Source organism: Podarcis raffonei, chromosome 2, assembly GCF_027172205.1.
Source record: "Podarcis raffonei isolate rPodRaf1 chromosome 2, rPodRaf1.pri, whole genome shotgun sequence".
Taxonomy (NCBI): Eukaryota; Metazoa; Chordata; class Lepidosauria; order Squamata; family Lacertidae; genus Podarcis; species Podarcis raffonei.
This window is the reverse complement of record NC_070603.1, coordinates 28,800,471-29,087,152: the sequence shown is the minus strand read 5'-3', so window position 1 is coordinate 29,087,152 and position 286,682 is coordinate 28,800,471. Positions and strand designations below refer to the sequence as shown.

Below are 286,682 nucleotides of genomic sequence, written 5' to 3'. Positions count from 1 at the left end.
TACCTGTGCTGTGCGCTAGCGTTCTTCAGGTATCAGTCTTTCGCTTAGATCTCTAGACCACGGGTCAGCAACTAAGGTCCGCGGGCCAGATCAGGTCCAATTGCCTTCTGGATCTGGCCCACAGACGGTCTGGGAATCGCCGGCGTGTGTGTTTTTCCCCTCTCCCTCCCATGGCGCCGCCTCCTCCTCCCTCCCTCCTCCTGGCTTCTCCCTGCCCTGCCTAGAGGAGGAAGCGGGCTGGGCTTTGTTGGTGCCAGCAGCAGCAGCGCTCAAGCGGCCGCCATTTTAAGCTGCCCCTCTCTGGAACCCTTTCATGCGCCGCTCATCGTCCCTCCGCCGCCAGCCCCTGCCACTTGCAAGATACAGGTAAGCAGCCACCAGGGCTCATGGTGCTCTTGCATCATTATTTTCCCCCCAAAATATAGTCTGGCCCCCCACAAGGTCTACAGTGGACCGGCCCCCTGCTGAAAAAATCTGCTGACCCCTGCTCTAGACCTTAAATATATTAGCAAGGGGCAGATGTATCTTGACCCTTGTAACCATGCATGTAAAAATGCAAATACACACACTCACCAAATGCTGGCACGCTGCTTCCCTTCTCTTCTTCCCTGTAAACACCTGTCCAAATAATAAATGTTGCTAAACACGTTTGATTTACTGCAGTTTTATAAGTACAGTCAGATCCTTTGTGAGATTAGATGTTTTAATAAACATTGTTAAGTTGCACTGTTGATTTAAAGGAACTTTTATAGTCAGCTTACAGCACACCTTGCTTCAGATATTGCTCGGGCTGGGCCAAAGGATCGACTCTGGCTCCCAGTATGTTTCCGAGCACAATTCAAAGTGTTGGTGCTGACCTTTAAAGCCCTGAAGGGGCGTCTCCACCTCCGTCGTTCAGCCCAGACACTGAGATCCAGCTCCGAGGGCCTTCTGGCGGTTCCCTCACTGTGAGAAGTGAAACTACAGGGAACCAGGCAGAGGGCCTTCTCGGTAGTGGCACCCTCCCTACAGAACACCCTCCAGTCAAGGAAATAAAGAAATACACAACTTTTAGAAGACATATGAAGGCAGCCCTATGTTTTTATATGTGTTGGAAGCTGCCCAGAGTGGCTGGGGCAACCCGGCCAGATGGAGGGTGGGGTAATAAATAATAAGTTCACTGGAAGGACAGATTGTGAAGCTGAGGCTCCAATACTTTGGCCACCTCATGAGAAGAGAAGACTCCCTGGAAAAGACCCTGATGTTGGGAAAGATGGAGGGCACAAGGAGAAGGGGACGGCAGAGGACCAGATGGTTGGATAGTGTTCTCGAAGCTACCAGCATGAGTTTGACTAAACTGCGGGAGACAGTGGAAGACAGGAGTGCCTGGCGTGCTCTGGTCCATGGGGTCACGAAGAGTCGGACATGACTAAACAGCTAAACAACAACAATAAATAATAAAATAATTGTTGTTGTTGTTAACACAGAGTAAATGAACAGGACTTGTGCTGGCAGAGAGGAGCAGCATTACAGATACTTGGTGTGAGAATAGTATTATAGATACATTTTGAACTCATTCTCAGTGTACAGTGTGTAGCCGAAACAGCACCATCCACAGCACAAGAGAGGGCTGTTGGTTGTCTTGGGGAAACCCTACAACAGGCACCCCCAAACTTGGCCCTCCAGATGTTTTGGGACTACAACTCCCATCATCCCTAGCTAACAGGACCAGTGGTCAGGGATGGTGGGAATTGTAGTCCCAAAACATCTGGAGGGCCGAGTTTGGGGGTGCCTGCCCTACAGTTTGCAGAACAACATCGTTTTAGTGGGAAGAATCTTAAGAGGCAATCATTCCCCCGTCCTTGGAAAAACAAGGGCTGGTGATACATAGTGGCCATGGGAAAGAGGACCATGGCTGACCGTTGGGATAGAGTAGCGGAAAACCAGGGGGAAGAGGGAATGGAATATCATGGAAGGAGATATTCGGTAGCTGTTTGGAACTCCATGCTGCAAAATTTTGTTGCAGGTTTCACTTGTGCACATCCCTGCTTTCATCCCCAAACGATTGAAGGATATGTCTTTGGCATCACCAGCAAAGTTGCACATGTGAAAGGCCCAACACCGGTCATGGGTATGTGTGCGTGTGTGCACACATTACGAAAGCGAATGCACCCACACCCCCAACTGAGCGCCTTGGCTGGCAGATATTTCAAGCAACGGAACAGATGAAATCTCTTACGGAGCACAGATGTCGTTTTCTGGCACGGCGTCTTTCAGCGGTAAAACAGTTTAGGAAAGCACCGCATGCATTTGAAGAAATTCAGGATTGTGAAGCGGGAGGTAATCAGCAAGGTGCCCCAAGGATTTTCACCGGGGAATGTATTATTTGTGAGCATTTTGTTTACTAATATAAATAGGGGTGGGGGGAGGCGGGAGATGAAATTGCATGGAAAGGAGAGGGCTGTCCAGGTCAGATCGCAAAGAGTGCCAACAGGTCTGTGGAAAAACAAAAGTGGGTAACCCAGTGGCAAATGGGACTTGGTGTTTTTGTGCATAGTAAGGTGAGATGGGACGCAGGTGGCGCTGTGGTCTAAACCACAGAGCCTAGGGCTTGCCAATCAGAGGGTCGGCGGTTCGAATCCCCGTGATGGGGAGAACTCCTGTTGCTCGGTCCCTGCTCCTGCCAACCTAGCAGTTCGAAAGCACACCAGTGCAAGTAGATAAATAGGTACCGATCCGGCGGGAAGGTAAACGGCATTTCCGTGCGCTGCTCTGGTTCGCCAGAAGTGGCTTAGTCATGCTGGCCATATGACCTGTACACCGGCTCCCTCGGCCAATAAAGCAAGATGAGCGCCACAACCCCAGAGTCGGGCACGACTGGACCTAATGGTCAGGGGTCCCTTTAAGGTGAGATGGAGGTATAAACCTTTTAAAAAATCCATAGCAGCCAGTTCATGAAACAGAGATTTCAAAAATGATTATAGATCGTTCTCTTAACAGTGCAATCCTACCCATGTCTATTGAGAAGGAAGTCCCATTGTGTTTCATGACTTTCAGAGAAACGTGCGGAAGATTGCGGCCTAAAACCACCAAGCGACCACCACCACACTGGAACAACCAGCTATGTTTTGGGTTTGGCAGGAAGAGAGAGGCTTGGCTTCTTTCATTTCTTTCCAGGGGAACAGATGGAACTGAATAGGAAGCAAAACTCCCTCTAGAGTAAGACAAAAAAAGAAAAGAAAGACTCTCCAGAGATCCGAGGGAATGAAACGCCAAAGAATGACAGAATAAAAGAAAGAAAGGGCATTGCATAAATTTATCCACACCTTGAATGCATTACGGAAGCCCTGATTGCCCCATTTCCAATACAATACCAAAAAGGGAATATGAGTGATAAAAGCAATGAAAAAGACCATCACCTCCTCAGCATCACTTATTATTCTGGGAGAGGCCCCATCCCTACCCCAATTGGGCCTGCATACTCACTACACCCTTAAAGCACAGTCAAAACATATTCCCCACACCCTCAAAAAGTTCTGGATGCTCTAGTTTGTCAAGGATTTATTGGAATTGTAACTATTTGAGGGGCAAACCACCCCATCAAGGTGGTTACAAGTGATGCGGAAGCAAAGGAGAGACTGCTGCATGTTGCTCTCATCACAGGTAAAGGTAAAGGGACCCCTGACCGTTAGGTCCAGTCGTGACCGACTCTGGGGTTGCAGCGCTCATCTCGCTTTACTTGCCGAGGGAGCAGGCGTACAGCTTCCAGGTCATGTGGCCAGCATGACTAAGCCGCTTTCTGGCGAATCAGAGCAGCGCACGGAAACGCCGTTTACCATCCCGCCGGAGTGGTACCTATTTATCTACTTGCACTTTGACGTGCTTTCAAACTGCTAGGTTGGCAGGAGCAGGGACCAAGCAACAGGAGCTCACCCCGTCACGGGGATTCGAACTGCCGACCTGATCAGCAAGCCCTAGGCTCCGTGGTTTAGACCACAGCGCCACCCGCATCCCAGCTCTCATCATATGTTTCATATAAATTAATTTCACATCAACATCTCTTCTTATTTGCTTTCAGGTGTCTGAACCTTTGACGCCGTTTCACTTCCAAGTTTTCCACGCTGCCAGGATTTGTCAGCATGTTTCTTAAAAAAAAAATAAAAAATAGAAGGGGGAAGAAAAAGCAGATGGAGGAGAAACAAACAAGAAATAACATTTTATATTTTATTGCTGATCTCCTTCGTGGATTGCATCCTTGAGTAATATTTGGGGAAATGACCCAAAATCTGAAACCCCTCCTTCAGGATGATGTTCAGCCCCATGCATGTTTTACTCAGAAGTAAGCTGTGTTCAGCAGGGCTAACTCTCACAGCAAGGTAGTGTACATGACTGCAGCTTTATTCACCTGAGATATTGTAGCCTTGCCTTGCTAGAGGAATAAGCATGTTGGCTGGAGGCATTGGAACAGTTAGGTAATTTTAGACTCTGGATTTACTGGTCTTGCAGAGGGGCCTTCGTTAGATGGTACTGTGTACTGCTTCACTTACTTGAAAATGTGGTTAGCCACCCATCTATGATTCGGGGTGCTCCTGCTCATTCTGCTGAGTGGGGAGCCAGGACCTCTGTCCCAAATAACTGCCCAAATACCGTTGGTTGCAGGAGGATTCTCTGCATTCAGGTAAATTTACTTAGTTAACAAAATGAATATGATTGTAACAAGACCCCTCAGTGGTTTACAATTTTTTAAAATTATCAATGCGACCTCATATGCCTCTGCATTACTTCACAGACCCTCCAAATGTCCCCATTTTCCAGGGACAGTCCCAGATTTACAGAAGCCATCCCAGTTTCAGATTTGATCCCAGAATGTCCCGCTTTTCCTTAGGATGTCCCTCTTTTGACCGGATAAATGTTGGCGGGAATGGAGTTATGTGACCTCCAAGCCAAGCAGATAAGTAACTATACAACCTTTAGGATACATCAGAAGGCAGCCCTGTCTAGAGAAGTTTTTAAAAAAAGGTTAAAATGTTTCATGCAGAGCTTTCCAAACTGTGTGTCACGACACATTAGCGGGTTGGCTGTAGTGTGTAGGTGTGTCACACAATGCTCCCCGCACTCCTCCCAGGGCTGGGAAGGGGTTAGTATAACCTCCACTTTGCTAGTAAAACTGAATTACCATGTCGTAAAATGATCCACGTCTGAAAAGTGTGTCACCATCATGAAAAGTTTGGAAAGCTCTGGTTTAATGTTTTATTATGTATTTATATATGTTGGAAGCTGCCCAGAGTGGCTGGGGCAACCCAGTCAGATGGGCAGGGTATAAATAATAAAATTATTATTATTATTATTATGGAATAGGACGTCCCTATTTTCACCAGAGAAATGTTGGAGGGTATGACTTCATTCTCTCTTTAGCATGCCTGTCTCTTCTTAATGTGCATAATGAGGTTCATTGCAAGAGACAAGTCCCAATTTACGAATGCAGCACCCACTGCTGCTTTAAGCATCAGGACAATGATATTTGGGGCAATTCTGTCACCTCTGCCAAAAGCGGCATCATTGAAAGATGTTCAGAATGCCAAATCTGCCTCACTTAAAGGAACAGGCCGCTCCCCGGCGCTCCCTGTTGTATGGGATACGCACCGCCCCTGCTTCTATCACCCAGCTGTTTTTATCAGCTTTATTATGTGGCTCTGACTGCATCTGTCTGACCTGCAGCTGGAGAGCTACAAAAGGACTTTGTCAGTTTCTTTCAAACACATTGCATAGGCATGTCCCTGTAGGCTTCAGGAGCCAGCTATTGTTCCAAAGGAGGCAGGGAGAGGCTGGTGCAGCCAGTTTTATATGATCGGTTCCAGGCGGAGCATTCTGCACTTACCGTGGGGAATGGAGGTGGGGAGGGGCGAGTGGGAAGAGAACATAATAAAGCAGTGAGGTCAAGGCGAATACTTGCTGAACGTCCAAGGTTTCTTAAGATCAGAGGGTGCTTACCGAAACGAGGAGGCTCGCTTGGTTTCAGAGAGGCGGCTGTTATCCTTCTCTAAGAAACAGCTGGTCCCACCATCTGCAAGATGCACACGCAGCGGCCAGGCATACAAAACGGTGCGCTCGCTGCGTGCAACCAAACGCACCACATACGGGGCAAATGTACAAAAGAGTGTGCAGCACAGACATTTGTAAGCGGGCACCAGACCTATTTATTAGCACCAAGATTCCAGCCGTTGTGATCGGCTGGAGTGTTATCTTGAGAAAGGGCCTGTATATTGCAGGGACCCCACGGCCATTAATGAAGTTCCTCTCTGCCAAAGTCGTTGGCATAATCACTCAGTCCCATTCTGCATTATAACGATTTCTAGCTATGTGCAATTGAAATAAAATGCACATTCTGCTTAGCCCTGCCTCCATCTCCCTACCTCTGCTGGTCGAGCTTCAAGTAGCAGAAATGTTAGGAAAGGGACGGAGATAATATTAATATACAGTAGTACCTCAGGTTAAGTACTTAATTCATTCCAGAGGTCTGTTCTTAACCTGAAACTGTTCTTAACCTGAAGCACCACTTTAGTTAATGGGGCCTCCTGCTGCTGCTGCACCACCAGAGCATGATTTCTGTTCTCATCCTGAAGCAAAGTTCTTAACCCGAGGTAATATTTCTGGGTTAGCAGAGTCTGTAACCTGAAGCGTATGTAACCTGAAGCGTATGTAACCCGAGGTACCATTGTATGACTAATATTGAATTTGGCTTGCGGAGTTCAGCTCTTGCTAAGGCGGAACCCTGATCTTCTCAAAATATACTTCAGATTAAGGCCAGGGTGTGTGGGGGCAAGGGAGGAAGGTTTCACACAAGCAGATTTATTTATTTATTTCTATTTATTACATTTCTATATCCCACCTTGGGACATGGGTGGCGCTGTGGTCTAAACCACTGAGCTTAGGGCTTGCCGATCAGAAGGTTGACGGTTCGAATCCCCGCAACGAGGTGAGCTCCCGTGGCTCTGTCCCTGCTCCTGCTAACCTAGCAGTTCGAAAGCATGTCAAAGTGCAAGTAGATAAATAGGTACCGCTCCGGCGGGAAGGTAAACGGCGTTTCCGTGTATTGCTCTGGTTCACCAGAAGCGGCTTAGTCATGCTGGCCACATGATCTGGAAGCTGTACGCTGGCTCCCTCGGCCAATAAAGCGAGATGAGCGCCGCAACCCCAGAGTCGTCCACGACTGGACCTAACGGTCAGGGGTCGCTTTACCTTTACCTATATCCCACCTTTCCTTCAAGGAGCTCAAGGTACCGTACATGGTTCCTCTACCCATCCTGACTTCACAACAGCCCCGTGCAGTAGCTGAGTCTGAGAGGCAGTGACTGGCCCAAGATCACCCAGGGAGCTTTGTGTGTCTGAGTGGGGATTTGAACTCGGGTCTCCCAGGTTTTAGTCCAATGCTCTAACCGTTACACTGCGCTGGTAGCCTAACATCTCACAATAATTCCCAGGAAGTATCCGCCCCTAAATAACTAGGTAAGGATCTTGGCACACAGAGCTGATTAACCATGGGATTGGCAGCCTGTCTCTCAGTGCATTGTTCTGGGAAGTTATCGCACTTAAAATAAAAATAAATAAATCCCAGCTGCCACTCAAGTTAGTATACAACCAAATAACCTTAATTTAACTACTGTCTTCAAGATCAAACTAGATTAACACAGAATTTGGCCCATCTTGTCCAATCCTGATTTCTTTGCCTCTCAGCTAACCATCAGTTTGGGCTTGACACACATTCGCTAACTCTCCATCAACCTTCCTGGATCCACCCCCTCCACACAAATTATTTCTACTGTCTCTGGCTGACCCCCTCATGGGTGCTTCCTGCTAGGAAGCTTTTGCAGTGTGCACTAAGTCCCTCCCTCCATTTGAATAAGTGTTACATCCAAAACCATCCCTCTTGGTACGTGAACTCCATTTGTGGTCACGCTATTCAGATTTCAGATCTGGAAGCTAAATAGTGCTTTTATGGCTCTGCCTGGCACTTCTCCAAAGCTGAATGTAGAGACCTAGTATTTACGCCATTCATGGCAGAGGAAATATGACAGTTTGAGGAGAGGGGCTTAGGAGGCAGCTCACAAAACTGTCTTTAATAAACTTGGGCTTAATGCCATTATCCCCGGAGGGTCCAAAAATCACAGGGTTGGTTTAACAATCGCAAGAGTTCAAGCATACCTTGGGTTCTGTGTCTGCGCTCTCTGGTTTCCCAGTTCTTGAGGTCATGTTGCAATTATCCCAAAATGGACTGTGAAGTCAGGAGGGTTGGAAACTTCCTTTTTTTAAAAAAAATCCACCTTTATCCGGCTTTTCTTTCCCAAGCTTGCAAAGAAGTGGCAGGCTTGGGAGCAATTGCTAGTTGCCTTTCCATATTTCCAGCACATACAAAGCAAATTAGAATGAGAGCAAGCCATGGGCTAACTTTAAACAGTTAGGGTTACCAACTTCCTCCGTCCTCCATGCAGACCTCTGATCAATTCACCTCCTCCCTGACAATGAGGGTGGCTGCAAAATAGGGGAGGCTGCAGCTGTGGTGGCCCAACAAAACACAGCAGCTTGCCTGTTGTGTACAGATGCAGGGACCGAGCAATAGGTGCTCACCTCATCGCGGGGATTCGAACCGTTGACCATTGTCTGCAAGTCTGCTTGAGTTGGATTGTTTGCCAATGGCCAGTTCCTCTCTCCTTGTCTTTCTTGCCACTGCCCCAACCAATGGGCATGGGAAGGATATGGGTGGAAGGGGGAAGCAAGAGGTTGCCCAACTTGTGTCTCATTCCTTTCATTAGGTCATGTGTGTGTTTGTGTGTGTGTGTGTGTGTGTGTGTGTGTTTGCTGAAGTGATAGAGGAGTAGGCAAAGTGACTTGTACCCCTTTGTCCTTTCTGCTCCATTCATTCCTTCAAATTATTGTTTTTATTTTATCACATCCTTCCTTCAAAGACCTCAAGGCAACAGACATACTGGTATTTCTCTTCCACCAACCTCTCCACCCAGACACTGGCGATTTTACCATTACACAGCATAACAAACTTGTGAGGTTGGCTGAGTTGAAAGGCAGTATTTGGCCCAAGGTCATCCAGATTCAGGGATGCAGGTGGCGCTGTGGGTTAAACCACAGAGCCTAGGACTTGCCAACCTGAAGGTTGGCGGTTCGAATCCCTGCGATGGGATGAGCTCCCGTTGCTTGGTCTCTACTCCTGCCAACCTAGCAGTTCGAAAGAATGTCAAAGTGCAAGTAGATCAATAGGTACCGCTCCGGCGGGAAGGTAAATGGTGTTTCCATGCACTGCTCTGGTTTGCTAGAAGCAGCTTAATCATGCTGGCCACATGACCTGGAAGCTGTATGCTAGCTCCCTCGGCCAATAACGCGAGATGAGCACCGCAACCCCAGAGTCGGCCATGACTGGACCTAATGGTCAGGGGTCCCTTTACCTTTACCATCCAGATTCAATCCATGCTGGTTGGACATCCATAGTTCAAAGTGGGTGGGAGAAGTGGGTCCCGGCCAATTGCTTAGGCCCCTTCCCGTTACCATCTTATAAAATCCCCACTTATAAAATCTCATTCTGGGAGCTAACCCAGGTTAGCCTCAAATTTAGTGTGCACACATGGCGAGCTCCAAAGGCAGAGGTTGATGGGAAAAAGACAGACAGAAGATCCAGTGCAGTTAGGAGAGTTCAGATTGGACATCTTGGAGGTTTGGCGCACTGGTTCAGGACCGCACAGCCCAGGCTATACTGATAAACAGGAGAGGAGTGCATTATTAATCACGATCATCGTTATTTTCCAACCTCTAAGTGCAGAGATTCTCACTTTAGCTCGCAATACCAGATGAAAATACCACAGGTCTCCACAGGGAGCTTCTGTGTGTTTTTTCCTCCATCATTAACATTCAGACTTAAATCATCTCAAATAAACTGACACACACTAAGTGGTATTACTGTAGTGCTAAAATGAGCAAATCAGTTGACTTTGTGGATATCTGCTGACAAAATATGTTAAATTTTACTTTCATCACAAGAATAATCAATTTTTAATTTGTTTAAAATTGCGTTCGTGGGCCTACACTACAGGCAGCTGCAGAGTTCTCGATTTCTGCCTTTCACTCTGCAGAAACACAGCCTAATCTGGCCACCTGGTAGAAGCATTGCCCACAAAGGAGGTTTCCTCAGTGTGAAGAATGCGAGGCCTGGTCACCTCAAGGTACACTGCAGCCCTGCAATAACATGAATAAATCAAGGGATGCAAGCACGGAGGGCACCAGAAATTCTGCTTAAGATGTTCAGGAAGCAACATCATCACCTCTGGCTTTGTAGTATCACCAAGCGTCCAGAATAAGAGCCCAAATCAGAACAGCAGGTGAGAACAAGGGTGAACAAGAGGCATAGACAAAGAGAACTTGCCTTCTGTACATTAAAGGACCATTTAAATGGAAGGTGGAGATTGTGAAGCAAAAACCATTTAGCCATGCAGATTTCCACATGACCCACTTTCCCTGTGTTTGCCAGAATCACATGCCAGTAATTTTCAACCTGGGTAGAAGCTGCATTGACATGTGACACCCACAAAAGTTAAGGTCAGGCGTAGGTCTTCAGGCTGCTTCCAGATGGGTGGCTCCTAGCACTACTCAGTCATTATATACCCTGACATAGCTCAGTTGGTAGAGCATAAGACTCTTAATCTCAGGGTTGTGGATTCAAGTCCCAAGTTGGGTGAGAGATTCCTCCATTGCTGGGGGTTGGACTAGATGATCCTTGTGGTCCCTTCCAACTCTATGATTGTTCCACCCAGAGCAGGGCACAGAATAATATTTAGCATGGATGGGGCCATTTAGAGCTCAGCACAAATCCACTTGTGGTAAGCCCTATTTTATAGTCCCCACCTACTTTTTGGAAGAAGAAAAAAGATGTTTGACTTAGGGTTAAAAGGTTTAGCAATGTAATGCTATAATGTTATTGTTAATTATTTTTTTAAAAAAAGAAGATTTGGAACAAATATCTGCAAATATTCCAGGGTCACAACGTTACCTTTCCAAGGGAGATATTTTGAAGCCAAATTCACATACACGTTTTTAAAATGTGAAATTTTAACCTCAGCGTTTGACATTTAAGTGTTTGGGATGTCTTGCTATAGGCTTGATTGTTTTGATGTCAACAGGTTTCAGATACAAATTTTCACAAGCTGCATGCTATAATTGCCATTGCCAAAGGCTATAAGTTTAAAAGGCTGTAAGGTTTAAAAAAGCAAGCAAACAAACAACTCATTACATGTCTACTATCAAATATAACCGTGCATTAAATATTGCTGCCAACCATCACATATGGAACACCCTTTCCACTCTTATCTTCTGGGAAACGCTGAGTTCTGGGAAAGCTCCTCAGCACTCCTAGGCTCCCTTGTGCCCTAGGCAAAGGAGATGTATTGGTGCCTCTGAAGCCAAGAGAGACCATGGACCAGAAACTCCAATAGTGTGCTTTTCATCACCTTGAACGCTCTGCCAGTGACTTCCTCCATGGCCGCTGGGATGGGGTCTGCTGTGTTTCTCCTCCTCCTCCTTTGTCTTCCTCCCTCCCTCCTTCCTTCTACTCATTGCAGGAGAAGAGTTTGACCAACGCCGCTGATCTTCTACCACGCGTACCAAACATGTTAGAGTCTAGGCAGTGCTTTCCTTCTGGGGGGGGGGGGGGGAAGGTGCCTGTACTCAACATGAAGTTGTAACAGAAAGTGCCACACTTTGAACTGGTGATTTTCTTCTAGGGGGAAAAGGGTGCTGTACCCCCAGAAAAAAAGCACTGCTTCTATCGCATGCCCTCAGTTCTTAGCAAGGAGGAAACTTGGCCCCATGCGAAATGTGTCCTAGAACACACCATAGGAACTTCTGCAAAATAGAGAGAGCAGTTGTTGCATCTGCACCTCCATCACTCACACTGTCTAGGGTGGAAGGCTGAGGTTGGGGGGGCAGCAAATCACTGCACAAAGCTGGAGCTGGCGCAGATGCCATCAAATGATGGCTATAGGGCTGGCTTGATCCTCTCTGCGCCTCCCTGCCCCCAGAGCTCCATGTTTGGGGGATTTCTGCAGGCAACTGCCAAGCAGCTGGTGGACAGAACAGGGAACTCCTTGCTGGAGGAGTGACTCAGGCATCAATCCACAGGTGGAGAACAGTTTGCAGGGTAGGACAGAATGCCCCCCAGCCAAGCCCAGAACAAAGTGGGTTTGGCTTGCAGCCTTGGACTAATAATAATAATAATAATTTTGTATACCGCCCATCTGACTGGGTTGCTCCAGCCACTCTGGGCGTAATAAAGCATTAAATCTTAAAAAGCTTCCCTATACAGTGGTACCTCGGGTTACAGACGCTTCAGGTTACAGACTCCACTAACCCAGAAATGGGACGTGGGCGGCACTGTGGTCTAAACCACTAGCCTCTTGGGCTTGCCAATCAGAAGGTCGGCGGTTCTAATCCCTGCGACGGGGTGAACTCCTGTTGTTCGGTCCTAGCTCCTGCCAACCTAGCAGTTCGAAAGCATGTCAAAGTCTCATAGAATCATAGAGTTGGAAGGGACCCTAAGGATCATCTAGTCCAACCCCCTGCAATGCAGCCATCCCTTATGGAGATCGAACCCGTGACCTTGGCATTATCAGCACCACACTCCAACCAGCTGAGCTATCCAGCCCTGCCAGGGTGGGAAACAGGACATTGGAGTAGGTGGGCCATTGGTCTGATGCAGCACAGCTCTCTTCCTGTTCGTTGTGATACAGCAGTGAGCAACAGCTATCAATACTGCTGCAGGCTAAATACTTTTCCTTGTCACCTATCGAATATTGCATTGTCAAATATGGAAGTCAAATATCATTTGACGCCCAATATCAGATATTGTGAGAAAGTTGGAGCACTCAGAAAATACCTAGAGAATATTCTTGTGTAACACGCAGTACAGAAATTGTTCCCAAAGCTGCCTCCAATATAAAAAATAATGTTACATTGGACTTGTGCCTCAAGGTGAACAATTCTGTCTTCCTCTCTGAGCTGCCAGAGATATGCAATACATTCACACATGCCTGTGTGGTGTAAGGCTCAGAGTGCTGGTCTAGGACCTGGGAGACTGGGGTTCGAATCCTGAATAGGCCATGAACCTCGCCAGGTGAGTTTGAACTAGCTGCTGTTGAGCTAGCAGCCTAACTTACCTCACAGGGTTGTTGTGGGTATAAAATGGGGAGGAGGAAAACTATGTATGCCGTCATGAGCTCCTTGGAGGAAACATGGGATAGAAACATAAAAAAAAAAAAACACCTCATTGGCTTGTTATATTGGAAGTACTGTACTGTATTACCTTGGGTTACAGATGCTTCAGGTTACAGACGCTTCATGTTACAGACTCTGCTAACCTCGGGTTAAGAACTTTACCTCAGGATGAGAACAGAAATAGCACAGTGGCAGCGGGAGGCCCCATTAGCTAAAGTGGTACTTCAGGTTAAGAACAGTTTCAGGTTAAGAACAGACCTCCAGAACGAATTAAGTTCTTAACCTGAGGTACCACTGTATGATTCAAATGTTTTGGGAACCCCAAGGGAGGCATGTTTTTTGTGATTTCATCATTCCTTGACTGCGGGCAATTCCTTTAATTGTTACATAACCTTCGTAGGCTGAACCGCCCTGGGAAAGCGGTTCCCATTTTTAAGTGGCACAATTCTCTTAACAAACTTTGTTTGTTCGTCCCACAGCACAGGAAATACAGACCCGGCATAAGAGCATCCTTATTATTCCCTTGGACCAGCACATGAGAGAAATTAGTTCCTGGATTCTTCTCCATAATGGGACCCACAGATTTAGGCTAGCCTTGAAAGCCAGTCAAAATCCTCCTCCTCCTCAAACAGGCCAGGGCTGAGGTCATGCTGAGTTTGTAGTTCAAATCCAGAATGCAGGCACTTGCGGTACCTCCAACGCACAGCACCAGGCGAGCTATGATCTCCCCAGTGTCTTCTTTAGCTCCAAGTGGAGGAAGGAGGCTGGAGCTCATCATGCATTCCGGACAATGGCGAGCAAATCTGTTGACCCCCATTTTCAGTCAGTGTTCGAAAACAAAGCAGAAAATATGGAACATGATGCTACATGTAGAACCAGCTGTTAGTTTGGCAAACTTTAAAACGAAAGAGTGGGAGACAAGGGCTGAGGCGAAGTAGGGGGGGAGCCCTCTTCAAACGCATACGCTCCCACTTCGGGGTGGGGGTGCGCTACAAAAACATTCACTCATTCGGACTGTGGGAAACTCTTTTATTTCCTCCTGTGATGCCATTGTTAGGGTTGCCATACTTCAAGAAGTAAAACTCCTGACACCGGCAAAGTTGTCAAGCTTTTCTTCAGAAGACCCCCAAATCACTGAGCTTTATTTTTAGGAAACCACCAAAATTGAGCTTTTTTTGGTGGAGGGAACCTTCCCCCAAAATAGTTGCCATACACCCGGGTTTTCCCTGACATTAGGCGAAATTCCCCCGACACCATTTTTATACCCGAAAACCAGGACGTCTCAGGAATTTTCCTGACGTATGATGTATATGTAAGACAAGCTTGGTTTGTATGTGGAGCAGGAAGCTATTTTTATCAATTCCTCCTTCCCCAGCAGCCTTCCTATGTCCCCCTGTATCTGCTCTGGAGGGTCCCCTATAAATTTAACAAATAAAATAAAATATAGGTGCCAGGCGAAAACGTTCCCCTCTGATCAGGGTTTTGGCTGATTATTAACTGACAGCCCTTTAAATGTGGCTGTTGGATGGGGAGGGATTTTGATGTTTTGGTTTAATTATTTACTTCTGTTTTATCTTGTATTTTATTCAGTGAACCGCCTTGAGATCTTTTGATGAAGGACGGTATATTAATTAATTAAATAAACAAGCCAATTTAGTGAGGATGGAGAGGCTGCAGAGGGGAGGGGGAAAGATGGCCAAATATAGCACCCCCCTCTTGCCTTGCCCCATGCTGTTGACAGAAGTCTTACACCAGCTGAGCAAAATCACTGGCTACAACCCATAGCCCTGACTGGCTCCAAAGGAGGATGGACGTCTTCCTGCTCTTTATGTGATTCCTGATTTGCTGGGATTGTATCAGGAAAAGCCTACTTAAAAAAAACAAAACAACAAACAGTACCATAGCAGCAGCTGCATCCCTGAAAGAGCATCTCCACCTCCATCATTCAGCCCAGACACTGAGATCCAGCTCTGAGGGGCTTCTGGCAGTTCCCTCACTGTGAGAAGTCAAGTTACAGGGAAACCAGGCCCAGGGCCTTCTCGGTAGTGGCTCCCACCTCGTGGAACACCTTCCCATCAGATGTCAAAGAGATAAGCAATCATACAGCGTTCTGTAGACATCTGAAGGCAGCCCTGTATCAGGAAGTTTTTAATATCTGATGTGTCATGTGTTTTTTCCCCCTGTTCTGTTGGAAGCCTCCCAGAGTGGCTGAGGCAACTCAGTCAGATAGGCGGGATACAAGTAATAAATCACTGTTATTAAATTATTATTGGGGAAAGAAATTACTGAGGAAGGGAGTGAGCAGTACAGTGGTACCTTGGGTTAAGTACTTAATTCGTTCCGGAGGTGCGTTCTTAACCTGAAACTGTTCTTAACCTGAAGCACCACTTTAGCTAATGGGGCCTGCTCTTGCTGCCGCGCTGCCGGAGCACGATTTATGTTCTCATCCTGAAGCAAAGTTCTTAACCTGAGGTACTATTTCTGGGTTAGCGGAGTCTGTAACCTGAAGCGTATGTAACCTGAAGCGTATGTAACCTGAGGTACCACTGTACATGTAAAAGGTAAGGTTCACACACACATACACACAACTCCCTTTTGCTCTGATTATTTTCATGGATGAAAATTCAGCATAGGCTTAGGTTTAAAAGCAAGACTTTGTTCAGTTGATTCCACGCTGTCTGGCCTTGGTGGGAAGATCAGATTACTCAAGGCCCCAGAAATAACTGGAGTAGGGAGAGAGATCATCAAGAAGCATAAGAGATTCCAAGAAAACTCACCCTCACTATCTGTTGTTTACTAGAGGTCAGGGTTAAGGTGACCTGAACAGAGTATCATTTTATATATTCCTGTACGCATACCACCACCATCAAATCTGGAAACCAAACCCTTCTTTCGGAAGCAGATGGAAGATTTCAAGTATTTAGCGACTTCATGGCTTGTGTGCAGAAGAAAACCATGGACAGCATCCTATTAAGGAACCTGAACTACAAAACCAGCTGCTTTGGACTTCCTATGTAATGATATGTCTTGAAAGAAGCTCCACAGCCTCATTGCCGGGCTTGTGTTTGTAGGGCTGTGCTTCGTGTGTGTGTGTGTGTGTGTGTGTGTGTAGGACACCACCTTTACTGCACCCCAGACAGAAATCCAACAGGTGTGGATTTTCCTGGCAGGGAAACGCAGCAACGGGCGAAGCTTTTTTTTGCACCAAGATCCCTGCCTGCCATGCAGCTGTTTTCAGGTTCAGAGCCCCCGCCAAGAAAGGTGGCCGTGGCTCCTTGCTCGATTTAAACCCACTCGCCAGTTAATTCGATAAAGGGCGCTCGGCGGATTGCGAGGGAGAACGACATCTGCAAATTATATTCGCAATACAGTATAGGCTGGGCTGCTGCTGCCGCTGAGAGACCCAGAGAGCTGCCTCCCTTTTCTCCGCTCTGCTACAACTTGCTTACACATCGCGCGTATCCATGCGGGCAAATCGCCTACACAGCATCGCGCGGGGGGGGGGGGGAGAGGGCGGGCACCGACTCTGCCCGCTCCCGCACCGCGGACCGTGCGCACGGCGCTTGCTAATGGGGGATCTAATGCTTAAGCTGGTTATCTGCGCCTGGACAAGCCCTCCCGCCTCTGAGCAAGGCAGCCCCGGGCAGCGGCCAGGTTCTCACGAGAGCTCTCGGTGGAGCGGAGAGACGTGTCCGCTTCTCCCTCCCTGGCTGCCCGACCCGTCCAAGCAGGCAAGGGAGGAGCCCGCCCGCCTCCCCCGCGCCCGGATCTGGCCGCCCCCTCGGGGGGCATCCCGCGCTGCAAGGTCTCTGCGCCTTTAAATATCCCCAGCCACGGCTAAGCAGGCACCTTCTCCAAACATTTAGGCCCATTAACATTGTTAAGCAGTGAGTTAGGGAGTGTCAGAAATGTGCTATTTTCACACGCAGGCTGATTGATGAAGGGCGACGCGCGCAGGGCCCCGGGTTGGCAGCGAGACAGGCTTGAACAATGAGGGGGCCCCCAGCCAGCCAATAAATACCAGCCTCTAATCTCATTCCCCCCACGTGGGGACGGACAGGCAGCCCGGCCGACGCAGCCATTGGGCGGCTGGCAGCCAACCAGAGGGTGCCAAAAAGAAGCTTCGCGCTCCCGTTGGCTAGATGAGTCCCCTTTTGTTCTCGCCACCTCGGCGGGGGTTTAACCCTTCCTTCTCCCTTCCCCCCCTTGCCGAAAAGGGGGCCGGAAAGCTGAAGAAGCGGAGGAGGCGCCAGCTTGCATCGCAGCGCGGGAGAGGCTGCAAGGAGACGGGCAGGGAGAGGGGTGGCTCGCTTCTGTGGGGCGGGACGAGCCTCAGGATAAGGATCGTGGCGGGCATCGCGTTTCGCTATCCACCCACCCCGCTCCCCACGCGCGTTTCCACCAGCGCTGTGCAGGGTGGCTCCAGTGTGGCTCCCAGCGCTCTGTGGCGCGAGCAAATCTGTTTTGCATGCAAAAGGTCCCAGGTAACCAGATTCAGTCCCCCAACGTTTGCAGCTAGGGCAAGCCCCGTTTTCTGAAACCATGAAGAGTCGTTGCGGTTCAAGGTAAGACTGTACTGAGTTAGAGGGGATCTACAGTATGATTGGGTATAAGGCAGCTTCCTAGGGTCCGGGTGCCCTTTTGGAAGTCTCTCCACACATGCACTCCGACCCGATCTTCCTCTTCTGCTGCAAAGGGACGGGTGTCGTGGCACTACGAAACGAAGGGAGCGTTAGCCAAGTAGCAACCCCGCCTCAAGCAAAAAAGCAGAGGTAGGGCCACGTCCTGCGGCCCTCAATCAAGCCCTGGAGGTGAACAAGGAGCAGGAGGTCTGAGTGGTCGGAACAAGCCCTTGTAGGCCTGCAAGTGGAAACCGTCGAACCAGGTCAATATATATAACTCCACGCGCTCCGCGGCACAAAATCGTCTTACCCGGACTCGTGATGCTTCCACGCACGAGGCGACCAAAGAGCACATGGGCCAAGCTCGTTACCCACCCAATTCGCTAACACGCCGAAGCTAATTGCGCGCTTATTCCGAAGTAAATCACCTCGATGACCACGGGATCATTTGTGGATGCACCCGAAGATGACAATGCTGTTCAAATTGTTGGGGCCCATGATTTGTGTGTGAGTGAGAGAAAGAGATTCTATCGCTGTAGCCAGATTTGGAAAATAGAAATTACCCCCTTCCTCCCCCCCAAAAATAAACCCTGAAGGGACGGAGGCGACAAAGTGCGGTCGTGCAATGCAACAACCCCAGAGTACGTCCCCCAAATCTTTTAACAGGCCGGTTTCAGTTCTGCTTCCCGCCACTGGGTGGCAGTACACTTAGACGGCCATGCTCCTGTTAGTAGAGAGGTGGTCCGGGCAGGAGGGCTAAACCATTTGGGAGGTGAATGTATGACCCACTTCCTGGAGGAAGAAGGTGCAAGGGTGTGCTGGATCCACCAGGGCCAAGTGAGCTGGTAGGGTACCAGACGGCTCAGTCCAGTGGACCAGACACTGAAGGAGGATGTTCCGCTTTCAACGCATCCACGCCACCCTCTGCAGGTTTCTGACCTAGTGTCCATCGTCTCAAACCACATAATTTCTTCTCTTTGGGCTCTTCATTCCCTCCTCCCCGTCCTTTTCTCAGCATTTCTCCCATAGATAAAGTTGCTGTTTCCCTTGAACCTCCAAAAGTTCTCCTGTAGACTCTCTGTGATGAAGCTGGCACATAATTTATGGGGAATCAGACGGGGGCTGGACAGACCAAGGAAATGCCTTCAGACCCCCCAGCTTCCATAAGCCACACAAAGTCTTCCCTTCACCTCATGGGGGGAAAGCAACACACCCTGCCCCACCCAATACGTAGCAGCATCTCAGACCTCAAGCGGACCATATACCATGCTTGTGGAATCTGGTTTGTGTGATATTGTTTGCTAGGTCCCTGAGATCCACCAACTAGAAACAAGTACAGTGGTACCTCAGGTTACAGACTCCGCGAACCCAGAAATAGTACCTCACGTTAAGAACTTTGCTTCAGGATAAGAACAGAAATCATGCTCTGGCGGCACGGCAGCAGCGGGAGGCCCCATTAGCTAAAGTGGTGCTTCAGGTTAAGAACAGTTTCAGGTTAAGAACGGACCTCTGGAGCGAATTAAGTACGTAACCAGAGGTACCACTGTATTTTCTCTTAAGGGCTTAGTGGGCGAGGTATACCCTTAGATTTTTACTTTTAAAGTGGGGCGGGTTTGCTCTTGAGTACAAGATCAACCCAGGATTTTGTTTCCATTACCAGAACTGAGATCTGAGCTCTTTCACGCAAAACAAAACCTACCCTTGAGTTGTCTTCATGTCAGGAGTTTATTTGTTGACACTGCTGAGCAGCTGGAAGCCAGCAACCCTTTACTGATCTTCCACAAGTCACCCAGAGCTGTACCCCCTATCTACCTTTTGTCTATCCCTGGTTTAGAGAGACAGCGGCAGCCCTCCCATTCTCAAATTCGCACTAGCTGTTGAATAGTTAAGCCTGCCTCCCATGTATCCCGTGATCATCGCTCCCCCCCATATGCGGTATAGCAGGCTGGCAGGGATTCCTTCCAACGCCACGATCTAAGAAGTCACCGACTAAGCAAGTGAACAAGTGAACAATCAAATGCAGCCAATTTGGCTAGAGCTGTGCTGTGAGGGATGCCAATAGAGAAGGAGGGAAAGAAAAGAAAAGAAAAAAGCTGGCACTGGCAGCTTTTGCTACCACCTGCGTAAGGACCGGACACCCGTTGGCAAATGTCCACTAGCGCTCCACCACAGACCACCCCCGCCTCTCTTCCTCCCCTTGATCTCCAGTTTTATATTCCACGAAGCCCATTGCAACTTACTGATCTGATGACCTGTTCAGTCCAGGGAGCGACTGAAAGGGATGAGAAGGTTGCATAGAGCTGCCCTCTTTACTTTTGCTGGGCTGCAGCATTTGAACCCAGGATCTCTTCCACTCCCCCTCAGTCAATGCACTGTGCAATATTTATCACGGCCGCCTGTGCATGGTCGTACAGATGCATCCCGCCCTGGGGATATTAGCCAGGCTGCTGAAGCCCAAACACTCAACCACGTAAGAGAGGGGAACCTTCTGCAGCACGGTGTTGTGCGTTTTCACAGGTTGGTTGCCACATCTTGACAAAGTAGACTGTTGCCTAGGAAAGATCATTGTACCATCATGTTGCAGCCCAGTACTAAGCATATTTGCACAGACGTTTTCCCCACTCCACCATTCAGCAGGGTTTGCTTTCTAGTAAGTGAGATTGCAGCTTGAGAGTCTCAGACATCGCAGCAGTCCTTGCCTTCTTGCAGTTACCAGGCAAACAAGGCTCTTCTGGAATCAGCTGTTCAAGGACACCTGAGAGAGAGAGAGAGAGAGAGAGAGAGAGAGAGAGAGAGAGAGAGAGAGAGAGAACCAATTGTTTCTGCTGGCTTGGGAACATTATGTGTGGCAGTTATTGAGACATTGCGTCAGAGAGCTATTTGGATGTATATACCAGATCACAACCTCTCATTCCTGATTAATGAATCAAATGCATCTACCGTCCTCCAGTTTCCATATCTACACTTAACCCGTTGGACTTAATGGGGTTTACTTCTGAGTAGAAGAGGACTGCCATTGTACTGTAACTGTTTCAAATCCCATTGCACCCATAAGCATGCACGGAGAGACTATGTGCTGGTGTGCAAAAGAAAGATGGCAATTCACCCCTTTGTTCTTGTTTAATATACCTAGTCAGATTTGGTTTGGGTTTTTTTGAGGTGATGAAAATATTATACAGTAAGGGATCTTGAATTCTTGAACACTTGTACATCAAACAGATACCAATCTGGACCACAAATTTTGGTAAAGGGCCCCAAAGGCTTTGCAACCAAATTATGCCCTGATATTCTTATGAAGGGACGTGGGTGGCGCTGTGGTCTAAACAACAGAGCCTAGGGCTTGCTGATGAAGGAGGTCGGTTCGAATCCCCGCGACGGGGTGAGCTCCCGTTGCTCGTTCCCTGCTTCTGCCAACCTAGCAGTTCAAAAGCACGTCAAAGTGCAAGTAGATAAATAGGTACCGCTCCAGCGGGAAGGTAAACGGCGTTTCCATGCGCTGCTCTGGTTCGCCAGAAGCGGCTTAGTCATGCTGGCCACATGACCCGGAAGCTGTACGCCGGCTCCCTCGGCCAATAAAGCAAGATGAGCGCCGCAACCCCAGGGTCAGTCACGACTGGACCTAATGGTCAGGGGTCCCTTTACCTTTATTCTTATGAAGAATTGGGTATGTGAAAATGCAGTAGGTGAAAAATGAATGCCGCTAGTCCTCATGGTTGCAGGCATGAACATTTCTGCTCAGAAATACAGGCTTTTGTAATTGTAGTTAATTAAGCAACACTTCCAAGACTTTCCCCTCCATTTCAAACAAATTGGTTATGGCTTCCTGCTGACCTTTTGCTACTACTGCCTCCTGGTGCCCATCCCTTTTTCCTAGTCTCACCCCGGGCCTTTTCTGAAATCAGAGCAAACTCCCCAAATTTATAATCCAAAGCAAGAATATTTGCAGTGTTCACCTCCTAAATCCAATCAAAATAATTGGGCTTTCTAGCCATTTTTTAAAGCAAAGACCCCTCTGGCTTTGAGCTCCTTTAGAGCACAATTTGCCAGCCAGATCTCCATGGCAGCCAGCTGCTAATTTATTACATCTATGTATATTGTGGTTGCCACCTCTTCAAGAGAAAAGAGAGAAAGACCATTACTCATTTGTATATGTTAATCCAGTTTTTAAAAAAATGTATGCAAACTTATTGTCTAATGCTGGGGCCAAGCTTTTTGAAAAAACGGGGGTGGAAATGAGAAGAAAAGAATAGTCAACACAAGCCAGAATAAGACTAGTCACGTGGCAACCCCAATGTACATTTTAAGCAGCGCATTACAGTAAGGTGGTGGCCTTAATAACAGATCCTATAGAAAATATTGTGAAGCCACATCTCAATCTTCCATCCAGTGACAGCAAAAGTGAAGGCTCTGGGCTGTTCCTCGCTATATCGGGCTCGGAGCAAGCTGGAGCGCACAGCTTTCGGAAGACTCAAATCCAAAAGCCCATTTGCCCTCTGTTCCTCCTGTGGCAGACAGAGCACATGTCAGAATTTGTCTGGGAAAGGAGGCAACAGGACTGATGAATTCCCCTGCCAATTCATTCATGCAGGCTGGACACGCCGGTTTTGGCAGTTTTCAGTGCATTTCAAAACAGCGCATACAGAAAGGGGGGAAATTGACAAAGTTCTTTAACCTCTCTCCCCAACACGCTCACCATGCCTTGCACCTTTGCAGAAGGCCTCTGTTGGCTGCAAGGGCTGTGTGAGCTGTGTGAGCCTAAGGAAAAGAAAGCACACACGCACATGTCATTTCCATATACAGAAGCCAGCTGGACTGACGGCTGAATTTTGCTTCAGCACTGCTAACACGATGGAACACCTGGGGGCAGCAGACTCACATATGGGATGCAGGGTTTGCCCGCATGGCCCACACAGCTCTGCCCTCCCAACAGCTTGCTGCCACTCCACCAAATCTGCTGCCTGAAGCAGCTGCCTCACTCTGTCCAATGGTACGGCTGGCCCTGATTAGCTGCTTACTATCTGAGCCTCCAAATCCATGGCAGGCTGCTTCCTGACCAGACTTCCCTTTCTTGGGTACACAGGAGAATAATGCTTCTATCTGCCCAGTCGGGGGTCTCCCTCCTGAAGCTTACTATCAGTGCAAGGCTGCAGAAAGCAAGGAAACTTGGTCTCTGTTCAGCTCATGGCATGGCTGCTGTCATGAGCAGACACAAAACCTAATCTGGGTGTGGCACATGTGGTTCATTGCAACTGCAGCCCAGCTTGTACATGAATAATCAGAGGCTAATCTGAAGACAAAGAAAAATAGGGTAGCCACACATCTGGAATTTCCTGGACATAGCCGGAATACTGCAGCCGCAAGCGGAAATAGGCAGAATGCCCAAGAAAACCTGGATGTTGGCAGTGTTGTTGATGCCACTCAGAAATGTCCAATTTTAACTTTTCTGCCTGGATCTTCACTTTTTGAAATACGGCAACCCTAGAAAAGTCCCAAAGAGAAAGGTGTGTTTATAGTCAGCCCATCCCTAGGCAACTTTCCGCTCCTAAGCATTAACTGCCAATCACTGGCCTGATTCTCCTTATAGGTAAAAGGTGAAAGGTAAAGGACTCCTGGACGTTAAGTCCAGTCAAAGGCAACTATGGGGTATGGCACTCATCAGGCCTCAAGAGCCCGCGTTTATCCACAGACAACTTTCTGAGTCATGTGGCCAGCATGACTAAACCGCTTCTGGCGCAACGAGACGCTGTGACGGAAGCCAGAGCGCATGGAAATGCAGTTTACCTTCCCGCCGGAGCGGTACCTATTTATCTACTTGCACTGGTGTGCTTTCGAACTGCTAGGTTGGCAGGAGCTGGGACAGAGCAACGGGAGCTCACCACTGACGAGTGGATTTGAACCAACAACCTATTGATCAACAAGCCCAAGAGGCTCAGTGGTCTAAACCCGCATCCCTGTACCCCTTTCTGCTTATAACAACCAAACCAAGCCAAGATGATTCCTTCTAGCTCATCTATACCACTCTTCCCCAACCTGGTGCCCTCCAGACTATTTGGACTACTGCACCCATCAGCCAATGTTGCCAGTGGTCAGGAATGATGGGAGTTGCAATGCCCACAACATCTGGTTGATGTTTTATTGTGTTTTTAATATTTTGTTGGGAGCCGCCCAGAGTGGTTGGGGCAACCCAGTCAGATGGGTGGCATATAAATAAAATAATCGTCGTCATCATCATCTGGAGGGCACCAGGTTGGGGAGTGCTGGTTTATACCCTGCTCTCCATTCTTTTCCTAGCCCTACCTGGAATTGCCAGGGGTTGAACCTGAGACCTTTTGCATGCAAAGCAGAGGTAGACCACTACCCCTCCTCCATGTTTTCATACAACCATTTTTTCTGATTTGCACCCAAATTTACAAACGAGCGCCTGTGGAGATCGTCAGATCCATTTTTCAAACTCAAGCTCCTTTTTCAAACCATCTGCTTTCTGCCCAACCCAGCCTTCAATTACATTATGTGACTTTACCATGAATGAGGATTAAGAAGCGCTTTTCTGGAGTAGGCCAATGGTCCATCTTGCCCAACGACCTACTCTCACAGTGGGCAACTTGGGCAGCTGCATATTTCTGCATCTACGATTCTATGATTCGACGCTTGTGGGTGAAACCATGAGCAGTAGCAGCTCATGCACTGAGCAGTGACGTCAGTTTCAGTCCCGGTAGCACTGATTTATCCACAAGGGGATAGACCAAATAAGTTAGGAACTTTGCGGTTTTGTCAGCCTTTGTCTCCCAGACCAGCACAATTCCAGCCATTATTTTTAATATCCCTGAAAAAGCCACTATCACAATCTTTCAGCACGTTAAATGTCCTCACTCCTCCACGCTGTAGTTCCACAAGGCGTCCCTCCCAATTCTCCTCTTCAGGTTAGGTGAGAGCCTGTCTCAGCTGTGCACATCTCACTACTGCTGCGCACTCTTGCCCAGCGCAACTTGGAGGGGGGAGGGTCTCAGGAGGAGTGACCCAGATCGGTGACTTTGAGGCCCCTTTTGGGAACTCTTGCTTCCTCCCTCAGCGCAGTCGCCGCCTCAGCCCAGTCAGCAGCAGCTGCTGCCCCTCTTTCTGCTCCAGCTTTGTGCGTTAATCACTTCACTCCACAGCCAGTGTATGTTTACCCATTATTAATAAGGCCTGTCATCTCGCTTCTTTCACCCAGGCCACCTCTGTGCCAAGGAGATCTTGGACTTGGGCTTTTTGTTTTCTTCTGTTCTTTAAAGAGACAGCGGCTTCATCTGGCTCTTTCGCGGCATGTGCCCGTACATCTATGAAAATCTTGGAGTTTCTCGATTTTGGAAGTTGGGGGTTTAGCTGTGGAAGCCATTTCCCTCCCTATGATAATATGCTCTTCAGGCCTGAGCCACTCTCCTCTCCTAAACTGCAGCTCTCCTCCTGTCCAGCCTCCTGTCCAGCCTTCCTCTCTCCAACTTCATGACTCTCACAGCTTAGTGGTCCAGTTAGTCCAGTGGTTAGTCAACAGAAATAGACGTTGATAAGAATAAGAATAAGAACCTGCCCATCTGGCTGGGTTTCCCCAGCACACTCTGTTCCACTACTGGAATCCTCCATCCGCTTAGAGGCATTCCTCAAAAGTGTGAGAAAATCCAAGGCTGGAAATCCCACAATCTGCCTCTGCCCCTCCCTGGCAGTAAAAATGCAAATATCATTTATTAAATCGCTAACTGCTTGCCGCCTTTTCATGACACCTAAAACCTGCTGCCTGAGGCAGTCTCCTCACTCTGCTTAGTGGTAGGGCAGACCTTTGAAAAAAACACACAACAAAAAACCTTTTTACCTTCCAGATTCTGGACCTGGGATAGCTCAGTCGGTAGAGGATGAGAAGACTCTGAAACTCAAGGTCGTGGGTTCGAGTCCCACATTGGGCAAAATATTCCTGCCTTGCAGGGGGTTGGGCTATAGATGACCCTCATGGTCCGCCTTCCAACACTACAATTCCGTGATTGTGTGGCTGAAAAATGATGGCTGGAGCGGACCAGGGCGTCACTAAGCAGTATAAAAGCGATCTTTGTTGTGTACCCTGGAAGCAGCCGGCTGCATAGTGCTGGCCTGAGAAGTTCTGAGCCCTCCTCAATTCAGAAGCTTACCAGACTGGCAGCTGAATCTGCCTTCGGCAATGGCAACAGGACAGCATCCTTGTGGGAATTCCCTTCCACGAGAGCTAGCTGAGGTGTGAAAAAGGCAGCCCACCTGACACACATAGCTCTGTCCTCCAGCTCATCGCCTCTGCTCCACGTCCCTTAGAATCTGTCACCTGAGGCAGCTGCCTTACTCTGCCCGATGGTAGAGCCGGCCTGCAGCTGTAGATCCTTCAGAGCAAGAAGGGAAACACATACCCTCGGACATTTCTCTGATGAAAATAGACATCCTATTCAATAATCATTATTATAATATTTATACTCCTTCCATCTGACTGGGTTGCCCCAGACACTCTGGGCAGTTTCCAACATATATAAAAACAACATTAAACTGACTTATCTCCTTGGCTCAGGGGTCGCGTAATTCCATACCCTCCAACATTTCTCCAGTGAAAATAGGGAGGTCTGAAGGAAAAGCGGGACATTCTGGGATCAAATCAGAAACCCGGACGACTTCTGGAAATCTGGGACTGTCCTTAGAAAATAGGGACACTTGGAGGGTCTGGAATCATTCCCCACTTCGACATTCCTCCAGCCCTACTCACATTGTAGCTGTTGTACAGTTTTAAGGTATTGCTTCAACCTCACATTCTGTAAGCCTGGTCCCCTAGTACATAGAGTCATGCTGGTCTATTGCGCTTGGAGTTCTGAACTTGGTCACAGGGGACCTTTGCTTTGATGCTGGTTCAATCGTGGTCTCCCTGTGTGGCCTTCGTTGCGCTGGAATATCCCCCAGTCTCAGAGAATACATTACATCACACCTCTTGGAGTTGTATACAGGGTGGGGAATAAGGTCCTTTTGCATGACAAGACAGTTCCACAGTTTATATTTGCAATCCTATGGGTGGAGGTGAGGGGGACGCTTCACTGAATGCAGAAGATGCCCTCGGGAATGCGCAGCACATGTGACACTCCCAAAAGTAATTTGAAATAGTCTATACTGGCTCGGGGAGTTAAGGTCTTGCAGGAAGAGATAGCCACACGCTGCTTGTTTTAAAAATGGGGCTGCAATGTTCATTTCTCAATAAAATCAGGCATCGTCCTTGAGATAAGAGGCAGCGTGTCAGGGTGGTGGCACCTCTGAGCTTACCTTTTTTTAAAAAAGCTAGCACTTGCTGCAGTTGTCAGGACTAGTGTGGTGTAGTGGTTAAGAGCAGTAGTCTCGTCATCTGGGGAACTGGGTTCGATTCCCCGCTCCTCCACATGCAGCTGCTGGGTGACCTTGGGCTAGTCAAACTTCTTTGAAGTCTCTCAGCCCCACTCACCTCACAGAGTGTTTGTTGTGGGGGAGCAAGGGAAAGGAGAACGGTAGCCGCTTTGAGACTCCTTCGGGTAGTGATAAAGCAGGATATCAAATCCAAACTCTTCTCTTCTTCTAGGGGAGAACACAGGTGTCTTCTTCCACAACCAAGTGGCACATTTAAAAATGGTCACAAAACAGCACATGCATTTGGGATGAAAGCCCCTGATACTTGCCCAACTGCGTTCCATGGGGCAATCAAAACAGCAACAGATGTGCTACCTGCATCAGCGATGGGGGAGCACAGGCCCAGGGTTCCCTGGTGACCTTGCAGGACTCTTTATCAACCCCTCAGACCTCTCCTGAGGCTCCACTGCTAAGCCCTGACACTAGCCTTGGTCAGAGTTTTCCTTGACTACTTTTACTTGGCTGGACTGTGTCCCTGAATTATGATAATACTTCTCGCTTGCCTGGATAGAGGACAGAGACGGATATGTACAAATGTAGAAAACTGTCACATTTGCATGGCTGGAGCTGGGCGTTACAAATATATCATCCATTCTGGAAAGACCTTAAGAACGGCAAAGCACTTTGCACAAGAAGAAGTGATTGGCGGTCAAGGAAATCCTGCACGAGATTTTGCACACACACACCCTACGCTGTCTAATGCCTAGCGCATGCATCTATCCTCAAGAAGTTTGCCTGTTCCTTTATCAAAACAAAGCAAAACAACTCGGCTACGTTCTGTGACATTGCAAAGAGGCATTTAGTGTGAACTTGTTGCTTTTGACTTTTTGAAGATTCCCTTCAGCCAGGGTCTCTGCTGGAATGATGCACAAAGGCTGCCCAGTAGCACCTACAGAGTGTGGATATGGTCCAGAGGTCAGAAGAGGTTTCAGATGAGACTCACCCTTTGTGTGGGTTTGCTGCCTCTCGTCCCTGGATGAGTTAAAACTAGTAACAGAACCCAGGGATCAATGGCTAGCATGCAAAAAGCACACACGTCTCCCAAGCCTACTTCAGCAGTGCCATACTGCCCCCTCGTGCCCATATTTAATATGACAATATTTAATATGTTTTGGATCAGAGCTGGATGCCACCAGTTGAATATAATCTGAGCTGCTTGGAAGTTTGTATCTTCTTGAAGCAGGAGTGGTGAAGTCACTGGGTGATCTCCTATATGTGCCATAGTCAGAGTAGTAGTAGAACCACTGAAATTAATTGTTTGAGGCTACTCAAGTAAATTTATTCCAGTCGGTCTACAACTAACACAGGAAAATCAATCACTCACTGCCCACCACTGGCATCAAACCAAAGGATCAGATGGATATTTTCCATCCTTTGAGAACTGCGGAGGAGAAAGATACAACGCAAATTCAGATTTTTGTTTCCAAAAACAACAAATCCCTATGAAATCACTGTTCAATGGGATTCGACCTAAATTTGCCCACTAAAACTCATCACCTTGACTGTATTTCAACTCTAATATGGTCAGTGCTTTTTTGGGGGGCAGGGGTACACATATTCCTAAATATTTTGTGAATCTAATGGGAGAAGAAACTTAAAAATTGTAAAGTATTTAGTTTCTTCTCTAGCACGGTGAATCGTCAGTTCCATTGCTACCCTCAATGGCGGCCTCATTTCCTGTCACAGTGTTTCCTGAATCTCAGATGGAATGAGAGAACCCCTAAACATTTTTTTAGGAGGGGAAAAACACTGAATATGGTTATGAGAAGATTTCAGCTGATCCAAGACAGCTGAGTTAGGCTGGATCTTGCACTTGCGACAAACTGTGTTCAATATTTCATACAACCCTTCCGTGATCTGTTTGGGAGTGGGTGGCAAGCGACACAAAGAATGAGCCAGAAAGATGCTCATTTTTCATCCCAGACCAACAGTTACCATAGATTTTAGATTTTCTTGAAGAATTGCTCCCTTGCACAGCCACCTCAGCACAGTGCAGTACTAAAATAGACTCTTCCAAAGTAGTCAACAAGCCAAATTAAGGAGTTTGGGGCTATGATCTGGTGAAATTTGTTTAGCCCTCCCTCTGTCCCACCACGCCACAAATTGCTTCGGAAAGTTCTCTTAGTTTCAAAAGGTATTTGCCAGGTGGAATGGGGAGCCAGTGGCTGCCCATGAAGAAAGCCCTAAAATCCCCTTAGGTGTGCAGGGCAATATTTTGTTTTAGTTTTTATTAAAGATTTCATTGTGTTACAAACAAGCAAGTAAATAAAGAAAAGTACATATACGATACAATACAATAATCTTTATTGTCATTGTCCCGTACAGAACAACGAAATTGAAAAAATCTACATCAGACATTCAAAACCAACAAGCCTGCTATCCCAGCCTGTTTAGCCCCCTAAAAACTCTGATACCCCATAATTAAATACAATAGACTCTCATAGAGACTACCTTACACTGCGTTTAAAACCAAAATTGCATTTAGATAGAAACTGTTTCTCAGGCAGCTAGTCCTAGTCTTAATAACCCTGTAGCTTCTTCCAGAAGGCAGAAGCTGAAAGAGATCATTTCCGGGGTGCGCACTATCCTGCACCTGCGTCTCCACTTTTAATTCATAGAGTCTTTTGCACAGTTCATTTATATTTGGTATGAGACTGTTGTCATATGCATTATGTGGTTGGGGGAAAACGGGGAGGAGAGAGATTGTGGGAAGACATGGGTGTGTGCAGGGCAAATTGCCTGATAGTGAGTTGTATATAAAGGTCAGGAATCAAACTAAGTTGAATGTATTGTCTTAATTCTTCCTTTTCCTTCCTTCCTTCCTTCCTTCCTTCCTTCTCTCTCTCTGTCCTGTTTTCCTTCCTCTCTCTTTGTAGTACAGTGGTACCTCTGGTTATGAACTTAATTCGTTCTGGAGGTCCGTTCTTAACCTGAAACCGTTCTTAACCTGAGGTGCCACTTTAGCTAATGGGGCCTCCTGCTGCCGTGCAATTTCTGTTCTCATCCTGAGGTAAAGTTCTTAACCCAAGGTACTACTTCCGGCTTAGCGGAGTCTGTAACCCAAAGTGTTTGTAACCCGAGGTACCACTGTATTTTCTTTATTATTTTATATTAGATTCATTTCATTTTTATTGCATTATAAGTTGCAAAGTTTTAATAAGATTTTTTTATATATAAAGAGAGAGAGAGAAAGTGTTGCTTTAATAGCCCCTTCTCCCCACCCCCACTTTTGCACAGTTGTTCACATAAAAGAGATGTCAATAGATATCATTTAAATGAATACTCTTGGACCGCATACACAGCATAAATTTAAAGCACTCCCCCCACAAAGAATCATGGGAAATGTAGTTCTATGAGGGATAAACTACAGCTGCCAGGAGTTTGGGGGGAGGAGCAATGTACTTTAAATGTATGCTGTGTACGCCCCCTCTGCTCCAGTTGAATAATCATAGAATTGTAGAGTTGGAAAGGACCATGAGGGTCAACTCAATGTGGGGCTCCAACCCGCGACTCAGCGATTATGATAGGGTTGCCATATTTCAAAAAGTAAAGCCCCAGGACACCCCAAATGTTGTGAGGTGTTTTTTGGTGTGGTGTTTATTTTGGGGGGGGGACCCCAAAGCTTACAAAAACACAATTTTTGCGTTTTACAAAAAGCGCTGGCTTTCGCACCCTGCTCCCGGAGGTCAATTCCTCCTTTGAAATCCGGAACGTATGGCAGCCCTAGATTATGAGGACTCAGCTACATTAGTCAATAAACAGCGTTTTGAATGTGTTATAAACGTGCAACACCAGATGGCGCCAGAGAGCAAAAGAAAAACCAATTTGATTTTTACATAACGGTGTTTTTTTCTTTTGTTATAACAATTTAATTTCTGACTTATTTGTAGAGCTTTTTTTCCTGTGTGTAGATTCACCCTGAGTCTCATGCTCTACCAAGTGAGCTATCAAAGCTGTGCTGCGCTGCACTGTGCAGGTCTCCAGCCTGGCTGGAACAGGAACTTCTGCACACAGTTATGGGCTCACCAAGGAGGGAAGGGAGGGGAAAGGACATAGTTCAAGGAGGGTACTAGCGCTAATTGAAAGGATTTCCAAGACACCATAATAGGTCTAGGAGGCCTTGGTGACTCCAAGAAAACAATCCTGATTCTCCTCTCCCCATGAAATACATACCCCACATCAGTTCACATTTACTGTATTAGTTCGTACCCCAACATTGACTACTGTGGCAATTTTCACCCCAACCTTTTAATGAATATGCTTAGGAGCGGAGCAGTGATTCTAATACTGCAATGTTAAAGTGATCAATGAATTCTTGAGGGAGAGAGTGCAGAGAGCCTAGGGAGCTGACTTATAATGTACTGCTTTTATTTATTTATTTTCAAAAATGTTCTTGTACAGCACCCTGATGTTTTGTGAGAGGGCAATATATAAATGCATTTATAAATAAACAAATGAAAACATACTGAGTCAGACCATTGGTCCATCTACCTCAGTACAGTGGTACCTCGGGTCAAGTACTTAATTCGTTCCGGAGGTCCGTTCTTAACCTGAAACTGTTCTTAACCTGAAGCACCACTTTAGCTAATGGGGCCTCCTGCTGCTGGCATGTCGCTGGAGCACGATTTCTGTTCTCATCCTGAAGCAAAGTTCTTAACCCGAGGTACTATTTCTGGGTTAGCGGAGTCTGTAACCTGAAGCGTATGTAACCTGAAGCGTATATGTACCACTGTATATTTTTGTAATATATTTTTATTTTCAAAGCTTGCAATTATTCCATAACCAAAAATAAAAAAATCTGAATAATAACTTACAATAAACCAAATATTGTCTGTATTGGCTACACTGACTGACAGTGGCTCTCTGGGATTTCAGGTCAAGGCCTCTGATGAAGCGATTCTCTGATAGCTCAGTCAGTTAGAGCATGAGGCTCTTAATCTCAGGATGGTGGGTTTGAGTCCCACGTGTGAGCAAAAAGATTCCTGCATTGCAGGGGGTTGGACTAGATGACCCTCGTGGTCCCTCCAACTCTACAATTCTATGATTCCAGGTCTGGGTGAGCGAAGCGCCAAGCTAGACATTGTTCTCATCCTTACGGTTCTCATCCAGCCTCTGCCAGCCAGAGAAGTTATTTATTGCTCTGCTATTTGCATTAATAATAATAATAATAAAAACAAAAAACCAAAAAAAACCCAAAAAAACAGCCAGATTATGCTAGTAGGATTGCAAGACATTTTGTAAGGAGGAATATGCGAAATATTGCAGAGGAAAGTATGAAGAGAATTATGAGTGATTAAAAGTAATAGTGAAATTAATGAAATGCAGATTAAGTGATAAAGACTGAAAAATCTTCAGATGTGGTTGATGGAAGCCCAAAACATTGTATAAGATAATAAAATACGTCATATGATTTGTGGAAATTTTATGTAAAAATCCATCAATAAATATATATATAAATATAAATAATAATAATAAATAGCAGGCAAGTCTGGTAGCTTTTCCAGCTTCTCCTGGATTCTGCCGCTGCAAGGCAGATGTTTCTGCCCAGAAGTGGTTGAGTCTAAGGATGCACCATGCAACTTATCAATCACACTTTGCTTGGAATGAACTGGCACCTGGCCCTCCCTGACTAGCCACACACACACCCTTTCTCTTTCTCCAGGTCTTTGCCCCCACAATGCAATGCATCATACACCCATGACTAACTTGCCGTCCATTCCTCCGTTTCAATCCATCATTCAGTCGTCTCTCTAGATTGCGGGCTTGAAAAGTTATATCTCAGCAAGCAACCTTAGGCAATGCAAGGAGGGAGTCTCGTTCTGGACCATCGGTTAAAGCTAAGACAAAAAGACGCTTTTGCTCTGCTGGCGCCAGGGAACAGGCAGGTGAAAGGAAGGGAGCAATGTTGCGCAGTCTCATGTCCTCCCTTACGGCGAAAGAGGTGGCCCTCCAGCTGTTGCTGCTGGACTACAACTCCCATAATCCCTCACCAGCTGAGTGGAGCTAACGGGAACAACATCTGGAGGGCACCAGGTTCCCCATGGTCTCTGACTGGAATGTGATGGCCCATTTTTAAATTTGTTTTTCATTTTTTAAGACGTCTTACCTGCCCTTCATGATCACAAGGTTTCCCAAGGAAGGTGACAATAAAATACACAATTATAACATGACTAAAATATATAATAATCTGTGAGTGACATACATGTGCCTGCAGGCAGAGTTTGGCAAAACGAGGTTTGGATGACATCTTAACTGACCCCTCCGATCCTGTGACAACATGATATATTGAGGGGAAGGGACAGAAACCTAGAATATCAAAGCCCCTATGAGTAGCAGCTGATATAGCAAGGTAAGATCCCAGACCCCAAAGGTTTGTCGTATTATTTATTTCGTATTATTTATTTTTAAAAGTAAAGAAAACCTTTCCCCATGAACGCGACAGAGATGGCCTTCCCAGATTTTCCAGGTGAGAGAGTTCCACAGCATAGTGCCACCACTGAGAAGGCCCCACTCCTTGCCTCTTTCGCTAAAACTTCTGTTAAAGCTGCTTGGAAATAAATTGGGATCTAAATATAATATTGGGTTGCTGTTGTTTTTTTAACCCACTTTTATTAAATCTCCAAAAATATCCGTCATATATGATTTCCCCCCCAATTTAAATTTCTTCTTGACATCCCACCCCTCCTTTCCCGGTTTTCTTTTTTCTTTTTATTAGCTGTTTTACAATACATGTGCTTTTGTTTTCTAAACTTCACTATCGTTAGTTCTTTCAGCAATCCATACAAGAAGTTGCGGGCAGTAATCCTGCCCGCGACTTCATGTATGGGTGATACTTTCATAGATAACCCGTCAATGGTCATAAATGTAAACATGATGATCAAGATGGAGGAGGAGGAGATTCCGTGCCCTTAGCGTGTGTGGAGTTTCATATATGGGATGATGTTCCTTGCGGTAAACCCCTGGGCCCAGGTTGCTCAGGGTTTTAAAAGCCAAAACCAAGATTGGGCCCCATTTTAGCGTTGCGGCACGTCGTTTGACAGTGTGCGGTCGGCACAGCACCTTGTGTTCTGCGGCGGCTGTGGCAGCGTAAGAAGAGAAGTTTTTTCAGGGGCGATCTCCCATTGGGTGGGTGCTCCCCTAAATAAAAAGGTCAATTCCTTAAAATACAGCCCCACAGAGAATGCCTTTCAGTAGTTGCAGTACGTACAACAAAAGATGCTTGAGGAGTCCAATGCACACTGAAGAATGATAAAACTCACATCTAATAAACACTAATGAGGAGAGGCTTTGCTCAGCACCGTTAATGTTGATTAATTTTTTAAAATGCCTCTGTTACTTGCACTTTTGTTTGTTCCTGCCACATGTGGCAAAATCCTCTCTCCTGCACAAACTGTTAAAGGGAAGAAGAGCCCGCCTGTCCTCTGCATCTGTCACCTATTTGTGTGTTGTTGTTGTTTTGAGCAAATATTTTCACTTCTGGGGGAAAGGCAGGCTGTGATCATGGTTACCAGCCTCTGCGGTGTCCTTCTGAAACAATGAAGCTCTCAAGGTCTTTTCGTTCTTCAGATGTTTTGCTCCTCTGGTTGCTGAGAGAAATTGGGAGCTCGGGTTGCAAATCAGTGTTTCAAACAGAAGGAGCGACTCTGCAGACTCGGTAAGCAAATGGCCCACTGCAGAGCTCTGATTCAGCGGCTGGGAGGATGTTGCAGGTGGGCCTTCTGAAAAGGCCACTCCTTTTAATATATGGTGCCCTCTGGAAGTTATTCGGCTCCAAATCCCATCACCTCCAGCATGGCCAACGGGCAAGGAAGGTGGGAGCTGGGCTCCAAGGTATGGAAGGCACCATTTTGACTGCTGTTAAAGGGGTGGCGTGGGAGAAGGTGATGTCTGACTCTTTAAAATGTTTGGATTTGTCAGTCCTTAGAAATCTGGCCACATGTTTTGAGTAAGCATTCCCAAACTCTTTATTGTAATATATAGAAAGATAATTTGAGGATCTTTACAATTTTATAACATGCCGATAGAAAGAGGTGTTGAGAAACCAGAGAAAGGAGCTGAGGGAAGTCCGGGGGTGGGGTGGGGGTTGGGTTTTTTGTTTGGGGGGGAGGGAAGGGAAAAAACAATGTGGATGATGTATTTTTGTTAAAACTATTGTGTTTAAAGGGACGCGGGTGGCGCTGTGGGTTAAACCACAGAGCCTAGGACTTGCCGATCAGAAGGTCGGCGGTTCGAATCCCTGCAATGAGGTGAGCTCCCGTTGCTCGGTCCCTGCTCCTGCCAACCTAGCAGTTCGAAAGCACATCAAAGTGCAAGTAGATAAATAGGTACTGCTCCAGCGGGAAGGTAAACGGCGTTTCCGTGCGCTGCTCTGGTTTGCAAGAAGCAGCTTAGTCATGCTGGCCACATGACCCGGAAGCTATACGCCGGCTCCCTTGGCCAATAAAGCGAGATGAGCGCCGCAACCCCAGAGTCGGCCAAGACTGGACCTAATGGTCAGGGGTCCCTTTACCTTTATCTATTGTGTTAAAATTTCTAATATATTTTTTTTAAAGAAAAGAAATCTGGGCACATGCAATCAAATGGGCCATGTTCCTCTTAGAAGCCCAGGTAAATATAATGGAATTTTCCCAGAGCTGAGTGTGCAAAGGATTGCAGTATTGAAGGCAGAAACAGAAGAAGAGATGTGGACCTCCAGTGAATACCCCTCCCCAAAGTATGATCTTCCACCCACCTTGGCAAACCAATCTGCTTTGAGGGAAGAGTTCTGCCTTGGAGGCAAACATTCACAAGAAAAAAACAGCCAAACAGCAATTCACAAGGCTTTAGTCACAGTCACACAACCACTTAATACATTTACAGCAGTGCCTTGAGGAGAGGAGAGCAGAGAGGGCACTTTTGGGTCGGAATTGGCTTCTACCAAGAAATGCGAGCCTCAAGCCAGATGAGGAACCAGCATTATTTCTGAGCAGAAAGACCTATGACCTCCTTCCAGATGTGCATGTGTGTTAACTGCTTTCTGAGGATAAAGGAGCCCTCTTTATTAGGACGCTGCACATTCTATGGCGGTGTGGCTAACCTGCGGCCCCTCCAGATGTTGTTTGACTCTACCCCCACACTAGCCCCAGTCAGCACAGCCAAGGACTAAAGATGAAGGGAGTAGCCGTTCTAGCAACAACTAGAGGTGCACAGGTTAGCAAACCCCTGACCTATGGAGTAAAAAGAAGATCCAGCCCGGGCTAAAAATTAAGGTTTGTTTCTGAAACTGGGCTGTGCTCTGGACCCCCCCCAATATGGTTCTCATCAGAACTCGCAATGGGCCTCCTTGGTTGCAACTGCACAAACACAAATGTGTGGCAGTCATCTTTGTGCGTTATAGCAGGGATGTCCAACCGGTCGACTTTGATCGATCTCTGGGAGGTTTTGGTCGATCGTAGTCAACAGCTTTGACTTTCCTCCCTAAAAAAACAACTTTGACCTGAAACCCCACCCTGCAAAAGAGGTAGATCACTGCCTGTCTATTATTCTGTGAGTAGATCACAGTCTCTTGGGAGTTGGATATCCCTGCGCTATAGAAACCCCCCAAACGAATGTGTTTTCTCATAGGGGAAGAGTGATCCAGAGCACCACATGAGGTCACTGTTTCCAAGTGCTCACTTGTTCGGGATAATATTCTAGACTCCAGTAGCTGGTCCATTGGTTGGGGGGGATGTGGGGGAGAACGAGGGAGGTGTTCATGATGAGTTCCTGCACCTCTTTTTTTAAAAAAGGAAAATAGCACTGATTAGAATTAACCCATTTGGCACATGGAGGGTGCAAAGGATGGATAAGGCAATAAAAGCAGAAGGTTCTTTGAAGGTCCCATAGCAATTTGGCATGCTAAGCTTCTCCCATATGCACCTGCGAGTTTCTTGAGATCAGCATCTCAGGCTGCCTTGGGAGACAGCACCTGAGGTTAAGGACAGGGTCTTTTACATGGAGGAGCCTCAGTTACAGAACATGCTTGCTTGGTGCCCACTCTCTCATCTTTCAGGTACCAAGTTAAGAACCGCTTTTTTTCCCTGGGCAATGCAGTGATTTCTGACAGGAAGCTGCCATGTCAGACCATAATTCCATCTACCTTAGTACTGTGTACACTAGCGGTGCGAAACCTGTGGCCCTCCAGATGTCTGTGGTCTGATACTAAGACAGCTTGCTCTAGTCTTATACTTGTTCTGTCTTTGGTAGAAAGTGGTAAAATAGAGAAGCCTTGGAATGGACCAGTAGGAAAATCACAGATTATAGTTCAGGGTGAAGATCCTCCCACTGTATATAAGATGGAGTGATTTTAAGAGGGCAGCAGGTATCTTCCCATACCCTCCAACATTACTCCAATGAAAATAGGGACATCCTATTCAACAACAATTTTAATATTTATACCCCACCCATCTGACTGGGTTGCCCCAGCCACTCTAGGCGGCTTCCAACATATGTAAAAACATCATAAAACATTTTAAAGCTTCCCTATACAGGCCTGACTTCAGATGTCTTCTAACATCAGATATCTATAGTTACTTATCTCCTTGGCTCGGGGGTCGCATAACTCCATATTTTCCAATATTTCTCTGGTGAAAATAGGGATGTCCTAAGGAAAAGCGGGACATTCTGGGACTGTCCCTGGTAAATAAGGACATTTGGAGGGTCAGTCTCTCCATATATGAGGGCCTTGAGTCTTCCTTTATGGTTTCTGTGTGGTAGATTGCATGTATAACACTGTGTGCCAGCTGTCTTCGAAATGAGGCAGGACTATACACATTATTAATGAGAAACTTATAGGCTAGCCAGTGACCAAGACGTAGAGGCCCTTAGGTCAAATCCAGTTCCCTATGGGGTATCAGTTTCACTGCAGAGGTTCTAACAACAGGATTTGCACGTGGGTGGAAAAGCAGCCTTGGCTCGCCATCTCATGTCCCTTTCTCAAAGCAGCCCTCTAGCAAAACTAGTTGCTTACTAGGGCAACAGGCCAATTCACATATGCAAGGACATGACTTGCTTTCCGGATACTTGATTACTCAGCACTTGGTGACTCAAGTGCTGAAAATCAGGAACTAATTCCTTTGGAAAGCTTTGTTCTTGAGGTGCGGTGAGCTGTCAGGACATTTCTGTCTGTGGGGTTCGAGCAGTGATGATTCAAGTTCATACGTAGGCGTAATTTATAGTTTTGATGAAGAAATGCTCGTTATATCGTGCAAGAAATTGCTGCTGTGTCCGGCGATGGAAGAGTAGAATGGGTCGGCACTCCCCCCCATGCTCTGACAGACAGCAACAAAGCACAACTACAGGTTTCAGGAAGGTAGTTGTGGGTTGGTGGGTGGGTTAGGAAGAATGCAAGGCCTCGCCTGCAGCCACGGCTTCAAGCAGCATAGATGCAACATGAAGAAATCTCCACTGTCACCATAGCACAGCAATGCTGCATTAAAGACCAGGCTGAAAGATAATTGTGTCTGACTGCAGGAGTGCTGGAATTGGGGACAACTCCAACATTGCATTTCAATGGCCACGGGGAGAGTGGAATTTATTAGCTGGGCCGCTCTGATGCTTGCTACGTGACATCTGGCTGCCAAATCCCCTAGGACGAGGGTCTCTTTATCCCCAGACAAAGGAGTCCAAGGGTGTGGAATGCAGGGAGAGGGTGGGGAAACAGCCTTGAATCAAGAGAATAGCGGGAGGCCCAGTCCAGAATGTTGGCAGCATTGCTCTCTCTGTTAATCACATTACTCAGCAGCTTATGCACACAGTTTAGCATACTGGCTTCCCCCATCCTGACCTCTGTTCCCAACCCCCGCTGCTAGGCCCTCCCTCCCCCTCTTCACTTGCACTGGCTAATCAGGTGCAAGGGATAGACAGGAACATGCCAAGAGGGTGATTTCAAGATGCAGACTATCCATTCTGGAGTGTGAACTGGGATGGGATTCAAATGACAAGACTTCTGCTGCCAATTACAGCATGTTGCAATGGTTGACTTTTCACTGGGCCTTTTTCCTCTCTCTGAATAAAGATCAGTGTTGGTTGCACAACCCCTCTGGGTGGGGCCGGTTCATTTTATGTTATCCGTATGAGCAAACGGTGACTAAATACAAATGTTGAATTTGGCAGCGCTAGCAGGTCATCGTTTCCTTTCCATTTCCCTATTGAAAGGGGCCCTGGGGCCTATGGTTTCAGCCTGACATGCAAAGCAAGACCAAGTTCATCACATAATACTGACTCTGTGCAATTGCCACAAACAATTTCAGCGGAGGAGCAGCAAAACATCTGGAAACAACATCTCATCTTGGTCCCAGTAGTTCTTCTGGAATATTCTCGTGAATAACTGGAGGGAGTCGGTTGCCGAAAGAAATAAGCATGGAATATGGATTTCTGTAAAGGCTTTTTTTAGTAAATAAGCCTGTATTTACACTTTTCTACCAGAAGGGTAAACGGAGAGAAAACAGTGGAGCCTAATGGTGATGTGCAAACACATAAGGCGGGCAGAGGGCAACAAAAACAATTAAAAACCCAGAATTGGTTCTGAAAGTGGGAGGGCACCTTCTTGGTACATTAGTCACAAGCAGTTTAAAAGTAATACAATTAAAATGAATTAAAAGGCATAGGAAAAAAAGACAGTTGCCTGACTCTGATCAGTGTGAATGCCAGGTGAACTTCTCTAGGGAGTGCATTCTGGAAGCCAAACTCCGCCAGTGATGCACACCACAAGGAGAGTCACAGACAGGTTGATCAGGTACCATTTTCAGATGGAAGTAGAATTCAGTAGTCAAAACCACCACCCACCAAACCAGAAGAATTGAAATTCAGAGGGTGAGTGCCTAATGACTGGACAGGCTGATTTAAGTAAGGGGCAATTAACTCATTGTAGATGAGCCAGAATTTGCTTGATCTTCCCTGGCATATTCTCCTGTGTCGCCCTCACCCAACCCCAGTGCAATAAAATACTGCACAAGGAAACAAAATAATGCATGGACAATATTTCCATAAACATGCTTTGCACAGTCATGATTGCAACGTATTGGCCTTTGGGCAAACATCGAAATATGGATCCTGAAAATAAAAGCTTTTGTGGTGAAAAACAAATGTCTAATCCTCATAACTGGGGAGAAAAGCCTGGAAAGGATAGGCCAGTTCAAAAACTCCCATCTGCTGCCAGTTCAAAAACTCCCGTCCCTCTCAAGGAAAAAGCCTTTGTAATCTGCAACCTCTGTGACCCCTTTTATTCCTCTCTAGGACTCCTCTTTCTGCATCCTGCCTTTCTTGACCATCCTACTGCTTGCACTTTGACCTTTACCAAACCTTTGCAAACTATTCTACATCTGATTTTGTGCTCTACTGAGCGCACACGGAACACTCACGACCTTGTGAGTTACTCTGCCATACTTTTGGGGTAGGTTTTACTCTTAGGAAGCTGAATTCTCTACTAAATTTGTGTGTTACAGGGGCTAAACAGTGTGGTCTCACAATCTCCAGTCCTCAGAAGGAAGATTTCAATGAAGACTATGCCCAGATAAATTTGCAAAGGATTGTGTCCTAAATATTTGGAAGGACTGTTTACCTGGTTGCAAATCTCATTGTGTTCAGTAGAGCCTACTCTTACTAATGTGCTTTAGAACATGAATGAAAACAGCCCAAAGGCAAATGACACTGCAGCTGCAAAATTGGTATGTGGATTTTAGGACTTTCAGCTTCAGTCCTCATATGCAGTAAGCCGTACATTAATACTGACCTAGTTTGCAAGGATGTTGTAAGGATAATTGCAACAATGCAAATAAAAAAGGGAAAGGCTGTAGCTGAGTGGCAAAGTGTTTACTCTGCGCAGAGGGCACATGTTCAACCCTGGCATTTCCAGTTAGGGGTTGCAAAAGACCCATATGAAAACATGGAGAGCTACTGCTAGCTTGTGCAAATAATGCTGTTTTTGATGGACCAATGGCATCACATATTCCTAAAATTAATGCAGAGATAAGGAGCGTTATTATATCAAGGGTGGGCAGAGGTCAGCTTGCAGAATTTTCTTGTGATTTTTACTAGGCTTGTGAATTAGTGTTTTGCATATTGCCTTAGTGAAGCAGGTGTACCTGGAAATAAGAGTGAAGGGTACCTCTGAGCTCCTAGTTTCATTACCAGCTCAAAGCCTTCTCTCACAAAGAAATGCTTCTGGGTCACAAATCCTCTTTGTTTCAGGGCAGGAACTCCCCCCCCCCACGCATCAGTTGCTAGGAATCACAGGTGATAAGAGTACCGTTTCATTCAGGTGCTGCTTGCAGGCTTCCCATCTGGTCCGCCACTGTGAGAACAATATACTGGAACTAGCTGGGCCTTTTGCCAGATCCATCAGATCACCACTGCCTGTTTGTCCCACAGGAATAGGCTTCACACTCGGCCCCGCCTTCATTTCCCCCATTCCATTGCTCGCGAAATGGAAACCTACAGAGAACTAGCAAAGTGCTCTGCATTGTGCAGTTTCATCCATTGGCTATAATGTGCCAGGTTGCTCAGTTGTTTTTTTAAAAATAGGTATTTCTAACCATTTTAGTGAGGGTCAGGATTGGAAGTGCTTGGAAATTTTGTGGTAGAAATTCAGAAACTGGAGGGGCTTGCTTACACAATTGTATACATGGGCTAGTATTTCTGAACTTTAGGTATTTGCTTGCTCCCAAATCATCTTCCACTCCATACTGGATCCTTAATACGATTTGTACAGAAGGGGCTTTGCTCCTCCAGCTTCTCCATTCCTACTCCTTTAGACCTTGCTGCCTGCAGATACCTCATGCCTCCCTTTTGTTCCTTGCTGTCTATCCTTTAAAGGTAAAGGTACCCCTGCCCGTACAGGCCAGTCTTGCCAGACTCTAGGGTTGTGTGCTCATCTCACTCTATAGGCCGGGAGCCAGCGCTATCCGCAGACACTTCCGGGTCACGTGGCCAGCGTGACAAGCTGCATCTGGCGAGCCAGCGCAGCACACGGAACGCCGTTTACCTTCCCGCTGGTAAACGGTCCCTATGTATCTACTTGCACCCGAGGGTGCTTTCGAACTGCTAGGTTGGCAGGCGCTGGGACCAAACGTTGGGAGCACACCCCGCCGCGGGGATTCGAACCGCCGACCATACGATCGGCAAGTCCTAGGCGCTGAGGTTTTACCCACAGCGCCACCCGCATCCTATCCTTTAGCTTGAACTAAAACATTGTCAAGGATACTGAACAAAAGGCCAGCAGTGGAGATGTCCTTAAAATAACAGAAATATGTGCAAAAAGGCAAGTGGAGAGCTTCCCCTAGGATAAGGTTGGCATCTTACATATCCTGCTTCTTGTAACAAAGATTACTTCAAATGTACATGCTACCTTTCTGAAAATGATTCTTGTGCACCTCCCTCATTTTCATTTCCTATCATGCTTTGCCAAAGACATAGCTATTTTTAGCAGACTGGAGGCTGAAACCCCACTCCCACCAGGCAACCCCACAGTACATCCTTTCTTCCAAAGGAAAGGTATCTTAACTTGTATATAACCAAACATTTATGCATAATGCTACATTCCCTTGTGCATTGCATTCCCTTGTGCAATGTCTTTTCTATTGCACAGATTAACAAAATATTCCATAAAGACTACCAGGACTTTGTCAATTCCTGCACTAGCTCTTGAATATGAATTTAGCACCAAGAGCTCTGGACAGTCACACAAGCAGGCAGCTGTCAAATTTATTCAACCAATGTATCTTGCTTATAGATGACCTGTGGTAGGCATCCCAAAACTAGTTTTCCTGCTATATGGGAACAACATCCCTTCTTGACAGGAGGTGTCAGTGCAATTTAGAGTCAAAATGAGTAGATCTTCCCTGCTAAACCACCACCCCACCGTACTACCCAGGAACAGTACAGATTAAAGGTAACTCTTGATAAACTGCCCTAACACAAACCAGTGGGGCACCCCCAAGTTAAGCATTCTGTCCAAAAACAAAGCTTACAAGTTTAAACCCCTGGGATTCTGCCTAGGCCAATCACATATTGGGAGCAACAGTGGGTGAGATTGCCAAAGTCTTTTCCTGGATGCCCATCCCTTTCAATTTTTTATTTTCAATTGCAAAACAAGTAAATCTGAATGTACACAAGTTTAATGCACACAAGTTGTAAGCTTACTGTACTCATTTTCAGTTTGCTCCCAGATCTCAAATAGATTTAGTAATATAAATTCTTAGTATTTAAAGTCTGTAGTTTTTCCCTTCCTACAATAATTTAACCTGAAACACAAATTTAGTGTAACCAACAAAATATTGGATCACGTTTTATGGTATTGTGCAGATTCATCTGCAATTCAAAATGTACCTCCCTGGGAATTTCATAGCTGGCCCCTCAATTACTAATGCTCTCATAGTGTAACTAGTGATTGCCTTATTTACCACCCCAATACGCATGTATAGTTATGTTTGTTCTTATGACTATTTTCTTAAAAGGGACATATTCCTAGTGAAATCTTGTAAAACACAAACACACAAAAAATGGGACACTTCATTTGCCTCCCCTTGGTGGAAAATGTGATTTGATGGTAGTGAGGGAAGATTTATAAAGTCATCATTGTGGTATTTCACATAGCCTTTGGCAAAGCTGAAATTATGCTTTAAAAACATTTAATCCTACCAACGGTATCCTACTCCAACAGGTTATCCTAGACGTCCCAGTTCTACTCATGAAGTGCTGCATAAACCTCTTTTAACTGTCAGTTTAAATTTAGAAAAATGTAAACCAAACTAACCCATAGCTACAAAACGAGGTGAAGTATATTCTTGAATAACCCCAAAAATGCAACTTTGATGTAATTTTTTCAATGCTTCCAAGTGATTCTACCTTGTAATCCTGTCCTAAAATGACTATCTTTTGCACTTAGGCAAACTATCACAACAGCAAGTTGCGATCTACTTGCACATCTAACCTGCTCTGTCCAATTAAACCATTTCAGTAACACTGAATTAAGACAACTCTGAAAGATTTAAAATAATGCCATTTGTTTAGCATTTGCTACAGTGCATACATTTGTATTAATATCCCACATAGCTAAGGTCTGGTCATGTTCACTAAAGCAATGTTTGGAAGCTATTTGGCAGCATATTAAGTTTAGCACTTATCACAGAGCTTGTGGTCAACCTGATCAGACTGAACAGAAACTACATTAAGCCAGCGCTAGGTCATAATTTTCACTGTCCTGTCCAGAAAGGCTTCCAAAAGCAAAAGCGTGTTAAATAACTTTCCATTAGACAACATTAAGCCCATTTCATTTACTGCAGCGCTTTATTTTCCTTTCACAATGATGTGTTGGGCATTACAATTCTCAACTTCAGGATGACTTACAAATTTTGGTTTTCTACTGTCATATGACAACATTAAGGCAACGTACAAAAATCTTACATAAATTAAACCTGATGATTAAATTTACAGGTGTCAATGCAAACATTGGAGCAACTGAAGTTGAGCAACTTTGCCCTGGGTTGTCTTGTTGGGATACAGGTGGGCAAGGAAAAAACAGGTTCATAAGGCTTGGATGCGATATGTTTCCAACCCCGCTAGTAACAGTGGCAAGACAAAAATGGCCATCCTTTTCACAAACTCTTGCCAGCCTCAACAATAGTGACCTGGAATTCTTAGCGCTTTGTGTAGTGGAAGTCTGATCTTTTGCTACCCTGTACAGATCTAGCCTCAAAACTCCATTGTAACATTGCTGGTTACACTGAGACCACTGTCCCAGGTAGTTACAGACACAAGTTAAACCTTTGTATTGTATGAATGCCTCCTGTACTAGGTCCTGGGCCAGATGTGTATAGGGTAGTTATACTGCTATGTACAAAGGGAACAGTTAACTTGAGTACAGGGTCATATCAGCAACAGGTAGACATCCTCACAGGATTATTGGAGACAGGCTTCCCAATGACAATGTTGTGAAGAGAAGGCTTATTCCAGTTTCATGAGGCTAGCATGAGGTGTATATATTTGCTCAGGCAAATTTATACTGGTGAAAAACTCATGCAGCAAATGCTGCGCATCTGTCAATAGTCCATTTAGAAGCATTTACGATGGACAATGGATGGGCCAGACTCGTCATACTCCTGCTTGCTGATCCACATCTGCTGGAAAGTAGACAGGGATGCAAGGATGGATCCACCAATCCAGACAGAGTATTTGCGCTCAGGGGGAGCAATGATCTGGAAGAAAACATTTTAAAGTTAGAAAAGATCTGACTATACATGCATTTAACTTTCTTGATATCAACCCTGTTATAAAAAGTAAAGATTTATCGATCAGCTATCTTCCTAGAAGTCAACTGTTTTATTACACTACAAAGTTGTCACATAAGCCATCCTTACCTTGATCTTCATTGTGCTGGGCGCCAATGCTGTGATCTCCTTCTGCATTCTGTCTGCAATTCCAGGATACATTGTGGTACCACCAGACAATACTGTGTTGGCATACAGGTCCTTTCGGATATCAACATCACACTTCATGATAGAGTTGAAAGTGGTCTCATGAATGCCACATGACTCCATACCTTAAAAGAAAAAAATTCCTTAAGTATGCTGAACATCCAACTAATACACACTTACTTCCTAGGATTTAGAGCATGGTACATGTAATTTGACTTGTTCCCATTGCCACTAAATGCTTACCAAGGAAAGATGGTTGGAAGAGGGCCTCTGGACACCTGAACCTCTCATTTCCAATGGTGATCACTTGACCATCAGGCAATTCATAGCTCTTCTCCAGAGAGGAAGAGGAAGCAGCTGTGGCCATCTCCTGCTCGAAGTCCAAGGCAACATAGCATAACTTCTCCTTTATGTCACGCACAATTTCCCTTTCAGCTGTGGTGGTGAAGCTGTAGCCTCTCTCTGTCAGAATCTTCATGAGGTAGTCTGTGAGGTCACGGCCAGCCAAATCAAGTCGCAGGATGGCATGAGGAAGGGCATAGCCCTCATAGATGGGCACAGTGTGTGTGACACCATCTCCAGAGTCCATTACAATACCAGTGGTACGACCAGAGGCATACAGGGACAGCACAGCCTGGATAGCCACATACATGGCAGGAGTGTTGAAGGTCTCAAACATGATCTAATTAAAAAGAAAAGAATGTTGTCTTAATAAGGGATCACTTTCATAGTTAACACACACACATGCTGACATGCAAGGTATTGGATGTAGGGGAGAAAACCAAAAGAAAGTCAGGTAGAAATACAACAGAAACCTGAGAGACTTCAAGGAAGGAAATGCCAGGAGAGTACAGAACCCTGAAAATAATGAGAGAAGAGAAATTGTAACTTAAAGAAAAGTGGTGGTGAAATGGGAAACAGTGGCAAGATGTAAAAGCTGCACCAATGCTGTACCTGTGTCATCTTCTCTCTGTTGGCCTTGGGATTCAAAGGAGCTTCTGTAAGCAAAACAGGGTGTTCCTCTGGGGCAACACGAAGCTCATTGTAGAAAGTGTGATGCCATATTTTCTCCATGTCATCCCAGTTGGTAACAATGCCATGTTCAATAGGGTACTTCAGAGTCAAGATACCTCTCTTGCTTTGAGCTTCATCACCTACATAGCTATCTTTTTGGCCCATACCAACCATGACACCCTATTAAGAGAAATAAAGAATCATCAGCAAATACAAAAATAAACCATCTCATGTTAAAACACAAAACAAATAAATCTCCTGCTTTGATGTTTACCTGGTGGCGTGGGCGCCCAACAATTGAGGGGAACACAGCACGAGGAGCATCATCTCCAGCAAAGCCTGCTTTGCACATACCGGAACCATTGTCAATGACAAGCGCTGCAATTTCTTCTTCCATTTTGGAGATCTGCTTTTCACAAAAAGAAAGCATTTATTAAGCAACATTGAAAAATATAGTGCTGCATTTCGGCATCATCAATGGACGCCCTTCAAACACTACAGATTTTGGCCACTAGAGGCTGCTCTGCCAACCTACCATCCAGACTAGAAACCCCACCCTCTTGTCTATATGAACCATGGTCCAGAGCTTTTTACTTCATTTTCCTTACTCTGTAGACCAGCTAAATGCATGCATACACACACACCCCATAGCCATAACAATCCAACATTAACACCACCATCTTACACATTTCTACTCAAAAGTAAAGCTTACAAGTTGAACAGGGCATATTTTCTAGTTAACTGCATACATGTACAATGCCCTAGAATTCTTCCTCTCATGCCCCCTAGACTTATGCTCACTTCTGAATGCAGTACTACTATGGATAGTCTTCCCTGAAACCACTGTAAAGTTTGGCTTTTAACACCTTAGCTCATTTCAAAACGGAATACACCAAGTCAGAAACAGAAGGAAAGGCGTTTGAGCAGGGTGTATGCACATTAACCCCATCACCTTCAAGAATGCACCACTGGCATCAGCCCATCTTCTAAAAAGAATAACTCATCTTAGTCAACTACACTACTCCCATGAAGACTCCGTTGAACATTTAACGGGAGCCGAGCCAAACCAGGCCACAAAATTGCTCATGCACTCAAGTCCTCTGCGCATCTACTCAGAAGCAAATTCCAGTGTTGCAGTCACGGGCAGGAAGCCATATCCCTGCAGCCCACTCTATTCCGAGGCAAACCGAGCCACCCCAAAGACACGACGCACCGGGCTCCACCCTTCACGACGTCCTGCGCAGCCCTAACCCCGCCCTCTTCGAGAACCCACCCTCCTTTCACAGCCGGAGTGAGGGTGCCTTTTGCAGGAACCAGCCCCCACCCCAACCAACGCCCCACCCCCCCCCGCCATCAACCGCGGCGAAGTTAAAAAAAAAGCCCTTTTCAGACGCTCCCGTCTTTCTCCTTCCAGCTTCAACCACCTTCCCCCACCTCCCCACGCCCAGAGTAAATTTTCTATGCGGAAAAAATGGGGGGGGGAGGGGGGCATCGCGCGCAGCAAGAAACCAAGGTTCTCGTTTCCCGCTCCATTACGTCAAAGTTTCAGGCCGACCAATCACGCCCTCGGTGCCCTTCTCGAGCCAACAGCCCCTCCTCCCCCTTTCAAAAAGCCGTTACGGGCACGAGAAGGTCGCGCGCCAACCAAGACCGTTGCAAAGGAACCGACGCAAGATAAGCGGGGGGGGGGGAGTTGGTCGAGCCTTAACGCACGACCGGACAAAAGAGGGATTGGGGGTGGGGAAGGAACCGAGAGAACCCCTTAACCGCCGCCAACTGAAGGAATTCTAAGGCGCTTTTTACTCCTAAGGGAAATTAAATATAGGAACCTCTACACCTTTCTCTCACCTAAGCGCGAAGAGAGAATACAAAGGAAAGTTTAGGGTGGGTGGGGGTCGGAAGAGAAGCACCCCTCCGTCAGAATAAACGGCTGCTGAAACCTACCTGAAAGGAGGCGGGAGCTTTCAAGAGAACGGGAAGAAAAGAGCTGCTACTGCCAGATCCGCTGCCGCCGGCTGAGTGAGACCGTCCCAACGCCAGCCCCGCCCCTTTTATACCCAGGGGGTGCCGGCCCCCGCCTCGCCGGCCGAGAACATCGCCATATATGGAGATCTTTCAGAAACACGCGCTGCCATTGGCTGGCGCGGGCCGGGCCACGTGGGGCGGACGAGAGCAGCCTGGCGCCGCCTCCTCCTCCTCGCTCAACCCCGGAATCAGCATGAGCAACGAGGCCGGGGGCTGGTGGCGGGGGGGGGGGAAGGGTCCGCAGCTTTTGCACCGGGGCCTCGCTCGTCCCGGTCCCAGGTTATGTTCACCCCCCAGGACTAAGGAGAAGGCACCGCCGTGGGATGCTCACGCCAACCAAAGCACACATCCTAGCTAGATTGCAGCTGATGGACAGCAAGGGGAATCGAGGGTTGCCACCATTGTCACACGTCGTGCAATGGGTGGGACATGCGGACGTCGAGGTCTGTTGCCCTACCTGCCCCATGGGCACTGGACTGCAGTCGAGGCCCTCAATCCATCTCGAGGCCTAGACTCTCAGGCTTCTAACATAAGCCATGGTAGTGTTGTAGTGGCAGCAGTCCGGGGGATTGGCACCCACACCAGGGTTGCAATTCCTAGTCCAGGATGGCCACAAGGTTACCTGAGCTGCGACTGCAGTGCCTTGGAACAAAGCGTAATAACTGTTCTGCTTCCATGGGGCCATTTACTTGGTGCATTGGCAAGGTGTTTGGCCACAGAAATGCACTGGTGTCTGTGCAACTGCCATGTTTCTCTATGGCTTTTGTTCAGCTGATGCTGTAAGCCCTGCCATGCTGCTGCCTCTGCCAGGAAGCGGCCACTGACTAGGCATCAATGGAAGCATCAACGGAATGACGGTGCATTGCAAGGGTATCCCCAGGGATTACCAGGTGCAAAAGATGCCCACTTCCATTCCACTGACAACAGGCCTGGGACCATTGCCCCATTCCAGACATGATGTCACCTCGTCCTGGGAGCATCCGGTCCTAGTTTCCACATTAAAACAGCTACTGTTCAAGGCTCCCTTTGGGGGCAACATCAACACATTTTAACTATGCCACCATATCTGTGCCACTACATTCACAGTAGTGAGTGCCACACCTTAAGTAGCTGACCTGTTTATACGAAGGCATTGGGATTATTATGTTGCTATAGTCACTAGTGCTTTCAATACTGAATGACACGAACTTGGCACACTTGGGTACAGGAAACTAGCTGGAAAGCCTCACAAAATATTGTGACATTGTTTTCCAGAAGCAAGCAAATTCCAAAGAACTGCTTGTCAAAAGCAAGAAATGTTGGAAAAGGGGAAAAAGTGAAGTAGGGATTTTTGTGGGAAGTACAATTCTCAAACCATGTTTTGTGGAGCAGGTGGAATTAAGGAGAGTAAACTTTTTGTGTAGGTTAGAGGGAATGCTTTTGCCCGAAGACATTAAGGGCACAACACTTTTTAGACTATATGCAAAGGGGGCCAGTGTCACAGTAAATGTTGGCTCACAGTAAATGTTGAGACACAACACATGTTCATCACTCAAACCTGAAGGATTTACATCCTCTAGGACCAGGTATGGCCAAACTTGGCCCTCCAGATGCTTTGGGACTACCAACTCCCATCATCCCTAGCTAACAGGACCAGTGGTCAGGGATGATGGGAATTATAGTCCCAAAACATCTGGAGGGCCAAGTTTGGCCATGCCTGCTCTAGGACCGAATCTGCATCTCTTGAGTCCAGGGAACTGAAATAGTCCAGGCTGTAGAGGTGACCACTAAGTCTGCAATCCTAACCATAGCTCAGACAGCAGCTCAGGGCAGTGCCATTGCTCAGCTGCAGAACATCTGCTTCACACGCAGGAGGTCTCAGGTTCAATCTCCTGGCATCTCCATGTAGGGCTGGGAAAGAGCTGCCAGTCAGTGTTGACCATACTGAGCTAAATAGACCAATGATCTGACTTGGTTGAACGTCCTACACTCTCGCTCACCTGAGGAGGAAATGCCACTGAATTTAATGGAGCTTACTTCAGCAGACTTTGGATGTGTAATTTAACTATTGCAATATGGACTCTAAAACACCCCATACCTCTTCACCTTTTTTGCCTCTGAAGAGAGGTTGAGTCTAACGAATGGTGGCAGAACAGATCCAGGGTGAACCCAGAAGACACAACAACAACAACAATAGTATTATTTGTACCCCGCACATCTGACTGGGTTGCTCCAGCCACTCTGGGCCGCTTCCTCCAGAATATAACAGAACACACAATACACTGGACATTAAAAGCCCCTTCTGAAACAAAAGAGAGGCTGTTGTGGTCCATAAGGCCCCAGTGTGGAAGCCTAGCTCCCAAATTTATGAAAAGTCTAGCGGTGCCCTTCCCTGTAAAGTCCCTTTTTAAGTTCTACAGACTATCAGCAAACCTCACTGTATATGAATGGCTTCCTTGCTGAGTTCCATCTAACAACAGAATCCAGAATCATAGACCACAACGGTCATCTAGTCCAACCCCCTGCAATGGAGATATCTTTTTGCCCAATGTGGGACTTGAACCCACAACCCTGGGATCAATAGTCTCATGCTCTACTGACTGAGTTATCCCAGTGCATTAGCACTGAAGCATACTCTGCCACCATTACTTCTGGCCTGTGCTGTTGGGGATGGGCTCATCCTGTAGTTAAGAGAAAACATCACCATTATTCATTTCTCTAACCAGAGGGTTTGGTCACTGATTCAAATCAGCTGAAAGAGGCTTGTCGAGAAAAGGGAAACTGTTCTTACAAATCCAAGCCCGCACAGAACTGTAAATGTTGCCTGGAAATGTAACTTAACACTCTGCCACTAAACACAGGTGAAACAGCTGGTCTCTGCCCAACCCTGTTCCCTGCACACACCTAGAAAAATAACCAGACCTCGCCTATAAGCAGGTGACTAAGCTCTTCCTTTCCCACAGAAGCATAACCTACTTTGTCTTCCTAAACTGGGAAGCTTTGTCTGCCAACTCAACTGACAGCTAGGCTACCAATAGCAGAAGGCTTATGATATGAGTAACAGGCACTGAATCAATGGAAATCGGACACCTCATCAAATCGTAAGAAAGGGGTAAGAAATTGTTTGAACTCCATCAGGTTGCACAATTTTTATTCTATATTATTTATTGTTGGAAAATTATCACTTCCTGTTTTGCATTTGCAGTAATGGATGCTGATTAAATTAGAATCTCAGTTCCATACATTAGGACTCCCTGAAAAAGTGTGTGCATTGGTTCCAAAGGATGCTTGGTTCCAAAGACATTGATGTTTTCCAGTCTGATCATCTTATATTAAGTCTTCCACCAGCACAGGAAGTTCCAATAACCATATGAGTAACTCCTTCAACAGTCCCAGAGAAGACAGAATAGTAGAAGAGGAGGCCTTCACACGCTGATTTATTTAAGCATCCCTATTCACTGCTTTTTGCTGACTTACTAATGCTTGGGTATATTTAAGCCTGGGGGATTCCCCTCTGAAACATTTGGAGAAGGGAAACATTTAGAGCCTTTAAAGGAAATGAGAAATGGTGCCACACGTTTTTTAAACATGGCTGATCCAATTCCCACCATCCCTTTTAATTGGAGTTTTTTTGCTGTAAATTTCCCATCCAAGTTACTTGCCAATAGGAAAACGCGTTCAGTGGTAAGGAATTTAGCAATACTCCAGATTTTAAAAGGAGGAACTCAGAAGATGCAACATGCTGGACAATCATAGAAAACGGAGTGGCAAGCTCAGTTACCATGTGGGTGCATTTATTGATTTCTAACATATACCCGTTACTGGCTCATAAAGTGAAGCAACTATTGCAGGAATGTGGAAGCCTGCAATCTTCCAGAGATTGCTGCCAATAAAGACATTCTGAAGTAAAATGGGTTCCAGTTCCCATCTGGGTTCGAGATATGGCTGCTTTACCAAAGCTCTCACCATCCCCCAAAATCCACTTTCAAAGTCCCTTGCTTGTTTTCATTCTGGTTCATTTGCAACAGCTGATGCCACAGCTAGTGGTGACTTGAGGGACAAGTATATCAAGGCCAAGAGGCCTGCAATACGAGTACACAGGAAGACTGCTTCGTATGACACTTTTTAATTGTTTCTGACATTTGTCCTGGGCGGGGGAGGAGGGGAAAGAGTCCCCCAAAGTCAGGACCTCTGTCCTCTAAGCTCTTCCAGTTAGTCAGCAAGGCACCAGTAAGGGGACGAGAGAGGAACCAGGAGGCAGGAGCTGGGAAGGCTCGCTTGCTTCCTGCCGCAGGCCTGACTGAGGGCAGCGCGGGGCTCTGTCTCCTTCCAGGCATTTGCATGCCTTTCAGATTCTTTTGTGCTGAAGGGGAGGGCGTGTTCCCTTCGGCGGAGCCAAGGCTGCGCACATGAGGCAGGCTTCTGCCGCTGCAGAGCCTCCTGAAAGTAGCAAACGAGAGCAGCTGCATGCGTGCAAACAGCAGCGACAGTCCCGAGCGCCTGTTCTCCTTCAACGCGGGCCTGGTGCAGAGATGCCCCACCCAAGGCAGACGGGGCGGGCATCGCTGATCGCCTGCGCAGCCCAAGCCACCGCACGCATCGCCCTCCAGGCTCGCTCCTTCCCAGCCCTCTTTGGAGAAGGCGGCGGCGGCAAGCGTGCAGCACTACCAGGGTCGTCAGACAATGGCTTTGCAAGCTCGGAAGCGTGGAGGGCCGCAACCCGGAACTGTATGCGACATAACCTCCGGCGGCAGCAGCAGTTACCTGCTGAATTGCCCGCTTGCTTCTCGCCAAGGCAACGCTGATGCTGCAGCCGGGCTGACATTTACCGGCGCGCGGAAGCCGCCAGGCCTTGCAAGGGCCGCAGGCACGCGGGGGGGGGGCTAAAGGGGGCGGCCAAGTCTGAGCGCGGAGAGCAGCGAAAGGCTGGAAGCTCCGTCTGCCCATTGTCAGCACGCTTAAAAATTGGCATGTGCACCTGGGTCACGTCATTAAATGGCTGCAGCAGCAGCAGGAAGGGGGCTGGTGCTCAGTGCATTTGAAGGCAAAACGGAGCACGGCAACACCGCCTCCCAAAGGGCGATCATCAGGCACCCTGGCGCTAGCAGAGCGGCTTGTCCGGGTTTGGCGCAGTTTGCCTGGAGAGCGAGTTTGCAGGCAGGCGTGCACGGGAGAGGCGCCTTTCTTTCACGGAATTTGCCTGTAACAGGCCGTCCCTTCGCTGCAAAACGCGGCATCGAAACTTGCCGGGTTCCCCTTTATTTCGAAACCCCTGACGTATGTTCTCCAGTGGTGTTTCCCCCGCCCCGCCCCCTTCTTTTCGGTTTGGACATTTTGCTCTTAGCATCTCCAGGAAACGTGGGGCGTAAAGAGCCGAACTCTTAAGCCATCCCTGAAAACACACACACACCGATCTGTGTTAAGAGCGAAAAGCCCTCTGCACATGCCCGAGAGCACTCTTCTTTCTTTATTGCATATGCGTCGCCTGGCACCGAGCTCCGGAAGCAAGTGCCGGCTGAAAAATCAAGCCACGCCGGGCACAGATCTCCCTTCAATCCAATGAATGAAATCCCAACCCGACCCTCTCCTCCCCCCTCGACGCACATCCGCCCCAGCCCCACCCCCGTTGCACAAGGGGACACACAGAAGCAAGTCATCGCCCTCTCTCCCTACTTGGTGAATTTCCTTCTCGGCAACAGCGCCTTGCCCCTCCTCCCGCGTGTCATTCGTTACAGACGCAGCGTGACGGGGAGGGAGCGGCGAACCGAAACCTCGTGGGTGTCTGCCGGAGCATGGTGGTGCTGCTCGGTAGCCCAGGTGACACGGCCGACGGGACGGGGAAAACAAAAGGCCTTTCTCCGCATGCCTATATTTGGAGATTTCTGGCCAGTGGCTCGAAGATCCGCCCTGGCCCGGCATGTTCGATAAGGCTCGCACACCTAGGACCTTTTTTAGCAAGCGGGAGGAGCGAGATCCTTCTTGCCGGTGGACTTTTAAGTCGCAGATCAGCGAGAGAGAGAAAGAGAGAGAGAGAGAGAGAATATGCAGGGATGCCAACTTGAATAAAATATTGGGGGGGGGGTAGGTAAGCCCAGCCCAGCACAATTGATCATAAGACACAGTGCATGCACACTATTTGAATGGCAATGCCCATCAACATTGGGGGAGGGGGCTGGGACCCCGGCCGCTAGAAGTTGGCTCCTATAGTCAGCTCCATATTTTCACCCTCTAGGTGTTATTCACAATATGTACTATTGCAGAGGGACGCGGGTGGCACTGTGGTCTAAACCGCTGAGCCTCTTGGGCTTGCCGATCAGGTCGGCAGTTCGAATCCCCACGACGGGGTGAGCTCCCGTTGCTCGGTCCCTGCTCCTGCCAACCTAGCAGTTCAAAAGCACCTCAAAGTGCAAGTAGATCAATAGGTACCACTCCGGCGGGAAGGTAAACGGTGTTTCCATGTGCAGCTCTGGTTCGTCAGAAGTGGCTTACTCATGCTGGCCACATGACCCGGAAGCTGTACGTCGGCTCCCTCGGCCAATAAAGCGAGATGAGCGCTGCAACCCCAGAGTTGTCCATGACTGGACATAACGGTCAAGGGTCCCTTTACCTTTACTATTGCAGAATCAGGTTCCAATTCTAGGCACACTTGCTTGGAACCTAAGCCATCTAGCACCTTCTGCATAAGCTTGCATTGTATTGGGCAGCTTTCATAATAATCGGAGGGTCTTTCCAAATGTTCCTATATTTATGGGAAGGAATTAGCAGGCAATCTGCGTGTAGGCCACATCCGTGTGTTCATTTGTGGAGTATGCACTTAACTTGAAAGTACTTTGTAAAGTCAGAAGGAACCTTCAACCATCAGTGATTTGCCCCGCTCTTTCAGATTAGGCCAGAAACTGCATAGCCTAGGATTCTAAATCGGAATCATGCACACTTTACTTGGACCCTGAACTCACACCAAACTCAGCAGGGCTTAGTTTAGAGTGGCTTGCACTATGAAATGAAATAATAATTTTCGATGGGCAGGAGCACTAGCCAGGTATAGGAACCAGGTATATGGCAATGGCATGTTCCATAGCTGTCAACTTACAGATTTGAAAATAAGGGACCAGCAGCCTTGAAAATAAGGGACCAGCAGCCAAAATAAGGGGCCTGCGGCCTCACCTGTTCCAGGCACTCCAGTCTTCCTGTTCCCCTGCAGTCTGGTCAAACTCATGCTGGTAGCTTCAAGAACACTGTCCAACCAACTTTGTAACCAGAGGTTCAGCTGAATAGAATCTGAATCACATGCACCACAAGGCCTATGCAGCCTCAACTTAAAGATGGCTCCCCGGCCTGGCTTTGCACTGCAAAGTTTGCATCAGCGTGTGCAACAAAATGGCGTCCAGCATTCAAAACCCCCCTCAGCTTGCATTAACTAGCCACACACAAGGCATGCAAGCTCCACCCCCCAGTCGTTCTTAGACTTCTTATTGGGTGAGCAACACAGCCAAGCAACACAGTTGGAGCCTCCCTCCTCCCTGGCCGGCAGGGAGGGAGGGAGAGGAGCTGCTTCCTTTGAAATTTAAGGGACATCTATCAATAAGGGACAGCAGTGGGACATGGCGCTGGAATAAGGGACTGTCCCTTCAAATAAGGGACACTTGCCAGCTATGGCATGTTCTCCACCCCAGTTTGCAAGGTCATGTGGCCCTTTCTGCTGTCCTTCCCTTAGATTGCATCTCCATAGGCTATGATACTCCAAACACATCTGTTTACTTTAACCCAGCCTGCTGAAGTCAAGCAGAGGGAAGATAAGGCAGGGACGATTTTAAGCACATCTGATTTTTGGGAAATGGACCTTGAATTTCCAGATGTATGGCAACCCTACCCAGAAGTGAAAAACATACCACAAAGCAACTGGACGGGGCGAAAAAGGTGTTTGCAAGCTTTTTCAATGGGTGTTCCGATAATACACGATTTCACACAAACACACAATAACCCAGAACATGACCCCCCCCCCCATGAAAACAGGGAGCTGCCTGTACATGGAGTAATATTTTGGGACTTTGCAGAATCAAATCTATGATTAACAGATGGTGTTGAGTCTTTGGGGAAATGATGTGAGGACTTGGATGGCCCCATGAATTGGGTATCCTGGCCCTTCTGTGCAGCAATGCACATACATGCGCACACACACACACACACACACACCCTTAGTGCAAAAATAACATTTGTGGTGCCAGATCATGACCCCTTGGCAATAGACAAGTGTCTTGCTGTGTGTTAGTACATAAACCTGCTGCACACACTATGTGTGGTCTCCCAATTTTAATCAGTGTCCTGAGATCCTCAGTACTGAACTGGAGAGAATGAGTCTACAGCCCACGTTAAAATGAAAGAAAACAATGGGAAGAGCGCTTGGGTAAGTCATGATCTTACTGATACTCATCAATGTGCTTTTAATTTTAAAAGGGCTGCATAATCAGTCTGCCAACCGAGGGTTACAGCAGAGGAGCACACAACTCCTAATAAAAATAATTAAAATGTAATGCAGAGAGAATGAGCTGGGATGTTCTCACAATCTAAACAACAGGCCCAAGTATAATAGATTGCAATGCGGAGGCAGGGAATGAATCAGGTATTACCAGAAGCTCAATATTGTGGCGTGATGGATGGTAATGTAGAGTTTCTGCACATGCACTATATACGGAGATGTCATCTGGACCCTGTGCATTATTTAGCAAACACAGTTCCTGTGCATTTTTTAAAAAATAGTTTGTAAGGTTTTCGAACCATAGAGGTTATGGTAATATGAAGATCTGTGGGATTACATGCTCTGAAGAAGCTGGTGAAATACAACATTTGGATTGGTGCTGCACCTTTAAGAGAGGTTTGCTACTTCCAGTGGGCTTAGGTCCTGCAATAAGCAAACAAAAGTTTGTCTGAAAGGAAGGACACATTAAACAAACACTGTTGTGTGCCTGCCTGTGGTGCAGCCGGTGAACAACACAGTGTGATTAAATCCTGAGCAAACTCAGTCTCACACCCTCGGTCACCCAATCAGCATCTTATCCTGCCAGTTTGCTGATTCTGCACTTCAGATCATCCCTTCGATACCTCCATATAGGGTCAATTTGGGACTGGTTTTTATGCCTCAGGGTAAAGATTGTTTGTACTTGGCTCCTCCTGTCTTTCCAGGGTTAAGCACGGTATTGTTTAACATTCTATATGCTAAAGGAGGCAGGAAGAGGAGGCAGATGGAAGGATTTCCTTGAGTGTACCGTACTTCTCATAGGCTTATGTAGGATTCCACAATCAGCTTCCTGACAGATTCAGGCCAATTTCTTTCCTTTCCAAGCCAGCTCCGCTGCAGGGCATGCTATTGCATGACCCCTAAAGTGTTTCCGTAGCTGGAATTTCTTGCATGCTACATGCAGTTCAGTTTGAATCATTTTCTCAGAAATAAGCCTCACTGAGTTCAGTGTAACTTGTTACCTGGTAAGTTTAAGTGTGTGTGTGTGTTTAGAATTGTGGCCTTAAATTGATCCAGATAAACCAGATTCCTGCTGCTTCTCTTCACAGAACAGCTAGCTAAGATTGCAGTCCTAACCAGGTCTACTTAGAAGTTAAGCCCTGTAGACTTTAATGAGGATTACTTCCAGTGGGTTAGGATTGGAGATGAGTGAATTGTCACAATTAATGGTTTAGGGTTAGGTAATTATCGTAACTAGAGCAGTGAACAGATAAATAATTTTAATTGCTCATGAATAAACCTTTAAATAGACTCATTAATAAATTGGCAGTTTCCCCAAAAAGTCCACATAGGAGCTATTTTGAAGGAAGTGCAAGCTAACTTATAATGGAACAAACAAAACTATTCAACATTTAGATTTTGTTTTATTATATTGGTGTATTTCAGCATGTCTTTGTCATGGCCTTAGGCTACTACAAAAAAGCTGATGCAATGCAATAGGCAAAAGGTGCAACTCAATGTTATAAGAAAATGCAATTTAATTCCCACCCCCCGTAGCCCACTACAGTAGCATACCTGAACCAAGATGGTCTCAAAAATTAATATGTCTTTAATTCTCAGCGCCACTGGTTAAAATTTACCTGCACCAATAGTACCTGACTCCTTCCAATTAATCAAAGAAAGCTTTGGCTGATCAGTTACGTGATTAAACTGATTTACAGCAAGCAGCCCTAATCCTAACACTTCCCATGTTCTTTTGGGGCCTTTGCCATTGGTATAAAGGGGATTCCCAATTGTAAAATCCCCCTTTTTGAGGCTGTAGAACGCCACAAACTGGAGCAGGAAACTGAATTATAAATCAAGCACCAAGATGCAGAGATCTATTTCTTTCTCCATAGTGCTTCATGACAGCTTCCCTGAGCAGACGCTTAGCCACTGTTCTTCTTTTCATTGCAGAGAAAGAGGCTTAAATTTAGGAATAACATGGACTCTCAAAACCAGCCCCTGAATTGTTCTCTATCCTGTAACTTGGTGCAGCTGATAACTTGCATCCTACCCTGGCTGCAGGAAACCCTCCCATTAGCCAAGCAGAGGTCAGTCGGGTTGCATAACTATTCTCGCCCTTGCATGTAAAATGCAGATATGCGTGCTTTAGCGCTTGCTCTGCCAGCTGTGCCAGTTCTCCTGAGGACACAGCCATTCTTCCCAACAATTCTTTCTGTGGTTATCTCCCAACACCCACTCCCTTTGGGCGCATGCTCCAGCTAACTAACAAACACATAACTGCCTCTGTGCTTCGTAGCACAGACTAGGAAGTCAGGAAGAGATGAGACGGAGAAGCCCTGGTTGAGATGAAATCGGTCGACATACTGAAGAAATAAGCCAGTTTGGGTCTGCGGGTGGGTGGGTATATATTTGAACGCAGCCAAAGTGAATTCGGCAAACTTCCACGCATTCAAAAGTTTCTAAGGACCGAGAGCAAGAATCAACAACAATAAAACCTTCAACTAAGTAATAATCAAGGAAGCAATCGGAAGACTGTGCTTCCTAATATGTCTTCCTGCCCCAATTAGATGCAGATGGTTTTGTGGGCCATTGTCATCATATATATTACAGACTCAGGTGGGTGGGTGGGTATGAAACTTATTTTGCAAGCCTGGGCAGGACCTAGGCTTGAAAACAATATTTTAAGAGATTTGTCAATGTCTGCATGGAAGTAGACAATCTTGAGCTCCAGCTTCATTTCAGTGCTTTTGTTTTGTTTTTACATCCTGATCTATTGGGCTATAATTATTAGTTGACACTGAGGACATTAGTCAACGTATATTTATAGTTGAACATGCACAGATTCCAAGTGAACAGGATGCTTTGCAGAACAGGTTAGCCTCAGTAGCCTGGACAGACAGTCCTGACGTGGCCTGGCTATGCTATTTGCAGTTAACCAAAACAAGTGAGTTAAGGGGCAGGGCACTAACCTTCTGCAGATAGGAGTATTTCCATTTTAGGCAGTAGTGTGCAGTTGTAAGCATTGTGCTTGTGATGAAAGGTTGCAAAATAGTTGCTCCTCCGCAAAACGGGCAAGGTAAATGCACCCTGATTAAAAAACTATTACAGACAGTGTTGTCAAATTGTGTGTGTGTGTGTGTGTGTGTGCATGCATTTAGGGACTCCACTATTATAAACCTAGAAAATTTGCTTTCATAATGATGTACAGGCATGATGGCAGAGATCATCTTCAGAGGCATGTTTAGGTCACACCCTTACATTCTCTGCAAGGGCAGCACCTGATTCTTCTCCATCGCTAGAATCACGTCTCCCCTCCGATTCGTGCGTTTCATGTGCACGGTTTAAAAGCACCAGAAAATAACTTCTCTCAGAAAGGAGCAGCTTGAACCATGGGGGATGGGAGAACGGATGATTGAGGATGAATATCTCCAGCTGTAAGAAAATCGAACACCTACCAATTCCCCATTGCAAACAGAGTCCCTTGGGTAGGACTAGAAGCAGTACTCTTCCTGCATTTTACTTCAGCAATCATCTCCCTGGACAGATTGCATTTCTCCTCCTAAAAGGAGGAAGCTTGCTGTCTGAAGTTCTTTTTTTTTTTTTTTTTGCCCTCTGCAGTTCCACACCCCATCTGTTTCCTGTGGCTTCTTGCTGCAAATACAGATCTTCCTTTTTTATTCTGTTTCCCCATTCGATTCATCTGAAAATGGGAGGGTTCTCTGAAATCCAGTTGTCTGGAATCTCTGGAATATATGAGTTAGTGAATGATGGCAGTGGCTGGAAACATCTGGGGTGGGGGGGTTGTGTGTGGTTCACCAGCAAGATAGCAAATTGTCATAAGAATATGGGGGGCTGCTTTATTTATCCATGTGTACTCTGATAGGCCCTGGAAAAGACCCTGATGCTGGGAAAGATTGAGGGCACAAGGAGAAGGGGACGACAGAGGACGAGATGGTTGGACAGTGTTCTCGAAGCTACCAGCATGAGTTTGACCAAACTGCGGGAGGCAGTGGAAGACAGGAGTGCCTGGCGTGCTCTGGTCCATGGGGTCATGAAGAGTCGGACACGACTAAATAACTAAACAACAACAACTCTGATAGGTCGTGCCTCTCTCCACCTTCTCAGGCAGAGAGGTACAGTGGTACCTCGGGTTACATACACTTCAGGTTACATACGCTTCAGGTTACAGACTCCGCTAACCCAGAAATAGTACCTCGGGTTAAGAACTTTGCTTCAGGATGAAAACAGAAATCATGCAGCAGCAGCGTGGCAGCAGCAGGAGGCCCCATTAGCTAAAGTGGTACCTCAGGTTAAGAACAGTTTCAGGTTAAGAACAGACCTCCAGAACAAATTAAGTACTTAACCCGAGGTACCACTGTATTTCCACTTAACGTCTGTCACAGGGATGTCCAACTTCCAAAGTTTTTGAGCTTTTTTGGGGGAGTCAGAACCAAAGTAGTTGAGCTTTTTTGTGTTTTTCAGCAATCGAACACGCTTTCAGCCAGGATCGCTCAGGAACGCATCACGATCGACTGGTTGAACCTCTATCAGGTCCTTTTAAATAACGCTTGTTGGATTTCAGGAAGCTTTGTGAAGAGAATAGTAAGGAATGTTGTTTAAATGAAAAGATAAAATAAGGATTGTTAAAGTGCAACACAAATTTAGGGAATGTGAAAAGTTGTGAAAAATATGGAAATTGTCAGATAGGCTGATGGAAGTCTATAAGATGTATAAGTTAAATTGGATGTTAAATTGTAACTGGATTGGTTATTGTAAATTTGAATAAAAATTAATTATTTAAAAAAAAAAAAAATATCAGGTCCTTTTAGCTCAAACATGGGGAAAACCTGTGGCCTTCCAGATATTCTTAGACTTCAACTTTCACCAGCGCACTGGTAAGGAAGGATGGGGGTTGTAGTCCAACAACTCTGATGGTGTTTCCTGCTTGGCAGGGGGTTGGATTCGATGGCCCTTGTGGTCTCTTCCAACTCTATGATTCTATGATTCTATGAACCTCTGGATGGCCACAAGCTCATCCCTGTTTTAGCTAGAGAGGCCAATGATTAAACCTAAACCACACAAAGCATGTGTTAAGAGCCCTACCCTGAGGCATGAATAATTCTCGTGGAGCAAGAATGGTAGGTATACCTCTCTGCTCCCCCTTGGCAATGGGAAACTCCTTTCTCTTAGGCAGCCATGCTTACCTTTTCTTACTTATCCATCACGATGAGGCAAAGGCTCCTACCTAGACTGTACAGTTCCTCGCCTTTGGGCAAGGCAGGTGCAAGGAATCATCTGGCAAGAAATCAAAGTGGCAGCTTCAATTTTCTTTTCCCTGGTGAGGCAAACAGTAGGCTAAAAGAAGGACCATGGGGATTTCTGCATGTCCCTCTCTGTCAACACAGAGCAATTTACCCGCGTTCATCATCATAAACACTCGCTGTAAATTGTTCAGCCGGAACTGTGATGCAGCAAAAAGGTGACCTGGCACAGTACCAAGAACGTGCAGTTATTTTGCTTCAGAGTAGTTCTGCTGAACTGGTCTGCAAAACTGTTTCAGAGTAATTCTGGTAGTCACATCTGTAAGCAGTGGAGAACTCATGCGTCTTAAAGGGTGCAGGAGCTCATCCTGTCCCTCCCAGCTCCCAGAGAGAACCCAGTGCCTTGCCCCTAAGGGAGAGTCCAAAAATACAAGCAGTGCATTGATCACTCCTCTCTCCTTCTCTCGCTCATTATATTTATTTTAAAACATTTTATCTTATTTATAAAAAATTAATATTTATTAAAAAATCATTTATTAAAAGCCATTATGGTTACCCCACCTTTTTCTCCCCCCAAAATGCCCTGGGCAGCAAACGACGAGATAAAACAATTAAAAAAAATGACAATGGAGATGCAGACTGGGAAAGATCTCAGCTTAAAAGGTTTGTTTCAAGAGGAAGGTTTGAGATGGAATGTTTTGTTTGCAATCTTGTAAACAAGTGTTGCCATTGAAACTCTTGGCACGAAGCAGGAACTCCATCAAAGTGGAGTCATCTACTTACACCTAGTGCACCACCCAAAGTTAAGCTCTAGTTTTGCTCTTTTTAAGTGCTACCATATTTTGTGTCTTTCACCTCCCAAGAGGCTTATAGGTGGAACTCAATGACTACTGGTTTTTTACAGCTTCAAAATGAGAGCAAACATGTGGGGCTATGTGGGGCTACCTTTGAAGGTGACCCAGAAACTACAACTAATCCAGAATGTGGCAGCTAGACTGGTGACTGGGAGCGGCCGCCAAGACCACATAACACCGGTCTTGAAAGACCTACATTGGCTCCCAGTATGTTTCCAAGCACAATTCAAAGTGTTGGTCCTGACCTTTAAAGCCCTAAATGGCCTCAGTCCAGTATACCTGAAGGAGCATCTCCACCCCCATCGTTCTACCTGGACACTGAGGTCCTGTGCCGAGGGCCTTCTGGCGATCCCCTCACTGTGAGAAGCCAAGTTACAGGGAACCAGGCAGAGGGCCTTCTCCATAGTGGCACCCGCCCTGTGGAACGCCATCCCACCAGATGTCAAAGAGAACAACTACCAGACTTTTAGAAGACATCTGAAGGCAGCCCTGTTTAGGGATGCATTACTGTATTTTAATATTTTGTTGGAAGCCACCCAGAGTGGCTGGGGAAGCCCAGCCAGATGGGCAGGGTATAAATAATAAATTATTATTATTGTTATTGTTATTATTACTACTACTACTCCTCCTCTGTCCTGGCAGCGTTTGGTGCAACTAGAGATCTTTTTGCACCAAGCACTGCCTAATTTCATTCTTTGGTACACCTCTTTCCTTCCATTTGAAGACTCCCAGTCTGCAGACATGGGTTTGTATTTGCTTTTTAAACATCTTGTTCAGTGTCTATAACATTCCCTCCTACCTTCTCTTCTTTTTTGGGGTTTTCTTTATGTTTGACATCCAACCAGGTAAAAAGTCTTGATGTACTCAGAAGATTGCTTACTTCTTCAGGACCTTTGAATTAACGGAGGTATCAGCCTATTTTTACTTTCTGTAGAAGAGGGAATTTCAGCATACAGAGAGCTTTGCTGGACTGAGCCTAAGGTCCATTTAGTTCAGCATCCTGTTCTTACAGGGCCCAAGAAAGATGCTGCTGGGAAACCTGGAAACAGGAGCTGAGAGCAACAGCTCTGTTCCCGTTTGTGGGTCTTAGTAACTGGCTCCAGCAGTGGAGGAAGTACATAGTCATCAAGGTTCCGTGAATTTGTCTTATCCTCTTTTAAAACCAAGTTCCATAGTTTCAGTGTGTGCTGTGCAAAGAAATGCTAAATTCACTCTTCCACATCACTGTTAGAAATGCAGTAGCTGTGTCCACTTGCATCTGACCTCCACCCAAAGCTGGTGCCTTTCCTATCTTTTGGACTACAGCCCTTCCTCAGCCCCTGCCAACGTAGCTATGACTGGGGAAGGCTGGCGACTCTAAATGGGGAGCAAAGTTATTTTTATTTATTGCAATTCGAGCCCAACCTTCATCAAATTAATAATCCCAGGGCGAGTTCACAATAAAAACACAGCCAACAATAAAACCATACAGCACATTAAATAAACATTTTAAAACCGTAATGAAAACAACACAAATTTAATAGCAGAGTGGATAGATCGATTAGTTTGGAGCTGGCCTCGTAAGCCAAGGTGAGGCCCAGAGACCTTTTGCAGAAAATCTAGAATCAAGACAGTTTGGGGTAGAGCAGGATGGGGAGCCTGCATTTTTCTTGCAACATGTGGGCAAGATGGTTATTGCTCTGGAAATAAAGATAGAAAGGGCAGTTGTGCATTAGCTAACAGCAGACAGTGAAGAACTGCTAGATTTACCTTTCTGGAAGGTGCCTGCCATGTTGCTTTCATAGGCATACCTATGAGTAATCTGGTTGGTGACTCAGAATAAGATGCTGGATTTGATGGGCCATTGGCCTCATCCGGCAAGCTCTTTTTACATTCGTGTAGGGCAGTTCGAAAGCATGTCTAAGTGCAAGTAGATAAATAGGTACCGCTCTGGCGAGAAGGTAAACGGCGTTTCCGTGCGCTGCTCTGGTTCGCCAGAGGCGGCTTAGTCATGCTGGCCACATGACCCGGAAGCTGTACGCCAGCTCCCTCGGCCAATAAAGCGAGATGAGCGCCACAACCCCAGAGTCGGTCACGACTGGACCTAATGGACAGGGCTCCCTTTACCTTTACCTTAGGGCAGTTGTACATCAAGGCTTGAATTTAAGTTTGCCAAGTTCTGCACAGGCAGGGGCTATGATTTCAGGTGCAATCGCAGCTATGTTCTCCAAGAGAAGTAAATCGCTTCACTTTTGTGCTGTCTGCACTGCGGACTCAGGGGAGGGTACTGAAGTACAGCTGTTTTAAGAACACAAGTGCCAAAAAGCAAGCCCTAAAAAGTGTCGCTCCCCACCCGCGAGGAAATGACACCGCAAGCCTTGCAGTGACCGATAGTGTCCATACAGAAATGCATCATCTGAGTGGCAAGCTTACTGTGAAATTGCACTTGCCTTGCTTTACTCAAGTGTTTTCTCCGCTCCCAGATGGAATTCAGGAGGAACGGGTTCTACGTGTTTGCAGCAGAAACCAGGTGTTCACACAACTCCGATTAGCTGGAAGCAGTGACGTCACAAAAGCACCCACTCCTTCCGGGAGCACTTTTCCAACTATTTAAAAATGTAACATACTTTTTAAAAAGAAAAGTTTTAACAAATGTATAATAATAATAATAATAATAATAATAATAATAATAATAATAATAGCAGCAGCAGCAAAAGACAGCCTGCCTGGAGCATGGGGAGAATGCCAAGACAATTGATTCAGTGCTCAGTGTGCAGATTAACAATCTGCGCTTTTCATTACAAGCTTGACAGCAAGCTGTCTTTGGCCTTAGGGGAGGGAAATGTGCTGCAAGTCTTGGGCTATGTCTCTATGTGCCCTTATATGGAGTTGCATGGTTCTGAAAGAAGGGGTATCGATTATGCTCTACGAAATATTGTGAATGAAGGGACACTTCAATAGTGTCTGGCAGCTTTACTGAGTATTCTAACCATTGCACACTCTCTCTCCCCACCCTCACCAGATCTATTTTGGGCTGCCATCATAAGAACAGCATGCTCAGGTCTACATCACCCTTGACAAATCCACCCAGCTTTCTGTGGACTTTCCTTGGTGCAGATGGACATGAATATTGTATTAGCAGCCTTCATTCTGTACCTATTTAAAGATAAGAAAATGTCCTCGCTGCAACGCATTGTGCTACAAGGAAGTTCTGGGATGGAACACTTTTATGTCACAAATCATGGCTGTGTCCTGTGGGTGGTGATGACTGTGTCCTTGTTCTCTTCCTGGAATCTAATTGTCCTTGTTGGTGTGTGTGTGTGTGTGTGTGTGTTTGTGTGCTTTAAATGCTTGTCCTTCGCGCAGTTGCATTGTTCTGATACGACATCATTTTGCAAAGATTTTAAAAATGAAGCGAATTTAGGAGGGTGGCAGACAAGCAAGACCTTCCCAGTCCTCTCCAGGGAGAGGCACTTTGAGGAATGTCAAATGTGACATGCACGCCCACGCTTGTGTTTTTAATGACACACAGAGGCTTGGCTTAGAGGCAGAAAAGTGACATTGCACATCACTTCATGGTAGGGCCAGCCACGACAGGGCCAGTTCGAGGTCACTGAAGTCAGGCTTGCCTTTTGACTCAAATTTGGCTTGAGTCTCAACTCCCTTGCTCTTGATCCCATCAGACCCTCCACCAGAAGCTCCATAGGCAGTGAGACCATCACCACCTACCTCCCCTAACAAAAAGCTACCCCTCTCCCCTCCTCGCTGGGTTTCTTTGATGCTTAGTTGCCATACATCAAGAAGCAAAAAATCTGGACACAAAAGTTGTTGGAGCAAAATTGCCCAATTAATCTCCAAGTTGTTGAGCTTTCTTGGGAATTTGCCCCCAAAAGAAAGAGTGGTACTCAAACACACACTTCCTGGTTCTGTTGCGAAAACCAAGATATATTTTTTATTTTCCATAATTCCCCCTGGACGCTAATTTTGCCCATTGAATTGGAAAATTCTGGACATATGGTAACCTTACAATGTGCTTCTTCCATTGAGTAGATAAAGAATAGAACGAGGTTCCGTTTCTCATGATCAGGTGCTATTAAGTTTGGGCCTCCCAAGGTCTCCTAGTCAACAAGGACCTACACTTGCTTTAATCCAGGCCTGCATGTAGGACATGTGGGAACATTCCTTCCTGTTTGGTGGTACCTTTCCCCCTTTCCTTTTTCAGCTGAGGAGTTTTAATAGGCAAGCAGAGGCTTTCCCCATGATCTACTGTACACCAGGGATGCAGAGTCTGTAGCCCTATAAATGTTATTGGACTAGAACACCCATTGTTATGTACTGAGTTGAATAGGATCCAAAAGGCAGCAGTCTGATTGGTCCTAGAACAATAGAATTCAGAATGCAGCAGTCTGATTGGTCCACAGGAGCCACCTAATCCAGCTCCAGGTGGAAGTGAATCCGCAACCTGATTGGCCTACAGGTGAATCCCGGAATTAGCCAATCATGCGGGGCCCATTGTGTAAATAATGTATATAAAGCAGACATTCTGGGGGAACTTCCATTCCTTCTCACCACTATGAGCTGAATAAAGAGCATGAAATCCACTCTCGACTCCGAGTATATTTCACCCATCATTCCTGACCATTGACCATGCTGGCAGGGGCTAATGGGAGTTGGAGTCCAACAATCTCTTTGAGGCTATATTTCCACCACCCCTGGTCTATATTGTACACCTCTTTTGCAACAAATGTGTAGGTCAAAGGTTTACAATCGTTTTGAGTCTACGGCTCTCTTGACCAACTACGCTCTTTCTGTGGCACCCCTGTGGGACTTAGGAGCCCAGTTGTGTCACCCCTTGCCTGCAGAGCTGGCAGCCTCTCACCGTTTTTCAAACACCCTCCCTTCTGGAGTGTTCCCTCAGCCTCCTCTCTTCTCTCCTCTCCTTGGGAGTCCTCTGGGCAGCTGCTGCTGCTGCTCCTAGTCTCTGAGCTGCCCCAAAGAGGTGCCTCCTCACACTGCCCCACAGGGGCCTGGGAAGCACCCCCTGGCCAGCCCCAGAGGCACCATCCACCTTGGGGGAGCTGGTAGCCAGTGTGGCTGCAACAACAGCCGTGCAAGCCTTTGGGAAGCAGAGACGCGAGAGGAGGGAGGGAAGAAAAGAAAGAGGGCAGAGGGCAGTGTTGCCCACGACACCCCTGACCATCATCCAAGGCACCCCAGGGTGCCACCACCCACTGGTTGAAAACCATTGGTGTAGGTGATGGAGGAATTCAAGTTGAAGATTGCATGGTGGAGGCATCAAAGGGAAATTGGTGGACGAATGTTTTATAGATTTATTTTATTTAGACTTGCCTGGAGTCTTGATGGGTGGGACAAAGCTTCCCCACCATGACCGATAGACTTGGCTCCCACTGTCTCTCTTCCTGCTTCACCATATATATTTTTCTGGTGCCACCACCAAGTTGACCCAAACTCGAGTGGTGTTTGCAGTGTCGAGGGCTGCAATAGCTATTAGTGCAAGCCATACAGGATTAAGGAAAAGTACTTTGCACACATAGCCATACAGCACTGGTGTTATCTCATCTCTCCTATTAATTACTCTAAAAGGAGAGTGGCCATAATAATCTGTGTCTGTGATTACCAGTAGTGATAAACTTACTTCATTGAGGCAGGTGGAGTTAACCCTTTCTGCATTCACTTCTTTAGGAGTTTTTACACTGCCCCTGCCCCATGGCAGCTTTGGTTATCTAACAAGGCTCTGATTCATGGTTTGTTTTGTTTTTCTGTTAGAGTCAGAAGCAGAGCCTCTACATCAGCTTCCACCAACCTGGTTGCCCTCCAGCTGTTGTGGACCACAACTCCCATCAGGTGGCTGGCTGGGGCTGATGGGAATTGTAGTCCGCAACAGCTGGATGGCATTTGGTTGGTGCAAGTTGGTTTGCATAGATGGCCCCCCAGGACCATAGAATGATCTCCTCCTAAACGTGTATAGCAGCTTATCCTCCTTGCTGACCTTTTGAAACATGACCAAGGCACAACTTTTTCACAGTGTGGTGTAGTGGTTAAGAGCGGTAGACTCATATCTGGGGAACCGTGTTCGCGTCTCCGCTTCTCCACATGCAGCTGCTGGGTGACCTTGGGCTAGTCACACTTCTTTGAAGTCTCTCAGCCCCATTCACCTCACACAGACTTTGTTGTGGGGAAGAAAGTGAAGGGAGAATGTTAGCCGCTTTGAGACTCCTTCGGGTAGTGATAAAGCAGGATATCAAATCCAAACTCTTCTTCTTCTTCTACTTGGCCTTGGTAGAACTAGCTGTAGAAAGGCAGCTGCAAAATGCTTCAAAATAAATAACAAAACTCGGCGATGCATGTGTGGCCTGTGTCCTCAGATTCCAACACAAGAACTAGTAAAATATATTTTTAAAAGGACAACACTCTCTGTTAAGGTTGCAAACTGTTCAGCCCTAGACTGGAGCTGTGCCTTTTAGAACAGCTTGATCTGCAGGCGTTGGCGTCTTACAATTTTGTCTCCATGCTGCGAAAGTCTTCAGTTGTTAATGTTCTGCAGATCAAGCCACTCCTCAGTGCACGAGAGTTCCCACACCCCCTCCGCTGTATCCTGGTCGATTTTCAAGTCTGCTCTTTGTATTTTTAAAAAATAAAAACCAGTTCTTTGAAAAATAAAATCATTTGTTCTGGAACTGATTTGTTCTGGGAGAAGTGAGAATAAAGTTATAAAAATAAATAATATGTTTAACACACACATACCCCAAGGAAAATTATTTTAAAAAACCACATAGCCATGTCATCATCATCATCATAAATTTTATTTATACCCTGCCCTCCCCAGCCAAGACCGGGCTCAGGGCAGCTAACACCAGATATAAAACGATTGAAATACAACTTAAAAAACAAGATTAAAATACTACATTAAAATGCAGCCTCATTTCAGCAGAAACTCAAAAACTTTTTTGGGCATGAAAACGTCAAGTCTTCGCCAAGGCTAACTATCCAGACTGGTCCTATATGGGCCAGAAAAAAGCCTGGGAAGTACCCAAATAGGAGGAAACTTCCACTCTATGCACAGATGCACGTTAGAATAATGGACCCTGTTTTTAAAAGTAGGCTTTCTTGTGATTGGGGGAGCTAATGAGAGGAGATGGGGAGAAAAGGGGGCATTTATTAACCCCCTGTTTGCTATTTCCCTATGTCAAATCAAACCTCCTTAAGCAGCCCACTCCCCCACAGCATTTCAAACATAGCTGCAAGGGGTTTTTGTTTTTCTTTTTTAAAGAACCTCTTGACTTGTGGTACCTTGAGTTTAAACTAATTTTCTCTGGCAACCTCTGTCCTGGATTACAGAGTAGAAGGACTCACATGCTGATTTCATACCCACTGTTGTCCAGATTCCCTCCAGGCTTGCTGTCAGGCTGCTGCCTTCTGATGGTCTCTGTCCCTTTCCTGGAAGATGGAACACATTTTAACAGCGTGTTTTGTCCTCTCGAGCTATTAGCCACACACACACTCTGAGCTGTACATCTGCAAGTCCTAGGGGTCAACGCTGATTCTCTCCTTGTGAGCAAAGCTTCCAGGAACACTGTAAACAAGGCTGCTTCTGAGAATATTGATGCAGTTCCTCAGATGGTAAATCCCCCTTTTTTATTATGTGAATTTCTGTTAAATTAATAGCCATGGCTGGAGTGAAGCAGCAGCATGGATTGCTCCTATCGCCAACATAGTGCTGGCAGTACATTTGAATCCTATTCTCCTCCCCTGCCCCTCCAGAAATATCCAAACCCTGGTCAGATCTGACAGTGCTTCTCAATCCTAGTCCATGTACAGTGGTACCTCGGGTTACATATGCTTCTTGTTACATATGCTTCAGGTTGCAGACTCCGCTAACCCAGAAATAGTACCTCGGGTTAAGAACTTTGCTTCAGGATGAGAACAGTAATCGTGTTCCAGCTGTGCGGCAGCAGTGGGAGGCCCCATTAGCTAAAGTGGTGCTTCAGGTTAAGAACAGTTTCAGGTTAAGAATGGGCCTCCGGAATGAATTAAGTACTTAACCCGAGGTACCACTGTATTTGCAAAATGTTAGAACAACCCCACACCCCGCCCCATGCCTAGATGCTATGCCCTTCTTCCCGCAGACAACTGAAACAGCCCTTCGCAGTACAGTGGTACCTCGGGTTAAGTACTTAATTCGTTCCAGAGGTCTGTTCTAAACCTGAGGCACCACTGTACTACTATGGAATGATTCAGAAGAAGCACAGAAAAAGATTGGGCTGCACAGCAAACCTGGCTGTATTCTGCAGCATTCTTCCTGCACATTTTTATTCAATCCTAAATAGGCAAGTCCCTTTGAAATCACTGGGGTACACTGTCAAATATGACCCCGCCAAAAAACACCACCACCACTCTCTGAGGGTATCCTTTCAGAAAGTAAAAACACGTTTCAGTTACATTGCATGACACAATATAATCATTTTCTGCATTATACGAAGGCTGTGATTATTCTGGCCTGCCCGGTGTATTTTTATTGAAGCTCTGTAGGGAAGTAGGTGTGGAAAAAGAGCTTCATGGGGAATCCTTGTCTTACAGCCTAGCAACACATTTCATCTTCAGCAACGAGCTTTGCCTCCCTGTACTAGCATAAAGGGAATTCTAAGTGGCAGGATCAGACAAATACTTTTTGTCTGAAATCCCCGGATTCATAGCCCTCCTTCGCACTGGATGGCAAAGGGGCAAAGCCCACATCTTCAGCCTCATCTGTATAATGGGAATAAATACTTACGTCACAGAGCTATTGTAAAATGAAACAAGGGCACAGAACCCTTTGCACGTGAAAGTTGCAATGTATGTGATTAGCTAATAATGATAAGGGTTGCCATGTTTCCTCTTTTTCCAGGACACGCCCATCTTTTTCGGGGGTAAAATTTCTGACTGGGAGGATTTTATTCTTAATTTGCCAAAATGTCTCTGACTATACTTTCTGGATGAGACATAGACATAACTGGTGGTTGACCTGAACTTCCTTTCCTCTTCTCTTCCCCTGCCCCACCTCAGCAATATATAGTCATACCTCGGGTTACAGACGCTTCAGGTTGCGTTTTTTCGGGTTACGGACGCACCGAAACCCAGAAGTACCAGAATGGGTTACTTCCTGGTTTCAGCGGTCACGCATGTGCAGAAGCGCTGAATCACAACCCGCGCATGCGCAGACACGGCGCTGCGGGTAGCGAACACTGCGGGTTGCGAACGTGCCTCCCGCACGGATCACGTTCACAACCCAAGCGTCCACTGTAATCACAGCTTCTATAGCCTACATATAGTAGGAGTATATAAAACGAGAGTTGCCATAGTGTCCTCCTTTTTGCTCTTCAAAATATGGCAACCATAATATTAATAATAATAATAATAATAATAATAATAATAATATCTGCTGCTGTTCTTTGTCTCAGCTTGGGAATCCCTATGCAGATTTGACAGCAACCTCCTGCTTGCTTGGCGATCAGGTGGTGCAATTTCTTATCCAATCCACCAGGTGGGTCCATGGGCTGACACAGTTCAGAATCTGCCCCCACGGCAGGGTGGCAGCCTGACATGACCTTCTTACCACAAGGCTAAGAGGGGAGAAGAAATGCAGGTTTGCTTTCCGCCTCTGCAAAGGAAACCTCTATGACCCTGGACTGGAAGGGAGAAGGGGAAGAAAACGGGGCAAAAAGGCAAAGACATGTGGAGCAGAGCGGAAAAAAGAGCATTCTTGAGCTTTTCTGTGAACAAGCTGGGGAAGGAACAATGGATTTTCAGCTCACTCCTGCACATGCTGACTGAGAAGTAAGCCCCATGGAAGTCAGTGGGACTTATTCCTGAAGAGACATGTATAGGATTGCACTGTAAATGTATGGAGAAGCTAAACTGACATCTGAGCCCTCTCGTTCTCTCTCTCTGAAACTGCTCCATATGCTCCAGAAACAGGGTGAGAACCCACCAGCCTGCCAGTAACATCACAAAGGACCGAAGCCGATATCTTTGCTATAGCACAGGGAGCTGGCAAAAGATGTGAGGCCCTAACCTCACCCCTGCCAGAAACTCATTAGGCAAGCTATTGTTTTCTCCAGCCTCCCCTTCAGCAACATGGGCAGGTCAGTAAAGAAAAGGCAAGGTATAAACCAGAGAGACAGAGATGGAAGTGTAGGATAGTAATCGGAGGCAGTAATGCTTCTGCATGCCAGTTACTGGAAACCGCAAGAGAGGAGATTGCTCTTGTGCCCAGGACCTGCATGAGGGTTTCCCACTAGGGCATCTTGTTGGCCTCTGTGAGAACAGGGATGCTGGACTAGATGGGCCATTGGTCCAAACCAGCAGGTTCCTCTTAGTTTTTATAGGACAGTACCAGCCTGCCTTGCAGTGCTATTGTAGATATAGAATCATAGATTTGTAGAGTTGGAAAAGACCCTAAGGACCATCTAGTCCAGGGGTCAGCAACCTTTTTCAGCTGTGGGCCGGTCCACCGTCCTTCAGACCTTGGGGGGGGCGGACTATACAGACATACCTCATGTTACGGATGCTTCAGGTTACATGTTTTTGGGTTGCAGACCGCGGGAAACCCGAAAGAGCCGGAACGGGTTACTTCCGGGTTTCGCTGCTCATGCATGCGCAGAAGTGCCAAATTGTGCTTTGCGCATGTGCAGAAGTCCCAAATCATGCCAACACCTGCGCAGACATGGCACTTCAGGATGCGAACGCTGTGGGTTGCGGACGTACCTCCGTCACGGATTACGTCCGCCTCCCTAAGTTCCACTGTATTTTGAAAAAAAAAAAAATGAACGAATTTCTATGCCCCACAAATAACCCAGAGATGCATTTTAAATAAAAGGACACATTCTACTCATGTAAAAACACTCTGATTCCCGGACCATCCACGAGCTGGATTGAGAAGGCGATTGGGCCGCATCCAGCCCCCAGGCCTTAGGTTGCCTACCCCTGATCTAGTCTAACCGCCTGCAAAGTGGGAATGAAAATGCAGCTGTCTCATGTGGGGATTGAACCTGCAATCTTGGTGTTATCAACACCATGCTCTAACCAGATCTGTTAGGCTACTAACAGATCATATATATTTGTATAGGCAGCTCTTTTAACATTTGAAATATGTTATATAAGTGCTAAGCATTCATATTATTTTAAAAGGTGCTTTTTTTTAATAAAGAATAGCCCTGTCCATTAATGGATTTGCATGCAAGAACGTACTGTCATATTTTCTTCCAATGATACATACATGCAGAGGTATTTTAATTCAACCATGGACCTAGGGGATAGCAAAAAGGAAAAGAGCCAATTGAAATATTTCTCCTAATGCCCAGGGTGAATCTTGTGTGTGTGTGTGTGTGTGTCTCAGAGCTGAACTGCCTCCATGTACCCATTACTAAATGAACAGGGCCTTTTATGGTGGGTTGTGCTGTGAAGTTACACATTTTAAAATTAAATGGGGGCTTTGAGGAGAAAGGAAAGAGATAGGTGACTGTGTGCTGGACCTTTCTTCTTCCGCTTTTATTCATTCTCGTGACTTGCAAACGCTTTAACATGCTGCAGTTTGGAGGAAGAGAGAGAGAGAGAGAGAGAGAGAGAGAGAGAGAGAGAGAGAGCGTCATGCCCAAGGGTAAAGCAACAGTTCAGTGGCACACAGACACAAGAGCTCAGTTCCTTTATTTCCCCAGCTCTTTAATCTCCAGGACCACACAGCCGCTGCAAAATGGGGATTCAAAAGTGACACCAAACCCAGTCCTTCCTTTCTGCGTCCCTGGAAAAACAATCCTCCAGCTGTGTATCTGTTACAGTGCTCACTTAGCTGCATTAAGTGTTACAAGAGGCTGTTACACAAAACCATCGCTGTGGTGCCCAGGTAACCTACACCTGCCTAGAGGGAGGAGATCAGCCAGTCTCAGGCGACTGTAAGTGGAGCCTGTGGAGAAAGAGAACGCTCTCAAGCATGAAAAAATTATTAGGCAACCAATCCTCTGGCCCTATTTTCAGCAACAATGCCTGCCACTTGGTGCCAATGAAACCTGAGCCACCCCATCAGAGAGAAATCAGAGCCTCGGCCTCTCCAAATGCCCACCTCAGGAGACGGCCTCCACAGGAAGCAGCGGGCCGTAAGCCCCACCATGTCATCGTTTATTAGACTCTGGGGAGTGAAAGGCTTCGCATTCAGGGCCTGCTCTTTGTTTTTTTTGGCATAGGCAAAATTGGCTCACAAATTGGTGCAAAACCAAAAGTACACGCAAGCTACATCACCAGGAGCAGCCTCAATGTCTTGGCTGCGTTTTCCACAGGACACAAACAAACAGAACACATTTTGCTAGTTTAGCATGTTGCAGGGGGACATCGCATGGCTCTTATTTGAAAACCTCCCGTAGAAATAGAACTGCAGAAAATCAGAACACACCACACTGGATTTCCCCACTTTCTCTCATAGGAAGCTGCTTTGTACCAGATCAGACCATTTGTCCATTTGGCACAATATTGCTGGCACTGACCGGCAACAGCTATCTAGGGTTTTAGACGAGAGTTTTCTGCACCCCTGCCTGGAAATGCTGCAGTATGAATCTGGGAACTTTTGGGTTGCTGTTTTTTAAAATTATTATTAGATACTTATTCAAAGATGTACAAAAATACATACACATTACAAAGTACCTTTTTATAATATACTGAGATAAAACAGCTACAGTAGAACCTCGGTTTTTGAGCGTCTGGGAAGCCAAACATTTCGGTTTTCATATGCTGAAAACCTGGAAGAAATGTCTTGATTTCGAACGTGCCTCGGAAGTCGAACGGCTTCCAAGGAGTGTTTCTCCATTTTCTCAATGGAATTTGCCAGCCGTCCATTGAGCCTCGGTTGTCAAACGTTTCAGAAGTCAAACGGTCTTCCGGAATGCAAGGTTCCACTGTACTTAAGTCTAAAAGAAACAAAGTAAGACCATGGGAACTTTTGCACGTGCTCTACCCCTGCATTACAGCCCCTTACATATTGCGTTTAGATATACAATACAACTTTAAATTTACAATATGAAACTGAATACACAACATATAAATCACCCTTCATCTCCAGATACTGTCAGGAACTGAATGGATGAAGAGGAGTGGTTAGAGGTACCAGCCAGGGAACCCCCAAGGCAGTGCCATAGCTACAGGGGGAGCGCTAGGCGGTTTTTTTGGTACCCCAGATGAAGCCTCCCGAGGGGCGCCATTGAGGCTCCCAGCCCGTTTGTTTGTGTATGCAAATGTGCATGGGGGTGTCTTTGACCCAGGTGAAATAAAGCCTAGTTTTGCTCCGGCCTAAGGGTAATCCCAGAGGAGGAAGGTTGAAAGCCAGGGGATTGGTAGTGGAGCACCAAAGAGAGGTCATAGGGAGAAGAGTGGGGGGAGGAGGTGCTGGATGCTGGAGGGGCAGCAGGGTTTAGTGAGCAGGAAGAGCATGTGACAGGGAGCAGTTCAGACTCCGAGGCTGAAGCAGAGGAGGGGTTCAAGGGACTCCTGTCTCCCTCTCCTGCTGTGACAAGCTCCACAGCCCCGTCTCCAGGAACAGAATAATGAGGAGAGTAGAACAGAGGCTAGAGGTGTGCAGACATTGTTTGAAACTGCTTGGGAAACATCCGGGAGAGGAGGAGCCTTAGAGAGGGCAGAAGGCAGGGACCTTCAGTTCCGGCAACTGCTCCATAGGGGCAAGACCTACTGGGAAGTGTTGCTGAGACCACTAGGCCGAGTTGTTCGTTTGTTTCCTTGAATAAAGAGTTAACTTCACCGACTACTGAGATCTGCTTCTTTTATTGCTGACCTGCGTCTGACTCCAGCCCCGACAGATGCCAGGAGTAAAAAGTATGATATAAACTAACCATGCGCCCGAATACAATAAAACAATATCATCCTAAACAAACAAATGGAGGAAATGAAAACAACCAGAGCAGAATACACAATAAAGGCATGTGCACACTGCATGATACATACCCTCCAAGTGTCCCTATTTTCCAGGGACAGTCCCAGAATTACAGAAGCTATCCCGGTTTCTGATTTGATCCCGGAATGTTCCAGTTTTCCTTCTTCCTCCCTTTCACGTCTTGGAGAACAATTTAAAGTGATGTGTGTGTGTGTGTGTGTGTGTGTGTGTGTGTGTGTAGGTACTGGTGCAAAAATGGAGTCCTATTTATCCTGAAAATGCTTACACCAAATAAAGGAAATGGTGAAGCTGGCATACAAAGCCCTTCCTATAATTTTGAAGGTGTGCCTCCTTTGGGAAAGTGTTCCACAAATGTTGAGCCCCCACAGAAAAGACCTGTTCTCATGTCCCGTTCCCCCCGCACCTTCCTCAGAGGTAGAAGGGTCGGAGATGACTAATGCAGGGTCTGGGTTGGTTCACATGGAGAGAATTTTTGTGTTTGTGGGAGGGGGTTTATTGGCTTGTTTCTGTTGTGCGTTTTGTGTTCTAATTTTGTATTTTCTATGTTGCAAACTGCCTTTCAAACTTCGGATGCAGGGCAGTATACAAATTTAATAAATAATAATAAAGAGAGGCAGTTGTCAATCTGGACTGAAGCAGAGGGAAGTTCTGAGGCTCAGAGTGCCTTACTAAGTATGAAACATTATAAATACAACAGTTCAGAGGAGGAAAGGTGCTCTTTCTTGAATCAAAGGCTGTTCAGATTCCCTTGACCTTGTTGTACTCATTAGCTTAAAGGAAAGGGCTGTTATCACATAGGCTTGGGGTGTGTGTGTCTCATTTTTCATTGTTTTTTTTGACCCACTATTAAAACAAAACAAAACAGAGAGACATAACAGAACATGTGGCAGCTTTTTACATATTTTGACTTTGCTGGATGGGAGAGAAAGATATCCTATTAAGAGACGGAAACAGGCTGTGCTAGCGGAAATATCTGTGGTTTCCTTCAAGCAGAAGTGAAGGAACTCTCCACTCATCGAAAACAAAGGGCTTCCCAGCTACAGCTGGGAGGTTGATTCTGTGGACACCAGGTTCACACGTGCAGGGCAAGTTTCCTGTTTGTTCCAGCACAAAAGGGAGAAATCAATACCCTCGCAGGCTACTGCAGACAATAACTGACTTCCTCCATCCAGCAGCCAGGAGGTGGAATGAAGATTCAGATTGTAAGATACTTCAAAGCTAGGATGGGTAGAGAGGAATAAGGCAAACTTGATGGAGGAGATGAGCAAATTAACAGGAGGGTATTGGGCCTTATGGGAATGAAGGAGGTCTCTCCATGCCATCTCTAGCATTGATGTATCAGGTAGGGTTGAGGCAAAATTGGGAGTCCCCTTTTAACAAATGTTTGACCAGTTTCCCATTCTGGTGAATTTTGGGGGGCAATTGACCAATGACAAAAATGTTTACCTCATGAGCTGCATTATATCTGCAGTCCCCAATAGTATGGTGAGTGCAGCCTGTTCTCCTAGGTTTCATGTGGGCAGGGCCATCTTACCCATAGGGGCTAGGGGTGTGGCCTCTCAGGGGCACCAGGCCAAGAGTCCGGGGCCCAAGAGTTGAATCTGGGGAAGAGCCCGTCCATTGGTTGGAGCACCGCAGTGGGCTCTTCTGCTCTGCACCGCGAGTTCAGGGGCGACCGAGCCAGTGAGACGCTGAGGCGGTTGGCCGGCTACGCCCTCCTGCACACCTGGGACTGGGCAACCGGGGGGGGGGGCACCGGGCAGATCTTTGCACCCTGGTGTCGCATATGCTTAAGACAGCCCAGCATGTGGGTGTTTTTTCCTGACCTGCTTCCTCCCACCTTCACAAAGCCTCTGTAGCGAATTTCCCCCTTTCACCTTCTCTCTTCCCCATGGCTAAGGAAAGTTGTCTTGGGCCTTACCCTGCGTCACATATGTACCTGATCAAACATTTCTTCAGCACATAATTTTTAACTAGGGATAGGGAACCTGTATTGGACGTTAACCACTGACTATGCTGGCTGGTATTGATGGCAGCTGGAGTAACAACAATTCACCTCCACTGAATTCTGCCCTATAGAAAAGGTTGTCTATATCTGAACAAAATGCTGTCAATGTGCAGACTTCTGCAGCAGGCTGACAACTAAAAATATGTAACTTGTGGCTGCCATTTTAACAGTGACAACACCATCCCAGTGATACTGGCTGTATGATCCTCCCCACTGTTTTCCATGCACCGCTGCTGATTTCCCTTCTTACGGTTGTTGTGGCAGCTTCTTTCGGAGGCAAACCACAGTGCTGTGAAGAGGCTGGCAGGATCCACTAAAATGTTACATTTTGCTGTGAAAAACTAAGTTGCTGCAAATTTGACTCGGGATGAAGATATGGGAAGATGATGGCTTTCAACCAGACCAGATCCTTGTAATTAGAAAGGGAATGTTGATTATATTCAGAGCATATATTCCAGCTTTGTAGGGCGACCGGATGCAATGAATGAAAAGGTTCCTGTTGCTTTAATACTTGCATCAGGCATGTTTCCTGAGAGATGGGGTATTGTAGAACAACGTCAAAAGCTCTCCATTATTTAATTTATTTGAGAAAGTTGTAGCCTGCTATTTAATAAAAAAGATTTTCAAAATGGAGTTGGTTGAAGAGAGCCCCCCACATACCACTCATGTTCCCCTAATCCCATTGTTTGGGACCTGAGCATCTTCTTTTTCGGTGGACTAGAGACATATTGGGCAGGATATATTTGCAAAGCATGAGCTGCGCACTCAAACAGCTAGTGGAAGAGCCCCCATGCCAGGATGCAGTTCTTAGACTTCTCATTCAAACAAGGAACCTGTTAGGCTTCCCTTGGGCAAATCTCTCTTGCCTCCATGCAATGATGGAGGTGATGTCTGCAGCCTCCTTCATCTGCAGCACCCCCGTACCATATCCCACAACATTCTCAATAAGGGTAGCCGAATGCAAAAGCAGGCAGGACTTCTGCACCTTTAATAGCTGTGTAATGCAAGCTGCCCCTGCTAAAATCCCCTCTTCAACACAACTATTAAAGGTGCAGGCACCCTGGCCACGTTTGCATCCAGACACCATGCCCCTCAATGTCACTTAAAGTCCCAGAGGCAGATTTTCAAGAGACTGCAGAGCGAAGATGGGGTCGGGAAAGCCATTGACAGAAGGAAAGTCAGCGGATCCAAACAAGTTGTTCCGTTGCACAGAGTGACATGCATGTTTACTCAGACATATGTCCCACTGTGTTAAATGGGGCTCAGTGAACATAGGACAGCAGCCTTAGTCTGGGACACAGAGAGCAGTGGTGCATTTTGTGGGTCAGATTTATTCTGATCATTTGGGATCTTGCTGCTGCCTGTTTCATAAGAACCACTGGGCCTTCGCCATCTGCCGACATGTTTTCCCCAACCCTATTTTTGCTAACTGTCAACTGTGGTATTGTCAACCCAACCCTCCCATATGTTAGCAACTCTCTCTCTCTGGCTAAATGGAAGGATCTTAAAAAGTATCTGTTCTGAAGTCATGGCAGCGGTGGGTGGTGGAGGAGAGCAGAGCAGGCCTTGCTGTTGTCTACAGAGGCAGCTAGGACAGCCAAGCTATTCTGGGTGGCTTTCACCTATGTCATTCAACAACTTCTGCTTCAGCAGATTCCAACTTGCTGGGTCTAAATTCATCCCCATTCTTTCAAGTTGCATTTATCTGAGATGCAGTGCAGCCCCGGACGGCCCAGCCTCCCTTCTTCACACCCTGGTTTGATTCTGAGCTAGGCCTCTCAGCTACGCCGCCCCATCGGTTTCCTAGGGGGGCCAGGCCACTATTATCCTTTTGACAGAGCTGTGGATTTGGGGTTACGGAACAGATGGAGGCAAAGGGGCCAAAGGAGGATGAAAGGTTTACACTAATAGAAATGCCCAGCTAATTGTTAAGGAGATTAGAGGCTGGGCCAGGCAGGCACTCTCGGCTTGGAGGTGACCTGCCGCATGGAATCAGAGAGCCCACGGTAACGTTAACCAAAGCGGCGCTAAGAAAAATAAATCCTCCACCAGGGAGAGGCAGCAGATTGAGTTGCCGCTTGAGCGTTTTGGCCTTAGCGGTGGGATAGAAAGGCGTTTGGGGTGTATCAAGCCTTAGAAGAAGGGAGACAACGCAAACAAGAGACACAGATACAGTGCAGAGCACTACAAGCGCAGAGAGCAGGCCGGAGCGGAAGAATAGGTCTCATCAAAAGGCCATTGTGTAGCCTGTCAAAGCCCCCCTCCCTTCTTTGTGGCTTCTGTAGAAGCCCCACTATTGGTTACAGGAGGCCGGCAGCTCATTGAAATCTTTGTAATCCTAGCTGCGCTAATTAAGCAAGGCTGCGGGTGCTTAAGCATGTACATTTTTTTCTGAGCATTCTCTCCTCTCCATCCGCACCCCACCCCCTCGCCACGCTGGAGAAGATGAGGAGGAGGAAGAGGTCAGTGTGAGCCACGCAGGAGGCAGCAGCACTGCCAGCAGGGGGGACGAGGCAGCCAAACGAGATTGGCTTTACGGGCAGAAGATTAAATGTAGGAAGAGCTGGTGCACACACACAGAGAGAGAAAGAGACTGGGAACTGGGGCAGGTGCACGTCATTGGGTCTTTGACTGAGGTGTAAGGTTCATTTGCACTAATCCAGATCGCTCAGCTCGCTCGGCTGTGCCTATGTGAGCGTGCACGTTTCCGTACCCCCAAAGAAGGACTGGGAAGACCTTAGGCGCCCACCCCAGTCCTTGGGACTATATCCGCTGTCCGGACAAAGATGCCAACGAATGGGATCCACCAGCTTCTGAAGATCCAGTTTGGCTTGATTAACTCTGACAACAGGTACCTGACGGCAGAGAGCTTTGGCTACAAGGTCAACGCCTCGGCACCCAGCCTGAAAAGGAAGCAGATATGGACCCTGGAGCAGGACGGAGACAGCTCCGTGGTCTTCCTGAAGAGCCACCTAGGTAGGTACTTATCTGCCGACAAGGACGGCAAGGTCTCGTGTGAAGCCGAGAAGCCGGGAGGTGATGGGCGCTTTGTCATTGTCACCCAGTCGGACGGGCGCTGGGCGCTCCAGTCGGAACCCTACAAGCGTTTCTTTGGTGGTTCCGAAGACAGGCTGTCCTGCTTTGCCCAGACCATCACAGAGACGGAGCTCTGGGCTGTGCACTTGGCTATCCACCCCCAGGCCAACCTCTTGAGCGTGAGCAGGAGAAGGTATGCGCACCTCAGTGCTCAGGAGGACGAGATCTCCACCGATAGCAACATCCCTTGGGGTGTGGACTCGCTCATCACCCTCACCTTCCAGAACAAGAAGTACTGCCTGAGAACCTGTGACAACCGCTACCTGCGCAACGATGGCACTCTGGTCAAGGAGCCTGACCCCCGCGCAGGGTACACCCTGGAATTCAAGGCAGGCAAGCTGGCCTTCAAGGATTGCGATGGGAAATACCTGGCGCCCATGGGACCTACCGGCACTCTAAAATCTGGCAGGAGCTCCAAGCCGGGCAAAGATGAACTCTTTGATCTGGAAGAGAGCCACCCGCAAGTAGTTTTCGTGGCCTCCAATGGCAGATATGTCTCCATCCGGCAAGGTAAATCCATTACCTTTCTGCTCTGTGGGACTATGCATAGCCAGGGAATACTCCTCTCCCCTCCTAGCTCCATAGCCATAATATGGGTGACTTGTTTTTTCGTCCGCTTTGTACAATGGTAATATGCTTGTTCTTATCCACAGGTGACTCACTGTTCGAATGCATATGGTGGGGGGTGTTGATGATGGTAGTTGCCACCATCAGTTTCCTGATGCTTCTTTGCTTCAGGAGCTGCCTTCCTAATCCTCATGCTTGGATAGGGAAGGAAAGATGTGTCTCATGGCGTCTATTATGGTTCCTTGCTGGTCTCCATCAAGTCAATATCTGTTTCTAGTACAGGGCAGGTGTGTTGTGCTCATTTGCACAGATGAGGATCTAGGAAGATGTTGTGGGAAGAGATGAGTGCAGGGTCTGAAAGCCAAGGACAAGTGCAGTGGCGCCGGTGGAGAAGAGGAAAGTCTGCTTTGCTCTGTATGTTTTGCTACTGCTTCTATGGCAGCGTGTCAGATTGGAAGTACTTCTAGTCCACATGATAATCAGTATGTCAGCAGGCATCCCTGCTGCTTAAGAAACAAGAACAGTTGCAGGCTCTGTCTTATATTCAAAGGATGGGGCACAGGGACAGATGCAGAACCCACTCTCCTGTGATTTTGCTAATACTGGCATGGTGGCTCCATAGATAAGCCAGTGGGTCTGGCAGCCCTTTAGCAAGAATGACACTCATGTGAATTTACAGGCCTCTGATTCTGTGCATGCACACCAGAGAGTGGCCCTGCTGGAATGGATTGAGATTTTTACAAGCTCTCTCCAGCAACAACTATTAATCTGAGTGGCGTGTGGACAGATGATGTGCTCGTTACATTTAACTTCCTTCAACACAATTAGGCAATGGCACTTGGATTCCATCATCTACTGCCGTCCTTGGTATTAAAAAATGATAATAAATTTTATAACCTTATTCCTATCAGTCGGTGCAGCCAGCTCCCTTTCATTCTTCCTACATTGCTTTTAGTGCTTCCAACAGTGTCCATCAGGTTGCTTTTAGTGCCGTCCATCAAACATCTGCCCAGTGTCCCTGAAGGGGCTGTTCACATTCACAGCTGTAGTTGCCCATTCCTACAATTCCCATGTCCTACCCCGGCATTTCTAGGAAATGCTCGTCAGTGAACCATTCTAGGCGACCTCCCCCTGCCCAGATATCAATGGAACTCCGAAAGGCCTTATGGGTAAAGAATGAAAGGCAACTCCAACCTTACATCTTTCCCATATGGCTCCAGAACTGGCCCTTAAGGACCACATTTCAATCAGCCCCCAAACAAAAGAGCAGCAGCAATCCCCAGCAAAGCTATGTCCCAAATGTCTGGAGGTGCTACAGAGTGATGGTTTCATGTTGAGAAAATATTCCTTTCCCAAGGTTTGTTTATCCTCCCCCGTTCTGAAATTCTTTCCAGAGGGAGAATGCTATTTCCCCATAACTGCTTCTTCCCATGCATCTAAGAGAAAACTAAGTGTAGTCTCCTGTTTATTTTCATTTATTTATTGCATTTGTATACCTCCTTGATAGTCCAAGGATCTTGAGGTGGTGTACATGGTTCTCTTCCTCCCTCATTTCATCCTCTGTGAGGTAGGTTACGTTAAGAGATGGCGGCTGGCCCAAGGTGACCCTATGAGCTTCATGGCTGAGTGGGGATTTCAACCCTGGTCTTCCAGGTCCTATTCCAACACTCTAACCATTATGCCATGCTGTTTTTTCTGATTGGGTGATTATAGTGGCCACGGACTATAGCTTTTAACACAGGGGGGCAATCTTTCCGGGGTTGAGGGCCTTGTTCACTTGCGGCTGGAGGATGCCTATTGCAGATGGCAGGTGAGGCCAATGCAAAAATTGAGTGGGACAGCCCCTCTCTCTCTCTCTCTCTCTCTCTCTCTCCCTCTCCCTCTCCCTCTCCTTTATTCATCCACCATCCGTTTCATTTTCTTTCTTCCCCCTCTACCACAGGTGTACACAAGCACCCACGTCTCTTCCCTTTATCCTTCCATTATCCATTCATTCTCTTCCTTCGTTTTCTCTCTCCCTCTTCAAGCGCCACCGCAGGATTTGGAAGGCCACGCGCAAGCCTTGACACTACACCTAACGATAACCAAAGAATCGCCCTCCCAACCCATTTGCTTAACTGCAACACCAACAGTCTGTTGAAAACAGAAAAGGCTGTGCCCTGTTTCTGCTATGGTTGCCGCATTGTATGCTAACCCAGCTCCCGTGTCTCAGACAGGGTTCTCACACAAACTTAAGCAAGTCAAGCTTTCCTCATCACTATCTTCATGACAGGGAAAGCTTCACAGTCTTCATGAGCCAGTAAGAAGAGGGATAAAAAGCTGGTGGACAAATGAATCAGGTGACGCAAATCGATCTGGAGTAATCACACTCTGCTTCTGTACTCTGAAACTAGGGTTGCGTTCTTTTGAAGAAAAGCTGGCCCTGATCCTGTGCCTTCAAAGCAGCCTGGCAGGAAGGAATTAAATAGCTGAAACTTTTTTGTGACATGAAGACAAACTGATGGGCAGGTCTCCATCGGCTTCATTTCCAAAGTGCCAACGTTGTTTAGAATTCCCAGCCTACATGTTCATTTATTTCTATTTTTAAATCTATTTTCATTTAAAGGGTTTTAGGCTGCCTTGCAGGGCAATGTCCTCTCCAGGTGGCATGCAAATATATACCAGATAAAAAGCCAATTCCAATAAAATAATGTACATAACACAAATTTTGACCAGCACAATACCAAACAACTAGCATTCAGTTACTATAAATTAACTAATCTTTAAAATAATACACGGCCCAACATAGAGTTAAAACAACAATCTCCAATAACTAGCAGCCTAAAACCAACACTCTGAGAGAGCAGCTACCTTAATAAAATAATCTTAATTAAAAGCCAATCAGAACAGATGGTTCTTCAAAGGCTTTTTCAAGGTTGGCCCCGACAGGGCCAGTTACAAATCCCTTGGAAGCCACCACTGAAAAGGCCCTATATCTGGTGCACACCTGCTTATATACCATTCATTTAAAGCACCCCCCCCCCAAGTATACTGGGAACTGTAGTTTGTTAAGGGTGCTAAGAATTGTAGCTCAGCATAGGGCAAACTGTATTTCCCATTATTCTTTTTGTGTGTGTGCGTATGCTTTAAATGTATGGTGTGTACACAACCTATCTGATCTTTATTTGTGTAAAATATTTATATACTTCCTTATGGGGCCATCTCCAGGCAGTGTTGGCAGTCTGATCTTAAGGCCCAGACTGTTACATGGTCCTTCACATAACCGGGTCCTGGGCTATTTAAGACATAGGTTGCCAACATTTGGGGGCCCTTTGGGCACATACATAGGCAAACGAGAGAAACCTGTTGTGGGCCTCACATACACACTGCAACTAAGCACATATTGCAGCCTAGCTTATGGGCTGCAATATCCTGCTTCTTTCAAGTCTAATTTCAGCAGAGGGAGTGGAAACACCAGGGAAGGTGTTTGTGAGTTCCATGTTTACTTGTGGGCACCACGTTAGTGACCCCACCTGGTTTACGGCTCTAGAACTCGAAGCTAACATTTGGAATCTGGCCTGGAAAAGTTCCAGCAAGCTGGCACAGTATTGGTATATAATATGGTCTAAATGTCTACCCTCAAAAGACACCCTGAATACCAGCAGAGGTTTCTGGGTTGTCTTCCAGGGCAGCACCCCATAGAACACACTGCAGTAGTCTAGTCTGGATGTTTGATGGAAGCAAGGTCTGCTTTCTCTAAATAAGAGTGCATTAGGTAAAAACCAACCACAGTCATTTGTGCTTCCATAGACAGCACCAAGCCCAGGCTGCACACTTGGTCTTTACAGGGGACTGCACAACACCCACTCCACCCTAACCACTTGTAGCCCCATGTCTGAATCGGCTTTCCTATCTACACAACAGCTTGTCTGGATTAACTCTGCATTAAAAGAGTGGGGAAACTGCACCTTTGGCCATTGTTTAATATACCCCTTTTGTCCTGTTTTACAAAAGTGTGTCTAAACTGTGTTAGGTGGGCAGCTAATCCACTGTATTCCTGCCCTTAGTCGCTTATCTGGCCTTCATTACTGTAATGCAGTATGGGCCTCTTCTCTCACAGTGATTAGCGTAATTATTTTCTTAGCTTCCCCGTGGAGTTACCAGATGTTTGCATGTTAATTCATTTAAATAAATGCAAATTTAAAATTCACATTGCCTGGCATTGATAATTAGCCTTTTAAAAAATAATAATAATAACCAAAAATCCCCAACCAGAGGAAAAAAGACTGATTTAAGCATACTCATCCAGAAGCCACTCCTCTTGCCCCAGAGAAAAGTGATCGGATATGGACCCTTCTTCTTTTCAATGCTGTTTTTAAGACTCCAAGCTCTGGGAGATGATTCTAGTCCATCAGTCTTCTGATGTTCTGCTGGCTATTAAATGCCCCAATTCAGAAGCAGTTAAGGCTGTCAACTTTTGAATTGGCTCCTATAGGGGCCCCTTTAACAACAGTGATTGTCAGCTGTGACAATGGAGTGCAATTTGATTTTATATCTATATAAAGTACCTTTGCATTTTCTTCTGGTTACCTTTTTTGAATTTGGAACGTGAGTGGGAAAATGTGGAGGGGATTAAGCACAGTTTAAATTTATTCATATCTACTCAGATATATGCATTCTGTGGGACTTACTCACATGTAAGTGCTTATGGGATTTCAAATATGGACCTAAATATGGAAAAACAAGGAATTGGGGGCCTCTAGGGTGTCCAGATGCAAAAGAGAACAGTGCTTCTGTACTCTTTATTAACAGCTTAGTAGAAGAAGGAATTTCGCCTGGACATCCCAGGGCCATGAAATGTATGTCCTGAAATTTTTCATTTTCATTCTGCCCTGATATGATCTCCAAAACTATGACAAATACCATCCTCATTTTACATTTTTCTCTGTGTGGAATCATGAGGGTCATGAGGATAGGAACTTTAATTTAAAATCAAATAGAAACCCATATTCTGAAAAGGGAACTGTACTAGAAATTTAAATCTTGCATTGTGTGGTAGGACTCTAGATGCCTTGTTCAAGGGTAGCTGTTTCTGGAAAAACAACACCATGTTGATCTCTCCCTTTTCTTTCTTTGGGCATTGTGGAGGCAAATATGCAGGAGGTTGCTTTGTTTCTGAGGTGAAGGAGGGGATTTGGTGTGTATTGCATGTTTTTCCTCAGCTATAAAATTCAGGTAAATATGTTTTGCCAGCAAAAAGTTTGCAGTCGTGTGTGTTTCAATCCTTAATGAATTAAATGATCTGAAGAAGACACCAGTGGTCAGTGGTCATCAACTGTACAAAAATTGCTTTATTTAAAGCTTAAGAAGGAAGATATTCAGCTTTTACGACAGCCAACAAGCGCTTTTGGAATGAACTGTACATGTATTTGCATGTTGTATGAAAATCAGATTATGCAGTCTGATTTCCTCAAGATGACCACTTCATTGTATTCTTCCTCAGCTAGCTTAGGAGTCATGCGATGGGCAAACAAACCCTAGCGGTACATAAACCAACCAGATGGGAGCTGAGTGAGTAACAGGTGGCAACAGGAAATGCCACGCTGCCAAAGGGCTTGTGTCCGTTACTATAGCAACCTGGCCTATGCCAGTTTCTGGGGGAAAGAGGAGCTACCCAGTCTCCCATGAACGCAAAGTCCCGAAGATCACTGTATAACTTGATCTTCCGGTCAAGCTTGAAAGGCCATTCCGTCTGTAACCAACGAAAGAAGGGGGAAGGGGGAAATCCAAGTCCTGTGAGGGAAGGGAACTTTTTTACTTTGTGGCCCAAAGTGTCATACATCAAACTGCAAAAATAGGGCTTATCGCTCCGCAGAAATTAATAAGGTTCTTTCCCACCTGTTATCTTGAGGGAGGGGGAAATTTCACTGTAAGTCAGGAAGTTGTCGTTTCCAACCTCTCCTCAGCAATGAATTTACCACTAGGCTCAATGTTCTTAGGCAAGCCGCTCTTTCTAAGCCTCAGCTACACATCTGCAATATGGACATAACACCCCTGCGGACACGCCTTAGCTTTGAAGGGTGGTCGCGAAGTGTTGAGAAGGATCTGAGATAACGTGTGTGGAGAAGCTGAAACAAGTGAATGCCCCCAATCAATCAATCCCATCATGATCATCAAAAGAAACTTTATTATTTCCCCTCCTCCCTAGGTCATTTAATAGGCTGTTTACAGTACAGTATAGCCATGCTTTCTTGAACCAATCGTCCTTTCCACTTTAGCCTAAAAATGTCTTCTAGTTCATGGGTGTGTGTGAACACAGATGTAGCTGACCCTACGTAGAAGTTGCTGTGGTGTGTATTCCTCTTAAAACTGAACGTGCACACAGTTGTATATAAAGCAGTGGGCCTCATCAGACCATCTGCTTATGGCGAAACAAAAGTAGAGCATACTTGTTATTCATTCATAGCATGGAACCCAGGTGGCTTTTGCTTTTCTTCAGCCCTAAAATGCAGCCTTTTGTCTCTGGGAAAGCAGTCGTCTTCCTATGGCCAACGTGCCCACTTCTAATCTTGCATGTTCTCTGCGGTGTGTCTTCATGTGTGTCCTAGGCCACATTCGCTGCCACACTATGTGTCAACGAGCACTAGTTTAGACAGCTTTACAAAGAGGATTAGGCAAATGCATGTAAGGCAGTTCTAAAAATAGCAGAGAGCATTGTGGCACCTTAAAAAACCAAACGCATTTACTGTGGCATAAGCTTTCAGGAGCCACAGACCATTTCATCAGATGCATTGAAGTAAACATGGTGGAGGTGTTGGGGAATGTAGAGTTGTGAGGTCAGAGGGAGATGAGAGACAAAAGGAACAGAAAGTGACCTGAAAGCAAAATTGATATAGTAAGCTGCAGCAGTGTCTGTGTCGGTTCTGCCCCACCAAAGTGGCTGCCACTGATACTAGTTGGTGTGGACTGTCTGGGGAGTGAGAAACAAGTGGCAGAGGTTGTTTTCTTCATAGTCTGCTTGCAGGCTTCCCAGAAGCATCTGACTGGCCACTGTGGGGAACGGAAGGTCGGACCAGGTAGTCTCTTGCATTGATCAAGCAGGTATCCTCTTGCAGATACCTTCTGAATAGGGACCGTGATGTTGCTGGTGATGAGTGAGGCCAATTCTTCTCTGCTGTTTTGTGACTTTTTTTTTTAATTCATAGGCAACTCCCCTAGTAGGCTGCTGCAGCATTCAACTCTTCTTCAGCATATTGATGTTTTGTTTTTAATCCATTGTCACCGTCAGTGACCACATATTTCAGAAACTCTAATATGTTCAATTAAAAACAAAACTCCTATACTTGCAAAACCAACATATGGGTCCTTGTCGTAGTGGCTAACCTCCACAGATTATATGGAGGGGGTTGGGTTTATTGTTGTCCCCATTTCAGAAGCTTTGCCACTCATATGAGTAGGCCAATTACAAGAGCAGCTACTTATGGGGATTAATCAACTGCACTTTGGTCTGCACGGGCTCTTCAACTTGAATGATTTGAAGCTACCCACAGGATGTGCTTGCGAATTCCTAAATGGTTCCCTCTCTATCTCCTTAATCCCAGCCTCCGACCCCCTTTGCCCCAGTCTCCCCCCGCCAGCTGTTCCAACCAGCCACTTCATCTCTTTGAATAGGATTATCCCACATTTAAGTTAAGTCATAACCTGTCTTATGCTGATGAAACCCAGCAATGTTTATCACTGCCCTCCGGCGGGAAGAGCTTGGATGTGGCTGACAGGCCCAGAAGCTAGTCTCTTCTGCTAGGGTTAATATTATATTGTCAAACTATTACAATCTCATCCCGCTTGGCCCTATAGATACTAGCCACAGCCTTCCCTCTGCATTTTTGCCAGGTCTGGCCATACCCATTGGGATGGTGGGATGCCAGAGATATCAGTAGGTTGGCAAGAGACTTGCTTTGTTGGCAATGAGCAACAGCCAACACAGAGGCTCACAGACCTCCTTTGCCTGTTCCAAGCCACTTAGGAGCTGGTGACATTGGCTGGCAAGTTATTAATAGGGGGCTTGTGTGTCAGCCAGATGGAAACAACAGCAATCAGATTAATGAGGATAATTAAAGTGATTGTTGGAGGATTTGCTAGCAACGCAGGAGTGTGAGAAGGGGGTGCCTATGGCTCAGTGAGGTGGGCATAATTTTAGCAGGGATCGTTAATGCCCCTTCAGCTTGGAGGGTTAGCCATCTTCCTTGTCAATTGTCACCTGTTTGACAAGAGTTTGTGTGGAGATTCTGATGAATACCTTCCCTCCAGGCATATGGTTCCTAGCACTGAGGAATCTAATCAAAAGTAGTTTGCCTGGAGGGGTCCACCACACCAGCCTTCCCCAATCCGGAACCCTCCCAGATGTTGTTGGACTACAACTCCCATCATCCCTGACCATTGGCCGCGCTGGCTGGTGATTATGGAAGATGTACTCCCAAGCATTTGGAGAGCATCAGGATGGAGAAGGCTATACAGTGGACTTGACCATGGCTGGTGCTTATGGGATGCATCGAGAAAATGTAGCTTGCCCACTAAGGTTGGCTGTGGAGCCTGTTGGTAAATGAAACCCTGCAGACAAGGGCAGCAACAATGCGAAGCAGCAAAACTGACTCAGGCAGAGGATTCCAAGGAAGATGTTATGACCAGCCCAATATGTTTTTCTGCCTGTGGCAAAGGATGAGACAGTGCTACCCCCTTCTGTGTACGAAAGCTGATTGTGTGTAAAAGCTGAATAGACGGGCATTTGAATCCTGCTTCAACTCAGGGGCAGAAGCCTCTACTGCACTTGAAAGCAGCAAGCTAGTCTAGGGGATACTCACTGGGTATGCCACATGGCACACAGTTTTGCTCCCTCAGCATTTGATGTCTGAGGCGGCCACCTCAGAGTGCCTTATGGTGAGGATGGCCCTGGGAAGTCCCATCTTCCTGTCTCTATGTGAGTGACATTCGTTTTAAAAAGTGGTAAGATTGTGGATCCCACAATCACCACATACGTACAAGTTATCTTTGACTCTCTGTGTGTCATATTGGTAGACACACACACACAACGAGTAATCATGACTTTTCCCTTCCCCAAGGCAACACTCCCAAGGCAATCAGGAGAAAATATAATTGGCAAACTTCGAGGTTTTCAAACTGCGATCCAAGGACCACTGGTGGTCTGCAAGCTCCATTTAGGTGGCCCACAGAAAAGGGTTTACAGACTCTCCAAGTGTCCCTATTTTCCAAGGACAACCCCAATTTAGAGAAGCCGTCCCAGTTTCTGATTTGATCCCAGAATGTCCCACTCTTCCTTAGGATGACCCTATTTTCATTGGAGAAATGTTGGAGAGCATGGAGTTAGGGAGCCGGTTATGGTGGATCATACAATCCACTTGAAAAGAGCTGTGTTGCAGAGGTAAGAGCTGATTAAATGCCAGGCAAGGGAGAAGACTTACCCATGTGGCTTCTCATTTAAACCAGGTTGGCCTTACTTGTATTATATGTGTTATGTACTGAAGTTCTCACCCTGGGCCAGCAGGGGGATTCTGTAGATAGTTATGCAAATGAAGGATCAAAAGTGATGTTCAGTGATTGGATAGTTTGTATGCAAATGAAGGATCGAAAGTGACGTTCAGTGATTGGATAGTTTTAGAAAATGGCAACAGTTACATTGTTCTAGAGCTCTATATAAGCAGGCTGACTGAGCTCCTCAGATCAGTTCTGTTCCAGCTTATAAATAAAGAGCTGCTTTGGAAGAATCGCTGTGTCGTATGATATGTTCGCCCACAACTTAACAGTATACTTTTACCACGCTAGGAGGATCCCTAACCCTGGTGAGTGCTGAGCCGCCATGCTAACGTTGCAAGTGTGGTGGCTGAAGGGGCTGGTGGAAAGAAAACCAGGGTTGGATGAACCATTAGGTTCATAACACTTTTAAGGTAAAGGTAAAGGTACCCCTGCCCGTCAGGGCCAGTCGTGACCGACTATAGGGTTGCGCGCTCATCTCGCTCAAGAGGCTGGGAGCCGGCGCTGTCCGAAGACACTTCTGGGTCATGTGGCCAGCGTGACAAAGCTGCATCTGGTGAGCCACCACCAGTGCCGCACACGGAAACGCCGTTTACCTTCCCGCTATAAAGCGGTCCCTATTTATCTACTTGCACTTAGGGGTGCTTTCGAACTGCTAGGTTGACAGGAGCTGGGACCGAATGACAGGAGCTCACCCCGCCGCGGGGATTCGAACCACCGACCTTACGATCAGCAAGTCCTAGGCACTGAGGTTTTACCCACAGCGCTACCCGTGCTTTTGGCCCTCATATATTTATTTTTTTTAGGCTGCTATTTCCCCAGCTCTGCATGGAACTCACTGGGTGACCTTGGGCCAGTATCTATATCTTAGAGGCATAGTGTCTGGTGGGGTGAAGCCACAACAATAACTAACCAGCAGTAGCCAGCTCTGCATACTGAGAAGGTGAGGTCAGGAACCAGGCAAGGCTTGGGCTGTGTGGTTGCATTGGCAGACCCAATCCAGCACTGTTGCTGGTGCATATGCATAGCCCTGGCCTTAGTTCTCCCGCTATTAACATTATCTTCCTTACAGTGTCATTGCTGTGAGGAAATCAATGTATGTATGCCATCTTTGGAGGAATGACATCATCTATCCTTTTGCTACAGACAAAGCCAGGGTGTGTGGAAATGTTTGATTTATCGTTGTTAAATCAACTTGATTTGGATAAATTTGTTAATGTTAGTTCATTGGTTTGTCAGCTTTATGGCAATTTATTTACTTTGGAGATTGTGGTATGTGCTACTTAGTTCTTTCCCTCTGATTTCCTTAGGCTCCTCATACGTTTCAAACAATAGGCACATGGGATGCTAAAGAGATAAGTTCCTCTAACTTGCCTGTTGTTGGAATCATAAATTATGTCACAAATCTGGTAGGAGGACAAAACCAGTCCTGGGTGAAGCAGCTGACAGCAAAGCATAGCGTTCGCATTAGGCCATTTATTTTTTTTGACAAAGATCACAGATCTGCAAAATCTCTGGTCCCAGGCTGAAATTGCCTCCTGGAAATAATCAGGGCAGGTTGAGGAATGGCACAACATCCCAGCCAGCCTGACTGTGGCGCTATAGCCAGATGAACAAGGAAAGAAAGAAAGAAAGAAAGAAAGAAAGAAAGAAAGAAAGAAAGAAAGAAAGAAAGAACAGGTCAAGAATAGGCTTGCAGAGTAAGTGAATGTACATTGCATGCATAGGAAAGCTTTACTTTCTGCTTTACTTTGAAGCAGCTACAGAAGCTATGGTTTTGATCAGAGCTTTGGGGAATTTTCCCACTACTGCTATTCGGGGGGGGGGGGAATATAATTGGAGCTTCCCAACTGGAGCTTTAAAACAATTGCAGAACACATTTAGTTTCAGAGAGGGGGAGGGGGAAGAGTAATTCATGAGGTGGGGGCGGGGAGGAAGGTTGCAAGAGAGAGATTGAGAGATCTTAATCAATCACCTGCAGTCAATTGACTAAGCAAGTTCTGTGAATCACACACCTATGGCTAATAAAAAAAAAAATAGGCAGTTCGTAGGGAGGCTGCATTTGAGATGGTGTAGACAGGGCTCAGGCGCAAGCTGGCTAGAGCTGACCAGAGAACAGTGGAGTGTTTTCTTGAGTGGTTTCCTGCCCATGCTTGCCAACAAAATGTTAAGAACTGGATAATGACATGTCCAATTGGTTTCTAGCCAATCAGGAGGCAAATCCAAGTGCCAACTATGACAATCAAATCAGTGAGAGGCGCTTGAAAACTACACACCTGTCTTCTATTTGGCGTTGTCCAGTAGACAAAACCAGGGACCTGCAACGAAGTACGGCGGCGTGGAGTGCTCCTGTTCAGAGTTCCAGCCAGCCATACCCTTTCCCAGGATATTCCATTCCATCCTCTCCCAGTTTTCAGTTTCCCCACCCCTAAACAAACACTCAGCATTCTATGGCAACTGAGCATGCTCAGCCCTGATTAGATTCTTTGAGGTTCTTTCCCTCCCCTCCTTAATTTGTATTTCTGCAAACTTCGGGATTCCTCAAATTACCGATTATTTCCTCTTATTACCGATTCCTTCCTCTTATGAATTTTGGCTGCATAAGCACAGTCACTTGGAAAATGAATTTGCTATTAGCATATAGGATGTTGGACCTGGATTAAAGTTTAGCTTTTGTCGTGGACTTAAGCAGGTGGCTTAGAGAAAATAATTATATCTCTACTGCAGATCCCCATCACAATGGAATGAAAGTGAGTCACACACATCTCAGGGCTTTTGTGAGGGTGAATGAGATAAAGCCCTGCTATCTGTGTAGTGCCCTAACCCTTATGGAATGCTAGCAAGGATGTGATGACCAACAGCAGCCCTCCAAGGCAGCGAGGATGGAGAGGCAGAGGCAAGTTAGTGGGGGACCCAAACTAAACATTCAAGCAGCAATTGTGTGAACTTTCCCCCCCACCTCTGCATAAGTAGTAGGTATAGGGGCAGGGGTCCCAATTTGAATAAAATATTGGGGGGTGGGCCCAAGTAAGTCCTGCCCCTCATAATCAATTACATGATGCGGTGCACACACACCATTTGAATGGCAATGCCCATCAACTTGAGGGGCTGGCCTCCCAGGTATTTTATTGGGGGGCCCCCAAAGCCTCCTCGGCCCCTAGGAGACGACTCCTATGTATAAGGCCCTCAATCTCAAAAGTGACTCTGGTGGGAGGGATAGGGATTTAACCTATTGCCCATTGCTGTGGTCTTGATCGGGATCAACCACCCACACCTATTTACTTGGGTTTTTGTTTTTAATCCATGTAATTGCTATTTCTGTGAACAGAGTCACATTTAGCGTGACCCTTAAGGCAAAAATAAAGGAAGAGTGTTGTTGTTTTTCTGTTGTTCCTATTCTCAGAATTTACTGTTGGTTATTACTCACATTTTATGGGGCTGTCCGTAATTAATGAACCATATATTTACTTTTTATTCCCCCCCCCGATAATTAGTTACACCTTCTCCATCTCTCTTTTGTGCGTCTGAAGGAACGCCTTCAACTAGATAGTTCGGTTTGGTTAGAGTTGGTGTTGATAACACCAAGATTGCAGGTTCAATCCCCGTATGGGACAGCTGCTTATTGCAGGGGGTTGGACTATATGGACTGTAAGTTGGACTGGATCCAACTTTACAATTCTATGATTCTAAGATGGACCTCTGCTTGAACCCTTCTCACAGGTTTTCGTATCTGGTTTCATGCCTGACAGAGGAGCACGATGGATCTAAACAATATGAAAATATGTCCTTTCTTCCTGCTAGGTGTCAACGTCTCAGCCAATCAGGATGAAGAGACACACCACGAAACCTTCCAGATACAGATTGATAAAGAAACCAAGAAGTGCATCTTCCATTCCAACACGGGCAACTACTGGACCTTGGTGTCGCATGGGGGAATTCAGGCCACGGCCACAGAAGTGTGAGTTAGGTTATGTCCTCATGTCACTAATGGGGCCCTAGAGCATTTGGGGCCTTGGAAGTCTGATGGCAGTTTTGCCTAGACATAGCAGAAGGAGAGCCAGGGCATGGAGAGAACAGGTGCAAGACTTAGAACAGGGCTTCCGGGAAGGAGTGATGGGTGCATAAGCACATAGAAGACCTCTACTGAGTCGGATCAGGGGCTATCTGTTCCTGCAGCCCATTTTTCACAGCAGCAAGCCAGTGACTCTGGTTTGCCCCCAAGCAGGACTTGAGGGAAATACAGTTGCCTAAACGAATGTCCATCAACGCTTCCTTTTGTGTGTCTGGAAAGGAAAAGCATGGTTTGGGCACAGCATTGCAGACATACAAGAATTTGCACATATGTTTGAGAATCAGGGACCTGGAAGTGAACAGCATAGCCGTTCAGAGAAGGCAGGATAATCCAGGATAATGTTCAGTACGGCATCATCGTTGATACCAACTGGGAAGGCAGCAGAGCAGCATCTCCCAAGGGTAGCTAGCGAGTCTCAGGCAAAAGTGTGCATACAAAACCAGGCTAAATTAGGATGTTTGCAAGCTTTTTCCAGACCTGGGACCCACTGTCAGCTCGAACACGGAGTTTGGGACTCACTGCTGAATTTTTTGAAACATACTTATAGGAAACAAATAATACTGCAAAATAGGACATATAGCTCACTACTAAATTTTTGATAGTACATCTCTACAGCGGTTGTGACCCATCTTAGGTTGGCTGCACAAGCCACTAGTCAGTGGGACCCAACTCACCAGTTGAAGAACAAGGTGCTAGATGGTCACAGACAAGGCAGGCGTCCTCAGTCCTGGAGCACTTGCCTCCAGCCCAGGGTAATTTGCTGTGTGTCCTCTATTCCTATAGCAGCACCTTTAGCGACAGAAGTGGAATGTAAGAGAGAGAGGGAGAGAGGACTGCCATTGTCAGTAACTTCAAGCAGTTAGGGGAACCTAGGAAGTTGCTTTGCACTGAGCCAGAGTATTGGTCCATCTAGCTCAGAATTATCTGCAGATTCTAAACTTCGGGTGGACAGACTTGTGGGATATATTTTGGTTTTTATTAGAACCCTGAGATTCACCAATCGGAGCCAGGCAGTCGCACACTGCGAATGATGGAGCAGGGTGCCTCTCAGCGTATTCTTAGCTTAGGAATTACCAGAACCAGGCTTACAAGTTCTTCCAGTCAAGGATCCACTCCCCATTTCCCCACAGGTATTCCTCCCCGCCCCTGCCAGCAACCTAATGGGGGAGAGTGGTAATTTGCTGCACCTGCTACACAATGTGGTGTCCTGTGCACAAAACCCTGTTGATTTCAGCAAGACCTACGCCCATGCAAGTGTGTGTAGGGCTGCACTCTCTGTATGTTAAATACACAAAAGGGAAGAAAGAGCAAAATGATCATTCACGATCTGACCAGTGCTCTCCCCCCCTTGCTTTGTTCCCCCAGATCTGCTAGCACCATGTTTGATATGGAGTGGCGTGGACGCCGGGTAGCCCTCAAAGCTCGCAATGGCAAATATATCTGCACCAAGAAGAATGGACAACTGGCAGCTGTCAGTGATGCAGTGGGTGAGTCTTACAGTGGGGTGCTGGGGGTGGGTTTTGCCATTGCCTCAATTACGGGGGCCTAAACCTGATAGGGACGCGGGTGGTGCTGTGGGTTAAACCACAGAGCCTAGGACAGAAGGTCGGTGGTTCGAATCCCCGCCACGGGGTGAGCTCCCATTGTTCTGTCCCTGCTCCTGCCAACCTAGCAGTTCAAAAGCACGTCAAAGTGCAAGTAGATAAATAGGTACCACTCCGGCAGGAAGGTAAACGGTGTTTCTGTGTGCTGCTCTGGTTCGCCAGAAGCGGCTTAGTCATGCTGGCCACATGACCCAGAAAAACTGTCTGCAGACCAACGTCGGCTCCCTCGGCCAGTAAAGCGAGATGAGCGCCGCAACCCCAGAGTTGTCCACGACTAGACTTAACTGTCAGAGGTCCTTTACTTTTAAACCTGATAAACCAAGGACCACAGTCTGTGTGTTGTCAATAAAGCTGCTCGTCTTCCGCCATTTGCTGCAGCTTCCTTATTGAGAATGGTGGCTGGAAGAGGCAGGCGAGCCAAAACCATGCTCGATGGGCATCAGGAGAGTACCTAAATCTGTGTTATATGGAAACTGGGACATTGTGGGGCAAGATCACAATGAATGAGCCAACGGAATATATTACAAGTATAGCTGGGTCTTTGTGGCTGGGACAGTCAGAAGCTGAGAGCGGAGAAAAGTCTGCGTAGATATTGAGCAGTTCCAGAGGAGGCTATATTGAGAACAAATGAAACGAAGAGTTTGCAGGGCAGCTGGGAGGAAGTCACTTTTGCTAGAGCACAGGCCAACCAAGACTGAAACTGGAAGTTACTTGACTGGAAATGGGGAGGGAGCAGCAGTAGGCCAACAAGTATGGTCTTATCCTAAGCAGCTGTAAGGTCCTCAGGCACACGTTGCAAGTCAGGAGAGCAGGTGGCTATTACCAGGTGTCAGAAAAGACCACCAAAGTCCTGCTGAAAGTGACACAGCTGTTTAGTGCGGCTTAAAGCTGGATGGCTTCCAGGTGCACCTGAGATGAGCCCAATAGCAGGAAGGCCACTCCGGTCGGACTCTGGCTTTAGCTGCAGATGCCAATTCAGTATGCCAAAGCAGGAGGAGAGCACTAAGGTGATGCCAGAGCAGTTTCAAAATAACGAGTAATCAATGACATAGTTTGTCCAGGATTCTTCCGCATTTGCAACTCTTAGGATCAATAATGGCAAGGAGCTCGCAGAAGTAGGATGAAGCCCAGTTGTAACCTCAGAAACTTAACTAGAAGGGGGAATTGAAAGCGGACTGATCCTGCTTACAGAACTCCTACTGAAAAGCAAAAACGTTAGCTGGAAATCTGCAAATTCAGGCTACTGAAAGCACGTATGTGGCTGGGAGAGCAATCCTGGACTCACTCGGGCTGAAGTCTGATGCAAATGTATTCACAAATGCACATTTTGGATCCCTAGCTCATCACAGTCACATTAGCTTCCGAACTCACTGACCTACAGTTATCTGACTACAGGGGAGGATGAGGAATTTGTTCTCAAGCTGATCAACCGGCCCATCCTGGTCCTTCGCGGGGCTCATGGCTTCGTGTGCTACCACCGCAACTCCAACTTGCTAGACGCCAACCGTTCCGTCTATGATGTCTTCCAGATCATCTTCAACGACGGCGCTTACCAGATCAAAGGTAACTCACTAACTGGCTGCAAACTGGGAGCTGGGGAGGGAGCTCATCACATAGTGAAATAATTTTGGACCATATGTCGGAGGGATGCTACGAGAACATTTGTTTCCCAGCTGTGAATGCAGCCCCTCCAACTTCCACCTAAAATCCTGGAGAGCCTCTGCTAGCCAGTGTAGACAATAATGAGATAGGTGGACCAACGGCCTATCTCTGTATAAGGCAAGTTCCTATGTTCCAACTGACTGCAAAGTCAGATCCCCCCATGCGCTACCACAGTAAGCTATTTGTGCAAAGCAGTTCTTACCATTTGGAGAACTTTAACCTCACCATTAGAACCCATTGCCATCCTATAACAAATCCTGGGTGTAAGGCCAAAAAAATATCATCAGGCGGGGGGGGGAACCCCAAGGTTTGCAGGAGTACCCAAATAAATATATATTTATGTGGGTGCAGGGGGTGAAAAACAGCCCAGTGAGGATTGGGCAGTGGCACTGTTTAAGCAATAGACTGCTAGGCAAAAGTCTGGGGATTTTGCAGCGCTCTCATCCCTCAATGGTAGCTGGCTATTGATGACAAGCAGCCACACTCTAGAAAGTGGCATGGCTAGTACCTGAAGCTGCAGCTGCCGTGTTTCCTTAACAGTAAAATTCCCCTGAGTGCAAGAAGAGTGGCGGCAAGCCCAGCCACTCAGATGCCTTCTCTGGGGAGGACAGCAGAACAGCAAAAGGGTGGGCCCTCGGAATTTACTTTTTTCCCTAAAATGCCTAGAACCTTCTCAAAATTAATAAAAGCGCTTACGGCCTTTTATCGTGCTGTGATTTGAGATTGTAGACACATGGGGAGCCTCACAAGTAGTCAGCAATGTGGGACTGCCTCCATGTGGACCTGGGGGGTGGCCACGTTTGCAACTGGAAGAGCCCCCCTGTTACAAATCCAAGGACCCTGCTTTTTCACTGTATTTGCTTGGACTTCCCCTGTGGCCCAGCTTGGCTTGCTTTGCTCTGCACCAGGTAGCATGAGATGGTTCCGCCAGTTCTTTGCTGTGGTCTCAGTCGTGTGTGTGTGGATGACTAGACCAGTTATGACTCAGCAGCTCTTTTAAGGAACCTGTGGCCAAGGGATGATGGGCATTGGGAGCCCAGATACATCAGCAAGGCCACCTGTTCCCCATCCCTGTTCTATCCTTCCTTTCCTAGAACTTCAGATTTGTCCCCCAAATGGATCACTACCTGCCACAAACTTCAATCCCATGCACCTTTAAGAGAGGGAGGGAGGTGGTGGTGCCTCTATGCGCTCGATTACATGCAAGGTTTTAACCTTTAAAGCCCTATACGGCCTAGGACCCTCGTACCTACGGGACTGCCTCTCCTGGTATGTCCCACGGAGACATACTTACGGTCTTCAAACAAAAACATCTTGGAGGTCCTGGGCCACAGAGAGGTTAGGCTGGCCTCAACTAGAGCCAGGGCTTTTCGGCTGTGGCCCCGATCTAGTGGAACACTCTGTCACAAGAGACTAGGGCCCTGTGGGACTTGACATCTTTCTGCAGGGCCCGCAAGACAGAGCTGTTCCACCTGGCCTTTGGCCAGGGCATAGCCTGACCCCCTCCTTTGGCAATCTTCACAGAACTCTAGCTCAATGGTTGCCATTAATCTGATTTGAACTGATTTTATAATGAAATGATTTTAGAATGTTGTATCATTTTACTGTTGTTAGCTGCTCTGAGCCCGGCTTCGTCTGGGAAGGGCGGGATATATATATATATATATATATATATATATATATATATATATATATAAAATAATAATAATAATAATAATAATAATAATAATAATAATAATAATTATCTCCCACTGACACCTGCTCCTTCGATGCTCCTAGGCCTCGGTGGCAAGTTCTGGTATGTGGCCACCAACGGCACCGTCTGCAGCGACGGTGAGATGTCGGAGGATTTCTACTTTGAGTTCCGCGAGTGCAGCCGGGTGGCCATCAAAGGGAAGAACGGCAAGTACCTCCGTGGCGACCAAGCCGGGACCCTGCGCGCCGATGCCGACACCCTGCACCGGGCCACCCTCTGGGAGTACTGACGCCGTGCCACTTGCTGAGTAGCACCGTAGATGCTCTAGCTTCCGCCACGGTAGCCGAGCCAGCTCAGAGCGGACACAGAGGTGGGGTATTTGGCGGGGAGGGGAAAGTTGAGTGTTCCCACCTGGACTCCAGAGGCACGGTAATATACCCCCATCTTCCTCCGTGGAAAAGGACCTTGCTGGGAAGGAGGGGTGGGGACCTCTTGCCCTATTTCCCATAGTCTTAATCTGTCTAACCTTAGAAGCAGCACCCTAATGCACAGCTCCCGGGAGGGTGCGACACTGATGTACCCAGGATTAAAGCGATAGAGGCTCCGTTTCAGAACCAGCGCAACATTGCCTGTGGCTGTCTTCCCTTTCCCATGCTCCGCACCTGAAACAGAAGACGACAAGTTGCAGGTTTCAGGGGGCCTTGTGAAATGTGGGAAGCTCCAACTTTGCGTGCTCTGCTCGCTGTAGCTTAGCGTGAAGGATTCACGGGCAAAAGGGGCAAAAGGAAGGGGTTAGTTGGAGATGCTCACAGGGCACAATCCCCATCTTTGGTGAAGTAATGGAAGTGGGAAGCCCTTTTCTCCCCACTCCCTCTAAATTAGGAGAGCAGAAGAAGATAGAAAGCAGCGGCCTTCATAATCAGCCAGAATCATTGGTACATCTAGTTCAATACTGTCCACGCTGACTGGTAGAATGCTGCAAGGTTTCAGGCAGTGGAAATTCCCAGCGTTACATGCAGACGCCGAGGACTGAGCCTGGGCCCTTCTACATACCAAGCAGGTGCCCTTCAAGAAGGAGGAAACCTTCTCCCCTAATCCTTTCTCTGCTCTGTCCAATGGATGACCGGCAGCTCCTCAGATCCCCCTCTCCCCAATTTTCTCTTCCCTTTTTAGCAAGAGCTCTAGTTCTAATACTCTCTTCACCTACAACTCTGGAACAAAAACAGTATTCTGAGGGGGGTTTTTTTGGGGGGGAGAGCAGTGGCTGTGGGCCCCAGTGGCTGCATGTGCGGAGATGGAAGCTGAGTGCCGTTTAGAAGTCAAGGCAGTCAGGAGGGTCTTGGCAGGGCTGGAACATCTTCCATGGGGTGGTCTAGCCACAGACAATGGGCCGTTTTGGGTAACATTCCAAGAGGAGGGGGAAGACAGAGCTGGTCTCCAAAGGATGCAAAGATCTGGAGGAAGAGGAACCGTAGTTAGACTAGCAGAGGTCTTCGTATGACAGCTGAGAATCCCAGGCCCGGGAACACAAGACCCTTAATCTCAGGGTTGTGGGTTCAAACCCCATGTTGGGCAAAAGATTCCCAAATCGCATTGTGTTGGACTAGATGACAATTGTGGTCCCTTCCAATTCTGTGATATGATAAAGTCTACGGTATGACCACCCCTCTAAGTCATTTGCGCAAGTCCTAAGCTACGCGTGGCCTCCAAAAACGCCTCCGTTGTCCTGCTGCTCTGTTGAAGGGCCTCCCCCTCTTGCACATGCTGCACACCTTCCACAAATAACCTAAAGGGGAAGGAAGCTGCCTCTATATAGAGCTTCCTGTTCCGACAGCTGCATATGGCGGCTGGCTAGGAGCTCCTTTCCAGAGACACAACTTCCCTCGTCACCACCTGATGCACAGCGCAATGTCAGGAAAGGAGGCCCTGCTTGAGGAGGACAATGGGGTTGAACAAGTAAAGGTCTGTGAAAATCTTGCTGGAAAGGGTTTTGTTAAAAAGTTTCACTCAACCCCCCTCCCACTTCAGCCCATTTTCAAAATCTATATCCCTTGTGGATTTCCCTCCTCTTAGTATTAAGAAGGTGCTAGCCCTGACATGGGCGTGGCCAGGATTTATTTTAGGGGGCAGGCTTTATGTGTGTAGGGGACAGGACCGAGTTATGTGTGACACAATCGGTCAGTTAGTTTTATTTATTTATTTACTTGATTTGGGGGGCAGCTGGCCCCCCCGGCTACACCCATGAGCCCCCATCTAGTTCCAATGGGGGGCAGGAAGTTTTCTTAGGAGGGATGGCATCCCCACCATACTATATTTAAAAATAAAATTCAGAGAGATATATAGACGTTTCCATGCTGGAGGAAGAGTAGAAGCCATAGCTTCCCAAGCCACAGGTGATTTACCAGGGGTGCCAACTTAAAATATTGAGGGGTAAGCCCAGGTAAGCCCCGCCCCACATAATCAATCACATGACACAGTGCACACACACTATTTGAATGGGAATGCCCATCAACTTGGTGGGGGCCCGCCCCCTCAAATATTTTATTGGGACCCTAAGAGTTGGCTCCTGTGTGACTTATGGACAGTCGTACTTGGATCCCGAATGCCCTGGAACTCAGACGTTTTGGCTCCTAAGCACCGCAAACCCAGAAGTGATTGTTCTGGTTTGCGAAGGTTCTTTTGGAACCCGAATGTCTGATGGGGCTTCCACGGCTTCTGATTGGCTGCAGGAGCTTCCTGCAGCCAATCAGAAGCTGCAATTTGGTTTTCGAACATCTTGGAACTCGAACGGACTTTCAGAACGGTTTCCGTTTGACTTCCAAGGTACGACTGTATTTGGCATCCTGCTCTAACCCTGCTCTCTTCAGAAGCATTGCTGCGTCTAGGTGGTGCCGGAGTGGTATTAACTTTGTTGACCCATACAGATTTATCTTTTGTGTGGGTGCAAAAGCAAATGGCAGTATTCTGCGGAAAGGCCCTCACACCTGGTTCACAGCTGCACCGGTCACCCAAGTACGGCAGCTGAATGTCTAAAAGGCATAGTAGCATCTATTCCTAGCAGCAGCAGCTAGTGAGCACCTTAGGCAGAGGGGTGGCTTTGCTGCTTTGTTTTCTAGCATCCATCCGTCCTATGATGGGATGAGGAACCACAGGTACTTAACCTTTCGCCAATTAGAAGAAACAGCCCGTGCAGCCTGAACCTACCCCTCAGGAACGAAAAGCCTCAGGGAGCCAGGGGACTTCTGGCTCCCTCCCTGCTCCCAAACACTAAATCATGGGTAGGCAAACTAAGGCCCGTGGGCTGGATCAGGCCCAATTGCCTTCTGGATCCGGCCCGTGGACTGTCCGGGAATTGCTGCGTGGATCGCCAGCGCGTGTGTTCTTTCCCTCTCCCTCCCACAGCGCCACCATCTCCTCCCTCCCTCCTCCTGGCTTCTCCCTGCCCTGCCTAGAGGAGGAAGGAGGCTGGGCTTTGTTGGTGCCAGCAGCAGCAGTGCCGAGTGGCCACCATTTAAAGCAGCCCCTTTCTGGAGTCCTTTCGCTCGCCACTCATCGTCCCACCGCCACTGCCAGCCCTGGCCTCTCGCAAGACACAGGTAAGCAGCCACTGGGGCTCTTGCATCATTCCACCTCCCCAGATATAGTCCGGCCCCCCACAAGGTCTGAGGGACAGTGGACCGGCCCCCTGCTGAAAAAGTTTGCTGACCCCTGCACTAAATGATGGGGCCTGTCACTCCACAGCCATTCCATGTGACTCCCACTGCTGCCACTTCTTTCCCAGGTGTCCCCCCCACACGTTTGCAGGCCTTTGGGGGTGGGGAAAGGGGCACGTGCAGAAGCCTGATAAGCTACCTGAGGCGTGCATCAACATTACAGAGTAATATGACTGGGCAGTCAGAATAAAATGCAGATAACCCGTGCCTCACTAAATGCACTGTTTTCACACACTTGGGGGAGTGGGACTCTGCTACTGCTCTTCCCTGTTGTGTATTAGTGAACCTCCCCAGGAGGTGATTTCATCTAAACAGGGAAAGGGGCATTCTGTGGCCCTCCAGATGTGGCCACTGGCTAGGGCAGGCACCCCCAAACTCGGCCCTCCAGCTGCCTTGGGACTACAACCCCCATCATCCCTGACCACTGCTCTTGTTAGCTAGGGATGATGGGAGTTGTAGTCCCCAAACAGCTGGAGGGCCGAATTTGGGGATGCCTGGGCTAGGGCATGGGCGTAGCCAGGATTTATGTTGGGGGGGGGGTGCAGGACACCCAGCTGTCATCATCTTCTGTCTGGCTCTGCCTATGGCTCAGTTGGGTTGCCAGTTGTGTCGCTAGAAGACACATTTGACCTCCATTTCAAATATTCTGAATATTTCTGCTTTTAGTTAAGTATTTTTATTTATTTACTTGATTGGGAGGGGCAGTTGCCCCCCTGGCTATGCCCATGGGCTAGGACTCCAACTGTCTTCAACCAGACAGTATGATAAATGGTTAGAGACAAGGAGAGTTGCAATATCTGGAGCCCCCGCGGCCCCTACCGCCACCCTCCCTCCCGATTTCCAGGATCCTATACAGTACTCAGAAGGGGAAATCTTTGCACAGCAGACAAAAGGGCTCTCCTCATTGGCCCAGCTGGCCACAGCCCATATAAAGGCAACTCCAGGGCGATCTCTGTAGGAAAGGGAAATGGAACCAGCTCGGACAGCGCCATATAAGGAGAAAATAGTGACAATACCAACGAGGGCGTTTAGTCACCGTGAGCGGCGAATCAAACCACCCCTTGCACTTCCTGTTCAGAAAAATCATAGCATGTGCAAATCTGAAACAGACCCGGCGAAGCCTGACGAGGCACAAGGCCTGTACTTATATGGAAGTGAATCCCCGTTGCACTCAGCGGCAATTACTGCCGACGCATGGGGAGGATCGGGCTGCACGCTTTAAAAAACGAACAATAATAATAATAATAATAATAATAATAATAATAATAATAATAATAATTGCATTTTATTAATTGGGTTGTCCCCGCCTCTTTTAAACGCACTTGCAGGGGCTGCTACTGCTGGATTTCGTGGCGGCATGAAACCAGAAAGTGGGGCGCACCTGGTGCAACGTGTAGGAGGGGGGCGCAGGGTGGAGGATCGCGGGCAAACTTGCAGCTGCGTCCACTGCCGGCTTCAGGTCACTTTTTAGCACTGCCTGGGTGCGCGGCGCGTGGAAGGAGGAGCGACTTGGCTCCAGGTCCGCGGAGAGAGGATCGCCGGCACATTGCCCCCCTCCCCCCCCCCCGCGTCTGCTAAAATGTTGAATGTGGATCCCGGAAGCAAACTGGAGTTACGACAATTGACGGGTTAACTGGTTCAGCTTCAGCGGAGCTGCAAAAAGAAGCGGCGACTGCCCCTAGGGGCAGCTGGTGCGCGTTGCAGGCCACTCGGAAAAGCCTGTATGCTCAGCCAGTGAGGTCGAAGAGCCGCCCCACCCCCACCCCCACCCCACCGCCAGCAATGCCCTTTATCCACAATGGCAGTTTCCACCGTGGCTGTTGCATCTCCAGTAATCCGGAGAGGGTCTCCGTGCCCTTTTCACTTGATGGCATTTCCATGAGTTGAAAGATGAGTTTTACTCCTTGGTCTCCTGCTGGGCAAGATACCAAGGGAGTCTAACGTAAGTACTGTACTCCGATTTTTAAATTTTGTTGCGAGGGAGACATCGGATCCGGCTCGTAGAAGTCCTAAAGTATATATATATATATAATGTTGACAGAAAAAAAATGGGCACCCCGGACACAATGCAGGTTTTGCAACCACAGTCATTTTAAGGCTCGCATGGAGCTAAGCTGGACCATGGCTCGCGTATTGTTACGCACCCCGTTCTCCCCTTTCACATGTTTTGAAAACCCAAACATATAATTTAAAGCGGTGGCTGCGTGGACACCTTAGGCTTAGAAGCGGAAGACTTCCTGCTAAAGAATCGTGGGAGCTGTAGTTTGTCCAGGGTGCTGGAAATCGCAGCTCTGTTTGGGGAAAACTATAGTTCCCAGGATCTTGCGCATAATAGTATGCTGGGATAACTCAGTCGGTAGAGCATGGTCGTGGGTTTGAGCCCCACGTCGGGCAACAAATGGTTCCTGCACTGCAGAGGGTTGGACTAGACTGGGGTCTACAATTCTGTAATTCTATGCCTAAAACCCTCCAACTACGTTGGCAAACGGCAAGGAAGCATTATCCCATTCAGTAGTGACACCAAAACGGGTACGCGGGTAGCCGCTTGCTTCGGTTCACCTAAGGGACAATCGGAAGAGCTATACAGACAAGTGAGCGAGAGATCCAATGCGTGACGCAGGATTGGGACGGCTTTCTGCAAAGTATGGCTGCCATCCTAAGCTCTAAAACTCTCATAAGTGAGAGCAAACGCGTTTAGCATTCTGCTGTGAAGACTGGGAGAAGGAAGCTGTGTGCAGATAATAGCGCCCCCCGCTGCCCAAATGCAGTATGATAAAGCCATCCTTGCAAACTGTGGCCTTTGCCCATATTTTTTTTTCGAAGTGCCACAGCAATAAGTAACCCCAGCTTGTTGGAGACCATGGCAGGCCAGGGAGGTCAAGAGGAGCGTTTGCACTGTGGGTAGCAACAGCTCTGCCATGCCGCAGGTTCCCCATACCTGTCCTGGGACTTGGAAAGGAGGCCTGTAAAAAATAGCTGCAGGAGCTGTGGGAGGGGAGGAGCAATTCAACTTCTGACGCTCAACAGGTTCCTTCCAGCATTTTTTTTGCTGCTTGCTGTCGTGGTGCTGATGCGAGCGAAGCGCCTCTCCCGATACGGTAGCAAGGAAGAGAGATCCGTGCCCAATGAACGTGCTGCCACCTGCAGCATAAGGCGGAGCACTGGAGCCGGGAACGGCTCGACGGCAGTGGCTTCGGCTGGAAGCCCCACCGATCACCTTCCAGGTTATCAGATCCAGGGACGGCGAACATGAGACGTGCGGCATGTACGCTAGAATATATGATGGGGTGTGCTACGACTTCCCGTGCTCAGCTAAGCAGCCGAGAGCCTCCCTCCCAGTTCCAACTGGGTTCTTTATTTTGCAGGCTCAGCACCGGCGCTGCCTGCAGGGAAACCGCTCCGCCTGCGGGAGAAGAAGGGCAGCATCGCGGTGGCATGATTAACCCTGCCCTGCTGGAAGCACCCATGCAGGGCACCCAAACCGGCTGCACCCAGTGCCGCTGTTGGCGCACAGCTCCCTGCGAAGCGCTTTGAACCAGAAAGTTGGAAGGGACCCCGAGGATCACCTAGTCCTAGCCCAACTCCCTGCAATGCAGGGATATGCAGCCGTCCCTTACAATGGATCGAACCTGCAACCTCGGCGTCTTCAGCGCAACACTCTAAGCAACGGAGCTGCTATCCAGCCCAATGAGGGCCGCCTTTGCGCGCGGCTCTTGGGAAATCCGAGAGGCAGGCAAGGCAGAGGCGCACGCGCTCTCGGAAGCCCCTCGGCTGTGTTTTGCCACCGGGCGGTGAAGCAGCAGCCGGGCAGGAATCGGTGGGGCGGCAGCAGAGCTGCAAGCAGACGAGAGCTTCCAAGTCAATTAGTTTACAGGGAGAAATGCCATGGAAGCAGAGACCCAGGATTTTCTCTGGGATGCTGGGGAGCCTCTTCACAGGGCAGAGGTTTGGGTACACAGAATAGCAGGTTCTTCTGGCTCCCGGGTTCTTTTGCTAGTATTAACCCAGCTAGTGCTGCGTCTGAACACCCCAGTTAGCAACTCTTTCCAGTTTGGACACAGGCTGGCAGCGAACAGGACTCACAGGCTTATGGTCAGACGGCCGCCTGCTTCATTAAAGCTCCTGCTCTGCTTGTCTCCTTTGCAACTGGAGTGCGGGGAGACAGGACTTCTCCGCAGGACCACAGCCATAGCCCCCCCCCCCTTCCTGCTTCCCCGAGCTGCGAGCACCTCTGCAAAAGGGCTCCTTGGCTGCGAGCCGGGCTCCCTCCTCCAATCGCAGGAGCAAGCGGGGCTGGGCGGCTTTGGCTGCAATCCAATTAGGTTAGCCCTGCAGGGCGACGGAGGAGACCCAAAGACCCAGATCTGTCAGTTCCTCCCTTCAAGACTCGCTGAGCAGGAGCGGGAGGCAGGCGGCAGGCGCGCTCGAGTGCGTAATCGCAACCGACACAGGCACCAGCCGCCGCCTGAGACTTAACCTTTCCAAAGGCGCGCGGGAGGAGGGATGCCGCGCGGCCCCCTCCCCACACCCGCAAAGCGTGGGGCACGCAGCAGCCCCTCCCCACGACCCAGGCCACCGCGCTGCAAACCCCTGGCCTGGCTGCATTGGTTCCCAAAAGGAAGGGATGGCTCTGTGTGACCCCTTCAACAGGCACCCTTGACCCCTGTGCTCCCTATTCATTGTGAAAGGGGGCTGCAGAGGCAGAAGCGCCCCTAGCTCGGCTCAGCTCTCACAAGCAGAGAATAGCACACAGAGAGGCTCGCTTTCGAAGGCCCGGTTTCCCCCTGTGAGCCAGCAGCATGGTGTAGTGGTTAGAGTGCCGGAGGAGCACTTGGGAGACCAGAGTTCAAATCCTCCACTCAAGCTTCCCAAGTTGCCTTGGGGCTGTCGGCTGCTTGGCCTACCTCACAGGGTTATTGTGAGGACAGAATGGGGAGGGGAGAACCATGCACTCCACCCTTGAGGTCCATGGAGGAAAGGTGGGATTAATAATAATAATAATAATAACAATAACAATAACAATAATAATAATAATAATAATAATAATAGCAGTGTAATAGGAGAGGGAGATGTAGTAGAGCTCTGCAAAAAGAAAACAGCTTCGGCCACCTCTGGGATTCAAAATGCAGGCCTGGGCAAGGAAAAAGAAAACCCAGTGATCTTTTATTTTTGTGACAACAGCCCCCCCCCAATCCATTTTCAGGCTGAACCAGTAGCTTCAGAGGAGAGGGGGGGGAGAGGAAGCAGCCCCATCTGCCTGAAGTGAAGCTCTCAGAGGCTCAAGGTGAAGAGACTCTACTGGGAGGTCAGAGGGTAGACATGACATTAATTATTCCCGATCAGGCAATGGGAGAGTGCTCGCATCTTTCACCCCCAAGTGTTGGAGCATTTCCTAATGGCCTTTAGTGCCGGCCAGCGAGCGCGCCGAATGGCTTCTCAATTATTCATCGGGAAAAGAGGCAGCTTTTAAAGCGGAAGCTGCATTAGCTCCACGGGGGGCGAAAGTGGGTGGATGGGGGGCCCCCAAGCTGCCAGCAGAGCAGGAGAAAGGAAGAGGGAGACGCGGACAGGCTGCACAGCAAAGGGAGGCTGTCGTGCAGCTTTATGAAAACGGGGTGTTTTTTCTCTCGGACATGTGGCTTTTTGCAAAGGAAGGCTTAAACACACGTGCACAACCCCCTCCCCCAAAAAAGACCCCCCAGAAAACCGCCCACGCACCCCACATACCCCACAAACAACCCTGCACGAGTCTCCACCATGGAAATAAGACAAGCAAGTTGTTTATATAGAAAGGACAAATACTGGAAAAAGGAGCAAAGCGCTCCATTAGAAAAAGGGGCACCATCCGAACAGCACCCCTGAGTTACTTATGCATGTGGCATCCTATTTTTTTGAGTCTTGTTTTTCCACAGTGTTTCCGAAATACACAACACAGCTAGAGGCATAGCCCTTTTCCCCCCACTGTCGGCTTGTTCGTTTTGCTCGGAAGGGAACAAAAACTCGGTTAAAATCTGCCCCCTTCCCCTCCCCCCACAACTCAACAGGCCTCCCCCTCCCACTTCACCCCCAAAACCCGCCTCCCTCCCTCCCCGCCCCCCACCCCCAAGGCCTGGCACAGCAAAGCCACTTGTCACCGAAAGCGAAAGAAGCTAAACTAGCAACGGTCGAGTGTGATTCCACAACACGGCACCCACACCCACCAACGGCACCTTGTCGGCCATCCAAGTTACACACACGCACGTACACACACGCGTGACACACACACACACCACAGACACGCATCCACAGAGGCCGTCTGCTTGGACGGCTCTGCCTGCGTGCGAGGCTGCCAAGACAAACCAATCAGATCTGCCAGGAATGGGCAGGGATTCAGAACCCGGGGGGTGGGGGTGGTGGTGGGAAAAATCACATTGAAATGGGGCGGGTGAGTGGAGAAAGGGACAGGGGAAAAGGAGAATAAATTTAAAAAGGCCAGGTTTCCACAGAGCAGACCCAGCCAGACACCCCCTCTCCCCAGGGCATGTCCAGCTGGAATCCCCTTCCTCCTCCTCCTCCTCCCTGCCATGCCTCTGTTCCAGCCCTCAGTCCGCCTGCAAGGTGTACAGCCAGCTGCTCCCTTCATTCCACCGGCACAGGGCAAAGAGAGTGTGCGCAGCCGTCCGAGGTGCACTAAAGACAGAGAGCCACGGCGCACGCCCCGCTCACAGGACCACCAGGCTGGGGTTGCGCAGCTGCTGGTAGACGTGCAAGAGCTTCTCCACCGTCGCCTCCGGATCATTCCCCAGGCACAAGCGGTCACGCAGGGACTGTGCCTCTTTTAGCAGCACCTTCCAAAAGAAAGAAAGAGAGAGGCGAGGAGTGCAGTTGCTGTGAGAGGCAGCAGCAAAGGAGTACAGTGGTACCTCGGGTTAAGTACTTAATTCGTTCCGGAGGTCCATTCTTAACCTGAAACTGTTCTTAACCTGAAGTACCACTTTAGCTAATGGGGCCTCCCACGCCGCCGCCGCGCGATTTCTGTTCTCATCCTGAAGCAAAGTTCTTAACCTGAGGTACTATTTCTGGGTTAGTGGAGTCTGTAACCTGAAGTGTCTGTAACCCGAGGTACCACAGTAATAGAATCATAGAGTGGGAAGGATCATCAACTCAGGAAATTGCAGTTGTCCCATATGGGGCTCAAACCTGCAACCTGCAACCTTGGCATTCTTTCCCTAACCAACTGAGTTGGAAGGCTGGCTTAAACAGGCGGGCTGATGTCCAACCAGTCTACCACATCCTGTGGCATGCTCCCTCATTCCTCTCCTAGATGTAACAGTCCTCCGCTCTCCACGACTCCCCGTTTAGCCCACTATGAACCAGATGCCTCCCCAACTCCCACCCCCGGTTATCCCCTTTTTTGCCACCACCCCAAATTACGCAAGCACGGAAGTCTTTGCGTAAAACTCATTCGGATTGTAGAATCTAATTTTCTTTGCTGCTGAATTTGGGTGTGTGTGAGAGAGAGAGAGAGGAGAGAGGAGACAAGCCCTGAGTGAAAACCTTAGTGCCAAAGAGATTTAACATTTCCAGTTCCTGAAATCATATGGAATGCATTATAAATGTCTGCCTGAAGCCCTGGGATGAGGGGAGGGTTGAGGGACAGGGAGGGAGGAAGAGAGAAAGAGAGAGGGGGGGTTGCTAATCAAGTCAGGGAAAGCGTAAATAGAACGGAACGCAGTCACTGCCAGATTGGGTCAGCCCAACTGCCTGTCTCAGCCCAGCAATTACAGAACAAGCCATAAATCCATTTGCTGTCATTTAGTCTGTCAACCCGGATTCCTCCGTTTAGGTGTCTCTGTGTGGCCTGATGCGGGCGAGAGTCGAAAGAGAAGCCCTGCTTAACTGCTCTGGGCAGAGGCAATTCCAGAGCTCAACCCAAGCAGCAAAAGGCCTGGGATTGCATGTGATTCGCCTCACCCACCCACCTCCCTTGCTGCCGCCACCACCACTCCACTCTCCAGCCTTCCTGCAACAATCCAGGCAGAACTATGTGGCGCAAGATCTGCTTCTGTGGCCCCTGGAACCTAAGGACACCTGGGAGGGTGGTGGTTCAGGGAGAGAAATGCCTCTTACCTCGTGGTTGGCTTGGATCTGGTGGAGGTATTGCACACGGATATCTGGGGGAGAAGAGTACTCGGCTGCTTGCTCCAGAATCAGAGTCTGCATTAAAAAAAGGGGGGGGGGCTCATTAAAGCAAGATTAACCAATGGAGAAATCCAGGCTCCTTGCCTTCGAATAAGAGAATCAGAGGACCCACACTTTTCAAAGATGACTGGAATGAGGCAGAACAGGGTTCCTGTTTCTCAAACCCTTTAGAGTGGGGAATAACAACAATAATATTATTTATATGTTACCCATCTGACAGCGTTGCCCCATCCACTCTGGGTGGCTCCCAAGAGAATATTAAAAACACAGTCAAACAGCAAACAAAAAAACTTCCCTACATAGGCCCGCCTTCAGGGGTTTTCTAAAAGTCAGATAGTTCTTCATTTCCTTGACATCTGACAGGAGGGCATGCCACAGGGCGGGTGCCACCACCGAGCAAGCCCTCTGCCTGGTTCCCTGCAACCTCACTTCTCGCAATGAGGGAACCACCAGAAGACTCTTGGAGCTGGACCTCAGTGTCTGGGCTGAACAAAGGGGATGGAGACGCTCCTTCGGGTATACTGGGCTGAGGCCGTTAAGGGCTTTAAAGGTCAGCACCAACACTTTGAATTGTGCTCGGAAACGTATTAGGAGCCAATGAGGAGCCTTTAAGATCGGTGTTATACGGTCCCAGCAGCCACTCCCGGTGACCAGTTTAGCTGCTGCATTGTGGATGAGTTGTAGTTTCTGAGTCACCTTCAAAGGTAGCCCCACAAAGAGTGCCTTGCAGTCGTCCAAGCAGGAGATAACCAGAGCATGTTATCAAGATGTAATTAAAAACATCAAACATTAATAGTAAACATGTAATCTGTGGCCCTCCATCCCTGACCATTCTTAGCCCATGCTGGCCGAAGCCGATGGATGCCAGAACCCCAAAACAGCATCTCTTTCCCTCCCACTTATCTGAAATCTCAGGTACCTGAATGCGCCTGACCACAGCATGGTGCAGCTGGGACATGTTTTCCATTGGTGAGCTCTGGATTATGATCTCCATGGCTTGGATGGGGCCTGCTGGGTTCAGGTCACTGACAGCCACCTGGAGGATAAGGAGGACACACCATTGCCGCAAATTCATCCAAACAGTGCAAATTAAAAAGCCCAGCGGCAAAGCGCCTCAATGGTCTGTTTTCAGAAAAAGCCCACCATCCATTTCCATTTTACAGGGGATGTAAGCAGGTGGCTTGGCACAGCTTGCCATATTGGTGGCGAAGACGGCGTTTGGTCCCCTTGGGTCTAATATTTTGTTGCACGCTTCTGCAGATTCTGGGGGAAATTAATCATTTCCCGTCCTACCCTCTTCCACTATTATCTCTCCTCCAACCGTGGCAAGACAGTGCCCAGTAACTTCCCAGACTCCAAGGAGATGCCAGGGGAGTAGCTTTAATTAACAGATCCACAGATCGCCCACTTCTCCCCTCTCCTGAATTTACCCAGATGATGCTGAGACCCACCAAACATGGGCATGAATTGGCACCCCGGCGGTGGCCAGCTGAAACGCTGGGCCAGAAGCCCCTGCCGAAATGAGAGGGCTTGTTGTCCGTGCCCCACTGAAATGCACCCTGATGAGCTTAATCCGCAAGGGCCAGCCGGAGCAGAATTAGCATGGCCACTAATCACTGCTGGAGTTATTAATGCTCCCATGCGCAAAGCCAGAGGGGCCGGGTGGTTGCCAGCGCTCCGCCACCCCTCTCGGGGGGTTTACCGGCCACGGTGGCAGAGCCAGCTAGCAATTAACATCGGCTATGTGCCGCGGCAAGAGGATTAAAGGGAGGGGGGCAGCCAAAGCTCCTGTCTGATCACCCTCCCCCTTGAAATGCGGCAGAGCTGATGAGCAAGAGAAACCCGTTTATTTAGTGCCCTGGACCGGGCTCCTGCAGTCAAGTGGTAGCTGTGTTCATATCTCAGTAACCGAGGGCAAAGGAGACCAAACACAGCTGAGCCCTTGGGTTGGGGAAACTCAGGCCTTTTCCATCTGCCCCCCCCCGGGACTCTGTCCAAACTGGCCCACCCCCTTTCAGACTACCCCTCCCTAGCCCCATTTCCATGCCCTTATTAACAAGCACTCCTGCCTGGTTAGAATGAGTCCTTGAACTGTGATGTGTCTTGCTAGCCTGAATGGAAAAGAGAAAGGGAGAGAGAGTGTGTAATGTAGCCTACTCTACAAAGGTGGGACTCACATTTTCTGCCCTGTCCATGTTTGCCTCTAGCCCCTGGCATGCAGGCCCTGGAAAGTCTGCCCAAAAGGGCTGCAAAAGGTACCCCATCCCTGGACTAGATAGAAGGCTGTTGCACGCAGCATGACTTTGTAGAATCTGCCTTTGGGTAAGCTAGAGGAGAGGTGGGGAGTCTGTGGCCTTCCACGTGGTGTTGAGCGGCAACTCCTATCATCCCTGACTGTGGGATATGGGGGCTGGCACTGGTGGGACTTGGGACTTCAGCGACATTTGGAGAGCCACTGATTCTCGTATGCCAGAAACCCACCCGTCTTTCCAAGGTTAAATTTGCAGGACTACTTTGTGAGTGAAGCAACTGAGAAAAAAATGACAGGGGTCAGAAACCAGGGCATTTGCCCCAGCAGTTTCCACTGCTCTTGTTTAATAGGTTGCCTGCCTGCCTGATACATACAGACACAACTTGCTATAGGGAATTCTCCCTTACACCTAGTGCTATAGTACTCAGAAAAGGATGCTTTCAGCCCAACCTAGCCACTGTGATTCAGTTACTGCAGTGAGCATGCAGAAATTCCAGCCATGTGCTGGGTTGCTCCATTTATCTTCTGCATATACAGCAGCAATTTCCAAACTTGGAGACGAGAGAGAGGGGGGTGGGGTGGGCAGGACGTGCAGAGGTCTACAGATGTACCGAGGCCTGTGCAGAGCTATGGGTCTCCTCACCCCACAGGTCACGCAAGGCGTGCAGAAAAGCCTGGCAAAAAGCTGTAATTCAATTGCTTCAAGTTTCCTATCCAGGTATTCCCAAGATCTCTTTTCCCTCTGCCATATTCAGGCTTCTTATAATCTAAGGTCAAGCTCCGGGCTCTTATGAGGCCAGCAGAGACACTACTCCAGGTACCTGAAAGAGGGAATGCAAGGTGAGAGCTTTGACCCAAGGGCAGAGGCTGCTGCTGTACGGAACTTTTCAACAATCTAACCAGAACCACGCCAGGTTCTGGCTTGGTCAAGGTGCCAGCAGGAGGATAACCCTACGCCCGTCTCCCTTAGGCCCAGCCCACGACTCATGCCTTGCCTCTCGGATGTTCAACTGCACTTCGCCTCCATCTGGGGCCAGCCCCCGCACGGCTGCTGCATCCTGGCTCTGCAGGGCGTCCGCCTCGGCGTTCTCCGCCAGCAGCCATCGTAGCACAGCGCAGCAGAGCGAGACATCTGAGCAGCGACAGCAGAGAAGAAGAGCAGACACCATCATTAAGCATGTGTGAATTGTGGGCGGCTCGCAGGCGCCATCGACTGCCCCTCTCCCCAATTTCCACCCTGCACCAACCACCTGAAGCGCCTGGGAAGCTGCTGGCCGGGATTATTTGCTGCAGCAGCACAAGGCAGGGCTGTTCCCGATGCAAATTAACAGGGAGGGCGAAAGACCCCATAGCCCTGCCGGTTCTTCTGATTGTCCCGCAGTGCAATATGGCCGGGGGCAGAATATTTGCAAGCCAAGCAAAGGGGTGATTTGATACTGGTTGCCAACTTGGTGGGGTGAAAGGAGCGGCCAGTTGCAGCAGACGGTCCAAGGCTAGGGCACACACCTGGTTTGTAGGCAAAAGACCCAATCCCAAGTTTAATGCTTCACAAAAGCACATGTGCCTGTCGCAGGCTGCTCTCCTGGCTGCAGGTGCAGCAGCTCCAAAGGCACCCCACCTTAGCTGGCGGGAGCTGGATCCACAGTTCCAGCAGATGGATCAAGGGAACCCCCAGATCCTAATCTCGCCACCATGGCCATCATTCTTGGCAAAGGCATTCAAATCTTACTACGACAACAACCCAACCCAATGAGGACAATTATGCAAATTTATACCCAGCGTAATTAACTGTAAATACAGGATTTGATGCTCCTTGGGGAAAATATTTTTGCTTGTTTTGGCAAACCTTGCACGCCAGCCTTGGCTGGAAGTAGGATCTGCAGACTGGGAAGTACAGATGAGGAGGGTCACCCTGGGTTTTTTTGCTAGCATGTGCCAATGGCATTATCATTTCTTTACTTCACAGCCCCCTTTTCTTTCAAATGGGGAGTTGGGTCCAGGTGCAACTCCTCGCTTGGCAGCAGAGTTTTCCCCACCCTGCTGAAGAATTTGGGAATCATTTTCAAACTTTAAGGTGCTAGTATGGAGCACTATATCAGGGAAGAGAGGAAGACCCAAGTTTGCCTCTCTGGTTCGATGCAACTATGGTTCCATAAAGGATTCTGCAGGGATCATCCGCCAACAATTGAAAATCTTCACTGCAGAGTTGCCTGGCCTTGAAATTAGCTGCCTTCATACTTAATAATAATAATAATAATAATAAATAATTTTGTTATTTATACCCCACCCTCCCTGGTTCAGAAAACCGGGCTCAGGGCAACTAACAACAAATTTAAAACACTTAATTGTGATACAACAAAAAACAGCATAAAATACAGTATAAAAGCGTGAATAACAATAAATTCAAAGTTCAAAAATCAATTTGGGGAAAAATCCATCCAATAAACATTAGATGGTCACCAGGTCTAGCTGGCAAAATTAGTCCTATTTGGGCCAGCGAGGAGGCCAGGGGAGAATTAGCTGTGGGGTCCCAGAGTGGGTAATCTTCATAAAAAGGGGAGGGGGAGGGAAGAGAGGGGAATAAAATTCAAACTGAAAGCCAGGCGGAATAGCTCTGTCTTACAGGCCCTGCGGAAGGAGGTTAAATCCTGCAGAGCCCTAGTCTCAGGGGACAGAGCATTCCACCAGGTTGGAGCCATCACTGAGAAGGACCTGGCCCTGGTAGAGGATAGTCTGACTTCCTTAGGGCCTGGGACCTCTAAACTATGGTTATTCATTGACCTTAAGGTCCTCTGCGGGGCATACTTAGGTAGGAAAAGGTGCTTAGAAAAGTTGTTTGGGGTCCTGCAAGGCCAACAGCTCACAAACAGAATAATAATCTTCTTCCAGTATCAGTCCTAGGCTTAGCACAGAATACTCAACCTAGGAAAATCTTTCTCAAGGGACATATGCCCCCGGGATACCTTTGCAAGAACATCACCGCTGTGGCACTGATTTCTCTGGAATTCAAAGTAACGAAAAACATCCAAACTAAGGAATAAACATGGCCACATGCTACTCATTAACAGCCAGAGGATGGGTGTTTTCTGAGGTTGTTTTTAACCAGCCAGGGTCAAGCGGGCTCCTGCAACAACATCCTTGGAAACGAAGGTATGAGCACAAACCCAGCATTTTCTCTACAAGGTTTGTTGGGGATAGACGGCCACTGTGAGTTTTAAGTAAAACTGTTTCTACACAGCTTGCCTTTGGCCTGGAGACAGAGCCGGAGCCGGAGCCCGAGTTGGGCAGCTTGCATTATTCTCCTCTGCACCAGGAGGGGTGAGTTGGCAAACAGAACAGCCCAAAGGTCTTTTCCAAAAAAGAGGCTAAAGCAGGGGCTGGCCAAGTAAGCTGCCAGATCTGGGTGAGGACACCCTGAGGAAGCATATGGGAGTTGCTCTGAACTCTTTCTGGAGGACAAGAGGGGCTGTAAACGGGATGCGATGAAATAAAACGACAGATGGCCGCACGTTGCTGCCCAGGGACGGGATAAAACCAGCCCATTGACTAGGAAGCTCCCCATCATGCAAACAGCCTCCTCTGCACGCAAAACAAGCCACCTCTTCCAGCATGTGTGTGTGTGTGGGAATAAGCATTTAAGAACCGCCAATGCAGGTGGGCTCAGCAGGCACTAAAAACCCTCACCAGGGAGAGACAGAGAGAAAGAAAGGAAGGAGGTCACCGGTAACCCCCAAGCATCACACACCTGCACAGAAGTCCTTCAGGGTGCTTCTCAGCAGCTCAGAGGACACCTTGATCGAGGCCACGGAGGGAGCCAAGTACGCCTCTCCCAGAGGGCCGAGAGCTCTTGGGACCAGCTCTCCGCCGCCTTCGACGCTCTCGAGTTCAGACTGCATCTGGGACAGCTTCAGGAAGGTGTCGAGGGGGTCCGCAGGGAGGGGGAGGGCAGCTGCAGGAGGGGAGGCTTCAGAGATGCTGCCGTTGGTGGCGCCCAAGCGGAGGCACTGCAGGAGGTCAATGGTGACTTCCTTCAGGGGCAGGCAGATGCCCTCTCTGTCCGGGGAGAGGCCCGTGGAGTCGTCGGAGAGCAGGTCATCCAGCAGGTCGGTGGACTCCGAGACGGTGCCCAGGATCTCCCGCAGGCTGTAGTAGAGGGAACAGGAGACCATGAAAGGCAGCTCCAGCTTGGAGCCCTCAGCGGGGCCCAGCGGGAGAGTCACCTCCGTCTTGTTCCCGGGGAGGAGCTGGTCTATGGGGAAGGTGTAGGTGGTGGCAGAATCGGACGAGTCCTCTTCGAAGTCGCAGGAGCTGGCGAAGAGCTGGACGCAGAAAGTCCAGCCGCGCTCCAGGGTGCACTCGCTGGCGTTCTCCAAAACGCAGGAGACCGCCAAGCTGTCCTGGACCAGGATGTGGCTCCAGTGGGTGGTGATGGTGCAAGTGATGGGCTTCTGGTTGCTCTGGCCAGACAGCAAAGCCGCGCTCACGTTCATCACCTGGTTGAGACACGTCAGAGCACGGTTCTTCTGGTCCACGACCTTCTTCAGCGATGACACTCTGCAGAGACCGGGGGGGGGGAGAGAAACACAGTCATGCCGGTGCTGCTACTGGAGCCTGAAGGTCCTAACGGATTACAGGGAAGGCCAAGAGCTGGCGTGGATACACACACAAAAGGAAAGACGAATTAACAGGGGGCCAAAGGCACTCGCCTGCCAGAAATGAACATGCACAGGAAATCCTGTGCAAGAACACTGGAGAAAACAAGAACCGCCACTCTCCTTTTGCCCAGCCCTGCTGCTTTCCATGCCTTTTCTTCAGGTGGGGCAGGGGAAATGGGTGCGGTCCGAAAAAGGCTACCTGCTGTACAAGCACACCCAGGCTTCAAAATCATGCAGGGAGCCTGCAAACTCTGTTTTAGTCCCCAGTTGCAGACAATGGTGGAGCGCAGCCAACAGAATTAAATGATGGGCTGCATGCCCAAACAGAGCTATAATTGCCAACCTGTTGCAAGGCACCTGTGGCCAGCTTTTGAACCTTGGATGTTGCTACCAGATTGCCAAAGCTGACCTCCCCATACCAGTTTCTGAGGAAGGACAATCCCGGTGGCATTGCAAGATATTCATATGAAAACACCCGGTGTGTTGCGGCTGCGAGGCTTTTACACGCACAAAGATGGAAGGCTTCATTATTACCAACAATGGAAGAACAGCTGCTAAAACTAACGGACTTGGCTGAGATGGCGAAATTGACATGGTTGATACGAAAAAAAGTCATTGTTAACATTTGTTAAAGGTTGGAATCCTCTCATAAACATTTTGCGTGAAAAAGAAAATGAAAGAACGGTGTTAGGATTTGAGGGTTGAAGATAACGTTTGTTTGTAGAAAATGACTTCATTGGGTGTTATACTGGGGTGGATGAAGTGAATATTGTTTATATATAGTGGACAAAGAATCGGAAGTCCCTTACCTTCTGAATTTTATTTGTCTCTCTCTTTTAACCTCTTTTCTAGTTCTTTTTCTTTATTTCTCTCCCTCTCTTTCTTTATTCCTTTCTTTCCCCCCCCAAAAAAACACTCTGCCTCACTTTATGTTTTTATTTTATTTAGATCAAAGTCTTAGCTTGGACCCCCCCCCCCCAAAAAAGGAAAAAAGATATTTGATACTAAGTTTTGCATTTTTCTCTATATGCACTAAGAAAAAGGAAAGGAAAACACACACAAAGCATCTGGTGTGTGCAATATGTTGTGTGCATGAGGGACAGAGAAGGGAGGGAGGCAGAGGGATGCAAATACCAGACAGCTCCTACCTTTCAGAGACATGGCCTATCCCAGACAGCAGCTCCTTGATCCTCTGCCCAGCTTTGTCAGGGTTCATCTTGAAAGGCTGCGTATCATCTGGGCTGCACAAGCCGCAGGTCATGAGGCGGCCTTTGGCAGATAACGCCAGAAGCTCGGACTCACCTGAGGAAAGAAACGCACACAAGAGATGGAGATTGGGGCAGAGGGTGGGGTGCTAGAAAACGGCATCAGGAGGATGTTGGCCTCACCTCAACCACCTTAAGGTTTTCAGCAGGACCTTGAGACCTACCAATCAGAGAGCCAGGTGCAAAGGTCATACACTTCGGATCAAAGCAGGGATGTTGTCAGACTCCCAGCTCCCATCAGCCCCAGCCAGAATGGCCATTGGCAAGGGATTATGGGAGCTCCTGGGCGGGGGCGGGGCCGAGCCACGCAACTTTGCCAGCAGCCTTCCTCCCTTCCCTCTTCCTTTTGACAGCTTGGGGGAGGCTCCCCTCCCCAGGAAGCAGCCCGGGAGCGGGGTGGGGGCAATGGCACACCGCCCACCTGTGATTCCCAAGCCTCCCCCGAGCTGTCAAAATGAAGGGGGAAGGGAGGAATGCCACCGTCAAAGCAGCGCAGCTCCGCCCCTTCCCCCAACGGCTCGGGGTAGGCTTGGGAGTCGTGGGTGGGCGGCGTGCCGAATGTCACCCCCCTCAGTGATGACACCCGAGGCGGACCACCCCCATTGCCCCCCCCTTTCCTCCGCCCCTGCACCCACAGGCTCTCCACCTCTGCAGTGAGGAATCCTGAGTCCACCATTTTGTTTTGAGCGTCAGAGATAAATTGAGATCGCAATTCTTCCAGACAATAACCTACACCCAGCGTATTGCCTACTGATTTCTTTATTTCAGCAGTATATTTCTGGGGTGTGTGTTTCATTTTTGTTGTAACCGTTGGGACTCATGAAATCTTGCCAACCTGAGATCCAGCAATAATCCCCCATCGACTTTCTTGCCCATGCTTGGTCTAGAATTCCAGTACAGTGGTACCTCAGGTTACAGACGCTTCAGGTTACAGACGCTTCAGGTTACAGACTCCGCTAACCCAGAAATAGTATCTCAGGTTAAGAACTTTGCTTCAGGATGAGAACAGAAATTGCGTGGTGGCGGTGTGGCAGCAGCGGGAGGCCCCATTAGCTAAAGTGGTACCTCAGGTTAAGAACAGTTTCAGGTTAAGAACTGACCCCCGGAACGAATTAAGTTAACCGGAGGTACCACTGTACTGGCGCTTCAGGGGAAGAAAGGTAAGTCAGACAAGAATCCTTTCCGAAGCCATATTTAAAAAAAAAAGGGGGGGGGGAGGGGGAGAGGTCTGAAAAACACTGGAGTGCTAATCATGAGGCTGCAATTTCCTATCTGCACACAGGAGCAGCTGCAAGGTGTGGTGAGGAAGACCATGAACCTTATGAGACTGTGCTGAATGTTCGGGAGCCGCCACGGCTGCATCAGTGGGAACAAAGCAAATTCGGAAGTTGCCACGCCCCTCACTAGGAAACCGATCACACGGGGGGTGGGGGGTGGAAAGCGATGGCACCAGGGGGAGTGAGAAAGATGCAGAGCCGCCCTGGGGACAGAGCAGGAAAGGGAGCCAAAGGAAGGGGGAAAGGATCCTTGCTGCTGATGCACCAGCCACCTTGCTACAAAGGAAGCGCACAGCTCCTTGCTGCCAGGCAAACTGTGCTCCCTTATCCAGGGGCACAGGCAGGCACAAGCGGCTTCCCGCTGCTTGTTCCCCACAGAGGATCGCTGTCGGGAGTGATGCTGAAGCGAAGTGACAGGCAGCCGAAGGGGGGTGGGCTGTGAGGGCACGGAGAATCTGCTTCCGAGAAGAGTTCGGCAGCACTCGGGAGAAGACGTGCAAACTCACACATACATGCTCCCTGCAGAATCCTGTCTCGGCTGCGCATAGGGGCCAGCCGGCCTCTTTTCACTTGGTTCTGTGTGGCCACATTGTTCCTCAGTTTTGTTTCCATCTCCCGATTTGCAAGCTCTTGAGATGAGAGAACTGGCCTGCGGGCAGGGTGGTGTCCAGACAGGACATGGGACAAGGCTACGGGCAAAATCTGCCTCCCTCCCTGAGATCTTCAGGATTCAATTAACAAACCAACAAACCTAAGGTCCTAGTTCTCATGAGCGCAGGTGCCCTGTGTCAACGCTATTTTGTCTGCCCTCTCAGCCAACGCCATCTTCCTTTCCTGCTCAGTTCAACATCTAGCACACGAAAGACATTTCCAGCATTGTAGAAACCCAAATATTCACAATGAATTAAACGCTGTAATTCTGAGTCTGGGCAACATCCCTGATGCTGCCCCTGATGGGAAGAGTGGGTGCAAAGAGCCCCACGCTTCTTAATCCCATCCTGGCAGGCTAAGCGGCCCCACTCCTGATCTGCTCTGAAGGCAAGAGACAAATGGCAGCCGCTGAGCCTTTATTGATCCTCGTCGAGGGCGAGAGGAAGGCTGCTTCCTGCACACAGGATATTAATGCCTCTTGCATGGTGAGCAAGCACAATGCAGCTGTTCCACACAAGAAAAAGAAAAAAACCAAGACTCTGAATGGCTACAGCGTTACAGAGCCATTTTGCCAGAGGAGGCAGAGCTCCTGAACTGCCATTCAATTCCTTCTGCTTCTCTTAGCACCTGGGGTTGCTCTGTGCTGGCCCTAAGCTCCCCTCTGTGCAGGATGCTGAAGAGAGAGAGAATCGTGGCACCCTGGAGCCAGCGCAGGATGGGCACAGCTTCTGCCAGAGGCCTTCATATCTCTCTCTCTCTCCCTCTCCCTCTCTCTCTCTCTCTCTCTCTCTCTCTCTCTCTCTCTCAGAAAGCAGGCCTTGGGATGAGGCTGGAGACATGCAGGCAGGCAGGCTGGCAGGCAGGCAAATGTTTCCATTTTCTCCTCAGAACAAGAGAACTCCCCACTCCTTGACTGGCTAGGCCCAACTTGGGGGGCTTGGCATGAATGGCTCACAGGGAAATGGGGGCCTTAAGGAGGGATGGTAGCAAAGGAGAACTTTGGGGCAGACCCTGAAGATACGGCCCCCACACTTGCTCTCAGGGGGCCACAGGTTGCTTCATTGGCAAAGACCCCACCTTTGGCCAAAGCCTGCAGCCCGGGGACCATGCTGGCTGTAGCTCACCCACAGTGTGCTAAGGCTCAGTGTGGTGGGGGCTGAAGGAGCTTGCTGACAGGAACTGTGGGTGGGGGCAAGAGTCTCCAGAGCCCTGACCAGCAGCTAACGTTGTTGAGGAGAGGGGTGGGGAGCACTTGGGAAAAGGAAAGGGAAGGTGGGCACAGCAAGGCCCCAAGCTTCCGCCCAGAGTCACAAGACTGTCTTCCTTTCCCCGGTCCCTTTTCCTATTTCTGTATTGGCAACTGAAAGGGCTGCAAGTGGCACCTCTCTCAGGGCCACATCTGGCCCAGGAGGCTTGTCTGCCAGCGTAAGGACAGATATAAAATAGTCTGGCCTGTTTGTGGACCCAAATCCCATCCCCATTGGGCTCTCTGGCCTGTTTGTGGAGCCAAATCCCGTCCCCATTGGTTCTCTGGCCTGTTTGTGGAATCAAATTCCGTCCCCATTGGTTCTCTGGCCTGTTTGTGGAACCAAATCTTGCCCCCATTGGTTCTCTGGCCTCTTCGTGGACCCAAATCCCGTCCCCATTGGTTCTCTGGCCTGTTTGTGGAACCAAATCCTGCCCACATGACAGAGAGCCAATGGTGTTGCAGAGCAGTGCAGGCCTGATGTAAGGAGTGGGAGGGATTACAGCCAGGCCCCAGCTAAGGTGCATCCTGGCCACCACTTCCTCACAACTCATCCGCCTTCATCTCGCCATTTACAAGCAGCCATTTTGAGGGCTGCATGCTCACAATGGCCCCATGCCCAAGTTATTCCTGATACTTTAAGCCCACAGAGTAATTCCCTGACACATTGCAGTACCTTCCGACTCCCGGGAAGACAAGGAGAGTGCCACCACACTGCAGATGCTCAAGCTGGCGGGAGACAGAGCGGACGGAAGGGTCGCTGCCGCGTCCTCCACCTTCTCGGCCTCCGGGATGTTGCTGTCCAAGTCGACGGCATAGATGTCGGAATGGGTGCTGTAGTACATGCGGCTTCCCCCGCTACAGGCCGCGCACAGGACGGGCCCCTGCAGGCAATACTCGCGGAGCTCCGGGACCTTGACTTCCTCTCCCTGAGCCGCCTTGATGGCCACCATTTTGCCATAGTGACCCAGCGCCACGACACAGTCGCAGCCCAAGTCTCCGTAGGCGGGCAGCTCCTCTGCCTCCGGGGACCTCCGCTCTGTCCTCAGGGCCCCAATGAAGACAACCGGCTCCTCCAAGTGGTGGAGGATCTTGACGGGCGAATCTTCGCAGCTTCGGTTGTTGGGAGAGCTCAGGGCCTTCAAGGGCACAGAGCAGAGCTGCCCATCTGGGAAGCCGCAGAGGATCATGGGAGAATCCAACATGGCCGCATCGACGCCAAAGAGGAGGCTGAAGAGAGGCTCTTCCAGCACGAAGCCCCCCGAGTGGCGCAGGCCTTCCTTGTGGTCGGTGGCGCTGGGGGATGAGGCGCAACACAGGACGGGGAGGAAGTGCGCCAGAGACAGGTCCCCGTCGTTGTTGGTGCTGGTGGTGATATCCACATGGCTTATCGGTTGGCGTGGCAAGTTCCCCTGGTCCTCAGGGCCCGGGAGGTTGTGTAGGTTCATGCACCACTTCCCCTGGACTTGCGAGAGGGTGACCAGGACGTCATTGAGCAGCGTGAAGGTGCAAAGCGTGGCGTCGGGGAAGGTGCAGGTGTCGGAGCCCATGGGGAGGACGCTGGAGAAGCAGTCATTTTCCTCGCCGTCTGCCCGCTTCGCTAACCTTCAAAGCAAACAAGGGAAAGCTCTCAGCGGAGCCAAAGGGTATAGCTCAGAAACAAAGGTGGAGGTGGCAGTGATTCACAGAGCTGAATTTGGGAGCAGCCAGCTGGGTAAAGGAGAGGGAAGCTACTGCTCTGGAGGGAGAGCAACCCCCCCTCCCTCCACTTAACCCTTTTGCTGCCCTGAAGACTCACAAGCAGCTTGGGAAGATGGGGAGCTGTGGCAGAGAGGCACAGGAAGGCAAACAGGCACCTCAGATGTAAAGCAAGAGAACCACAAATAGGACAGTGGCTGGCCAAAAGGAGAGCGTGCGCCCAACTGGATCACTGCATGCGAGGAACAACTTCTGCAAGTGGAACAGGGCTCCCTCTTCCTCTCCATGCTGCTGCCCAAATCAGCTCCGGAGGGTTAGAGGACCCCCCCAGAGTCTTATTGGGGAGGGGGGGCCCGGAGGGGAGATGCAAAGGGGGAAGTTCTGCTCAGGAAAGATGTCCTGCACATGCAATGATTTCGTTGGCTACGACTCAAAGAGATTCAGACTGGGGCTGCAGCATTGGGGAGGGAGGGGTTTAATATCCACCCCTCACCATTTTCCCATTTAGAAACTGTACCATATGGCAAAATGGAGGGGTGGCAATTTTAACTAGGCAAAAAGGTACAGAGGGAGTGGAGAATGCTAAAGACTAGCTTCCCTAGTGCTGCAAATGCAAACACCATCACCCCTCTTTCTGGCTGCTATTACCATTTTTAAAAAAATAAATACTGACAGAGGTTGCTGCTGTGTGGGCCAATTCTCTGCCTGAAAACTCCAGATACAGAGTCAGAGCCATTGGTCCATCTAGCTCAGTAATAATAATTATGATTATTTTATTACCAATAAATTAATTTTCCTTATTATAGAATCGCAGAGTTGGAAGGGACCTTGAGGATCATCTAATACAACCCCCTGCAACGCAGGAATATTCAGCTACCCCATACGGGGATTGAACCTGCAACCTTGGCATTATCAGCACTACACTCAAACCAACTGAGCTACCGTAGATTCCGGCGTATTAGGTGACTGGGCGTATTAGACGACCCCCCAAATTGGCAGCTGCAATTTGAGGGTTTGTCTTATAAACCCAGTCGCCTAATACGCTGGGCAGCTCCGCGCCGGGTGAAAGCTGCCCGGTGCGGAGTGGAGCCCGCTGCCCACTGCTACTGCTTCAGAACCGCTGCAGCAGCAGCGGGGGCCGGGCTCCTCTCCGCACCGCCCATACCCGGCGTATAAGACAACCCCCAACTTTTTAACCTCTTTTTTGGGGTTAAAAAGTCGTCTTACACGCTGGGATCTACGGTATTCTATTATTATGCTTTATGCTATGTTGTTCTTATTATGCACCGTAAAACATGCTCTTAACGTTGTACAGTGCCCTGAGATCTTTCAATAAAGGGCGGAATAATAATAATAATAATAATAATAATAATAATAATAATAATAATTGCTACGCTGGCTGGCAGTGGCTTTCCAGGTTTTCAGATAGGACACCTCTCCCAGCCCTACCTGAACCTGAGAACTTCTGCATGCAAATCAGATGGTCTACCGCTTTATCTTAAAAAGCAGAATGAAGAAACTACAAAATGACAGTTGGTAACCATGAAAGGGCCACAGAGAGAAGTGTAAAAACACACAATTCTGTACGTGAATACTCAGAACTAAGCCCAACTGAGCTCACTGGGACTTACCCACAGGTAAGTGGGTACAGGACAGCAATATCAACATGACAAATTAGTGGATCATGTCACTGAAAAAGTTCTAAGCCTGGTAAGGAAGAAGATAGTCTGGTCGCCAACAAGGGTGGCAACTTGATCATTAATCTCCGTTTCCAGGGATGTGGGAACAGTCAGCATAGAGTAGGAGCCTTCCAGCCCAGACCACTAATCCAGCCTTGTGGAAGAACCTGGAGTCCTCAGAAACAGGTATGAAACACCTGCCAGGTAACGCCCTCGCCCTGTCTCTCACCTGCTTTGGTAGTCCAAGGAAACACAGTAAATACCAACTCCAGCGCAGAGGATATAGAGCTGCTGGTGGAGAGGCAGAAGCTCCACGTGCCAAACTTGATCGGGAAACCTGTAGACAGCCTAGGAAGAAAATAGGCCAAGGAAAGGGAAAGGAAAAGGACTTATAAGGTCTTCAGTAATCCTACAAGGGAAGGAGGGCACTGGGAGCCACCTCTACAACCCCATCCCCTGGCTGAGCCACATTTTGAGCCCACAGGAAGGCCAGGTCTATGGACACCCACCCAGAGCAGGATGTTGATCATCTAAAGCAGTGTTTCCCAAACTTGGGTCTCCAGCTGTTTTTGAACTACAATTCCCATCATCCCTAACCACTGGTCCTGCTGGCTAAGGATGATCCATGGAGACCCAAGTTTGGGAAACACTGGTCTAAAGTGACCTAATATAAACCTTCTTCACTCCAAAGAAGCCAAAATGGCAGAACACCAGTTTTGCTTCTTCATGAGTGCTAAAAACTAACACATAAGATTGGCCACTAAGAGAAAAATAAAAGATTGGCAATCTCCTGTGTTATTAGCAGCAGCCTGGCATGGTGAAAATTAGGAAGTGGAGCTTTGCCCATCATGAAGACACAACGGAAGAAGCTTCACCTTAATTCATCCACGTTGCTCTGCGATCAAACGCGTGGGTGCAAAGCCAGTACAAAGTCAGCACCTGTCTGCTTTCAAAGATGCCACGCAGTTCATTTGAAAATAAACAATAGAAGCACAGAATCATAAGGGGCCATCTAGTCCAACCCCCTTGCAATGCAGGAATCTTTTGCCCAACGTGGGACTTGAACCCACAACCCTGAGGTTAAGATTCTTGTGCTTTCTACTGACTGAGCTATCCCAGAGCTTCCCCATTGTAATAACACAAGGGGTGGGGTTCACCTAACACACCTCATCAGTTGAAGCCTTGTGCAAGAGGCCTCCCCACCCCGCTGCTCCCACATGCCCCAAAATAATCTTTCCATCTGGCAGGCTGCAATTCTTGAGCACGCCGAACGTTTGTAACAGTGCAATGTTGGGTTCCACCCCAAGGGTACCCTGGGAATTTCTCCTCCAAATGCTGTAGCCACATGAAAAAGAAGCAAGTTTCTCAGGAGCATCTATTGCCTCCTGTATCCTATCCTGAGTCTGGCCAGACACAACATCCTCTGGGTACCATTCCGTATACCCAGTGGCGTGTCATCCGAAGCCGTTATGTCTGCACACACTTTGATTTAACATAGGCTTCCCTCACATAAATCAGCAGGATCTTATTTTTTCTTTCTGTGCCGAGGATGTACAACTCCTGCCATTTTCTCTGAGGAGCATCCATTGCAATAAGCGGAGTTTATATTATCTAGCAGTCTATATGTAATTCCTCATTTTAAGCTGCTAGAGGTTGCCATTGCTGCTGCGCTCTGCTGATGAACAAGTGACATATTTCATGCAAGATGGGCCTCCATTTCGGGAGCGAAGGAGCAGGCAGTAGCCCCACGTGTCTGTCTGCAGTAAAAGCTGCAACAGCAATTCGGAGGATTGCAAAGTGAGCACCTTCTTAAGGATGAGAAATCTGGCAAACGCTAGATGTTCCAGCATCACATGTGATCTGGGGAATCAGCAGCATTAAAAAAAAGAAGTGTTAACCCGTTTGTGACCTACTTCTCTGTGCAAGAGAATAGTGTGGGAGGCTGAGCCAGATATTACCATAATCACGGGCTCCTTAGAAACAATCAAGGGAATAAATTAAAGGGATACATTTAGCATTGTGCTAAGGCTTGTCACGGGCTCAACAGGCAGTAACAGGGGGAAATGATAGAATCCCTACAAAAAGACTTCAGTCGCTCATCAACAGGGACGATAGACAGTGCAAATGAACAGAACAAAGAACACCCCATATTTTACAGTTCTAAACTTTGGTTTAACAGAACTACCCCCAGAGGGTAGAGGCAGATTTCTATCTGACAGATGACACACACAAAAACAAGCCCAGACCACCACAGGCAGATGTCAAAAACTGGATGCCATATGTAAGTCGATTATGTAGTACAGACAACCGACCTGCTGCAAAAAAAGGCTGCTAAGAGTGAGAGAGTGAATTGGAAAGTCAGCAGAAGACCTAATTGAGGATTTAGATGCTTAAGCTCAGGTTGGCACATCAGGGAGCCTTGCCTGTCAATTGCACATGAGACAAACATCCAAAAGCCACAGGTGGTTATGCTGAGATGAGGCATCCAACAGGTAATATACAAGATCCTCTGCAGAACCAATCCCCAAATCATTATGTAATCTCATCACAGAAATAAAGGGACAGGGAGGGGAGGAACTAGGATGCTCTGTCTCATGCTACAGTTGCCGAGGCAAGCAGGTGACAAGGCACACCAAATCTGGATGTGTAGCCACACAGAATCCATTTCACTCTGCTTCTTGCTCTAAACGCCTATGCACATCTGCTTAGAAGCTTGCAAAGCAAACCCAGATTTGGTCCCAGAAAAGGTACTGGCTACAATTCAGTGGCTGAACAGATGTACAGAGCCTGGCACTCTGTTCTCTTCCATGGGCACATGAATACATATGTGTAAACTCTCTTTACACCAGGCATGGTGAACATGTAACCCTTGAGAGGTTGTTGGGATTGTCAGTTCCCATCAGCGCCAACCAGCATAGCTAATAGGACTGATGCGAGCTGTGGTCCATCAACACCTGGAGGGCTACAGGTTCCACATCCCTGGTGCACACAGCAAAGTTCGTGCAAGTCCAGGGCTTTGGTTCTCAACCGTCTCTCAACCAGATCTCCTAGAGAAATGCCAATTGCTCTGCCACAATACAGCCATAGTCTTATTCCTCTGAGCACAATGGGGGCAGCGGGGAGGGGGGAATAGAAATGTTCTATTAAAACATAACCGTGCATACAGCGATACCTTCCCCACCCTCTGGGTTATATGCTTAAAATGCAATACTTGGGTTTGCTGTGAAGTCATCAAAGGGTGGATGGGTGCAGACACACAAAACACACAGCTACATCTTCTGCCCATGCATAGAAGCAGCCAGCAGCTGTTGCCACCTTCTAAGGGGCGATGAACAAAAAACGGATCACACAGAAACTGAACTGCCAAGACGGTAGACCAAGCTTTTACTTTGCTGGTGAACTGCCCTCTCACATTCCCAAAACGTTATGTGGCACACACAATCTGGGTGCCTAAAACGGTGGGGGTTTTTCCTGCACTCCGATGGGGCAATTTTAGACGAGGTTAGCAATTAGAAGCAAGGTGAGGAAGCAATTCCAGATAAATTCGTGCATCCTGCAGATGTGTGACATCCTGTGCACCTGCCATTAGCGTTTCAAAGAGTTTGCATCAAGCCGAGGGGGGGGGATGTTCTGCCTGCCTCACAGCATCTGACCCAGTTTCTCCGCTCGTGTCCCCCACCCCACCCCCCTGTAGCAAAAGGGACCAATCTGGGTCAGCAGAATCAAAGGCCCCCGCTTACCTTCATCAACCTCCCCTCTTGGTCGTAAACGTAGACGAACTCGGTGCCGTTGGAGAGGTAAATCTGGTTCTCATGGCACAGCACGCGGGGCTTGCCAGCCGCCAGCCCCCCCACCGGGCAACAGAAGCCCGCCAGGTAATCCACCCGGTGCCCCACCTGTGCCATGACTACGACCCCCCCGGTGCCAGCCTGGAAAAGGGACGCGGAGGAGGACACGCATGCGGCAGCAGCAGGGTCGGGCGAGGAGGCGAGAGTCTTGCCTGGGGCGGCCCCTTTTCTCCTTTAAGCACGTGGGGGGAGGAAGAGGAGGAGGAGGAGAACCAACGATGGAGGCGCCCTCCCCAGCCACACAAAGGGACCAGCCTACCTGGGCGAGGCGAGCCCACCCCGACGTGAGCACCCTCCCCTCTTGCTTTCAAGGGAGGGGGGAGATAAAGGGGGATGAATTAGAAACCCACAAGGGGGAGGGAGGGAGGGGAGGGGGCAAACCCCACCAGCACCCCTCCCACGGAGACAACAAAAGCCACTCCCAATAAGGTAAAAGGGAGAGGGGGGGAACCAATACGCCCTAATGGGGGATCTAAGCAACCAGTTCCCACGCAGGCGAGCGATTCAGCCCAGCTTTCCCTTTCTCCCCCCCCCCAGCAAAAGGGGCGGGGTTGTTACTGTGGCCCCGCCTCCGCAGCCCACCCCCACCCCCCGGGGCGCCGCCGCTGCTCTAATGCCCCCAGCAGCTGGCGGGCACGGGCGGCACCTCCCCTTCCAGGCTCTCCCCGTCTCTCGTCTCCTCGCCCTGCGTCTGCCTGTAGCGGGAAGAGATGGTTTACGGCATGCCGCAAAAAAATATTAAAAAGGGCGGAGTGGGGGGGGAGTGGAGAGTAGCCTCTGCGTTGCTAAGGGGGGGGAGGGCGAAGCTGCGTGCATGGGGAGGTGGGGCCTCTCGAGAACTGTCGGGTTGTGGAAAGGGCACCCAGGGGGTCATCCAGCCCAACCCGCTGCAATGATCCCCGTGCAATGCAATGCAATGCGTTTCAACTGAAGGACCTGGATCGCTCTCCAGGGAGAGGGACGTGGAGCTGGCCCCGTCGCAAAGGCAGCTGCCAGCTGCACTTCTCGTCTTGTTTTAGGACGGCTTCGCGGGCTAGGAGGGGAAACGACGGGGCGGGGGCTAGCGGACGAGAGGTTGGTTCACATGCCCTGCATAGGGCTGAGGGCTCAAACTGCATTGGAGTTATAAATGCAAACGTTGCCGGGAGGGAAATCTGCTTGAAGAAAACTGCAAGCCGGGAGAGGGATGGAGCGCCCATGTGCAGAGGCAGTCTACCTCAATACCAGGCTTGCATGCAGGACTAGACTGCCCCTTGTTCTGGCCCGGCAGATCCCTCTTCTTTGTTCTCTTATAAGCTGCTTTGTTCATTTTCCGGTCGATCCCCAGGTTTCAGGGCTGCAGAAAATAGGTTCCAAGAGCTGGTGGTACAGGCGGGTGCCTCCGATTCTTGGCGTAAAAAGCAAAAAGGGAGTTATAGCACTGTGGAACCAGCAGAGGGCATCACTGTCCGCCGTGGGATAGAGCTATATTTGGGAAATAAACCAGGATAAAGAGGAAGACTGAGCCATGGGGAGCAGGGAGAAATGTGGAACGGATGAATCAGGTGCTTTTGAGCCTAATCCAGAGGCTGGCTTCTCCCTTCAGCACAGAATCCAGTCATTCAAGTCCTTGTTACTTCTGACCATTATGCCTTCCATATGCCATAATAAACCATACTTGTTCATCTCACCACTGTAGCTGCTGCACTTAAAAACCAAAAACAACCATTCAAAGCTCTTGCATCAGTCACAAAAATCGCACAGCAAAATAAAAAAGTGCAATTATTATTATTATTAGAAGTATTTTTAGTCTGTTCTTAAAAAAAACCACAACAACAACAACCACCAACAGGTCTCCCAGAATGGCTTGCGAAACTAGTAAGATTTTCAGCCTGAGGGCAGGGACTATTAAAAGGTTAGATGTACACAAGTGTGGAAGTTTTGTAGCATTGGGGATTTTTCATGTAGAACTATTACAGAGACAGAGAGCGAGCGCCTGGTATTATAAAAGTTATCAGAGCTAAAGGCAGTAATCTGATTTTTTAAAGCCCTATTTAAAACATGTATTCATTTAGAGTAAATGTACAGCATATGAGAAGCTACAGAATGATTCGTTCCCAGATTTGCCATTCCACTTCGGACAGGCCAAGAGCTGCATCTGTACAAGTAAAGGACTTCAACACTGTGACATAGTGACTATGATGGATTGCACCTTGGTGCTTCTGTACTGCCTTAGATTTGTCCATTAGGTCAGGAACAAAGTGGCTTGGGAAGTGTTATATTGAAATAAGGGCAACATTTAAGGAAGCTTCCAATGAAAGCTTTGATAAATGTTCTTAGACTTGATCCACTTGGCAACGTACAAAGGTTAGACCGATTCTTCATCTTGCTACAAAACATGGGTGTACTTTGGCTTCTAGCTTCATAAGCAAAGCAACTGTTATTGGGACAGTGTGTTGCCTTGTTTGTCTTTATTTAAGGTTACAGTTTAAAAGATAGTGGGGAAAGCATATAAAAATAAAATACGGATACAGGGATTTCAGTGCCAAATGCTCCAGCTGAACTTGAATAGTTGGGAGACTTGTTACAGCAGAGCTTTCCAAACGTTTCATGTTGGTGACACACTTTTTAGACATGCATCGTTTTGCGGCACAGTAATTCAGTTTTGCTAGCCAGCTGGAGGCTAAATTAACCCCTTCTCAGAGTGTGGGGAAGTGTTTGCACGACACACCTAACTACACATTGCAGCCGAGACACGGTTTGGAAAGCTCTGTGTTAACAGCTTGCATCAGGAGAAATCCTGCACTTTCCACTTTGGCCACAGGGCGCCATTTATCAATACCTTGCTGAAAATTCACTCACTTGTACAACTGGAAGAAAATCGCCTGCCCTGCAATGTTGTTGAAAGTTTGGCAACAACAACAGAAAAGTGAGTAGAGAACTTTGCGGACATAGTGCAATATAAAGTGAGACTAAACATAGCAAAGCTTGGAGAACACCCTATTCCCTATTTCCATATGGAAACCCTTCCACGATGGCAGTTATCGAGCTGAATCTCTTGCAGTTTTATCCTGTATGATTTTTTACCTGTTTTAAGAGTTTACCTGGAGGTGCTTTTGGAGGCTTTAACATGCACAAACCAATGTCTGGCATGAATTGCATAGCTGACATGCTCCAAGCAAACTTTTACCAAAATCTCCAGCGGTGTGCGGTGAAATTTTTCATAAGGGAACATCAAACATACCATCTCAGGCCTATTTACCCGGTAATTGCTCATCTTCTAACATTGTGTATGCCATCAAATGCCAGCAGTGACCTTCAGCTCTCTATATTGGACAGACAGGCCAAACCCAACATCAAAGAGTAAATGGACATAAATCTGACATCAGGAATCACAAGTTAGAGAGGCCAGTAGGACAACACTTCAATCTCCCAGGACATTCAGTACAGGATCTCAAAGCAGCTGTCTTATAAAAGAATTTCAGAAACAGACTTGAAAGAGAAGTTGCTGAATGACAATTTATCACTAAAACTATGGAGCTATGAAAGCTATGGAGAGACCTGGTCTGAATAGAGATATTGGATTCCTGCCTCATTACATATGCTAATCATCTGCATACTATCCCTTGCTTTTCCCTGTAGGACTAATTGCAGTCATCAACAGGTTTACTATACCCATTGAGTCAATCACCCATCTCCTACTACCCTCCTGAGAAAAACCCCACCCCAACCTCCCTGGGGTCTGGTGACTTCTGCTTCACTGTAGCTGAAGAAGTGTGCATGCACACAAAAGCTTATACCAAGCTGCAACCCTAAACTCGTATGCTGTTGTGCTCATGAGTTGTGGGCACCTCACACTCACAGGCACCCGTCTGGGTGCCATGAGAAAAGGATGCCAGATGGGCGCTTGGTTTGATGAAGCAAGTTCCACTGAACACCCAAGTGTGACTTACATTTGAGAAAAGGTGTGCTTGGGATTCTGCTGATAACCAGGCGTATTTTGCCCCTGGCTATCGGCTGCTTGCGACCAAGTGAAGATGCCTGGGCACGAAGATGGGGCCTGCCATCTCCACCATCTGGAAGTGAATCGGATCTTGACGGCTTTCACACACTAATGTGCCACCCTGTAGAATTCTGTCCATTATATTTTATCTGCAAAATCGGAATTAATTCCAGGAACCAAAATGCTTTTTCTGTGCAGCCTGAGCAGGAGCAGTGAATGTTATTGTTAATTGATGCAGCTTGTTTTCACTTTCCCCACCCCAATGCTCTGCTCACGGTTGTGAAGAATATCCCTAGGTTATGAGTGCTTTGTGTCACCGTTAAGAAAAAGAGCTCAGAATAGGCCAAGATATATGTGGACTGTCCCTGGAGCAAGTGACTTTTCTTCTTTAAGTTTTCAAAGTATTTAACTTAGCTCACGGTTGTCATCTAAATTTTTTGTTGTTTAGTCGTTTAGTTGTGTCTGACTCTTCGTGACCCCATTGACCAGAGCACGCCAGGCACTCCTGTCTTCCACTGAGTTTGGTCAAACTCATGTTTGTAGCTTCGAGAACACTGTCCAACCATCTCATCCTCTGTCATCCCCTTCTCCTTGTGCCCTCCATCTTTCTCAACATCAGGGTCTTTTCCAGGGAGTCTTCTCTTCTCATGAGGTGGCCAAAGTATTGGAGCCTCAGCTTCAGGATCTGTCCTTCCAGTGAGCACTCAGGGCTGATTTCCTTAAGAATGGATAGGTTTGATCTTCTTGCAGTCCATGAGACTCTCAAGAGCAGGCACCCCCAACCTTCAGCCCTCCAGATGTTTTGGACTACAATTCCCATCACCCCTAACCACTAGTACTGTTAGCTAGGGATCATGGGAGTTGTAGGCCAAAACATCTGGAGGGCCGCAGGTTGGGGGTGCCTGCTCAAGAGTCTCCTCCAGCACCATAATTCAAAAGCATAAATTCTTTGGCCAGGTGCTTAACTGATAATCAGTCACAGTCCATCATTTGAAAAATAAGACGTTGGAGCTGTCTTGGCCCAAAATGGCAACTAGACGTTCTGTTTTGGTGACTGCAACCTTGGTTTAAACCAAGGTTGCAGTCACCAAAACAGAACGTCTAGTTGATATATTTATACACACACACACACACACAGTGGTACCTCGGGTTAAGAACTTAATTCGTTCTGGAGGTCCGTTCTTAACCTGAGCTACCACTTTAGCTAATGGGGCCTCCCGCTGCCGCACAATTTCTGTTCTCATCCTGAGGTAAAGTTCTTAACCCGAGGTACTATTTCTGGGTTAGCGGATTCTGTAACCTGAAGCGTCTGTAACCCGAGGTACCGCTGTATATATATATATATTTCTAACACTGGCTGATACCACTTATTTTTTTGGTGTGGAGGTGTTGTCAGGTATGCTGAATCCCAGGCGTTGACACTTGAAATCCCCTGTGCCTCGCAGCAATTTAAACCTGCTGGGCTGGTGGGGGTGGGAATGTCAACGATTCTCCACAGCCTTGCCTTCCCATCATCCAAATGCCAATATGCTGGCCCTGGGGGGGGGGCAAGATGCAGGGAAATGAAGGGCAAGTGCCCATCAGCCATACTGAATGTTGAGAGAGAGGAGTGTCTGTTAGCTCCCCAGGGGAATGAGGAGTATTATATAAAACTCAGTTACTCATAATCTGGCTCCAGCTAATCTGTGATGTTTGGCTATCTGGCATTTTGGCACGGCATTTCCCATTTCCGAGAAGGGGCCTCGGCTTGTAGAGCCAAGTTGGGGGTGGGCAGCAAGGGAAGACAGATCCTGTTTACACTTCATTCTGCTGGTTTTCTCGTGACACTGGGTGGAGGTGGGCCGCTTTAATTTATTTTTTATTTAAAGGAAAAGCAACATTCCAGGCTAAGAAGCAAATGGCAGCCAGGGGAGCCGACTACCTAATTCAAATGGCATGACTTCGCTTTCAAAGGTTTCCGTCCAAGGTGCCATTTAGGCATAACGTGGCTGAGATTTTCAGTGCGCTATCACCAAGTATGGCCTCTGCACACTCCTTTACATAACCTGCATAGGGTCTGCACGCACGTTTATGGCGTCTGTCACTTTAATAAACCTACATCTAGGAAAAGCAAAGCCGCTCCTGATTGAACACTCTTTCTGGCATGCGAGAAGAGATTGAGTTTGCACTTAAAAATGGACACACAGGGGAGAAAAAACTAATTTGGAGTCTGACTTCAGAGTTATCTGCTTGCTTCTGCAGTATGTGCAAGCACAGTTCCGTTGCTATTTATCAACTGCCTTCATTTGCTCCCATTAGCAAGAGGGCGGGCGGGGGGAACAGATGCGATTATTCCTCAGTTGCGTTCAGTATTTCTTGAGGCTGTACATGTTAATGCTTATGGGAAACTCTAGAGCACAACATTTGGAAGGCAAGAGCCTATGCACTGGCATCCTCTGTAAGATTCTGCACCCTGGAAGTCTAAGCATTACTACATCCTACGACGAAATGTAACGCGTTGGCTGCAGCTGTCAGAAATGAACAGATTCCTATGCAACTGCCAGACACTTCCTTCGACTGTGCTCGACTACAACGATTACCTGTGACACCGGTGCTGTGGCCACAGCAGTATTTATTCTCAAGGTTCTATGACACTGGAAATGTGCAAAGTGCAGCGCATCACCTTTTCTGAGATCCGTACAATACTGATAATACTGAGAAGTGCCTCGTTCCCTGTCAGGTTGAGCTGTGTGAGAGGATTTTAAGGAACAGGCCCCCTTGAGAATCAAACCACCCTCTTCGGATGGAACCATGCAGCTAAACTCTACAGTCCCAAGAATCCATCCTCCTTATACCTTTTGCAGTGCAAGCACAGAGTGAAATTGTTGCCGCAGACTCACTAGCCAAGGAAAGGCTTCTATCTAGGTCTCTGTCTCTCACTGAATCCAGACTTTCAGAGGGGGAAAAAGGATAGACAGACAGATACATTTGGTCTCTAAAGGAGTCGGTAAGATCTGGAACACTCCGGTAAGATCCGGAAAGGAGACCCCTCAGCAAAGTTTCTACTGTGTTCCACCTGTCAGTGGTTCTGTGGGTTTTCTCCCATTCCGGATCAGGACCCTCCGGCGCTTGGCTGGCAAGGGGAAACTTGCTTTCTCCACCTCTGGTTGGGCAACCCTGAGGGGGGTCTTAGCAACAGGCTGGCTCTGGCCTTTTTTGTTCATCTCATCCACAAAAGACTCCACTCCTTCAAAGCGCGTGGTCAGTTCTCCAAGCCGTTCCTTGAGGGCGTTGAATTCTAGGTACAGGTCGTTGAGGGCGTCGGAAAGTGGCTTGATCCTAGAAAGGAAAGAAGCAAGGGAAGGTGTAAAACAAACGAGAAATTCCTCTATAGTGGGCTACAAAGCCCAAAGCAAGGAGCACTTCCACAGCAACCAATAACATACCCACCAACATTTCTCCAGTGAAAACAGGGATGTCCTATTCCATCTTCATTATCTGCGATTGGACCCGGCTGGGATTTTGTCACCACCCCCCTCCCCAGGATGGCACCCAGGGCAGACTGCACCCACTGCACCCACCTTGCTCTGCCTCTGCACATGAAAAGTGCCGGAACTGAGTTCCAGCTGGAAAAAAAGCCCGGATAATAATATTAATTATTCTTCTTCTGTTATTTATATCCTGCTTATCTGACTGGGTTGCCCCAGCCATTCTGGGCGGCTTCCAACATATATAAAAGCATAATAAAACATTATACATTTTAACTTCCCTATACAGTGGTACCTTGGGTTACAGATGCTTCAGGTTACAGACGTTTTAGTTAAAGACTTCACTAACCCAGAAATAGTACCTCGGGTTAAGAACTTTGCTTCAGGATGAGAACAGAAATCGCGCGGCGGCGGCGTGGGAGGCCCCATTAGCTAAAGTGGTACCTCAGGTTAAGAACAGTTTCAGGTTAAGAACAGACCTCCAGAATGAATTAAGTTCTTAACCCGAGGTATCACTGTACAGGAAAAAACTTCCCTATACAGGGCTGCCTTCAGATGTCTTCTAAAGGTTGTATAGTTACTTGTCTCCTTGGCTTGGGGTGATTGCATAACTCCATACCCTCCAAAATTTTTCCAATGAAAACAGGGACATCCTAAGGCAACCCAGAGCATTCTGGGATCAAATCAGATGGCTTCTGTAAATCCAGGATTGTCCCTGGATAATAGGGACACTGCAATAATACTTAAGGGAGAAACACTTTGGCAAAAGTTCAGAGCTTAAGAAAGAGCAAGATCTTCCCATAATGCCAAACTGCATGCAGAGTATCTAGGCAGGGCAACCACCCAAAAACCAGCTACAAAAACCAAAGTTTACTTACAGGGGATTTCTTCACAGTATAGCACGGACTGACAGAGGCAGATGCCTCTCGTTGAGCCAATGGCTTTAGGTGAGGGAATGAGGGACCTGTGGCTGTCCAGATTCTGATGAACTTCCAACACCCATGAACCTCAGCCAACATGGCCGACGCTCAGGGATGATGGGAGTTGTAGTCCTACAACACCTGGAGGGTAACAGCTTAGGACAGAGCCTTCACAACAGCGTCCTCCCAAACTTGGGTCTCCAGCTGTTTTTGGACTACAACTCCCATCATCCCTATCTAGCAGGACCAGTGATGGGAGTTGTAGTCCAAAAACAGCTTTTACAACTTGTAGCCCACAAAACTGAAAACAGCCCCTTGGCCACGCACTTCCAAGATTGCTGCCAAACAGGCTGCTTTATTGAGTCCCAAGTAGGTGGCCATACATGACCTGCCGAACCCAAGATGGTGACTGTACAGCAGGTTTGCACAGATCACAGCAGAAGTCCATTTTGTTGCCACCTTTACTACCCAGGCTCACCTTCCATAGTCAGGCAACACAGACTGGTGGTCAAAGAGGAGAAGATTCTTCATTTGAGACACAATAGCAAACTTCCAGTTGTCCAGAACAACAGTGAGGTTGGCACATCCCCTCATGTTTACTTTTTCAGCTGGAAGAGAGAATTGGGAGTATGAGAGAATATCATAGTAGTAATACAGTCGTACCTTGGAAGTCAAACAGAATCTGTTCCGGAAGTCCGTTCAACTTCCAAAACGTTTGGAAACCAAGATGCGGCTTCTGATTGGCTGCAGGAAGCGTTGACAAGAACGTTTGCAAACCGGAACACTCATTTCAGGTTTGCGGTGTTTGGGAGCCAAAACGTCCGAGTACCAAGATGTTTGGGATCCAAGGTACGACGGTAATAATTTAGAATAACATACACCTTTCTCTGAACTATAGCAGTTCTGCAGTTCCATTTCCTGGCTCAGAAAGGGAGGGCTCCCCCATCATTTCCATCAGACCAGAATTTGAATCATTTGTCAGACTAAATAATTGCAAACAAAAAGCGCACATATGAAATCCATCCTAAGACAGATGGAATTAGAATAAACTTGGTTTATCAGCTGCATTTTAAAACTATGTAACCCACCTTGTTCACATCTGTTGATGGATTAAGAAGTTTATATAAAGACCAAAAATACATTCTAATACAAAACATACACAACTGAGAAGATGGAAGCCACTTTAGAAACTGAGGTGTTATTATATTCGATGTCGAGACTACATATGCCAAGAGAGGGAGGGGAATATACAGAACTGCCATTCTTTAAACATTTAATTTCAGGGAATTTGTTTCCCTAGAAGTATATCCCTGGAAGTATATCCTCAAGTATATTGTGGTGACAAGATATAGAGAGTGGGAATGGATTTATGGGTAAATCAAAAAATGCTCAAACAGGATTAAAGCTCTACAGGATAGGGGCAGAGGGGAAGTTTAATCTTCTGTCCACAGTTTCAAAAGCATTGCGAATGTATGCAGGGGAGATTTGGGTCTTGTGTTCAAAACCTTCACAAAAGTGGGTTTTTTATGCTGACAGTTCAGAAACCAAGCTTACTTTCTTATCTGTCCAGTGTGAGTTGGCTGGCTAGAGCCCATGCACCCTATTAGTTTTGTGTTAGCTTTGCAAAACCAAGAAGGCAGGACCTGCGCATGGATAGTAAAACCGGGAAATCTGCAGCTCCAAATGCACATTTGCAAATGGAAATGAAACAAAAGACAAAACAAGCTTTGCGTGGCATCAGCCCACTCTTTGGCACCCAGCAAATCTGGACCCCTACCTTCAGATCTGAAGTCCCATTCTGATGTTGCCTGCTGCCTCTTTGGTTTGGCGGCGCAACAGATTGCCACCAAAAGCAGTAGGGAGAAGATCTGTCTCATGGTGCCTTTGCAGAGGGACAGGAGAAGGAAAAATGCATCAGAAAAGCCTCCCTTCCCCAAGTACTAGTTCCGCAACAACTGTCCCCTTTCCTCACCCCTATCGCTTTGATGGCTCCCATATGGACATTTACCAGCCGGGATGGTCACAAGCTGTTCATACCAAATGGAAAAGGGGGGAAAAGGGCCTCTCTGGCTCTGCAGCCATAGCAACGTCACATTTGCATGTGTCCACTTAGGTCAGATCCCGGCAAGTCTGTGTGCGTCAGGCACAAAGGGAATGCGGCCCAGTGGTGTGAACCAGTGATGCAAGAATCTGGACCCAGGTTTTCCTGAGTTGTTTCCATGCCACAAAACATGCCAATGTTGTGTACCCACAAGTATGGCATTAAACCTTCTACTCTTATTTGGGGGAGGAGAGAAAGGCATACCCTCCAACATTTCTCCAATGAAAATAGGGACGTCCTACCTATTTCATAAGAATAATTTTTTTATTATTGCCCCAGCCACTCTGGGTGGTTTCTACCATATATAAAAACATAACAGAACTTTTAAAAACACTTAAAAACTTCCCGATGCAGGGCTGCCTTCAGATGTCTTCTGAAGGTTGTATAGTTACTTATCTCTTTGGCTTGGGGGTTGCATAACTCCATACCCTCCAACATTTCTCCAATGAAAATAGGGACGTCCTAAGGAAAAGCGGTGGAGGAGACTCTTGAGAGTTTCCTGGACTGCAAGAAGATCAAACCTATCCATTCTTAAGGAAATCAGCCCTGAGTGCTCACTGGAAGGACAGATCCTGAAGCTGAGGCTCCAATACTTTGGCCACCTCATGAGAAGAGAAGACTCCCTGGAAAAGACCCTGATGTTGGGAAAGATGGAGGGCACAAGGAGAAGGGGACGACAGAGGACGAGATGGTTGGACAGTGTTCTCGAAGCTGAGTTTGACCAAACTGCGGAAGGCAGTGGAAGACAGGAGTGCCTGGCGTGCTCTGGTCCATGGGGTCATGAAGAGTCGGACATGACTAAACGACTAAACAACAAAGGAAAAGCGGGACATTCTGGGATCATATCAGAAACTGGGATGGCTTCTGTAAATCTGGGACTGTCCCTGAAAATAGGGACACTTGGAGGGTCTGGAGAAGCCAGAAAAGCATTTGCTACATCCTTGTAGTGGAGACAAGTGCTGAGAAGGGCTGGCAGCATTGGACAGGATACACACCAAACCTGCATCTACAGTAGCGACTACAGACAAGGAGCAAGGCAGAATCTCTAATCTGTAGCCTTGGGACCAGTAACAGAAGGCTCTCTTCATTTTGACCAGCCCAACAATAATTATCTGCGTAGTCAGGCTGTTTATCTGGGTTGCTCAACATGCTTTTGCTTTGTTACTGGAAAATGTTGGCTTATCCTTCGCTTGCATCTGCTTCCTACCCGTGATCTCAAGGGTGACCCCACCATTTTAATCCAACACATGAAGAAACAGCAGATACTTCGCAGGGCTGGATACACTAGAATCTTCTCGGATGTTAACTCCATTCTTTCCTGTGATTTTTGTGCTGACAAGCTGCTTGGATGAGAGGCTAAGAACAGCTGGTATGACAGCTCAGAACTTTTGTGTGCTGTCTTCATCCTCGGGCCCTTGCTTGCCTCCTCTATTAATTCTCTTCCAAGACATCAGAGCCACTGCAATGGGTCCCAAGAACATACAGGAGACACTGCTGGGAACTGCATCCGAATAGGAGGCAGAGATCTGGCACTAGCAAAGGGTACCCCAAGGGATGCAGGTGGCGCTGTGGTCTAAACCACTGAGCCTAGGGCTGGCTGATCAGAAGGTTGGCGGTTCGAATCTCTGTGACGGGATGAGCCCCCGTTGCTCGGTCCCAGCTCCTGCCAACCTAGCAGTTTGAAAGCACACCAGTGCAAGTAGATAAATAGGTACAGCTCTGGCAGGAAGGTAAACGGCATTTCTGTGCGCTGCTCTGGTTCTCCAGAAGTGGCTTAGTCATGCTGGACACATGACCCGGAAGCTGTCTGCGGACAAACACCGGCTTCCTCAGACAGTAAAGCGAGATGAGCGCCACAACCCCAGTTGTCTGCGACTGGACTTAATGGTCAGGGGTCCCTTTACCTTTTAAAGGATACCCCACAAACATGGCAACCCCTTTAGAGAACGTTCTCCCCAAGTAGCTTGAGAGCCAACAATGCTCAGAACTAGGTTTATAGACTGCAAAAAAAGGAGAAACTCCTTACCTGTTGAACAGAGAATCAGAGATGGTGGCAGTTGCTCTTTCAAGTCCAAGGGTTTTCTTCTCTCTCTCTCTCTCTCTCTCTGGCCAAGGTCTGCCTCTCTTCGCCTTATAGCCAAGCTGCCCTGGAATTCTGCCAAGCCACACAGCAGTCTTCTAATTGCAAACAGATCCTTTGGGCCTATTGAGAGGCCCCCAGGCCATGGCTTGTTTCCTTCAAAAGGGGGGGGGGGAGGAAGGAAGGAGGAAGCCTACAGGACAGTGGAACAACTCCCAGAAATTGCAAAAGTACAATTCAGGACACAGACACGTGGCAGAAGAGGGTAAGAGAGCTCTCTCCGGCCCAATTGAACTGTCTTTGGTTTGTTATGGAGCTTCAGAGAAAGTTTGCAAACCAATCCCTCTGCAACAAGTTGGATTTGGGAGTCCAAGGTTGATGCTAAGGCAGAGGCAGGGAACATGTGGTCTTTGGATTCCCAACACCCATCAGCGTGATCAAGGATGATGGGAGCTGGAGCCTTGTAACATTTGGTAGGACCACAGGCTCCCTGCCCTTCTGCTAAGGGCTACAAGAAGAAAACCCCTCCCAGAACTTGCTTTCTTTTGGATGGAGTGAAATATTCATCAGAAGAGGCTCTGACCTTTCTCTTGAACTTCATCTCTTTCACTTAGGGTATGGTGGGTCTTGACAGGAGCTGCGGAGTGGAAGTGCATATGCTCATCAATATGTGGCTTTTCTACCTGTCTCAAGTTCTCTCCAGCTTCAAGAATCCCATTTACTCTGAAGTCAATGCTTTGGTGGATATTCCAGAATTCAGCTGTCATCTTGGATGCTGGCCTTCTTTACGGGACAGAAATTGCCAGCTCATTCCTGTGTCATTTCCTTTTCTGCCAAGTGAGAGTGTTTGAGGGTGGCAACATCGTTTATTGCTAGGACTCTGCCCAGCATTAAGACCCTTTCCAGAACCTAAAATCTGGACAGGGCCAGGTCACAATTTTCCTAGAAAGCTGGCACTGCAAACTGCCCAGGGCAAAAGCAGGAATACAGTATCTTGCTGGAGGGGGATTTACTGCATGTATGCAAACAAGGGAGTTTTCTTCAAAGCCAGTTGATATGTGTACAAGGAAGGCAACTTTCAAAAGCCAATGGGCTTTGGGTGAAGGGTTCAAGTGTTGGGACACTTCATAGAAATCCAGACAACCCATGTCTGCCTATAGAATTCTCTTTTAGCTTTATATTGAGCAGCTTCCAAGTCCATAATATCTTAAGAAGGATTTCACAAGCTGGACCTAACCTTACACCCCATTGCTAGTGCAATTTTTCAGAATTATGGCAAGTTGCCACTTGGCAATTTGGGAACAAACTAGATGTGAAATTGTCCATGCTGGAGGCTGCAGGGGATCCCTACTAGTCAGTGTGTGTGTGTGTGTATTGGGCACTCTTATTTCCATTGCGTATGCTTTGAATAGTCAGAAATCCGGCTCTCTGGAATCCACTCTCTGAAAAATAAGTATTAAAGCTGCTCACAGTCCCTGCTAGTACTGAATTAGCCCACTCCAACTTTCAGCCCAAACTCACTACCTCCCCTTGTAAACATTCGAAATTAGAAGTCTGACTCCTAAAAAAACCATGGTCAAATGAGAGTTGAAAACCCAAGAATCCCGCAAGCCCATTGTTCCTTGAAGCCAATTAACAAAACTGTACATTGGAAGAAGCAACTCACTCATTCACCTGCTTCTGCTGTAGCCAGGACAACTGATGTTGGGCAGGATGCATGTAAGGTTCAGGAAGCCTAACAAATTCTAAATTGCAAGTCTGAGGAATATTGAGTGTTTTACAATAAAACAATCCCTTTTACAATTTAAAATGTTTTGCTGCCACTTTGTTGTATGGGCAGAAACAAAGTCTAAACAAGGGAGACTGGCTTGCAAAGCACTTTCAGTGAGATCCTTCTAAGCTTCCCCCTCTTAGACTACTCAAGTGAGCTCTTCATCTAAAGCAGCGGTTCTCAACCTGTGGGTCCCCAGATGTTGTTCGACTACAACTCCCATCATCCCTGAGCTGTGGCCTTGCAAGCTGGGGGTGATGGGAGTTGTAGTTCAACAACATCTGGGGACCCACAGGTTGAGAGAGGCTGATCTAAAGCTACACTATAAGCACCTAAGTGACAACTGTATGCTTTGCTTGGTAGAGCTCTGAAGAAATGGAGATGAGATACTAAAGCTTTGCCTAGTTGTCAAACGGCTTGGCTCCCAAACAAATCAGCTCCCAAAGTGAGTGTTCCGGTTTGCGAATGTTTTTCGGAAGCCGAGCGTCCAACACGGCTTCTGATCGAGTGCAGGAAGCTCCTGTAGCCAATTGGATGCAGCACCTTGGTTTTTGAACCGTTTTGGGAGTCGAATGGACTCCTAGAACGGACTTCCAGAATGGGTTAAGTTCGACAACCAAGGTACCACTGTACTGTTTTTCTCTAGACAAAGCTTCACCATCTTCAGCAGAAGGGCTGCTGAAATGCCACATTTTGCTCCCCTCCTGCAGTTGCCAAAGTCCTTAGCAAGCATTTATGGCAGGCAAGGACTACAAGGTTTGAAGTGGGGAGCTCGGATCAAAAAGATTCTCACTGGGGCACTGCCCTGAAGAATATTCAAAGCTTTGTCTGGGGAAAGCTCTGTTAATCCAAGAGCTGCACAAGTTCAAAACGGATGGGGAGAAAAGCAAACACAAGAGGACAAGGCGGGCAAAAGAACAGACCAGGAGGCTTCCATTTCAGACGCTTTTAATATATTTTTTTATTTGCAGGGCTGTTATTCAGTCAACTCCAGTCCAAACCAAACACACACCTCTGCAACCCATAGAATGAAAAGGAATAGCAAGAGTAGCTACAGCCCGGTGAGCTCAAGGAATCTAGTCAAAACACAAACCCAGGAAAGAAGAGAGTCGCATGTCCTGTCAGCAGTAACAAGGGCCAGGTGAAGTGCTGGTTCAAACACCTGACGGACAAAGCCCTAGGTATTTCCAGCCATGGAAAGGTAGAGACTGCGTCGCTCATGGCAGCTGTCGGGGAGCCAGGCCTACAGGCCCATAAAGAAAACTGGTAGCTGGAGTGGAGGCACATTTTGCTGGGGTGGGCATCTAACAAGATAAAAATTACGGGATGCCCTCTGTCCCCATAACCCAATGGATGGCATGAATGCCTTGCTTCTCTGCTATAAAACTGATGGGAGTTGCCTGGGGGATGAACAGGCTAGTTAGGTGCAGAAATACTGCTGTGCAAGAGGAACCAAATGTGCCCTAACACTGCTGGCAGAGATGCTGGGAATTTTTGGGCAATGAAAGCGCATCTCTGTATGGCAATGGAGGAGCTCACACATCAAAAGACATGAGGAGCTCGAGGGCGCTGCTAAAAATGTGGTTATGGGAAGAGGAGGCAGGTAAGTGTTCTGGAGGCAGGAGAATTTCCAGCGCCTCAGCTGCAATTTGCCTGGATCGCGCTGCAGCAAGACAAAGCTCCTTTCAAGATGCCGACAAACGTTCCATTTAGCTTTCCCTGCTGGGATGCTATTTAAGTCGCTAACAGGCACGAGGAAAGGTACTTGCGAGGTTTGCCTGCTCACAGCTACAAAGACCAGGAATTGGCTTTAAATGCAAAGGGATGACAGCATTATGGAAATCTGGGGCAAGCAAACTGCTCGCGAACTGCCTGCCCAGCCCTGAAACAGCCAGGATGATGCCGCCAAATTGCGACCCGCTTCCAGTTTGGGAAGCCAGCTGGTCCCCACTGCCCGATTTGGGCAAGAACGGCCCTCTGTTACCTAGCTCTAGCTGAGAAGCACCAGGAGACAGCTGTTTTGATAGAGCTCTTTAAATCTGTGGCCATTGCGGCTGGGCTGGACGACTGTAGACACCCTACCAAGTTGAGAAGCATGTTCTCTCCTCCTCTTCCTCTAGCCGAGATACTCGGTCTGGGACTTCGCCCGGGGGGCTACAAAGCAACTGTATGTTCTGCCAGTGCAGGCCACTCAATTTGGAAGCTCTAATTAGAGGCTGGACCGAAGTGACGCAGGCACCAGGGACCCAGCGATTCTGGGGCTAAATGCAAAAAGCATGTCAAGGGAGCAACATTAGGCAAGCTAGCCTGGGGACCCAATTGACTCCTTCAACACAACTGCCTTGCCTCACTGTGACTGGCTTAAGGCTGGGGGAAGCTTGTGGCATGCAAGCTGATTGGGGGGGGCGGGCGCAGCATGACCACACTGCCATGTGCCCACGGGGTTGCGTGACGGCAGCTCCAGGGAAACATGACCACTGGCTGGCTTTCTACAATACTGAGAGCAAAGAAAAGACAAGGCAGCAGCGCCGGGCAGAGGGGCTGTGCCGTATCCCTCCCCCTAAAACATCCAGTTCCACCGGCAAGCTGTCACCCGCTGGATGGCACCAAGTGCCCACGACGTGGATCGCTCCCCGCCCCTCCCCCACCTGCCCCGACCCTCAGGGTGCATCATCCCAGGAGGAAGAACAGTCCCCCGCCTGGCTAAGGGTTTGCCTCTGTATTTCCGCCAGTTGGTCTGTAAGGGCCGCCCCGAATGCTAAGCCGAGAGGGGGCCTAGCTACGTGGGAGGCTGCACATCTCGCAGTGATCTGTGCCCGGCTGGTTCATGAAGGTGCAGTGCTGGCAGGCCCACATGGCGGAGGTTGTGGCGTGTGTCGAACCACCCATGGCACCGTATTCTTGGAGTCCTGGAAGCTGAACTCCAACTGTGCCTAGAAAAAGGGATTAAAAAAACACACAAGAAGTAACAGGAGGGGGGTTAGGAAAGCTCTGACAAAGTGGGGGAATTTTCAGCTGAACATTACAGAAAGGGGTAGCTTTCTCTAGTTTGTGCAGAGCTATATGCCAACTGGACGCGGGTGGCGCTGTGGGTTAAACCACAGAGCCTAGGACTTGCCGATCAGAAGGTCGGCGGTTCGAATCCCCGCAACGGGGTGAGCTCCCATTGCTTGGTCCCTGTTCCTGCCAACCTAGCAGTTCGAAAGCACGTCAAAGTGCAAGTAGATAAATAGGTACCACTGCGGCGGGAAGGTAAACGGCGTTTCCGTGTGCTGCTCTGGTTCACCAGAAGCGGCTTAGTCATGCTGGCCACATGACCTGGAAGCTGTACGCCGGCTCCCTTGGCCAATAAAGCGAGATGAGTGCCGCAACCCCAGAGTCGGTCACGACTGGACCTAATGGTCAGGGGTCCCTTTACCTTTACTATATGCCAACTATATTTTCTCCTCTTCTGCAAGGTCTGTACAGCTTTGAATCCCCTCATAGTATTATTTGTGAGAGACTTTATTCGCTCTCCTGTGCTAGATCAAGTTCACTGAGTTGTTTATCCACAAGGATTACACGCTTGCCCGCAGACTGTTTCACAAATATTTCTTTCCTTTGGCCAGGGAGACTGCTATCCTTGCTCAAGCCCCTTCCTTCCTACTGAGATCTCCCCCCGCCCCCAAGTGACTGAGGGAACTCAGACACCAAATCACACCCCTGGGTGATCTGATAACAGATAAAACCAAAGCTCTCCAGCATCTCTGCAGAGGTGCCCAAATCCTAGTATCAAAGGGAAAAGACATGACATACTGCAAAGCTGTTCAATGGTGGCCCATTGCTCAGATTTCTTCCAAGTCTGTGCAAGTTCTTCATTCCGAGTCCTGACTGCCTCCAGCAACAAGCTGATGCTATCCTGGAAGAGAGATGATGGGTCAGGTCACAGCTAATCCCATTTACCTCAAGGATACGTGGGGCCGTTCAGGAAGAATCTCTTTTCTCCAGAGCTGCCCCCACCTCCCCAAATCCACCAACCGTAGTGGTAACATGACTGCTTATTTAACAATAAGGCATCCTTTCAAAGAACACATCTGTCGGGCCAGACACAGCTAAGTAGTCTTGCCAGCGAACGTCCCCACAAAGACCACCAATATCACAGTGGGGCTCCCTGCCCTTTCCCCATACTCCCAAACTGGCTCTGGGGGAGGGTTGGAAGAGTCCCAGAAGAAGCACATGGGGCTGGGGGAGAGATGGCTGATTGTCTCATCAGGCAAGCAGAAAGGCTTGTGTTGACTGGCAGTAAAGATACACTTCAGTTTCCAACAATCTAACAGCATCCCAGTGCCATCTCAGGCGTGCTCTCTACCTCCCTTCCAGCTTAAAGGGCCAGCAACCCTATAAAACAGGGGTCAGAAAACTTTTTCAGCAGGTGGTCGGGTCCACTGTCCCTCAGACCTTGTGGGGGGGGGACTATATTTTGAAAAAAATAAATGAACAGATTCCTATGCCCCACAAATAACCCAGAGATGCATTTTAAATAAAAGGACACATTCTACTCATGTAAAAACACACTGATTCCCGGACCATCCGCGGGCCAGATTTAGAAGGCGACTGTGCTGGATCCGGCCCCTGGGCCTTAGCTTGCCTACTCATGCTATAAAACAAGAAGATGAACCGCACACACATCGAACACAACCCTGCCTGCATGGTACGGTGCTGTATTTGGGGGAAAGGAACTGTCAGTGTGAACTCCTTCAACCAGCCAGGACAGCACCCCGAGGAACCAGACCGCAGTGGCAGCGGGAGTGAGTTTGAATGGTGGGTTGCAGTACAGCTGCATTCTTTCATGCATTCGTTTTTCGGCAACCGCAACTTGCCACATGCAAGTGGCAAACTTGCATGGCTGTATGAAGATGCCTTAGCTGAAGGGGGACATCTTGTGCTCCAAACAGCAGAGGGCGCTAGAGGCCACTTCAGAGGTACAGACTTAAGACTTTTGAGTGTGCATACTGTACATGTCTCTTACTAATACATCAGCTCAATTCAGAAACTGGCAAATAACCCCAAAAGACAAAATGCGGTGAAAATGTGAAGTACCTCCCCCTTTTTATGGGCTACATGCCTATCTTGTCACCACACTTGCCCCACCTTTTTTGCACTAAATGTAAGTATTCAGGTTTTTTGTTTTTTAAAAAAACCAGTATTAATAAGGGAGGAAATACATTGTTCGGTGTTTGTCTTGTTATCTAACACAAAGCATATCTGACTGGTCCTGCTCTCCAGTTGCCTACTGGTAGACCCAGCTGTTCTGCAAATGCTGAATCATTGCAGTTCTCCATACATGGCACAGGGCTTGGTCACCCCCCCTTTGGTGTTTACTTTTTTGGGGGGGATGAAGAGCATTCCAGATGTTATATTTGCCAGCTGCCCAGCCAATAAAAAGAGGGCGGAGGCATGGGAGGAGACGCAAACACAGGAAGTTGCTGGTCTTGGTAAGACTGGGCAACTGATCATGCAATGGTTTACTGCAGGAATTTCTGATTCAGAGAAATTAAATGAAGTGCTTCCAGTTGTCAGTGTAACATCCAAGTTGGCTCTTGTCTTGTCCAAGAACATACCAATACAAACAACACAAAGGCCAAGTTGAGACTGCCACACTTACCGCATGTTTCGCCCTATAGGACACACTTTTCCCCCTCCAAAAATGAAGGGGAAATGTGTGTGCGTCCTATGGGGCGAATGCAGGCTTTCGCTGAAGCCTGGAGAGCCCCAGCGCCAGCCCCACAAGGTTGGTGGACAGAGGGAGGCGGAGCGCCGCCATCCTGCTGTCTCCCAAAGTGGTTTGGAGGCTGACGGCGGGGAGACCCCGCAAGCTCCGGGGACAGTGGGGAGGCGCAGTGCGTCTTCCCTCTGTCCCCGGACCTGATCTGAAGGCGGGCGACGGGGAGAAGAGCGCTTCTCCCCGCTGCCTGCACCGCAAGCTCTGGGGACAGCTGGGAGGCGCAGCGCGTCTTCCTGCTGTCCCCGGACCTGATCTGAAGGCGGGCGGCGGGGAGAAGAGCGCTTCTCCCTGCTGCCTGCACCGCAAGCTCCGGGGACAGCTGGGAGGCGCAGCGCGTCTTCCTGCTGTCCCCGGACCTGATCTGAAGGCGGGCAGCGGGGAGAAGAGCGCTTCTCCCTGCTGCCTGCACCGCAAGCTCCGGGGACAGCTGGGAGGTGCAGCGCGTCTTCCTGCTGTCCCCGGACCTGATCTGAAGGCAGGGTGCGGGGAGAAGAGCGCTTCTCCCCGCTGCCTGCCCCACAAGCGCCTGGGGGGGAAATAAATTTTTTTTTCTTTATTTCCCCCCCAAAAAACTTGATGCGTCCTATGGGCCGGTGCGTCCTATGGGGCGAAAAATACAGTAAATCCCACAAGCATCTTTGCCACCAACCTTGAAGAGGCACTTCAAGAGATAGGGCAGCCTGTGGTGTCTGAGAAAAGATGCCTTACCAAACTACCTGAAGGCGAATGTAAAGAGAAGCATGTAGCTTTCTGCCTGCCTGCCTGCCTGCCTGCAAGCAAGCAAGCAAGCAAGCAAGCAAGCAAGCAAGCAAGGCACACTGTTTGGAGGCCAGAGGTGCCCATCCCCTTAAATATACAGAACTCTCTTTGCAAGAACTCGCACCGTTCACCAGAATTAACTTCCTTCTCATTACATACCCTTAAAGGCATCACTTCGTTGGTGACCAAGAAGAGAAGCAGATGGAAATCGGAGATGATGTCGAGGAACACTGAGGACGTGTTCTGGGACAAGTAAGTTGCCAGACTGTGGAAGTCCTGTAGAAATTGTAAAAAGGATAAGCATTTCAGTGTTCTTAGGATTGGTCGGTATAGGCAGCACTACAGGGAATGACTGTTTTGTGTGGGGAGGAGTGTGCGTTCCTGACCTCCAAAGGCAGCAACGGAGCGCATGCCAGTCCACTCTGCCCTGCCTCCTTTTCTGACCATTTCCAGGTTGTGGTGATGCTTGTGTGTATGGCTGCGCATGAACTAAAGGTAAAGGTAAAGGGACCCCTGACCATTAGGTCCAGTCGTGGCTGACTCTGGGGTTGTGGTGCTCATCTCGTTTTATTGGCCGAGGGAGCTGGCGTACAGCTTCCGGGTCATGTGGCCAGCATGACTAAGCCGCTTCTGGCGAACCAGAGCAGCGCACAGAAACGCCGTTCACCTTCCCGCCAGAGCGGTAACTATTTATCTACTTGCACTTTGACGTGCTTTCGAACTGCTAGGTTGGCAGGAGCAGGGACCAAGCAACAGGAGCTTACCCCGTCACGGGGATTCGAACCGCCGACCTTCCGATCGGCAAGTCCTAGGCTCTGTGGTTTAACCCACAGCGCCACCCGCGTCCCTTATGCGCATGCACTGAATATGCCTAAAACAGCAGTTGCCTGTACTATCTACCCATATCTAATACGATACATTGTTTTACATTTTCCAATTTTAATTGTTTTTAACTTTCGCGTTAAGTCACTCAGAGTTTTTTCTGTAAAAAAAAGTTGTGAACAAATAACAATGATAGTAATAAAAACCTGTCAGATTAATCACTCTGGTCAATGAAGCTCTACCAGGAAACATTCTCAAATCAAGAGAGCAATTATTTTTATTCAGGTGTAGGAATAAGGGGATGTGAAATGACACCAGATCTCTCATCGACAGGAGTGAATAAATGGCCGATACTGTCCTAGCAAGTCAAAAGAGTGCATTGGGGAAAAGACACCAAGTTCTGTAATATCCCCAATACAACCAGAATATACCTGCAATTCCTTTCTGTTCCTTTCTGTTGTTATCTCTCTGATATGAAAACAATCAGAAAAACAACAACGAATGGATGGACCGCCAGAGAAAGTTTAGACCATTCTTGATCTTGCTCAGTAGTCTTCAAAAGCACCTGCCATTAGCTACTTGAAACAGCCACCAAGCGCAGCTAGGGACAGACACACTACTTTTCACTTGCATTCACTATTTCTAACCAGAGGCTTAAACTAAGGACGTTCCACGCACAAGGCTGTACTTACGGGACCGCCTCTCCTGGTATGCCCCACGGATGATCTTACGGTCCGCAAATAATAATATCGTGGAGGTCCCGGGCCTCAAGGAGGTTAAACTGGCCTCAACCAGGGCCAAGGCCTTTTCGGCTTTGGCCCCAGCCTGGTGGAACACTCTATCACAGGAGACCAGGGCCCTGCGGGACTTGACATCTTTCCACAGGGCCTGCAAGACGGAGTTGTTCCGCCTGGCCTTCGGTCTGGGCCCAGTTTGTCCCCCCCCTCTATGGGACCCTGTAATTTACATCTTTGGCCCTTTTATCGGCTCATGTGGGACCAACATGGATAGCTGGCCCTGATGAATACTTGAGGTTCTCGGCCCCCATGGTTCTAATTCATGGGCAGTCATTTAATTGTATCCTGTTTCTAATTTTTAGGCTTTATCTTAATTGTTTGATTGTGTTTTAATGTATTTGATATGTGATGTTAGCTGCCTTGAGCCCGGTCTTGGCTGAGGAGGGCGGGGTATAAATTAAAATGTACTTACTTACTTATATGTGGACCTTGCTGGCTGACAGGAGTTGCCAGGATAACTAGAATGAAAAGCTGAGCTAGTCTTATTTGTTTCTAGACCCAGCAGTTCCACAGACACAAGCTCAAATTGTGTCAGCAGCAGGAACAGAAAAGGCAAGGCAGATTAGGGTGTCGTCTCTCCCAAGCGCAGCTCTTTCTTCAGTGTTCATGCTTTTCCTTCCACCATATACTGCAGGGGACCTTTTGCCCAAGTAGTAGTAGGCAAGAGGATAGCTGAAGGGGCACACACCTACAAATACTTGTGTGCATTGGGGAGACCTATTACTGGGATGCAAAATGCAACATTTCTGTTTCTAAGGGGGAAATGAGGAATTGTGCAAGAACGTTTCTCTTACAATCATCTACGCAAGCCACGTTCTGACTTCTGATGTACATACTTCACAGTTAAGAGTACATTTTGTGTGATTACGTGCAATTTCTCCCCACAGAACTGCTACTCCCACACACAAATTCAGCACAATAACCAACTGCAAATGGGAGCTTTTTAGACTACTTAGCATTTGCAACCAACCATTGTTGTTGTTGTTTTTTTTGTGCAACATCCTATGATCTTTAAACATTAAAGTCAGTTAAATTGTTTAAATCCACCCCCCTTCCCACCCCGGCACCCACCCCAAATATGATTTGCACATACCTGAGTTTCTCCCAGAACATCACGATTCTCAATAGGGAATGGATTTTGAGAAATAGAAAATGTGTAAACTGGATCTTTGGGGAACGTAGTAGTAATCTTAAATTTAAAAAGAAAAGAAAAAAAAGGTTGAGATGATGACTGCCTTATTTCTTGCGTTGGGTTCCATGCTTAGGCCTCAATCTAACGCCCACCTTATTTCCCAAGGAGATACTTCAGCATGCATGGCTAAACAAGCAGAGTGCAACAAGGAATTCATTTTCAAAAAGCACGGCTGATTCAGGAACATGCAAGCTTGAACTGGATGTTCTAGAATAGGTCCATCTTCTGATGCAGAAAAGGTAGGAATACTGTCTTCAGCAGTTCAAACTAGCAATGCCCTTCCTGAAACTGCATGTTTTTTATAATAAAATCACATCATCTTCTGGAGGGCTTGTAAACTTTGCTAACGTGAGGTGGCTGTGATTTTTGGATCCAGCAGGGAGGAGACCATGCTTGCTTGCTCTCCCACTCGATGCCCAAGGCGGACTAATATTACAAGCTGTTATATCTGAAAGTGAAGAGCTATCATATCCCAACTGCAATTCTATGGAGACTTACCGATAAAGGACTTTTCAATCGGCAAAAATTTGCAACCAAAACCAAAGTTGCAGAAATAGCTCAAGTCATTAGAGAATAACAAAAAAGCAGAACCGTAAAGAGAGGCTTCAGAAATTCGGTTTTGTCTCTTTTTTCAGACGCCTCCTAAGTGCATGTTCTGTCAATCTCCTTTCATTTTAATTATACCCCAGGTAGTTCAAAACAGACACACACACAGATGCCTTCGCTGCTTGGGTAATAAATATGTTTCTGGGCTGTCAATTGGAATACAAAGTTTGCAGGCTCAACACAATGGCCATCACTGTGGCATGAATCAGGCATGCCTGTATCCCAATGCTTGAGCAGCTATGTAAATACATGGACAAGGAGGAGGACCATGTTCAAGTTTCCAGCCTATATTACATGCTGCTGCAGTGAATCAGACCGGTGCCTGTACTATCATATCGTCTGCTGATGAATCATCACTGTACTACTACACGCTCCCATCTGGTGGAATAGTTTCTTCCCATCATTTTAATGCTAAATCCAAGCTCCATGGCCATTTATTGCTCCTTGATACCATGCACACATATCCTTACTGCACATCAGAAAGCCACCCGTTTTCCAGCCAGACAGTCAAACCATGTCTGGCTCGGTCACTATAAGCAGCAGACTGCTTAATCACTCCAGTGAAAGGTACAACCGACACTAGCTAACAAGCTCCTGGTGATGTAATCGCCAGCATCTCTGTGGGGGGGTGACAGTTTCTACTCATCTAATGGATAAATGTCATTTCGCAAGAGCAGCGAGGTGCTCCAAGCAGCACCTAACAAGGAGGCTAAAAGCTTTCCTGAAGTTTCACATCACCACTAGTCCAAAATAAAACCGCGCTGACTTACGAGCTGCTTGCTAACATTTAGCTTCCTAACAAAGGCAGGGCGGCTAAAGAAAGGAACAAAGTGAAAAATTTCAACTTCAGTGTTGGGGTGAGGTTAGCCCGTTTTTATTTCCCTCTGCAAAAGTAAAAAAAAAAAGGAAAGCGTAACGGATACTTACATCTATGATTAGGTACTCCACAGGGAGTGGACGAGCTAGCTGAGTAATCTCGTTGCCAAACTTGTCTATATCCTGAAACAACAGAAGTCTACTGGTTAGATTGAATGATCAATGCAAAATTGCTAAGGAGAAATATCGATCAGGGGTTGGTGTGCTGCATGTGGGCTACTGGCTAATTCTCAGTGGATCACAGCAATCTGGTTAACTGGATTCTTGCAAAGAAAGCTGCATAAGTGGATCTTGATCTGGTCCAGTAAGGAACAACTTATATTCTTAAACATGACTATATATTTAAGATTGATTACACCCTAACTATACAGAGATCCCAAATACACACACTTGCTTTAGAAATTTAAATACATATCAAGTGGAACGTGGGAATTCAAGGCTGTGGCTGCGTTTCTTTGTTTTTCAATGTAGACCATGAAAGACAGAAGCCACTTACCCCTGCAGCAAATGCATATCTAACCAAGGGTAACAGTTTTGCAGTAGTATGAAATAACTTAAGTCTAGAACAATTAAAGATGCCTTACTACCAACAAAAAAGTAGGTGTGATGCCAAGCCTGATTAAGCAGGACTTCCCAATTCACCCCCTCATGGAGTCACACAGATGTCCCATCCAGCACAATTATTCCATCCTAGATTTGGACAATTGTACTGCCCATGCAAACTAAGTGCTCCCCCCATCCCTCAGCTACCCTTTGTGCAATATAGCAGGGAGAAATCTCTATGTGAACTAGGCTTACTGAAACGGCTATTAGTGTTAACAAGGCAGCAATGTTTGAAGGCTCTGTAAAAAGGGGTTGGGGGGGGCGCAAGGAAGAGAGCTTCTGGTTCTCATATACAAACTGACCTTTCAGGACTTGTTCCACATTGCACTGTAGAACAGATTGTACTGTTGGTCACATATTTTAAACAGAACATGGGAATCCTCCCACACCTGTATAGATTTTACGCCCAGGACCAGTGGTCAGGGATGATAGGAATTGTAGTCCAAAACCAGCTGGAGACCCAAATTCGGGAAACCCTGGTCTAGCAGATCAGCCTGGACTGTGTTGCCTTTGCATTCCAAGACTTTGCCAATCCAACTGACATTTTGACAAGCTGCCCTGTTGAATCCAAAAACCTTATCCTTCAAATAAAGTGTCATTTTCCCATCCCTTTGCAGTTTCAAAAAAAGGAGAAGCCCCAAGCCATCCTCTCTGAAATCAGGGGCTAGAAAAGGCACACAATCTGACAAAGCCTAAACCTGTTGTGCTCTGTCTGATGAATTGAACACAAGTTCAATTATGGGGTGGGGGGGAGATGACTAGCATATGTTCATTAATCACAAACTGACAATTAGACCTGATTTATGTCAAACACACCGAGCTCAAACACTGCTTCAGAAATAAATTCGTAAGAACAGACACTTTTCATTAAAGATTCTGCAAGTGGGGGTTGTATTTTCCACCTAAATCACCACTTAACAGGATATAAATCATTCACTCAGACCTATATAAATTATACATTTGTAATTTCCAATCAGAGACCTTACATAAAAGTTTACATTTGCTAAGCTTCCAAAAGCAAAATGTGACTATGAGGCAGATCCCAAGGACAAGTACTCGGACACAGCTGTCAATCTGCATGTTTGATTTATTGCCAGGAAGATTGAGGGAGGGAGTAGAAACAGAAACACACACACACACACCCCTCCATTGCAAGCAGTCAGAAAGGGAGACAAAGTCCTAAGATTGACATTTCTGATGAGAACTGCTAATCAATACTTCAAGATGCAGGCAAATGCTTCGGTCATCACTACAATTCTGAAAGCTATAGGTTCAAATTTTCATCTTTTTCTGATTTAAGACTGTTGCCTTCTTACCCAGAGAACTAAGAAAAATCCAGATCACACTGAATTTCTATGTACGGTGAACTTAACCCGTTCCAGAAGTCTGTTCAACGCCTGAAACTGTTCAAAAACCAAGGTGCAGCTTCTGATTGGCTGCAGGAGGTTCCTGCACTCAAACGGAAGCCGTGTTGGGACGTTCGGCTTCCGGAAAACGTTCACAAACCAGAACACTCACTTCTGGGTTTGTGGCATTCAGGAGCCGAGTTGTTCGGGTACCAAGGTACCACTATATTCAATTTTTGAACAGAACACTTCTGATATTCAACAAAAGAGGTGGCCAGGAGCACACTGTGCTATGCATGTATGAAAATCCATTTCTCACTCTGCAGGTAACCAAGGGGTTCCATGAGCAAGAGGTGAGCACCATCTCAGCCCCATTGCCAAGCCAAGGTAACAAGTGAGCTAAGCAGCTGAGTTTGGCAGCATGGCAAGGAGTCATGGGCAGACTACTACCCCTGCCAATATTTTTTTCTAACAAATCCCAACCTCCCAAGTAAGCTTGCTTAATAAAGGCAGCAGATTGGGGCTGGGGGCTACCTAGTGTATTACACAAAATGTCACATTTATGCCTATCTGCCTGCTGAACAGAAGTTGTGGGTGTGTGCTTGGTGTGAGCTCATTCCTTCGGGGCCAAGGTAGCTGACCCAGAGAGAGGCAGAGAAGTTGCTAGATGAGGCCCCTTGTGGGTGAGATAGCTCTGTCCAGGACGACTGTTTCCCTGCTGTCATGGAGAATGAGGGTCTTAGGGAAGTTTCTCTGTACCTCATGCAAATTGCGATACAAATCCATTTCAGAGCAACAATTTTTGGGCAATCGGAAAACCCTCTCCTAGATTCACCAAGGTTTGCTCCTCAGTTTACTGATATGAAACTGTGGGGTGCTCTTTGGTGAATTTTCACCACGTTCCCAAATGGGGGGAGGTGGTAACGCTTCTCAAAATTAAAAATTCCAAAGAACAAGCAACAATGAACATGCCAAGTTTCATCAACCCAGTTTGTGTGTAAAGATGACTAGAAAGATTCATGGAAAAAAGCAGCTGTTTATATATAAGTGGAAACACGCAGCATATTATTAATTATCACCGACCTCTCTCACTGTAGGAAAATCCATGGCATTTCCAATCAGACACCTGCCCAAAACATGATAAGCCTGTAGGCATTCTTTTAAAGAAATGCTGATTATAGAGGAAAAACTCACAGATACTTTTCATTTCTCAAATAAGACAGACTGTTTGGTGTTGTAATATCTTCGGCAACAAGCCCAGGGGCTTGAACCTTTAGATATCTTGAGCTCTAACAGGAGATATGGGAGGAGGATGGAATTTTTCTGATGGAATTTACTAGCTTAAAAGCCCATTTCTTTTTTATGGGCATGTCTTCACAGCATTTATTTGGGGAATCTTGTGCTTTTCTACAGGAGCAGTCAGTACTCATTGTGCTCCACAGGATTTCATCCCATGCCTCTTCCCTTTTGGGGGCCAGGGTGTAAAGGGAGGAAAAGGCGCCTATGCCTTTTCTAGGGACACTTCCCATACTTCTAGCTCTACATTGCAGCATTCAGCCAGCAGAACATGATGAGCAGCTGTTCTGCGCACCAGCCCTTAATCTTGAAAAGGCTGCAAAGAGCAAGATCAAATCCAATGAAACCAACTTGTAGATCTGCCCGTGCAAGAAACAACCTGCTATACCACCCATATAATTAGCCCACCTGGAACACATCTTCAAATCCAATTAAGTTCTAATATGCAGAGACATTTTTCCCCAGCACCTGTTGACTTTCATATTTCCCTCAAGGGATTTAAATGAAAAACACTTTTTACATTTTTTTTAAAAAGTCCAGTTACTAAAATCTGAATGGCATCCCCTATCGATAAAACAGAACCTTCTATCTTCTCCACTGCAAGTGGTATTTGTAAATCCTGCCCCTCAAAAAAAAGAAAAGAAAAGAAAAGAAAAAGGTAGGGACTCATGACCTTTGCCACACGCACACAAGCTACTGTATTAGCAATTTACTTTTTTTATAGGCCTTAACAAACTTCGGTTGGGAGACAGTGAGGGAAACAATACCTTCCTTGCAAATATTTATTTGGGGACTGATGGAATGAAATGTGCAGGGTGCTACAGACCTGGTTTCCAAAGAGAGCTATTTGCCACCAGAGATAGTACCCTCATATAGGGGTTCTAACATCTACCCTTGATTTGCTTTTGCAAGATAAGGAAGTGGGGGCATTCAGTTCTTACCCAAGCTTTCCAACCGCACCTGAATACTTTAGCAAGGAGAAACGTCCTATTTTAACCCCTCTCTTGAGGAAGAGCTCTGGTACAAATTCAGCAGTTGGTCTGCAACATTTCTCTGTATTGCCGACGGGATATTTTTGCCTCTTGCAGAACCTTTAAGCAAGAAGCGAATAGGCAAAAGCAGTGGGATGGAATGCTTCAAGGTACAGGCACCGTTTGACACTATCATGGTGCCTCACATCTGCTACTTCAATTGAAGTAGAACAGTACAGTGGAAAGAACAAATACAGACAAAGCAAGAACTTGTGTGGGGTTTAAGTATTTTATTTCAAGATCCAGCATCGTACAAATGCGTGGATTGTTCTGAAGATACAGTCCTTATAACTGATCACTCATAACCAAAGCAGAGCCGGTCAATCTTTTCAATATTATAAAGATTGCCAATACGTGGCCACTAGCATATCTGGGAAAGGAGTAAATGACAGCAGCAAGCAGCTGCTACAAGAGAACTTCCTCTACCCAACAAGCCGAGGCAAGAAATCTCTGAACGTCAAGGATGCATCTATGACTAAGGCCCTTGGCAAGCTCTTAAATGCAGGAGTGTTACTGTCAAAGCTATTGGTGGGGGCAGGAAAGAGAAATGCTCTATGAAAGCACACTGTCAGGAGGTAACCCTTTATATGAAAAAATAATTAAGATTTAGAGATTAGAGGACAGCAGCAGTGCTGGGGCTTTGATCTATGGCTGCAGGAAAGGGGGAAAAACCTGCCTTGCTGGGTCATATCAAGGTCCAGATTTCCAGCCGCAACAGCTAAATGGCTTTGGTAGCTCACAAGCAACATAATATGGTGGCAGCCACTTCACTGTCTCCAGCATCTGGTAAGCAGAGATGTCATTCAGCTAACGTGGCTCACAGCTGTGAACAGACCCCATTTCGGACCTACAGTTGGACTTGAATTATACTAAATTGTAAGTCTGCAGGCAGGATGGGTCTCCTTTCAGTTTTTGTGCCATAAATTATTATTTTTTACTATAATCCATGAATTTGTCTAACAAATGTTTAAAAGCCCAGTGAGTTGCCATCACATCGTTCTGCAACAATGCTTTTCGTAAGCTAAAATTACGCACTGTGCAAACTAATGGGTTGGCATTGTGATACTTCCTGTTTTATTTACTTTCCTAATGAACTGCATGTGTCGCAGCTGCAGCACTCTATGGTGATGAAAGGCAAAAATGGGGTAATCAGGATTATAGATGACTTAACACTGGGACTTTGTTGGGCTCCCAAATACTCCCCATATGTAAGTGACTACAACCCTATACAGACTTATTTGTGGGGGAAGTCCTACTGAATTCCGTGGGGCTTACTTCTGAGTAAGGATTACATTCCTAGAGTCTTAACCTTGCTATATGTACCTTATCCTGAATTAAAATGCACACACATAAACCTCAGCTACACCTTTGGTCTGGAAGCAGCATGCTTCTGCCCCCCTGCTGCTTCAGCTGGGAGAAGTTTTCACAGACCCCAGCAAGAAGTGACAGGGCTGCTTGTTACCTGGCTGAGAATGGTTGCAACTGATTTGACAAGCCAAAAAGCACCTGCCCGTGATTGAGGAAGCCCTGGAAATAGCAATGTGGTTTCAGTCTCCGACTCCCAGATAGCCTGGAGTTTTAGCAAGAATTGGGCTACCTAATAGCACATATGTAGGAGTGGGCAGGGGTCCTCAGCCATAGAAAGGAGACTCAAATTATGCTTAATATACAAGAAATTGTTTCCTTAAGTGAACAGTCACAGCAACTACTAAACGAAACCTTTTTTGGGAGCTTTATCAACATACACCATTCTGTACTTACATGCAACGTGTTGCAAAACATTAAAAAAATTCCAGCTGCGGAAGTACAACGCGTTGTCCAGCCTGTCTGGGACCACCATCCTGTCTGCAGTGCCTTGACACAACTACATGAAAACTTTCTGGGCTGATGAAACTACCTATCCCCAGCACAATTAAATGTGCAAGTACAAATAGTCGATACAGGTCGGTAGACAGTAGCACTGCAGAGAAGGATGGAGAGGCATGTGGAATGACAAGCTGAAATGTGAGTCACCAGGGTCACTCTTCCACATGAGAGAGGAGTTGCACTGAGAATAAATGTGGGGAATAAATAGCCCCCATTCTAGTGCCGGCTGAACTGGCAATCCTGGTATTGGCTAGTTTTCTGCTTTCCTCTTAAAAAAGAAATAAGAAAGTAGCGAAGTGTATAAATGGGTTATATTGGGGCCAGAGAAAGTAGGTAGGGGGCAGAAAACTAGTCTGTAGCAATGGGGTACACAACAGGCTATTTGGAGCTAGAAAGTAGATGTTTCATAAGCAAAAGGCAAGCTGGGAACTAGGAAAGTTGATGAGAACATTTCAGTGGATATGTCACTGGAAATCTGGCATAAAGAACTCTGTACAGCTCTATAAATATGGGGGAGTGGGAAGAGGCTGGACAAAGGAATCCAGAGTGTTCTGAATGATTCCAACAACCAAGCAAGTATGTGCTCGGCGTCTCATGTCCCTGTCTCAAGGCAACATCAACAGAACATCAGGATTCTCAATTTATCCCCAGACTGAATTAAAGGCCTCGTACATATCAAGTGCTCATAACTCAACAATACCCAGGAGTACTGGTTTTTTAGAAGAAAACAAGTACCAGGCAGCTCTTAATAGAGGGTGCTTGGCCTTCCAGTATTGCCACTGGAATGACTTGACAAGAGGAAACCTGATATATCATACTAAAATCTAGCAGCTGGCAATTCTTTAGACCAGCGTACCATACAAAGCTGGAGCGACAGCCTAAATGCAAAACCGTATCCAGTTTTTTCAGTCTGTAAAAGAACGATGCAAGGGGCAAATGTCTATCGGTAACACAAGTGTCCTCAAGTGCCTTTCATCTTCTACCAACCCCAAACATTTCCTGGACATTAGAACATCAATAACAACATAACTCATTGGGAAAGATGACATCTTTGCATTGGTCCTAAGATCGTATGTATTTTTCAAAAGTCAACAAGGGAGCAGAGTCCTGCAAAAGCACTAAACCTTTGCTACTCTGCTTCAAAGGATCCATAAAATTCAGATTCCCCTTTGGACCCCCCCCTTTTCTTTTTTGGCACGCTGCATTTGATGGAATGTTGAGACATCCATGAAATAAGTCTAGAGCTGGAGTCCTGCGGTGCAGCAACCAACTTCAAGAGCACAAGACTCACAGGGGTGCCCAATAAGATGACAGCCAGATAATGGAAAGTCAAACTTAGCAGACTGGCTGGATGCTGCTTCAGGAAGAAGAGGAGGTGTTTGAAACACCCAGAAACATAAAAACGGAGAACTGCTCTCCATTAATGCAAATTGCAAATGGATGAAAATGCCAAATTTTAAAGAGTGTTCGGCTCTCACGGCTTCCAGTGATTTCATCTGACTATGCTATGATAACTAATGCCAATATATTTCAGGAAAGGAGATCTAAAATTTATAGACATCTAGTGTTATGCGAAATGTAAGTCAAACAACATCTGCTTGTCAGAAGTTCTCCCCCAGCCCTATAAAACCTCTAGGCTTGGTCTCTGTTGACAGTCGATAAAGACCTATGAAAGGAACGTAGCGTATTATTCAGCCTTCTCTTATTCAGACTCGCAAGGGCAAAATACATTCCAAGCTTAAGTAAGTTGGAAAGAGGAAACTGGTTGAGATAGGAAAGAATTGTCTTCTAAGATAGCATACGCAAGCCTCCTACATTCTTGAAAATAATGCAATTAGCCCTTTCTCCATTATAAATGGTTAACCTAGCAACTCTTATTTCTGGTGCTACATGAAGTTGCAAATACCCTGCCTGCCCACATCCAGCTGAAAAGCAGAGAAATGTACTTTTATCAAGTAATTGATATACTACATGATGACAAACTGCTTCTAAAGCATAAAAACCCATTACAGATTACTCAGGTGTTGGATGCATGATAATGATATAAAGGCTGCCTTAATTCTTAATTAGCTATCAGACTAAGTTCAACGTGCTGGAATCGGTGACAAAGCCCTATACAACTTGAGACTAGGACATCCAAAAGACAGTCTCAGCCATTATGTACCAAAGCAATCACTACGCTGTGCAGAAGAGGGCCTCCTGCAGATGCCATCTTATCAGGAAGTCAATTCCACATGGTATCTGAATTGGGCATTTAGCGTGGCAGCACCTGCCCCTTGGAATGCTCTCCTGTTACATATCAAACGGGCACAATCTCTGATGTCTTTTTAACATTGGTTGAAGACTTCTTGCTTTCAGCAAGGCCTCCTCAGTGGAAATTTTTTATTTCAGTCAGTCTCTGTACTGGATTTTAAATTGTTTTTATATCTGTAATTGTTTTATAGATGTTTGTATTGTATTGTATTGAGATGCTTCATAGGAAGTGATTAATACATGAAATAAATAACACAGGGAATCAGACTTTCCATTCCAGACACCCTCTCCATTGGTGGGTGAGGGGAGGAGGTGTTCTTCAACAGTGAGAACAGCTATTTAAACAGCTTTTTTTGTTCTGGTTCTCAAAACTCCTAATGTTCACACCAGCATTAGCCTCAAGCCCTTCACACCAGTCAAATTTCAGCATCCAGATGCAGTTAATAGCATTGCTGCCAGTGCTGATTTAGTCTTTAAGGGGCCAAAATAAAGAGAGTGGTAAAGACATAAAAGTCTTGCATGGCCAGAGGCGTCAGAAAAATGCCTGGCTCCATAAAGTTGGAGCAAACCTGGTGCTGTTGGTTTTCCTGTTTTGGTGCTTTTTGAGATATGAGTGAGTCATACTTGTTCCCATGGGAACAAGCAATGGCTGGAACATGCCGTCATGGGTGCAACAGCCTCCGGCCCTGTCCCACAAACACGCACTGATGCGCACCACCCAAGAATGGCTCAAGAGAGAAGAAGCCTGTTATTTGCCCTTTAAGCACCTCTAGGCTTACTGAGGCCCTGCAGCCAGTAACGCACTAGACGTGTGGCTTTGATCCCAACATGGGCTTCTTTTGTGCAGCAAGCAACTGAGACAACTTCATGAAAAAACGTTTTCCAAAAGTATAGAAACAATATACCAGGACTGGATACTTTATGCAATAAGCAAAGTTTCACATAGGCACCGCTTCAAGTCTCTCTGGTTTTACATACATCACCTCTTCTCTGCCTGCAGGAGTTTAAAGAGCATCTGTTCTCCTACCCAGCTAGACGACACAGGGGTTCAATAGCTTCTGCTGTATTTAAACTGCTGCTAACCTTGCGAGATAAATGTACTCCACATTACACAAACATTGGCTTCTTGGGGCGGATCCAACAAATTTCTAAAAGCTCTTTCATGTGAGTGCTTAAGCCATATATATATATGTGTGTGTGTGTGTATATATATATACACACATACACACACACACACTCTCCAAAAACCTCCAATGCAGATCTCTCCTAATTTTCTGGAAAGGTAGTTGTGCTGGTTTGTAGTAGCTGGCTGCCAAGAGACCAACCTTTAAAAAGCTTTTACCCCAATAAATAATTTAGTCCAAGTAGCTCATTAACGTCTTCCTGTTCTGGGCATGTTATAAACCAACACTGCAGGACAACAGCCTCCCTTAGCTAAACCCCTAGCCTGGATCAAAATATATTCCTTCATCTCACAAGAATGGGGCGTTGAGTGTTAAGTGCTCCTAATACCACGGTAAGGAAAGAATACGGAGAAAATAAGGCAACCTTTTGTTCTGAACCACAGGCCCAAAGGAGGGTCTGTGCAAAAAATGGTTTGCTGCAGGGATACCAAAAGAGGATGTCAAGAACGCCAGAATAGTGCTATATTAAAGGGAAATGTAAGCTTACAACACAGCCTGCAAAACCCCAAAGCCACTACAGACGTGGGTCAGACACCACAGCAGTGAGGTGTCGCCATGACTTGTCTGCACCCAGAAAAATATTCATTCTTTACTTATACAAATGATAGCATGCATCAGTTTGGCCAGAACCTCCCATCAATCCACCTGGCGCCATGAGGGCACAGGTGGCAACTATCCAAGGCTTACAGATAGCTTCCCTCTCTGGGCCAACAGCCCAGCATCCCAGATAAGCACTGCATCAAAGTGAGCCAATAGCGTATATTAAAAGGAAGTGAATCTATGAACATATGTGAGCTCATCCTTGCAGCAACTCCCCATTAAATGGCATTTGCAAGCCTTCTGAGACAGTCTCACCTTCGGTTCAACACACCTGCCTTTTACGAAAAGAATGGTAAAATAACCTTGACAGAGTGAAAAGTTCAAAACGCACTAAATGGACTTCAAAAAAGAAAACATTTTATTCTCAGAACCTTTGGATTATTTTGCTCATATGTTTTCTGCGAATGGATGCGGATCTCTTGCTTTCTGAATATGTAAAAGGTGACCACAAATTGTTCCCGCTAAGTTGTCATAAAGTCATATGGCATAAACAATAACTCTCCCCTACTGTACAAGGCAGGAACTGAAAAGTATAGAAGTATAACCAGCCAAATAAAGTAAGAAAAGCCGTACTTGACGACTAAGGCTGTGCTTCGTATTCTAACAGGGCCAGAACCTACCAGAGATATTCTGGCATCATGACAATGTCTTAACGATCCTTTATGAAGCTGTCACTCACAAAATCTGTGATAAAGTATTGTCTAAAGAGCCAGGTCTTCCACATTTATCAAGGCCCAAATGGTCCTTAAACACAGAATTTACTAAACTTTCCAGTGATTTCATTACGTTGCATCTGGCTCAAGGATTATTGAAACACTTGCCTGAATTCCGGAGTATATTTCCGAGCAGCCTGAATTTTAAAGGCTCAGTGATCAATTCAAGTGACAGCTATATAGCCAGGCAAGGTTGTATTCAAAGAAAGTAGAAGCAATGTAATTTTGAGTCACAAGCCATAGCTGGAAATTTCTGTACTGCAGGATTGAAAAGTGTAAGTGAGAACCCTACACAAAATGGCTTCACACTGTACAAGTAAACAGAAGTGGGACTGATAGCGGAGGCCTTGGTAAATTCCCATTCCAGAGTGCCTCCGTCAACACTTTGTGCATTGGGTGTCGGCTGCACATACTAATTACTGCTTACAAAATGCTGCCATCTTAGGGAGACTTTTGCTGAGGGGATAAAAAACCACAATACTAAAAAAAGAAGAGAGTAATCAGATTTCAGTCTTCTAAAGTCTGCTCCAGAATCTTCTGGTTTGGAAAGCACACATAGACACAAAGTGAAGTACTGAAAATATCTCAAATATTTTGTTTCTTGAATCACAACATATAAGGCAGACTTAGGGGGGGGGAGAGAAATGCTGTCTGCTTGTAGTAACAGAACAGAGGAATTATTTATATCCTACCTGCTGCCCAATCTTCTGGATCTACCTATGCCTTTTTTTACATCGTTCTCCACTCAAAGCTCTCATCCTCCCTCTTTCCCCACCACGAAATTCACCTTCTCTGAATCCACGTTTTCTATTTTGCTACTTGTCACTATGCAGCAACTGATGCTGCTCACCGGGTGTCTTATAAGTATATCCTACGTAACAAAAACTATTCTCGCCAGCTGTCAGAAACCTGCAGCTTTTATTGCTGCATCGTTTTGCTTCACTGAGCATCTCACCTAAGCATAATTGGGCAAAGGAAACAGCAAACATTAGTCAGGCATCCGAAGTCAACAAGAGGGGTGGCAGTCACAGCCAAACACAAGTGGCATCATTAATTCAGAGGGCTCGATAGGGGGCACAAAGTAGCTTAACTCTGACTGAAGCTGAACAGGATCTGGAGTATGATAGGAGGATTTTCAAGAAAAGGGAAATTGAGCTTATTTATACAAGAAACTATTGCAAATCTGTATTTCCGTACATATTGCTGAACTTCTGTTTGCAAGCTTGTGTGTGTGTGCAAGAATGCATGCTCCAATTTATACTCAATCAATGCAATAGCTTACTGTTCTGATGACCCCCTAAAACAGGCATAGGCAAACTCGGCCCTCCAGATGTTTTGAGACTACAATTCCCATCATCCCTGACCACTGGTCCTGTTAGCTAGGGATGATGGGAGTTGTAGTCCCAAAACACCTGGAGGCCCGAGTTTGCCTATGCCTGCCCTATAACTTCAAGGTTCAGAGGTTTCGTTGTGGATCTGACAGAGACAACATCAGAAGCAACAACTGCGGAGCCATGGCAGAATCTTGACTTAGGTGGCTCCCCAATGCTGATGCACTGCTCTGAACAACACAGGCCAAATGTGCCAATGTAGACAGGAGATATAGCTCAGTGGCAACACCTTCCAATGCACAGGGCAGACAAGACAGGTTGTCTCCAGAGCTAGGGAGGAGAGGAAGGAAGAGGGTGCCAGAAAAACTGCTGCCCATGCAGCAATCAACCCAGAGAAAGATGATAGAACAGCTAGTGCACCTTTTTCTTTGACAGCTAGCTTGGGCATGAAAAAACAATAGCCTAGGCTTCCAACAGCCTTTCAGGAGAAGGCTAAGCACCCTCCCAAGGGCAGAAGGAAATTCCACACGTTAAGTACTGGGAAAGGGCTATCCTCCATGGCTTGCCACTACTGTTTAGTCACCTTACAGAAAAGAAGAGAGTGAACCATACCACTTTCCCAGAAATGGGAAAGGACCATATGTCAATGGAGGTTATCCACACTTGCCTTATAGAACACATCAGGCACATATTGTTCACTGCTGGATTCCTTTGCATAGCCGAGCTCTGGAGCATCGCGGCATGGCAACAAGCACTCGTCACGTACTAGAGCCATGCACTGGTTGGATACCTGGTAGCCCTCGAAGTGGACTTGGTTGTCAGGACCACCTGGGGGGAAAAGGTACCTTTAAGCCACTCGAGAAGGAGAAGGTATATATGTACACAGGTTGTACCACACTCAAAATGGAAATAAGATGTCCCTGAGCCAATACAGTGGTACCTCGGGTTACATACGCTTCATGTTACAGACTCTGCTAACCCAGAAATAGTACCTCGGGTTAAGAACTTTGCTTCAGGATGAGAACAGAAATCGTGCTCTGGCGGCGCAGTGGCAGCGGGAGGCCAGATTAGCTAAAGTGGTGCTTCAGGTTAAGAACAGTTTCAGGTTAAGAACAGACCTCTGGAACGAATTAAGTATGTAACCAGAGGTACCACTGTAAATGTAAGTCCATCAAATCCAGATTTTTTGCCTTAAGTACAAAGGACTCTTCTTCTGAGCCTGTATTGGCTTACGAGTTTCAAATGGCAAACAGTACACAACTTTCCAAGAGAGGTATCCAGATAGAGGGGATTTGTTAAAAAGTCATATAAATGAAGAGGTCACATGAAAAGGTCACATGTATTTGTGCAGTTTTAGACATTTACATCCGCAAATAGTTTTATGTTTTACTGGGTTTCCACCATTTGCACAGAACAGTACGGTGCCAGGCCACTGTGATTTTTATGTTGTGCTGTAGACTATTCTTGTGCATGCAGCACTGAGCAACACTTCCTCATACAATTAGGAGATTTCAGCGTCATCGCACACAGCCCTCGTCTTAGCAAAAGGTAGCACTGAAAAGCTTTATTAAATTTGTCAAGGAGATTTTTAAACCAAAGGAAAGGAAAGATGCATATTGTTTATCAGCAACTGCACCTCCCACCCCAGCATAAGACGTAATGGGAAGGAGGAATGACTGGCTTTAATTCGTGCGCACAAAAGTCATACGGTTTTAACATTATTAACATAAGCATTTCCAAATAACCAAACTCCATTTTGGGGAGGGGAAGGAGGTTTCCTCTTCAACTAAAGTTGAAAACACTTGGGCTTAAAAACAGAGAATGGGGGCAAGGGGACACATGCAAGCCCCAGTGCTCCTGGGTTTGTGGGCTTTTTTTAGTCTGCAGAGGGTTTCTAAGCACATGCAGTTAGAAACCACCGAAAGCCAAAAACACTGTTTTCTTTTACTGGTCTCAATTTCTGAAAAGCTTGCTGCTTTAATGGAGTGGGGGTGGAGGGTTATGAAACCTTTCAGGTGTTTGCAAAAGAGGCTGCATTTTGTTTTGTTTTTACCTGTAGCCACCACAGTGAAAAACTTGGATCCAAAGTGACCATCTGGGGACAGGCGGCAAATGTTTGGGTGCTGATTCTGAAAATGCCCAGCTGTGATGCACTCTTCTGCACTTAAGAAATAAGCATCCTAAAGAAGGCGAGAAGGTGAGACTGTTAAAGAGACAGAGCCATTGCATGAGTGGCATTTAAGGTAACCCAGGAGTGCTTTCTGAAATGAAGCATGGATTAGTAACTTCTAAATCTAGCAGAGATGACCATCTTGGAAAATCATCACAACACATAGGCACTACAACCTGCAAAGCTTTAGTTTCAGCAAACAATTCCTATCATACTAGGAAAACCAAGCTTTTTAAAGGAGATTTTTTTAAAAATGAGAAATAAATCAGGCAAGTTTATTTGGCTTCTGGTTGCTGAACTTTTAGGACACGGGTTTTATGAGCTCTCTTTAGAACTGACAACTAAAAAATTTACTGGTTTTCAGATTCACGGAAATTAAGATTGCCCAGAATCTAACGAAAGTCTACAAGCTGAGGTGAAAAACATCTTGAGCCTGACATATGGTCCAAGGTCTTCATGCTCACATCTGGTTGATGTAATGAACGGAGGTGGCAAAATTAGGGCAGAAGGAGAACCCAGACAATAACTTCCCCATGAAAGGTTAATTTCCCCAATGTGTGATCAAACTATAAAATGAATAATGCAATAGGGTGTACTTCATCATGAGCAAGCAGGTTGTTTTAGATTTCTGTCTGATTTTCACTATAGTGGAAGTAGGCAAAGCCTACTATTAGCTTATGGTACTTGGTTAGGGTCACAGAATAGTAGTTGGTTGAGATAATTCACTATAGAAGGTCCAGATAAGGGCAGCAAATGTGTTAAGTCTGTCTAGAAAGAGGATTCAGAAGGATAGGAGGAAAACTAGACAGAAATTATCCAGCAGAGGGAAGAATTAACAATAATCAGGTATGTGGAACATTGCTATGTGCTGGGTTGAAACAAACTGCAAAATAAGAGCTTGCTTCCTGTGACCACAGCTGCGGGAGATTTGGAAAATCAAGGATGGTATACAAAAGCACTCTTGTAAGCTTAGATAGATACACGAACAAGTTACCATGGGATCTTATGGTATTGGCACTGCTGAAACATTTTAAAAACAAGCAAGATGAAGCAAAGTCGTATTTAAGGGAAAGAGAACTAGGATTTTGTGTTTGTAGTGCACCTTCTCCAGGTATTCAAGAATCCAGGCAGATTTCAAACCATCCTGACATCCTATCCATACAAAGCTCCATTCTAAATCATCCATGGCTCCTCTAAATTCCCAGCAAACACATGCATTATTCTAATTTTAATAAACAAGGCCCACCCTTAAAAGCAAGGCATCAATCTACACACATAGTTCTCTGCATAAGGTGTTGTTTTTCCCCCTTCAAAGCCTGCAAATAAAAGAGTGCAAGGACAAAAAAGAAAAAGCTCGCTTCTCACCTTGTTCCGGCTATACCGGACAGTCCCCTTCCGCGTATCCTCTGAGACCAGATCTGTGAATATCCAGCCAACCTTAAAACACAAATGCTCTTTTTATTCTTCTACCATTTTTTTTAAGGTGACCTTCCCACATTGGTACAAAATGTTCTTGGCTAGAGGAAGCTCTTTGAGAAAGCCTGCTCAACAGCAGCCTGAAGGAAATTACTCCCTTAGCTACACAGACTTCATTTGAATACAATTCACACATTTGCAGTGACAACTGGTGAGACCGGTAGTTTTATGCCTCCTTACGGAAAGATCTGGAGACTGCAGGGATTCTCCTCCGCACCTCACCCATAAAAATACATTTACTTTTCTGTGTCCACACTGTAGAGTCAAAAGCAGTTCACAGAAGTGCTCTCAAGATATCAAGTTTCTATGCTGGTTAATCTAAAAGGGAACCCTCTCAAATTTCCTATTTCCTGAATCCCACTTGATCATGCTAAAGAAGTGCAGGCCTTTCTGAAATGTAGATCCATACAGTATTCATCTCCATTGCTCACTGTTCAAGCACTCAGTTGTTGTTCAGATGTTGCTGTTATACTTGCAACAAATATCAAGAACTAAACCTGATATGCTTTGTAGATGTTATTAGTGATGATCTGTATAGCAAAGTAACCATAAAACTAGGATAAAACAAAGGCTAGATTCAAACAAAAACAAATTGTTTTATATCTTAAACACAGATGCCTTATATAAACCCAAATTTAATGACTAATCTGCCCTATTTGACCCACTCATTTGAAGTTTGAAAATATTCAACCCTTTTTGGGGGTGAGGAAGCAATGTATTTTATCCTTTATTTTTGCAACACAAGCAGTATCTTCATAAAGGCAAGAAAACTAAGTATGGATCTGAAAGGCATCTGCGTAAGGGTGGTGTCAGAATTTATTAAAAAGCTGACAGTTTGCAGATTAAGGAGGAGATTTCCAAGAGGTGAAATCTTCTCTACCCCAGTCATTTCAGAAAAGCACAGCTGGGGCACTGTTTAAGGTGCTCCGCCAAGATTCCTGCTTCACTTGCCTTTATAATAAACAGCTGATAAGCAGGAGCCTGATCAGCAGACTGAGGAATTCAAAACTATGCGACCACATCTGTATGTCCTTTGTGCTACTGGCAACACAGATCTGCTTAACTACACCAACCCACACTTTCCACTCAGTTTCATGTTGGCTCAGGACTATGCAGCAGAAAAAAGCTGAACAGGTCACAAAACCTCCAGTACAGCCTGCATGCTGAAGCAACACTAGCCCAATTAGCTCCCAACAAACCAGATCCCGCACATTTGCCAACCTTCCAACTCCTTACAAAAGGTTTCCCCCTATATGCCGGCCCACACACGTTTTTATTACCTTCCTCAGGCCCAGCTTGGTTGCAATCTCATCCACAATCTCCGCCTTTGGGTCTTCTAGGAGTTCCAGACTGTTTTGTGTACCAATCTGGAAATAAAGAGAAAAGCAACAGAGAACCAGTTTGCAAACAGGGGTGGACATTTAGCATCCCAAGGAGACAAAATGCTTCGTTCTCGAGAACGAAACGATGCTAAATGTCAGGAGAATGAATATTGACAAGCTGCTGTGTCTCGCTGCAGTTACATTGATACGTGTGACACCAGGCTATTTACTGCTGGTTCTATTGAATATGAATTTGAACAAACAATGAACTATGCTTCTCTACGAAAACCAGTCATTTCCCAACACATAACTGTAAAGAAACCTACATTCTTTCACCCGTAAAAATCTAAGAGGAGGCCTGAAGGATCAGGCTATGACCCATCTAGTTCAATATCCTGTTCTCACTGGTCAAGCAGATGTCCATAGGAAGATCAGAAGCAGGACCCGAGCTCAGCAGCACTCTGCCCAGCTGTGATCCCCAGCTGTGGGGTTGCATCAAATCTTCTTAAGCAAGGAGCAAATGAAGTATTTTAAAAAAAACAAAGCCTCTTACAAATTGTGTTTAAAGCTTGTGATCTAGAAATCCTTCTAGTATCTCACGCATTGGCAATTTTACCCTCGCCATCACTGTTTGCTTAACATTGGATTCCTTACCTATATAGGGCACCCAGCAATATTTTTTTGATGGATGGACATTAATGTGTCACAAGGTATTAATTAATTTTAAGTTAAGCCACCTGACCCACAACCTTTTATTCTCTAGTCTCTAATTTACAGATTTCTTATCTTCTAGTCTCTCCTCCCTTTCCAACTTCGACACTCTTATCTAATTCTGCCTTGCTCCTTAGCTTCCTACTTATCTGACTGAAAACAGAAGGCTGGATTTTCAATAATTCTATATAGTTATTAGAAGCCTCTTTTCTTTCCAAATACTTATGAACCACCCTATGGTACAATATGTGTTTCCTAAGACTAAACTTTTAATTACGATTTCCCCCCTTAATCTTGATTCATTATTTGTATTATATGAATACTGATACGAAAATTTAACAGCTAACAGTGATAATTTCCCTTCGCATGCTATAAAAATGTGCCATAAGCACCTCACATTCAAGCTATTCTCAATCTCCAAAGTCAAATTCTGCGCCATATGGAAGCATAAAATACGGGAAAGCACTCAGGAATGTATCTCAGGAGTGCACAGACTTCTCTCTAGATTGTGGATTCTCTCTCAAACATGCTTTGAGAGTCAGAGTTTTTCTCTAAGTATTTTGCCTAACGTTGGGCTTGACCCATGACCCTGAGGTTAAGAGTCTCATGCTCTACTGACCAAGTACCACTTCAGACTGAATAGTGGGGGTGCTGTTTTGAATGCTTTCCCATGTGAAAGTTCATCAGCAAGTAAATAATTAACTTATCAGGGAGAAAGCCCGGCTGACACACACACACACACACACACACACACACACACACATATATATATATATATATATATATATATATATATATAAAATTAATGTAGGGGAACAATCAAAAGTCATCCTCCATCAATATTTTGAATTGACACCTCCCATTCTTCCTCCTTAGAACTCTACTACCATATTCTGTTACATACTTGACAAGCCGGCTTTTCTCTTCCAGAAAGAATAAGCTTGTATTTAACTGACAGGCAACATCAGCTATTTTTACACCTTCCACCCGAAGTTTTCTCATTGGGGAAACAGATGCATTAAATCAGGTGGTATCTCAACTAACAAGGCAACCGAACTGGATCAAGGATGTCTCAGATCTACTGTAACTCTTGTCTGCCTTTGGCCAAGCCAGCAGAGATCTTGAAGGGTTGCCAGGATACCAAGGAACACAGCCTCTCTTGCAAATCACAGCAAGAGTGTTTGCATCACTTCCAAACTCAATGCTTGGTTTCCAATTCACATGGTTTCAGCGACATAATAGCTGCCAATCATCACGAATCTAAAATGGGAACTGTAGACGCTATCTATTTATCTTGGGCTGAGCAAGCATTAGTGCAGCTCTGATAAATCACACAGGAGCCACAAAACCAGAGAACAACCCCTCTAGCACGGCTGCTTGTTGGTTTCTACACATTGTACCATGATGCAATACCAAAACACACAAACTGGCAAGCGAACAAAGTGCTCAACACTTAGCTTCATGGTGTGCAGAGGATTCAAGGGCGCTGATGTAAGTTTATTTTGTAACTTAACAGAAACTCATGAATCTTGCCACTGAACAGCGCACCAATGAATTATTACTGCTTGCATGTCTCAAATCACCCAACAGACATATATTTTATGCATAAGCAAGGAGCTCCCTCCTCAACAGGAGCTCCCCACCAACACTTCCAAGGTCACTATGTGTTGAGACAGCATTTTATAAAATGGCCAAAGGAGGATCATAGGACAACAGACTGTCCTCTTTCCTCAAACTACAACCTGATACACTAGTAAGTACTCTGAAAACTGCTTGTATCCTCACTTGCTGCTCTCCGGTCACTATGTTAAAGTGGCATGGTGGAAAATGCTATATATTTTGATGCTAATAATAGGCAGAGAAACTATAAAGACAAGTGGCCTTCTTGGTAGTTGCACCCACCCTGTGGAACATCCTCCCATCAGATGTCAAGGAGATAAGTAACTATACAACCTTCAGAAGACAACTGAAGGCAGCCCTGTATAGGGAAGTTTTTAATGTTTGATGTTTTATTACATTTTTATGTATGTTGAAAGCAGCCCAGAGTGGCTGGGGCAACCAAGTCAGATGGGTGGAGTAATAATAATAATAGTTTTGAACAAGAATGATAATCATAGCAACCTAGCATAGCAAGGTGGTTTCAACTAGGGCCAGGGCCTTTTCAGTACTGGCCCCGACTTGGTGGAGCGCTCTGTCACAAGAGACTAGGGACCTGCGGGACTTGACATCTTTCCGCAGGGCCTGCAAGACAGATCTGTTCCGTCTGGCCTTTGGTTTGGACTCAGTCTGACCCTTGTGTTTCCCTCCCCTTATGGTTTTGATTTATGGGCTCCTATCAAAATGAGGCTGCATTTTAAATTGTATTTTAACCCGTATTTTAATAAACTGGGTCGTCCCCCCCATTATGTTTTATTGTAATTTTATTGGCGTTAGCCGCCCTGAGCCCGGCTCTGGCTGGGGAGGGTGGGATTTATTTATTTATTTAAATAGCTGACCAAAATTTTCCATCACTTGCAGCTTTCAAACCCAGAAATGCCCTTCTAAAGCGAACACGTCAGCTGGGTTAAGTTTGATGCAACATCAGTTGAAAGGAGTTAAGTCAATTTGAACTACAAAAGATTGTCCAATGCACAGTTGCATAAACCTACTTGCCTCCTTGTCAACAGCAAGTGCCTTGTCTTCATTTGGTGAACACCCTTCTGTATTCACCCAAACTCAGGTTGTGAGAGTGAAGCCACATTTCGTTTCCTCCAAGAATGGGGAAGAAAGGAAAGATGGATTCTGTCCCAAAAGGTGGGCTTTTGCGTAAAGTGCCAGAGGTTTTTTGCTGCTACCTCCTGAAAAATCCATATAAGCAGGGAAATAAATGGCCCCTATTTTTTTTTGCAAGGGAGTCTGGTGTGTGTATGTCATGATGGTAGGATAGTTTCTTTCCCTTCACATTGGCAGAAGCCATGGCATACAAACAGTGCTTTCTGCAAAAGTCCAGCTTATAGGAGAAAAACTTCTCCCTCACCTCAGTGAAGAGGAAGATAAAAGTTAATTTTTATTAGTTCCTGTTGAGATTTTGCAGGAGGGAGCAGTAGAAAGGTGCTGCCTGCACTTTTTTGCAAAAGCCCAGCCATAGAGGAAAACACCCTCTCATGAGTTCTCTGTGCATGTCACAAGAAAGGGTGTCATCAAGGACTGAGCTTGGCTAGTAAACCAAACAAAAATTCATGAACCACTGATCCAACCAGATCTCTATCATCACCATTAATTAAATTTATATACAGCTCTTCATTCAAGGATCGTAGGGCAGTTGACCAAAAAACCCACACAAAATACATAACATAATAATAAAATGTGCAATAACACACATCCATATTGAAAAGGCTATAGATTGTTTAACAGCAAAAGGCCTAGTTAAAGAGGAATGTTTTCGCTTGGTGCTTGTAGACACTCCCTTACCTTAATTTAGAAAATTATACAAATTTATTCTACTGGAAAATTCCATTCTGTTGTGAAGTTGTAGTTCCCCCTTAACATTCATCTGAATCACACTACTCAACTTCCTCTTGCAGCTATGAGACCCAGTGGCTATTGCCACCTAGTGACTTTACACGACCGTACAGCTTCAAAAATTTCCATTCCACCATAAGCTGCCATAGTCCAATAGCGGCTGGTGCAGCAGGGCAAAGCATTGGCTCTCCCCTGCCACCTTTTTATCCGTGGGAATCCAGAAGGCACTGGGCCCAATCACTGCACCACAATATGCCCAACACCTTCACATGTGATGAAGGCTGAGGATATGGTGGTGGCCCTGCAAGGCTAAGGGGGGGTCAATTAGGATTGCTCCCCAAGGCTGCAAAATGAAGCCCACTTATCTGGGAGTTAAGTTCCTTTGAATTCAACAGGACTTCTGAGTAAACGTGATTAGGATTGCACTCTAAATCCTATCAAATTCAATGGGACTTCCTACAATATTCATAAGATCAGAGCCTCTTTCAATTACCCTTTCCTGCCATTTAGAGCTCTGTTGAGAAGGAGAAAAGAAGAGTTGTTGCTGCCCCCTCGCCCCAGTCAACCTGTCTAGTCCACAGCAGTTGCAGCCATATTTGCAAATACCGTATTTTTCGCTCTATAAGACGCACTTTCTGCCTCCTAAAAAGTAAGGGGAAATGTGTGCGCGTCTTATAGAGCGAATGCAGGCTGCGCAGCTATCCTAGAAGCCAGAACAGCAAGAGGGATCGCTGTGCAGCGATTCCTGACGCTGCTCTAGCTTCTGGCTTAGCCGCACGAAGCCTCTTCAGGGCAGCGGGATGAAGGCTCCCCCTGCCCTGAAGAGACTTCGTGCGGCTGTGTGTGTGTGTGTACTCCACACCCACCCACAAACAGTCAGCATATGCAGCAGAACATGTCTCTGGGATTCAGAATATTTTTTTCTTATTTTCCTCCTCTAAAAACTAGGTGCGTCTTATGGTCTGGTGCGTCTTATAGTGCGAAAAATATGGTGATCTGATTGTTGTTTGCTCTGGCAGTAGCTTCTCTCAAGGTGGCCAAAGCAAACAATAAACAGGTTCTTTGCAGAGATGGCTGCAAATGCTGTGGACAAGACAAGTTCTCCATGGGGTGTGAAGCAGTACCAATGCCTCGCCTCCGAGATACAGTGAGTCATAACCCCATGCACAATTGCATAGAAGTAGACCCCACTGAACTCAGTGAGAACTTACTTGCATATATACATGCACAGTATCAGGACTATAAAGTCACAAAGCTGACACATGTGCCATTTGTGGAGAGGCTTCATCACCACAAAATAGCTGCATGCTTTAAAGTTGACAGTTTTACTCCAGTGTCAGCAAGTGCTAAGGTCTATTTTGTTTCCCAGGCGCCTTTCCAAATGGAGCAAACCAAGACATTTTACAGCGGAGCATCTGTTACCTGTGGTGGTTCATAGATGGCAGCAACCTCAGCTCGGATACCTAGAGGGATGTCCTTGTGCTCTGTATACTTCCCGTATAAGTACCCAAAATGCTGGTTTCCCGTTTTTCTCCAGAAGTCCAAGAAACGATCTGCAATTGTATGGTTCTCAAACATGATGTTATCCACATGCCTGTATTTCTGCCATTTGAAAAGCATAATAATGTATCAAGCAAAGCCCTTTGATAAGGATCAATGATGTTCAACACAGTCAACCCAGGCTACATAAGATCTGAGCTTGCTATATTCTAATTCAATTCTGTCTCATAGACTGACACCTCTTGATTCTCAACAGACTTGCCTAGGCTGTATAGGCTACGGATCAGTGAGGGAAACAGTGGAGAGAAATTGTTTGCCCCTACTATTCTACCACTTTTTCAAAACCCATCCCCCCTACCACAATAGTTCTCACACGGCAAATCAGCGATCTAGTTCAGCTGCTAATGCTCAACCATAGTTTAGTGCTATACATGAGCCTTAGGTCACCAACCTAAGGCCCACTGGCCAGAAGCAGCCTGCGGAGTTCGTTTGACCGGCCCACAAGCCGCCCTGTACCCGCTCGTGCGCTGCACTAAACTGTCACAGCGCAGTGGGGACTCACTTCCGCGGCATCAGAAATTTCGCGCGATCTAGCTCATAGAGGAATCTCCGCGGGACTGATCCAGCCCAGACAAGATAAACCCTGCCGACCCCTGCCTTAGACTGACATACTATATTTGTCTTCCTTCTCCGGTGGAGTCATGAGAAACAAGATGGAAGCTTTCATTTATATTTTCAATTCACCATGGTTGACTGTGATAGTCAAAGCTAAAACCGTGGTTAGCATTAACTACAGTTTACAGAAACAAACCAGGGTCATTAACCTTGGTTAAGTTGGCTTGTTCTCCCAAATCAACGAACCAGTATGCATGGCTTGGGACATAATGAAGCAGTCGGTTGAAAATGGAAGCAAAAGCTTCCAAACTCCCTTGCTGTGGCTGACCCAAAGGAGCAGGAAGCAAAACTCATAAGCCTGAGGTACCTTCACATTAAATCTAAAACCCAGTTGAGAATTATGACTGAACAGAGCCAGTATACATTACAGGAATTCAAAGAAAATAACACCTAGATCCCTTTTCACCAACCACTTACTCCATTCTTACAAGTCCACAGCTTTTTGTGATCGTATTAAGAAATCTGAGCAGGTGGTTCTCAAATCCACTAAAGGCTCCTCTCCTATCTCATGCCAAGAACATGAGTCCTCCAGTTACAAGGAATAAGAACATGTTCCTGTCATCCTGTGCAAAAGCTAACCAACCGTGTTTACACCAAGGGAAAAACGCACCCATATCTAAGCTGGACATTCATTTCCAAAAAGAAAAACAGCAGACATAACAAATGCCTCTGCTGTTCTGATCTTACCTGCCTGTTGAGTGTGATGGCACTTGGCTGGCACTTAGTGCAAATGCCTTCTGGCCACGGGGGATGTCCCTCACAGCCAGATTTAATCTTGCAGCTAATGTTTTCAAGGGCAACAAACTTCCCCCTAAACAGGGAAAAAAGGACATACCACCCAAGTATTTATAAAAACAAAAGAAGCTCCTATGCTGAGTGGTGTGCAACAGACATCAGATCAGAACATTTCATCAGGCTCGGGGCTCTAATAGTTGCACACACAACATGTCCCAGGCCCAGGTGTAAATCTGGGGGTGGGGTGTAACTTGCAATGCATTGCAGAAGTCAACCTGTCACCCCTCATTATAGCTGGCATTAGCAAAAATGTCAAGACATGCTGGAAACAGGGATACAGGACTCAGCGACACATGGACTAGAGTCTGTGTGTGAAAGATCAACATCAACTAGAGCATCTGCAGGTTGCTTTCGTCGTGATGGAAAGACAAGATGCTTAGGAAGCAATGCATGTTTCACACCTCTTTTGCGCGTGTACAGAGTCCTTGCAGTGTTCTTGCAATGTATATGAGATCACAAATCATTGACTTAAATAATTGCAACCTCCCTTCACAAAACTATGCCAATGGCATCAATCTGTGGTCCTGGTTTAGGAAAAGATCTGCTGATCAAGGGAGGGAAATAACTATGAAGTTCTCAATCTTTCCTCCCCTCTGCAAAACTGTTTTGAAAATTACCTTTTTGCCACTGCTTGAAGTGAATTAGTTTCCCCGCCTATAAATAACCTTAAGGATTTTCACATTCTGTTTTATCATCTATAAAGAGTTTTCTCTGAAGAAAAGATGCAAGTTTCTTACTTGTCTGCGCCTCCGGTCAGTTTCCTGATGTAGGCATGGAATGACATGTGCTTCACAGGGGGTTCCAGATGGTTTAAATAATCCTCATCAAAAGGCTGCCAAAAAAAGAAATGCATAAAGGAAAACCAGGTCAGACACCTACTTGATAACACATTGATCACTGAACAAATGGATGTTTTTGTCCGAACTCCTTTGCTAGCATTCAATGTGGAAACAATCAGAAAGCTTTGTGCTTCTTTTCCACAGCTGTTACTAGCCTGACAAGAATGGTGGAGGCCTTTCTCCAGACAGTAGAAGTGTTAGCCCCACTCAAAATGTCTTCAGAAACCCAACCTGTCTCATGGGTAGAATAGTCTTCTTCTTTTTAACTGGCAGAGCTAAAGGCTAACTGATCAAGCATGCCAGGTGAATGTGTTCCTGTTTGTCTCTATCAGAAGATCTCTACACAACTGAGAATGGAAATAATAATCAGAACTGTTTCAGTATATAAGAATACAGCACAAGTTGTTCCGAGGTGCACTTCTGCAAACGAACGGAAAATCCATAATGCCAAGAAAGCAAAGTGCACACAAATTTAGCGAGGGCAGGGGGAGAGAGAGCTTTGCTTGAGCATTTAGTGATATAGCCTGCTCAATCCACTACTGCAGAAAAACAGATGTCAAAAGCCTGATAAATGAGGGTACTGCCCAGACAAGATATATCCAAGGGACTTGTTTAGCCTCTTTGGCCATTATCAGCACAGACAGGACACATTAATGTTTCAGCAGTGCCCTCTCAATTGCTGCCATTAAAGCAACTATATTCAGAGGGAGGGGGGGACATTTTAACAAGTAAAATATTACCATAGCAGCTACAGTTTTACTCCTTACCTCTAATGGTACACAGTGCACACATTTGCCCAGCGGGCCATGTCGACATCTGTGTAAAGAGAAACAAAAGTCAACAACCATGTTCCCTAGCAGCCGAAAAGCACTCTGAAGTTTTCATACATTTTTTACGGAGTTAACAAATTTAACAGAAGTAACTGGAAAAACCAGTAGCAAGTCTGCTTTAAAAATAATAATAATCATAATGGTCAGACATTAACATATCAGAGAAGCCTACATCTGCTAATTAAATTACTGTATCATCTAGCTTTAATTTTCACCACCAGGTATCAGAAACTAATTATTTAGAGCGCTGAATTAAGACACCATAGTTTTTTGCAATACACAGAGTGGCTATTTTTGTATGACAGGTGCAGTGTATACCAGCTGATAAAGGATAATGAGAAACACTAGGCAGTGCATCCTCATTCAATGAAATACAGCTCTAGTGCTCAGAACTCGTATAACCTTCTAAGAATCAGTTTCTTGGTTCACTGTTAGTTCCTTCCTTAATAAATGTTAAGTCTGTCGCTATTGCTAGCAACAACATAATACATTTTCCAGGAATATATGTAGGAAAAGTTAGGCATAGCCTCTTAACAAAAGAGCAGAGAATTTTGCCTTTGATGGTTTTATGAGCACAATTTTTATCACTGAACTGCTGTTAAAAATGTCTAGACAAAAGTTCACTATTCAAGGGCTTCCACTTTTTGATCTTCACCGAAGCAATGATTCACATGTATGGAAGGTCATATAAAGGGGCAAAACGGAGCTATTATATTTTAAATTGAACCATGCCATTTTTAAATTTTAAGTCCAACTCTTTTGCGAGTTACTACCAATAGGATGATCGTTACAGGGAACAAGTGGCCAACAGGTAGTCACAATGTCCCTTCCCAGTCACAGGTCAAACCACAGGACGTCTTCAATATTCCTCTTGAGAGCTGAGTGTTTCAAGCTTCTTTAAAGCTTCCATAAAGGAAATACATGGCAACTCTAAGCTGGAGTCTCAACATAATTGACAAAACCTGTGACATCTCTGTAGGTATGTGGCTATTTCAACACAAAGAAAAAAAGGCAGCATAAAGACAAAGACATAAAACCAGGCAGAGACTCTAGAATCATGACGCCTGCTACTCTGTGCACTGGGTTCCATTTTCACAGCTTCTTTGAAACGACAACTAAATATACACAGCCTTTCTGCAATGCGAGTTTTATTGTTTTTCATATTTAAAGAAACATCAATATTTGAACCAACTTCAAATGAGTGTGACGACGACTAGCAAGGCTAGTCATCTCATTGTTCTCCAAAACACTAACACTTTTTGTGCAAGAGTAATTGGCTGTCGCAGCACCATACGCATTACCTTACAATATTACAGATGATTTATTTATTATTGGGGTGGGATGGGGGTCGTCCATTAACATGCTAGATGATATAACTTTTGCAAATTCTGTATCGACTGGGTACCAGTATGTATTGAAACAGCTCGGGGCCACAATACCTGAAGGACCAACTCTCCCCAGATAAACTGTCCTGGACTCTGCGTTCATCATCTGAGGCCCTTCTTCATGTGCCTCCTCCATGTGAGGTCCGGAGGGTGGCAACATGAGAACGGCCCTTCTCTGTAGTGGCTCCCCGTTTGTGGAATGCTCTCTCCAAGGAGGTTCACCTGGCAACTTCATTTTATATTTTGAGGCGCCAGCGTTCTTCTTCAACTAGGCCTTTGGCTGATTAATATTCTATAGTCTTTTAAATGCATTTGTGGGAAGGGGGGTTATTGTTTTGCTGTTTTGTTTCACTTATTTGCTTGTTTTTATCCGGTATTTTATTCTATGAACTGCCCTGAGATCTTATGATGAAGGGCGGTGTATCAATCTAATAAATAAAATAAATATTACTGAGTCAACCGCTGTGGTATAAATGACTAATTTACAGCCTGGACAGCACAGAGACAGGACTGGTAGCATTTTCACAAAGCTGGCTTTATTAAGAATGTCCCTACCACTATGTTCACTATCTGGGCTAGATATCAATGCAGCAATCCTCACCTTAAAAAACAACCACCACCCCAAGTTCTGCCCCTGACGAGGAACCTTGAAATAGACCCATACAGCCCCTTCCCCGACCCCCTTTCATATGACCTGCTTGCCAGCAGTCTGAGAAGAGTGAGTGCTGCAAGGTGAATCACATGGATTGACATTAATTAGGTTTGGAAAAGCTTATAACAGTAAATGTCCCCGTGTAATATTATGGAACTTTGAGAACTGCTCTATAAAGTCCAGAGAGAAAGTGCAATGGTATTTACTGTTGCTGATCTTTGTTCCTGTAAATCTTTCCATCTTGTTTTATTAGGTACTGGTCAATTTCATCTTCTACCACCTGGGGAACACCTAGAGGGCGAACTCCTTGAGACATCGATGACGTATCCATGTTCTCAGAGGAAGAGCCAGCTGGACTCGAGGGAAAGAGAAACAGCATATCCCCATGTCTATAAGAGGAGACAAAAATGTGACAAAACCGTTACCAAACAAACAAACAAACAAACAAACCCCTGCCCATCTGGCTGAGTTTCCCCAGCCACTCTGGGGAAAATGGAAATTATGAAATTATGCAATTTCAATTATGAACATGAACACCACTTTCATAATTATGTACCACACCATCCCAGTGCCTCAGTGTCTAATTCACAGGCAATTATGTGAACCCTACACATTCGCCATATTGGCTCCAAGGTCTGCATTTGGTGGGACACTCACATGGGCAGATGGGAGGCACGCAATGGATTTCAGCGATCCCATCACAAATCTGCTTGCTCCCTACCTTTTCGGTGCTGGCAATCATAATGTACAGAAAGCAAAGGAACACAGGAAGAATGACTCCCATGGACCTTCTTCCCCATATTTGCAGACAGACAGGAATGCAGCTGGGATGAACTTGGTGTGGGGAGGCTGGGCAACTTATAGCAGGGTGTGGAATCCTTTTCACACACCGGCAAAGCAGGGTTTTCTTGGGGGAAAGTGGGCAAGGCCAAATCACACATACACTCCATTTTCTATCATGCATGGGCACACACACACTATTCACTATCATTTCTTAGCTTGGCTCTCTCACCGAGCTTTGAGAAAGAGCCTCAAGCAGAAGGGTCAGTGCACAGCAACAAACCAAATGGGCCTTACAGGAAGCTATTTTCTCCTGCGTGGCCACTCACCATGGAACAGGACTGGTGGGGTAGAGCCTAGGGGTAAGAGGCTATGGCTTACGTGAGAACAGGAGCCCAGATTCAGAGGCCTGGGGGACCACCTGCCTGTTCTACAGTCTTGACATTAACACTATACATTATGGGTTGGATCTAGAGTGTCCCTTCTGCAAAGGGAAAGGCTTTTTCTAATCCAGAAGGAATAAGGTCTTATGAAGGCTCCTACTGAAGGAAGAAGGAAGACATTTTTTTACCCATTCCCTTCCCCTTGTAGTCCCCTGTAGAAGGGTCCTTCTAACCCTTCAGAGCAACTTTTCGGGGGGCACAGGGGGGGAAATGCTCCCACCTTTCCTCAAGCAGGAGCTCCGAATCCAGCCTAAATCAGTACAGTGGCACCTCGGGTTAAGAACTTAATTCGTTCTGGAGTTCTGTTCTTAACCTGAAACTGTTCTTAAGCTGAAGCACCACTTTAGCTAATGGGGCCTCCCGCTGCTGCCGCGCCACCAGAGCACGATTTCTGTTCTCATCCTGAAGCAAAGTTCTTAACCCGAGGTACTATTTCTGGGTTAGCGGAGTCTGTAACCTGAAGCGTCTGTAACCTGAAGCATCTGTAATCCGAGGTACCACTGTATCAGTTATATGCATGCTAACTTGGAAGTTAAATCTAGTTGTGTTCAAGTACCTGTGCAGAGGACTGCAGTCTTAAAGAATCTCTGGTTCTCTGCATGATGTTTCTTTCTAATTCATGCCAATCAATGATGATGCTTTTTTAAAGATGTGGTTTTCGGTGATGCAGTTTCCGCAAGATGAGCCAACAGAGCACAATCACTCAACTTCTGTCCTGTGCTACATTTTAAAGATGTTCCCATCTCTCCTCCCCAATCAGGGATGGAACAACTGAGAAGCCATGGAAAACTTAAAAGCTTTTCCAGATTCTGCTTCTAAACAGCACGTTCCCTTCTATCGTTATTGATAGGCTACCAAGAACAGCAGACAGGGGGAAGGCTATTCGCCAGGGTAGGGGCAGCACATCCCATTTTGCTGCTTGAGGCAAAGCGGGAAGTGTCATCTTGCCCTGCCCTTCTGCTGCCAACACCATACCTACTGCTGCTGCTGGTGCCGCTTCTCTGCCTGCCCTGCCACCTACACTGCTGGCAGATAAACAGCACCAATTTCAGGCAAGATCTTGCTGAAATCTTGCACGCTCAACAAGATCTCACACAATTTCAGCTGCTACCGGTGTCTCTTCTGTTCCAGTCTCGCTTCTGCCACCTGAGGCAGTCGCCTCAGTCTGCCTAATAGCTGAGCTGGCTCTGTGCCAGGGTTCTGGAAAGAACCTTGCTACACCAAGCCTAACTTTTCTTCTCCTAAACAGAAACATCCAAGCTTAGCAGACTCAGATCACAGCTTTAAGAACTGGAGAAGGAGTGCTCTATTTAGATAAAATAATAAAAAATAAGAAGCTACGTGCACTTGGGAAAGGCTACTATCCAGAAAATATCAACTGTTTTTGAGCAAGTGAACTAATGTGCTCGGGTTAGTGGTGCAAGGTGTTGGTAGCAATATCTCTGTGAGAGTCTGGGTTTTATGCCAGAGATTCTCATAGACTATAACAATAAGGGGAAACTGCTGTAAGGCAATACTGGTATTTAAGTCCTGTGATGTTAAGCAAAATAGAAACAATGCAAAAATGTGTTGGAGGTGTAGGAAGGAACCAGGAGACCATTTTCATATGTGATAGAAATGTAGCTTACTGCAAAAAAGTCAGAAAACAACCAGTGTATTGGGATATGAAATACCATTCTATTATTATTATGATTAAATTACACAAAATATCTAATAGAATACATACAGAATTAGTTTCAAACATGAGAGTTCCTGGAATAATGCTGCTTGTGCAGAAATGGAAGTCCCCTTTAGTAATTAATATCAATGAATGGATCAAGTCTGGAAATTCATTTTAATGTCAAAATTGACGTCTTTTCTGAGATCTGATGAGATGGGTCAAAGACAAAATTAATTTACTGCAAACTATTTCTTTGAATGGAGTCGAAATTACTCCTGACTCTAAGGCAATAGTATAGTTTGGAATTCCTTTAATGACACTGAAATATTTATTATTAATATTTTTATTTTCTGGGTTTATTTTTAATTCTTTATTCTATTAACTGTAATGAAGACAGTTAGTCAGGAAGTCCGAGATGCTATAATAGGATCGTTTTATTACTAAAAACAATGTTTTCTGGTGTTCTGCTTTTATCTGTAAAATGGTTTACCTACTTGACAATATCATTCCAGGATGATGGTAAAATATTACTGCTGTTGCTGCTTCTACTACATTTCTAAACAAAAGTGGGTAAGCACAGATTTCCAATGGGCTCATTATTCAACCCATGTAAACCTGAATGCACGAGGCATCAGGCTGGATGTAATGTTAAGTGCAAAAAACATGAAGACTGCATGCCATACTCTGCAAACCAACAGGAACAGCTAGGAAACTTATCGCTAAGCCACAAATTAGCCTACAAGCAGGAGACTTATCCATCAGAGTTCATGCAATTAAAGAAAACATAGGTGCATCTGGCTGCTGTTCAGCTGCTTTTTCGTTCCAAAGCAAAAGGCAATTAAAAAAGAAAAGGAAAAGCTAACAGAGGAGCCAATTAGTCACCTGCCCTTAAATAGAACATCCATCCAAGGGAAATGAAACAGCTTCCTCCCTGCTGGCTTTTTGCAAACAAGTGAGAACTTTCTTGTTTCGCTGGGAATTATCTACTGCTCTACCCCATTTTAATTTTATCAGAATAATAATTATTACTGTTTTAATTGTTGTCAATTGCTATCGCGACTGCCAACAACATGTGTGTACCATTTAGATCTGGAAGAGGGCAGAACGGGGCAGGGCTTATGCATGCTCCGCCAACGCACACAGGGGCCAGGAACGGGACCCCCGTGTCTGTATCCAAGCTGAAGGGTCCAATAGATCCAGCATTGCCATTAGAGGGCAAGCAACATACCTTCCAAATTTGGTTCTTACAATATTGAGCATAGAGTATTCTAAAATCCATTTTATTTTAACTAGTACAGTGGTACCTCGGTTTTCGAACATAATCCATTCTGGAAGACCGTTCGAGTTCTGAAATGTTCGAAAACTGAAAACACAATACGGAAAACTCAATATGGAAGCCGTGTGGCCTGTTCCACTTCCAAGGTGAGATCGAAAACCGAAACATTTACTTCTGGGTTTATGGCGTTTGAAAACCGAAATGTTCGTCGACCGAGACGTTCGAAAACCAAGGTACCACTGTATCATGAAATTAGGTATCCAAGGAATAATTGTGCAGCAGAAGCAGCCCAGCTCTTCCATCTCCTTTCTAGACCAAGTGCATGTAAACAAAGAAAGAAATGGATTAAAACAATTTTTGGGGTCAAAAAAGAATTAATGCACTGTAACATATTAGAATAGGTTACTAAGTAGTACCTCATAATTCTTGCAAAATCTCGATTCAAGAGATCTGCTTCATCTAAACCCATAGACATAAATAGGACAGACAACACCACATAGGGAATATTAGAGTGGGTATTTTTGTTCAGTTGCCAAGAGAGGCACTGTCAAGAAATCTGAGCAGCCTTGCCCAAAAAGAAACAGAGCCTACTATAGTCCAACAGTGGCTCCATGTCTTTTGCAAAGTACTTACTTGATTTTTAATAAGTTGAGGGACTTATTGGGAGATGATGTGATCTCACCAGTCCTGTTTCTATTGATGTACACAGAAAATCCATTATTTCTGAAGCCAAATTCTTTTGCAACCTAGAAAAAAAAGAGAACATAATGTCTACAGCAGAAATCTCATACAGTTACGGTATGTTTATCCCTACAACACAAGACTCAGATGTTATCTCCACATGGAGTTTATTACACAAAAGTGGAAGCAAATATCTGAAATGTACACTCACAGAATCCACAATACATATTATGTAGACATTGTATGGGTGGAAATTTCAAATTAAGCTATACTTGTCAGCAATTAACGTTGAAGTCAATGCTGAAACAGGGTTAGGCCCATTTCAGGGAATAATTTTCACTCCGGAAAACAGGGAGCAGGCAAGCCCAATTGGTGCACTCCCAACTGTTTAAACCTGGTAAAAGAAATTTCTAAATGAAAGTAGAATACAGATTAGAAGAGGAAAATGTCATCAAGATCTTTCAAGTCTTCCTGTTCACGGGTAAAAGTACATGGGAATTACTGTGGAAACATAATCTGTTGTTTAGTTGTATAGGTAATTAGGCAAAGTACCTTACTGCAACTCTGGCAAATGCACAAAATAAACCCCATTAGAGCTGATAAGATGGTTATAAATTAAACAGTCGTCCGAATCAGCCATTCAACTTTGAAAATGGAGCTCAGTGTAAGAAACGCCAGTCTTGGATTATGGAATTTGCTCTCAGTAGGGTTTCACCTAGCCACTTCCCATAAAAAGAACTTGTTCCATTGGCAGTGGGTAACAAAGTTTAGTACAATGGAGGTGGGGAAGAGCCCCTGCTGAAAAAGGGCTAAGAGCTTAACCCCACTGCAGTAAGCCTCAGGTGCTGAGAAAGCAGCAGGAAATGTCAGGGTTTTCCAACAATCACTGTGGTTCAGGGCAGTCTCAGAAAAAGCCTCTGCTATTCTTCCATGCTTCTGAGTCAACTTGGAGCCAGGGACTGTCCTCAAACTTCTCCAAGAACAGTGGAGACCCTCTCCAACGTCATCCTCTTGATAGAGCAAAATATAAATAAAAATGGGGCACTTGCAAGTGTATTTGTGGGTCCTTGCCTACTGGAAGATCTTCCCTGAATTTTGACGTATGCCACTGTACAGGTTCTATAGGTGAAAATCTGAGTTACAGTACTTTTGGTTTTGGTTTCAGTTGCATTGCAATTTTAGGCCGTTTTTATGAAGTTTATATTGAGCATAAATTTTATTGCTGGGTAGTGTTTGGAAATGAAATATTGTTTGTCTTGCATACCACTTTGGTTATATTTCAGTTAAAAAGGCAACCATACAGCAAGTTATAATAACACAGTCCAATTCAAAACCATTTTTGCTCAAGTTCCACTGGATTCAATATAACTCAATTCCTGCCATAGATGCTTTGGACTACAGACTCAGGCTGCATCAAGACATCTGATTTGTTTTGCTTGGCAACTAAATTATGGAAGAGGTTCCCAACTAACAGATGAATTTTGCACTACAGTCACTGTTTTGGCTTATGAGCATACAAATCAATCCCCCTAGTCCCCAAAGAAGCAAGCATAAACACAGAGGCCACCCCACCACTTGTAAAGCTTGTAAGTGCCTGGTGTATTGAACCACTACAGCTGATCCTCTGCCATCAAAAGGTTTTTAAAAAAATAAAAATAAAAAATACACCTCTGATTGAAACAGCACTGGTGACATTTTACAATGCACTGAGGTTAGGCTTTGATAAAAGTTTCAAATGTGGGTTTCCAACCAAAGGGTGTTGGAGTTTAATTTTGGAAAGATTAGCTTCTTCTGTGATGTGTGTTGAACCACAAAGCCATCACTACTCTCTTCTAATTATGTTAAATCATCGTCAAAGAAAGCTTCTGGGTAAATCCAACCAAATCCTAAAGAGCAGGTGCACAAACTGGCTGTCATGCGAAAACAGAGGTTCCCTATTGTTGCTTCCTTAGAAGAACAGCAAAGAATATGCCAAGCTAGAATACCTTTTTCAGAAACGTTGCAGCAGTTTCCCGCTTTGTTGCTGTGATGCGTTTCACTCCATCGGGTGATTGGACACGAATTATCTATTAAGAATGGCAAAGGTTTTGAAGAAAATTAGAAATAAAATAAAACTGTGAAGTTCTGAGTTTTGGGGCAAAAGAGACTGAACATAGAGAACTGGCTTTTAAATGTAGGAAATAAACCAGCACAAATGCAGCCTGAAAGCCCTTAAGAGGACAGTAATACAAAATTTAATGCAGGAACATATAACTGGCAGGAAGAGGAATAAGTGGAATAGTAAAATCTAAAGCATTTTCATATTATCTTTTTTAAAGACACACAATAATAGGTTTCTAAGTTATTTTCCTGATAGAGACTGAGTTTACAAATCAAAAACAGCAGGAATTATATTCAAGCTCAGCAATAAACATTCATGAGTTTTCAGGCTGTTCTCTTAGCAGAAAAAAAATTACATCAAGTAGCATCATTAACTGCCAGTGGCTCTCATTTTAGCACAGGGGTGGGGAAACTGGCCTTCCAGATGCTGATGAACTACAACTTCCATCATTTCTGACCACTGCACATGGTGGCAGGGCCAATCGCAGCTGGAATTCAAACACCACAGCAGTACAGTGCGTTAAATCATGCAAGTCCTACGGGACATGCAACAATGGAGCAATCTCTTGAGGTGGAAAAATAAAGGCAGCTATCTACTCTGGGAAAACAACAGCTCAAGGTAATTGTCCCTAGGAAGGTAATCTTGGGCCTGAAGCACTGCTGCCTTCTTTTACACTTCTGAAGCTTTCATACATAGAGGTCAAGAAAAATAATCTGATATCCCTTTGCAACTTTGCCCTGTGGAAAAAATGAAGGGCAACCTCAGCTGGAGAGCTATCCTTAAGTCCCTAGAAGGTAACCTAGGGGTCACAGGATTTTGTGGATCTACCTCTCCATGGGTGGAGCAAGAGGTCTGCCTCTTGGTGGGTGGAGCATGGATGCCTCCATGCTGCAGTCATGGAAATTTTTGCAGCTGTCTCCCCCATCATGTAGGAGGTGAGCATGTTGAGGGAGGTGCTGGATCTAAATTCCTTCTGTTCCCACAACACACACAACAGGGACAGGGTGAGTACATTGGCTCTGGTTCCAACATACCGTATTGGCCTGAATATAAGCCTCACTTTCCCCCCAAAATTTCAACCATGAATAGTTAAAGTGCGGCTTCTATTCGCAAGTTTACAGTATGCAGCCAGGGCAAACGGCTCCAGGAGCATGGCAAAGTCTCCCCCAAGGCCAGGAAGGGAGAAAGCGAGGAAGGAAGGGGAAAGGCTGCTGGCAACACAGCATGGCTCCCCCACCCTACCCAGTATGCAGCCAGGAGCAGCAAGGAAGGGAGCAGCTTATATTTTGGTATTTCTTCTTTTTTCACCTCCAATAAGTCACACCTCCAAAGGTGTGGCATACAGTGGTACCTCTACTTACGAACGTGATCCGTTCCGGGGTGCCGCCTGCACCCCAAAAAGTCCATAAGTAGAGGGCCGCTACTGCGCGTGCAGATCGCTTCTATGCATGCATGAAGCATGCAGAACGCTTCTGCGCGTGCAGCGAACCCGGAAGTAAACACTTCCAGGTTTGCCGCATTCGTAACCTGAAAGTTACGTAACCAGAGCGGTATGTAACTAGAGGTATGACTATATTCGGGTGCAGCTTATATTGGGGCCAATACGGTACTTATTTTCCCATCTACTAGGACCAATGGAAGGGATTTGTCTTTTAAAAGACTGCAGAAAGGGAAAGAGGAAAGGAAACAAACACTGCTTTTTATTCTGTTGGCATAAACCTGACAGGGCTTTGGATTTGGTGGTTCCTCTGTCTTGGGTTCTTCCTCATTCACCCTCTTTAGATTGTTCTGCCCATGTTTTAAATGTACACATACAGTTAGGGCATATATCTTGCATTGTGTGAATAGTGTTTTATTGTACCGGCACATACTGTTTTGTACCACCTTGATACTTTCTATGAGTTTTAAGTATATAAACATAATGTGGTTTTGTTACACTGTCTTAACATTCAATTTTTTCTGATGTTTGCTTTTATTACCTAACAAAATCCAACATGACAAAGCAGCATGTTGCCTGGGAGCAAGTCCCACTGAATTCAACAGAACTTACTTGACAGTAAACATGCAGTGACTCTCTGTAGTATTCCACTCTGGAGTGAAAGCAGAATGACTAATACTAAGACCAAGTCACGCTATTAATTCCAGGCCCAACCCTGAATTTCAACATCATGCAATAGGTCTTTTCTTTTCCATTTGAAAAATCACCTTCAGACTTGTGGGTGTTTCCAGATGGGAATTTACTGGGGGAATTGGTGCTCATACACACACCTTTTCACAGCATCCACATGTCACTGCTGCCATCAAAATGCCAGCCTATACTTTTTCTTTGTTGAATCCAGATTTTCCCTTACCATGGAAAATTCAGTAAGTAAAAATAGCCAGTTATAAAAACTGTAGTCATTGCTGGTGTGGAAGCTCACTGGTGCATTTTTGGATGGGTGGTTTGTCATGTGTCTAGCAGTCCATGGTGACCAAACCCATATTTTCCATTTGCTCATTGGCACAACTTAACTGTTATGCTTCCACCAGCCTAAATGAAAGACCTCTGTTCCCTGTGACTGCCATATGCTGAAGGCACACACAGTTTGCAGGATTAATTCGCTCACTATTTTCACACAGTAAATGTGGGAATTACTTCTGAGATCATGGTAAATACACTGGGATCTTAAAAAAAAAAAGTAACTATTGAGTCAGCCTGCTCCATCCCACTGATGCACCTACCATATGTAAACATTGTTAATCGATGTTAGCTTGTATTTTCTTTTTTGTACATCTAAAATCAATAACTTATTTATTTTTAAGAGAATTACACAGAATTAGGTAAGACCTCTTTATCAGAATGTCCAGTATTCCATGCTGCAGTACTTTTTTTTGGAGGGGAGTAATGTGCAGTTGTGCATCTTATGGATATGGGATTTTGTTTTGTTTTTTATTGACACACTCCACCTTGTCCTTCGAATCAATTAGCAGTTTAACATAGCTAAATGCCACTTATGTTCAAGGCCTCCCTATATTTTCAAATTAAAACCAAATGGGAATGTATAACCCTGCATCCCACCTTCCAAAAAAGTGAAAGCCTATATTTAATTTATTGGGACATATGACAACTAAGAGCTAGTAATGTTTGCTCTGGTGCACTTCCGTGATTGTTTTTCCCCCTCCCAAAGTGTGCACATGCAGTACAGAAAGTGCATGCCCAAATTAGAAACAAGTAGCAGAGGCAGGCAAATAATGATTTGAGTGGAAAGCCCCTCTCCAAAAGGCAGGATACATTCCCCAAAGCTCCATCCATTGGTGTAGATGGCACACAGAAAAGCAACCAGCACTCACCTTGTGGGTGTTAACATGCCAATCACACAGAGAGAAAAATGGATCTGAATAATACAGTATATAGCATTTGTCCATAATTACTCTGAAACTGTAGTATTCCTCTATCGTGGTAACAAACATAAAAGACTATTAGAAGACACTTTTAAAATGCTTGCTGTGTAGCTTTAGAAAAGTAACCTTAAAGGTTTTTGAAACTGAAAGGTTGCAGTGTCCAGATGATGATGATAGGCAGATAAGCTGCCTCAGCAGATGGCCCAAAATACAGAGAATATCAACCAAGAAACCGGCCAATATTAAAAGCCACCTGTAAGTCAGAATCTTATAATAGTGACATACATTACAATCCGTTACAAGCAGGGAAACTACCCTGTTTCCTAGACAGGCAAGGACAAGATAATTTTGAGAGAAGCCCCAACAAGAGCACTTTCCTAAAACTATCGTCTGTCAAGTCTTTCATGTGATTTGCACTTCCTACTGAAAACTATGCTGACTCAGTTCTACTGCTAAAACTTGGTTTACACTGAAAACCAGGTGTCAGCAACCAAGTGGGGCATTTAATTGCCACAAAGAATACTACATAAACAACCTAGCTTTTAAGCAGGTTAAACAGTGGCACTTACATTCCGTTTAGCTACAATCAAAGTGGATGATCTAACCCTACCAAAAACAGGTTTAACTAGAATGCCATTAAAACCACACCAGTCTCGCTCTAGAGACTGAAGGCTCTGACTGCATGCCAAAAATGCCCAAATAAGGCCCTGCCTCATTTACTTGTATGGACAATTAATGAATATTGATACATATGGTCAAGACTATCATAGATACTGGCAACAATTTGTTAACAATGGCATAAGCTACGTCTAGCTAACACACACACATTACTATAACTTGTGCTGTCTGATCTTCACAGGACCAGGCAGTTGAGAAAACTGAGTACTAGTGACCTAATAATTCAAAAGACAGCATTTCAAGCTGCCCATGGTTTCTCATTATTATGTGTTCATGCCTATGTGATATTAATCTGTATGCACCATAGGGAGGGATGCACCCACACTATATGTAATTCAACCTTCAGACGTGTGTGCTCTTATGGAACATTCAGAGAGTCTTCAAACATCTATAGGAAGGGGGATGGAGCACACAAGTAGAGCACACGCTTTGCACACAGAATGTCCTGCATTTCGTCTGTAGTATTTCCAATTAAAAAAGGCTCAAGCAGCAAGTAACATGAGAGGTTTTTGTCTAAGATGCTGCAAAGCTGCTGCCAATTAAGAGTAGATTATACTTGCCTAGTATAGACTGTCCTGGTGCAAGAGAACTTCCTATGTTGCATATGGCATTATGATCAATCTGTTCTTTCCCAAATGCCTCAAATAATACCCTAAATTTTCTTCCTTCGTCCCATTAAAAAAATGCCTTAACTCAACTTATATTTGAAGGGATTAATTTCTCACCTTGTCCACATGGACATAGGAAAACAATGTGAAGGCTTCTTCACAAGAACAACTTAATGTAAGGCAACCGCTGGAGTATTCCCACATTCTAGCATGAACTAAGTTTCCCTTATTATTCTCTGACATTCTACAACTGGAGCTAAGCCAAGAACACTTATGAATTTTCTACAAGTTAAATCCAGGGTTTGTTGCTTTTTGCCTTGTACCCAACCTAACTGGGTATTGTCAGATGGAAATAAATGCATCTAAAGCTTCAAGTGGAAAACAACTCAGCTATTTATGACCATACATTAAGAGTTACTGATCTCATGAGGCACAGAATTACAATTACAGCCTGTGAGCTAGCCGCCTACTTAATTTTGAAAAATATTAAGGATCCAACGCCACTTGCCCCACTCACCCCTATGCCCACACTTGCATGCATGCACACACACACACAAGACATAATGCATTTTGGGCAGGCCGCCAAATAGCCCAACAGCACATCGATCTTGAAAAAATAGCAACTGAACCTGGACGCTGAGAAATAAAATGATCACTAAACCGAAGGCAAAACAAAAAAGATAGTTGCTGTCGCACAAACTATGTTCCCGTGGGTTGCACACTGGCCACACACGCTCCCCGCTTCCACGGGTTTTTGATAGAAGTTAAGGGAGACTAACTAGGCACATGCACGCTGTTTTTTTTGTTTTTTGTTTAGTTTTATGCTAGCTGAAGTGTCATGGTTTCACCTAGAGGATTCTGGGAATTGTAGTCTGGTGCTCTGCTGGGAATTCTTAGTTCGCAGCCCCTCCCACCCCAACCTCGGGAACTGCAGCTCCCACTGTTCTCCCTTTGGGGGGGTTGGGGAGAGAAGAAGAAATTGTGATTAAAGCGGCTTAGCCCTGCGGTGCCCCGTCTTTTCCTCACTCCTCCTCCCTTTGGTGAAAGCAGGGGAGGGATCGCTTGATACTTCCAAGTTGTTGTGGTTATTTTTTTTTAGGGGGGGGAGGTCGGACGCAAGCGACCGCCAGTGCCAGTATCCCCAGGCCGGACTCCCCCCCCCCTCAGAAAGAAGGGCCGAGGAATCCCCCACGGAGAAATCATTCTTCCGCCTCCTTCACAGGACCTGCATGGAGAGGCTGGAGGGGAATCAGACCCAGTTGGCCAGTGCCACCCCCCCCCCACTGGGGTGGGGATCCAGGGGCAGGACGAGGCAGTCGGGGCAGGGGGGGCACTCCCAAGACTCGCCGCCTCCCTCACCATGACAAAGAGGGAGGGAGGGAGCGGCGGCGCCTCCTGTTCCCTCACAGGCCTCACGTCGGGGGAACCCGGGGCAACCCAGGGCTGGCGGGGGGGGGGATAGGACGACGACAGGTGACCCCACGTGCCCCCTTCTCTTCTCTTCCCCTCCCCTCAAACCCAACTTACAATAGTCTCCGCCATGTCCTCGCCACCGCTCCCGACCCCGCGTCCTGCCCCGGCACCGGTAGCGCCGCCTCCTGCCTGCCAGCCAGCTTGTGCACCGCCAATAGTGCCGCGTCACCGTTCCCGGCCCGGTAGCGCAAGCGGAGGCAACAAGGTTCCGGGGGAGAAACGGTCCGGCGTCGAATGCGGGCGCTACTCTCCCCCCGCCCCTTCTTCTTCTTCTTTTGCGCTTAGGCTCCGCCCACTCAGGACTCTGTCTCTTGTCTCTCGCGCACGAGAGAGATCGTAGGTTCCACGCGGATTCTACGCCGCGCACGTGACACGCCCCGCCAGAAGGTGTTTGTTTATTTATTTATTTATTTATGAAGATAAGTTTCTTAGAAAGGTAGCAAGCCGCCTGGCAAGTTTTGTTTCGTCGTTAAGTTTCAATGCAGTTGTGCTTCCCATGTCTTGTAATGCGCGGAGTTGCTGCAAAATGTCCTCTGGAAGCTGCTCTCTCCAGTCGCAATTCATTCATGCTTTCCCTTCTCCTGCCTGAGCATGGCTTATGGCAGACTGGGAAAGTGTTTTAACTAGCGATAGCAATCCCAGTGCTTGTTCTAGGATTTTTGTTACACACACACACACATATATATAACACGTGTGTGTGTGTCTATACATATAATCATATATAACATATATATAACATTGGTTCTACTGACAGACCGGCATTGCATGAACCAAAGTGATTTATACACACACACACACACACACACACACACACACACACATATATATACACACACATACAGTGGTACCTCGGGTTACATATGCTGCAGGTTGCATACGCTTCAGGTTACAGAGTTCGGCTAACCCAGAAATATTACCTCAGTTTAAGAACTTTGCTTCAGGATGAGAACAAAAATCATGCAGCGGCGGTGCAGCGGCAGCAGGAGGCCCCATTAGCTAAAGGAATTCCTGCAGCAGAGCACTTTCCCTCCCCTCCCCTTCTTGAATGTACACTCTGTAAAATGGAAGACCCTGCAGTATGAGGAGACCAGTCTTATAGCACACAGTCAACCCAAGTGGAGGTGACAATCTTCTTGTCATTGCCCCAGTCCCATCCTTGAAACTACAGTCTGTAAAGAGGAAAGAAGAAGACACTCTAAGCAGAACAGGAGGAGAGAACTGCCTTCTACTGAGCTCATTCACAGGGCCATCTTCAGCATATGTGGCACCGGGGTACAAAGATTGCCCAGAGTTGTCGACCTTTTTTTAGGGGGGGACCCCAAAGTTGTTGGCTTGTTTTAAGGAAATAGTTGTTTACCTTTAGAACAGTTGTGGAACACAGGGACTCACAGCGCCAACCAAAAGGGGTGCCAGCGCCCCACGCACAGGGGCGTATGAAGGGGGGTTGATACCCTCCCACACCAGTTCATGGGCATTGGTATTCAAATGGTGAGTGTGCACCGTGTCATGTGATCGATTATGTAGGGTGGGGCTTATCAGCTTGCACCCCCCCCCATATTTTATTCAAGTTGGCACCCCTGATCTGTCACATTTCTATTTTACAGATGGGAAGCCAGAGTTTGGAATTTCTTTATGGCTGCTCAGCAAATCCATGACTGAATTGGAACTTGAATCCATATGTTACAGATTCTGCAGAATGTAAAATTGTGATGCTTTGATGCTCTTTTTGATGTTCAGTGTGTCTCCTGTTTGGCGGTACAGTTAAGAGTTTGTGCCAAATAAGGACATAGCTAATTTTCAGGGTAAGGTGAATCTCATTTTGATCTTGCAATTTTATCTGTCGTGGAAGGCTACAGTGCAGCAGCAACCCTTATCTTTGTAAGTCTGAATATTATATATGTGTATGTGTATGAAATGCATTCAGTTGTGTGGTATTAATTATATAGCATGGAACATATAACTACTTAGTGGATAATTCATAAGCAACACAAAGGTGGCCTCTTTGAGCCAGGAAATGTGATTTCTCACATGATACAAGTATGACTGTAGCGGGGTTTGCCCTGAAACTCCCCCCCCCCCATGCAGCACATAACATTTGCAGCTTTCTCGCTTGCTTAGCCAGGAGAAGGGCAGAATGATATCCAATTAATTGCTTTTACAGCCTTAGAAATATGAAAGAGAAACTTGCTGCATTTTTAAATCCTTTTTTGCCAGGACTATCTTTGCAGGACAACAAGATGGAAGTTGATGAAACCAGTGCATTGCTACCAAAGGTAATTATTTTGATTTGCATATTGTTTCTGAGTTTACCCTTGTCTTTGGAGATATTTAGTCCTATATATATGGCATCGTTTTCCCATTTGTGTGGAGGGGAAAACAAATGAGATTTTCTAATAGCACGTGGGGAGAGAGAGAGAGAGAGAGAGCGAAAGAAAGAAAGAAAGAAAGAAAGACTGTTGACCTAATTCTGCAGAGACCGAATTTTTCCCTAGTCCATCATGTTGCATGGTCATCAATATGAAAATATTAATAATAATCCTAAATAAGTTTACGTTGAAGTAAGTCCCCTGAGTTCTGTCAGACTTTCTTCCAATGAAATATACTTAAGACTGTGTATTAGCCTGTCTACTAAGAAGAATGCCTTAAAATGACAATTTGACGTTCCTTGGTCTTACATACGTACCTTTTATTCTATTCCAAGTTCAGTCACACCATCAATCACTTTGCCTGCCACTTCCCTCAGTCATTTTAAATGGCCTCTTCTCTCTCTTAAATGGATCACATATGCTTTGTCCTTCCCATCGGATTTCCCCATAATGTTGCCCTCTGCCCACTATAGCTCAGCAGTGATACATCAGAAACCTCTGTCATCACTACGCATAGGACAGATCCCTGTCATAATTTAAAACAATGGCTTCCCCCTCCCCCAAAGAATCTTGGGGACTGTAGATTATTACATTGCAGCTCTGTGAGGGGTAAACTACAGTTCCCAGGATTCTCTGAGGGGAGTCGTGTATATTAAATGTTCATTGAATGTACAGTGGTACCTCGGGTTAAGAACTTAAATTCGTTCTGGAGGTCCGTTCTTAACCTGAAACTGTTCTTAACCTGAAGCACCACTTTAGCTAATGGGGCCTTCTGCTGCTGCTGCGCCACCAGAGCACAATTTCTGTTCTCATCCTAAAGCAAAGTTCTTAACCCGAGGTACTATTTCTGGGTCAGCGGAGTCTGTAACCTGAAGCGTATGTAACCTGAAGCGTATGTAACCCGAGGTACCACTGTACTTTAAATGTATGGTGTGGATCTTCCCTTAATCTATGCTTCTGCCTCCAGCTGTCTTACAAAGTAGAGCCACAGGGGATCAAGTCTGCTGACTAGATGATAACCCAGCCATAATGTATTATTCCCCCCTGCCATATAAGTCGATCAAAAATCTCTTTTCTGCCCTGTCCTCTGCTCTCTACCCTACTGTTATGCCAAAGGCCTCCAGTTATACAACAGGATATTCTGAGAAGGGAAATGCTTACTGTACCTCCCTTTTTTGTTTTGTTCCTCATCTCTGACGCTTGGTCTACGTTTTCTTTGGTTCTCTTCTTTGTTTAGGCGGACAAAGTGGACATATTTTGCCCCTCTAATGCACAGGGCTCCCTGCTGAATCCCAGCAGAGGAAGAAAAGCATGGCATCTTAGGAAACGGACAAGAAAATGGCACCTCTGCCCATCTTCCCATCACCCTCTGGATTCACTTAGCCGCTGTGTTAAATACTTGACCTTTGTTTGGAATCTGGCCGCCTCCATTGCAGGATTGCTCTTTTTGGCCATAGGGATCTGGGGTCTCTCCGACAAAGAGTCACTGGCAAGTGAGCGGATAACTTATTTGGGCAGCGACCCCATGCTCTTTTTTGTGTTAGCAGGTCTTGTAGCCAGCACCATCTCTCTCTTGGGCTGCCTAGGAGCCCTCTTTGAAAACACCTGCCTCTTGAAGCTTTTCACGGGAGGAATCATGATGTTTGTGATCCTGGAAACTCTGGGTGGAATCGTTTTCTTTTCTCTGAGACGCCAAATCAAGACCTCCTTGCAAGAGTCCCTCACTGTGGCTGTGCTACGATACCAGGATGACCCAGATCTCAAATTCATCATGGATGAAATTCAGATGGGCCTGCAGTGCTGTGGGGTGGAATCCTACCTAGACTGGAAAACAAATTTGTGAGTATGAGCCTACTTGCCCTGTTCTGTTAACACCTAGGAAAGGTGGGAGAACAGCAGCACATCACAGCACAGTGTAGCCCAATCATCGTCATCATCACCCATCAATCAAAATTGCTAATAATGCCATTGTTTTCAACAGTTCAAAGTGTTGGTGTTGACCTTTAAAGCCCTAAATGGCCTCGGCCCAGTATACCTGAAGGAGCGTCTCCACCCCCATCATTCTGCCCGGACGCTGAGGTCCAGCACCGAGGGCCTTCTGGCGGTTCCCTCATTGCGAGAATCAAAGCTACAGGGAACCAGGCAGCAGGCCTTATCAGTAGTGGTGCCCGCCCTGTGAAATGCCCTCCCATCAGATGTCAAAGAGATAAACAACTACCTAACATTTAGAAGACATCTGAAGGCAGCCCTGTTCAGGGAAGTTTTTAATTTGTGACATTTTAATGTATTTTTAATCTTTGTTGGAAGCTGCCCAGAGTGGCTGGGGAAAACCAGCCAGATGGGTGGGGTACAAATAATAAATAATAATAATAATAATAATAATAATAATAATAATTATTATTATTATTATTATTATTATTTTCATCCACACTTTATGAGATTGAAACAAAACTACCATATATTGTGTTCTCCTCACATAATGCCTGCAAGAAGCCTGGGAAGCAGCCCAGGAAGACAGTGTGTGATGTGATCAATGCCCATCTTGTTTCACCAGCATGGTATTCACCTTTTACTTGGGTTTCACCTGGGCTACTAATCTGGGTTGATCCTCTTGCTTGCTTTTGTTTTAAGAGACCTACGGTAATTGAGTTCATTTCTAACCAGAATCATGCTGAGAGAGGCCCCAGTCCATAAGCAGTTTAGCCACACTAAAACCAGTGGGACATGTTGCTTGTGAATAACTTAAGCGTGACTAATTTCCTGTGGATCGGCTCCAGAATATGCAAGGAAACCTCACTGCCACAGAAAATCTTGTCTATGGTTTCTGTGCTGCTAATATTCATCTCCTTCATGTTTCCACACAGACATTCTTCATTGAAAAAGGAATTGTACCTAGTATAAAATTATAAGTGCACGAGGTAAAATAAGATGTGGGGGGAAATAACAGTTGTTAAGATACAGCCATGTAAAAAGACAACAGAAAAAACCTTACAAACATTGAGGTATTAGGTTAAGTTTAGGATAAGTACAATAACAAGCTTGTAATTGTTGTGGGGGTTTTGTGGGTTTTTGCCCTTTATAAAAGCATATTGTGCCATGTTATTGTCTGTAAATGCAAGAAGTGCTGGACAGTTTCTAAGGCTGTGTCAGTTTAGTCTCATCTTTTGTTCAAAGGCAACGTTCACGTACATATTTAACGTATTTACTCAGGACCTGCATGTGCAGACCCACTGATAATTGGCACAATTGGCTTTAACACTGGCAGGAAGTACTGTATGAGCTGCTCTGGCTTGTTCTTGTTAAGAGGCTTCCTTAGCAGCTGCATCTGGTCTCTCTCTGTGCTCCCCTCCTTTGGTGTGAGCTGGTAAGTAGTGCACAGCTTGAATCCACACCTGCCACCTCTCCGGTCCTCCGTTCAAGAATTGCTGTGAGCTCAAACCCTAACAGGCAGTGTCAAACCTGCTGCTGCTGTCCATCCATTCATCCATCAATGCATGCCTAAAGTCAATTATGCATGGATCACACTGTGCACACAGTGCTGGGTGTGCAGTTTCCCTTTGCAAAGTACGCCTCTGCATGCATTGGTCCTGGTCAAGTTAGTGAATCCATGTGCAGGCCATTCTTACCAGCAGGAATAACATCCTTTGCCTGGATATCTTCTGCATTCACGTGCAGAAAACGGAGTGGGTGTGCTGGAAGAGGCGGAGAACCTCTGTGCCTTAGCAGCAGGTGAAATGATTCTTCCTGTTATTACATTCCAGATATTTTAACTGCAGTTCTCCAGGCGTGCAAGCCTGCGGCGTCCCAGCTTCCTGCTGCCTGGATCCGCTGGAAAACGGCACCATCCCGAATTCCCAGTGTGGCTTTGGCACCCTGGCCCTGGAGGAGTTTGTGGCTCAAAGCACCGTCTATCTCGGAGGCTGCGTTCCCCAGCTGAGCAGATGGCTTAATAATCATGCAGGAGTGATTGGCTTGTATTGTGTGCTTCTGATTGTGATTGAAGTAGGAAGCTTATTACTGACCGCTAAGCTCCTGGCAGGCATTGCCCTTGCTAGGACTCGGGATTTCAGTGAGAAGGAGGAAACAAATTTGCTCTCCTATCATCAGAGACAAAAGGGATTTTGCTCATGATCTGCTGCAAACTATGAATCCAGAATAACCTTCTGAGAGCAACGGGAACTTAGAGGGGAGGGGTGTTGTGTACTAAGCTTGGATCCTAGAACAATAGGCAGGTAGGATCCTAGAATGCAACAACTGATTGGCTTGCAGGAAAAGACCAATCAGGCTCCAGGAGGAAGTTAATCAGCCTATTAGGCTGGTAGGATCGTAGAATGCAACAACTGATTGGCCTGCAGAAAAAGACCAATCAGGCTCCAGGAGGGAATCAGAATCAGCCAATCAGACAGGACTCATTGTGTAAATAATGTATATAAAAGCCTGAGGTTTTGGGGGCAATTCAATCACTGTTTTACAAGCTGCAATAAAGAGCATGAAATCACTACAGGACTCTGAGTATATTCCTCAGAGCAGGGTTTGCACCTTGTATGAGGAAAAGGGAGACCCTTTGTGCTTGGATTTCTCTTGCTTACGTCATACCCTTCCTCCTCATTCTCACTGTCCCTGATTCTCCTCCGGCTGCATCCTGTTCTATCAGTACTGTCTCTCTTCCTCCGACACACCCTCCAAATATGCATAGAGAACGAAGAAGAGTGTTGCAGCGGAGCAGCTCCCTTTCAGGATCTGGTCTCCATGTGTTGTGGAAAGTTCTTGTGGAACTCCGTCCATTAGTTTCCTGTAGCCCTTTCTCAAAGCCGGTTTCTGAAATGTGCCTGGAAAGCATTTTCGGTCCAACCACCGGCTTCCCCCACCCTTCCCAAAACCAACATTCCCAAGGTGTGTTCCTCTGTGGTGGCAAGATTTAGGGAACATACTCCTGTAGGAATCTTACCTGTCCCCTCTCTGTATGCCTTTCAACAGGCAGTGAAAACAGAGATTACAAGCCAGCAAACCTATTATGGTCACACTACAACCTCTCTGGAGAAACTGTATCCTATTCTATATGTGCAGAATCCATATTTTCAACCATACTCCTTTCCACTGCAGTATTCCACTCACATCACACTGCATCTTAAAAGTTCCCTGTTGCAAATAAAGTCTCTCTCCCTGCCCTCGTGCTTCCTTGTTTGAGCCCAACAAGTAGTGCTGCAATAGCTTTCATTGCATGAGTTCATCTGCTCATAGGAGGCTGATCACTCAGGCAAGGCCCACCAGTATTTTTTTTACTTGGTCTTTGATTACGTGTCCACAGCATCTTCACAAGGGAGGAGGGAGAGAAAACCGGAACAAATTTGCTCTCCCTCCGGTGAACTTGACTGCCCCACCACGTCCAGTGGTTGCTAGCCGCGTTGCATCCACTGCTTTAAACCTCCCCACTACCACCACCCCCCCACTTCCAGGGAATAGATAAGAAGGAAGAGAATGTCACAGACCCTCAAGGTGTCCCTATTTTCCAGGGACAGTCCCTGATTTACAGAAGCTCATCCCGCTTTCTGTTTGATCCTGGAATGCCCTGCTTTTCCTTAAAGGTAAAGCTAAAGGGACACCTGACCATTAGATCCAGTCGTGACCGACTCTGGGGTTGCGGCGCTCATCTCGCTTTATTGGCCGAGGGAGCCAGGATACAGCTTCCGGGTCATGTGACCAGCATGACTAAGCTGCTTCTGGCGAACCAGAGCAGCGCATGGAAACGCCGTTTACCTTCCCGCCAGAGCGGTACCTATTTATCTACTTGCACTTTGACGTGCAAGGTTCAAACTGCTAGGTTGGCAGGAGCAGGGACCAAGCAACAGGAGCTCACCCCGTCACAGGGATTCGAGCCACCGACCTTCTGATTGGCAACTCCTAGGCTCTGTGGTTTAACCCACAGTGCCACCCATGCCCTTAGGACGTCCCTATTTTCATTGGAGAAACATTGGAGGGTATGGAGTTATCCAACTCCCGAGCCATCAGAAGACAATCCTGTATAGGGATTTTAAAAAAATGTTTAATGTTTTATTATGTTTTCATATATGTTGGAAGCTGCCCAGAGTGGCTGGGGCAACCCAGTAAGATGTGTGGAGTGGTAAAATTATCATTATGGAATGGGACATCCCTATTTTCCTTGGATAAATGTTGGGAGGGTATGATGTCATAGTAAAATGGAGAAACTACTATACATGTAAATATGTCTATTTTTGCAAACTATAGCTGCAGTTGAGGGAGGTTCATCGCAGATAGAGACAATAGCATAAAGTCAAATGTAATACTTGCTCACGTGGGTTTTATTTTGGTTTTATAAACTGCTGGAGGTCAAGAGCTGATTTCTGCAAAGTTGGTTGATTTGAAGAGGCTAGGAGCACAGATAAAAGGAAGGTCACAGAAGCTGCCCCCTCAACTGGAGGGAAGGCAAATATCCATGCAGCCCCACTTCTGGCCTCTGTGTGTTTATATGATGCCATATTGGGCCAGCTCGTGTAGCTCCAAGTGGCTGAAGGCTTCCCAGGGGCAGATCACAGTAATATCTGAAAGAAAGAGAGAAGCATCAGGGCAACCTATGTATATGCTTATTGCCAAAGGTCATTGTGCTTCTAGGCTGAAATCTGCCCCAAAGGCCTATGGTGACAACTGAAGAAGAAGAGTTTGGATTTGATATCCCGCTTTATCACTACCCTATGGAGTCTCAAAGCGGCTCACAATCTCCTTTCCCTTCCTCCCCCACACCAAACACTCTGTGAGGTGAGTGAGGCTGAGAGACTTCAGAGAAGTGTGACTAGCCCAAGGTCACCCAGCAGCTGCATGTGGAGGAGCGGAGACGTGAACCCGGTTCACCAGATTACGAGTGCGCCACTCTTAACCACTACACCACACTGGGTCTCACACTGGTTGAGGAAGCAATTGTGGGGATTCATAATCATAAATGTAGCTCATGTGAAGTAAGGACTTCAGTTTCTGTGCAGTGGTGTTTAGAGAGAAGAGACTCTATCAAACACCGCATGGTATGTTGGCATGGCCTTACCCAAAAGTGGGGATGCCAAGACGAGCGATTAAAAACAGTCCTCAACCAATGAATGGCAAGAGGTAGAACTAGTAGACACGCAAAGAAAGCACTGCAAGTGCTGTGGAGGTAGTGGGTTGCACTAAGGCCTTCTGAGAAGGAGAAACAATCTCAGGACATGCAAACACAAGCTGGTTCCCAGGCCTGCCTCCATCCTTAGGCAAAACACGTAGATTCCTTGGTAGGCGGAAAACGTCAATAAAGAGAAACCAGGCAGCTTTTGTACTAACAAAGGTGCAGATTAATGGTGTGTTAAAAATAGGAATCTTTGTTACCTGTTCCCAAGCCCTCCATACCAGGGATGTCATCGCCAAATCTGCAAAGGAAAAGAGAAAGAGCAGTCTACGATGCATTTGGCTTTTTCATCCAACCCGGATCATTCCTCCACATTATATAATCCATGGATGGCCAATGTGATGCCCTCCAGATGTTGGGCTACAACTCCCATCAGCCCCAGCTAACCTGACCAACAACCAGGGATGGTGAGCGTTGTGGTCCAATAAAATCTGGAGGGCAACATGTGGTCTATCCCTGATATAATTTCTTTATAGGGCTCCACGTGGAGCGGTTTAAGGCGGGATGGTGATTTTTCCATGCAAGAGCTTAAGTCTCAGGACAGCCACTGATTCAATAATTCCATACATGGCAGAACCCTCACCAGCTTTGGGCAAAGTTGCTGCAGATTCCTTGAGGGACACAACCGAAACACAGTCTAAAAGGCACATACACACTATTGCCATGGTGCCTGACATATTAAAGGTAAAGGTAAAGGGACCCCTGACCATTAGGTCCAGTCGTGACCGACTCTGGGGTTGCGGCGCTCATCTTGCTTTATTGGCCGAGGGAGCCGGCGTACAGCTTCCGGGTCATGTGGCCAGCATGACTAAGCCGCCTCTGGCGAACCAGAGCAGTGCACGGAAACGCCGTTTACCTTCCCGCCGCAGCGGTACCTATTTATCTACTTGCACTTTGACATGCTTTCAAACTGCTAGGTTGGAAGGAGCAGGGACCGAGGAATGGGAGCTCACCCTGTCGCGGGGATTCAAACCGCTGACCTTCTGATCGGCAAGTCCTAGGCTCTGTGGTTTAACCCACAGTGCCACCCGCGTCCCTCGCCTGACATATTAATCATATTCTAAATATCTTTTGCTCATTAACCTGCATTTGCACAAATCAAGAAAGAAAAGAAGAAGAAACCAGATCCATGGTAAACATTACAACCATGTCTCGGACTGGCAAACCTTGCACTTTTGAAACCTAAATGAAAGCAATGCAGCATGCCATCGTTGAGTTCTAGCTGCTGCAGTATCGATAAGGCAAGATGGATGAATGTTAAAGTACACTGCATTTCCAAATGAACATAGGAAGTGAGGCCAGTTGTTTGTCTAGCTTAGTATTTTCTAGTTACAGGTAGGTAGCCATGTTGGTCTGCCGTAGTCGAAACAAAATTTAAAAAAATTCCTTCCAGTAGCACCTTAGAGACCAACTAAGTTTGTTATTGGTATGAGCTTTCGTGTGCATGCACACTTCTTCAGATATCTGAAGAATAACAAACTTACCGGTAGTTGGTCTCTAAGGTGCTACTGAAAGGAATTTTTTTATTTATTTAGTATTTTCTATACATGTTAATTGTTGCATCATTGTCAAATATCTGGACCAGCCATTTCCCCAGAATAACAATTTGCACCACATCACCAACTTAGTGCCCTATCTCTGGGTTTGGCAGTGAGAAAGTGAGTTCCTTAATTGAGAAAGATGATAGTGGAAGAGGCATTGTGAAGGAGAATTGTTCCTGAATAGGCAAATGACTAGATTCACTGATGGGGAAGGTTCCAACCTGCTGCTTGTAAAGGAATCGTTCCCAGCCAGAAAAATCTGCTGGCAGAGAGAAGAATGTTACAAGCAGCAGGATTGGACCTGTCCTCTCCGTTACCAACAGATTGACTAATGAGTCAGTATTCTGGCTTGCTGTTCCACATAGCAGGCTGGCATGCTGACTCATAAGAAACCATTCTGTTCCTTGTGGGTGCAAACTGAATAGCTTCACTAGTTTAAATCCCAATACCGTCGGATCCAAAATGTGTATGGATGGCAATTGTTATCCCAGGGCAGGATTCAAGGTGTTACATGTGCAGAGCAGGGTCCAATCATGCAACAGAACTTCGCCTCCCTTGCCCATGTGTAACCCATAAATCTGCACTGGAAGGTTGAGAGAATGCCCAGACAGGTATGGGGCTACATGCAAGAAAGGAGGGGAGTAAGGAGAAGGAAGGTACCGCATTTTTCCATGTATAAGACACCTCCATGTACAAGACGAGCCCTATTTTTTGAGCCCAAAATTAAGAATATTTAATTGCAACGTTCCATGTATAAGACGATTTTAAACTTTAAAAATTTAGGGGAAAATACAGTCTTATACATGGAAAAATAGTTATTTATGTGTGAGCAGACCTTGTTCCCTGTTTGCATATCCCACTTAGCATCGCTTTGAATTCCACTCATAGAAAGTTTCTCCTTTATTTTGGGGGACCCTAAACCATGGTTTGTCCAAATCCCCCAAAATTGTTAGCAGTGTGGCAAACACAGAAATTCCCATTTTGAGTCATCTGGGAGCAGGAGAGGAGAAACAGGAATGTTTTTGAAACCTGCTGTGAAGACTGGAACTAAATGTGTGACCTATAGACTGAATGTGTTCTCTAAAGCTGGCCCACCCATGAAGCAGGGTGAGGCGGTTACCTCAGGCGGCACCTACCCAAGGGGTGACAGCCATGTTCTGCCACCCAGCTTTGCTGCTGGTCTCCCCAGCCTCTAGGGGCAGAGAAGGACCAGTGTTAAAGCTCTGCAGAATGCCTCCCCTCCTGTCTCAAGGAGAAGCCCTTCTGGAGTTTGTGCCCCTCATCACACGGGTGGCAGCAGCAGACCCTCCAGGTGTCCCTATTTCCCAGGGACATCCCTGATTTAGAGAAGCCGTCCCAGTTTTTTATTTGATCCTGGAATTTCCCGCTTTTCCTTAGGATGTCCTTATTTTCATTGGAGAAACGTTGGAGGGTATGGAGTTATTACAACTCCAGAGCCATCTGAAGGCAATCCTGTATAGGGATTTTTTTTTTTAATGTTTAATGTTTTATTATGTTTTTATATATGTTGGAAGCTGCCCAGAGTGGCTGGGGAAACCCAGTAAGACGTGTGGGATGTAAATAGTAAAATTATCATTATGGAATGGGACGTCCCTATTTTCTTTGGATAAATGTTGGAGGGTATGCAGCAGGGCATTTCACCTCAGGTGACAAAACGCCCCAGGCAGCCCCTGCTTCCTATACACAAAACAATGGTTTTAAAACTGCTCCTGGACTGGTAGGAATGCTAGCTGTTGACAACGGTGGGGAAGAAGAAGAAGAAGAAGAAGAAGAGGAGGAGGAGGAGGAGGAGGAGGAGGAGGAGGAGTTTGGATTTGATATCCCGCTTTATCATTACCCTAAGGAGTCTCAAAGCGGCTAACATTCTCCTTTCCCTTCCTCCCCCACAACAAACACTCTGTGAGGTGAGTGGGGCTGAGAGACTTCAGAGAAGTGTGACTAGCCCAAGGTCACCCAGCAGCTGCGTGTGGAGGAGCGGGGACGCGAACCCGGTTCACCAGATTACGAGACTACTGCTCTTAACCACTATATCACACTGGCTGTTTTTGGAGGAAAGTGAAATCAGTCCTCTTCACCCAAGTAACGTCTCCATCTCTCACCCTTGGACACCCTTCTTTGGTGGCTTGCTTTTAAACTGCCTGGTTTGCCTCTGCTTGAATTTTGGGGGTCCTTTTCTCGGGGTGGCAGGACCTCCAGTCACTCTGGTGGCCGATTTGATTTCCAGCTTGGGAGGTTCGAGGCTCATGGCTGCCGTGAAGAGAAAACGCCTTGGCACCAAAAATGGCTTCCGATTCCTGTGGTTTAATCTGTTGTGAAGAAAGGAAGGAAGGAAAAGAATTATACTCCCAGGTCTAGTGTTTCTGCAGACAGCTAGTTACGTCAGCTGTTGAACTTCCATCACATCTTGAGTTTGTGTTCCAAAGAAGAGAAACAAATGAGGTGCAACATCTTTAACTCCAGAATATATATACTGAGTCAGACCATTAACTCATCTAATCCAGTGAAGTTAATACTAACTGGTAGTGGCTCTGCAGGGTTTCAGGCAGCGGGCATTCCCAAACCCACCTGAAGATGCCAGGGTAAAGCTTTTGCCTTCTAAGACACAACTCCTCACAGATATTTCCATACATAACAGTTCCAGGACATGTTGATGGCATTTTACCATTGTACTGTTGAGAGTGTATTAACTTATGGTCTGTGTGTGTGGTTTGGGAGCTGCATGGTCAGGGAAAAAACAATGCTGTCCAGGGTTGTAAAGACTGCAGAGAGAATAATTGGGTGTATTCTTCCCACTTTGGATCAAATCTATGCTTCCAGGTGCCATAAGAAAGCTGCAGAGATAGCGCAGGATAGTACGCACCCCGGAAATGATCTCTTTCAGCTTCTGCCTTCTGGAAGAAGGTACAGGGTTATAAAGACTAAGACTAGCTGCCTGAGAAACAGTTTCTATCCAAATGCGATGTTGCTTTTAAATGCAGTGTAAGGTAGTCTCTGTGGGAGTATATTTTATTTAATTATGGGGTATCAGAGTTTTTAGGGGGTTAACCGGACTGGGATAGCTGGGATAGCAGGCTTGTTGGTTTTTGAATGTCTGATGTAGACTTTTTCAATTTCCTTGTTCTGTATGGGACAATGACAATACAGATTATCATATTGTATCGTATCGTTCCAGGTTCATCACCATTCACTCTTTTAAGTAGCACAGAACAAAATATTTCGTTTGTAGTTCATGCGACTTGACTATCTCTACACTTGGACTGGAACCCACATGTGGACCGAGCATTGATGTTGAAACACTAATTATTCCATCTGAAACTTCGGATTACAGTGGTACCTCGGGTTACAGACGCTTCAGGTTACAGCCTCCGCTAACCCAGAAATAGTACCTCAGGTTAAGAACTTTGATTCAGGATGAGAACAGAAATCGTGCTCCGGCGGCGCAGCAGCAGCAGGAGGCCCCATTAGCTAAAGTGGTGCTTCAGGTTAAGAACAGTTTCAGGTTAAGAACGGATGTCCGGAATGAATTAAGCACTTAACCCGAGGTACCACTGTATAATGTTCAGAGCCACTCAAAAAGTAGCTTGCTAGGATTCAGGAAATACCTGATTACCGGTATCTTGGCCTTGTAGAACCCGCTCCCTGTTCAACTCACCTGATGTTTTGTATTTCACTTGCATCCCTAGGAATGAGGGCAAGAAGACACTGGAAAGGGGTTGCATAGGAGGAGAGTGCCATGTGAAATTTATTCTCGGCGAATGATGCGTGCCAAAGGCACCTGGCATGGCAATGCACTTGACACACAGCAGTGCAGATAGAATGTGCCCAGTGCGCACCCAATGGACAGCTAAATTTGGTTTGTTGCTTTATGTGCCCTCAGCAGATCGCACAGCCTAGCCAAAGAAAAGCTGCCGGCTGTTGTCGTTAGGACACTAGGATAAATGGGCCATTGGTCTGGTGCAGTGTTGCGTTTATTTTGTTCATAGATAAATCCCTAAACAAATGCTAATCTGATTAAACCTTTTCTCCCCCTCTCCAGTAAACAAGCTTGCTAATATTTGCACTTGTTTACAGGATTATTATTTCCGGGGGAGAGGATTTTATTTTTGTTCATTAGTTATTACCATCCCTCTCTGAAAACTGATGCATATCCTGCATAGCCCTGCTACTCCCAGCCTCAGTAATGTTATTTTTTCCAGATCATATTTATTCCACAGCTATTCTAGCAAACGAGGGAAGATTTAGCAGCTTAATTGCTTTTCTGAGGATTCCCACACCTTGTATCTAAAAAGCCAAACCATAAAAAAAGGTATGATTCATATATGCAGCCAATCAAATAAATGCCTACATTCACCCCATTGTTTAATTATACAAAATTAGCCACAACTCTCACATCTACTTTTATGCTCCCGTATCCATTAACTTCATTGTTATTTGCCAACGCCAAGCTGTCTCATCAAGCTACAAAAAGCTGTTCATTTTTTTATTTTTGCTGCCTTGCTATTCCTCGGAAGTCTCACTTCCTCCCATGTCAGTATGCATAGCATTGCAGGATCAGTCACTTTTATGATGCTTTTATATTTGTTGGAAGCTGCCCAGAGACACTGGGCAACCCAGTTAGAATAAAATTATTAATATTATGCATGCTAATAGCCACCCTATGGCAGAAAAGCAGTATTTGCCCATAGCTACCCAGTGACATCCCATGGCTGAAGAAGTATTAGAATGAAATTCAACACAGAGTCTGTTGCACCCGTGGGCCTCCTCTCCTATAGCAGGGTCTGTCCTCCCAGGAATACAACCACAACGGGACCCACATTAAAGCAGAAGCTGCAAGTTGGGTGGATTAAACAGATCAGTAAAAAGGTAAAGGTACCCCTGCCCATACGGGCCAGTCTTGACAGACTCTGGGGTTGTGCGCCCATCTCACTCTATAGGCCGGGAGCCAGCGCTGTCCGCAGACACTTCCGGGTCACGTGGCCAGCGTGACAAGCTGCATCTGGCGAGCCAGCGCAGCACACGGAATGCCGTTTACCTTCCCGCTGGTAAGCGGTCCCTATTTATCTACTTGCACCCGAGGGTGCTTTCGAACTGCTAGGTTGGCAGGCGCTGGGACCAGACGACAGGAGCGCACCCCGCCGCGGGGATTCGAACCACCAACCTTTCAATCGGCAAGCCCTAGGCGCTGAGGCTTTTACCCACAGCGCCACCCGCGTCCCCAAACAGATCAGTAACTAGGAGCAAAAGAAAAACATAAGGGGGCTGCTACTCACCAGGCGCCAGTGTCAACCTTTGCCTGAACCACTGCAGCAAGAATTGCCAGTGAGTGTATCTCTAGCTTGCAAACACTCTGGAGAGGTTTCAAAGGGGTTTGCTAGATTTATTCTGCTCCTCCTAATAGGATTATATCTCTTGTTTCTAATCCGGTATCAACCTCAATGACAGGTACATTGTGGGCTGGTTGTTCAGAACAGGGGGAGTAGAGGAAATGAATGGAAATTTTTCCAGATCAATTGTGATAGGCTTAGCATCTGCCCGTTGCCTCTAGAACCAGTAGACAAATGCGCTTCCATGACACTACATGCCCAATGATGTTCTGTGCAGTTTGAAGAAAAGAAGAGTTTGGATTTGATATCCCGCTTTATCACTACCCGAAGGAGTCTCAAAGCAACTAACAACTAACCTTTTCCCTTCCTCCCCCACAACAAACGCTCTGTGAGGTGAGTGAGGCTGAGAGACTTCAGAGAAGTGTGACTAGCCCAAGGTCACCCAGCAGCTGCATGTGGAGGAGCGGGGACACAAACTCTGTCCGGCAGATTACAAGTCCGCCGCTCTTAACCACTACACCACACTGGCTCATATACTCCTATGCCAGCAGATGTTGTCGCCATATGAAATCAAAATATCCTATTTGGGCCTGCAGGGGCCGCACACCCACTTCTGTTTTACATGGTCTGGGCAGGAATGGCAAGGCTTAGTGAGAGGAGGTTGGAGGCATCCAGCAGAACAACCCAAATTACCGGTAGTCTAATACAAGTGTTATCTATGTTTAGACAGCAGTTGTGGAATACTTGTACAAACAAGATCTGCAACAACCAAGTGCTGAGTGATTGTGGGAGATGATGGCTGCAGGCAAGACTTCTCAATGCAATGCACTCAGGGGCAGAGAAGGGTGCAAGAAGATGCAGAGAGGTCCCCTTTAATGATCAGCTGTTCAGCAGAGCAATAGGAACCTGTAGGTTACAGGGAGCTAAGGCCATTTCCACCTAATGGTCTATATTGCTTGCAAAATGTTCCTCCACACCACTCCCCCAATAGGAAAGAAGAGATCATTACAAAGCAAAATGTCCTGAAAGTAAGCTTGCTATCTGGCTAGAAAACAAAACAAAACCTGTCCTGACCTGCTTTTGCGCCTTAAAATAGATGCCCATCAAGTTGCTTTGGGAGGCACTGCCACGGGAACTGGTTAAAAAAAAAGAGCTGGTGATCTTAAAGTAAGAAGATAGCTGCAGCTATACTCTGCAAGAATCACAAACAAAGGGCTGTCTGTGTAAACATAAGGTGGGGTGGTGAATTCAAGGCTTCTGGTGTCCTTCTTTCTCACAGGCAAGAATTCCTACCAATGCATTTCAGTACAATGAGTTTCATGCCACTTGCACCAAATTAAGCATTTCTTTAAAAAAAGTTGGTACACAAAGTGATCCAGCTGTGTTCACTTAACAGAATGTAGCTTAATCCTATTTGCTAAAGTCTAGCTAGCTGTAATTTGTGGAACGTTCAGCAGTTCCATTAAAGTGACCTGCGATTAGGCTGTCTGAGAAATCCTTTAGAGCAAGGGGGTTAGGAAAGGATCGTAAGTGATATTATCCTGGTAGGCAAAGCAAGGACAAGGGTGGCGGTTTGCTTTTCTAGAAGGGGCCAGAGGAAATGCAAAGCTTTGCACAAGATCCTTCACTGGGATTTTGAAATGCGGTTTGTGGCTTTTTACCGATGAAGCAAGGCTATTGTTGGCTGGTCTGAATTAAGTGGAATTAACACAACCAAATGGAAATTTCTCTTTTTTAGGAATGCCATCTTTTTAATTGGCTCCTTTAACAGCCAGCACAATGTTAATCCATTCTGCAAAAAAGGTTCACTGGCAGATTTGTGCCAGTCAACAGTGATCTTAAAGGTACAAAGCCAGTTTTGCCAGTTTTTTTGTGGTCAGTTGGCAATCATAGGCAGTGCTCTATATGCAGGTATCACATGGCTAGGCAGCTCCCCAATAATAATATTACGCAGAAATATATGCCTCTGATACACTGGGTATCCAGTCGGTTGCGCCTTCTGGCCTAGAAGGGGCATGCACTTTTGTGGGTGCTAGTTCTCTTCCACAAAAGCCTAGAAAAACTCTTCCTATCATTGAGGGGGGAAAGTAAGAGCTACAATTCGCAGCACTGCTGGAAATGGAGACAAAATCTGCCAAGCCCTCTGCCCTGCTCAATATTGTTTTGCTGAATCCTTAGCAGCACTGCTGATTGTAGGCCTTTTATGGGGAAAAGTAGAGGACAATGGAAGCCATTCACTTTTATGGCTCATCCTCAATCTATGTAACAGGACAGCTATAAGGATTACTGAAATAATGCATGCTAAGCACTTTGAACAGTCATAGTAAATAACATTATCATCCTATTGAGTGGCACTCTTGTTATATCGTCAGCCAACCTGAGATAGCCTTAACTCCGATCTTAAACCAGCATTTGCCCCCATTATTAAATAATAAATACAGTTAAACATAATAGTCATCATAGGATACAGGATAAGGACATCTTTTTAAGAACAGGTAGTTTAAATTTAACTGAATATTAGGACTGCATATCATCCCGATAGGCTTAATAATACTGGGACTCCTGTTTAAAATTAGAATTGCCCCTTCTACTTCAGAAAAGGGAGAATAAATAATCAGGATAGATTTTTCCTTCAGAATCTGTTATGGCCCAAGACCAGGCATGAGGTATGTAGCTGTGACAGTGTTGTTGTTTTCTTCTAAAAAGGTTTCAGTCTTTTTTCATTCGGAATCTGATCTCCATCTTTAAGATCGTTTTTATATTCTCATCCTGTATGTGTTTGTCCACAGCTGCTAATGCCTGTTCTCCACCGTCCTGGTAATACTTCAGAAGCTCTTCAGTGTATGCAATCCACACACAGTTGTGGCATCCACTCATGCAACAGTTTGTGGGGGGGAGAAGTGTTGGAGGGATGGCAAAAGCAGAATCTTTGTCCTCTGAAGAAGCAGCCTCTTCCTTGGAGTCAGGCTCCTTGTCCATCAGGGAAGTAGCATTTTTGGAACCATTGCCCTGTGCATCTGCGTGCATGTACCGCCGTCCATCGACCATCAGCATTGCAGGAAACCTCCACATGTTAACTAAGTACTTGTGATGGGATCTGTGCAAAAGCACTGCAGTCCCACTATTGTGTGAGTGCCCGAATAGATAGATGCATTCCTAGCAAGAACAAAAACAGAAAGAAATGGATTAAACCCTTTCTATATCCCCGCCGCTTATTTCCAGTACTTCCCATCCATCCCAGGGTATGACCTGCCAGATTTCATGTATTTTATTCATAGAATTTGTAACACGTGCTATACCAGGGGTCAGCAAACTTTTTCAGCAGAGGGCCGGTCCACTGTCCCTCAGACTTTGTGGGGGGCCGGACTCTATTTTTGGGGAAAAAAGAAAAACAAATTCCTATGCCCCACAAATAACCCAGAGATGCATTTTAAACAAAAGCACACATTCTACTTATGTAAAAACACCAGGCTGGCCCCACAAATAACCCAGAGATGCATTTTAAATAAAAGGACACATTCTACTCATGTAAAAACATGCTGATTCCCGGACCGTCCGCGGGTCGGATTTAGAAGGCAATTGGGCCGGATCCGGCCCCCGGGCCTTAGTTTGCCTACCCATCTGCTATACCATATATCCCAAATGCAGTATCAGTAATGACAAATTCAAACCCCGAACGGTTTAAAAATCTGTGACATATTAAACTTGTACGTCTTGCCTCTGAGGCAAGCAGCCATCCTCCTTGAATCTGCCCAACCTCCTGTTAAAACCATCTCAGTCAGCTATCACGTTTTGAGGCAACAAGTCCTGTAAATAAAGTGTGTGTTGGGGGAAGTCTGAATAGAAATGGAGCATCAACAAATGCATGTATACTAAATGCCAGGTAGGGAGATGCAAACCTGTAGTCCTCTAGGTGTTGTTACTGGACTTCCAACTCCCACCACGCCTGATCCATGGACCCTGCGGGTTGGGGGATGCTGAAGACTTGGGAAAAACATCTAGGGCTATTATAGCTGAGTGGCATGCTCTCCCATCAAGTGTCAAGGAGATGAAGAACTACACAACCTTCAGAAGACATCTGAAGGCAGCCCTGTATTGGGAAGTTCTTAATGTTTACTGTTTCAATATGTTTTTGTATATGTTGGAAGCTGCCCAGAGTGGCTGGGGCAACCCAGTCAGGTGGGCAGGGTGAGTGCTTTTTTATGAGGGTATGCAGTACCGACACTTTTTTCTCCTAGAAGAAAATCACTGGTTAAAAATATGGTGCTTACTGTAACAACTTCATGGCGAGTACTTCCCCTCCCCTTTTTTAGAAGAAAAACACTGGGCAGGGTACAAATAAAATATAGCCAAACCTTGGTTGTCGAACGTAATCCGTTCTGGAATACCATTCGACTTCCGAAACGTTCGACAACTGAGGCGCTGCTTCCGATTGGTTGCGAGAGCTTTTTGCACTGGAGTGGAAGCCACGCTTTCGAAAAATGTTCGAAAACTGGAACATTTACTTCCGGGTTTTCGGTGTCTGGGAATCGAAACGTACAATAACAGAGGTTTTTGGGAACCAAGGTTTGACTGTAATGATGATGATGATGATGGAAGCAGCCTAGAGCAGCTATTGCAACCCAGTCAGATAGGCAGGGTCAGTGCTTTCTTTTTTTATGTGGGTATGAGTGCTGACACCTTTTCTAAAAGAAATACACTGGTTTAAAATGTGGCACTAAGTGTACCAACTTCATGGTGAGTACCGGCCCTTTTTTTTCTAGAAGAAAAACACTGGGCAGGGTACAAAAAAATAATGATAATGATGACGATTATGATAATAATAATAATAATAATAATAATAATAATAATAATGGGGGTAATAATAATTATGATCAGTCTTTCATGGTGGAGCAGCACACAAATATTATAATAATAATAATAATAATAATAATAGGGGTAATAATAATTGTGATCAGAGTCTTTCATGGTGGAGCAGCACACAAATAATAATAATAATAATAATAATAATAATAATAATAATAATGGGGGGTAATAATAATTGTGATCAGAGTCTTTCATAGAATCATAGAATCATAGAATCATAGAATCATAGAGTTGGAAGAGACCACAAGGGCCATTGAGTCCAACCCCCTGCCAAGCAGGAAACACCATCAGAGCACTCCTGACATATGGTTGTCAAGCCTCTGCTTAAAGACCTCCAAAGAAGGAGACTCCACCACACTCCTTGGCAGCAAATTCCACTGTCGAACAGCTCTTACTGTCAGGAAGTTCTTCCTAATGTTTAGGTGGAATCTTCTTTCTTGTAGTTTGGATCCATTGCTCCGTGTCCGCTTCTCTGGAGCAGCAGAAAACAACCTTTCTCCCTCCTCTATGTGACATCCTTTTATATATTTGAACATGGCTATCATATCACCCCTTAACCTCCTCTTCTCCAGGCTAAACATGCCCAGCTCCCTTAGCCGTTCCTCATAAGGCATCGTTTCCAGGCCTTTGACCATTTTGGTTGCCCTCCTCTGGACACGTTCCAGTTTGTCAATGTCCTTCTTGAACTGTGGTGCCCAGAACTGGACACAGTACTCCAGGTGAGGTCTGACCAGAGCAGAATACAGTGGCACTATTACTTCCCTTGATCTAGATGCTATACTCCTATTGATGCAGCCCAGAATTGCATTGGCTTTTTTAGCTGCCGCGTCACACTGTTGGCTCATGTCAAGTTTGTGGTCAACCAAGACTCCTAGATCCTTTTCACATGTAGTGCTCTCAAGCCAGGTGTCACCCATCTTGTATTTGTGCCTCTCATTTTTTTTGCCCAAGTGCAATACTTTACATTTCTCCCTGTTAAAATTCATCTTGTTTGTTTTGGCCCAGTTCTCTAATCTGTCAAGGTCGTTTTGAAGTGTGTTCCTGTCCTCTGGGGTGTTAGCCACCCCTCCCAGTTTGGTGTCATCTGCAAATTTGATCAGGATGCCCTTGAGTCCATGATCAAATTTGCAGATGACACCAAACTGGGAGGGGTGGCTAACACCCCACTCATGGTGGAGCAACACACAAATCCCCTTTTAGAAACAGTCGCCACAACATTATTGCTATTTGCTGTGGCGCCCTATAAACCACAAAGCCATCTCCTGAGGCCTGTAACTCTAAAAAGCGAAAGGGAAAAGCGGGGTGCCTCTTCAAGAGGGCATTTTAGGCACAGCCGACTCCAGGCTGCTCTCTCCCTTTGCCTCCTCCCAGCAGCTTCTCCGTCCGCGGGCAAGAGCGACCCGCTGCCCAGGTAAACGCGCTCAGGACCAGGCATGCAATTGTGCCCTTCAGCAGCTTCGCCCCGCCGCCGGACCCCCTCACCTTCCCGGGCGAGCGCCCGGCCCCTGCTGCTGCTGCTGCAGCCTGAGCCCCGGCCAGCCGCCGGCTGCAGCGGAGGGCGCCCACTAACAGCAGCATCAACATCAGCTCCGGATTGCCTGGGAAGAAGCCACGCCCCGTCCCTGCGCCGGGCGCCGAGACTGACATCTCTCTCGGCCCAATCGCCTCAGCGGCCTCGAGGGAGGGGAACGACGAGATGTCAAACCGTGGGCGGGTGAAAAAAAGCACTCAGCCAATGGGGAGCGGGCAAAGGGGGGCACCGGAAGTAGAGCAGGCGCACGTGGGTGAAGCGGAAAAGAAAGAAGAGGCGCGATGGGCAAAAGGAAGGCGCGGGCGCAGGTGGCGCCTGCTGCCACCGGCTTGCGGGAAGGGGCTGCTCCAAGGGGCAGGTGAGTGTTTATCCCGCCGGCGATGTTTCGGCGTGGTGCTTGCAAACAACAGCCTTGTAAGGTAGGCCCGCGCGACGCTCATCCTCCTCCTTACATAGCTGTCAACTTTTCCCTTTTCTTGCGAGGAATCCTATTCGGAATAAGGGAATTTCCCTTTTTTAAAAAAGGGAAACGTTGACAGCTATGCCTCCTTATCGCAGACGCGGGGCTGAGGATTGAAAGGTTTTTAAGAGGCTTGCTTAAAAAGCGGGCCGATGTCGGGTTGGGAGTTTCCCCGTTGTGGGGTAAGCGTGCCTTTGGGGTTTCTCTTTTTGGCACTGGGAATGTCAGCTGCGTCTGGAACCCGGCTCAAGATGACCAAAACTCACGCAGCAAAACTTGCTTTAATACAGTGGTACCTCGGGTTAAGAACTTAATTCGTTCCGGAGGTCCGTTCTTAACCTGAAAGTATTCTTAACTTTAGTGATTTCTGTTCTCATCCTGAAGCAAAGTTCTTAACCCGAGGCAATATTTCTGGGTTAGTCTGTAACCTGGGTGGGTGCAGCTTAAACTTGAGGTCAAGCTTGAGGTTCATTGCTTTTATTCAGATGATTAGTAGTACAGTATGGACTTGGTGTTGGACATATTGCTGTTTCTCAGGAGTTCATCCTAATCTTGTGTTGCTTTCGGGTAAATGTCATTAATTGCCACTTTATACCAGGAGTGCTTACCCTGTTTCCCTTCAGGTCTTGGCTTCCCAATTGCTGTTGCTTGTCAGAGGTTATGGGACTTTTAGCCCTGCAACATCTGGAGGGGCATATACTAGGTAAAGGTAAAGGGACCCCTGACCATTAGGTCCAGTTGTGACCGACTCTGGGGTTGCGGCGCTCATCTCGCTTTATTGGCTGAGGGAGCCGGCGTACAGCTTCTGGGTCATGTGGCCAGCATGACTAAGCCGCTTCTGGTGAACCAGAGCAGCACACGGAAACGCCATTTACCTTCCTGCCGGAGCGGTACCTATTTATCTACTTGCACTTTGACGTGCTTTCGAACTGCTAGGTTGGCAGGAGATATACTAGGTACCCCTGCTTAAAACATTGGTGTCACAGTGTAATAAATGGTGCTGTTGCAGCAGCTGTCCTGTATGTGGATGTTGTTGTAGCTGCCCCGTACAGATGGTGTAGCCTTGACATTCTAATATGGAGCAGCCTGTGAAATTGTGAGCACAGGCTTTTGCCTTCTAGTTGCCTGTGTGATGGACAGCTGCTCTAAACCTGTCATTCGAGCTAGTCTTCAGGTCGTACTTACCAAAAGGCATTTTGAAATTTTAATTGGTGGTAGCTATTGTTGAAACAAGCTGTACAACCTTGCCAATAACAACCCCACCCCCCTTTTAAAACCCTGTAGACAAATGAAGACGAAGAAAACTCAATGCCTGGATGAGCAAGAAATTCCTTTTCGGTTGCGGGAAATAATGAGGAGCCGTGATGAATTAAAGAACTCCAAGAGCAAGAAGAAAAAGAAAAAGGGTAAAAAAGCAGTCTTCATGTTTTTCCAACATACACTATGGACCCAACTCTGATAGCTCAGTTGGTTAGAGCATGGTTCTGATAACACCAAGGTTGCAGGTTCGATCCCCATATGGGACAGCTGCATATTTGTGCATTGCAGGGGGTTGGATTAGATCAGGCATCCCCAACCTTTGGCCCGCCAGATGTTTTGGACTACAATTCCCATCATCCCTGACCACTGGTCCTGTTAGCTAGGGATCATGGGAGTTGTAGGCCAAAACATCTGGAGGGCCGCAGGTTGGGGATGCCTGGACTAGATGATCCTCAGGGTCCCTTCCAACTCTACAATTCTAGGATTACTGTTTCTTTACCATAATAGCACATGTGTGCATACACACATATGTCTCTCTGCAACTTTAGTTCATTAAGTTTTGTCGTGGGGAATTGATCAGTCAGTAACAGCATAACTGTTGTGGATTTGTATTCGTGAAAACTGGGTGTAAAATTATTAAGGAAATAAATAACTTATTGCCAATCCATTTGTCTTTTGGCAACAACATCAGTTGCCTGCTTATGGCAGAGGGCCAGCAGCTATCTGCTCTAAGGAGCTCTGTAATAATAAACACAATCAATGCAAAAAACACATGCTATATTGGGAAGTTAATGGATTCCAATGTAATTTGATCCTATATTCAGTTGCGGAGCCAGTCCTCCTAGCTAGCACCAGGACTGTGACATTTTGGGGGTGGGTAAATCTAGCGTGGTTGGACGTGGTGTGACACCCATTTATGCCCCACAGAAGTATGTTAGACTGCTCTAGCTTGGACCACTGTCAAATAGACACTGTGCTTGTCTATTTTTGTTTGCAGAGTGCCAGGGTAAATAAAGGTTTTTTTGTCTTCATCTTGCTTTATTTCTCTGGGTGCTGTTGGGCACAGTAAGACTGTAATAGTTTGTGTTTTCATCTCAGAGAAGCAACCAAGTCATATACTGGAGGGTGACATACCAGTGCCAAAATTCAAGCGGCGAAAAGGAGAGGGAGATTCTACCTACATTGGGCGCATTGAGCGGGAAACTCAGCATGTGATGTTCCTTACCAAATACCAGCTGCAGCGTGAACCCGAAAAAGAAGAGCCAGTCCCAGAAAAGTCCCAGAGGAAGAAAGAGTAAGATTGATTGATCCCTTAGGTAAAGGGATCCCTGACCATTAGGTCCAGTCGTGGATGACTCTGGGGTTGCGGCACTCATCTCGCTTTACTGGCAGAGGGAGCCGGCATACAGCTTCCGGGTCATGTGGCCAGCATGACTAAGCCACTTCTGGCGAACCAGAGCAGCGCATGGAAATGCTGTTTCCCTTCCCGCCGGAGCGGTGCCTATTTATCTGCTTGCACTTCGTGCTTTCGAACTGCTAGGTTGGCAGGAGCAGGGACCAAGCAACGGGAGCTCACCCCGTCGCGGGGATTCAAACCGCCGACTTTCTGATTGGCAAGCCCTAAGCTCTGTGGTTTAACCCACAGGGCCACCTGCGTCCTTAGTTTGCAGCCAATGTTAGAAACTCAGATATATAAGCTAGGTGCCAAATGGCTCCTTAAACCAAGCTTACTGTCACCAAAATGAAATGTCTCATTGCCATTTTGGGGCAAGATGGCTCTAAAGTCTTATTCTTCAAATAATGGGCTGACTGTGATTGATTCTCAGTTAAACATCTGGCTAGTTCAGATGACAACCTTGAGCTAGGGTGAGAACTTGGAGAACTTAAGGAAGAAAAGTCACTTGATCCAGGGACAGTCCACATAGATATTGGCCTATTCCTGCCTCTTTTTCTTAATGGTGACACAGACTATTCATAACGTAAGAATATTCTTCATAACTGTGAGCAAGGCAGAAGGGTGGGGTAAGTGAAGGCAAGCTACAACAACAAACTGTTAATGTTCTTCACTGCTCCTGCTCAAGCAGCACAGAAAAAGCATTTCGGTTCCTGAAATTCATTCCAATTGTGCAGATAAAATATAACTGATAGAATTCTACGGGATGTGGTATTAGTGTGTGCATACAGTTCAGGCATGCACCTCCAGGTGGTGATGTCAGGCACCATCCTGGTACCCAGGCATCTGCACTTGGCCGCAGGTGGCCAGTAGCCAGGTACACAATGCCTTTTACTGACACAGTATTTTTGTAGCCCTCTTTGCTCTGATTGGGGCTCTGAATTGTATTCCCTTCATCCTCCGTTGAAATTCATGTGTACAGCTCCTGTTGCATCCTTTCTTCAACAAAGCTTGCTTTCTAGTTTTCAGAAGAAGAAGCTGGATAAAATCCGTAGGAAGAAAGAGGAGAAAAAAGCAGCATTGCTGGAGAAAGACTTTCTCAAAGGTAGGGGAAGTATTTTTCAATGTATGACTCTTTGGCTTTCTTCAGAGTTTCAGAACACCCCAAATCTCTGCTACAGAATTCCAAGGATTTGAAAACCACCACATCTTTCTTGATGTTTCCTGCATGTATATTTTTTTCCCAATGGGTGCTTTGAGTGTGCATTTATTTTTGTGGTGGTAGTTCTATCTGGATATTGAGAATTTCTTACTGAGTAGAAGGATTGTGGTGTTGACTTATGTTACAATAGGATACACAATTGCTTTCGATTATGGGATTTGTCTGGATCTTCATAAGGCTGTAGTCTACTCAGTTCAACTTAAAAAGTATCTTTCTTTCTTTGTACTTTATAAAACAAAAACTTGCAGTTTGTGCGGGAACAGAAAGTTGATTCAGCATATCACTGTTTACAGTGATATGTTAAATCAGTTGCCTATTATTTATTATCCCGCTCTTCTGGTGCAAAATCCCCACTCAGGGCAGCTTAAAAACACCTAAAATTCCACACACACACACACACAACACAGCCAAGCAGGATTGGAAAATGAATGCACCCTTAAGCTACATGCCATCTGCTGTAGCATCCAGCCATGGAGAGCTGGTGTTAGGAGTTTTTAGCACTGCAAACACTTTCATCAATTGAACCACCAGTCTCTCTGTCAGTTGTTGTTGTTACTCATTAGTTGCTTTTTTAAACAAATGTAATAACAACAAATAAATAAATAAATAACACATGGAGTAAAACCAACATAAAGCTGAAACAGAATAAAAATGAAAACTTGTTCGTATTTTTAAAAGGCAGGACCAAAACATCCCAAACACTGAAGAAACCAGATAATTAAAAGCCAAAGCCTGGTGGTCTTTGCTATCAAGCAAATCTATTGTTAAGAGGAAGTTGGGTTCCAGCTCCACTTCCAAAGTTTGGATACCTGCTTTTTAGGCACACCTTTATGTCCAAAGCAACAAATTCCCAGCTGAAATATATAAAAATGTAGTTGCATTGTGCTGAATTTTGTAATAGGGACAGGTACATTTGAATGGGAGCTGAACCGTAGTCTCTGTTACTGTGTACTGTGGGGATTAATGTACAGGATGGAAAGGCACTTGTTCTTTGCTGTGACATGACAAATAGGAGTGGCCATGTTGGCCTCTAGACTGGACTTCAGGCTAGAGTCAGGCTGCTAAACAGGAGAAGAATATATCTATTTTAGTGCTATCCCCATCTCATTTTCAGTCCCTTGGAGCTTACCTCTTTGCCATTCCTTTCAGACTCGGTGAAGTTTGGTGAGGTTGCTGAACAGCCCCCAACAATTACAGCGAAACCTAGAAAGAGTGTTGTCAAAGACAAGGTAAGTTATGTAGCTGCGTGAAATTCTATCTCTGTCTTCTAACTTTGCCAGTGACCCTGCTACCTATACAGGAAATAATTTTACACGATCGGTAGCAAAGCTTGGGAAGAACACCGACTTGGTGTTCGCAATACTATTATCAAACTAGCTGTATCAGAGTTTCGGGTATTTCAGGGTTTGTTTGTTTGTTTTCTGTAAGCTGGTTCTCTGTTCATGATCATACTCAATCTATAACCTCTTTCCTCTGTGTGCTTCTTGAACTTGAGCCAATCTCTCTTACATTCCAGGCCGGCAAGAAGGAGCTTCTGCTGACATCTCTCTTGGGCTCTGGTGGGACACCCTCCACTCCAAAAGTGTTCCACACATCCCTTGCTCGCCAGAGGATCGTGCAGGAGGAAAGAGAAAGGGTTGTCCAAGCTTACCGGGACATAAAGAAACGCAAGCAGCAGCAAATGGCTGAAAGTCAGCTTGCTATTGACAAACTAAAGAAGCCCGTCTGAGATGTCGGAATGCTTCCACTGTGCCAGAAAACAGGAAGAAGCATTTTAATACAAGGACAGAGCAGCAGCCAAGATGGCGGTGTGTTTAAACGGTCCTCTTTTTGGATGACCGCATTAAGCCATCAGGACCAGCAAGATTGACTGGTGTTGTACACATTGGGCAATATGGTGGTCATCTGCTACTTCCAGAAGCAGAGCGAAGTGTATACAGTGGAATTTTTCTAGACTCAACCTTGGAACTTCATACCTAGTAATCTTAGCAACTTTGGGGTTCTGTAATCTTCTCTTAACTTTCCTCTGGGATTCAGAGTAGAAGGACTAGTATGGGAATGGTCTCGGAGGCAATTACACCGAATAAATATATTTATATTATCCACTGGTGCAGCCATTTGGCAGAGGAATGCGGAATGAAAATAGCACCCTGAAAATGACAACAAAGCAAAATGGTCTCGTTTGATTTTAAAGATTATGAAAGGCCCAATGCTCAGTTATTCCCGCTTTTTCAGTATCAGCGGCAAGTTCTTGCTGCTAACTGTCCAGCACAAGTCTGCATCCATATATTCTCCAATGAAGTTGGAGAAACACAATTCGCTCCCACTCTCAATGCACTGGCACAAAGATAAATAAGATGTGAATTGAGAAAGAGGATTGACAAGCAAAGCTGTTTAGGGTTTAAGATACATTTCTTCCCAGCTTGGTCTTCCTCTTGTGGCTGGAAGGTGGTCAGAAATCGTTCTTCTGTTTAATATTACACTGGTATTTCTAGAGAGGTGCACATTTTCCCTACCTACTTCTCTGATGTGCCAGAAGAAAAGGCAAAAATTCTAAGCTGGATCCCCTCCTTTATTACTGGCAGCTTCAAAAACAAAAAAACGTTAGAGATGATTGGACTGCTTGCTCTTGTCTCATACAAGCAGATACTATTGAGACCTTTGACCGGTTTGGAAAATGTGGTCCCTGTTTAGCCTGCAGATGAATTTTGGAGCAGAAATAGAGGAAATGCTGCTTCCCTCTGTAGTGTGGCAGGAGAGCTGGAACAAAATTCACACCTGGCAACCCATGTGCCCCTTTGGTTTCAGATAGTACATGGGTAGAAGAGTCTAAAAAGCCTGGGACACAAATTTTTCACAGCCATCTAGCGGCTATGGTGACTCATTTACCAGAAGTAATGTATTTAGCGTTAACTCTGGAAGTGCATACAGTGGTACCTTGGTTCCCAAACGGCTTGGCTCCCAAATGCCGCAATTGTTCCGACACGGCTTCCGTGGCTTCTGATTGAGCACTCGGTCAGAAGCTGCGCCTTGGTTTTCGAATGGTTTCGGGAGTCGAACTGGATTAAGTTTGAGAACCAAGGCACCACTGTACTCAACGCTGAATACATTCCTTCTGGGAAATGAGCCACCATAGCCACAAGAGGGCTGTGAAAAATTATGTCCTGGGCTTTTTAGACTCCTCTACCCTATGTACTATTTCAGGGATGGCGAACAGGTAGATTGTGAGATTGTGAGCATCTGGTAGATCGCGAGGGCTCTGTGGTAGATTGTGGTAGCTCCTCCCCCCCCCAAAAAAAGCTGCTCAAGCTTCCCAAGCTCAACAACTTCAGCTTCCTAAAAAAAGCTCGAAACTTCGGTAGATCACTCCCAGTTTTTTTTTAGTGGGAGTAGATCTCAGTCTCTTGAAAGTTGGACATGCTTGTGCTATCTGAAAGCCAAGGAGCACATGAGTTGCCAGCTTTGAAATATCTTGGGATTATTTTTAGCTCTCCCACTCTGCTACCACATCTGTTCCTCTTCTCTCCCCACAGCTAGGAGGCATTGCTGTGTCTCTTCTCTGCTGTCCTGTTCAAGTTGCAAAGAGAGTTATTTTCCCTGCAGTGGGATGAGGCTTCAGCAGACAGTCCTCCCTTGTGACTCCCATCCAGTATTGGGATGGAAGTCTCCCAGGAATGGGTTTACCGTCACAGAGTGAATTTGAAGGTGCCTTACCGTGGCAGCCTATTCAGGGTAGAACAGAAAGCAAGTCTGCTTTGCAATATTTTAACTGCCCACCATCAAAAGGTTCCAAAACCCCCCAAATATCAAACTTTTTTTTTTTTAAATGGGATAGGTCAAAGTAGGCAAGGTCTAAAATGCCTGGGCAAATAGGAAGGTTGTTACTTGGCACTAGAGATCCGACAGTCAGCACCGGGTATACCTTTCTTTGGGGAAGGCATTTCAAAACCGGGACGCCATTACGGAAAAGGCTAAAATACTTAATTCCATCCTGGAATGTGGGGCTGGTGAAACTAAGAGGGGGGAAAGACCTATGCCATTTCTCTCTTCTCTCCCCTGTCCCTCCCCCAATATTCTTCAAGGCTTCTAGCTTCTTCAGTCACTCACAAGAGTTAATTGAAAACAGGAGCAATTTACTTCCTCCTAAGAGGGATACTGGTGGCGCTGTGGGTTAAACCACAGAGCCTAGGACTTGCCAATCAGAAGGTCGGCGGTTTGAATCCCCGCGACGGGGTGAGCTCCTGTTGCTCAGTCCCTGCTCCTGCTAACCTAGCAGTTCGAAAGCAAGTCAAAGTGCAAGTAGATAAATAGGTATCGCTCCGGCGGGAAGGTAAATGGTGTTTCCGTGTGCTGCTCTGGTTTGCAAGAAGCGGCTTAGTCATGCTGGCCACATGACCCGGAAGCTGTACGCCGGCTTCCTCGGCCAATAAAGCAAGATGAGTGCCGCAACCACAGAGTCGGCCACGACTGGACCTAATGGTCAGGGGTCCCTTTACCTTTGCCTAACAAGATTTGCATTGAAACAGGAACAACCCAGGTTGCTGTCCTAGTGGGATGTCCTCATAAGTGCAAACAAAGGAGGTTGGGAAAGAGTGGCAGCGGCGTCTTAAAATGTCTAGCACGGGTCTTGTCAGTAGGTGGCAGGATGTGCCCATAAACAACAGGGAATCCTCTCTTGTCTTTTTATACTAATATAGTGTGGTACAAGTAGCATCCTGTGGGCTGGGAAGAAGGAGCACCTCTTCTTGTCACAGCCAAACAGCAGGAAACAACATCCTTGATTTATCAGTAGTGAGGGATGTTCCCACAGCTTCACCTGCAGCCTCCATGCAGAATTGGGCTGTAGTTGCTGGTTTGAACCTTTATGTTCACTGTCTGTGTTCTGGCTGAATCTAAGGGGTTACAATCTGTAATACAGCTATTTACTACACTGTGGTGCTGGTTTAGGCTCTAAGAGTATGGTAATTTTCTCTCAAAGCACCTGATCTACATCCGCCACCACTTTTAGCTACCTGTTGCTTGAATCATTTTTTTTTTAAGTATATCTTTATTGATTTAAAGTAAATACATTTATGGGGAAACACAAACAAACATACAAACAAATAAACAAATAATGAAGTCAAACAAACAACCACAATATAGGAAACAACAAAATTAGTATATCTAACATCATTTATACTCCCGATACTGAAATCAATTATAAAACATATAAAGAAAGAAATTAAAAATGACTTCCAATTAATCTCACTGTACTTTATACCACACAGTTGCATATTTCTTATATAGTCTCTTTTTATCTCCCTACTAACTTACATTTATACAGTACAAGGATCAGTCTAGTTCTGCCAAATTGTTGCTTGAATCATTTTGTTTTACTAGCTTTTCACAGCTTAACCCTTGGCTTCTAAAACTCTGGATACTACCAGACTGCTGGGAATGTTACGGTTGCATGTCCTAAACAGAGTCGTACTCAAACAGTTGAACACGTTGAGTTTGTTGTGTCTATCGCTTTTGCTTGAAAGACAAGTCCTGCACTGACTTCACTGGGAATCTCTAGAGAGAAAGAGCATTCGGGGTTGCAGTTCTGTCGGAAGATGTCGCACAATGTTTAGAGCTGAGTGCACTGGACTGCAAGGTGCGTGTTGCCTTAAAAGCACAAGAATGGGTGCTCAGTTTGTCCCAAAGTGTTGCAAGGTCTAGAACTGCTAAGACACTGCTTTTGGGTGGGCCATGATAGTAAAATATATTGGCAAGCTTTTGATTTGCACAGAACTCCTCTTGTTCAAAGAGATGCTATGGAGTCTCAAGGTCTGCTGTGCGGCAACTTTTGAGGAGCACCATGTTGGCTTTCCCCATCCTACACATACACAGGACACCATCAAGGACGGTGTCCCACGCATGGAGTTTGGGGGACAGTCCTATTGCTACAGTTATTTACGTTCAGTTATCCCACAAAGGAGGAATGGAAAGGTAAACTGTCCCCAGAAGAAAGAAAAATGATCAGAAGCATGTTCTGAAGCTGCTGGGGATGGGACAGATGTCGCTGGTTCAAACTACTTGGCTGAGATTTAATTAAAACCAATTTGAGCCTGATTGCACAAACGATGACATTGTGGGTGTGCTGTCCTCAATTAAGAGGACTCGTAAACAGCTTCTCGGATGTACAGCCCGCATTTTCCCCTATGGCCTTACCTAATTCCTGTTGCACAATGACAGGGTGCCCCAGGGGAGAGCTCTCTAGATTTTAGCAGTATTGGATTCATGTGGGGGCACCAGCTCTATGTATTTGGAACATTTTTCTTAAAGTCAAAAGTAGCTGTGTTAGCCCATGAGAAGAAGAAGAAAGCCCTCAGCTTGCTTGCTTTTTATTTTATTTTTTAAATCTTTATTGCGTTTTTAAAAAAATTACAGAGAAAGCATAAATTAAAGATTACATTCATATATTCCAAAAAGAAAAGGAAAAAATACAAAAATATATAAAATAGAAGAGAAGAAAAGAAAGATTTAAAAAAATGAAAAAGAATTGATCAAGTACACAAAATTATTCAAAGGATACAAATAGAAGTCTGAATATTCTAGATGCCAGGTTCTCAGAAAGAAATACATTTGTAGTTTTTCTTCTCTTTCTTTACAGTCACTTTATTTCTGTAAAATAAATCCCTGCTATATTAATTGACTTCCCTCTGTCTCTTTGCAGCTTCAACACTTTTCTTAAGTGATAAATATTCTGTATTCAGTTATTAAAATCAGTTTTTCCCCATTATGGAAAAAACCTCAGCTATTTTGAACCTGCTCCTTGATCTCAGGAACTCCCATGCAGAATTTGGTGACGATATCTTAAGAAGTGCCCAGATTCATAGTGAACAACTCACTTACCAAGATGAGACACATTTAATCAGAGAATGGGGCAGTGAGATCTCCAGGCCACTGAGTTGTAGACGGAGGATGTTTGTCCTTCCAGTTTTGCAATATTTGCCACCATAATGGGTCTTGCGTTTCATGTTTGTTGTCTCATTTGTTGGTCCCCATACAACAGGACTATAACTGAAGATTGCATGACCATCCACAAATATCAAGGATTTTTCCAAAACAAAGTTAATATGAACAATAACTTCTGGCCAGGAAGAACATGCCACAAGACATGCCCACATTATGCTCATCAAAGGGGCTGTTTTAAAGTTATTCTCTTTTCCTGAATGTCATGCTTCAATAGAGCCTAATAAACGCATGTGCAGATTTTCAGACATCTGGCTCCAAGACACCCATGAGAAGAAAGACCACAGCTTCCAGAGCAGCGTGCATTATTATATTTTGTAAAACTTTCAGCTGCACCTGCCTCTTTACAGTGGAAGGTACAGCAGGTGGTTACCCTGTGGTCATCTCATTTGAGAAGGACCTTTTGTGAGGTGAGTTGAGAGGAGAAAAGGATGCTGGTTTTCTCCAGCACCTTTGGCAGTGGTCAGATGAGTCTCCTCGGCAGCTCTTCTTCCCCTCCCCTTCGCTGTGCTTCCACTGTTCTTCCCTCCATCTTACCAATGAGAGATGAACGGAGGACCACTGTGCCTCTTGCGCTTGCCGATCAGCAGGTCAGCGGTTCAAATCTGTGTGACGGGGTGAGCTCTCGTTGCCCTAGCCCAGCTCCTGCCAACCTAGCAGTTTGAAAGCACACCAGTGGAAGTAGATAAATGAGTACAGCTGTGGCAGGAAGGTAAACAGTGTTTCCATGTGCTCTGGCTTCCATCACAGTGTTCCATTGCGCCAGAAGCAGTTTAGTCATGCTGGCCACATGACCCAGAAAGCTGTCTGTGGACAAACGCCGGCTTCCTTGGCCTGAAGCGATAAGAGCGCCACAATCCCATAGTTGCCTTTGACTGGACTTAATTGCCCAGGTGTCCTTTACCTTTTACCTATTGCACACACCCTTAACTGATCTCCTGAAATGTCTGATTTGCACGATCGTTTCCCTCAGAGACAAAGGCAAGACAGTTCAAACACTCCAGTACACACAGGGTGTATTTTAGATAATAAGCTGCCTCCCACTGCTGCTGCGCTGCCGCCGCAGCACGATTTCTGTTCTCATCCTGAAGCAAAGTTCTTAACCCAAGGTACTATTTCTGGGTTAGCGGAGTCTGTAACCTGAAGCGTCTGTAACCCGAGGTACCACTGTATTATTCAAGCCAAGAAATTTCCTGGATCTGAACAGGGGAAGCTATTCCTTCTTCCTCCCTCTATTGCCTGACACATAACTAAGAGGTTAGGGCAGAAATAAGAGGTGCTTTTCAAGGTAGCTGCTTCCTAACAATGTGTGTTGTTTGCGTATCGGGTTTCTGAGTTAGACTCTGTTTGCACAGGCCACAGAAATGTTCTGTTTGCTGTTTTCCAGCCTGGATTACTGGATTGTGCTTTGATGTATTTGAAGTAAGCTTTTTCCAAAGAGTTGTTGTTGTCTTAAGCTTAATTTGTGCAAGAACAACCCTTATTCTTTCAGCTGAGGTTGTGATTGGGAGTATTACGGCACAACCGGAACAGCACAGAAAACATTGGTGTCATATGACATGTTATCAGTGGTGTAGCGTGGGTTGTCAGCACCCGGGGCAAGGCAAGTAATTTGCGTCCCCTAACCTGGTAGGGGCAGAGAGCTGCGAGTGCGAGCGCCCCCCCCAGATGTTGCGGCCGGTGCGGCCGGCCCCCCCTGCACCCCCCACGCTACGCCACTGCATGTTATATATATAATTTTAAAAAATATATCAGCTCATGTCTAATGAAATGGACAAGAGGCACAGAAGTGCAAATGATGTGTTTCCTTTTGTTAAAAGAAAAAAAACTGCTCCTTTCCCCTTGTGCGGTACCCAAGAGCCGTATAGAGTTCTTATGTAGGTTCTCTATCGGTAGGAGAAAATAATACAGTGGTACCTTGGGTTACATACGCTTCAGGTTACATACGCTTCAGGTTACAGACTCCGCTAACCCAGAAATATTACCTTGGGTTAAGAACTTTGCTTCAGGATGAGAACAGAAATCGTACTCCGGCGGCGCGGCAGCAGCAGGAGGCCCCATTAGCTAAAGTGGTGCTTCAGGTTAAGAACAGTTTCAGGTTAAGAACGGACCTCCGGAACGAATTAAGTACTTAACCTGAGGTACCACTGTAGAGGCCAACCAGAGAATATTGAGAAGCAAAGCAGCTGGTAAGCCTGATCTTTATTAAACTATTGCAACAGGGTCCCCCACACCCCTCACACAGAGAGGGAGGTGAGCTACCCGTAACAATGGTGCGCAATCCCTTATACTGTATAGACTTTTGAACTTGCCATCCTGTAGCACAAGGCCCCCCCCCCAATACATCATACATACATCACAGAAGGGGTGGTCTACAGCAGAATCCTGTCTGGCAAGAAACCTGTTAATGGGTTTACCTGGAGAGCCTGGCCATTCTTTTGTGATGATAAATACATAATTCCTGAGTCCAGGTCACAGGTTCACCCTATTCATACACAAATGTGCCCTTAAGGCAGGACTGGCGAGCACAGAGGCAATGGGGAGGCTTTTCCCATTTCCATCCGAACTGCAGAGGAATATTTGAGGTCACTGAAAGAGTCAAAAGGCTTTAGGACTGTTTTCCTGTACTATTTCAGACATGTGGTTTATATATTTATGTAGGTGTTTGCCTGGTACATTTATGAACATTTTAGACCTTGTAATTCTCATAACACTTTTACTAGTGTAAAACAATCAACATTTCCCCCCAAAAAAACGTGCTTCAGAAGAGGAGATGTACCCATTCACTCATATGCACATGCCAAGGACAGACTAGTTGCCCCAGAGTAAACTAATATGCAAACTTGAGGTGTGTTTCTAATGTAAAAAGAACAGGAAGGATCGGAAGGTGAGCTGCAAATATGCAGCAAGCAATGGGAAGGAAAAATGTGAAGCAGGAAGCCAGCTTCAGGTTTCACTGAGCCCTTTAATTCTCTGTTGTGGGAGGGTGATTCTGAACTCTCACTTCCTAAGGAGCCCAGCTAGAATGGAGTTGGCAACATATGATGGGAACAACCTGACTGGCTGTGAGTGAGCACACTCCAGAACTTAATCTGTACCAGGATTCAATTGGGAATCCAGTTGTCAGTAGCCTTTTTGCCACACAAGCAGGCCGGCTGTAGACAAAGTGTTTCTGAGCATGTGCAGAGTTGCATCACTAGGTAACTACACATCTAGGATCTTAAGCAGCATGATACCTAGGGTGATGTGGGCTCTGGAGCATCTTATTTTAGAAATGATTAGAAGAGTTGATCAGGAAGTCTAAAAAAACCAAACCCAAAACATCCATGCAGTTTTGAAACCAGTGGGCAAAATCAGTGCAGTTTTTTTTAAAAATAAATGTTTATTGAGATTTTACAAAACAAAAAGTCATCATTTCAAATCAATCAATCAATCAGATAAAGCCCAAACAAAAAACAAAGAACAGAAAAACAAGAAAAAATACACACTTAACAAAGTAAGAAAAAGAAGAAAAAAAGAAAAATCCACTTTTAAATTTCAAAATTCCATATCCCTCTGTCCTGACCTCCTCACATCTCTCTTTTTTGTGTTCCTCTTTGTTCCGTCAAATTCAGCAAGTTCTAACCCTTTTTCAAACCTTACTTATAATTATACATTTCCAGTTATTATGTCTCAAATTTCCCTTATCTTAGCCCATTACTCCACCTTATATACTATGACATAATATTATTCTGTTCATATCCCCCTTCTCCTTTTTAAAATTCTTCTCTTCATATCACTTTTAACCAAATCCCACATGCCCTGTTACCTTCACTTCCCACATCATGTTAACACTCAGACATTTTACAATATTTTTGTAAATAGTCCTTAAACTTTTTCCAGTCCTGTTCCATCAATTCTTCTCCCTGGTCACGGATTCTGCCGGTCATTTCTGCCATCTCCATGTAGTCAATCACTTGCATCTGCCACTCTTCCATGGTGGGTAGATCTTGTGTCTTCCAATACTTAGCGAGAAGTATTCTTGCTGCTGTTGTTGCGTACATAAAAAATGTTCTGTCTTTCTTTGGCACCAATTGGCCAACTATGCCCAAAAGGAAGGCCTCTGGTTTCTTAGGAAAGGTAAGTTTAAATACCTTCTTCAGTTCATTATATATCATTTCCCAGTAAGCCTTAACCCTTGGGCACGTCCATCAAAGGTGAAAGAATGTTCCCTCAGCTTCTTTACATTTCCAACACTTGTTGTCAGGCAAAAATCAGTGCAGTTTTGAAAGGGTCAGTCGGCCGTCTTGATTCAAAATACAGTGGTACCTTGAGTTACATACGCTTCAGGTTACAGACTCCGTTAACCCAGAAATAGTACCTCAGGTTAAGAACTTTGCTTCAGTATGAGAACAGAAATCGTGCTCCGGCGGCGTGGCAGCAGCAGGAGGCCCCATTAGCTAAAGTGGTGCTTCAGGTTAAGAACAGTTTCAGGTTAAGAACGGACCTCCGGAACGAATTAAGTACTTAACCCGAGGTACCACTGTAGTTATATCCAAACATTGGCAAACGTCTGCTTCTTGATCTCAGGAACTGCCATGCAAAATTCAGTTACTGTATTTTAAGAGGTGTCCAACTTCCCCAAATGTATAGAAACTTTGGACTCAGGTGCCTACCATTTAGCATCTTTAAGCCCCATTTCTCTCCATAGCAGATTTAAGCATGTGTCTAAACCCCTCCCACTAAAATCAATGGGCCTTGAAATCCTGCCTGAACTAAGCACCTCAGACATGCCTAGCATTTCCTTTGGGTGAGAGCTGGCTATAAATAAACAAATCTTTGCTTATGGAACACATTTCCATGGGGACGTTGAGAAGGCCAAAGTCACATAGCTGGAAGTGGTGGTTTTCTTTTTCTTCTTTTTTAAACGGGGACTGTTTTGTAGCAACATCCATGCTGCTTGTTATTGGAACCTATTGCCCATTTCGTGGCTGTGCTATCCTCTCCTACTTTTCCATCCGTGTCCTTATTGTGCAATCTCTAGCTGGCTGCATAATGGCATGTTGATCTGCTGGAGTCTTTGTTTGTTTTCCCTCGCAGCTGCCCCCTTCCCCTCTCCTTTAGCGTGCTCAGCAAACAGGCCTCTCTGTGAGATGTGGTGCTGTTTAATTAAGCCTGAAGATAGAGCATGTGCGGCTGGCTGGTTGCTGTGCCACCCCCATGGTTCCACCTTGGCGACAGAAGACCTGGAAGCAGGCAGCTGCCTGGAGACCCTGACTCAGAAATACAGGCTTCAACAAGAGCCAAAGCTGACCATTCTGGGAAAAGACTTATGTTCCTGCTTCTTGAAGCGTAGGGCAAAGCATTGCACTTGAATGCACACCGGCCCACACTCACACGTGCTGCCTTCTGATATCCTGGCGATAGTCATACCAGTGAATCATTTCCATCCTCCCGAAACCCTGCGCCATTTTCACAGGCTAACAAGTGTCATCACGTAGCGCGAGCGTCTGTCAGGTAGGAGAGATATGCTTCACCGCAAACACAGCATTGTTGTTGTTTAGTCGTTTACTCGTGTCTGACTCTTCGTGACCCCATGGACCAGAGCACGCCAGGCACTCCTGTCTTCCACTGCCTCCTGCAGTTTGGTCAAACTCATGCTGGTAGCTTCGAGAACACTATCCAACCATGTGGTCCTCTGTCGTCCCCTTCTCCTTGTGCCCTCCATCTTTCCCAACATCAGGGTCTTTTCCAGGGAGTCTTCTCTTCTCATGAGGTGGCCAAAGTATTGGAGCCTCAGCTTCAGGATCTGTCCTTCCAGTGAGCACTCAGGGCTGATTTCCTTAAGAATGGAGAGGTTTGATCTTCTTGCAGTCCATGGGACTCTCAAGAATCTCCTTCAGCACCATAATTAAAACAAAAACAAAAATGCAGCATAGAGGAGTCCAAAGGACTGCATCTGCTGTTAGTCACACTCAAGAGTGTAAAATCAGACTAAGTTCCATTAATTTCAGGGCGTCTACTCTGAGCACAGCTTGGTTGGCGACATCCCAATAGCTGCATGTGCCCTCAAAAAAATTACAACCCTGAAAGAAGGTAGCCCCAGTTCTGGCTCAAGAATTTGTGTGGGATATACAAATTTGACACATTGAGATGAGCTGCGGTTTTACGCCCCCGAAAACACGCACTGTGCATTTGCACAAAGCCCCCCTCCCCTAACTCCTCAGCTTGTCTCAACCTCCCCCTGAAAGCAAGTGCTTGACGGGCTCAGTGTCCCACTTTTTCAAGCCTAAATCCCCTTTTAAGAATCTTATTGTAATCTGGTTGAATAATCCTCCAAACCCAGACCAGGCTTTCCCACTGTTAATTCTCCATTAAACCATGTTTTTCTGCACCCCTAGAGAACTTGCAGAACAGACGGATTTAGCCTCTTTGGCGGCTTTTCGTATTGATTCAGCTTCACAATGCGGGACTGACGGACGAGAACTGAAAACAGAGTAAATGGAAAACCTAAGGGTTGCTTGTGCTTGTCTTGCGGTCCTGTTGTGGCATCAAGGGTGTAAACCTCTGTGCAGAATAGCTCTGAAGTGAAGTAGGTTAAGGATGAGCAGTAAAGAAGGAAGCGGAGACTAAGTCAGACGAGGCTTAAGTGATTAAATATGGCGAAGACAGTGAAATATTCAAGCAAATAGCGATGGAGCCATTGTAGAAAACTACACATCTACAATGTACATTAATGGGTTACGATCTACTGGAACTTCCCACTTAGTGCCATTGGTAAAGGAACTCCCTGCCCCACCAGATTTATTAGGGAATATAACTGGGATGGCTGCTGCTATGTAGATTTCGCTGCTCCTTAATCCATGAAACTGACAGATCTATGCCTAGAGCAGTGGCATGCTCTGTTCAAGATTGTGACACACTCTCTTGGTCAGGGATTGATTACACTGCTTTGGGCACACACACGGCTGGTACCCAGACCCTGGAGAATGGGCCAAGATGGAAAACACTTCCTTTGGGCTGCAAAAGGGTCCCCAATGCAGCTCTGTAGATTACTTGAATTGGCAGGACATCTGGGTGTGCAGTCAATCCAAGCGTCCCCTGATGATAGTTCTCCGTTGTTGTGTTAATGCTTTTGCGTTCTTCATGCATACATCCAAACAAATTGTAAAGTGCACCCCTCAGATAGGGGTAAAAAGGTAAAGGGACCCCTGACCATTAGGTCCAGTCGTGGCCGACTCTGGGGTTGCGGCGCTCATCTTGCTTTATTGGCCAAGGGAGCCTGTGTAAAGTTTCCGGGTCATGTGGCCAGCATGAGTAAGCCACTTCTGGCGAACCAGAGCAGCGCATGGAAACGCCATTTACCTTCCCGCCAGAGTTGTACCTATTTATCTACTTGCACTTTGATGGGCTTTCAAACTGCTAGGTGGGCAGGAGCAGGGACTGAGCAAAGAGAGCTGACCCCTGTGTCACCCTGATCTACTTCAAGGGGTGTGGGGTGGTTCAGATAACCTATTTCTCAAACTTTCATCCTGATTTGTTTGCAGGGAGATGAGATGGCGCTGGCTATTTAATGAGCATTCATTCTGATTTGTTTGTGGGGCGGTTAGATGACACAGTATCAAAGCACGTGTTAGCCCACACTTTTCAATGCATCTCCCCATCACTTTCCTTATCACGAAAGGTCCTATCTTTTGGGTGGCGGGTTCATTGTGCAAGACTATAATTTTATAACCTGAATTTGAGGATGCATTATTGACTCTGACCTGAAAAGGACAGCATTCTGGAAGCACCCAAGGATGCTCTGAAGCACTGTGGCTTCCCAAGTTATTTGGAAGGTATGTGATAAATAATTGTGGATGCACAGCTGTGGTTTGGTATGCTCTGTATGTAGAACTAAAAGGAAAACACATCTTTCAAGAAGTATTGTCCGTTTGTTGCTAAAAGAGCCCCAACACTTTTACTACTGTGTGGCAAGCTGAAATTTAGAGGTGAAACTTTGGCCTAAACCCCACACAGTTTAAGCATGCTGAAGCTCATTGAAACAAGCAAGCTCAGCAGAGATGCCTAACTGTGTTGGATTAAGCCAGGCATAGGCAAACTCGGCCCTCCAGATGTTTTGGGACTACAACTCCCATCATCCCTGACCACTGGTCCTGTTAGCTAGGGATGATGGGAGTTGTAGTCCCAAAACATCTAGAAGGCCAAGTTTGCCTATGCCTGGATTAAGCCCATTGCCTGGCTTGGAGATGCAATGATAAAAGCTTCATCTGTTGAATTTCTTTTTGGCATGCAGCCTTTTAAAGGTATATGAATCTTGCCAGGAAAGCGCACATCTAACAACTGAATTTTCTGAGACTGTCCCATAAAATGTGGGGCAAGTGTATATGCTGTCTTCATCCCACATCTGCACAATAACGGACATTTTGATGGCAGATATGGTGGTGACGCAAGCGACGGGCGTTGGTTTACCACCCATCAAGTGACATATTGCAGTGCAACACCAGCAACAAAAAGGACATATTTCATTATATACACAGAGCTTGACATCTGTTTTCTACTCATTTGCAAGAGGTAGATTAAATCGTACTCAGGGTTTTTTGTTTACACAAATGGGGTGGTTTCTTGGAAGACTTGGCTTGGACAAGAACAATTCAGAATGGAACAGCTTGCAATGGAAGTGGTAATTAGCCCACACAAAGCTGCCAAGCTCAGCCAGCTCTGTCTTGCTCCCAGGTAGTGCTATTTTTCTAGAAAAAAGAGATGCCTGGACTCGTCATGAACACTTCCTTCTTCTCTTCAAATGGCAATGGCATCCACCTGAGAGATACCAAAACTGAGTTTTGGTGAGTTCCAGCTGAAAAAAGTGCCCTGCCCAGGTACAATAAGTTCCCAAACTCATCCCACAGGTGAAGCTCTCCATGTACTGAAAAGCACCAACAAATAAACAGACATTGTTAAGCCACAACAGAATTGTAGTGCTAGACTGAGCCAAGAAAGGAAATGTGGATGTTGACTAATTTTGGCTTTAGAAGGGTATCATGCCAGCAGACAGCTGTGAAAAATCTACAAGGAGAGATGGAAAATCGTGCTGCTGAAGAAGGGCATCAGGATGACGCAAGATGTCCTCTCTTACAATTCATCTCTCTTTCCCACAGCTTCTCTTTTTGGGGGGTCACCAGCATGCCCAAGGTCATGGCTGGAGGATACTCCTCGAAAACAGTAGTAGTATCAAGTAGCCTGGAAATGAGGAGCACAGCCCTGTAGGGTAATAAATTACCTTATGGCAGAGATGGGGAACCTTTGGTCCTCCAGATATTGCTGGACTTCAGATCCCATTGTCCCTGACTACTGGCAATGCTGACCGGGGCTGATGGGAGTTGGAGTCAAAAGGGCCACTGGTTTCTCATTCCAGTTCTGCAGAAAGGAGATGGCCAAGCAGGGCTTTGGATGGTTGTCTCAAAGGACCTGGCACAACTTACAATGCCAGTGGGTTCTTCGATGCATTTTGGCCAGTATGGAAAACTGTTATAGAATCACATTACAGTGGTACCTTGGGTTAAGAACTTAATTCGTTCTGGAGGTCCGTTCTTAACCTGAAACTGTTCTTAACCTGAGGTACCACTTTAACTAATGGGGCCTCCTGCTGCCAATGCTGCACGATTTCTGTTCTCATCCTGAAGCAAAGTTCTTAACCCGAGGTAATATTTCTGAGTTAGCGGAGTCTGTAACCTGAAGTGTATGTAACCTGAGGTACCACTGTATAGCAGTGGAGATCATTTTCTGAACATTTGGTCTCTGCCTGTTTAAGCAAAAATTTGTGCTGTCTCTTAAATACCTTCAAAATATCACAGTTACTAAAGTACTGAAGTATTTGAGCAGCTTAATTGATGTCATGGGCTGATTGGAGGTTGAGGAATGATGGGAGGAACCAGGTAGGGAACCCCCAAGGGAAGAAGGCTCAGAGCCTGGGGATTGGTGCTGGAATGGTGATGAGTGGCCAGAGGGAGAAGACTGGGAGGCAGAGGAGGTGATGGAAGCTGAAGAGGTAACAGGGCTTAGTGAGTGGGGAGAGTCTGTGGCAGAGAGAAGGCCAGAATGAGAGGCACAGGCTGAAGCAGGAGAAGAGGGAGGCCAACAGGCAAAAATGGATCAGGCTTGTGAAGAGTCACAGGTGTGTCACTCTCACTCCTGCTGCAACAGGCTTTCCTCCCCGTCCCCGGTCTCCCAGAACCAGGAGAGGCATGAAGTGGGAGAAGCAAAGGCAGCCATGTATGCACAGTCTCTGATTGCTTGGGAAAACCCTGGAGTGGAGGAGACAGGAACCTTTAGTCTCTGCAACTGCTTTCTGGAGGGTAAGACCTGAATCGTTGTGCTCATTAGACCACCTGACACAGATCTTGCTTTGCTAATAAAGAGTTAACTCGAGCTTGCTTGGTGTGCTTTACTACTGCCAACTGATTACACTGGAAGTGAGACACTGATGAGAAATAAATCCTTTGCTTGGACGACAGGACGGCATTTTAGGCTCTGAGGAACCACCACATTCCGGGTGAAATGGTACCCTTGGGTTTCTCAGTGCAGAAGGTCCCAGGTTGCACCCTCAGCATCTCTGGCTAAAAGGCTAGCAATTTAGCAAGTGGGAAAGACCTCTACCTAAGGCCATGAAGAGTCAGTGCTGTCAGAACAGGGTCCGACGGGCCAGTAATCTGATCAGAAAATCACAGCTTCCTGTGCTCATTTGTGTGCTGTGACAAAGGGCTTTGGAAATGGCCACGTAGCAAATGCTCCCTTGCCATTCCAAGGGTCCAGTTGGACGTGGAGAACTCCTGGCACAGCGGGCAGCCCTTGATGGCATTTGTGGAACTCTCCTGGAATTTACAATCTGGTGCCAAAGTGTTTAGGTGCAAGCCAGGGTCAGGCTCTTAGAAAATAAACCTGAGCTGTGGAAAGAAATAATCTTAAGGAAACAGCGTGTGTCCTGGTCGCCTTTGGTGATGATTCAGCATATATTGCTGGCAGAAGCTGCAGCCCATGGCCAGATGCCTCTGTTGTTGTTGTTAGTCAAGGACAAATTTTCCCATAGCAGCAGCAGCTGCTGCCAGGCTGGTTGGAATCCTCTCTCAGCTAAGCTTTAGCAGGGGGAAGTGTTCTAGCACAAAGTGGAGGAAGAGCCAAGGAGGCAGGGAGCAGGTATCCATCAAGGGAAGGTATTTTAGCAGACCTCCCTCTCCATGCCCTCCAGCCTTTATAATGAAAATGTATACCTATAGAACACCCCTGCCTTCACACTGCCTGCATTCCTCTTTCTCTCTCTTTCCTGCCCTCCACCTTGCCAAAGGACCTTCTCTGTTTGCTCTGTGTCCTGAATTCATTTCGCCTGCCAGGCACTGACTTAAAGAAGAGGAGGGTGTTCTTCTTTCAGCTGCAGGTAAATTGTCAAAGGGTAATTGCACCCGAAAATAAATTTCGTCAGCTGCAGCAGCAGAAACGGCACATGATGGGGACTGTAAGATGGGTTAGCGTTCATGCGTTTGTGCTGGCATCAAGACATATCTTCCTTCCTTCAGCCCCCCCATCTAACTTCTAAAAAAGCAGAAGACGGACTGAAATCTAAAGGATGTCAGTCTTGGTCTATCATCTACCTATATCTATCTATATCTATCTATCTATCTATCTATCTATCTATCTATATCTATCATCTATCTATCATCTATCTATCTATCTATCATCTATCTATCTATCTATCTATCTATCATCTATCTATCTATCTATCTATCATCTATCTATATCTATCTATCATCTATCTATATCTATCTACCTACCTATCTATCTATCTATCTATCTATCTATCTATCTATCATCTATCTATCTATCTCTATCATCTATCTATCTATCTATCTATCTATCTATCTATCTATATCATCTATCTATATCTATCTATCATCATCATCTATCTATTATCAATCAATCAATCAATCAATCAATCAATCGTCTATCTGTCTATCTGTCTGTCTATCTATCTATCTATCATCTATCTATCTATCTATCATCTATCTATCTATCTATCTATCTATCTATCTATCTATCAATCAATCATCTATCTATCATCTACAGTGGTACCTTGGGTTATAGACGCTTCAGGTTACGGACGCTTCAGGTTACAGACTCTGCTAACCCAGAAATAGTACCTCGGGTTAAGAACTTTGCTTCAGGATGAGAACAGAAATCGCGCAGCGGCAGCGGGAGGCCCCATTAGCTAAAGTGGTGCTTCAGGTTAAGAACTGTTTCAGGTTAAGAACGGACCTCCAGAACGAATTAAGTTCTTAACCCAAGGTACCACTCTATCTATCTATCTATCTATCTATCTATCTATATCTATCTATATCTATCTATCATCTATCTATCTATCTATCTATCTATCATCTATCTATCTATCTATCTATCTATCTATCTATCTATCTATCATCTATTTATCTACACACACATACAGTCATACCTCAGGTTACAGCCGCTTCAGGTTGTGGTTTTTTGGGTTGTGGACCGCCGAATCCCGGAAGTACTAGAAAAGGTTACTTCTGGGTTTCGGCGGCTGTGCATGTGCAGAAGCACTAAATTGCGCTATACACAGAAGCGCCTGTGCAGATGCGCAGGCGCGGGTTGTGAACAATGCGGGTTGTGAACGTGCATCCCGCACAGATCACATTTGCAACCCAAGCGTCTACTGTATATATGCACATACTAGCTCAGGTTTCCCCCCGCCCAAGGCAGTTAAGCAGAGGTGTGTACATTTGACTCAACTGTTGCATGTGGGTAGATGACTGTACATATGCAGGTGACAACTTTAGGAATAGGAGTTGGGGGTGGGGGTAGCTTGCAGGGATGGGGAAGCTGAACAGGTAATGTGCATTGGATGAAGACATCTCCGCCCTTTCTCTGGTGTGTACAGCAACATGTCTCGGCCCTCTGCATGTCGACAGTGGGGTGGGGGACACCTTGCTGTGTTTTAAGCTGCTGACTTGTCCAGGGCCTTAGGCTGTTTCTAAGCCTGGAATGTAGCTCTGCCCTTCATACAACCCCTGACGTGTCACAAGGAATCCAAGATGGGCCAGAGCTGCCCTTTGGACCAGTCAGACTCCCAACTCCCTGACCCTTCGGCCTCTCCAGTATTTCACAACAGCTGCCGTGTTCCCTCCTGGAGCTCACTGCCAGCCGCTTAGCTATTTTGAGCGAAAGAGAATCTAGAAGGGGAGGATCTTGCTGGAATTTCAACCCAACAGGAGCTGAGAGCCCACTTGCTTCTCTCTCCCACCGCCAACTCGACACACACAACTCACGACAAAACTAAGCGCAATCCATGGCAGCCAACCTGCAGCAGGACTTAGGAAAATGAGCGTGCAGGCCACTCTCTTGTAGCATAATAAGCCACCGAAGTCCCAGCCAGAGGCCGCGCCTGTTTCCCCGGAGATCTTTTAATCCTTGATACTGCGTCAGATGGTGAAATACCTTTTTCTGCTCACCTGCTGCGCAGTTTGTGCAATGCATTTCCGAGGCAACCTATTCTTAACTTTTAAATAAGAGTGTTTGGGGGAATCTAGCAGCAGCCCCCAGAGCTGCTAGGAACAAAGTTTAGCAAGGTATTGGTGAGGAATGCTTCCTGCTTGATAAACACTCAGGGAAAACAGCGGATGGGCAGACGGCCGGATACAGATGGGCTGGCCAACTCACTTCCAAAAAGATAATGCACTGATAACCAAGGGAGCTCTATGGATGCAGGGGTAGGCAACCTAAGGCCCGTGGGCCGGATGCGGCCCAATCACCTTCTCAGTCTGGCCCACGGATGGTCCAGGAATCAGCATGTTGTTACATGAGTAGAATGTGTGCTTTTATTTAAAATGCATCTCTGGGTTATTTGTGGGACATAGGAATTCGTTCATCCCCCCCCCAAAATATATAGTCCGGCCCCCACATGGTCTGAGGGACGGTGGACTGGCCCACGGCTGAAAAATGTTGCTGACTCCTGGATGAGAGAGTATGTAAGTCGTCTCTGAAGAAAAGAATAAAAGTGTATGTCTTTATGTAGATCTAGATCTACAGGTAGGGTGATAGCCAATGATTGTCATACAGAGTAGAGAATTAGATAGCAGTTTTTCAAGGAACATTGGAAACTTCACTGAGTCAGGCCATTGGTCCATGTAGCTCAGTACTGCCTACTCAGACTGGCAGCTGCTCTCCAGGGTTTCAGACAGGGAAGTCCTTTCTCTACTTGGAGATGCCAAGGATTGAACCTGGGACCTTTGGGCATGCAAAGAAGTTGCTCCACCATTGAACTATAATAATAATAATAATAATAATAATAATAATAATAATAATAATGCCCCGCCCATCTGACTGGGTTGCCCCAGCCGCTCTGGGCGGCTTCCAGCACACATACAAATATAGTAAAATGTCAAACATTAAAAACTTCCCGATACAGGGCTGCCTTCAGATGTATTCTAAAAGTTGTGTACTTCTTTATCTCCTTGACATCTGATGGGAGGGCGTTCCACAGGGACGGTGTCACTACCGAGAAGGCCCTCTGCCTGGTTCCCTGTAACTTTACTTTTTACAGTGAGGTAACCACCAGAAGGTCCTCAGAGTTGGACTTCAGTGTCCGGGCTGTGGTGTAGTGGTTAAGAGCGATGGACTTGTAATCTGGTGAACCGGGTTCGCTTCCCTGCTCCTCCACATGCAGCTGCTGGGTGACCTTGGGCCAGTCACACTTCTCTGAAGTCTCTCAGCCTCACTCACCTCACAGAGTGTTTGTTGTGGCGGAGGAAGGGAAAGGAGAATGTTAGCTGCTTTGAGACTCCTTCGGGTAGTGATAAAGCGGGATATCAAATCCAAACTCTCTTCTTCTTCATGGCTTTTCATATTCAGTTGCAAAAAGGGGATTGTTTAAAATTTGCATACAACAGCCTTCCCCACAACCAACAGACCATTAGCCATACTGGCTGGGGGCTGATGAGAGTTGTAGCCCAACAACATTTGGAGGCACCTGTTTGGGGAAAGCTGAATTGGGGATGTGTTGGGGTGGGAGAAGTGATTTTAATTCCTCTGGATTCTCCACCTCTGACTTTTGGGTTAACAGCCATTTCAAGGGCCAATTGCCATGAAAGATGGCAGAGCTGGGAATGATTAACAGAGCAGACTGCATTTCCCAGCTCCGGAACGAAGCTTACGGATGATTCTTGCAAATTGGCTCCCATTTGGATGATTATCGTGCTCATATATTGTGCGCAGGGTTGATTGCCTTTTATTTTCTGGCAGGGCTCCTCTCTCTCCGAGAAGCTAGCCCATGTTCAACACACAATGGGCAATTTCTATTGTTAATAATGCAAGGACAATAAACTCTATATGACGCAGCCCCAGAAACTAGTGTGTTGATGTTTCAGGCAGCAGCCGGTTAATTTCTTGCTACACTGGGCCTTAGACTTAAGGGAGCGTGCACTTTGCGGCATTTAGAGGGAAATGTGTTTTGTTTTCCAGCTTCCACAGCCAGCCGTGTGCTGATTGGGCCATAAAGACTCGCATGTGACCCACCATTTGGGAAAACTCAGCTCTGCAACGCTACACTTACCCACACTTCTTTGAGCTTATAAGGGGGTGCTTCCGTCCACAGCGATGTGCCCCCAGAGACCAGTGGGTTTGCCAGCACTGAAGAGATCCCCACAGATCTTTTGTGCAAGAACCAGCCTGGCTTTCCCCCAGCTCCCAGTTCACTAGCTTCTGGTTACACTTTCCAGAAGAGCATTGTCAAGTAAGAAGCATGCTCAGCAAAAAAACCTAACAACGTTGCCCCTATGATTAGCGGCAAGCGAGCGAAGCAGTACTTTTAACAGAGCCAGCTGGTATTTAAAATTCTAAAAGGAAGCTTTCATGTCTCGCCGGTTCTTAGGATGAATGTTGGGGGGGGGGTAGGGGATACAGATAGATAGATGTCACTGTGCTAAGCTGCTGCACATTCAGCAATGCCTGCATTGCAGTCTTTCGGTACCAAAGTGCAGGAAGTGGGTTAAAGCAGATCCTTCATTACATTTCAAAGGCGTGATGCTGGTGGAGGTTCAAGTTACACAAAAGCCTGGAGGGACAAAGTAAGGAGGGTGTGTGTGTGTGTGTGTGTGTGTGTGTGTGTGTAACAGCCAGTAATAAGCTATGTCTGCGCCTCCAATGCCATCTGGCCTTCGCAGAGCTCTTAGAAAGCACAAAACCAGCAGAGCAACCGTTCTATTAGTAAAGCTAGAGATACTTGCAGAAGGCACAGGCATTAAGATGGTGACAAATCTCAAATGTGGTAGGACTTCCTAGTGGTTGGAAGGCATGGGGGATGGCATGCCCCCCTCCTTACAAGAAAGTCCTGCTCCCAAAGTTATGGAAAATTTCAATGGCACATCCCCCCCCCCATCTGTCTATGTCCTGCAGAATTGTCTTATCAGTGCTTGGATCTCTTCATGGTCTTGAATCAATTCGTATCCATGCTCTGCTGATCGCACAATGAAGACATCCCTTTTGCCTCCCTAATGGCATCTTCAGATCTAGCCCTGTCTATTCTGAGTTTTGGGGATCCACAAGAACTTTTGAACAGCTCCCAGCAGGATGTTGACCATTGGCGGGGAGGGCAATCTAAAGCACAGAGAACTGTTGCTTGAACCAGAAGGCAAGCACAAAGGAAAACAAATGTTCTTGATATGATATGAATTGTATTATATACAGTGGTACCTCGGATTACATACGCTTCAGGTTACATACACTTCAGGTTACAGACTCCACTAACCCAGAAATATTACCTTGGGTTAAGAACTTTGCTTCAGGATGAGAACAGAAATCGGGCGGCGGCAGCAGTGGGAGGCCCTATTAGCTAAAGTGGTGCTTCAGGTTAAGAACAGTTTCAGGTTAAGAACGGACCTCTGGAATGAATTAAGTACGTAACCAGAGGTACCACTGTATTTCTCTAATACTTTAGCATGGACGTCTTTGGTATTTCCAGTTCATGGCTGTGTACACACCTCCACTTATTCTGCATCCAGTCATCCAGTGGATTTGGGAAGCAGTGAGCACACCGCATTAGCCATAATCCATTATGTATCTTGTTATTTCCTAGGAAATATTGCATTTTAATGTGTGTGCTTTTCCAAATCGGCTTTGACCCGAATGGAGATAGAGAACAACCTAGCGGTGTTTTGAACTGGTAATGTTTATACAGCCTAAATTTACAGTCAAAATCCAATTAATTGTTAACTTGCAACGTATGAGCCATCCGTCCTGATCTATGGGTATGAATCAATGAGTATGACTGGGGAATCAACGTCTTTTAAGGCTGCAATCCTATACACACTTCCCTGGGAGCCAATCTCATTGAACTCAATGGGCTTTGCTTCTGAATAGATGTATACAGCCACTGTAGTGTGGCGATTAGTGTGTTGAACCTGGGAGACCACGGCACAAATCCCCACTCAGCCACCAAGTTCACTGGGGGGCCTTGGACCTGCCACCATCTTTCAGTCTTAACCTACCTCACAGGGTTGTTGTGAGCACAAAATGGGGAGGCGGAGAGCCATGTACATCATCTTGCGCTCCTTGGAGTTGTTGCATAAATGCAACAACAATGAAATATGCACATATAGAATGGCACTGTTATTTAACTTCTGTAGCTTTGCACAGCAGGTTCGGTTTGTACCACACGTCCTATACCCGAAATGCATCAAGATAAGTAAGGCCTGCGTCATCGAGATCCATGATGTCATTCTTCTCAAAGGATGTACATGGTTTTGAGAAGAGTGCCTTGACAACTTCTGACCGACCCAAGGAGGACCTTTGTACCAAATGTTTTGCAGAGAAGGGAAAGTTGGCAGCACCGATAAAAGATACAAATTTAGAATCTTTTAAAGAAGACTGGAAAGTCTTTCTAGTCTATACAAAAAGTTATTTCCCCTGCGCAAAGATCACAGCATGGCTGGAAGTGTAAGAAAATAGCAGAATATATTAAGAAACATGTTAAAGAGGATGAAATTAGATAAGACAGAACCTTAAAACGCAATTGTACATAATTTGGGTTACAAACATCGTTGTTGGGTGAGTGGGAAGCCACTAGTTCTGCCGAATCGGAATGTAATTGTTGAGTAACAAATGTAACTTTCCATTTGGAAAAAAGAATAAAATATCATTATAATAAAAAGTGAGGACATTTGTGACTGCTCAAAGTGGGCTGAAAGTTCACTGTGATGATCTTGACTCTGATCAGCCCTGCCCTGCCTGTGAGTTGCCAGAGGCACTGGGCTGACTCTTCTGACAGAAATCAAAAGCAGGAACTAGATTTATTTTCCCCGCTGGTTCAAAAAGGCAGCTCTCATCTTCTTGGTTTTACCCATAACCCCTCATTGGCAACGCAAGGCAGAAACCTACAGCCCACAAGCCTCCTTCAGAAGATGATGGAATTTGCTTCCACAAGAGGTAGCTTTAAAGGATGGCTTTAGAGGAACAGTAGACAACTTTGTGGAGAACGAGGTTATTCCTGGCTACGAGCCCTGATGGCTATATGCTCCATCTCCACTGTTAAGAGGCAGTACGTCTCTGAATACCAGCTGCCAGGAGCTGCAAGAGGGGAGAGCTCAGGTGTCCTCAGGTCTGCTTCTGGGATTCCCACGGGCATCTCTTCGGCCCTTGTGACAACAGAGTGCCAGACGAGATAGAGCTTTGGTGTGATCCAGTAGGTTCTCCAGATCTTCTGATATTTCCTCTGCATCCTGCACGTGTGTCCAAGCTGCTCCCTTGCTGGATCTTCCTCACCTCCACATTTTGCTCCCGTGCGCTGTCCCGCCTGAGTAATTCAAACCCCTCACACAGCTGTGCACAGAGAGCGTTGCCGGATTTCACAGCGCTTAATTAACGTTATCGTTTCCCTTGCTTTTCTCTTCTGCCTGACTCATTCTCTGCTGCTCTCATTCTGTTTCCCGAAATAAACATTCTCCTTATTTAAATATGTCACAAGGTGCCCTCCAGATGTTTAATGTATATTTCATCAGTCTTGGGCTGATGGGAATTGTAGTCCAAAAAGCAGCACACCCAGTTGGCGAAGGCTGCCTGAAGCTGTCTCAGGGAGTTGTCGTAGGCTAAAATGGAGAACCGTGAAGCCCCTGTATATGAAAATGCTACTGAAATAGTAATAGCACTGATAAAAGGAGATGTATGAAATCCCCTATTTCAGGGCAAAAGTCATTTCAGTAAGTTATTTTAATTGAAATCCCTGCTGAGGAAGGAATACACAGTGTTATCATGTAGACCTTGGGCTACGACCGTATTTTATAACATCAAGAAAAATTCCACAGGAATAGGGCAGGGTTTAAGTGGAAATCAGGATCCCAACCAGATGAGTCAGCCAGGGAGAGATTTAAGACCAGGATGAGTCACTTTGCATTTCGAGAACTGAGATATATAGTATCCTTGCACATTCTTCTACCATGCTAACAGGGGAAGACCCACAACCAGAGGCTGAGATCAGAAGACTGGTGACACCTGGTCTACCCCATCCTCTCCCTTTGGACCCTATCCTGACTTGGATGCTGAGACCTAGCACTCCTCCACCCTGGAAAAGGACTTTTCTGTTGCACTGTAGATAAGTTGTTGCTGCCAGTATTCGATTGCATTTCCCAGGAGCAATGTACGCTCTTCCCTGCCTCTCTCTTAGCTCGTTATTTCAGACATCCTCTAAGGAGAAAAGATTAAACTGAGTTCTGGATAGACAGGTGCCCTAAGCAGAGGAGTGCTCTTTTGTGATGCAAAGTGAAGAAGGCACAACTGAAATAATAGTTTTCGCGCAAAGCAATCTTGACATAGAGTTCTTATACTTGTACAAATCCTCGCCAACAGGTATCTCCTAGGCCAAGGTTTCCCAAACTTGGGTCTCCCGCTGTTTTTGGACTACAGTCATACCTCAGGTTACAGCCGCGTCTTTTCAGGTTGTGGACCGCTGAAACCCAGAAGTACCGGAACGGGTTACTTCCGAGTTTCGGCGGTCGTGCATGTGCAGAAGCGTTAATCGTGCTTTGTGCATGCGCAGAAGCGCTGAATTGCAACCTGCGCATGCGCAGACTGCGAATGCTGCGAGTTGCGAACGTGCATCCCACACAGATCACATTCGCAACCCGAGCATCCACTGTACAACTCCCACCATCCAGCTGTCAGGGATGATGGGAACTGTAGTCCCAAAACAGCTGGAGATCAAAGTTTGGGAAACCCTGTCTAGGCTAGTGCTTTTTCTAGGTGAGGAAGGGTGTTGCAGAGCAGTTGGAATCATAGAACCATAGAGTTTGAAAGGATAATCTAGCCCAACTTCCTACAATGCAGGAATATTTTCCCCAATGTGGAGATCAAACTCAGAACCCCAAGATTAGGAGTCTCATGCTCTACCAGCTGAGCTGGAGAAGGCTTTGAATCTCAAAGGGGTAAATGACTATGTTTTGGGAGATTTAAAGCATTAAAGCCAACAACAAAGTGAACTGGACTCCTTGGCAGGTTTTGAATAAACACTCACAAATTTTCTATTGACAATAACTAGTCAGATAAATTAAGGATTTATACAATTTTGTAACATGCAGAGAATAGCATCTGTAGAGAAACCAGAGATTGGAGCTGAGGGAAGCCGGGGGGGAGGGGAGGGTGGGTTATTTTATGGGGGGGAATGGGGGGGAATCAAGGATGATATGTATTAAGACAATATGTTCTTAATTCTTAATAATAATAATAAAAAAGCATTAAAGACAATTGAGGAGGGCGAGTAGTTTTTTAAAATTCCTTACACTTATACCACCTTTTCCTCAAAGGAACTCAAGGTAGTCTACATGGTTCCTCCTTCCCATTTTGTCCTCACAACAACCCCATGAGCTCGCTTAGGCTGAGATACAGTGGCTGGCCCAAGGTCAATGGCTGAGTGGAGATTCGAACCCTGGTCTCCCAGGTCCTAATCCAACTCTCTCACCACTGCACCAGTGTTCAAAACTCCCCTTGTTGTAGGTGCATTTTGCGACAGGGAATTTCATTAGCGTGAGCAGTATTAGAGCTCTGGGCGCAGTACTGCGCCCAAGGTTTCAGATTAAAACTGCAGAGTGGAAGGAAAGGAGGCCCCTTTTCTGCCTCTTCAATTCCAGCTACTCTCTGAAGACTGGAGAAGAGACCCTCTTAAGAATATTAGGGGGGTGGGCAGGGGAAGGATTGGACCATGTGAAAAATGAACATACCTTGCTATTTTAAAAAAAGTATGCCTAGATATTTTGTTGTGCCTCCCTAATTAATTAATTAATCCTATGGTGCTGCAAGACTGCAAGAAGATCAGACCTCTCCATTCTTAAGGAAATCAGCCCTGAGTGCTCACTGGAAGGACAGATCGTGAAGCTGAGGCTCCAGCACTTTGGCCACCTCATGAGTAGAGAGCACTCCCTGGAAAAGACCCTGATGTTGGGAAAGATGGAGGGCACAAGGAGAAGGGGACGACAGAGGACGAGATGGTTGGATAGTGTTCTCGAAGCTACGAACATGAGTTTGACCAAGCTACGGGAGGCCGTGAAAGACAGGAGTGCCTGGCGTGCTCTGGTCCATGGGGTCACGAAGAGTCGGACACGACTAAACGACTAAACAACAACAACAACAAAATTTAGGATTAAGGTGCCATTTAGCTTCTAGCTTTCATATGTTTATACCACTGGACTACACCACAATGGCAGTAGCAGCTTCTAGGAGCCAAGTGCTTATGCAGTTTGGGGTTCAAACATGCAGCCTAAGAGACTTGGACCAAGGTGTGTAGTGAAGCCACAGACTAACAAGGCTCACACAGCAGTCTGAATCTCTGCCCTACCCCCTGCTCAAACCACTGCAAGCAATTGGTCCTTGCTATTCTGCTGATGGTTGTTTTCCCTTTTGAAATTAAGGAATCATATGCGCTGTCTGGGAGGCAGACCGACACCCTTCCACTTAGTGAGTGTATTGCTTCCTTCCATTTGGAACGGGTTTTACTTGTTTTGTTCCCGCAATGTTTTATCTGTTTTTATAATGCGACGTTCTATTGTTGTGATCCGCCCTGGGGACTAGGATGAGGGGCAGGTAATAAAATCTGATGCGCAAATAAATGAATATAGATTCTGACAATTGCTCCAGAGTAACAGAAGTAAAAGGGAATATTAAACTAATTATCTCTGCCCAACCTAACCTTTAACTAAGGCCTCGTCCCTCCTTTTAGTAGGGCAAGTTCTGATGCCTGTGAAGGAATTGTTTGCACCTAACAAAGGTTTGACCAAACTGCGGGAGGTAGTGCCTGGCGTGCTCTGGTCCATGGGGTCACGAAGAGTCAGACACGACTAAACGACTAAACAACAACAACAACAACAGCTATCCTATGCATGTTTTCTCAGAAACAGCTCCCACTGTGTTCCGTGGTCTGGGAAAAGTGTGCACCGGATATAATCTGTTTGCACAGGGCTGGGCAAAGGCTCGGTAAGAGCCCTGAATGGGGGCTGATGGCACAGTGATGTCAATCTTGCGTCTTCCTGGAACCGAAAGCGAGGGAGCGCTGAGCAAGGGAAGAAAGTGCACTCGGGAGGCCGTGGACTCTCCTCTCCTCCCTTGGAGGCTTCTAAGCAGAGGTTGGATGGCCACCTGTCATGGATGCTTCAACTGAGATTCCTGCATTGCAAGGGGTTGGACTAGATGATCCTTGTGGTCCCTTCCAACTCTACAGTTCTACGATTTGTGATTTGGCAGCAAGCCCAAAGAGAGCCCACTGATGTGAGAACAGGGCTGATGTAGCGACAACGAATCCCAGGGTGCCTCTGAGCATATGCAGAGTGCGTTCACCCCCCCCCCCCCACGTTTCTTATGGCAATTAAGCCACCGGGGCCACCACCTCGTTGTGAAATGCAGCTTGGAAACAAACGCGCACACACGAAAGATTTAAGCTTCACCAGTCATGCGGGATTTGTTGTACCTGAGCGCCTGAATACAATGAAGAAAGAAGGAAGAGGCGTGGAGGAGAAAAGGGGGAGTGTCGGCCACAAAACCAGGTCTGGAATCGCAGCGCCAGAGAACCGACTCGAGGATGAGCCGGAGGAAGAGGAGGCGGCACTTTCGCTCCGGCGCGTCTACTCGAGACACAAAGATTTCGGGGCCGGTGGGCGGGGAAGGTGATTGATTAGCCTGCAATCTGGTTGCACAGGGCTGGGCGAAGGCCCGATAAGAGCCTTGAATGGGGGCTGATGTCACCGTGATGTCAAGCTCGTAGCTTCCCGGAGCCGAAAGCGAGGGAGCGCCGAGCGAGGGAAGAGCCTCTCCGCGCCCACCCGCGCCCAGGGCGGCTGCTCTGCCACGGCACGCCCCCTGCGCCGCCTGCCTGCTTGCCTGCCTCCCAGAGCCTCAACTTTCGGATCCGGATTGTGAAAGGCACCAGGTGGTGGTGGCCGGACCGTAACCGCCTCGGAGTCCCGGGCGCCCGGCTTGGCGCCGCTTGGCTTTGTCCTCCGCGGTAGGGAGAGGCAGGTAAGAGCGCCTGGGGTGCGGATCTTCTGTGGAAGTCGCCCACTGGAGAGCTGATCCATCTCCCTCACACTCCCCCGCACGGGTCTCTAAAAGTTTGGAACCTCTTCCCCCCCCCCCGCCTTGCTGACCCGGTTGACTCCAGAATATTTGTGTGCGTCAAAGGTGTTCTCCTTCCTTGGCTGAACGGAAGGGACGGAGCAGGTCTAACAACAACACCCCCCGTCTCCTGTTCTCAATCTCCCCTTCTCTAGCCTGTGCGTTGGGGGAAACTCCTAGGTTAGCCCTTTAAACTATACGTTAGAAATAGCTTACGCAGCTGTACTGTTTGAATTTGACACAGATGCTTCCCCCGAAGAATAATACGTACTGTCATGGTGTGCATTTGAGTTTTAATTTTCAGATTTAGACATTTCTTTTTAAAATCTGTATTTGATACTGGGTGGGGGAGGTTTGAAGCTTCGAAAAATGGAGATGAGGAAAGCCTGTTTAAACAAGAGAGGAAATAGGTTAGATTTCAGCAAGGAGACAAGTCAAAGGGTTTTGAGAATGTGGGCTGGCAAAATGCGAATCGGCCTCTGTTTAACCGCTGGTGTGGTAGTTCTGTTTATACACAGAAACGCACAGGACAAAGGGTTTGCAAAATGCAATCTGTGCCTATGTACTAGGTTGTGTCTTAACCCTCCAGTAGTATCTAATAACTGGAATAGGGGAAACTAAACCATAGCGAGTTGTGAGTTATAGTGGAGGGTGGGGTAGTAATGAAATCGGCCCCCAGAAGACCAGGAATCAAATCTCTGCTCAGTCTCAAAGCTTGCTAGTGGGTTGGGGTTATTGGCAGGATAATGTGGGATAAGTTCATATGTCCCACCCCAAGTGCCCTGGAGGAAGGGCATGACGCCAGTGTGACAGATAAATAAATGTTGTTTCTCTCACATGTTGCCCTGGTAATGTGGGAATGGGAGTGGTGTGGGTTGGCGTGGAGAACCAGGTGAGCTCTGTTTTGGGAAAGGGAAGGAGTCCTGCGGTACTAAGGGGAGAGTACTGAGATGTAGATTTTGGGCAAGGGATTTTCTGTCTGGTCCTGTTTAAGTGGGTTTGGAGTTTTGGACTCCAGGCCAGGGGTCACATAGTTTTCCAAGCTCTGGAGTAGGTGAAAAGGCCTTGCCAAGCTCCCATCTCAGAACCAAGTTAAAACAAATCCCAAACACCAAAGTTATACTGCCCAGTGGATGACATTGCAGAGTTGTAGGGGTTGCCAACCCTTGCGGGCTAGTGGGCACTTTTCAAACCGAAGAAACAATTGTGAGTGTCTCACACGTTCTATTGGCTAGGATAGAATGCTTCTCCCAAGCCTAGTTTTAGCAGCGGGGAGAGGCAGGGAAGGTCTGCAGATTCATGTGTGCCCACTAGGCCACATTGCCAACCCCCGCTTTCAGGTAGGTGACAGGCCGTCCCATCTGTGAGAGTACAGCTCTGCGATTTGGAGCGGAATATGAACCTTTTCATTCCCTCTGCCGCCCCACAGTTTCTTGCTTGCTTGCTGATTTTGCTATATGACCTTCAGGAACTCCCCATTTTTTATTTTGCCTGCAATACGAAAAAGCCAATCCTAGGTACAACGACTGGGGATGAGGCCCACTGGATTCAGTGGTGCTTACTCCCAACGGTCACCCTCTCCTGAGAAGTCCTTGGGGGATTTTGAACCCCGGTGAGAAGGGCGAGATCCAATAGGATCTGCTCCACCAACTCCTGACTTTCCAAACCATTCCTCTCTCTTGCTCTCCAAAATAGTCTCTCCTTGCTTCCTCCTCCCTTGCCTTTTCTCCTGCCCTCTGCACACACCAGGCTCTTAGCTGGAACCAGCCTCTTGAGACAGATCCGGTAACAGCTTCCAGCTACCTTGATAAATGTGGCTTGCTTCCTGGAGAAGGAGTGAATCATACGGGGACGGGACAGCCTGGGCCTCTGAAGTTAAACTGGGGGGGGGGACATGGCAAGTTGCATGGATTGTTTTGTTTTGCTCTGACGAAGACGTGCCCACGATGGCATTGGGGGCTTTGCTCTTTGGAATGGGAAGCACAACACGTCCCTATGCTGTGTTACGCAAGATCCTTATTTAGTGCAGTGAAAGAGATCACCCACCCAAGCCTCTGGTTGTGCAAGAAGGGACATGAGTGGAGAAGTTTAAAAGACCCTGAAGTGTTTAACAAAAGTGGTTGGCTTGCTCTGTGCTCTTGAGGTGGCATGGAAACAAGCAGAAATGTCAGCACTGTTCTTCTTCTTTGGCGATCCTTCGTAGCTGAGTAAGATTGTCTTTCATAAACATGGTTTTTGCAGTGAGTCCATAAGTGACTGTGGAGGCCAATTCTGGATCCACACATCCTTCCACAGTGGGGACCTAGGTTTCTGGGCGGGAGTTGATCACGGTGTGGATTTGCCAAGCATGCCTTCCTCTTGGCACGTTTCTCCCTTGCGTCCTGAGTTCAAGTTTCTTCAAAGCCCACGACATGACACCTTTGGTAAAGGCTGTTCTCCAACTGGAGCGCTCACAGGCCAGTGTTTCCCAATTGTTGGTGTTTCTACTACATTTTTTAAGATTTGCCTTGAGAGAGTCTTTAAACCTCTTCTGTTGACCACCAGCATTACGCTTTCCATTTTTAAGTTTGGAATAGAGTAGTTGCTTTGGAAGATGATAATCAGGCATCTGCAGTTGTGTCAGCGCTGTGGTTTCACATTGGCATGTGATTCCTCTCCCTTTGAGCAGTGCCTCTACACGGTTATTATTATCATTATCATTATTATTATTATTAATGCAACATGTTGGTTGCTCCTGAGAAATGTTGATAGCATGTGTAGCTGTGCTATTACTAAAAATTAGACCGTTTGCCTATCTAGCTCAGTACTTTGGTTTTTCTTTTGTTTGGCACTGGCTCTCGAGCAAGGGGTGTTTCCTGTTCCTCCTTCCCAAGATCCTTTTAACTGGAGATCCCAGGATTGAACCTGGGACCTTCTGCGTGGTCACCCTTGGAGCCATCCCTAGGCAGCGATGACCCGTTAGAGCAAACCAAATCAATCTCAAGACGTCACTGCCAAGATCAGCAAGTGCCCAGTTTCAACGTGGTGTAAGCACCGTTTTCTTGCCAGTTTGGGATCTGTAGGGAAAGCGAGGATGAAAGTTAAGCCACTTCACTGAGAATATAGTTTTTTTTGGGGGGGGGGAGTTCTGGTGAGCCAGCAGTGATGTTAACAGAACTACCGCCAACCCCACGTTGCTCTTCTCCATAATAACTCCCACTGGGGTATCTACACCAGGAGCTTGCATGGGTTAATGTTGATCAAATGCTGTTCATTAGCAGGGCAAAAATGTTCGCTCTTAAAGACAGAGGTGGTGACGGCACCTAGGCCAAGTCTTCACCGAATGATGGTTTCTTCTATCCTGGCACTCAAGGCAATTCATGTGGGGTTCTCAGGCCGCCTCCCATGCGCACCTCTTCCCAAACACATGCATGCACTCAGACCATGCTTTGGGACACAGTCTCTCCTTCCTCTTAGCTGTGTAGCATGTGCCATAGACTTTCCATAGAGACCCAGGTGCTTAGGGAAGCAGTTTCAGCGAGGAAACCCTGAGGCAAGGAGTGGCGGTGAGAAACTCAGAACTATAATTGCCGCATTCGTTCAGCAAGATAACGAACAAAAAGCACCCCCCTGCCTTTTGCGAGATGCAGACTTGCAGAGCAGAATGCTGCCGTAATGCTTCGAGTACACAGAGCAGTCCGGACTGAGCGACTATTGGGCATGCCGTGGCCGCAGGAAAAAAAAGAACACCAGAATACCTGCACGTTTCCACTATAATTTCCAAGCTGTAACAGCAAGCTGGTGGTGTGGACCTCGGTTGCCATATGCAGACTGCAGCTTTCTACACATGCTTAGAAGGACTTAGAAAAATGTATTTTTATTTGTTGCATTAATATTCCGACTCCACCCCCCACATGAGCTCGAGGCAGCATGCATAGTATTCCTGCCCCCTCCCAAGAACCCTGTGAGGTAGGATAGGCTGAGAGAGAGTGACTGACCCAAGGCCCACCCTGTGAGATTCATAGCTTGGTGTGTGTGGATTTGAGCCTCCCCAGTAGTTGGAGGTAGCACCACACGCAAGTGTTTCTTATGCTCCTCATCATTCATCTTGACTATCACGTGGATAGCCTGTAAGCCATAGGGGACTTTGTGGCTCTGCTGAAAGGAGTGATTAAAAAAACCCCACCTCTTGAGGTGTGACATGCAATCAACCTGCCTGTTTCCTGAAATGATTGGCAGAGTAGAATTAAAGCCTCACCACAAATCAGTGGCTTCCAGAGTGAAGTGCAGCTATTGTTCAATCTACACAGTTATGCGCTAGGCAGGAAACAGTGGATCCCTTAGCCACATAGCGATCATCCGTAGTCTCCACAATTCTGGAACGCAGTGTGTTTTTTCCCTACGCAAACAATGAAATGGGCTATATAGAATGGTGCATTTGAAAATAACATATATGTGATACCTGATCTGTAATGGGGCAGGTTTGTTGTTTTCCTTTCAACCCCCCAAAAGTTTGCAAATTCTTTGCAAAGAAAGCGAATGCGTTCGCACAAATGCGTTGCAAGTTTAGTGGCTTAATCATTAAGCAGTCTAACTGTGTGATTATTGAGATGGAAACCACATTAACTAAAACAAAGCCCTGTCCAGCTGCTGGGGAAGGGAAGAAGTTTATTTGGAGTAGATGTACTGAAATGAGAGGTGTGGACTGGCAAACGGAACCACCAGCAAACTTCTTGCTGCTCAAGCTAGTCTTGCACCTCCAGACAAGAGGGAATTCTTGAATTTCTCTCTGTCCACAGATAAGCCACCAGACAAAACTCTTTTAACAGTAGTGGGATGATAAATAATCTCTTAAGCAGGAAGTCTAATATTCCACACCATAAAAAGTATCCAAGTTTGGCGACTAGAAAATGCTGAATTATGCAATGCTGATTTATGTAAGCTGGGGAGGAAATCACATAAGTGCTCTGGCTTTCATAGAATTGCAGACTTGCAGAGCTGAGAAAATATTCTGTGTGTCAAGCCCTCCCAGATCAATCCCAGATCATGCCCCAAACCCCTAGGTGTTCAGCTCAGATAAGAGTTGTCCTAACGGTTTCCATTTTACTAGGAACACTGCCAGAAAAAGATGGTTGCACCCCTTTTGCAGGCAGAAATTCATCAGGTTTGCAGTCCCTTGGCATGGAGATGCAATGATGGAAAGATGTGTGTCTGTTTCATTTTTGCCTGTCCTATAGTGGTTTAAAGGTACAGGAGCTCTGCTTGGACATAGTAGTAGCCAGCATGGTGTCTTCTAGATTTTGTGAACTACATCTCCCATCAACCCTGACCATTGGCCCTGCTGATTGGGGGATGATGGGATTTGGTGTCTAAAACACAGCTCTAGCTATTTCTGAGCATCAGTTGAGCATGGGCATTACATGGACGATATCCTGTTGCTCCATTATTGTTCCGATCATTCCTGCCTCTTTCTGATTTTTGAGCTGTATGTTTTCTGAACCACTGATAGAACTGCAGTCTTCAAAAATTAAATGGTCTTACTTTCTCAGGATTTCATCTAGACCTCCAGGTTAATACATTACATGGAGCCAATTAAAGCCACATAGGTGATGAGTGCAAGTTGGTTCTTAGGGCTGACCAGGATATAGGTTGTTTACTATGATGATTAATATATTGCTGCGTGCTGCGAAAAGTCCCAAAGCAGTTTACAACCAGTATAAAAATATAAAAATAAAAACAAGCCTATTAAAAGCATAATCAGAATATAAGCAGCTAGTTTCTGGAGCTGCCCAAATGCCCTGGAGAAGAAGAAAAAACATCTTTGCTTGGTGCTGAAACTATGACGAGGTAGGCCTTATTCTTACCTAAGCCAACGAAACAGGTCTTTGAACACTCACTGCTAAAAGCTGTCTGATGCATTTAGTTCCTTTTAACCTTGCATCATTCGGTCTCAAACTTTATGATGGTTATACTTCAGAAAAGAAACTGAAAGGGTAAGGGACCTTCCTGCTTCTCAGTGCTTTACCTTGAGCCTGGAAAACGTGCTTTTGCAAAGCAGAGGATGTGCAGCATTCACTCTAATGTATGGACTGTTACGTTTTGGAGCTGAACTAGCCTCGTGCCAGTACTCCTAAAGGTAACCCAAACTGAATGGGCGCCAGCATTCCCAGCTAGTACAAGAAGCGGCTGTCTGAATAGGAGAGAGAAAGCTGGAGCAGCGCTAGCTCTCACATGCTGTAGCATAAAGCCCCAATCCCCAGAAGCTGGGACTAGCCTATGATCCAAGCCCCACAACAAGCGGATTTGGAAGGCATGTGAGAGAGTTCTCTTCTTTCGGAAGTCATCTGGAATCCTCTAAGCCTGGGAACCAAGAAGTGTTGAGTGGCAGCCAAGGGGAGGCCAACAGTTTGCCGGCCGATTCTTTCTCAGGGGGAACATAGCTGGTCTGGGAATATGCTTTGCAGTGGGGCAGCTAATTATTTTATTTTCCTCCTTATTTTGTTTCCCCCCCTTTTATGTTGCAGTTACAGCTGTTTTTAGAAATGACATCCTACGTGAGGATGTGTTCTTCTTCCCCTGCCCTAGTGATTTCTAAAAAAAAAATAATGATCTAAAAGTCACCTCTGTTTCCTTGAACTCTAATCCTTCAAAACCCAGCCACAAAAAAGGGGGGATTCAGGCATTTTTCATTGGCCTGCCTGACCTAGCTTCTCTCTGGCCTCTATCCTCTCCAGCCTTCAGCAATGTGCCAATCTGGAAGAGAGGGACAGGGAGCCGGATGCCTCCCTTGCTTAGGCAAATCTTTATTTTATATTAATTTTGTGAGCACTTTGAGGTCTTTGTTGTTGTTGTTGCTGCAAAAGAAATCAAGGTAATAGAGTCCCAGGGGTCAGCAAACTTTTTCAGCAGGGGGCCGGTCCACTGTCCCTCAGACCTTGTGGGGGGCCAGACTGTATTTTTTTGGGGGGGGGGGGGAGAACGAATTCCTATGCACCACAAACAACCCAGAGATGCGTTTTAAATAAAAGGACACATTCTACTCATGTAAAAACACGCTGATTCCTGGACCGTCTGCAGGCTGGATTTAGAAGGTGATTGGGCCGGATCTGGCCGCCAGGCCTTAGTTTGCCTACCCATGTAATAGACGTTGGGAACGGAATTGCTAATTTAACTGTTGGCCTGCTTCCAGGGAGGTCAGGGTGAGGCACACAGGGGATGGGGCAGGATGCCTGACTTAAATCATCCCAACAAGATGCTAAAGGCAGCTGCCTCTAGGTGAAGCCTGAGATGGCTGGCTGCTGGTGGTTTGGTGGTGTGGTGAGTTAGCGTATTTTTGCCTCTAACCTTGGAGTGAGGAAGAAGTCTCAAGAGGGTAGGGTTTAATGGATTGCTGCTGATCACTCTGGGAGTCTATGGTTCCTTCCTCTCAACTCATTTATTTTTTTTCTTCTCGCCTTGGTCCATCATTTTAAATACTCTTCAGCGTTGCTCCGAGTCTATGTAATTGTGGTGTCACCTGCCCATATACCCTTTGGATGGGATAAGAACCTAAGGGGCTGCGTTATGCCAAGCCAGGGCAGTGGCCCATCTAAGCCCTGTACTTTACCCAGATTGGCGGCGGCTCTCCCCCTCTCTCAAGGACGAGCTATATATTATGTGGGGTTCTCCTCGCTCCCAGTGCTTGAAATGTGCCAGGCTCATTTTTCACATGGCTATCGGCCACTTGCGACCAGGTGAAGATACCTGGGCGCCAGGATGATGCCTGACATCTTCACCATCTGGGGATCCTTGGATCTTGACTGTTTTCACACACTCATGCTCCGTCCTGTAGGAATAGGCCAATATATACAGGGTCAGTCATTTAAAAGCGGCACTGTGGGACATGTGTACAGTGGTACCTCGGGTTACATACGCTTCAGGTTACACACTCCGCTAACCCAGAAATAGTACCTCGGGTTAAGAACTTTGCTTCAGGATGAGAACAGAAATCGTGCTCCGGCGGTACAGTGGCAGCAGGAAGCCCCATTAGCTTAAGTGGTACCTCAGGTTAAGAACAGTTTCAGGTTAAGAACGGACCTCCGGAATGAATTAAGTACTTAACCTGAGGTACCACTGTACTCTGTATCCACCGGAGTCCTTATATGTGGCCTGTCCCTGGATCAAGTGACTTTTCTTCTTTAAGTTCTCAAAGTTCTTACCCTAGCCTAGCTCAAGGTTGTCATCTGAACTAGCCAGGTGTTTAACAGAGAATCAATCACAGTCAGCCTATCACTTGAAAAATAAGACTTTGGAGTTGTCTTGTCCCAAAATAGACATTTCGTTTTGGCGACTCTAATCTTGGTTCAAGGAGCCATTTGGCACCTAGCTTATACAGTGGTACCTCGGGTTACATACGCTTCAGGTTGCACACTCCGCTAACCCAGAAATAGTACCTCGGGTTAAGAACTTTGCTTCAGGATGAGAACAGAAATCGTGCTCCGGCGGTGCGGCGGCAGCAGGAGGCCCCATTAGCTAAAGTGGTGCTTCAGGTTAAGAACAGTTTCGACCTCCGGAACGAATTAAGTACTTAACCCGAGGTACCACTGTATATCTGAGTTTCCGACACGGCTCGCTCCCTATCCGAAACGAAAGCTACTGTATTAGCCCTTCAGGAGTGGGGAGGCTCAAACATTTCCTCCCCCACAACAGGGCTATAACAGCAACTTGGGGGGAAATGATCAGATCTGGAAGAGAACATTGGCAGATGGAAGGGTTAAAACACTCACTGCCTGCCCCCCCAATCCATGCTCCACTGCTCCCATTTGGAGTCCCCCCCCCCCGGCTGCGATTAAAATGGCAGAAGATATAATCTCGAAACTCCTGCATAATGTGTTGTTTGGCCCTGAGGCAGAGGCCTGCCTCACTGTGGAGGAAGTGAATGGAGTAAGTTTTGCTCTCCCATACGAGAACTTGGGGCCATCCGAGGAAGCTGAACGTTTGGAGATTGAAGGCAGACATGGTGCAGATTTAATAGAACTCAATTCTGCAAGATGTGCTAGTGGTCATCAAATTTTTGTGGCTTTAATCGTTTTTCTGACAAGCGGCTTAATATTAAAACCAATTAAAAACAATACAAGCAAAACGACAACAATTCAAATCAAAGACCAAGAAATCAAAGACCAAAACAAATAGGCAGGGATACAAGTCCTGTCCCTCTGAAAGAGGTCAAAATATACCGTATTTTTCGTTCTATAGGGCGCACCGGCCCATAGGACGCACCTCGGGTTTTTTTTGGGGGGGGAATGAATAAAAAAAATTTATTCCCCCCCCCAGCCGCGGCTGCTGCCCCAAGCCTTGCGAACACTCGCCCGAAGCACGGGAGCCCTCCGGAGGGCTCCCCGTGCTTCGGGCGACAGGCTGCCGCCCCAAGCCTCGCGCGCCCGTCGGGACCTCCTGCCGGGCGCGCAAGGCTTGCAGACACTCGCCCGAAGCACGGAGAGACCTCCGGAAGGCTCCCCGTGCTTCGGGCGACAGGCTGCTGCCCCAAGCCTCACGCGCTCGGCGGGACCTCCCGCCGGGCGCGCAAGGCTTGCAGACACTCGCCCGAAGCACGGAGAGCCCTCCGGAGGGCTCCCCGTGCTTCGGGTGACAGGCTGCCGCCCTAAGCCTCGCGCGCCCGTCAGGACCTCCCGCCGGGCGCGCAAGGCTTGCAGACACTCGCCCGAAGCACGGAGAGCCCTCCGGAGGGCTCCCCGTGCTTCGGGCGACAGGCTGCCGCCCCAAGCCTCACGCGCTTGGCGGGACCTCCCGCCGGGCGCGCAAGGCTTGCGGACACTCGCCGGGGCTGCAGGCTGCTGCCCGCAAGCCTTGTGAGCCCGCGGGAACTCCCACCGGGCTTGCAAGGCTTGCGGATAGCGCACCGATGCCTCTCGCTCTCCAGGCTTCAGCGAAAGCCTGCATTCGCACCATAGGACGCACACACATTTCCCCTTCATTTTTGGAGGGGAAAAAGTGCGTCCTATGGTGCGAAAAATACGGTACTTCAAATTAAAGGCAAAAAGTTTTTAGGCAGGGTGAGGGGAAGACTTTGCTTGTATATATATATATATATATATATATAACCTGCTATATATAAACATTATTTGTTGGGAATCACACTCAGGTCTTGCTTGTGGGATTTGTATAGGTATCTGGTTGGCCAAGGACTAGATCAGGCATCCCCAAACGTGGCCCTCCAGCTGTTTTGGGACTACAATTCCCATCATCCCTGACCACTGGTCCTACTAGCTAGGGATCATGGGAGTTGTAGTCCCAAAACAGCTGGAGGGCTGAGTTTGGGGATGCCTGGACTAGATGGAATTTTTGGCCTGATCCAGCAACGCTCTTCTTAAGTTCATTACATCTTTCCAGGTACATTATATGCTGTACCAAATGAATCATGGCCCTTGCCTTTTCAGTTTTTTAATGCTTCTGTCACCACCAGTGTCACCCTGCTCTCTGGACTAATTGTTGGTTAACGCAGTATAGTGGTACCTCGGGTTACAGAGGCTTCAGGTTACAGACACTTCAGGTTACAGACTCTGCTAACCTGGAAGTAGTACAAGTTAAGAACTTTGCTTCAGGATGAGAACAGAAATTGGGCGGCAGCGGCAGGAAGCCCCATTAGCTTAAGTGGTACCTCAGGTTAAGAACAGTTTCAGGTTAAGCACGGACCTCCGGAATGAATTAAGTTCTTAACCCGAGGTACCACTGTACAGTAGCTGGTCTCCTAAACCTCCGACAGAGCCTAGCAGTGCTGGTACAGGGGGCCGAGCAGGGTATAGACCAGGGTTTCCCAAACTTGGGTCGCCAGCTGCTTATGGACTACAAATCCCATCATCCCTGGCCCACTGGTCCTACTTGCTAGGAGTGATGGGAGTTGGAGTCCAAAAACACCTGGAGACCCAAGTTTGGGAAACGCTGGCGTAGACCATCACCAGTTCTGTTATATAACCAAACACCACCATCGATACTACAAAATTGCCCAGTTCTGATAACAATACGCTTTCTTTTGGATATGCTAACCTTGTCTTTTCCCTCCTATTTTTCAGTTCTTTCTCAAAGTGCCAAAGAATATGTGTCATCGCTCCAAAACGATGGGTATACCCAAGGCGCTGCTGCCATACCTTTGGCTCCTGGGACTTCCCACCAAAGTATGCTTGGCGGAAGTGACTCCATCGCCGCCGGCAGGCTGTGGCAAGGACTTGCCGTCCATCTATTACAACCTGTGCGACCTGTCGTCAGCCTGGGGCGTCGTGCTGGAGGCGGTAGCCGCCTTTGGTGTCGTGACCACCTTTGTCCTCACCGTCGTCCTTGTGGCCAGCGTTCCGTTTGTCCAGGACTATCGGAAGAAGAGCTTGATAGGGACGCAAGCCTTCCTGTTGTTTGGCACCTTTGGGCTCTTCTGTTTGACTTTTGCCTTCATCGTGAAGCAAGATTTTTCCACGTGCGCCTCGCGACGTTTCCTCTTCGGCGTCCTCTTCGCCGTGTGCTTCTCTTGCCTGGTGGCGCATTCCCTCAGCCTCAATTTCCTCGCCCGGCGGAACCATGGGCCCCGGGGCTGGGTCACCTTTGGCATGGCCCTGCTCCTCGTCTTGGTGGAGGTCATTATCAACGCTGAGTGGCTCATCATCACTGTGGTGAGGGGCGACGATTCGCCCAAGGACCCCTGCCGGGTGAAGAATGAAGACTTTGTCATGGCGCTGATCTACGTCATGTTCCTGCAAGTGCTTGCCTTCGTTGCCTCGTGGCCTGTCTTGTGTGGACGTTACAAGCACTGGAGGAAGCACGCCATCTTTGTTCTCCTCACCACCTCCCTCTCTATGGCCATCTGGGTTGTGTGGATTGTGATGTACATTTACGGCAACCAGCAGGAAGGAGGCCAGGCCTGGGACGACCCCACGTTGGCCATTGCTCTCGTCTCCAACGCCTGCGTCTTTATTTTCTTCTATGTCATCCCAGAGATCTCCCAAGTGATCCGGCCAGGACCGGAGCAAATCTACGAGGAAGATGTCTACCCCACCCGGGGAGTGGGATATGAAACCATCCTCAAGGAACAGAAATCCCAGAGCATGTTTGTGGAGAACAAGGCCTTCTCAATGGACGAACCTTCTTCAGGTAGGCTTCAGCATACTTGTTGTGGAGAGGTATTTGGCAGTGGGCATGGGGTTGGTTTGTGGAAACTTCTACCATGCTTTTCTATAGGCATAAACACCACAAGGCTTGTTCTAAAATACAGTCGTACCTTGGTTTTTGAACAGCTTAGTTCCTGAACGTTTTAGCTCCGGATCGTCGCGAACCCAGAAGTGACTGTTCCGGTTTTTGAACCGTTTTTGGAAGCCGAACGTCCGGCAGGATTTCCACAGCTTCTGATTGGCTGCAGGAGCGTCCTGCAGCCAGTCAGAAGCTGTCATTTGGTTTTCCAACCTTTTGGAAGTCAAACGGACTTCTGGAACGGATTCTGTTCACCTTCCAAGGTATGACTGTATTGCTTTAAAAAAATGCTTAGGTTTGCCTTGTCTTTATCTTCTGAGTTTTTAGAGTACAATACAGTGCAAGTGGGCAGCGCCGCAAGCGGGTGATGGGCATCTTTGGCATACCTGGAGAAGAGCAGGAGGAACCAGGGCCTGACTTGTGGTACAGAGTCAGCCTTACCCTGTTGGTTTCCTGTCTCAATCTGTGTTACAACATGTTTGCCTGGCTCAATAGACTTGGAAGGAAAAGCAACAACACCAAGAATTGCAAGAATTGCAAGAATTGCATGCATAAAGCGGTGCTCGCAAGAGCACTCTTATGTTCAGTTTGACTTGTGGCACACTTGTGGCAAAAAAACCCAACACAATGGCTAGCACTGACATAGACGGACCTGACATCTTTTCTGTGCTCCGGTTGAAGAGACGTGGCCTTATGGCTGATTTCCGCCCTTGCTTCCCTCTCCTCCTCTGATGTAGTAATTCAATTTCCTGACTTTTCTAATGTTCCGGTCCCTTTCACTTTCGTTTAATAAGCCACACAGAATCGAGAGCCGCTAGGTCAAATCACAGCTCAGATCTTGGTTACTTTGCAAAGTATTTAGCTTTGCTAAATTGTTTTGGATTTTGAGACTCGGAAACCTACCTTGCAGAGAAGATGTGCGGCTGAAAATTTACAAACTTTTATATGAGACTTTTTATTTATTTATTTAATAAAACTTGTATACCTCTTGATTGTGCATAAAACCTCTAAGCTGTTTCACACTTAACTTCAGAGAGCGTCATAGGATTGGGCTATAAATATATTGTTTGGCTTAGAACATGACGGTGTGAAATTTATTTATTAAATTTCTATCCCGACTTTCCTTCAAAGGAGCCCAGGATGGCACTGGCTTTACTTTCATCATGGGCCAAGTTCAGGTGATGATAATTTGAAACTTGGGAAGAGGATCCTAAATTCTACTCCTTCAGATTTTCAAAGCTGGCAGTATGCATAATCTTACATCTGCAAATCCAAGATTTATGTCTCTTTCCCCAAAATTTTAGTTTCAGGAGTTTAGAAACTTAAATGAGAGGAATCGCATCTTGTAAAATAAATTGCTGGATTCCTTTTTGCCCTAGTAGTTGCTCAAAAGGCCACAATTCCATCTGCGTGAGATGATGGACCCAGATGAGTATTTCTGTAAAGAAATTGTTTTGATGATTGGATTACCTTGACTTCTCCCTCTCCACTCACTAGTCCGTGCCCTATTTTAAAGAATCTAGTACTGTGGCACTGATTCTTTGCCAGCGGGCTTAGAAAATGATTCATGAGCACATGATGCTTTTGCAGCTCATCACGGATCCCCAAGTGAGCCATTCTAAGCTTTCTAAATGAAGTGTGGGGTATATGTGCCACATATAAATGAGAAGCTGCTTTGCCCGGGTGAGAAGGAGCCATTTCCTGCATTGCTCCCTGTGCTGAAAATATCACTTAAATATATTCTCTCTAACCTCTGTTCTTGGCTGCCAACCTCCCACCTAAGACTCCACCTTAATCCCTCAGAAAGTGTCTTCTTGAAACCTGTTGCCAGTTTAGCCTCCCCCAGTTTCAAGCAGGGGGGGGAAACCTGTATGTGTCACCGAAAAGCACAATTTGGAACAAGCTGTTGTCATTCTCTCTCCAGGCTTTATAAGAAGCACCACCAAGAAAAGCCCCAATATGCAAAACTATCCTCATCTGCATGATATGAAGTGAAGAACTCACAGCATTGTTCTGTGACTCACTCCGAAATGCCTCTGCTTCCTGCTGTTTTACACTTATTCACCATGTCTTTGAATTTCCTTAGATTATCTCTTCAGGGATCAATTTTGCTATGTATTCCTCCTTTGTTTAGAACTTCTGAATATTTCTGCATTGAAAAGAAAAGTAATCTGCTTTTTCTGTGTCTAGTTTTGGATTCCCTGTAGAATCCATATTTCAGACACTGAAGCAACTCCAAAATTGTTTTTCCCCCACTTCATTTTTTTTAAAAAATTAATCTTTCAGTCTTTGTGGAAATATATATACAGTGGTACCTCGGGTTAAGTACTTAATTCCTTCTGGAGGTCTGTGCTTAACCTGAAACTGTTCTTAACCTGAAGCACCACTTTAGCTAATGGGGCCTCCTCCTGCTGCCGCGCCGCCGGAACACAATTTCTGTTCTCACCCTGAAGCAAAGTTCTTAACCTGAAGCACTGTTTCTGGGTTAGCAGAGTCTGTAACCTGAAGCGTATGTAACCCGAGGTACCACTGTACTACACTGCTGAAGGAAGCCAAAGTTAAGACCTTTCATTTTGTTGCTCTTCTATAGAAGGAGACAGCAAAGCTGAGGGCGGTATGTAAATCTCAACAACAACAACAACAACAACAACAACAACAACAACAACACAACTAGGTTATGATAGGGGCAAAGAACCGGAATGGAAGTCCCATGTATGTTTGATGGCAATAGTAACCAAGATTGTTGCCATTTCACACACAGTCAAAAATCTCAACCGCTCCATAATTCTTTGTTGGAAAAACCAATAGGCTAAAATATACACACATATGACTACATGGCTGACAGGATTTTATTACAGCACGCTTTGCTTCTTAAACCCTAGAGAAGACTCTCTTATTTAGGAAAGGTCTCCTGAGCACAGTGTGCTCATTAAAACCTACTCTGTCTATAGTTACCCACAAACAAGGCTTTGTTTTATGGCTGGCTTAAGTCACAGAATGCCCCAGCAGGCTTCTGATGGTTGTTGCACTTGGGAACATTGATTAGTTAGTGCTTCCTGCTTTGCTTCCAACAGCATGGAAGAAATATAGCAATCACTTCTTTGCAAAGCTGTCTGTGCACAGAGGTGAAGGCTTTTGCAAACGCATAGTGGCATATGAAATGAAGCATTGTATATTACGGAGACGAAATCTAACAGTTTTGCTCTCTCAGGGCTAATTTGTACGTCTGACTCTCTCTCTCTATCTCTCTCTGGGTGTGTGTATGTATATACATATATATACATATTGTTGCAAACAAAAATATGCCCTTTTCCCTTATTGGGGTATCCAAGAGCCCATACAGAGTCCTTATGTAGGTTCTTGGATACCCCATAAGGGAAAAAGGCAGATTTTTGTTTACAACAATATACATATATCGTGATTCTGTCAAAATGAGTACAAATGTAATTGTTGCCCATGCAATCATTTAGGGCTGCCACCCTTTTTAACCGGGATCTGCTCTTGTAACTGTGTAAATTAAATATGAGTTGATGCAGTGTTGAACTGAGAAAAATATCTTATCTTTTTGATGCAACTTTGTGAATGCATCATTGGATAGTGTGTTAAAATTGGCATGCTTTATTTTGGCTTTTAGGCGTGGTTCTTCTGCTTCCGAGAAGTTTACCATCATGTATGCCTCTTGTAAGCCAATTGTACGCCTTCTCTGACCCTATATCATGGGTAGACAACATGGTGGCTTTCAGATGTTGTTGGCTGAGACTGATGGGATTTGGAGTCTAACAACATCTGGAGGTTACCATGTAGGGTATTCTATGTATTTGAGGGATGCGGGTGGGGCTGTGGTCTAAACCACTGAGCCTGTTGGGCTAGCTGATCGGAAGGTTGGTGGTTCAAATCCCCATGATGGGGTGAGCTCCCGTTGCTCAGTCCCTGCTCTTGCCAACCTAGCAGTTCGAAGGCACGCCAAAAAAAGTGCAAGTAGATAAATAGGTACCGCTCCGGTGGGAAGGTAAAAAATGGCATTTCCGTGTGCTGCTCTGGTTTCGGTGTTGCGCCAGAAGCGGTTTAGTCATGCTGGCCACATGACCCAGAAAAACTGCTTGCGGACAAACACCGGCTCCCTCGGCCTGTAAAGCGAAATGAGCGCTGCAACCCCAGAGTTGTCTGTGACTGGACTTAACTGTCAGGGGTCCTTTACCTTTACCTTTTTAATGTGTGTTTTTTTTAAAAAAAATACCCTGCTTTTCACCATCCAGGTCTCAAAAGCACCAAAGATTAAAATGTAAATTAAATCTAAAAAAATTAAAAATCTCAGAAATTTAAAATCTATTTAAAAACATCAGAAAATTTAAAACGTCAGATAAGTATTCATGATGCAAAGGTCTCTAGGTGTCTAAAACTCAGTATGGGTGGTGCCTCTCGAACTTCTAGTGAGAGGGAGTTCAATAGAGTTGTGCCCACAACACTGAACTTACATTAACATGAGTCATGTTTCTGTCCTCTGGGCGGGGGTTTGGGGGACCACTATGATCTCAGTGTCCTTTGCTCAGCACTAGATTGTGGAATATGGGCTTTTCCATGCTTCCGTTCGTGCTGCAATTTCTAAGCACAGGTCTCTGTAACTTCCAGGCACAGGTCTGAGCACAATTTTTTTCTTTCCCCGGGGAAGCCCACTGTTTACTGCTGAATCGGAACAAACAGCAATCCATGGAAAACCTGATTGACATTTATTCTGATTCAGCAGCAAACAGTGGATTTTCCTGGGGAAAGTGGTGGAACCAAAAAGAAAAAGAAAAAAGAAGATCTGCTAGCACCCGTGTCTGGAAGTCATGGACGTGCCTAGAAAAAGTGGCACAAACATTAACTCCCCTCGAAAGAGAAAAGGTGTTTTTCATATTTTAAGAAAAGAACAGTTGGACTTGATATGTTTACAGGAAACACATGTAATGAGGCTTCACAGGAAAATACTTATCAGCAAGAGATTGGGACAAGAGTTTATTTCGTCTGACAAGGTCAAAAAGAGAGGAGTGGTGATATACGCAAAGGAGAAACTTTTACCGAAATTAATTTTCAAAGATGAACAAGAAAGATATTTGGCAATTGAAATTCAACTTCAAGGAGAGAAATTTTTGATTGTAGGGGTGTATGCACCGAACGAGGGGAAATCTGAATTTTTTAAGAAGTTGCACGAGACCCTTTTGGACTATATGGACTATAATATAATCCTGATGGGGGATATGAATGGAGTCGTATCTACAAACATGGACAAGGCACAAAAACAGGTAGTCACCAAAGATGGTAGACTACCAAAAACTTTCTTTGAAATGACTGACAATATGGACTTGATTGACATCTGGAGAACTAAGAACCCCCTGGGGAGAGAGGGAACTTTTTTCTCTGAAGCCAAGATGACATGGACTAGAATTGACCAAATTTGGATTACTAGAGGAATGGCACCAAAGATAAAAAAAGTGGAAATCTGCCCCAAAACTTGCTCTGATCATAATGCCGTAAAGATGGAGATGAAGCAAACAACAACCGGCACCTTTAGATGGAGGATGAATGACACCCTATTTAGAGATGAAGAAGTATATAAGAAGGCCCAAAAAACTTTGAAAGACTATTTTGAAATAAATATGTCAACAAATGTTGAAAAAAGAGTAATCTGGGATGCAAGTAAAGCTGTGATGAGAGGGTTCTTGATACAACAGAATGCAATAAAGAAGAGAAGTCGAAATGAGAAAAAAGATAAAATTTTGGAGAAAATAAAAGAAGGGGAGAAAAAATTGAGAGTAAAGCCAAAGTCGCAGGAGATTTTGAGAGAAATAAAACTTTATCAAGTACAATATATGGAATTGATGAATCAGGAAATAGAATGGAAAATTAAACAAATGAGACAGAAGATATTTGAATCAGCGAATAAATGTGGGAAATTATTGGCTTGGCAATTGAAAAAAAGACAAAAATTAAATACCATCATAAATTTGGAAGTAGAAGGAAAAGACATACATAATCCAAATGAGATTAGAAATTGCTTCCAGAAGTACTTCAAACAACTATATGCACAAGGGCCACAGAATGAAATGGACATTGATTGTTTCTTGAAAGCAAATGGATTACAAAAAATCTCACAAGAAAGCAAACTAATGTTGAATTGCAAAATATCTGACCAGGTGATAGAAGGTGCCATTCAAAATATGCAACTAGGCAAGTCTCCAGGACTGGATGGGCTGACTTCCAGATATTATAGATCTTTGAAAGAGTGGTTATTACAACCTTTGAAGGAAGTCTGCAATGAAATTTTGGAAGGAAAAAGGGCACCAGAATTGTGGAAAGAGGCTTATATTACACTAATACCGAAAACGGAAACTGAAAAGACTCAACTTAAGAACTACCATCCCATATCCTTACTAAATGTGGATTACAAAATTTTTGCTGACATTTTGGCTAAGAGACTGAGAAAAGTATTGATTGAAGAGATTCATAAGGACCAAGCGGGCTTTCTACCGGGAAGACATTTATCTAATAATTTGAGGAACATAATTGACATTTTGGAAAAGTTAGAAGTGAATATAAATACCAAAGCAGTCCTGATATTTGTGGATGCGGAGAAAGCTTTTGACAATATTTCTTGGAGTTTTATGAAAAAGAACTTACAGGGTATGGGGGTAGGCCAAGGTTTTGAGAATGGTATAGGTGCAATATATTCTGAACAAAAGGCTAAATTAATTGTAAATAATGTGGTTACGGAACAATTTAAGATAGAGAAAGGGACACGACAGGGATGCCCAATTTCCCCATTGCTTTTTATATCGGTCCTGGAGGTCCTGCTGAACATGATTAGAAGGGACCGGTTGGTTAAAGGTATACAGGTCGGAGCTAAACAGTATAAACTGAGAGCATTTGCAGATGACCTAGTTTTGACGTTACAGGAGCCAGAATCTAGTGCCAAAAGAGTTTTAGAACTAATTCAAGAATTTGGTCAAGTGGCAGGATTTAAATTGAATAAGTCAAAAAATAAGGTTTTAGAGAAAAACTTAATATCGACTGAAAGAGAGAAGTTTCAGAATGAAACAGGTTTAACTGTTGTGAAGAAAGTGAAATACCTGGGGATCAACATGACAGCTAAAAATGGGAATTTGTTTAAAGATAACTATGAAAAATGTTGGATGGAAGTGAAAAAAGATTTAGAAATTTGGTCAAATTTGAAGCTTTCCTTGTTGGGTCGAATTGCAGCTATAAAGATGAATGCATTGCCTAGAATGTTGTTTTTGTTTCAAACATTGCAAATTGTGGGCAAGATGGACTGTTTCAAGAAGTGGCAGAAAGACATTTCTAAATTTGTCTGGCAGGGCAAGAAGCCCAGAATAAAATTCAAGATATTAACTGATGCAAAAGAAAGGGGTGGATTTGCCCTGCCAGACTTTAAACTTTATTATGAATCAGCAGCGTTCTGCTGGCTGAAAGACTGGCTGCTTCTTGAGAACACAGACATTTTGGATTTAGAAGGTTTTAACAAAGTTTTTGGGTGGCATGCATATTTGTGGTATGACAAGGTCAAAGCACATAAAGCATTTAAAAATCATATTGTTAGGAAAGCTTTGTTTAACGTTTGGATTAGATATAAGGATTTATTGGAAAATAAAACCCCAAGGTGGTTGTCGCCAATGGAAGCGAAAGCTCAGAAAAAGCTCAATATGGAGGCCAAATGGCCGAAATATTGGGAGATTTTGGAACAAGAAGGAGATAGATGGAAACTGCAGAGTTTTGAGAAACTAAAAAACAAAGTGCAAGACTGGCTTCATTACTTTCAGATAATGGAGGCTTATAATTTGGACAAGAAAATTGGCTTCCAGGTGGAAAAATCTAAATTAGAAACAGAACTGTTAGAACCTAAAACTAAGATTTTGTCAAAAATGTATAACTTGCTGTTGAAATGGAACACTCAGGATGAGACAGTTAAATCTGCTATGATTAAATGGGCACAAGATGTTGGACATAACATTATGTTTGCTGACTGGGAACAGTTGTGGACCACTGGGATGAAATTTACGGCGTGTAATGCCTTAAGAGAAAATATTATGAAAATGATATACAGGTGGTACATGACCCCAGTCAAGCTTGCAAAAATTTACCATTTGCCCGATAATAAATGTTGGAAATGTAAAGAAAATGAAGGTACATTCTTTCACCTTTGGTGGACGTGCCCTAGGATTAAGGCTTTCTGGGAAATGATTTATAATGAATTGAAAAGGGTATTTAAATATACCTTTGTGAAGAAACCAGAGGCCTTTCTCTTGGGCATGGTTGGCCAATTGGTGTTAAAAAAGGATAGAACTTTCTTTATGTACGCTACAACAGCAGCAAGAATACTCATCGCAAAGTATTGGAAGACGCAAGATTTACCCACTCTGGAAGAATGGCAGATGAAGTTGATTGACTTTATGGGATTGGCAGAAATGACTGGCAGAATCCGCCACCAGGGAGAAGAGTCGGCAGAAGAAGAATGGAAGAAATTCAAGGACTATTTACAGAAATACTGCAATACTAATGAATGTTGAATGATGTTGGATTGAATTAAGTGGTTTCTAGCTGTAATGGTATAAAAGAATATGAAAAAATGGTTTTTTTTATATAAGTAAAAGTTTAAGCCACAATAATTTAAGATGTTGGATAGAAAATAAGGTGTTTTTTAGCTGTAATGCTATGAAATAAGGATTTGCTGGACAAATAATTTGAACCGGAATATAAGAAGGGGAGGTATGAGGAGGTCAGGGAAATATGTTACTGAAAAATAAGTTGTGAACTTTATGTGTTTTTATTATTTTTTCTTTTTACTTTTTTCTCTTTGTTTGTATAAAATGGAAAACTCTAATAAATATCTTATAAAAAAAAAGAAAAAGTGGCACAAACAGAAGCATGCATAATAGGATCATAGAGCTGCAGAGTTGGAAGGGACCCTGCAGATGATGATGATAATAATAATAATAATAATAATAATAATAATAATAATAATAATAATACAGTGGTACCTCTGGTTGTGAATGGGATCTGTTCCGGAGGCCCGTTCGCAACATGAAAGGAACTCAACCTGCAGCGGCGCGTCTGCGCACGCGCGGGTTGCGATTCGCCACTTCTGCGCATGGGCGTGACGTCATTTTGCGCTTCTGGCGAAACCCGGAAGTAACCCTTTCCAGTACATCCGGGTCGCCGTGGGACGTAACCTGAAAGAACGTAACATAAAGCAGACGTAACATGAGATATGACTGTAAATTTATTATTTCTACCCCGCCCATCTGGCTGGGCTTTCCCAGCCGCTCTGGCCAGCTCCCAACATAATATTAAAAACACAATAAAACATCAAACATTAAAAACTTCCCTAAACAGGACTGCCTTCAGATGTCTTCTAAAAGTCAGATAGTTGTTTATTTCCTTGACCTCTGGTGGGAGGGTGTTCCACAGGGTGGGCACCACCACGGAGAAGGCCCTGTAACCTCATTTCTCGCAGTGAGGGAACCGCCAGAAGGCCCTCAGATCAGCTAGTCCAACCCCCTGCAATTCAGGATGATGCAGCTGTCCCATATGGGGACGGAATTTGCAATCTTGACATTATCAGCACCACGCTCTAATCAACTGAGCTACCTGGGGCGAACCACTATTCTGTCTCTTACATGGGTTATTTGAGCAAAAATATTCTCTGCTTCTGCTCAGCCTGCGCTGTCTGAAAACCATCTTTGTCACTGAAGATCTCCCAAGCCTGTGTGCCTTTTAATGTTATTTTCTTGTGATTTCTCTTTCTTTTCAGCCAAAAAACCTGTGTCTCCATACAGCGGATACAACGGGCAGCTGCTGACGAGTGTGTACCAGCCCACAGAGATGGCTCTCATGCACAAGGGGCCTGTAAGTGAGTGTGAAGCTCTGCTGGTGTTTCTTATCTTTCTCGACTGTAGCTTAGCTTCCAGAATGTTGGGCTTTTTAAAAAAATAAAATAAAAAACACAACATCCTCTTGAGCAGTTCAACAGGAGAAGTTTGCTCCTGACGGAGAGAGGTGAAACCTCTCATAAATATATCACATCCAGATATTCTGTGTAGTTAACTCTAGATAAGGGAGCAGGATAAACAGCGTCACTCTGCGTGTTTGCATTCTTTGGATGTAAACTTAACACTCACAGGTCTTTGAGTGCAGCCCTCTTTCTGCCCTGATTCTGCAGGGTAATGGGGTGAAACTGCTTCTGATCTGTGCCTTATTCAGATGGCAAGCCTAGGTCCCTTTGCCTCAACACCTAGTTTGAAAAAATGTTTTCAGAACATTTTATTTCATGGATAAGTGTTCAGTTATGCAAGCCCTCATTTGGAGTCTGAGAAGGTACAATCAGAATCAGGTTCACCACCTCATTTGCTTCCTGGGAGAAGTAGGCTTGACAGGAACATGTTTTTTTTAAAAAAAACAACAACCCAAAACCGAAGGAGTTTATTTGGCCTGCATTGTCCTGCAGAGATTATATGTGTGGCAGGGGAAAGGACTGAGGCTAGGGAAGACAGTTCATCTGACTATTTTGTCATCTGACTTGGTCAAAGAAAGCGTTCAGATTATTATATCTGAGCTTGCAGACACAGCCCTTGGTGCTACCCTTTGCGGGAGCTGGGAAACGAACCAGGAAGTCTTCCAATAACTATAGTTTACTGTTTCATCCGAACTGGGGGAAACGATGGTTAGCATGAAAAGCTTCAAACAAGCCAGACGCAAAACCATGGTTTAAAGTTGGTTTTAATATCCTGGCTTATTCCAGAGTTGTTAATCATTGTTTCCTGGTTCAGACAAAACTGGAAACGATAGTTAATTGGAAGGCCCCGTGATTTGTTTGCCAGCTCACGCAAAGAGAGGAATGAAAAGGGGCTGCAGGGCATGGCCAAGAGAGGCTCATCCACACCTCAGCATATTAAAATGAGGCATGATTGTCTGAACACAGTCAAAACATACTCAGTGAATTTGGGGTGTCAGAGATTATGAGGGAGGAGTTTGCACCTTCCCTACTATGCATTTGTATTTCTATACAAAAGTTCACCTAACAATGTGGCAGAAGCTGGATTTGGGCATTTACTCAATATCTTGGTATTGCCGCAGCAGCTGCTGTATTTCTCCTGTTTTGCATGTTTTAGTATATTGCAAATTAGGAATCAAGGTGTGCGTGAACTTGAAGTGTGCATGTAACCATGCTGCTCCAGGGACCCAAGTGAAAATGCTCTCTGTCTGAGTCATGCCCTTGAAAAGTCAAAACAAAACAGTTTTTTCTTCTTCTGTTTTGATCTAAAAAAGCCTCAGATCTCTTGCATGTGCCAACAGTTTCTCACGTGTGGAAATGATGTCAAAAATCAGGAAAAGTTTCATACAGCCTCGTGAAAAGTGGAAATGTTTTAGTGATTTGAAAATGGAACAGTTCAAGCCTTCTTCATTGAAGGTCAAATATGTATTCCTATAGATGACGCGTGCATAATGTTGATTGGCTGTGTTTCTTTGACCATACTGCAGCTCCTGGTTGCCTTTCTGACCACACTTTCTGCCCACTTCTTACTCTTTTTGTTGTTGTTGTTTTGCTTGCAGTCTGAGGGCCCCTATGATGTCATCCTCCCTCGTGCCACAGCCAACAGCCAAGTGATGGGCAGTGCCAATTCTACGCTGCGTGCTGAGGATGCCTACATTTCACAGAATAAGCAGGCAGTGGCACAGAAAGATGGAAAGAGTGGGCAGGTGTGTAATTGGCTAATGCAGCTGCGACTGGAATTCTGTTCCAGTCCCAACTACAGATATATAGTGAATCCCTATCTTTCTGCCCCTCTGAACTGATTTATACACTGCTTCTAGCCCAGTTTGCCTTGATACAATCTCTGCAATTCATAATACACCCATGTGACTGCAGCTGACCTGTATGTTGCTGTGAGTTTATATTATGTGCCTTGCAGAGTAATGCACGACTTGTGCAGCCGCAGAACCTGGAGAAATTACAAGCCATGATTTGGTCCTCACTTTGAATTTTGGAATATCCTGCAAATTTTATTTAGGTTGATTGCTAATTTTTAAATTATTATTATTACCAGTGGGGGTTTTTCTGGGGTTATGCAGGGGTATGCATACCCCTAAACATTTTGTGACTCTTTGTACTTTTGTCCATTTACTGTAGTTATTTTCCCCGATTTGAACTATAAAATGGGGGTTTTCTTCCCTGAGTTTTTTTATTGGGTTTTATAAGCAGGAATAATGTTATCAAATGGTGATTTTCTTGAGTCAAAATGAGAGTACTCCTAAACATTTTAAAAGGAAAAAAGCACTGATTATTATACACCACTTTTCAAGCAAAGTGCTTCTCAAAGCAGTTTTCAAAAATGTACAACCCCTCCACAAATTCCTAACACGCTTTTAAAAAAAGATGTTTTAAACAGCATAAAATGCTAGTAAATATATGATGTGGATCTGAGCACCATAACTGTAGGGCCACCACTGAGAAAGTCATGGTTGGCGTTTGCCAGCCAACCTAATTGTCTTTGTAGGTGGGCCTTTGAAGTGGATCTTAAAGGCAGGGACAGGTTGATAATGGATGCAGATGGTCCTTTAAGTAACCTGGTCCCAAATTATTCCAAGGTTTTAAAGGTCATTTGCAACACTTTAATTTGGTTCCAGAAACACACTGTAAATATACACCAGTGGGTGGCTGCATTTTCTACCATTTGAAGTTTCTAAGCAGCTTTTAGAAGCCTGCATGTTGCTAATAAATAGGTGGTAACCGAGGCAAGGTCCATTCTCTCCAGATAGGATTGCGGCTGGTGAACCAACTGAAGCTGTTAAAAAGCACCCCTTGCCAACTCCAACACCTGAACCACACTCCAGTAAGTGTGGAGTGTGAACTGCAAAGCTGATCCTTCAGAGGAGTGCAACCCAATCTAGAGTCGGTTCCAAACTTAGAGGGGCTCGTTTCCTGCCCCCACCCCATCCCAGTTGGCTTTAGTTAGCTATACTTAAAATGTATATATATTTTTTTAAAAAAATATTTATTAAAGTTTTCAAAATGTTACAAAAAGAAAAAAGAAAACAAAAAAGGAAAATACAAGATAAAAACAGTTAAAAACAAATCAGCCTTTCCATATCTTATCTTTCATTTGCTTGTTTCCCAGACCTCATCACACCTCCCTTTTTTGTGTTCCAGTTCAACTAGTTGATTCAGCAAATCCTTTCCCTCTTTGTTTTTATCCTAATCTTTAATCTTAATATATTTTAGGTTTAAATTATCTTTTTTTTTAAAAAAATTATTGAGTTTTTCCACCTTTATACATTAAAAAATCAAAAAGAGAAAAACAAAAAAGTTAAAAACACATAAAGTTTACAATCCTTATTTTCAATAACATATTTCCCTGACTTCCCCACACCTCCCCTTCTTATATTCCAATTCAAATTGTTAATTCAACAAGTTCTTGTCCCCAATTTTTGACCTTTTTATATTTAATTCATTTTAAAAAAACCAATTTTAACTTATAAACATCAGTATTTAAACATCAGTGCTCATTCTTAAAACTTTTTTCTAAAGTCGACCCAAATTCCCTTCCACGAATTCCCCAATTTTCATACTAATAACAAAACAAAATAAAAAAAAAACAGATTATTATTCTGCACCCTTTGGATTCCCAAACCCCACCCCACCCCTTCCCGGTTTCAATCCCCAACAAATGACCATCAGTCTTAGTCTACTATCAGCCTGGAGACCTCACGTCCGAGGCTCTTAATTCTCTCTCAATTCCTCTCTGCCGGTTTTTTTGGTAGTCCTTAATATTAAACACCAGATCTCGGAGAAGCTCTGTCCCGATAGGGTCCATATTTCTTCCAGCCAGACCTCCATACTTAAAAGTGGAGCCTGAATCTTGTTTCTTACTCCTTTTAAGTCCAAATGTCCCAAAAGCTCCAACTTTCACCTTAATCAAATTTGTAATCCATAGGTCTTCAGATCTCCACATAAGGAGATCTCTCCATTCTTCAATCTTCAATTCAAAACAGATTTTCATCATCCAGTACTTATTTTCCTTTGTAGCCATCATGTCAGGCCTCTGGCTCTCCTTTGTCATCTGCAACATTACATCTCCTCCTTCCTTTTCCTCAGAAACAACATATATCTCTTTCTCCACACTCTCAAATCTTTCAAGTTTCTCTTCTTTTCCAGCTGCATGGACTTCATGAGTCAAGTCCTTATCAAATTCAATGGATTTGTTTACTGTTAAGTCCAGAGTTGCAACATTGGTAGCCAAAACATCAATTTGGCCTTGTAACTTTCCCAAGAGAAGAAACACTCTGTCCAATTTAGCTTGAATTTTTCCTCCTTCGGCCATTCTTGTAATGTCCCAAAATCCCCTCTAGAGGGATTTTGGTTACTTAATCTTCCTTCCAGTTCAAATCCAAAAATCAAGTTAGTTTGTATCAGTTCTTCCTTGTTTTCAACAAAATATAACCAAATTGTAACAAATATATCCAGCAGAGACAGCAGAAACAAAGTTCTCTTTTTCCTTCTTGACAGCTAATTTGACAGCTGTCAAACATAAGAAAGTCAATCAGATTGATTGACGGCCCTGATCCTCAAATTTGTTTGTTTCTCCTTCAATTCAATCATAGACAACATCGACCTGTGGTCCTCGAGTTGCCTATGTATCGGTGGTATCTTCTCTTCTACAGCAACTGCTATTTCCTTTGCTTCTTCAGCTGTCTTTTGGGTCAAAGTAGATTCCTGTAGCAGTTTCTCAATAGTTTCTGTATTAGTGTTCACCTTCTGTCCCAAATTATTAATGCTTGTAGTATTTTGATTGATTTTAATTGATGCTTCAGCTACTTGTTTACTTAGTTTTTCCAAAGATTCATTAATTTTGCCTAATGCCAGAGCTAAAACATCTTCAGATGCCATTCCTTTTGGTTTAAGTTGTACAGATGCAGCCCCTGATGGTGCAGAGGGGCCAGATGCTGATGCTCTTCGCTGCAGCCCAGTGTCTGGGCGAAAAGATCTACCACACCTCGTTGTTTTTTCTTGAAGCAAATCTATCTTTTCTTTTCCATCTGCCATAACACTCTAGTTAAAGCCCAAGGTCAGTCCCACGGCCAGAATTTGTTTTGAAGTGGAAAATTCCCCTGGCCCAGTTGTTGTTGTAACAATTTCAAACTTCCTCTAGGGGGATACAGTAGCAGTCAAAACTTGTTGCCTTAAAAAAATAACCCTTTTTAATCCCCCAATTCACAAAATAGACAACAATTTCAGTTTCAGTTAGTTTCCAGTTACTTTAAAACCAGGAGAAGCCAGCCAGAAACATTGTATCTCTCTTGCAGAGTTAGCTGTCAAAAAGTACTCTATTCACCAACAGCGCATTTCACAATACGGCATTCTTATTGTCAATTGGCAGCCCGTTCCCAGGTTTTAAGCGGTGGATTTTAGCTTCCTTTCCTCTCTTTTTGCAGGAAAATATAGTTCACACCTTTCCCCCCCTCCTCTCCTGCAACCAAGGGGGGAAATCGCTTGTTTTGATGTTAGGATTATAGTCCTTTTCAAAGGACTTTCAAGGTTTTAGCTTACAACTTCTTTGCTTTACTCTATTTACAAAGAACGGAAGGCGGACTTCCTGTTTATGCCTCCCCGCTTCAGTACCGAATTAAGTCTTTGTTCTCCTTTATTTCCAAATTTGACCTACTCACGGGTAGTTGTTTTTGTAGCCAGATTGTCACAGGAAAAAGGCAGCGCTCTCCGGTAACGGCTGTGCGGCTTCGCTCCACGGAAGAAGCAGTTGACTCTCAGCACCGCGCCGCTTGCCCCGCTTCGCTCCGGAGCCCGTAATTGGGTTCCTTTACAAATTGGGGGGGCACAAAAAGTGCCCGCCGAGTCCCACAGTCACAGGCTTCACCCACCTGTGGTTTTTTAAAGGGTCCCCGCTTCGCCGTAGCGGAACAGACCCGATTTCCGTAGAGCCAGTCCCTCCGGATCAGAGGGAGTCTGCCATTACCGATGGCGCCACCCCGGAAGTCCGGCCTAGCTATACTTAAAATACCATTCCTGCTGTAAGAAAACTAATGTATCAATCTCTTCTTTTGTTTCAGGCTTCATCTCCTTATAGCAAGAGCAGGTGGTAGAAGCCAAAGTCTTGATTTCAGAAGGTCCCGTTCCTCGAGGATGCCTTGCAAAACCTGCCTTTGTGAAGGAGCATCTAATGAGGCTAGGCCTCTGTTAGCCATTGAGAGTTCATTCTGGCAGTGGAGACAATACAGTTTCTTCTTGTTACACGTAACTCCAAGTGCTCTGCTTGACCTCTGCTTTAGAAAATCTGGGTTGCCGTACTGGGATACACCTGTGGTTTGCTTGTTTTTTAAAATTCTGGACAACAGGACTTCTGTGTTCCTTGGAGCCTTCAATCAAGTTCTTCTTAGTGCCACCTCTGCAGTACAACTAGCCAGCATTTCGGGACTCTTTCCTTTTTTTTTTTAAACACGCCACGCCATTCATGGACCACGTTGACTTTGCTGTGTCTCACATTCTTCTGCAATGCTACCTGTTTTTATGCTGTACAAATCCGCCTTTCCTAATACTGAGAGGATCTTGTCTAGGCCACAGCTTGACCTCCTGGTGGATGACTGAATTGCCCCTACCTTCCTCCCCATTGCCAAATCCCATAAGGGAGTGCTTCAGAACTGAGAAGGGTGCTGCTGTTTCGATTCCTCTTCAACGGAGGCCGTGTAGATGCTAGTCCTTCCGCGGAGAAAAACTTTGTCAAGTGTAGAAAGAACTGTGGTAACCGCTCTCTCGTAGCCCTCCTGCCTTTGGACCAACCCTGAAGTGCAACAGATATTATGCCTGTCCCAGAATCCTGATTGCTCCGAATCTGCTGCCTCTCCACCCCTCAGGGCAACACAAAATGAAGGCCGCATAAGGACTTTTTAATGTTTGGTGCTTAGCTCTGGGTGCCAAGGTGCATGAGGGGGGTTGCAGTTCTGCCTTATTTTGCAGGCAGCACCTCAGATGTCTGTGACGACTGTGTTTTGGGGGTGTTTGTGAGTTCTTGGTGCCACCCATTGAACATCCAGGAGGTGCCAACTGATGGGGAAAGCTAAAGGAGACAGATAGGGTACTTCCTAGTTTCCACACAGAATGAGAGTAGTGGGAGATCCATGACATTTGCTGTTCCCTGTCAGTAGATGCAACGTCAAAAGGGTCCCCCTCCCAGTTCTGCCCCCCAGCACAAGCTCATTTGGACCTCTGAGTGAGATTCGCAAAGTGATCACCTCAGTTACATCCACAGAAAGGAGAGGAGGGGAGATGGAATTATAAAGTGAAGCCAGAGGGTCTAGCAGTGCAGGAGAATGGGGAGTTTTCCATGCCCAAAGTTGCTGTATTTCCACTGGAGTTTCAGAGGATAAAGCTTTGAAAGTCTTGGGCTGCAGAGCTCATCACAGAAAAGTAATTTCCTCTCTATAGTTTTATTCATACTTCACTCCTCATCTGCTGAGAATGGGCCACACCTACTCTGAATCTCCTGCCTAAAATTCTCTTGGCCTTTATGCCATGCGCATTATAAAGTGACACCCCCTTTTTCTCTTCCATTGTTAGGCAATCTGTCTCCTTTAATAACAACCCTATAATCCCCATGCCTTCTCCCTGTATGTATATCTTGCCTTTGACAAAAGTAGGCCCTGACCCATGAGAGCTTTGTGCTGCGATAAAACAGTTACAGTACAAACCTCACCACATTAAAAAAAACACCCAAGTCCCTCTGAGCTCAGTGGGGCTTACTCCCAGGTAAGTGGTGCCAGGATATCAGCCTTAGTCCTTTAAGGTGCCGCCACTCACATGCTGCTCTGTGCCAGTTGTGTTGGGCTATGGCCTAACCTTTTATCTTGGTACTCTTAGCATCCTGAGGCTCCAGCACCTTTTATCTCCTTTTCCTTGTTCTCACTTTGGAGAGAGGAAAAGAGGTGCTGTTTTTCTCTCAGATACAGGCAGGGAGGTGGACGCTGCTGTTGTGTGGGCCTGGTTGGGAGAAGGGCTTGAAGAAATGGACATGCAGAAAGTGCTAGCTACACACTCCCGGCAATGCCTTTGTACCTGGCCTCTGCTTTCTGAGAGTGGGTCTACTCAGTGCCTTTTGCAGATCGGCCTCCCTTTTATCTTAAGCACTCTCTACAATGGCAGGAGAGGGATCATATCCAGCTTTTAGAATCTGCCGCCCTACCACTTTGTGCTCAAGAATATGAATTTATGCTCACTGAAGCCAAGGCTAGTCATGAAGAGCCTCGCACTGAGTCATGATTTCTGGCCAGCCTTACTGAGAATGATGTTCTGCGCCTTGCTGTTGTATGTATGTGTGTATTTGGGTGAGTTGTTCTCTATATAGATAATGCAGTGTGATTTTTTTAATCTGGCTGTGAGTGAATGGCAGGAAGAACTCAG

General features: G+C 46.2%; 9 protein-coding genes across 13 annotated transcripts; 4 read left to right on the top strand and 5 right to left on the bottom strand.

The window, feature by feature from the left end:
* Positions 1-44,565: 44,565 nt before the first annotated feature.
* On the bottom strand, positions 44,566-48,801 carry ACTG1 (actin gamma 1). The gene is made up of 6 exons (XM_053375473.1): positions 48,674-48,801; positions 47,004-47,135; positions 46,670-46,909; positions 45,959-46,397; positions 45,659-45,840; positions 44,566-45,496 (listed from the first exon to the last, which is right to left on the bottom strand). Exons 2-6 carry the CDS (start codon positions 47,124-47,126, stop codon positions 45,353-45,355), a joined length of 1,128 nt encoding a protein of 375 aa, XP_053231448.1. The 5' UTR covers positions 47,127-47,135; positions 48,674-48,801; the 3' UTR covers positions 44,566-45,352.
* A 31,984-nt stretch (positions 48,802-80,785) lies between these two features.
* FSCN2 (fascin actin-bundling protein 2, retinal) lies at positions 80,786-103,132 on the top strand. The gene is made up of 5 exons (XM_053375472.1): positions 80,786-82,853; positions 96,237-96,393; positions 97,873-97,994; positions 99,507-99,674; positions 101,553-103,132. The coding sequence occupies exons 1-5, from the start codon at positions 82,034-82,036 to the stop codon at positions 101,756-101,758; spliced, it is 1,473 nt and encodes a 490-aa protein (XP_053231447.1). The 5' UTR covers positions 80,786-82,033; the 3' UTR covers positions 101,759-103,132.
* An 8,144-nt stretch (positions 103,133-111,276) lies between these two features.
* FAAP100 (FA core complex associated protein 100) lies at positions 111,277-132,516 on the bottom strand. Its single transcript, XM_053375471.1, has 9 exons — positions 131,826-132,516; positions 128,315-128,433; positions 125,385-126,313; positions 121,418-121,571; positions 119,360-120,168; positions 116,610-116,746; positions 114,283-114,399; positions 113,292-113,378; positions 111,277-112,009 (listed from the first exon to the last, which is right to left on the bottom strand). Exons 1-9 carry the CDS (start codon positions 131,988-131,990, stop codon positions 111,884-111,886), a joined length of 2,643 nt encoding a protein of 880 aa, XP_053231446.1. The 5' UTR covers positions 131,991-132,516; the 3' UTR covers positions 111,277-111,883.
* A 14,669-nt stretch (positions 132,517-147,185) lies between these two features.
* On the bottom strand, positions 147,186-198,388 carry NPLOC4 (NPL4 homolog, ubiquitin recognition factor). The gene is made up of 17 exons (XM_053375466.1): positions 198,285-198,388; positions 191,975-192,055; positions 189,942-190,054; positions 185,356-185,538; positions 183,050-183,098; positions 182,181-182,275; positions 181,336-181,459; positions 179,896-180,075; positions 174,220-174,306; positions 172,829-172,900; positions 171,347-171,473; positions 169,961-170,121; positions 157,122-157,193; positions 155,490-155,585; positions 152,937-153,053; positions 150,050-150,152; positions 147,186-149,187 (listed from the first exon to the last, which is right to left on the bottom strand). Exons 1-17 carry the CDS (start codon positions 198,297-198,299, stop codon positions 149,030-149,032), a joined length of 1,833 nt encoding a protein of 610 aa, XP_053231441.1. The 5' UTR covers positions 198,300-198,388; the 3' UTR covers positions 147,186-149,029.
* Positions 198,389-198,512: 124 nt separating this feature from the next.
* TSPAN10 (tetraspanin 10) lies at positions 198,513-205,094 on the top strand. Of its 3 annotated transcripts, none has more exons than XM_053375470.1 (5): positions 198,513-198,617; positions 199,835-200,032; positions 200,445-200,503; positions 201,834-202,435; positions 204,358-205,094. In XM_053375470.1, the coding sequence occupies exons 3-5, from the start codon at positions 200,468-200,470 to the stop codon at positions 204,725-204,727; spliced, it is 1,008 nt and encodes a 335-aa protein (XP_053231445.1). In that variant the 5' UTR covers positions 198,513-198,617; positions 199,835-200,032; positions 200,445-200,467; the 3' UTR covers positions 204,728-205,094. The 3 variants fall into 3 exon arrangements, with proteins under 3 accessions (XP_053231445.1, XP_053231443.1, XP_053231442.1); XM_053375468.1 differs by having other exon boundaries at positions 199,835-200,108; XM_053375467.1 differs by having other exon boundaries at positions 199,835-200,503.
* A 1,816-nt stretch (positions 205,095-206,910) lies between these two features.
* PDE6G (phosphodiesterase 6G) lies at positions 206,911-211,962 on the bottom strand. Its single transcript, XM_053380164.1, has 3 exons — positions 211,426-211,962; positions 207,965-208,005; positions 206,911-207,156 (listed from the first exon to the last, which is right to left on the bottom strand). Exons 1-3 carry the CDS (start codon positions 211,569-211,571, stop codon positions 207,080-207,082), a joined length of 264 nt encoding a protein of 87 aa, XP_053236139.1. The 5' UTR covers positions 211,572-211,962; the 3' UTR covers positions 206,911-207,079.
* A 5,107-nt stretch (positions 211,963-217,069) lies between these two features.
* Positions 217,070-221,144, bottom strand: OXLD1 (oxidoreductase like domain containing 1). Of its 2 annotated transcripts, none has more exons than XM_053375464.1 (2): positions 220,999-221,144; positions 217,070-217,806 (listed from the first exon to the last, which is right to left on the bottom strand). In XM_053375464.1, exons 1-2 carry the CDS (start codon positions 221,098-221,100, stop codon positions 217,360-217,362), a joined length of 549 nt encoding a protein of 182 aa, XP_053231439.1. In that variant the 5' UTR covers positions 221,101-221,144; the 3' UTR covers positions 217,070-217,359. The 2 variants fall into 2 exon arrangements, with proteins under 2 accessions (XP_053231439.1, XP_053231440.1); XM_053375465.1 differs by lacking the exon at positions 220,999-221,144 and adding an exon at positions 219,006-219,090.
* A 133-nt stretch (positions 221,145-221,277) lies between these two features.
* Positions 221,278-227,483, top strand: CCDC137 (coiled-coil domain containing 137). Its single transcript, XM_053375463.1, has 6 exons — positions 221,278-221,405; positions 222,792-222,913; positions 223,866-224,061; positions 225,183-225,265; positions 226,532-226,611; positions 226,899-227,483. The coding sequence occupies exons 1-6, from the start codon at positions 221,329-221,331 to the stop codon at positions 227,109-227,111; spliced, it is 771 nt and encodes a 256-aa protein (XP_053231438.1). The 5' UTR covers positions 221,278-221,328; the 3' UTR covers positions 227,112-227,483.
* A 27,971-nt stretch (positions 227,484-255,454) lies between these two features.
* On the top strand, positions 255,455-285,522 carry GPRC5C (G protein-coupled receptor class C group 5 member C). Of its 2 annotated transcripts, XM_053375461.1 has the most exons (5): positions 255,457-255,916; positions 267,061-268,126; positions 278,028-278,122; positions 279,827-279,973; positions 284,339-285,522. In XM_053375461.1, exons 2-5 carry the CDS (start codon positions 267,085-267,087, stop codon positions 284,369-284,371), a joined length of 1,317 nt encoding a protein of 438 aa, XP_053231436.1. In that variant the 5' UTR covers positions 255,457-255,916; positions 267,061-267,084; the 3' UTR covers positions 284,372-285,522. The 2 variants fall into 2 exon arrangements, with proteins under 2 accessions (XP_053231437.1, XP_053231436.1); XM_053375462.1 differs by lacking the exon at positions 284,339-285,522 and having other exon boundaries at positions 255,455-255,916; positions 278,028-278,126; positions 279,827-279,915.
* Positions 285,523-286,682: the final 1,160 nt, after the last annotated feature.

Bases quoted from the DNA above. Each gene is read 5' to 3' on its own strand.
- FSCN2 (XM_053375472.1), top strand. From the start codon at position 82,034: ATGCCAACGAATGGGATCCACCAGCTTCTGAAGATCCAGTTTGGCTTG. The intron at 97,995-99,506 runs GTGAGTCTTACA...ATCTGACTACAG, and splicing joins AGCTGTCAGTGATGCAGTGG to GGGAGGATGAGGAATTTGTT. The intron at 99,675-101,552 runs GTAACTCACTAA...CGATGCTCCTAG, and splicing joins CGGCGCTTACCAGATCAAAG to GCCTCGGTGGCAAGTTCTGG.
- OXLD1 (XM_053375464.1), bottom strand. From the start codon at position 221,100: ATGTTGATGCTGCTGTTAGTGGGCGCCCTCCGCTGCAGCCGGCGGCTG. The intron at 217,807-220,998 runs GTGAGGGGGTCC...TGTTCTTGCTAG, and splicing joins CCGGGCGCTCGCCCGGGAAG to GAATGCATCTATCTATTCGG.
- FAAP100 (XM_053375471.1), bottom strand. From the start codon at position 131,990: ATGGCACAGGTGGGGCACCGGGTGGATTACCTGGCGGGCTTCTGTTGC. The intron at 126,314-128,314 runs GTGAGAGACAGG...TTTGCTTTGAAG, and splicing joins TCCTTGGACTACCAAAGCAG to GTTAGCGAAGCGGGCAGACG. The intron at 113,379-114,282 runs GTACCTGAGATT...TTTTTAATGCAG, and splicing joins CTGTGGTCAGGCGCATTCAG to ACTCTGATTCTGGAGCAAGC.
- GPRC5C (XM_053375461.1), top strand. From the start codon at position 267,085: ATGTGTCATCGCTCCAAAACGATGGGTATACCCAAGGCGCTGCTGCCA. The intron at 278,123-279,826 runs GTAAGTGAGTGT...TTTTGCTTGCAG, and splicing joins CTCTCATGCACAAGGGGCCT to TCTGAGGGCCCCTATGATGT. The intron at 279,974-284,338 runs GTGTGTAATTGG...CTTTTGTTTCAG, and splicing joins AAGATGGAAAGAGTGGGCAG to GCTTCATCTCCTTATAGCAA.
- TSPAN10 (XM_053375467.1), top strand. From the start codon at position 200,402: ATGAAAGAGAAACTTGCTGCATTTTTAAATCCTTTTTTGCCAGGACTA. The intron at 200,504-201,833 runs GTAATTATTTTG...TTCTTTGTTTAG, and splicing joins CCAGTGCATTGCTACCAAAG to GCGGACAAAGTGGACATATT. The intron at 202,436-204,357 runs GTGAGTATGAGC...ATTACATTCCAG, and splicing joins CTAGACTGGAAAACAAATTT to ATATTTTAACTGCAGTTCTC.
- CCDC137 (XM_053375463.1), top strand. From the start codon at position 221,329: ATGGGCAAAAGGAAGGCGCGGGCGCAGGTGGCGCCTGCTGCCACCGGC. The intron at 224,062-225,182 runs GTAAGATTGATT...CTTGCTTTCTAG, and splicing joins AAGTCCCAGAGGAAGAAAGA to TTTTCAGAAGAAGAAGCTGG. The intron at 226,612-226,898 runs GTAAGTTATGTA...CTTACATTCCAG, and splicing joins AGAGTGTTGTCAAAGACAAG to GCCGGCAAGAAGGAGCTTCT.
- ACTG1 (XM_053375473.1), bottom strand. From the start codon at position 47,126: ATGGAAGAAGAAATTGCAGCGCTTGTCATTGACAATGGTTCCGGTATG. The intron at 46,910-47,003 runs GTAAACATCAAA...TTCTCTTAATAG, and splicing joins TTGGGCGCCCACGCCACCAG to GGTGTCATGGTTGGTATGGG. The intron at 45,497-45,658 runs GTAAGGATGGCT...GTTTTCTTCCAG, and splicing joins CCAGCACAATGAAGATCAAG to ATCATTGCTCCCCCTGAGCG.
- NPLOC4 (XM_053375466.1), bottom strand. The intron at 172,901-174,219 runs GTAATAAAAACG...TTGTGTTTTAAG, and splicing joins CCAAGCTGGGCCTGAGGAAG to GTTGGCTGGATATTCACAGA. The intron at 150,153-152,936 runs GTATGTAATGAG...TCTCTCTTCCAG, and splicing joins ACGAAGTGATGCCTTTAAGG to GATAGCATCAGCTTGTTGCT.
- PDE6G (XM_053380164.1), bottom strand. From the start codon at position 211,571: ATGAGCCTCGAACCTCCCAAGCTGGAAATCAAATCGGCCACCAGAGTG. The intron at 208,006-211,425 runs GTGAGAGATGGA...TTTCCTTTGCAG, and splicing joins CCAAAGAAGGGTGTCCAAGG to ATTTGGCGATGACATCCCTG. The intron at 207,157-207,964 runs GTAACAAAGATT...TCTTTCTTTCAG, and splicing joins TATGGAGGGCTTGGGAACAG to ATATTACTGTGATCTGCCCC.